This window comes from Caloenas nicobarica, chromosome 1, assembly GCF_036013445.1.
Source record: "Caloenas nicobarica isolate bCalNic1 chromosome 1, bCalNic1.hap1, whole genome shotgun sequence".
NCBI lineage: Eukaryota > Metazoa > Chordata > Aves > Columbiformes > Columbidae > Caloenas > Caloenas nicobarica.
The window spans coordinates 69268765-69494265 of NC_088245.1; the positions used below are offsets into that span (position 1 = coordinate 69268765).

General features: G+C 40.7%; 1 protein-coding gene and 1 non-coding gene across 5 annotated transcripts; one reads left to right on the forward strand and one right to left on the reverse strand.

Annotated features, from left to right (window-relative positions):
• Window positions 1-29939: 29939 nt before the first annotated feature.
• Window positions 29940-30011, reverse strand: TRNAH-GUG (transfer RNA histidin (anticodon GUG)). Its single transcript has one exon. It is a non-coding gene; the product is annotated as a tRNA-His (tRNA).
• A 5783-nt stretch (window positions 30012-35794) lies between these two features.
• On the forward strand, window positions 35795-215436 carry BICD1 (BICD cargo adaptor 1). 4 transcript variants are annotated; one of them, XM_065642369.1, is made up of 11 exons: window positions 35795-36007; window positions 130916-131128; window positions 164755-164907; window positions 168287-168724; window positions 174662-175756; window positions 183527-183678; window positions 190363-190680; window positions 191650-191840; window positions 199332-199340; window positions 204532-204607; window positions 209985-210148. In XM_065642369.1, the coding sequence occupies exons 1-11, from the start codon at window positions 35795-35797 to the stop codon at window positions 210070-210072; spliced, it is 2946 nt and encodes a 981-aa protein (XP_065498441.1). In that variant the 3' UTR covers window positions 210073-210148. The 4 variants fall into 4 exon arrangements, with proteins under 4 accessions (XP_065498441.1, XP_065498431.1, XP_065498410.1 ...); XM_065642359.1 differs by lacking the exons at window positions 199332-199340; window positions 204532-204607 and having other exon boundaries at window positions 209985-215436; XM_065642338.1 differs by lacking the exons at window positions 191650-191840; window positions 199332-199340 and having other exon boundaries at window positions 190363-190570; window positions 209985-210069.
• The last annotated feature ends 10065 nt before the right edge of the window (window positions 215437-225501 follow it).

A 225501-nucleotide genomic window follows, 5' to 3' on the forward strand; every position in this document is an offset into this window, starting at 1 on the left:
AAAGAATGAATCTTGGCTCTGTGACCATGGTTACACAGTGAGTTGTGCCTACACCACTTTGGTATGGCTAGGATCTCTAGGATAGACTGGTCACATCCTTTCTGCTTGGGTCATGTGTTGGCTCAGTAGCTATCCCATAAACCTTTGCACTTGAAGTACTCTGCACTTATGGCTGGCCTCCTACTTGTGCTACACTTACTGCATAATTGCTGTATGCACCTGCGTACTAAGAGGACTGTGCCAGATGCTCTTAGTTATCATTTCTCCTGCTCCTTATGCTGCTTACTGAAGCCACAATACTACAGCAAGCCCTTGGCCTTGGACTGGCAGGATGCTGTCTGCCTAAATGTGGCCATTGTGAGGATAACTAGTGCTATGTTGCTTTAAGTGAACTGACAAACGTGAGCTTGAAGACATTCACTAGCACTGAAGATACCCATCATGGATGTGATATGTGCCCATTGTCTCGTGTGTTGCCTGTACTTGAAAGGACTTGTGATATGAATGTCACCAGTGGGGTTAGTTTGTGCAAACCATGGATCCTGTCGGCTCTGAGAGCACTAATGGGTCTTAATGGTCCTGGTCATCTATATGTGGGACCTCCACGCGCACTCCCTGCTCATGGGCCCCGGAACTCCATTTAAGATCAAACCAGGGCTTCAGTCCCTGCCTGAGCAATGTTCATGGTTTAACTGTCTCTAGCTCTGTTACAGTCACGCCTGCGTGTGGGCATGGAAATTGCCCATTGATCCAGATCCTGACTGATGGATGGTCTTCCTGCCTGGACTCAGATGTATTTTATTATTAAGAAGCTGCCGGATTTCACATTGTCCCTCCTTCATCACTACAACCTTGTCTGGTGATCTGGACCCTGGTTTGTCCCTGGTTACCATCCCTGTCCTGCTTTCCTTGCTTGGGTGCTGTGGGGATGGGGCCTTGGCTGGTGAGGCTCCTGCCTTACCAGTTGTGGTATCTCCCTTGGCTTCTGGCCCCTGGCCCTTAGGGAGCCATTGGTCCTTACTGAGCCCTGACATGCAGAACTGTAGGATGTGGGTGTCCAACACCCCATCCTGTTGGTGTTTGTCTTCTCCTTCCCATTGCCTTCTAGGAAACTTTCAGTGTCAGTATGAAGAACTACCACTTCTATCATTCTTGTCTTTGTGCCCCAAGAGAGTCATGGATGATGTTCCTTATAAATGTAAAAAGGTAAACGTCATTTGCCACCCATTTTCAAAGACAAGAAGATGACCCATGAAACTACAGGAGACTGGTGAGCCAGCCTGTCCCCTTTCTTTGGGAAGATTATAGAACAATCCTTGAAGCCATGACCTCCCAAGTACAGTAAGGATAAGGTGATTTGGAACAGTTAGTGTGGATTTATGAAGAGTAAATCACACTTGACCAATCCGATGGCCTTTCATGATGAGATGACAGGTTCTGTGGACAAGGGGACTGTGGGAAGTGTTATTTACTTTTAACAAGGCTCTTGATGTGGTTTCTCACAGTATTCTTGTAGCCAAATTGGAGAGAAATGATTTGGATAAGTGATCTACACAGTGGGTGGAGAATTAGCTGACCAGCTGGGCTCAGAGGGATACAGTCTGTGATCAGTGGTACGAAGCCCAGGTGGCATCTGATTACTACCGCATTCTTCAGCAATTGATACTGGGGCTGTCATTGTTTGCCGTCTTCATTAATGAGTTGGAGAATGGGTTGTAATGAACCTTTGCAGGTTTGCGTGGAGAAATGGGGTCCTCAAGAAAGTCAGGAGTAACTTTCTGTGGAAGTTTGAGAAATGCACACAGACTGCCTCCCAAAAACACTCGCTTCTCCTCGCTCACTTCTCACAGGTGCAACTAGAGATACTCACAAGAGCTGGTTTCTAATGGTGTGATGAGGCCACTGCCCCAAAGGATGGTCTGTCCAGCAGGTGCCTATCTTTGGCTTCAGGCAGCAATGCCTGTGTAGAAACTGGGTTCATGTCTGCTCCAGGACCTGATACAGAGCCCCTGCCCAAACCATCTAGTGAAGTGATGTTCAATAAGGGCAATAGGCTGGAAGTCTGTGTAACAGCAAGATAACAAATTTAACATGGTTAACCACAACATTGTTACTTCCTTTGACCAGATACGAACACAGATGCCATAAATTAAGTGGCCATAACATAATTGTCATGACGTTGTAAATCACACCCACTGTTTTGCCATGTATCCAATTATACGGTGACCTGGTCCTTCTAAATCAAGAAGAAAGCCAGTCATCAAGAAAAACTAAACATGCAGGAAAACATGCATTACAAAGCGCTGGACTTGGGAACTTGGAAAAATGTTACCACTACCTCTGATGTTGACCATACTTTCCTTCCCAGGCATTGGAAGTAAATAGTTTTTCCTACTAGTGTGCCTCATTAGCTGGGTGCTAGCCAGGTGTGTGCTCTGCTTTCCAATAAAGAGGGATTTTCTTGGTGGCAGACAGGTAGGTTGTAATCTAGAATACAGCCTTTATTCTAGAAAGCTTGTCCTTAAAACTCTGCTGTCGCAGCCATACTTACTACATCCCTGTCTTAGTCCTTGTCTTTCTGCCTTCCTAGACCTAAATAATTCATCCTTACTTTTGGAAACCTTGCCTCCATCTTCACCTTTTTTCCTGCCTGGGACTTGTTGAATTTGCAAGGCTGCCACTGCAACCTTGGTTTTTTAAATATTTTTCCTCTTCTTCCTGGGCATCAACTTTTCTTCCTGTGGTCTGTTAGCAATGCTATTTTAGTCACAAATCTAAAACCTGGCACCATATGAAGGAAATTCACTCTGTCCCAACCAGGCATAGTACGTAGTCAAAGACGGGCTGAAGTTTTCAGTCCAATGCTATGACACTTGTCATGGGAAAATGAAGATCCATGTGTCTGTCTGCAAGCACCTCAGTCCCTGTGCTGAGACTCTGAGGAGGACACCTCCATAGCGTTAAAGGCTGTGATGATGGAAAATGGTGTCTGCTGAAGTTCAAATGAAGGCAGGCCTTGCGGTCTTCGATGTCAAAGGTAAAATTCACCTCAGTGTTTGCATTTAATGAACAGTAGGAAGATAAAGATTTCTACGTTTATGGTTATATCGTGGCATAAAGGGAAAGGCATTCATACAGCGCAATGGTGGGCTTTGCCAAGGTATCTGTTTTCTGTAATGTTGCTTTCTATGGCTACACACAAGCATTTTGCAGTTCATATCATTCCTTGCGTTTCTCTGTGCAGTGCTAACTGATGAGTATCACTGGTTTGAGCCTATAAAGCTGGCTTAGATGAATCATAAAATTATTTTGGTTTGAAAATGACTAAGGTGCCTCAGTGTAAAATGACAGAGGTTTCCTGCTTCTCTTTCAGTTCTGCGTTGCTATGGCACTAATAATTTAAGTGCATAGGAAACAAACCTGTGTTCTGAAAGGGCGTCAGGACTGTGAAACTGAGCCTACACTGTTGTGTGTCTCAAGCCCTCCCATATCCCCCGGGGGACTATCCTCTTTCCTCCAATCATCAGCACTATCAAAAAAGTCATAAACAGCATTCTCCTTAAAAATAAAATGAAAAAATGAAGTTCCTCTGCTATAGCAACCTGTGTTCAATAGACGACAGACTGGAAACCAGAAAATAGATTCTTTGCAACTAAGTAATTCTACAGTAAATCACCACAAAAGATGGTTTTCAGACCAAAATGTGGAAATACAGCTAATAAGGAGTAAAAAAAGAAAAAGCTCTGTATGTTAATTTGCTCATAGTGCCTTTCCTTTATACCCCTATTAGATACTTTCAGAAAGAAATTACCCTGCCGGTATGCTCTTATCCAGTAACTTTGGACTCTGTCGGCCAACATCAAGCGAAAAACAGAGAAGATAATGCTGGTGGCTGGTTTGAGATGAGAAAAATGCTGAGTCCTTCCTTCCTCCAACACTGCAGTAAAGACAAGGAGGGCTCAGCCTTCAGGTTTGCCCACAAACTAGCATATGTGTGGTTCCCAGCCAGCCCCAAGAGATGCTGATTGTACCCTACTGGGAAAGGATGTGGGATGAAGTCAGGGGGCTCTATTTGCACCAGGGGAAATACAGGTCTGAACAGGGGACACTGTAGAGAGGTTGCTGATGGCAGTGGTGGGGGAGCATCTCTTTGGAGATGTTCAATGCACTTTGTTAATCTCACTGCTTACGGTAATTCTCTGCCTATTTGCTTCTGTAACAATTTAACTACATCGATTAAAAAATATACGTCTCTTATGCTTTAGAGGTACAGAGACTGTCCTGAGTCTCAGGCACTGCAGAAGCAAGATGCAGCGTTCCCTGAAGCACTAGAAGAGGCTTAGGCAAGGAGAATTTATTGCAGGATTCACCTTTAAACTCAACCAAAATTAAGTTTGGCATAGAGACCTGCTTGTTCATGCTCAAAGACATAAGGAACTAGAAAGGGCAGCACCAACATAAACCTGAAAGACATCATTTAGTTCATAGTATTCTCAGGAGGACTTTGAAGAGTCAAGACAATACAGATTGGAAATAACAGGCTATAAATACAATGGCTATGAATGAAGACTAAGATAAATGCTCTACCTGTGCATGCAGTCATTCTGCAAGTAACGAGAAAAAAGAATGCTCTTCTTAGAGCCCAGCGGGAGATAGACTGCGGCCCACCATGCAAATGCCTCCTCTAAGGCATTTAGTCAGAACCAAAGAAAGGTCAAAAATATTTGGTAGGCATAGCAGACATAGTCTGTAGGTGGGTGGAAGTTTTCTTAATACGAGCCATCAGGACCGTGACAACAGCTTGTGAGCTGGTGGAACAGGTGTTTTTCTTTAAAGTGTGATCTGCAGAATCCTAACTGGATCTGGCAGCATGCTTTACAGGAAACTTCTGCAAAACTGCCTATAAAGATATGTATATAGATATATATATAAAATACTCTCAGCGCAGGAGGAAAAGACAAATGGAGTCATCATACCAATATTAGGAATACCCATGTCAGTAAAACAGCAAAGATCATCTATTTCCAAATATGAACACTAAGAAAAAGACAACAGCAAGACAAAATCATATAGGTGAAAAAAAGTGCAGGTTTTTTCTGTTCATTATCACAACTGGCTTGCCAAGGTATATTGACAAAGGGAAAATTGCCTGATCCTATGGATAATCAGTTTAGTGGCAGTTAATCTCGAGATATATCAGAGGTTATTATACATTTGTTATTTGTCAAGCTCTGTAAGCAAATGTCCTTCAACGTAGTTTGCAGTTTGGGTTCAACGATGCCATATTCACCAGGTTACTATTATTTTAAACCACTCTATGCCGTTCCAGTCTCTGATGTATTAACTTCACAGTGATTTTGCTGATGTTGGAATCTCTTTGATAAATTGCCACGACTGATAAATTGGCCACTGTCCATTCAGACAGCTGCTTGGATGAAAATACCTGCAAGGAGCAGCATTATGGCTACAAGGAGTATCTACAGGGAGCGCCATAAAAGGCCTGAAGACCATCTGCTCCACAGAAGAAGCGGTCTGGATATGTGCATAAATGTCACATGTTAACATCAAACCTCTCATTGTGGTGGTGCCAGCTTGGCACAGACCTGTGGAGCAGAGGACCAAACACGATTGTTTTTGGTACCATCTGCTGCACCTGTGGGTATCTCTGGCAACTACAGTATAAATGGGCAGCTGGGCAGAAGAGCCAACAGGAAATGCTTTCTATACGGGAACCTGATTTTGCTTCTCAACATTTCTGCTCCGCATCTCATGCAGCTATGGTTTAACCTGTTTTGAGGTACAAGTACATCCAAAGCAAAGTTGCTCTCTGATAGGACCTTAAACAGCTACAGACAAGACTTAAATGTGCATGAGTCCCTAAACCTTAAATTTTAAAATGTTCTTGTGACAAAAATATACTCTTTGTAGGAATAATATGGGACAGAGAGCACAAGTAAAATGCAAAACCATGGTGTGTTTTAATATTTGGAGGTAACTATGAATGTAAATAAGGTTAATTCTGAGGATTTAATGGCTCTGTAAACTTCGTTGATTTTGTGGTATTAATGTTGAAAGACATCTTCATACTCTGCTATGACAATATATATTCTGGGTAAGTCACTGCTGCCCCTCACATAGACCTATTCTGAAAAAGCTTCACCCTGATATAATGAGCAAGATGAAAGAGATATTTAGTAATGACTGTATCCCGAGGATACTCGTACTAGATTTCTTTGTGAACACTAGTCCCAGAATGCTTTTGCCTTGTTTTTAATTTGGCACTGGGATGATAGGTTTCCATACATGGTGTAAAGAAAAGCTCTTAGGGAAAAAAATGGAGTAAGATGAGAAGTCCCACTGCTGTCTGGTGGGGATGCTCTGTGTGCTGGGTTAGTGCGAGTGGCTTTCAACTTTTCTGTACTCCTGGGATGTTTTGTTGCAAGGGAGATAAGAAACTGCATGGAGTTGTTTTGTTATGTTTTGCTCAGACCCTCACTTTCTCCATTGGTCTGTGTGTTGGGACCAAGAGAAGGGTAAAATGCATAGTCAGTGATGACTAGATGCTATAGCTGCAAGTGCTGTTTCCTGTACAGAGCTGGTCAGAGGTTTTCCTGGGATTTCAGCAGAAGAAATCCCTGCTGTCTTTCTGTAGTCATGTCTGATTTGTAACTATTTCTTGGTTATGATGCACGTTCATGATTAATTCTGATGTGGATATGTTTTGCCAGTGGACAGTGTCAGCACAAAGGACACAGACAACAAGTCCAAAAGATAAGCTTACTTTTACTTTGTCTTAAAGCAGCAAAAGATGAAGCAAGGCAATGCACCTAGTTGTTACTACACAGAACTAACTATAGTGATTAAGAAAGATGCATCACTAATTCCCCTAATACTTTACCATCATCCAGATCTGTACCTCAGCTGGGGAGCCCCTGTCACAGCGAAGGATCGGAGAACCTTTCCCGGCAATTGGGAAATCCTGTGAAGTGTGTCCACTCGTAGGTGATGTCTCCATCGTCGCTGTGAGGGGGTCCTGCTTATGCACAGCCTAACAAACAAATACATATTTCAAAATGCATGGAAACATCTGGTGGATTGGTTTCCTCACTTGGGCATGCCCCGGCTCTGGCCAGGAGCCTGGCCTCATTCAAGGAGTTTCTGTTCTGCTAATTTATCTCTATTTTTGCACATTTTATACTGACATGAGTCTCGTAGAGCAGTTTGCCTAGAGGTCAACGTTGTGCATGCTAAAATAATGCTGATTGGATTATGCTGCTTAGAAATCAACTTTGGTTTGCTAATATTATGCTGGTTGGGAGGTTCACTCAGAAGTCAACTTTGGTTCGAGGCCTATAGTTCAGGCCTTTTCATATCAGGATACAAATTGCAGAAAGCACAAAGTGGATTGAAAAAGTGCCATTTTACTTCTTGAAGCTTCTCTTTTGAAAGATCAGTGGTGGCTGAGAGGTCAGCTAGTTGATGAAAAAACTTGGAATTAGTAAATAGGTATGTTTTGGGAGGGCTCCCTGGCTTAGTCAGGCTGAGATATCCCTTTTGGTTCTGACTCTAGGCAATGTCTTAATGGGAGAGAGTCTGGGAAGAAATCTGGAGGGTAAAACATCATAACGGCAAGCTAGTGGGTTTTTTAATTCAATTAATAAGATGCACATGTGATTTTTTTTTTTCTGATAATAGGTATATAATTTTGTATTGGGTGTCAACGTCAAGGTTTTGGGAGTGGGGAGGCTGCAGGGGTTCTCTGTGGGAGGAGGCCAGGGGATTCCCTGGCTCCAGCCGGGTCCACAATTAACCCACTGCCAGACACAGCTGAGCCTGCCATCCACACCAGGAAAACGTATTTAAGAAAGGGTAGAAAGCACCAAGGAGAGAGAAGGAGGAAACAAAAAAGTGAGAAACAGCAGAGGGAACACCATAGTTGGAGGAGGAGGTGCTCTGTGGTGAAGCAGATATTCCCAAAGTAACTGCTGCCTGTGGAGGACCCACACTGGAGCAGATACTTCCTCAGAGGACATGCAGTTGATGAATGAGCCAAAACTGAAGGAGGTACACCCACAAAGAGACTGCAGTCCACAGAGGACTGGAGTTTAGGAAAGAGCAGCAGAGAGAAGCTGCTGTGCCCTGACCCCAAGCCCTGCACTGCCTGTTGTCTCCGTGAAGGGCCCGAGTGTGCCCTGCAGTGGTAACAAGGGGGGAGGAGAGGTGCTTGGAGTGATGAAGTGAAGCTGAGCCTGGGAATGGGAGAGGAAAAGTGTTTTCCCTGTATATAAATGCTTGATTATTTTTTTTGAAAGAAGAATCCAAATCACTACTCAAATATTTGTATTAATTGATAATGAATTAAATTAAATTCCCTGAGGCAAGTCTGTTTTGCTCAGGACAGTAATTGGTAAGTGATCTCACTGTTTTTATTTCAGCTCAAGTTTTCCCTTCCTTTTTTTTGCTAGTTCCTCCCCCATCCCACTGGGAGATGAATGAGGGATGAACAAGCAGGTCGTGGCCCATCACAGGTTTTAAGGAGAAAATCACTATACCTTGAAGGACCAGTTAATTTTTCCATGAGAGCAGTGCACAAAGAGGTGAAGAACATAAAATCCACCACTTGCCTATGGCCAGGATGGGCTACGTTACTATTTAGCTCAAGTCCTCCAATCCTAGGCATGCATTAGCTCTATAGATACCCAGAAGCTGTGACACCAGTGCTCCGTGTGTAACGTTACCTATAACCATAGAAAAGGGGCTGCTTATTCCCCAAATGGAAACAACAGCAGAAGCACAGCGTGAAAAATCACTGTGTGGTTGTATCTCTTCAAGGGTTGTTGAACTTTTTTCACAAGCAGAGCTCAGAAAGCCTCCAGTAACGCCTACAGTAGTTCCCACATCATAAGCTTGTGTTTTTACACCCTCAAGGGTTTCTTTGTCATGTAGCAGTAGGGAAACCTCTATCAGTGGGAGGAGATGGCAGCTTCTCTCCCCGCATTTGACTGTCCATTTTTCCAGCAAGCAAAGAGCCCAAAAGAAATATCAGGTCTTAGTTTCCACTCAAGGCTGTGTTCACCACTTCTTACCTTTCTCAGTGATTTCATTCTCCTATCCTTGTGTGAAAAGCATTTTAAATTTCTAGGTTTTTTTGTTAGCATGCCTAAAATAGAGAAGTTACACAACAGCTGTGAAACTTAATGTTTCTACAATAGAGTGAATTGGACACTTAGAACTCTACTATTAGGATTTTTATTAATGATAATTTATAGAGGTGACACTTTTACTAAATCAGACCAAATCATGGCAGTTCGAAATAGCACAGTGGGACAGAGCTCAGAAATGAGACACATCAGAAGTGAGAAATGGACTAAGACTTCCCTCCTACAAATGAGCTTAGCTGCAAGTAACTACTAAGTATATCCACTCGCCTTACTTGGGAGACTTGGTCTATGTGTTCATGATAGAAGGATAATTCTGCTCTGAAATAATTTTTCTCCTGGACTGAATTCTGTCACTCCAGTGGTCCTTTCACCAGGGACAGGTTTCTATTAAGAGCTGGCGGCTGGGGCAGGTTAGTCATCATTTCCAGGAGACTGGCCAGCAAGATCTAACACAGACTTAAGTCCAGCTTAAGTCCTATGTAGTGCACACACCAATTTCTGAACTATTTATGTCCTTTGTGCATCATATCTTGCTTAATTTACTTATTATCATTGAAGTCAATCTAAATTCTTGAAAAGAAGTTGCTGAAGAAGCCAGGTTTCTCTAGAGCAGGTGGCCTGAATTCTACACTCCCAGCTCTTGTGCAGGAGTCAGCTATGAGTGAGGCAATGGGCTTTTTTTCCCAGCTAGATCAATACCGTAGCCTATGGAACAGACTGTTTCTCAGAGTTTTTGGCAGAGGGTCATTAAATTTGTTATTACACTAGAGATTTCTTTTAAAAATAACCTCAGAATGCAATCATGCTAAAGGTTTTTGATAGAGTCTCTGATGTGAATGCAGAAGCACAATTTTAGAGAAGAAAAGCTGGTCTGGACTGTTAGCTTGTGGTTTGTAAACTGTTAAGACTAAACAATGTTTAAAGTTTCACCCCCCCCTTTCTGTTGCATGTTAATGGCCTCATATTCCTCTTTCGTGACTTCTGACAAGTCCCTGACTCTCCCTGTTTTTGTAAAAGAAAAACTGGAGGCAGTGGGGGATCACAGGCCCTTGGTACAGAGAGAGGATCGCAGAGCTGAGATGGGCCAGTGACTAAATTGCTAAACCAGCACCAACATATTTAGCATGTCTTCTGCTGGGACAGAGACTGGCCAAATCGCTGACTTAGTATAACTGTAAAACACTAATAGAATTGCTGACCTGGAATTAATAAATTTAGCTAATTGCAGATTTAACATCTGGTAGACCACAGGGTAGATGTTGTAAAATCACTGTGGTTAAAACAGCTGCAGAGTGAGAGCTAAGTGATGGGTTGTCTCTGGGTCAGCCTGGGGAGCTGATTCCTCAGGAAGGCAGCTGTGGGATGCGGATGGAGTGATGGGTTGCCTTTGGGATGGATTCCGAGCTGACTCCTCAGGGATGACAAGCCATCTGGATGCATAAATGAGCAAGTACAGAAGGTCACAGGTCACTGAAACGGAGAGGATAAAAAGGAAAATCAAAGACCAGAAGGTAGGTTCAGCAGAATAGAATCAGCACTGAAGATCCCACTGTCTGGGAATCCACAGCTACGAAGGCGAACGTCTTCTCCTGGCCGCCTTGATGCATGAGGTGGGACACTGTTAGAGCCACTATGTCATGAGCACGGACCTTAAGGCCAACCGCTGCATCTTGCAGATCTTCTTGAACTGGGAGAACTCAGGATTTTGGGAATGCTTATCATGCTAATAACACCACTTTGCTAATATTTATCATATCTTATCTGCTAAGTTTATCGTAGTTACATACTTGTTAGGTTTAGGCAAACACAACTGCCATAATTGTATGCCATAGTTTCCATACCCCTGCAGTACTTGAGTTTATTGGGCAATTTCACAGAGTAGGAGACTGCAAACAGAGTGGGGCTGGAGCATGGAGAGGAGAGACACAATGTGAAGAGACAGACAGAGACTCAGGGTGTTCAGCGTGTGTAGAGCTGTCTTTGAAAACCGGAGAGGCGTCAAAGGGCAATGTGTGAGCTGACACATGCGGGACGCAGGAACAACCGCAAAACCACAGATTAAATGCAAGGAGTAAATTTATTTCTGTTACCTCGCAAAGTGGGAGATCTCCAAAGCAGCCCCCAGGCAGAGGCACACAAGCAGGAATGCAGGTGCTGCGGAGCTCTGTCCTAGCTAGAGTTCTTCAAACCTGCTGGTTTTGCCAGTTTATCAGGGATTCACACAAGCCTAGTTTACCACTGTGCTTTGATCTTTCCCACAGCAGAGCAGGAATCTCAAGAATGTTTGATAAGGTGCCTCTAAGTCTATCATGGGCCTATGTTATCGACACACAGAGGTTCTATTTGTCAAGCACACAAGAGTAAACAACAATTAGTATGATATATGTGCTTTTCTGCACCCCAGCTACAAGACACTTGAGCTTTTCTACAAACCTTGTCAGTCTTCTATTATATTCTCACAGGCACGTACACCACTTATAGTAAATCCGTAAGGGCAGTTATTCTGTCTTTCACAGACAATAACTTATTTCTACCTTACTGTAAGGAAAAGATAGTTTCCTGAAGGAAAGACGACATTCTGCGGTCACTAGTTGGCAGCGGAGAACTAGCCTGCCTGGGAATTACAGTAACCTAAAGCAAAAGGGATCGTTGTGTAAAGGGGTTAAAATGGATATAATAAAATTATTGTAAAAAGGGGATTAATAAAGGAGCAATCCAAAGAGAACTGGGTGAGAAAAGGCAGAAACTGCACAGAAAAAAAAAAACCTGCACAGTTTTAGCTGCAGTGTGTCCAGTGAAATTAGTAACTGAGCTCTGTGTGTCACCACTAAATCCACTAGATGACAGTATGGGGACTGCATTCAGCCCGACAGCAACATCTGGCCTTTATAGGCCTCTTAGCATTGTCTCACTGCTTTGCTGGAAAATGAAAGTTTGCCATGTGCCTCTGCTCGTACCCAGGGCCTTCACATGCATCCATGGAGAAAAGGGGGTCTTGGTTGGTACTAACAATAAAGGTAACACTGGCATGAAAGAAGTGACCGTCACTTCTCCAGCACTGGCTGTCTTTTCCTAAGCCTAGAGGTCTGGGGGCTTGGATTAAATTGGGGCAGGGCGGGGGGGCGGGGGTGGATGATGGAAAGTGAGCTAAAGGATGAAGGGGCAGCCACAATCTCTCTGCTGTACCTTGCAAATAATCATGCAGGCATGATTTAGCAGGGCCAGTTGCGATAGGACAAGGGGTAATGGTTTTAAACTAAAAGAGAGGAGATTTGGGCTAGACATGAGGAAGAACTTTTTTACAATGAGAGTGGTGAAACACTGGCTCAGGTTGCCCAGAGAGGTGGTAGATGCCCCATCCCTGGAGACATTCAAGGCCGGGCTGGACGGGGCTCTGAGCAACCTGATCTAGTTGAAGATGTCCCTGCTCATGGCAGGGAGTTGGACTAGATGGCCTTGGAAGGTCCCTTCCAACTCAAGCTATTCTATGATTCTCTGCTTCTGTTTGCACACTGTGAACTCTTCCCATTGATACCTCAGTGCATTCCCACAGCGTGTGGTGCCTGGCCCAGCCGTCCACCAGGGACCACTGGCTGATACAGCAAAGAAAAAGCTGAAAGAAAGAGACTAGAAGAAAGCAAATTGACAAGGACTAGATACACAGTACAGTTTTAGCTTCTGTGGCTTTTCCAGTTTTGTATAATGTAATGGGTAAAGCAAGGTAAGAACACCCGGGGAACAACAGATTTCCTTTCATAGCACTAATTTTTCCACGCAGCCTCTTTTCAGCTCCATCCAGGATGTGGCGTGACCCAGTGTACAGATATTATCACTGTAGCTGCAGTGTGAAGGACCACTAAAAGTGATGACTGAATATTTAATATTCAGCTTGGATTCATGCTACAAGAGAGAAAATTGAAGCAAAGAATCAAAATCAGTGCAAACTAGGTTAATGTAAATAAAGCTATATCTATATGTAACATGCTTTTTATGATAACACTGTGTTTTGAAAATGTGCTGTCAGTATACAGGCACAATATGAGTTAATGAGTCTGCAAACCTTGGTTGCTGTGATTAGCCTTGTTTTAAATTGATTCATGTGGTCTTTATTGCTTAGTCCCCTCAAATATCCTTCATTTTGTCAGGCACTACACATTTTCAATAGTCTGCATTTCACACCAGTTCTGTGGGTTGCTCTTCCCCCCATTTCTTGCAATGTTAAAGGTTTTTAGTGATGCTCTTGCCGCCCAGCCCAGAGAGGTTACAGTGGTGTCTTCTCATGGTGGCTTCCCTGGGGCAGGAGCGCTGTGGGGGGTACGAACCATCCCATTGCTGGCTGTGGGGCTCCATTGCTCCCTTCTGCTCCATCTCTCCCTTGTTAAAAAATGCCCTATTTTGAGAGACATGAAATATTAGTATGTTGTGTCACTTATTGTAGCACGGCTTACCATGCACTGGAATCCCAAAGTGCCCTGAATTTTGCCTTATCTTAATACAAATGCCTTGAAGCTGGCACTTGGCCGTTGTCCTGGTGATTTTATAACAGCCAGGGTTGCAGGATTTTTGATTCATGTGCTGTAGAAACTTGTCCTTATATGGGATAACATGAAATTCCATGAGTGAGAACGGATGGATTTTCTTTTGACCTGCTTTTTCTTTCCATCTAGAGGAAGATTTCTCAGTCTAATTTTCCTTACCACCATTTCTGTAACTAGAAAGAGGGAAAGAAATACCATGAGTAATCTCACTTAATAACCCCTGATCCATGAGTCTTTCGTGGCTTTTGGATCAGGCGGCTGTGCAGAGGAGAATTTAAAATCAGGATGTCTGTGAATCTTCCTTTTCTTCTAAATTAACTGTATATTGCAATTTCATAAACAATTATTTCAATCATTTTACTTCTCAAATACAGTATTATTTATTGTTAAAGGACGCTTTGAACATAAAACCATTAGAATGGCCTTTATTAGAGTGGCTTACTGCAGCTCTCTTTCTAATGAATTTTTTGCTTTATGACTCGCTGGCTGGGTTTCGGCTCTTACTTTAAATCACACAATTGATTCAGTGTTCAAAGTCAGTTTATCAGACCGTATCTTCGTGAAATTGCCTGCCAGCAGAGCAGGCTAGGCAATGAAAAATTAGGATGGAAAACTAAGTAATCTTGTTATTTTTCTAGATTGCCAAACATTTGAGGTCTGCTTCTGCAACCCTTAAACTGCGGAAGGGAGAGGAGTTTCTGATGCCGGCTCAACAAAGCCAAAAAGCAAGCATCCTCTGGAGCAGGGGTGTCGAACTCATTTTCACCAGGGGCCACATCAGCCTCGCAGTTGCTTTCAAAGGGCCGAATGTAATTTTAGGACTGTACAAATGTAAATACTCCTACAGTTATACAGTCCTAAAATTACATTTGGCCCTTCAAAGGCAACCGTGAGGCTGATGTGGCCCCCGGTGAAAATGAGTTTGGCGCCCCTGCTCTGAAGTGACACTGCTTCCCTTGGGAAGGGGCAATAAACAGCCTGGGACTGTGGCAGCTTTCCTCATGGGTTTGTCACATGGCAGGCTCCTTCTTATTATTTTTTCAGTAAGATGTCCACAAACGCCTACACTGTAAATTCATTTGGTCAGTGGAGTGTACAGGGAGCGTGCTAGGCCCCAGGAAAGCCATCATTTGTGCTATGAACGATGCGTGGTGAGCTGCCAGGCCTGTCTTATAAAACCATATAGCAGTGAAAGACGTTTTACAAGATACTGTAGTTGAAAGGACGATGAGAGACGTCATCTGAGAGGATGACGTTGTGGTAGGCTCTTAAGGAAAAATGTTTGGATTCCCTTAGCTAGCCTGGTCAGACCCATGGTGTAGCAGACATCAAGAGGTGCTGGGAAGGGGACAGAGCTGGGGGTGGTGTGTATGTGGGATATCTGCAGTCCTGCTGCCAAGGGTAGAAGCTCTCTTGACTCTGGATTAGGCAATCTAGGATCTCATCACCTGGATAATCAAGTTTATTTTTCCATGCGCCAGTCACAGTAGGTCAGCTGGGCCAAGGCCCGGTTTCCTGTATGCTTCAGTGGTTTGTAGGCAGGGACAGAATTTGACCCTTTGACGAAAGAAAATGCTGCATTGTAAAGCCTCTTGATACTTCTGCATTAAGAATTATCATGGTAAGTACTTCCTGAATGTGATCATGCTTAATTTTGGGTACTTGGACGTTGCAAGGAAAACCTTATTGTACTGCGATGCAGTATAAACTCATAAATCCTTCTTGACCACACGATGCTGCCAAGGGAATTTTTAATTTGCAAGCAGAGCAAAGAATTAAGTAAGTATCCAGGAAATCCTGGTTTTTTTAATAGATATCTCATTTTACATCATCTTCTCAGATAAAAATTATGTTAAATATGCGTCTGATCTTTGTATGATTTTTAGTCACTTTTTATTGATTTTCTTTTCATTCTTTTAGAAATATATTGAGGTTTGTTTAATAAAACAGCATGTACTTCAGTGCCTTGGTGCTGAAATAAAAACCACGGGATTGCTTTTTATGAAAATAACTGTATTTGTAAGCCTCAGTAGAAAGAATAATGATGCAAACTGCACTAAGAAAAGCAGCGCTGTAACACAGAGGTGGAGTCTCATAAAAATAAATTGCTCTAGCAAAGAGGAGACCGATAGCTACCCAGGATCTCAGGAAAAGTATTTTACTCGTTAGTGGAGGCTCCAAGGCAGATATGAAGGCAGAAATGTTTGCAGTCATCTAGTTAAACTCACATGGCAGCTTTCGGGACTATAAGAGTTAATTTCCAAAGCTGGGTGAAAAAGAGATCAAGAAAACCAAGTAGTGCAGCATTAGTTTTGAACTAAATTGGAATGCAAATATGAAATGTTTTCCCCTCAATATTTTGTTCTAGAAATGTTATTAATAAAAATCTGCATCAAAAACAAAGCAGCTCGACATTCCTGAAAGGGAAACATATTTTGCTGTAACTTCTTATGAAATTGCAGTAACACAGATGAAATTCTGGTTTTAGATAAGCTAGTGCAATTCCACCTCAAGTCAATTTGTTGTAACTGATAACGGAACGCGGCTCTACAACAAATGAACATAGCTGCACTGTATAATAACCATGTGAATAACTTCAGGACCAAGTCCTATTACCTGAAAAATAGTTCTTCATTTTAAAAATGCTTTGCTTAGGGTAATTTGTCACATACAGCTTTTCCAGTTTTCTGCATTGCATCTTGAATGTTGCTTCTGAGCAACCTGATGTTCGCTACAAAGCAGAATTTCATAGTCAAGACACATTTTTCGTAGCACTATGAGAATCTTGTGGCTCCCACGATGCACCATCCGTGTTGTTTAAATAAAGAACACACTGAATTATGACAGGGAAAACAGGACATTAAGAAAGAGCAGAGATTGGCGCTCTAATTTGTATCATGACAAACACTGCGATGAACAGTTGCGGTTTATTGTAGAAGTGCTTCAGAATGAAACATTTCAGGTCACTTGGGAGAATATCAAACTTCAACTGAAGTACATTCTGCACTGAGTTCAATGAAGACAATATTTGATTTCAATGATTCCAATTGTAAACTGAAATTTTTCCTCGTGGAAAACTTTAATTCTGCAAAAGTTGCTTTTATATCAGTAAATGAGCTAACTGTTCAATGCCCGAAAGACTTCACAATTTACTGTTTCTGGTAGCAGTACAGGGCCCATACTGCAGAAAATACAACCTGTAGTCTTTGATCTTATTTGGGTTTCATCAGAAGGAAGGAAACACATGATCAAGACTACTCAGAACTGTAATTAAACTTTGTCTTACTGTTGACCCAGTTATCAAAAGCTACTTCCTCAAGTGAACTGGAAAAAACAAAGTAAGGTTGATATGATACAAGTTATGCATCTGGGTTCAGAAACTAGCATGTAGTAACTACACCGTTCTAATGGGGAAAAAAAAATCAGAAACACATTACGTGCCAGTTTGATGGTGCTTGACGGAAAATGTATACAAGGAAAACCAGAGTCATAATGAACTACTTTTAACTAGAACCTTAGATCTTTGTGTGTTGCTTTAGTATTTTCTGAAGAGTAAGTAAACAAAGATCTAGTTAAAGTAATCAGAATAATTTTGGCTCCTATCTGAGGAACCTATCCAATTATCTGAGTTTGTAACAAGCCTTGCATTACCTGGCAAGGCATGGAAGTCCTTGAGGAAAACCATCTGGTAGCAGAAGATAGGGAATTTTTAAAAAGGAATTCTTTGCTGATCTATTCTGGAGAGAGTAAGAAGGCAAAGACCTGGCGTGGAATCAGGTAGAGCAAAGCAGAAAGTGGCTGCCTGGAAGGGTGACTACCAGAGGGGTGGAACATTAAAAAAAGCTGAGTAAAGTAATTGTATGCAGGTCTTGCTGTTTTTCTTTAGCTTTGTGTAATTTCTTCAATGATCTTTAGAGTAAAGCTTGTGTTTAGATACTCGTCTGAAGGCTCTGTGAGTAACTTGCTCTATCACATCACCCACGAACAGGGAAACCCAACACAGCCTGGCGTACCCTTGGGCTGCGCAGAAGCTGCAGGTGAGATGTGGATGAGCCGTACTTGTTTTCTAGGCTATATAGCTGAATTACATCGAATTGTTGGCTACACAGCATTTATTTGGCATAGGAACTAAGAGCCCTGGACGTGAAGGATACAACTCTAAGGAACAGCCAGCCCCATTTGCACAAGATACTGCAAAATCAAAGTTTGGGATCAGCATTGTAGCTTCTGCAGATGAAGCTTATCCAGGGCTCTACCAGTTGGATTAAAGTTTATTCATTCTGGTTAGAAACTGTGGGAGACAATGATAAATGGAAGAAGAGACAGGAGATGCCAAAGAACTATTAAAATCTGCAAATCATTATAAAGTTGCCTGTTCTGGGTTTAAATGTGTTAATCTAAATTAATTATGAACTCGCAATCAAAGTGAAAAGATAGAGTATTTATGGAAGGGGTGCAAAGTGCTATAATCTAAAAATAAAGTAGTTTGGGCTGAATAAGAGGAAAAATGGGGCCAGCTTCCATGTTTGGATTATCATTTGATTGAGTTTGTTCTCCAGTACTGCAGAATATTATGAGATCAAAAAGGCTGACCCACATGGAAATTTCTGTTGGAAGATAAAACAGGATCCTGCTGCTTTTCTGGCACCAGTGAGGTTTGATAACAATGCAAATCACCAAAGCATAGAAGAATGCAGCTGAAGAAAACTATTTGAGGAGAACTTCCTTTTCCAACATATCTTTCAAATATACATACACTCCTTCTGTCTGGGTACTGACACCAGGGATACAGGTCTATGGGGGCAGGAAAATCCCATGAAAAGAGGTAAGTGGAATCTATTAGGATTCCCTCTAAAAATGTATAAATCACCCCCCTCCCAAGGAAATATGCTGAAACATTTCAGTTGAAATATGCTGAAAGAAACCCAAATAAAATATCTACAACCTACTCCTAAGTTTTAGACTCTGAAAGGATTCGAAGAAATACAGACATTAAAGGGAAGCAAAACTTTCCTCTGTATCTAGGCCAATTAAGTGGCTATTGCATTGTATCAAGATACTATTTAGATCTTCATACATGGTAATGTGATTTAACTTTCAGTAATATACCTAATAACAAAAACGATAAATAATCACCCTCTTTAAAAAACAACTTTCTATAATAAAGTTGCAAGGCTCACTGGGGATACAAAGAATCTCTAGGATGTACCTGAATAGCAGGAAATAATTTTTAGACTGAAATAATAGATGCTAGGTGTCCTGTGAATGGAGATGAATATTAAAATCTTTTCTGGGCATGTATTATTTGAAGAATATTTTATCTAAATCTGTTACAGAGACACTGAGGTAAAACAGTTTATTATTTTAGCTAAGGAAATAGATTTCTCTTCTAGTAATATTTATTTTTTACAGTACTTATCTGTCAAGATGGTCCTAGCAATTCCTTATCATAATGGAAACCAGATTTCTCGTTGATCAGTTTCCTAATACATCTCTGGCATTGGCTGGGATATGAGCTGGAAGGTAAGTTAAATACTGATGCATAAGGTTTTGGTTTAAGTCTGTTTTCAATTCCTTGGCATCACCTTTACAAACAATGTGAAAAAATATACTAGATTTGACATGAAAGCTCCAGTTTTTAATTCATAGTATTATTTCTGTGCATTTCCTCAGTTCCTATGATTTATCTATTAAATTCTGGGTTCAGTCAGTTTTGAAAAAAAAAAAACCTAAAACCCAAAAAACTGTTTTTTCCTCATACCCCTGGTTAGGGAGAGAAACAACATATCTGATATTGTTATTATCTTGCCATATTGACTCCTCAAAAAATGTAATCCTCCACATGAAATCCTAGTCTCTCTGCAAACAATGGAAAAACTTATGATGTCATTGAAGTGATGATTTCAACCTCACAGAGGAGATCTACTTTCTTGTGTTCTCTTCCCCCCCCCGATTTGTACAACTTTCTATTGTTGTCTTGTCTCCACTCCTCCAGCTTTAGGATTTTGAAGTTTTTTTATTATTTGCGATATGTAGATTTTCTTTAAAGGAAAAGTACTGTTGCTTCTGCATGTTTGATTGTCTCATTGAAACAATCAACATAAATTACTCTAATATGATTTCCCATTACTGACTACACAGCATTTGTAAATAGTCATTCTGACCAAATAGCAAACAAACAACTGTAGTATATCAGAACAAATATACCCTATCTGATATATCTTTGCTATCACCAGTGAGAGGTAGTAAAGAAAAAGCCATAAAACCAGGGCAATCTTGGATTTGTAATTTTTCCAAGTTACTCTCTCAGTTTCCAGCAGTTTCTGATTCTGAGACTTTCTGATCTACAGATTGTATCTACATATCTCGTCCGGCTGCCCTTGACAGACCTTTTTTCTCTGAACCCATCTAGTAGCTTTTGGAATGTGTTTGTTCTTTGGGCATCCAAACAAAACAGGATATTATGCCTTGCAATGCAATTAAGCACTGCATGTGGAAGTGTTTACTCTCATTTGTCTTTGACCTGCTGCCTGATGATTTCATTTGGTGCCCCATAGTTCTTGTCTCATGAAAAATAATGACTAATCATTCCCTCGCCACCTGCTCCACATGATTTATGTTACTCTAGACCTCTATCATGTCCTCAGTCATCAGTTTTCCAAGCTGAGGAAAACAAAACTTTTAACTTTCTTCCGCAGCAGAAATTATTTCCTATTTCTGACCAATCTGACCTTTCTTTTCCATATACTTTCTAGTTACAAAATCTCATTTTTGAAGTGACCAGACCTTCACCCAAGACTGGGTACACCATGGCTTTATGGAGTACCAGCTGATAGTTTCTATTCCCTTCCTGGTCTTTTTGATGGTCGGGGAGTAGGAAGCTTTGTCTTCCAAAGAACTGTCTGTAATGACGCAGTAGATTACTTTACTTGGTGATAAAAGCTGACATGAGAACTCGCTATTGGGGACACAGAAATAGGGTCACTCCTCACCGCGTGCACTGCTTTGCATTCCTCAGTGCTGTGTTTCTTTTGCCACTCTGTTACTCGGGCAGTACTGGGAGACGTTTCTGGAACTCCTGGCCGGCAAGTTCAGTTCTGCCACTCTGAAGCACTAGCCCTGCTGGAAAAAAACAAACAAGCAAGCAGACAAACAAATAAGCCCCAAATGATAGAGGTTTTTATGCTGCATCTCACAGAAAAAAAAAAAAAATCTTGTGTTTGCTTCCAGTTGTTAAGCAGCCTAGAGTAAAAGAAACAAAAAGAAATACAATAGTTCTTTTTTCTCAACTTACTTTGCCTCCCAAATTATCAGGCAAACCATTTCCTTCACTCATAAACCGAAGGCAGAGGCTACATATAGGTTCCCCAACTGTAGAGTCTCCATGAGTAAAATTTTCAAGAACAGGCTGGACAGACAGCTGGAAGGAATGACAGATCAACTGCTGTCACGGGGAGCAGATGTGCAAGAGGTCTGTCTGAGATCTCTGATGCTGCGACTAAAACAGACTTAGACATGGGATCGATACATTCACAATGAGTCCTTGCTGGCTGTGGCACATTTCATTATACTGAGTGAAAAATAATTGGTCTCATTGGTATATAGTTCTTTTCTATGTATTTTTAAGGATGGGGATGCATCACATGTATATTTTATCACTGTCCTGTCAGTACCTAGCAGCTGAACCCAGCAGTGATGACAGTATTATTTAGATTAGAGTTATATATAGAAATGCTGTGAATTTTCACTTTATTAACAGCTTTGCAGGAAACAGGCTTCTTCTCTTTTATTTTATGCAGTATAAATATGAAACTAAATTATCTGAAGAAATGTAGCTTTTGTAGGACAACTTAGTATTGTCAATGCTATGGCAGTAGAAGCCTGAGGAAAGCAGGGAGTATAATAAGGAACGGAGAGGGGACAAAAAAGAAGAAGAACATGCAGAACAGAGTGCTGTGTATTGTCAAAGGGGAATTTAAGAAAATCAATGCTGCTCAAAGACCAAACAAGCAGATTTCTTTGTCTCCCAGGGAACCAAACAAAATTGCTTGAAAACTATTGACATACAAACCCACAAGCAAGAACAGAGAACAGAAATGTAAAGCACTGATGCCTATGGCAAATAATTCTTGCAGTGGGCATGAGCTACCCTGTTTCCCTGAAAATAAGACCTAACCTGAAAATAAAACCTAGCCCAAATAAAAGCCCTACTGTGATTTTTCAGGATTTTTGAGGATGCTTGAAATATAAGCCCTACTCCAAAAATAAGGCCTAGTTATAGTTCACAAAAAATGTCAATTTAAATAGTGTCCAGGCAGCTATACATGTAGAAAAGTAATAGGTTTTGGAGCAAAAATTAATATAAAACTCTGTCTTCATTTCAGGGAAACAGGGTATCCCTGCCCACTGCCACCTGTTGTTCAGGAACATCTGCAGATGAAGTGGGAAGTGCAGAAACACATCTGGAATTTTCACAGAAACTTACCTTCGACATTTGAAAGACCAAACGCTCACCCTTGGCATCCTACAGTTCTGCTGTCCCTGTGTCAGTCTGGAGCTGCTTTAGTGATTAAGATGACAAGATGTCCTGTGGTCTGTGGAACAGGTAACTGGGATCTGTCATGTGTATTGCCAGGTCTGCACCATTCAGCGTGAAGTATTGTTTAGAGAAGTACTGATTTATTTCAGACATCATTCCTAACTCAAGGAATAGACACCATTAATACAGAGCCATCCAGTGAAAACATCCGATCTGTGTGATGTGGAGAAAATGAAACAAAAGGTAGTGGAGACGTTTATGTTTAAAGGCTTTTTAAAAATTCACACTGCCAGTCAGTACCTCATGCTCCAAAAGTTTAAGTGTTTAGTTGCGTAGAGGTTAACTGCAGTCAAAGGAAGCAATTTAGCCGTGCTCAACTAATCCTGAATTGCGACAGTCTGTCAAGTTTAGGTGGGAGGGTGTTCGGGGAGCGATGCCTCGGGCAGTGCCTGTTCCCAGAGTCCTAGCATCCCCATCCTCCTCCCCGAGCCAGCCTGGCAGCCTGTGGTGCTTTGCATGCTAAGGGAAGTGAACCACCAGGAAATTTTGGTCACCTCTAATATTTTTTGCTTTTCTCCTTAAGCAGATCACTGGTTAAAAAGAAAATCAGAAGTCTTTGAGCAGCTAATGTAACATCTACGTACATTTATTACATCAAATCATTTCAACCACAGCTGATTAATAGCAATAGCTGAAAAGAAACTTTGCGTAATAGTGAGGTTTCTTTTCCCCTTAGGCTGCCAACAGCTTTCCTGTATATAATGTCATTTTTCAACATCGAGTTTTGTCTACCAGGCTGCCTATAATGGGCCTCTCACTTCATTTTTTTTAGTGCTTAGTCACCTAAGTAAGTTTTCTCTTGATATTTTTATTCGAGCCTCTCCATCGAGACATTAGAGTCTGGAGCTCCTGAAGCCCCAGACTGAAGAGAAAGCCGTGCATGGGGGCAGGCGGCTGGCTTGTCATCTCAAGCAGCTCGTTTCCTGACATCTATTTCCCACGAGCATGGGAGCAACAATGTGCTTTTGGCTGCGTTTCCTGAAGGGCCAGGAAGGGAGGACCCATTTCACTCTCTGATCACATCCCCAGACATTGCTGACAAGGATCAGATGGCAGGTTGCCACCCCTGAGAGTTGCGCTGGGTAGACAAATCCTTACCCTTGGTTCTGTCTCTGATCCACTGACAATTCCCTTCTCAGCCAGTCACTGAAGTCTCACACATTCCCATACTTTTCATGATTTTTCTCCCCTTCCCCTTCCCCTCCCCCTTCCCCTTCCCCTCCCCTCCCCTCTCATCTCCCTTCTTATTATCTGTTGCTGAAATCATCCTTCCATCCCTTTCTCTTTTTGTCCATTTTTCTAGTTCCATTGGCCACAGGTGGAAAAGAAACACCAGACAATGTGATTCTGCCAAGCTCGACTTAGTTCACCAAGCGAGGGACAGGCTGCATCAGGGAAAGCTGATACATACACAGACAGAATTAACCGAGACCTTCACTGTATACAGTGAGCTGGCACAGTCAAGCCCATGGTAACGTGACACTCTGTCCAACCTGTCCATGTGTTGGGTTCTGGGAAGCAGCTCAGGGCCAACATGTGGTGGTCCCACCTGAAACAACCCAAGGCTCTGTTACTCTCTAGTGCTGGGGAACTTAGAGCCAAGTGTTGATACAGGCCACCAGCCAAATCTGTCTACAATGATACCACTTTCCCAGCAGTTTCAGATATTGTTCTTCAGTTGCTTGTTGGTCCATGGCCTGTCCCAAGGCTCATCACACTCAGCCATTTGCATTATCCTATCAACCATAGCTCATGCTCAGTAACTCAACCCTTGACCAAGGCAAAGTCATGATGCTCCTGTAATATCATTATTTATAAACAAGTATGTAAATAAATATGTCCGTGCATGTTTAAATCTTGTTTTGTATTTACTTAACAGCAAATCTCAACTGCTTGTTGTAAAAGACAATGAAAATACTTGCTTGCCTTTTTCTTCAGATAACCTTGAAACATGTGTAGGTATGTGTCTTTTCCAGCTTTCCATGGATTGGAGTCAAGGGCCTACTAATGGCCATAGAGGTCAGCCAAGAGACATCTCCCCTGACTGTTCCTATGAGGAAGCCCTTGTTCAAAACAAGTCCCTCATCCTGCTAATTCACTTTCAAAACATGTTTCTACTCTGACAGATCCCTTGGAGAGAGAATCTGTGACAAGTTTGCAAATCAGCCTTCCTTTCTGCATCTAAAATCAGTAAATTGCCAAATCTCTTAAAATGTAGCAGTTGCCGTTTTCTCACAATATTGAGGAGTAGGAATGCTCTTAAAGAAAAGTAGGGAAGAGAGGAGGGTTAGTATTTGGTTTTCTCCTTTTAGCTGGGCACTTGTATTGTCTTCTCTGTGGTGGTGAATTTTCTTCTTGAAAGATGTTTCCTGTTTATTCAGTTGCTTGTCATCAACAGCTTTGAGCGATCAGCAGCAGACATCAGAGCAGCTGGAAGTCAGGCAGAGGTAGGAGGACAATCAGGTGCCCACATTTGTTTTGCCATGGTTGTACTGAATGCTCCAAAGTACCATCTTTTTTTTTCGGATAAGCTTATGTCTCTGTCTGTTTTTGCAGAGATTGTTCCGTTCATAAGACATGGATAAATGTGACTATAATAGCTGCCTGAGTTTTCAGACAGCCTGAAAAATAGACGATTCATTAACTTATTCATCTTAAAAAAAATAAAAAATGGTAATCACGAGGCATCAATCTTAAATAGTATCTAGACATATTACCTCTTTACTCATCAAAGCAGGCAAGAATGAGAGGTGTGGTCAGAGCAATAGCAGAACTGAGATGTTCCGCAGGACTGCACAGTCTGGTTCCACCGCTACAGTACGATCTTTGCGTGGACTTTGCTTGTAAGTAGGTTTTCAGAAGACATTGTCACTCACGTGTATTCAATGTGGGACATCAGGGATCAGCTACTTTGCATGTTGTCCTATATAGCTGAGCTGTTTTGGCTTTCACAAGTCTATTTTGGGACTTACCAAGAGCTGAGCAGAAGTACAACTCCCCTTCTTGTCATGTCCCCTTCCACAAGCAGAATTACTCTTCCATCTTCTATACAACCCACATGCACATTTTCCATTCACAGGCTGTCTCTGAAGCTTTTCCACATAGTATCTCCAGGAGCTCATGGGGGAAGCAGTAGCAGATGGGTTCCTTGCATCAAAGAAATTGCCATCTGTTATTTCTCTTCCCAATTTTGTGCAATGCTAGCAAGAATTTGATTGTTTCTTCTATTCTCCCTTGATCCTTTGCTGCCCAGCTGGGCAAACAAAAGTAGGCAAACAGCAGCATCCCTCTTGCCTTTTCCCCTGGTTATACCAGGAACTCCTGTAAGCAACCGTAACACTCAGCACCCAAAGGTGGTTATGCCCCACTTCACAGACTCCCTATGCCAAGCTACATCTGCTGCACTTTGAGAAACTCCTAATCGTCCAAGAAGAAATTTTAAAAAGCCTCAGGAGACAACTTCACAGAAACTCCCCATTAACTTTATCCCCCTCCCAAATGGTACCACATATCAGGAAAGGCTCTGGCACTGTGGAATTGGTTTACTCTACTCTTATACCATATTATTGTTTCCCAGCCAGATACACGCAGATAGCTATTGTTAAAATACAACATGATATCTTTCTACTTGTCCTTGTTGACAGGACTTTCTTTTGAAAGAAAAATGCTTCATCCAAAATCCTTACCATGTTTCCTACCAGGAGAGCTCTAGGGATTCAGTCATGCTTTCTGGTCTGTGAGGTCAGGGTCAGCAACTATCGCATTCTCATGGTGTATTGCTAATTCACAGGTTTAGTTACAGTCCATCTCTCCCAGACCTCGAAAGTTCATTCAATAATCTGTTAAGGTCTTGGTTGTGAAGAAAAGCTGGAGTCAGATACCAGCCAGTTTTGACTTGGCTCAGAAAGCATAAGGCAAATGAAAATAGCCCAAAATATTATGGTGAAACAAACCACAAAGAAACTACTCTTTGTTTTTTTAATGGGTTTCAATTTATTTTTAAGGGTCAGATTTGACAGTGCAGAATTCAAATGAAATAATTTTATGCAATACGTGTTTCAGCTGTTCCAATCCTTGTCTGTATCTTGAATAATCTGATTATTAAAAGAAGAAGCATTTGTAGTATAAATGCAATTATTGAAAAAAATTATAGAGAGGTTTTTAAGTAGTTAAGATTGCAATACCCCAGTTTATGATAGACGAATCATTTCATCCAAGTCGTACAAAGTGTAAGTGGGAAAATTCACACTGAAGTCAATCTCTAGTTCAAGATTTTAATCCCGTAATTGTGCTTTGACTCCTCTTTCACTTGGGGAAAATAATTATAGCTTTGATCCAGATGCCTTCTTTGTAAGCCTTTATTTTAGCATTATGAATACATACCACCTGTTCTGTATTAAGTATTTTGACAAAAATCTAATACACCGCAAGTTTATAGGATAGTGTCATGAATCTGGCACTTTTCCCAAATGCCACACTCACTGAATAGAAACATAATGTAATTTTCTTTGTGTTGTGTGTTCTGCATTCATTGTAATGTGTGTTTAGCAGCTGCATTTGAGAGAAGGCCACAACCAACCTATTCCTGAGTGCTGAGCTTATAGCTTATAGCTCTTTTTAAAAAAAAGCTAAATTGTATGCCTTTTTTAGTATCTGAATCAAATTTTCCTAATATTATCAACACAGCATTATAATTAGATTCCACATAAAAATTTCAGTTTCTCTCTCAGCCGTCGTTGTCTGTAAATGTTTTTAGCCATTGATGCATGATAATGAATGTAAGGCAAATTCTAACTTTAGCAGAAATGAGTGCTTTTTAAAGCTGTATTTAATAGATGCACTGCAGATCCTGGGCTTTCAGTTTCAAGACAAGGCACATTATTAAATACAAATTAATTCCTCTCCCACAGTAATAACTTCTGAGGAGAAAAAAACAGTTAAAATAGGACCATAAGCTGCAGTTTGGTTCTTATTTCATAATCAGCACCCATTTCAAACAGGGGATGTACCCGTTAGTTTGATTTTGCCCATGCTGCAATGGTAGGAGGAAGCCTGGGAACTGGGCAGCTCTGCACATCCACTCTCTCCAAGATATTGGCGGGGACTTGACATAATAAAAGGAAGAAGGAGACCAGAGGAATAACATATAGCCTCATTTCACTTCCCAGAAAGACACTAAAGATGATAGAGAAATTGATTTCAGACAGTCTGAAAAAGGAATAAATCAGGTTTAGAAAGTGCCAGGGTAGAATTGCCAAGAAAAGAGGGCATCAGACCTGCCCCTTTCTGCTTTGAGGAGAGCTGTTGTGCGGAGGGACCGGCTGCTCCGGCTGGCAAAGCCTCTCGTTAGTCTCCACGGGTACTTACCCATCACGGGGAGGTTGTTACTGATGGCTTGACGACAGTGTGACAGCTTTACCTGGGGGTGCTGGGGAGCCATGGGTGGGCTGTCTGGCAGCCATGGGGAGGAGCCCCATGTGCCCAGGGCACGGAGGGGTCCCAGTGGGGCAGAGCCCCCAGCCTGGGGCTGGGCTGCAGCTGTGGTGGGAGCGAGGTGGCCATTTCTAGACAGAGGCTGTAGCCAGCGGGCAGACCCCAAGGAATTTGAATTACATGCAGGTTTTGAAACATTTCTGCTTAAAAACCCCTCAGCTGTTGTGATGGCAAAAAATTAACATGCTGTTATCATGCTGGATTTGAGTTAAATGTGGCAAACTCAGCTGTGCATAGTGATGAAACTCCATGATCTGATCTAGCTCTCAGGGAATGAGAATTTTTAAGACCAAGAACAGTTGAACACACATTTGTGTGACTTTGTTGATGCTTCTGTACAAGAAACAACTGCGGGTCTTTTAGAGGAAGATATTCAAAATTACCTTGATGTACTGAATAAGTGATCCAAAATCAACAAGATGAGCCTCAGCAGAGATAAATGCAAAGATGTAGGTGACTGGAAAAGCAGCAGGGCAAAAAAAGGTCCTGAAGCTATGGTAGACCACAAAGTACATGCTAATTAACAATGTGTTGTTGTTTCTTAAAACATAGGATGGAGTACTAGAAGTCGTACACTACCAATGTGGGAGATATTTGACTCATGCTATTCAGGAGCGGGGAAGCCTTCACCTGGTGGAACTATGGTCAGCCTAGAAGAGCAAGCAATAAGACAGTTCAGAAAATGCAGTTCAGTGCTCTGGACAGGATTAGAGGGGATGATTTACAAGGGCAGACTGAAGGGTCTGAGGAAACACGGGAAATTTGCCTTCAAACATTGAAGAAAACAAAGTAGAGGGCACGGTGTTTACTGAAGGATAGGAATAGATCGTCTTGATCTGTAGTGAAAAATGTTTAAACTCTACATTAGAAAAGTTTCCATTTGTGATGGTGGTGCAATATTGGAAAAGGCTTTGTGGGCATGTTGTGTATCTGTCACTGAGGCTTCTAAGAAAATACCAGATAACCCTAACCATGAATGGTCTGGAGGCATTTCATCCCAACCTCCCTGTGGGATTGGACTCAATGACCCTCTAAGTGCCTCCTAGCCCTCCATGTCTGTGATTTAGAGGCTGGAACACCTCAGAAGTGAGTGACAGGCCAGGATAGAAGGGGGTATCATATGAGGGAGGGGAAAGGTGCAAAGTGCAGCTGGCGAGCAGTGGAGACACTGTCCTGCTGCTCTGCTGAAGCTCAGAGGGAGGAAGCGGAGCTGAACTGCTGGAAGGACCCAGTCTCCCAAATACCAGCTGCCTTGCCTCTCCACATCACCTGGCTCTCAGTAGGCACAGCATTGGATGCCTGGATTTCTGAGGCTCTGGCAGAAGTAAAAAAGCATTTTGGGAAATAGTTATTTTGCCCTCATTTCTCATAATAATCTGCTGCCCTAGATGGCTGGCTGCTTTGCAGTTTGCCTGAGCCCTGTTTGTAGTGGTTCTCTGGGCAATGGATGCTTCTGCTTCTGAGAGAAACTGTGTTCTCCCTTCTTGTCCTGGTTTTAAATTTGTCTGGTAAGGAACAGTTTGCACTCTGACACTGAGTTATCCAGACTTAATTGCTGAGAAGCTATTAAGACGAAGTATTCATAGAATCATTGAATGTCCTGAGTTGGAAGGGACCCACAAGGATCATCGAGTCCAACTCCTGTCCCTGCACAGGACAACCCCAAAATTCACACCGTGTGTCTGAGGGCTTGTCCAGGCTCTTCTTGAACACTGTCAGGCTTGGGGCTGTGACACCTCCCTGGGGAGCCTGTTCCAGTGTCCACCACTCTCTGGGGGAAGAACCTTTTCCTCATGACCAGCCTAAACCTCCCCTGGCACATCTTCCTGCCATTCCCTTGGGTTCTGTCATTGGCGATCAGAGACAAGAGCTCAGCGCCTGCCCCTCCTCCTCCCCTTGTGAGGAAGCTGGAGCCCCATGAGGTCTCCCCTCAGTCTCCTCTTCTCCAGGCTGAACAAACCCAGTGACTTTAGCCGCTCCTCATACGGCTTCCCCTCTAAACCCTTCACCAACTTTGTGGCCCTCCTCTGGACACTCTCTAGTAGCTTTGTGTCCTTTTTTTTGCTGTGGTGCCCACCCAGAACTGCAGACAGTGCTCCAGGTGCAGAGCAGAGCGGCACAACCACCTCCCTCAACAAAAATCGCTCTTGCCGTGACTCGGATTCGAACCGAGGTTGCTGCGGCCACAACGCAGAGTACTGACCACTGTACGATCACAGCCACTCAGCTTCTGGTGGGCAGGCCTTCCCCGTGTCACAGGAAAGTGCCTGGTAGTTTAAACTGGCGCTTTCAACCATTTTTTTTGTACTGTAAATCTATGCATAGAGTGGAAGAGCTGCGTCCTGGGTCCTGAGCCCAGGAGCAATGCTGTCAATTGAAAGACTCAGCTGATGGCTGTGGAGCTGAATCAAGTCCCATGTGCAATACTTGCTGAAAGCAACATCATTTCAGGCTGAGGTGGTATTATTCAATCTAATAGAATAATATTTCACATTCTTTGCTATAGTCTGTAGCTTTTCTATACAGCAGGTATCAGTGTGCTGCTTAGTTCTTGCTGACTGTTTTCTAAATGTCCTTACACTTTATTTTTGGTAGTTTTCTTGTAAAACTCATTTTTTGTTCTCTAATCCCTGCTCATTAGACACAAGACATACTGCCAACCATTTATGTAAAGTCCTTTTTTGTGATTTCCTTGTTGGAGTGTTCTCGTTTATCCTGTATTCCTTTGGATTCCATATGTTCTACAATAGTGATTTTCAACCTTTTCAGGTTTTTGGGGCCCAGAATTATTCTGATGGGAATATAGGATCCTGTAGACAAAATTTAAGCACACATGACCACAGGTTTTATTTTTATTTATTTATTTATTTACCTTTGCAGATCCTTTGAAGGTATTTCACAGAGGATTCGCATAAGGACGCCACTGTTTGAAAGCCTTTCTTCTGAACACTGACACTCATGTTAATCAGCATAATATCATTACTTTTCATTACATGCATTATTGTTTATTAGCTCCCCTGTTTAGTTTCTCTTAACATTGCCTATAAACTAATTTTCTTCAAACCTATTACCATTTGTATTGCACTATGATCTTGAAATATTTTTTTAAATTGCATTTTCCTCTCAGTGCCTTCCTTTTCTCTTTAGGCTGGTCATTCATTACGAATGTGTGGTGCATATTCAGCACTCGTGAAAGACGAAGCTTTGGTGGTATAGCAGCCACTTGTTTATTTCCAAACCAGACCCAGCACAGTTACCCTGCTGCTTTCCCTCAGTGCTTTTTCTCTATTCTCACTTCAAGGAAATCAAACCCATTCCTACCGGCAACGACAGATTGGTTCTTATACCTTTTTTTTTTTTTTTCCATTGGCAAGCCTGCCAAACACTACTAATGAGCACTTGTTAGATTTGTGTTATGGTCCTCTGAGATGCACCATACAAATGGACTCAAAATTATTTCTGTGTATGCTGTAGGTGGAGGGGTTCAGCCATCTGCAATATATAGTACAGGGTGGCTTTTATAACTGCATTTCCAATAAGATGTAGAAACAGTAGTTCATATAGATCATTAAATGCTTCTTAAATGGTTTGAAATTTGGATAATATTTTCTGGAGCAAGATTTAAACTCTATCATTTTGCCTGTCCTTGAATGTCAAGGCTGTCTCAAAAACTGTGCAATCAGAACTGAATTTTTTGGTAGTGGAACCTGCTATCTTTAGTTTAGGAGTCCACCAGTATGACATGCCAGGAATTCAAAGGGCAATTTCTGCCCAGGATATGGATGCAATCAGAAGGAGGCTCATTTTATGATGATATGTCGAATGTCAGTAAATGACTAAAGACTGGTCTGAAATATTCACGTGAAAGGGGTGCAGCAGGGCAAATTGAAGGAGAAATAATAACGTAGGGTGGGTGATATGCCAGCCTTTAATAAGATTGGGGCATGTTCTTTGAGCTAGGGGAGCCAGAAAATGTAAGAGCATTGTAGCAGGGCTTAAACCAAAGTGAGCTGATGTATATCTGGGCATATCAAATACCCACATAGCTGTACTGATTAGTATGCTCCTAAAGGTACCAGATCTGTGACTGAAACCAGCACTTTGCTGGCACCACTGTACAGTCACTTGAATCTGTACATTATTATCAGCACTTCAGAAAGCAAGAAATCTCTATCAAAGGAGGTTGTGTTGCTTCATTTATGAGCTCTTCACTAGGGAATGACCACCTTTGGGTCATGCTGCAACACGTCCTTCTTTAATTATGTCTTTTCCCTGTAACTGAAATGCTATTTATATGACTGTCCATCTTTTCTCATCTCTACAGAGTCAGGAATGAGGTGAACCAGAGCTCCTTATATTGGGGAAAGGAGCTTGAATATTTTTCAGATCCGTCAGTGGCCTTAATGGTCCATTATAAATATAGATGGAGGACTCTGGACAGTAGAGTGTAGGTGCCAGTTTTAAGCCCTAAGAAAAGACAGAGATGCAAAATGCAGGATTCATTTAATTAAATGTATATGTCTGAGTTTACACATCTGTGTCAGGTCCTCTGTAGGCACTGGAGAGAAACTGACAACTCCGGGGCACGACTCATTTCCTCCTGAAGAAGACTTCTAAAGCAATAATCTTCTAAAACAAAGACAAATATTATCAAATGAGCCAGATTTGATGTTGCATATGTTTAGGAGGCAAGATGCAGAATAAAGGGGTACGAATGATAGCAGATCGTGGACATGCTGGGTGTTTTCCATCTAGAGTAGCTACAGGACCTCTGGTTTATGGAAACTCTTCCACAGCCACTGTGAACTTCTGCACAGTGCACAATATCTGGACTTCACTCCCCCTTCCAATTTTAAAGGGAAAGATTCTACCTAACTTTCTTTTGAGGTACTGCAGAAAAATGACACATTTTAACAAGCCAGATTTCCCCTCTGGGGTACAGATGTTCAGACAAGTGGTGAGGCTGCCCTTGGGTTGTGAGTGTCATTGTCGGCTAAATGATGTTAAATGGAGTTACACAAGGCTAGATTAGCTGTAGGCATCTGTTTGCTTCAGCCAGTTTCCACACTGTCCTTGACCCAACCATTCATTTTCAGCTCTAGTCTTAAGCTATTTGTTTTCCAATCCATTCCTGAATGAGTACTCGTGAAAGGCTTGCTTGCACAATCGCCTAGGTCAAAAGCTGAGGAAGGCAGCTAGACTAGAACTTGTAAAAATTCTTGAGATGACATTTTGCTTCTGCCTTTTTTTTTTTTTACTTTTGTTTGTTTGTTTGCTTTCCTTCTGATTTGTAGAATCTTTTCTCCTCTTTTAAGAAAATGGTGTTGAGGTTAGGTGTATAGTTGGAATGATGGTTGGAGTGCTGGTGCTTTCCCCTCTGTTTTGACATTCAGTCATCCATGAGAGCCACTCACTCTCCTTGCCTATTCATATTCACATCTGTTTCTTTCCTATTAATATTCACCCTTGCTTCTACACTAGAACTGATTTAATATGTGCATTTTTGGAAGCTGTTTTCAAAATATAAAATTGACAGAACATCTATTACTTTGCTAGCTTCTTCCATTTATGTTCTCTAGGCAATGAGAAGTGTTTATTCAGGCTAGATTACAATGTGTTAGTTATGTATGCATGCACATATATTTATAAAATAGGTAGATATTATTTACTGTATGCATACATTGTATAACTAGTGTTAGTGCTTCAGTTTGCAGATTTCAAAGCTCTTTGCTGAAGAGTCTAAACATTTTTACCTCTTTCTTAGACATGGGGAATCTGAGGCAGAAAGGGGTTGTGGCTCATTTAAAACCGCATTAACAGGTCAACAAGAAAGTGGATCTATGTCTTTGATTTCCAATACAGTGCTCCATTGGTGGGCAGTGATATCCATCATCTATATGTAACATCTTTTTTTAAAAAAACAAACAAACAAACAAAAAACAACAACCAAAACCGCCACCTTTCTTTTCCTGGAAATTACAACTCAATCTCAATTGTTAAACTTAAAAAATGTAGTATTGCTAGTATTTTAGAAAGAAAAAAAAGATGTTTGTAAAGCACGAAAACCCAGTCCTGCTAGTACCTAGAGTGAAACGTGATCGATATCAATAGGATCAGGTCTCTGTTTGCAGGCCATAGTTTGAAGAAACAGTACATTTGAGTTTAAGACTTGTAGTACCAAACAAAAAGGCTGTTACATGGGACATTATGACATCGATCCAGGATGAACTCGCTCTTCCAGTTCAAATACGTAAAATGCCCCTAATCCAGTGTGTTAACTTTTTACTGGCAGGCTTTGTACGAGATCAGTTACTGTCTGTCTGCACCACTCTAATTTTATGCTGGACAAGTAGCATCTGTCTTTCTGCAGCCAGCATAAAACTGACATAATCTATGCATCAGGTCCTCCGGTTAATTTGACAGAGAAACAATGGTGTGACTGCATCTGATCTGAATCACTTTTGTCCTGCTGTCTAACCAGTAGTGTAGAGATCTTGCACTAACAGTCATGGAAGCATGGCCTCCGCTCAGTGCCCTGATCCTGTTGCTGTTTCACGTCCAGGCTTCCTTGCCCATTCTCATGGGGAAGGGAGCGGGAGGCTCTTCCTTCCCAGTTTCCTGAAATACCAGGGGAATAATCGATGCTGTCCTCCTGCTCCCACAGTTTACTGCGCTGCATCACAGAATCACAGAATGTTAGGGATTGGAAGGGACCTCGAAAGATCATCTAGTCCAATCTCTCCACCGGAGCAGGAACACCCAGATGAGGTTACACAGGAAGGTGTCCAGGCAGGTTTTGAATGTCTCCAGAGAAGGAGACTCCACAACCCCCTGGGCAGCCTGTTCCAGTGTTCCGTCACCCTCACCGTGAAGAAGTTTCTTCTTGAATTTAAATGGAACTTCCTGTGTTCCAGTTTATACCCATTGCCCCTTGTCCTACCATTGGTTGTCACCGAGAAGAGCCTGGCTCCATCCTTGTGACACTCATCCCTTATATATTTATAAACATTAATGAGGTCACCCCTCAGTCTCCTCTTCTCCAAGCTAAAGAGCCCCAGCTCCCTCAGCCTCTCCTCATAAGGGAGATGCTCCACTCCCTTAATCATCTTTGTTGCCCTGCGCTGGACTCTCTCCAGCAGTTCCCTGTCCTTCTGGAACTGAGGGGCCCAGAACTGGACACAATATTCCAGATGTGGTCTCATCCCCCTTTCTGTTTTACCAGCCCCGCCGCTGATGTGCCCATCGCTGCAACATGCTGAGAAAAACCGAGAGGCCCTAAAATTGCACCACGGCTGGCTGGCCAGCCCCCGCTCCGCTGCCAGGAGCACAGGGGAGGGGGCCGGGGGATGTTTCAGGAGCAGCCCCGCACAGGCAGCACGGAGCACACGATGACACCCCGGCGTGAGGTGCGCCGGGCTCCGGCTGGATCCACCGCTCCGGGTGCCCCCGCGCTTTGATGCTGCTTCTCCTCTTCCCCGGCGGCGAATGCCAAAACCTGAGGACGCTGCTGTCATCTTAAAGAGCGCAGGGGAGGGACGGTGTGGAAGGGAGGCGGAGGTGCCGGCTCCCCGGGAAGAGGCGGGCGCCAGCAGCAGCATCTCCCTGGGAGCCGCCGCACCAAGGCGCGCTCCCGGCCGCCCCACTCGCCGCCGCGGCCTCCAGCGCGCCGCCGCTACCTCCCCGGGCAGCGGGGCTCGCCCGCCCGGCCCAGGCGCCCCCGCCGCCGGCAGCCGGGGCCGCCGCAGGGCCGGGGGAGGCGAGCAGGGCCTCGCCGTCTCCCGGGCGTCCGGGGAGGGAGGGGTGGGTGCCGCGGCTGCGCCGGGGCGGCCCGCCTCCGCGCTCGGTGGTGGCTGCCGCAGGCGGCTCCGGCCCCCATCCCCATCCCCGTCCCCGTCCCCGTCCCTATCCCCAGGCCGGCGGTACCGGTGCCGGTGCCGCCCCTCGGCCGCGCCCGCCCCCTGGCTGCCTCGGCGGCGCGGCGGCGCGGCAGTGCCGGCGGGGCTATGGCTGCGGAGGAGGTGCTGCAGGGTGCGGACCATTACAAGAGCGAAATCGAGCGGCTGACCCGGGAGCTTTCCGAGACGACCCACGAGAAGATCCAGGCGGCGGAGTATGGGCTGGTGGTGCTGGAGGAGAAGCTCACCCTCAAGCAGCAGTACGACGAGCTGGAGGCGGAGTATGACGGCCTCAAGCAGGAGCTGGAGCAGCTGAAGGAGGTGAGCGAGCCCAGGCTTTTGTCTCTCCCCGCCGCCCCGCTCCGCGCAGGGGTGCGCAGCCCCGCCGGCTGCGGGAAGGTGCGGGGCCGCCCCACTCGTGTCGCTCCCCGGAGCCCCGGACCGGCCCCCTGCAGGTGGGCGAGCAAAGATGCCCGGGCCCTGGAGTGGCTGCGGGGGTTCGTGGGGTGGGGAGGAGGGATTTCCCGGGAGCGAAGGATCGGCCGCGACCGTGGAGCTTAAGGACGCATTTCACAAGATTGCGACCCCTCTGCCCTGGGAAATTTCCCCGGAACAGGGGCCGCGCTCCTGCCCCGGCTGCCGGGACCCACAACTTCTGGTAACAGGGATTTGCAGCACTGGAGGTGCGTCCTGTCACACCTGCATCGTCCCGGGCTTTTTTTAGAAAGAGGATATTAAACAGCCCGTAGGGTGAGAACTGAGTAAACCTAGTGTGAAAGGACCCGGGATCTATGTAAACAGTTGTCTGCAGTGCGTGAGGAGAGGGACAATTCCTTTGGAAGTTATTTATAGACCTGCTCTATTCTGCCAGTCAGGGGAACTGCTGCCATTAAGGGGGGTGAAGTAGCCATACAAGAGTCTTGAGGTCACCCCCCGATCAGTGGAAATTAAACTTCTGCGTCATGCTGAAAGGATAAAATATTTGCTCAGAGGGGTGGTCTTTGTTTATGTTTCAAATGTGTTTTTGTAACGTTCGAAGTATAAAGTAGGGGGATGCTGCACCTTATCTTTCAGCTTTGCTAAACAGGACTCTGAAACATCATCACTCTTCCCATGTTCATCATTAAGGGAAGTAACTTGAGACTGATACAGTGCACATAACATGGGAGCTACAGAAGGGGTGTGTGTACACACATATGCAGCACTTGTGTCTCTACATTTTATGGTATTTTTATGTTGTCTTAGATTATAACTGATTACATATTTTGAAAAGAGAAGATAAAGCATAAAACAGATATTCTCCCAAATTTAAAATGTATCTTTTTGTTCCACAAAAATATATTGCTATATATAATGTGCAGAAATTCTATTCAGTTAGAAATCATGAACATATTCCATATCAAGGGAAGCCACTTAATAAACTTAGATTATGTATGAATTTATTCTTTAGAATGCTGAATTATGCACTATTAGAAGTGTTTTCAATAAAATAAAGGTTTAATTTTACTTGCAGGTGAATGAGTTATGCTACAGACTTGGTTAAGTGTCCAGGGGAGTTGAAAAAATTATATTTTCAATAAGAAGAATACAGCTGTTTTGTTCAGAAAAACCTATTGATCTCCTTAAACTTGATCTCTTGCCTCCCCACCCCTGCTGAGCCTATGCAGTAGGCTCAGGACTTTGAAACCAGTAATCACAGGTTGGGGGATAGAGATACAGAATTTGCACTGGCCCGAAGGCAGCACTCTTTGAAATGACCCAGCAGTAACAGAGGAACAGAATTATGGGGGAAAAGTGCAATGCAATTTCTGGGGGCTGGCGGGGGCGGGGGGAAGAAAGTGATAAGCAGAGCTGTAGCTAGCTGTGATCCCATCACAATAATGTACCAAAGACTGATCAGAAACCAGGATGACACATGGGTGCACATGGCCTCAGATAGAAGGGATAGCGCAAGGAACTGAGTTGAAATTATTAAACTAGAAGGTTAACATGATTAACTGAGATCAAAGATGAGCGCAAGTTCCGTTCCTGTTTACCTCCCTTTGAAGTCAGTGGGATTGCGTGCTCTGCAGCCCAGAATGTCTCGCGTGGGGCCATGCCTTCATGCTGTGCCAATCACAGCATGGACACTGAGGCCATCCACGAAGAGGATAAATCCTGTAGCTTGCCTGATGACAAGCAAGACTGGAGCCTCTCCAGTTTCCAGTTCAGATTTTTTTTCTTGCTTCTAACCATTGTAGGAGAAAACACACTGATTCTTACTGCATATGAAGCCCTGCAAAGGAGAATTTGCTCATATTCCTTCTGTCACTGTTATCTATTTTCTAAGCTTCTCTGTTATCACCTCCATTATGACTGTTCCCTGAATGCTGATCAGACTCGTAACTGTGAGACATAAGCAAGTGGCACCTCTGACAACACTGGCAAGGGAGAATTCAGGTAGTTCGAGCAAAGTGTCTTGTGGAGACTTGGGGACATAGATTTTGGGGCCGTAGGGTTCTGCCTGGAAGCTCTGAAAGTGGCAGAAGTCCAAAGACAGCTTTTTTATTAAGACTCCCTCCAAAATGTGTGGAGGAGAGTCCTTGTGTGTCATGTCCAGCAGGCCCTGCAGAGGATGTCCTGGACGATGGCCTGGATGTGGTCTGCATGGCGGGACATCAAAACGCCATGACTGACTAATGGGAGCTTGGAAGACTCCCAGTGTGTCAGTGAGGATCTGTGCTTCTGCTCTTCCCTCGCTACATCTGCAGCCTCTCCCAGGTCATACTGGGGTATAGAAATTAGGCCTCAGGTTTGCGCCAAAACAAATAGTTTATCCATTCATGAGGAATCATAGGTGCAAGAGTGTGGGCAAGATTATGCTTAGGACTATTACCTCTCCTTCCGCAGACCTTCACTGAATGGAATTAATTACGGGGGTTGAATTTTATTAAGGCAAGTCTTCTTTTTTTTAACTGTTTCATTATTAAATTCATGTGTTCTGTTGTTAGGAGCTCTTTGTATTTTATTGCTCTGCAAACAGAGCTGTCCGTCTTTACTCAGTCATGGCTTAGCAGTCAAGGATCTGAAGTCTTCTCCCATGCTCCTTAGCAATTCAAAACTCCACTGAACTTCAGCAGGACCTTTTCTATATAGATTGCAATACAGAGCTTCAGCTATATGATAATTTCCATTGTTGGAGAGTGAGGTGGGAAAGTAAAGCCATTATAGGATGTTGAAGTAAAAGCAAATTGCAATACGTTACATTAAATATTAATATTTATATACAGGATATATGCTATCCACCATGCAATATGAATTATTTTGGTAAGGTCTGATGTTTCTCGTCCTGTATTCAGAGGTCTCTGCTTTAGCCTAAGATTTAGATGTTTTTGGCCATGAGATTGATTTACATTACAAAAACTTTGAAGTTTTAATCAGTGTCCTAATAAGAATGATTTCTTCCAAATTAGAGCAGTTATTACACATGTAAGCTGTCCAGGAAACACTCAAGACATCTATCAGCTACCAACTTTATGTTTTCAGAAATGAACTGAATGTCAGGAATGTGCAAAGGTATACTCTGTTGTGTTGACTTTAACAGCTTTCAGTGGTATGAGATGGAGTACTTGTGGTCCTGATGCTAGACAAGATTATAATGTTAAACAAAACATTAATATTTTAAAATCTTTATTCCCCCTCCCCCCCCAGTCTGTAAAGGATGTTTCTGTGCCTCAGTTACGTCTCAAACTTATTGGAATTTTGGCCCTGTGGTAGAAACTCTACAGTTTTAAATCCCCTATTCACGAAGTTACTTTAGATGTGCCTTTTAACCTGCAGTCCATGAGAATGCAGAGAATAAGACTCATTGCTATTAGTTGTGAGATTGAAGGGAGCCTGTTTGCATTGTCTTGCTGATGTGGAAGTTTAGTGACCAGCATATATTATGGAAGCCTTTTCCAGTGGTTTTAGTATTTGTGGTCTTACATGTTGACATTGCATTTCCTATAAGGATAATGCTTGTTGTTAGTTTTCGTTCTTTTTATGAAGTGTAAAATGGCTTCATATTGATCTTCTTGCTTGAGCTACCTGCTGTAGCTGTCCCTGCTTGAGCAGGGGCGGCTGGATGAGGCAGTCCCAAGAGGTCCCTTCCAACCTCAACCCTTCAGTGATCTGTGATTAGCTGTTGTGCACTCGTGGCCTGTAATGTTTTTAAAGGGGAGAACTATCAGTCATCCCGAGTCATGATAAAATGGGGATGGAAAGCAGCCTTGATACCCAACTCTGCAAGACATTTAGGCCTGGGAAGTCCCAAGTGGCGATTTCTCTTTGGGAATCAAATCATGAACGTAGCAGCTGAGTAGATCCTCAAGTCTCTCTCTTCTACTCCCTCTCTGAGTGACTAACTTAGGCAACGTCTTACTTGGCTTCTTGGCTTTTATGTATTTCATTCTGTTGAGACAAACTCCTCCCCTGGGCTAGAGCTGGCTATTTGATTTCCAGCTTGAAGATGCAGTTTGGTGTTTGTGTTACTTTGAACCCAATTATCCTTGGTAAATTATTGAAACCAGGCTATTGGTGACCAGGCCCATCCTTGGCAGGTTGAAAATTCCTGTTTACCTCATGGAGATGTTGTATCAATGATTATGAAGTGCTTAGTCAGTTTAGTAATAAGGCTTCCACAAATAGTTGTTGGTCCGTGACTGAAAAGGGTTTTTGGGGAATAGATCTGAAGCTCTCTCTGGCAGCTTCTTTTCTGTTCTGTTCTCCCCTGCACTACTTTAGCGCAGGGGACTTGAGTTCCATCTCCCCTCTCTTCTGGCATGGTGCTACCCCTCCAGCTCCTCCACTGTTCTCCAAAGCCTCCTGCACGCCTGCTGCTGGTGTCACCTCTTCCATTTTGAAGTGTACAGTTTCTGCGACTTCTCTGGATCCAAAAAAGGCAGAAGAGAGGGAGACTGCCCATCCCAAATGCAGCCCTGTTAAATGTGGGTTACTCTACACAGCTGCCTGTATCACAGGATGCTTAGAAAAGTGTGAAGCTGATCATAAATCCCAATGAAATGTTCTGAATTTTTCCCAAAGATGAATGTGTCCCAAATACATAACTAGAAAGCTGTGAACTGATGCCATCTCAGTGTATCTCTACACCTCCTTCCAGTGACAGCATCTGTGGGCCTGTGCTGGTCGAGGCTGAACATTTTCACCATCTCATCCTGCTCTCAACACTTTGTCCTTGGCGTCTGTTCATGTGTCACTCAGAAAGGCTGCAGTGCCCAGCACCCAGCTCAAAGATGGGGACAGGGCAAGGGTGGGTGAGCTGGAGGGACAGTACTCAGATGCTTTCTGCAGGGTTGTCTCCTCCAGAGCCCAGCCAACACAACCTCTGTCTCTAAGGCATATGCTGCTAACAGAAGAGTTTTTACCTAGTTCCCTTTCACAGCTGGCTTGGTTAGGAGAAGAGAGCAGAGCAGTATGTGGAGCCGTTACACGCAGAAAAGAGCATGTGGAAAGCAATATAAGAACTTCAGTGATCAAGCTATTACGCAGGGGCTTGCACAGCAGTGGGATCCAGAACAGCCCTAAGTGGCATTCATCACTCATAAGCATAGGTCTGCAGCAAAAGGAGTCTGAAGATGCTCTAAGCAGTACATTTTTGGAGGTATGCTTACAAGGAACGGCTATTGCAGTCTGGGGACTGACTGGCTGAGGAGCGGGTCTGTGGAAGAAGATGTGGGTATCCTAGAGCAGGGGTAGCAAAATCATGTTCACCAGGCGCCACATCAGCCTCGCGGTTGCCTTCAAAGGGCCGAATGTAATTTTAGGACCGTAGAAATGTAGGAGTAGTTACATTTCTACGGTCCTAAAATTACATTCGGCCCTTTGAAGGCAAACGCGAGGCTGATGTGGCCCCAGCGAAAATGCGTCTGACACCCCTGTCCTAGAGGACAGTGAGCTGAATGTGGGCCAGCAGTGTGCCCTGACGTTGAAAAGGATAACAGCATCCCGGACTGTTATTAGCAGAAGCATAGCTGGTAGGTTGAGAGAAGTGATTGTCTCTTTCAAATTGGCACTTGTTGGACTCCATCTAGAAAAGGACATCCAGTTCTGGGCTCACCCAGTACAAGAAAGACATGGATAAACCGTACCGAGCTCAGCAGAGGACCGCTGAGATGGTCAAGAGCTGAAGCACTTGCCTTGTGAAGAGCAAGGGCTGTGGGAGCTGGGCTCACTGAGCCTGGAAAAGAGGTGGCTGTGGGGTCCCAGCAGCAGCCTGCCCACATCTACAAGGGGGTTATTGAGATGACAGAGCCAGGCTCTTCACAGCGGTGCGTGGTGGGAGGACATGAGACAACTGGCATAAACTGAAACTAGAGGGGTTCAGACTAGATTTAAGAACTGCTTCCCTGTGAGGACAGGCAATGCCACAGGCTGTCCAGAGAGGTTCTGCCATGTCCTTCCATGCTGGTTTTCAAGCCCACACTGGGTACAACCCTAAGGAACCCGCTCTGAGCTCAGAGCTGACCCTGCTGCGAGCAGGAGGTTGTTCTGCAGAAGAAAGGAGAGAGGCAGCAGGGGACCTTGAACAATGCAAGGTCTCTGAGGGTGCCCACTCTGCCCAGTTAAATTCCAGTAGCAGCTTGCTGTGAGTTACCCAATACATAACAGCATGCTGCCTGGAAACACTGACTATTAGCAGAGCCATAGTCTCACTTCTTGCTTGAATTTAATTTCCTCTTGCTTGTCCTTAAGCCTGCCCTGACCTGAGGTTACTACAGGTGTAGTCTGATGTGCTCTTCTCTCAGCAGGACAAGCCCTCATCTCCCTTTGTCATTCCTGCCCCTGTTCTGGCTCTCGGTTTTGCAACTCCTTATATATACTGTCACACCAGGGTAGAATAACTGACCTCAGTTAAAAATAAACAAAGAGGGTGTGGATGCGATCTGTAACCCAGATTGGTTACATGATTTGGTTCACAATACATTCCCCTAAACTGTTTTACCTGTATTGCCAAAATTCAGCGCAAGGATATATGTGGAGGAAAGAGGAGGATGGGATGAATTGCTTAACCAGGTACTGATGGTAAGAGATGCTCATCAAATTACGGTGGGATTGCTTCCTCTAAGAGGAAATGAATCCTGTGCATTAGCCTACAGAAAACATAAGCAGCTGAAATCATCTTAGGGGAAGCTAGGGCTATTGTTGGAGCTTTGGCAGCATACAAAGAAAAATGTAGATGAACCTTTTTTTTTTTCTCCCCAGGGACCTGTATTGCCAGTTGCTCTCAGTAATTGTGTTGCATCCTTATAAGTCAGTACAGATAAACACAGGATTTTAGACTTCCTACAATAAACAACCCTTTAACAATGATAGTCAGCTTTAGATACTTTGGGTTCACACACTCCTAAAATAAATCTGAATAGTATTCAATTCATTTTCTCCCCACAGTTAAATTATTTTACTTTCACTCTTTCATCTAAGAAATCTGAGAAATCCCTCTCTAATCTGAGGGATTCTGATTGAATCAGTCATCTGGCTTGAACTGCTCTGAGATAACTGGAAGTTGCAACTGGTTTTTATGTCATGGAGAAGTTAATTTTTGTAGCTTTTCTAGAAAATATTGGGTTATTACCCAATTTCAAATGACTGATTGAAGTTTTAATGGGTAAATCAGGCATTATTATTGTGAAGTACTTCCTGTCTAATATAAAATTAGGTCTCACTGAAGAGATTTTCATCTAGAAGTCCACATCTGTTTGGAATTAGGCCTTTTGTAATGGATTAAAAAAAAAAATTAGCTACCATCTTTTCACCTTCCTTTAGGTGAAATATTTTTCCTGCCCTTCTGTACTGCACTGGGGATTTTCTTCCTAAGGGGTGTGCATGGAGTCTATATGCACAACAGCAGGCAGATTGAACACCTGGCTTTAATGAAACTGCAACTAGGGGCAAAACAATGGTGGAGAAAAAAAGATTTGGCATAAACCAGTGATTTGTGAACATTCATCATGGTAAAATGAGGAGCATTCTCAAAGTCAGATGTATAGACTAAATTTGCACCTGGGCAACTTTTATATACCTTATGCAGTTGGCAGTTGGAGGAAAATACATGCAAGGACATATATTTTTCTGGCTGTTTTGAGAGATTCTAGGAAAAGAGCTTTCTTCTTGAACAACCTCTCATTTTTTTTTTTCAGATGAGCTTGGTTATGTTTATTCTTCAGCACCTCATTTTCTCTTATGTTTTTGCATATGGACAATTGGAATAAAATCAGATTCACAGCTTGTTTCTGCATCCCTCATGGCTCTGCTACATTGTAGGGCTTTGCTGCAGTTGCCTTTGCTATAGATTTCCCTTCTGTATTTGTTTGATACCTGGGCGGGGGGCGGTAGTGTTTAATTCAATACGATTCTGTACCATACATTTTTTCTTTGGGATTATTTTGATTTATAATGGCAGAGACTGAAAAGCATGCATTCATTTCTGCTGAAATGTCATAGATTTGTGGCATGACTTCTATAGTCTTCTTTCCTCATTTCCTTGTGAACTCAACAACACTCTCTTTTACAGGGAAGGAGAAGAGGGTATTTTCCTAATTTAGAGGAATTAATATGGCATGTAGAGACATGAATGTGCCCTTTGTCCCTTTACCCATTGCATCACTAGCAGCAGATGATTATGAGGAGAAAACAGCAATTTTTCATACTGTGCTGTGAAAGCAGCCCACGAGTACAGACCAGCTACAGATGGATGTAGTTAGTACTAGTCAGAGGGTGAAAAATGCATCTCAGCAAGGGCAGGTGCTCGAAGCTGAAGTAAGCAGGAAGAAATTAAGCTAGATTGCAGATTAGTGTTTTAATGGGAACTCTGTGGTGGGTAGTATTAAAAATAATTTTGGGACTATCATATTTATGTTTCTGAATATCCTTCACTATCAAAGTTTAATTAACTTAATAGTTAAAAGGAGCAGGCCACTGGCCTAAATCTATGGTTTTGGGATAGACCTATGAAAACTATTAACACCACAAGGCTTTCAGTAAGACTGAAATTGGTCTACTCTCATTTTCTGCATATCTCTTGTGGTTCTTTCCTCTCTGTTTGCAGCCCATCATTTTCTGCCCCTCATTCTTGTACAGCATTCGTCTCCTGTCCATGATGGTTTATGTACTTTTTAATCTTTTTTTTTCAGTCTTAATTAGTGTTGATTTGCTGCTCCATAAAGATATGAGCTGAATTTTTTATATTAAAGACCCTTTTTGTCATTGCGTGAATGTAAGAAATCTGGCCATTCGTGGCAGACTAGACCTTCCGTGCTCTGCTCAGATACTACAATGACATGAGGGAACCCCAGAAACACTTAGAAATGTTGTTTTAACACAGGCTGAAAATGAAACAGCAGAGGATTTGTCAGCTCTGCTTTGTAGCATCCTCACCATTAAAATTACCCTTGGAAAAACAACATTTAAGGCAGCTTTAAAATCAGGTTGGCTGAGCGTATGCACAGGAAGAAGATACTTTTCCATAAGGTTTTGCAAAAATCAAAACTTTTTTTGAAAAAAATATTGTTTGGTTTCTGAACTTGTTTATTCATTTAACCTCAGACAGGAAAACTCGTGCCCAGTGAGGTTAGATAATGTTCTCAGTCCTTGCGGTCAGCGCTGGGAGTGGGGCCCATCACCCACACGGCCGTGCTGTGTCCTCTCCATCACCCTCGCTCCTCACACCTCATTTGCCTCTGTGCTGCACAGCTGTGTTAAACCCATCTACACAGCAAGTAGTTTCCCAGTGCTAGCAGTAATATTTACAACACCGTGCTTAACCAAGAAGCATAAAAGAAGTCGACGGTTACCAGAGTTAGTCACTTTCACTTCGCTCAATCAGCTTCCAGAGAGATTTAAACTGAATTATATAAACTTCCTCTTTCCTTCCTGTTCGTTTTTGTCTGTGTGTGTTTGTTTTTAATATTGTGACCTCTTGGAGCCCGCAGATGACACGCGGTTAGCAGAAGCAATGCCGTGCATTCAGTACGCGCTCTGGGAGGTTTGTCTGCAACCAACAGCTTTTCCTTGGCTCCTCCAGTCATTCCGGATGGATTTAAATGTCAGGGTACTGAGAATGAACCATGGAGTGCTGATTGTCCTCACTGGCTACACGCACGGAGGGAAGCTGCAAATTGCTAACAGTAGCAGTTTTAACTTCTGGTTTGGATACTTAGAGGAGGAAAACCACCTCCTAGTAGCTGTAAGGCTGAGATAGGAAGATGGAAAAGGGTCAGCAAGCCTCTATGAGCAAAGATAGGAATTTAGGTCAGGCAAAGGGAACAGGTAGCTTGGTGAAATAACTCATTTATAAAAGCTTGGCTGTTGGCCAAACGTGAACACAGCGTGATTTGGATGTAGTCTTGCTCAGGACTGGAGTCTCTTGTCTACTCACACCCAAAAGGCAAGATGCAGGAGGCCAAATTGCACTGAATCCTGGTGCCATATTTCCATCAAGGCAGAACTCTCAGCCTTTTGGCATTTGAGTTTTAAGAGAACTAGGACATTTGGTATGGGGGTACATGGGGAGTTCACAGTTGGGTAAAACTGTCTGTGTAGCCATAGCCTCTGGTTCTCAATTTGATGGCTAACCCAAGATACTTAACAACTATTGTTCAACTTGAATCTCCGATTTCTCTTATTAGAAGTGTGCTCTCAATATCTTGTAGTTTGTATAATTCATAGATTTAATAAACACACGTTGGGATCTTTTTAGGTGGGTAGGAAAAGTTTTTCTTATACCCTGAATACCTCACAGGGTTTTTACAGAGCATGAAAAGGTTATGCTGTTCTGGACAATTCCAGGTGTCTGCACAGCAATGGCAAACATGCAGAGCTTGGCCGAGTTTAGTTGAGGGGAACATTTGCATCCATTCCTTGCTTTCTTTGATAACTGTGTGTGATTTCCACCTACAAACAGTTAGGAAAGGTTTTTCTTAAGCATCTCCTTGAAGAATGCTATCTGTAACAATGTATGTAGGATTGTGCCTCAGGGTCATTTATAGCAGGTATGATTGAAGACCAATGTCGAAGCCCTGGCTACATGGGTAAGTCAAAGGTAAAACAGGACAATGATTTAATTTTTGAGTCCGTGCCCACCACCTTCTGGCAAACAGCACTGTCATCACGATGTAAATGATAAAATGCATTATAAACTGAGAATTCAAATTTCTTCCCACCAAAGAAGGGAAAACTGGCATAGCTATAATTACTGGGTCGTAGATATGTGATCTTATTCTTGCAGCTTAATGAATTGTCATAACTCAGCTGTGCTCCAGTAGCTGATCATGTGCATGCGCTTGGCTGGCTCCAAATGTGTAAGGGCAAGGAAAAGAAAAACAAAACCAAACATAAAACCCAGCAGAAACCTGATGAAAGAGTTTTCAGCTGACATGTATCTCCCATCTGCAGTAAGCTAAAAATGTGCACTACATCAACTACTAATCCATAAAATCTCAGTCATAAATCTGGCTCCTTGGTGACAAATTTTGAAATAAAATGTAAGGATATGGTAACAAGGATTCCTCTGTGAAATGAAGTATATGATATATAACTACATAAAGAGAAACAGTAGTTAGATGGCATATAATTATGTATACAAATATGGGAGATAGAGGTACATGATGTATGTTAGGAGTGCAGTACTTTGGGCGTTAGGTAAGTTTTTATTTTTTCTGCCAGTTAAGGGGTGATGGTTGCCATCTGATAATAACAGAACTTTCCCTTAGCATGCTGTAAGCTCAGCTGTGTAAAAATAGGAGCAAATCTGGAACAACGCAGTTGAGTGATAACATTTTTTCCAAATGTGCTGAATTTGAAGTTACGATGGTGCTATATATTCTTAGATGCTTACTATTCCTAAAATAAAATCCATATTAAAGTGGACTATCAAATTTAGATATCTGGAAATCTGGACCCTAAAGTTTGTATTTTAGTTATAATGGAAAACACTGGATTTGCTTTATTAAGCAGGCCAAGCAACCTTGTATTGATGCACAAGTCTGATGAGGAGCGGCTGAGGGAACTGAGGCTGTTTAGCCTGGAGAAAAGGAGGCTGAGGGGAGACTTTATCACTCTTTACAACTACCTGAAAAAGGAGGTTGCAGCATGGAGGGCGTTGGTCTCTTCTCCCAAGTAACAAGTGATAGGACAAGAGGTAAGTTGTGCTAGGGGAGGTTTAGATTGGATATTAGGAAAAAATTCTTCACAGAAAGGGTTACAGGCATTGGAACAGGCTGCCCAGGGAAGTGGTGGAGTCACCATCCCTGGAGGTGTTTAAAAGGTGTTTAGATGAGGTTCTTAGGGACATTGTTTACTGCCAGAGTTAGGTTATGGTTGGACTCGCCAATCCTGAGGGTCTCTTCCAGCTGAAATGATTCTATGATTCTATGAAATCTATATGACTTATTTTTGCCCACACACTTTGAAATTACAGATCACACTGGTCTGAGTGACTATATGTAGATTTTGGGATACACATTTAGGCTCCAGGCTTTAAACATTTTTGCTGTAATCTACTTAATACTGTTTCATGATTTGTGATTTCAAGTATTTTCTGTCTTCTTGCTTGTGGAGAGATTCAAGAACAGAAAATGCAGTGATGCCTTGAGTATAGCTTTGGCACTTGGTGTTTTTAAAGTACTTTACTCACTGTTCTTTGGGCTTAGAGACATTCAGAGTCAACGCCTATGTTTTATGGCTGTTGAATTTGTTTTCATAGCAGATTAGGGTAAAAGTAACATTTTTCCCTGTGTGTAACAGGAAGACTTGCAATTAAAGACCATGCTGTGTACACTTTTTTTTTTTTTTCCCTGCGGAGATCCCTTGTTTGCAAGATTCTTCTTGAAATGGGGGCCCTGGTTTCTTTACTGGTGAGAACTGGAGTTAGGCACCCACAGCTGAAGCTGGGCTGTGTACCGACAGACTCTCTTGCTGTTACCCAAGGATCCTGCTGTTGATTATTCCACTCCGAAGGAGTGAGTATGGAAAAGGGGAACCTGAATTCTGCCCCCAAGCCCTACGGGAGAGACCCTTCTCCTGCCAGGTTCCTCAGCTCAGCTGTTCCCTAAGGAAAACTCTCTGATTAAGAGAGGCCTCTATTTCAAGTATTTTATCACCTTTTTTTTTTTTTTAGCAGAAAGTAATCTACTGCTTGAAAAGGAGTCCAAAAATCTGATAAGCAACATTTTTAGGAGCTTGCAGTCCAATGCTTTGCGCTGCTTGTGGACAAAGGGATTACAGCTTTGCAAGTGAGAGCATTATGAATAGCCAAGCACCTACCAGAGCACTGGATGGATGTAGGGGAAAAGCTGGAGGGAGTGAGACAGCATGACCTTGGCTGCTGCCAGAGGGATGGGTAACGCATCCAGCCTCGATGGTCATTGACATTGGTTGGGATCTTTAGTGGGAAGAGCCTACAGTGAAATAAAATTCACTGGAGTGACCACTGATTTTGTGTGTCTGACGTGTCACATGAATATAGTAGTAATGAAAACACGCATCAGCATAAACTGGTTTGCAGTTACTAAAAAGTAATTTTGTTAGCAAACAGGTCTAGTTCTTTGTTACCCTGTGAAAGAACAGACTGCTAAAGTGGACACATTCTGAAAAAATCAAATATTGCTTTTTTTCATGAGCTGCTGTTTTGCCCACTAAGTCTCAGCAGGGTGGGATAGATTGTTATTTATTGCATGACAGTAGTACTTGGGGATTCTGTGATGCCTGGCACAATGAGTTTTAGGCATATAAATAAAAACTTAGATATTTTCAAGTGGAAATAGACAACCTTGCCAGGGATTTGCTATTAAGGAATAATAAGAGGAGTTTACAGATGAGTAATGGAGGTTTAGGAGCTGTGGAGGGATGGGTTGTTCAACCATAATTTCCTGGGAACTCTGTGGCTAAATGACAAAGGAAAATCACATTTTTCCTCTAGTTGAATCATTTATCTTCCAAAAATCCTTACATTTTAAAAAGCTGGTCAACCAGAAAGCCAAAGCAATCAACTGCCCTGTACTCACTGACCAGTGTGTGCACTGGTATTAGCTCCCACTGGTGCCAGTGTGACCAGTAAGGCCATATAGGAATGGTTTTGCTGGTTGTTTTGCTACTGTAACACAATCAAAACTGAAAGAAAAATGAGGGCGAAAATCTTATGGATGTCTCTTCAGTTTCTTAATTCATTAGTTGGCAGTGTTTCAGAGGCGAAGCCTTTGTCATTAGAGACCATCAGTAGCTCTCCACCTGCATCTGTCCCCTTCGCCTTGCCATCCTTTTGTGATCCCTCTCCCACGTACTTTGGTGATCCATGAGCACATGGCAAGTACCTGCGATCCCAGAGCACATTTCTCACCCCTGGCTGCCCTTTCTGCTCTGCCCTCTGCCCCTCTGGAAGCTGACTGTTCCTGGCTGCCATCCCAGTATTTAGAATCATAGAATGATTTCGTTTGGAAGAGACCCTCAGGATCATCAAGTCCAACCATTAACCTAACTCTAGCACTAAACCATGTCCCTAAGAACCTTCCTACTCCTTCCCACTTAGCCCTTTCTGAATCATGACTCTGTTGTGACTGAGATTTTCACATCAGCATTTACTAATCCCCACCGCTGGTTGAAATGCTTCGTTTTTCTTTGCTCTTTCCCTACATCTAGTTGTTCCATGCGGGGGAAAACGAAATTCCAGCCGCCTCTCCCTGTGAAGAATGCATCTCGCCTCTCCTCACCCGCCACCTCTGGGTCGCCTCACCCCACAAAGCACCCCTTGTTCCTCTTGCTGCATGGGAAAAAGTTAAATGACACACTTTACTGTATTGAGCTCCAGCATATGGGATGCCCTTTATAATGAGAGTACGCGGGAAATATTAATTTAATTCTGCAAAGCATGACTTTTGCAGTTCTCCAGGAGCTCAGGCCAGCTAAAATCTCACAGGGTATGTTGAGCACTAAATCAGGCTTCTTGCAGAGCTGGCAATGGTTAATGTGGAGCTTGTAGAGAGCAAGCTCTGTAGGGCAAGGCCTGCCCTTACTCGCCAGTTTGTATTGAATGTAACACAGTGAGCCTCTATTCTTGGCTGGGACAATTAGGTTCTATGGCAATATGAGTAATTAATAATAATAATGGGGCCTCTTCTGTGGATGGGCTGTTAGGAGTAATTTCCTTCTGCCAGTTGCTTCTCTAGAATGTGGTTTTGAACTTCTGAGATCCCGAAAGAGATAATCGAAATACAAGCAGATGTCACAAACCTTTAGCTTTGTTTGTGCAGGGAGTGGTGGAAATTCCCAAAACTAAATTGTCGCACGGCTCACTGGTTTCTGCATCTTTTCTTGCAGCATTGAGCTCTGATGCAGTGGACCCTTGTTTGACTGAAGACCCTCTTACTTAAGAGTGTGTTTCAACTGTCTCTGGTTTTAATAAGGGTAAAAGAAGCAAAACCCTGCAAAGCAAGCTACTGACCCCCCGTTGCTCTGCCCCCGATTCACTTAGAGAGCGCACAGAATTAGCTGTGCTGTGCACTGCCAATGCCCTGCCCTCAGGGTGATCCAGCTGCTGCAGCTGCCAGAGGTAGGCTCTTGCTTCCAGATGTGGTTTATGAGATGGTGGTGACCCTGAATCCTGCCTTCAACCACGCAGCCAGCTTGGACCTAAAGGCAGGATAAAGCATTTGGTGGCTTTGGGGCATCACAGTCCTTCACAGCTGTTCCTCATCTTCTTCGCAGGAGGGGTGGCATCTGGCCCACAGATTGCCATTTAGAGGAGCCTAGGGAGTGGTGGTAGTACAATGTAAGGAACAAAGTAACGTGGGTCCTCCTGTCCACGGGGTTTATCGAGGTCTGAAGGCTCCTTCTGTCCATCTTCTTCCCTGTATGTAAGGGAACTGTAGGGGACTTCAGAGACCCCTTCCACAACCTTCTTTGTAGCCTTTGTCAGAACTCCGCCAAAAAGGTATTAATGACTTTGAAATTTAAAGTTAGGTATTCAAAAGATACTTTATTCCCTTAATTTTTTGCTGATAATGAAAACGTTATTCCTTCAATGAGCACAAACATGACTTTTCCAGGAATCTGACAGCTGGTGACATGGTGGTGAACATGAGGGTGACTGGGAATGTCACATCATAATTCAGGGTTTTAGAGTACTGGGCTCCCAGTAAGCAATGCAAGTGTCTTCAGTATATTGTTGCTGATGAGAAGGATAGTAATTTCTGGCTTTTTTTTTGCCTTTTTTTCTTTTTTTTTTTCCAGTCCCTGCTCTATTTCTACTCTGGTAACCATGGTAATTACACTACAGTTTTGTGGTTTTAACCTGTCCATGACCAAAACCTTTTCTGGTAACCAGTTTGTTGTTATAAAAATCATGCTGTGGCCTGGAGCCAAAGGCACTCATACTAATAGAGAATGTGATTTTTATCTGTTCTCATAAGGTATGCAGAGCCAGGTACAGCAAGTATTTTTTCAATTTTTTTTTTTTAATAAAAATATTTGGTTTCATGACAACACTTCAAAGTATGATCTGAATTCACTGCTGCCTCACCTCTCCTGAAATCCATAGAAATATATGCTAGCAAAGTATTTGGTCCTTCTTAGTGTTAAGTTACACAACTGTAATAGTGACTGTCATGATGATGTTCCCAGAACTATAAGTTGTTTTCATGGGAGGACTTGGCAGCAAACTGGAAGCACTGGTGACTTGGTGGGCATTGCTCTGCCTTCTGAGCCAGAAATGAACTGGTGCCCCGGTGGTGCAGTTTGTAGTTTGGGTTTTGTGTTGTTCTTACGAGATGTAAACCCACCTGTTGTCATAAAATTATCGCATATTACTTTTTCTAAAGGAAAATTAGTATTCTTGCTGCTTTTGTTTTGTAAATTTAATATCAAGCCAGCTAACCATGGATGTCTGTTCACAGAGCTGGTAGGAGAGATTAATCATCTTTGCAGTCGTTACTCTTCAGTCAAATTTGGTCATAATTAGCCAGCAGATCCCAAGTTATTAGAAAAAGTGAGACTTTAAGAGCCATAGGAAACAGGCTAAGACTTGGTGGTTGTTGTTTGCCCTGGATCATTACATCTAAATCTGCATTGCTGAACTTGGGTCACCTTCCGTGCTGAAATTCATCCTAATGAGGTTTAAAGCCAAATTCCTTTCTCATTTTCAGGTTTGGGATCTGTTTGCAGAAAGGAGATTTTCTTCTATGATAGTTGTGAGAAGGCTTTTGACTCAGTGCAGCGTGGCATGAAAAGGGCATCAGTGCAAGTGTCACTTCTACAAACCAGGCAGCTTCTTACACTGGAACAGATAAGAGCAGAATCTGGTCCTCATGGCTAATCTAGAAGTTGTGCCTTTTTGCAAATGTTAGCTGAAATATTTAGCTAATATGCTTTAAAACTCCCTCAAAGTGAACAAATGGTCTGACAGCCAAATTCCTAACCCTGACAGGAGAAGAAAACACGGGCACATCAGTCCCCAAGTTAATCACCTGTTAGTATGTCACAATACATCTTTCAGAATCTGTTCAACATATATTGAACTAAGGGATGACCAGAAACATCATATAGCTAGTCTTTTTCTGTAATACCTATACTGGGTTGTTATGAAAATACTAAAAAAGTCTAATTTTAAGTTGTGCAAGTTGGGGGAGGGGAGCTAAGGAACTTCTGTGTTATGTAGCTGATGAAAGATTTTTTTTACAGGTGATGTCTGAAACCCACTGACTGTAGAAGCAAACAGGGAAAAAATGTGCACTTCAGAGACCCACTTTACTCCGAAAGGTCTCGAATAGATGACGCTCCTTTAGGAGTCTTACATACAGAAGCGAGGCCTTTTAAAGCAACATATTAAGTTAGCAAAGAAGGATATGGTCCTGGGCAGCCAGCTCTAGGTGGCCCTGCTTGAGCAGGGGCTTGGACCATCTGACCTCCAGAGGTGCCTTCCAGCCTCAACCATGCTGAGTCTGAGTCAAGGAGTTCTTAAAACTGGCTTTAAAACTCCAGGGGTACATGTGAAATCCATGGAGGATCTTTGCTTTTCCATTCACATTCCTTCACTGTGTTCATAAAGATAAAACAGAAAAGCAAAGCAACGATCAGCTTTATAGAAGAAGTGTCTCAGCAGGGAAGGCTGTACACTGGATTGTCCCCGCAGAATTAACTTTAAAAACCTGTGGAGACTTCCTGAACTAGCTGGAACTGGAAGGTAGGTGTTAGATGAGCACAGTACATTCAGTTGGTTTTGTTTGTATGATCTCATTGCTAAAGATTTGTTTAACCACATCTTTGGTGAAGTGTGCTGCGGTTGTTATTTTTCCTCTGAACTTTATCCAGTAGTAAGTGTAATATAAATATAATATTTCTCTGTATGCAGGCCTCTCATCTCACAGGAACAGACAACATTAAGAGGGTAGATAGATACCTATAGAACAGCAGGATGTGTACGTAACATGCGCATCCCGTCCACTGAGCTGCACAGGGTTGTATTGGCCACTTCTGTGAACAGAGACCTGCAGGGTCTGTGAACTACGACCTGCTGGGAGCAAAGGGAGGGAAAACAGAGAATGTTGGTTCTCCTTCCCTCAAAAGCAAGCAAAGACCAATTAACAGCAACTCCCCTGCCCTCTCTGTCTCTATGTATAGCGGTTTATATAGGTATATAAATGTCAGCAAGAACTGGGATGAGATGGCATCTCAAATGTATAAATCTTACTATTTGCAGCAAGCTCTGCCATATTTGTGATCACAATAATTTTTGCTGTGATGTAGAAATTAAACTTGCATCTTTAACTGGCTGAAATGAAACAGTTTCTAAATTATGCTTAAACCAATTTAAAATAAATTACCGTATTTCCCTTCAGTTCCAGGGGAAGCTTTTACTTCCCAGACATTGTCTCAATTTTGTCTACATATCTATGTCATTCAGAGTGGGCAGGTTTTTACCTTCTTTGTAACAGAGGTACAAAGTCGTTCGAGAAAGCATGGGGGGAGAAAGTTTGCAGTAGTGGTTCATTTCAAATTAAAAGATGATTACCGTCTTCTGCAACAGATTTTTTTTGTTGTTCTTTTGGCCATAATTTCCTGATTTTGGCCATAATCACATAAAATATTTCTAAAACATTTCTCCTGTCTGTAATTATTTTTAGTGACTTGTGAATGAAAGAGAACTGCATTGCAAATTTTTTTTTTTTTTGTGATAGTCTTCATAAGATGTGCAGGCAATCGTGCTATGTAATGTATGCAACAGAGGACTAGAAAGCTTCCAAAAAATTGTTGTAGTTTACAGCTGGTAAATTGGATTGCCTCTGTCACCATCAAAAAAGCTGCATTGTTTCATATCTGCTGAAGTTCTTGTCCAAAATAATCTAATCAGTTATTATAGGCTTTATAATATTGACATTTTAGTAAGGCATTTCTATGTAAATATTACATTTCAGCATAGTGCTGGATACCTGTAGTAATCACTCTGGCTTACAGTAGTCTTGTTCATAATTTATGAATTAGACAAACATTCCCACGAGTTCTGAATGTTGAAGTCATCTGTTATAGGTATACACAGACAGTCATGAAGAAGCTAATTTTTAATTCATATGGTTTCAGTATTGCATGAAGTGACAGTTTTATTGCCAAACATACGAGACAATCTGGGGAATATGCCTACATATAAACATGAAATCTGCTGGTGGCTGCTGCTGCATTGCTGGATGTGTTACTGGAGGTCAAGTCATTCATGCTCTTAGGTCTGGGTCCCCCATCTTTTGGATGAAGCAGCGTCTAAAGAGCTGTTGAATTTTGATGGCATTTTTTCTAGAAAGAGCACCTCAGGATGAGAGGCTGTTTCGGTGCATTTGAAGAAAACCAGGCTGACCCAGTTTCTCTGCACAATTGGGGTTTACAGGAACAAATTTACGCCAGTCCAAAGAGACCAGGTATTTTCACTGTCCCTGAAATCCCACTATGAGAGCACAGGGGTAATTAAGCCTGCAATCATACACATTATTCCTGCTGTTGTTATACCAGAATAACAGATTACTGCTTTCACCTATCGATTTTCCCATCCCCATTCATCACTGCCCGCTACTGGTTGCCTGATTACTCCTTAATACAGTTCTGGAAAAAGCATGTGAAACAGGAAGTCTACAATCCTTAATCATGGAGTTTTAGTAACATTGTGTGGAAAAGAGAAATGTAGGGGATTCCTTTTTTATGGGTTTGGCATAGCAACAGGACCAGGTGAGAAATAAAAGAAATAATCTGTAAAGGACAAGGGAAAGAAGGTAGGTCTCGTGGGGTGAGGATGTCCTGTGATTACAACAGTGGAGCGATGTGGATCCTGATGAGGAAGTTACAGGTTCTACTATAGGTGGATCCTAAGCAATATTCCAGGAGCTATTTCCCTGCCCTAGTTTTCACACCAGAGCTGGTAAATACTGCTTTGATGTGTATGTTTCCAGCACTATGCAAAGTGAAAAGCAGCTGCTTTTGAAGGCTTTAGGCAGTCTATCTGGTTCAGCTGTGTGTCCCTGAAGGCTGGGACAGCTCGATATAGGCCAGCTGACAGCACAGGAGCTGTGATTAAGGGTGTGCTTTGGCTCGGGGTCTGTTATGTTTATTCTGGAGGGTTTTGATGTTCTTGGGAGGTTAAAACAAATAAATAAACAATCCTGCCATGTTTGCAGTGAAGAAATGTGACAAACTAACTCCCAGCTGCTTCTCTGCTGGACTTCAACCTCCTGATACCGAAGTGATGCTGCAATGGCAGGGAGCTGCACTCCAGGGTATTGGCTTCTGTTGCAGGTGAAAATGGGTTTACAGTAACGCAGTAGGTTGTAGATTCTTGCTGTCCCTTGCAGGGAAGGTTGTTTGGGCTGCCTGTGTTATAGTGCTGGGCTCCTGGAGCTTTTAAGGAGGTTGTGCTTCTTTATTAGTACTGGAGCTGTAAAGACCCATTTCCCTGTAAGACAGGAAGCAGGGGTACCCAAGGAGAGTAGAGGGTCTGGATTTTGCTTGCAGCTGGTAAGTACCAGAGTAGTAGGGGTTAGGAGGGTGGCATGTGTGTGGAACAGCTTGGGGAGACTTTTTAGAGCTGTGGCTTGTACTATACTTACCTTGAGAGAAAATTTTGCAGTTTTATCATGTGTGTTTATCTGGTTTTGTATTGGTTCCAGTGTGGTCAGAAATACTCCATGTACAGGCTGCAGGTCTGTGGGAGCTACCTAGCCATGGACGGTGGTTGTCTTTGCTACGTGTCTTTGTCTTGGCTGTATAAAATGTGCTGATCTGTCCTGAAAGACATCAGAATCTTCTCGGCCTTGTTTAGGTACATAAGGTCTTAAATAATGCTCTTTCTTCAGTTCTACAATTTTAGAAGCTCAGCTGTGGGAATATAACTGAGGTGGTAATTGAGCTTCTGGAATCCTTTTTTTCTGAGGGTGTGTGGGAAGTGGTGAACTCAGTGTGACTTTCATATCTATTGGCAAGTATTGGGAGTGACATTTAGAGAAGTTTTTTTTTTTTTTTTTTTTTCTGTCAAATAAGGAGCTCTACCATAAAATTCTAAGCACGGAATCCTAAAAATACTGCTTTTTCTATCCTCTTTTCTGAGAGTAGGAGAGGCAGCAGTGGGAGAGAAGGAGACTTGGTAATTCAGCACAAAACTGCACCTTTATTTTGGCTGCAGTCTTGGCTGATCCCACGGGTTAACCAAATGTCACACACGGTACAGCTGAGAGACGGATGGCCTTCCCTCCTTGTTAGCTAATGATTTAGTGACATTTCTGTGTCAGACAGTACAGCAATTTCAACATGCATAGCCTATTCCACAAGACTGTATGAAACTAAGTGCTGCTTTGGATCAATGTTTCACGTTCCCTTTCCCTTCTGTATGGCTTTTTTTTTTTTTCTCCTGTCTTAATCCAATAGATGGGGCTTCTGTATTCCATCAGGTGTTGGATGAGTTGGTCAAAGGACCTTGAGTTTAATGTGTAGCATTTTGGGTTTAGGGTTATGTACCCCTCCTAGGCTGAATGAGGATCTGGATGCAGCTTTAGCAGTTCATCGGGGTGAACTTCAAAGAGATTTCAACTGATACTTCAGGATGAAGAGTCTGTTACAGCCACAAAATAGTCTTGTTTCTAGGCTTCAACTTTTTTTGTATTATGTGTGGCATGATGACATGTGTTTCTGCCTACCTGTATATATTAAATATGTAAGGCTTGCTTTAAGGACAGTATGGACTGTTAGGTTCATGATGGTTTCTATGAAAGAAAACAGGGGTGAGTGCTTACAAATATTTAGAGCTTTTGCCCAGCTGCAAATGTCTGTACTAGTGGCTCTGATTAAATGGAAAATATGCTGAGAAAAACTGTCTTGCAGTCATATCAACACCTATTTTTACTAAAAAAATTAGTTCTTGATAAGACATGGTTTTCTTCATAGAAATGATACTACCATGTTATGGCTTTGTCTCATTTTCCATTAATTAAACCTGTATTTTAGACTAGTCTGTAGCAAAGCTCAAAACTTTACTCCTGTCCTTACTACTTGCCTTCATGCATCAAACTGCTAATGAAAACCTAAAGTGCAATTGTTCTTCCAAGTTATTGTTTAGATTAAAATGTCAGTAGGCACTAGGAAGACCACTAATACTGGAGGTGTGAATTAAATGCAAATTCGTCCTGGGTTTTTTTCAGTTATAGCGGGTTTTGCTAAGTATCATTTAGAAGGGAATTCTTCTAATCTCAGATTTGTTTGTATTTCAACATTGTTTACTGCATTGTCTGAGGGTTTTTTGTGCCTCTCAAAAGGTGAGAGATCACCTGCTCAATGCCAACTTTGTCATTCTTTGAAAATATAAAATACATTTGTAGCTTGAAAGGACTCAACAGAATGTAGATTTATTTTCTTGTGTGTATGTGTTATTGTGAGATTTTTTTTTTTTTTCCATTGTAGCTACATCCCAAAGCTCAGGGGCTAGAATTAAAGGAGCCCTCCCTGCATGAGTGCAGAAATGTACCCTCAAAATCAGCCATGCTGTGACTGTTAACAGAACTGGGTTTAACAGAAAACAATGACTTTCAGGTTTTAGACCTTGTTTCACTTGTCTCTCTTTGGTCTGAGGAAGTTATCTAGTATGTCCTTTTTCAAATATGTAATGCCCTGTATCTGTCTTTAAAATGATCTGTCATCTTCATATAAGACAAGCTTATTATGGAGTTTTAAATCACAAGTAATTGCTGATGCATGTGCATAATCTGTCCGTTTTTCCTGCTGTGTCATTTTAGTCTCTTAATTTCTTGGGTTTTAGTGACTCTGTCCCTTTTCCCAATTACTAGACTTTTATCTCTCAAGCATTTGGACTAAATTTCTGGAAAACTGCATCATGCACAGCTGTCTAGACTTTCCAAAATATTTCTTTGGCTTGTATTCAGAGACTACTTTAGTAGCAAATAAATTTATGGGATTATTTTAAAATATAAAACATTTATTCACTAGCTATTTTTACATATGTAAAGGCATGTTTAAAATTTTGCATTTAGCTTCATGAATTCTTATAGAAGTTAGTTCTTTAAGGTAAGAAACGCTAAGTGGGAGGGGAATTGCATAGTGTCTCTTGTTTAATTTTTTTTTTTTTTTAAATGAGAGGGGATCATTAAAAAAAAGTCTTATCTAGCTGTTAAGCTGGAAATCTGTGCTGTGGTGATAGCCCATCAGAAAATGAGCTGTCATCTTGCAACATTACCATAGGTTACTGATATGAATTTCCTTAGTAAGGAAGCACTTCTGTTCAACTGTGCTCTGCTACACATGTTAAATATTTAAATCTGTCATTGAAAAAGCAATTCAAATTGCATGATGGTGGTGAAATATTATTTTTGCTTTAGTGAGTAAATGCTTTAATGCCTTGTAAGGTGAATTCACTGCACACGTTTTGGGGAGACGTTCTGTACACCTCTATGAGGAATCTCATTGTCTTCCCCTCAGTTCTTTCCACAGCGTGTTTCTTTGGAGCGGCTCTGGTGCTGTTTGAACACTGTGTCTAACACATCAGCAAGCAGCTCTGGCAGATACTTTCTGGTCATTTCCCTTTGCTCCCCGACGTCCCCAGGTATCTCTCTGCTCGTTCTTGTTTTGGACCCTGAACCCCCTGGAGCACGGGTCTGACTTCCCACTCTGAGGAACACCCAGCTCTGTTGGATCCCGGGCATTGACTCGAAGACTAGTAGGTGTGACTGCCATGGAAGTAACTCATAACCGGGACAAAAGTCCTAGAGTCACTGAAGCCAAAGGCAAGTCTCCTCCTGACTTAAGCCAGGCCGAGATTTCATTCCCAGCATTTGAGTAACCAATTTGTGCTTTTGTCTTTACATTAGTGTTACATACCGTCATGAAAGTTTGGATTCATCTTGCTGACCTTCTGCCACCCAGTTGTTAAGCACCGTAGCCTTTGGGGCTCCCTTATCTTATAGAGGGAGAGGGACGGACAGACTGCAAGAGGTTACTTCTGGAAGCGCCTTCACTGAGAGGAGCTACTGGAGTGCTTAGGTTGGACAACAAACTTTCGGAGGACTCGATGTTAGGGAAGGCAAATCCCATCTGAAGTGCTTACAGATACACTATTCAGATTTGCTCTTGGCTGGATGAACAAATTCATAGATCTGCAGGGTAAAAAGCGCTTATGGTTTGCATAGTGTGATCTCTGGAATAAGCGCTGGAGTGTAACACTCCTATTAGCTCTGTGCTGAACCCTATGTTTTGCATTTGTCTTGTGGGCATCTTCTGAAAAGGCATCCAGTCTGGATGTGAAGACATTAAAAGGCAGATTCTACCATTTCCTTGGCAATTAATTTTACTAGCAAACTCCCTCTATGATTAAAAAAATCTGTACCTAATCTTAGATTGCAATGTGTTTGGTTTTAAATTCTAGCTGGAAATTCCTTTTTATGCTTTTCTCTCCTTGAATAAAAAGCCCCAAGGACATAACAGTTTTCTGCCTGAGGTGATTTTTTTTTTTTTTTAAATGTCATAGTCAAGTCACCTGTCCATTGCCTTTCATCTGCTAAAAAGAGTGAGCCTGTTACCCTCACTACTGAGTTTTCATATAACCTTGAGACAGTATTGTAATTCTCAGCATCATCTCTAAATTTTTGATGTCCTTTAAAATAAATGAGTTATTGGAACTCTCAGTTCATCCAGCATCAATGTAGCTAATACCTCACTTGAGGAGAAAAATTGTATTCTTGCTTCTTAATTCCATTCTATACACCTGAGGATTGCATTTGCTCTTCTCTGACATGGAATCATATTGAGATTTGTGCTGAATTGCTCATCCTCTACCACGTCTCATTTCTCTTCAGAGCTTTTGTAGCTGCCAACATTATTCATAAAAATACTGAATAGTGCCAGACCTGGACTTCGTTAATTAGAAACAGACTCTGCAGTATCTGCTCTTCAGCATAAAATGGTGGTGGAAGTTTAATGAAAAGGCATATTTGACTCGTTCTTTTATCTCTTGTATATCATCTCTGCCTGCAGTTAGGCAATTTTATCTGGATAATACTATGAAATTAAGGAAATATGAAGATTTTGACAGCCAATTTCTAGGATTTTAAATTGCTCTCCAAAATAATGAATTAGGAAAAGATTAACTCTTTCGTGTCTTTGAGATATAATGGGATGAGTCTGATAGTAAAACCTTTCAAATGGCAGTGTGAAAAATACTGATTCATATCTCCATTCTTATTGCATAGCTGCAGATAATCATTTTTGTGGTTTGTTTTTTGCTTGCTCGCTTGTTTGTTTTTTCCTGCTCTTCCCCAGAGTTTTTAAAAAATGCTGCATGTTGTAGAGAATTCCAAGGTTTCAGAGTTTATTTTATAAAGGAATGCAATGAATTTAAAAAAATAAATACCTGCAAAAACCCCAACAATAGTATATTTATCTTCACAATCATATCACTGAAAGTACAGTATTCTAAGTTGCTTAACCTAAGCTAAGGAGAGGAAACAGCTTTTTGGGTACTAATGTACTACTTAACCAAATCTGCTTTAAGATGGGCGTGGTGGTATGTGTCTGTGCATTTATATAATGAATTTGGATGTTAATCCAAAACATTGAGCAAGAGTTAAATAGGGCTATTTGGGTAGAGGAATTCTATTTTGTGAGCGTGGTATCTTAAATCAGGGCAAATCCGAGTATTCTGAGCAATTAAGTTCATTTAAAAAAAAAAAAAAAAAAGGGTCAAACAAGCTAATACCATAATGGGTACATCCCTCGCAGGTGATCTGAAAGGTCTGGAGTTAAGTATTTCAAAATTAAGCAAAGTACCAGCCTGGTGGTACAGGAGAGTGGCCTGACCAGGTAACTACTTCAGAATGGGCTCTCTGCTATCCTCTTTTTTTTGAGAATCATTGTTTTCTGAGAAGGAGAGGAGATTGAGTAAAGGTTTAGAATAGTTCTTTCAGCTCTTTAATGAGCAAGTCTGTTCACAACAGAAGTCTACTGGTGCTCATAAGATGAAAAATTATTTTGAATTGGAATCTTATTTGTTTCAGATCAAGTCTGCCAAAGGTGAAAACTATGGTAACTGAATGTGCAATTCCTTAAGTAGCCATTTGCTGTTGTTCTGAGAAGAAATGAATAGGGGCAAGACTTGCATTATATTTGCATTAAACTCCTTCAGCCTAAAGCCTCAGCACTTGGCTGCTAATGTCTTAGTGAGGTGCAGTGCAACATTTGCCTTTGCTTAAGGACCTCAATCTGACCAACCTGGGGAACTGTAAATAAAAATTAACAGGGTAACTAAAGAGATCAGCTGGATGCTACCAGATTCTGAGTGAGGGGCACCTGTGAATGTTATTCCTGGGTAATAACCTGCCATTATACCTTTACTGAGTCTGTCCTGGAGTAAAAACTCAGGGCCTTTTCTGCCATTAGGTATCTCGTGATGAAAACAAAAATGTGGCAGTTAACAGGTGGTGGAAAATAGACCCTTCTGCTAGTGAAAATTATGGCCTGGGTGGTGGCACCTCACATGGCAGCAGATGATGGTGGTGCAACTTTGCATTGGCTGCCAGTGGCATAATGTCATTTGAATGGTACAGGTTGGCTGCCGAGTGACGTGATCAAAGTTATTAGCTGATGCTTGTGAGCTTGGTATGGCCAGTCGCGCCACCTTTCTGAGGCTAAACATGTTACTGCTCTAATGCTGGATCATCACCTCATGAAGGAGATCTCATTGCTGTTCTGTGTTTTGCTTGAGTTGTATGGACAGGCTGTCAGCACCATGATGGGGCTATTTTGCCGTGCTCTGTGTAGAGATTAGCTAAGGGAGTTATGGGTCGTGTGAGTGGGAGGTCACCCACCTCCACTGTAGGCTAGTACATCTCCTTATTGCATACCTACTGTCTTCTGCTTGAGAAGGTATGTGTTATCATCACTCTGTGTTACTATGGCCCATATGAGTCTTGGCAGTGGAGTAGGATCTAACTGATCTGATTGACAAGAGGTTGATCATGAGTCAACAATGTGCCCTTGTGGCCAAGGAGGCCAATGGTATCCTGGGGTGCATGGAGAAGACTGTGACCAGCAGGGCAAGGGAGGTTGTCCTCCCCCTCTACTCTGCCCTGGTGAGGCTGCATCTGGAGTACCAGATGGTATCCAGTTCTGGGCTCCCCAGTTTAAGAAGGACAAGCAATTCCTGGAGAGAGTCCAGCGACAGGCTATGAAGATGATTAGGGGTCTCGAGCATCTTTCTTATGAGGAGAGACTGAGAGAGCTGGGTCTGTTCAGCCTGGAGAAGAGAAGGCTGAGAGGGGATCTTATAAATGCTTATAAATATCTCAAGGGTGTGTGTCAAGAGGACGGGACCAGACTATTTCCAGTGGTGCCCAATGACAGGATAAAGGGCAGTGGGCACAGACTGAATCACAGGAGCTTCCATCTGATTATGAGGAGAAACTTCTTTACTTTGAGGGTGCCAGAGCCCTGGAACTGGCTGCCCAGAGAGGTTGTGGAGTCTCCTTTTCTCTGAAGACATTCAAGACCCGCCTGGACACATTCCTGTGCCATCTGCTCTGGGTGAACCTGCTTTAGCAGGTGGGTTGGACTAGATGATCTCCAGAGGTCCCTTCCAACCCCAACCATTCTGTGATCTAAACATTGTGCAGGTACAGAAACAGGAGACAACTTTTGTTCCTGAAATTTTACAGCTCTTCAGGGTATGACCTAATGGTGAAAACTGTTGATCTAACAGACTGTGTTGGGGTTTTTTTGGAAAAAAGAAAATTAATTTTTGCTGAAATACTTTTTCCAATATCAAGAAACTGCAGGTTGAGAAATCTCTAATTTAAAAGATAAAAATGCTATCTATTTGGAAACAAATTCAAATATGTGTTTAACTTTAGGAACAGAATAAATATTCTTGTCTAGGCAAGCACACAAATGTTAAGTTTGGGATTTTCTTGAAAAAACTCTTTCATTTATTCAAAACAATGTTTTACTTTAAACTTGACTACTCACACCTCACTGCCATCACTTAGTTCTAGTCATACCATTTGCTCCCAAAAAGTGAATGACTCTAGGAGAATAGCGTTTCCCAACAAGGAAAAACTTTCTGACTTGTAATCACAGGAACTCCATCACAACGTCTGTCCTGTTTGAAGAAAGTTTGTATGGAGAGGGGTGTGGTGCATTTGTGGTATCTTCTTTGATATATAGAGAGGAGGAGAAAACTTTAAAACAAAGACTGCTGTGTAATCTCATGTAGGACGAAGATAAATGGGGAAAATGGCCTGTAAGTTAAGAAGACAGTCATCCAAGGGTAAAAGGCTTGTGGCCATCACCAGCCAAAGCATAAGTGTACTTACGTAAGTGGACAATAAACTCACTCAGGCTTTAGGAAATTCCCATTTGGATATACTGAAGGCCTAACAACTCTGTTGTGCTGTCTGTCAAGAGACTGCACAGGAGGAAAGAAATAATAGTCCAGCTGAGGTCTACTGTTCGGCTCAAGGGGAATTTGCCTGTAAGGGGCTTGGGATGGAACAATTAATTGGAAAGTGCCACGAGTCCTTTGGGAAGATTTTTTGTAAGTGACTGTTTGCATGGGAGAAATTGCTTCCCTACCTGAACTGAAGAATGATGCGAAAGCAGAAATAAAATAACCACAGGTTCATAAAGTATACATACTATCACTTGGAATACTAGTAGTTATATATTGAGATGGCTCAGGGAAGGAATCTGGCTGGCAGCTGGGTAAGTGTTGCCACATTAAATATTTTATTTGCAAGGGAATGTACCTAGATGTAATGGTCTGTGTTGTCCTACCAATCCCATGGGAATGACCATCCACTAAATGCAAGTGTTTTGGGTGTGTGCGGGTTTGGCTACCGCTGTGCATCGCTCGGTGAATGGCAATATGTGCAGTTGTTCTCCCTGAAACTCAGCCTGCCTTTATTGAGCACTTCTGACTAGGCTCTGGAGTGGCCAATCTTCATGTTGTAACAGCATATTCAATTCAACTATCACCTCTTTTGATTTTATTTCATTTTTTTTTTTTTAAATCAAACATCATTGCAGATGTTACCAACTGGGTCTGGGTGCAGTTTAGCCCAGAGGCTAAAAAGCTAACTGCCTAATTTGTTAACAAGCAGTGTGAAAACCCTAGTATGTTTTGACGTCTGTAGCTAATGGGCTTTGCAATTAGACCGTAGCAGTTTAAATCACGTATGCCTTGTGGGTATTTTGTTTGTTGGGGGGGGTTGTTTGTTTGTTTTAAAATCTGGTTTTCAAATCTGTCATTGAATTAAACATGCAATGTTAACTAAGATGCCTCTTAGTATATCCTTTTAGTGGCTATTTCTGCTAAAACAAGATAGAATATTGCAGTTGTTTTGCTTCGGAAAGGATGTAAACAGTTTAATTGGAAACAAATTAGTTATTAGCTTCTGGTGTCATGCACTGTTGATCAGTTAGAAGTCAAAGTGCTGCTGTCTCTCTATGTTTCAGACCCCTATGGAAGTCCTGGAGGTTAAAGGTACGTGACCCGGGGTACACCTTTTCGCACTAGTAATTTTGTGTCCGTCCAGCAAATATCATTAGTATTAAAAATATAATTAAATGTATGCAGTGGTCATGTGTGAATACTGAATGGAAAAATACTCTTTTTGTCTTTCTGCATCTTTTGGAAGCAGTTTGGTGTACAATAAAGCTTCAAAGGGTTTCAATAGCAACACAAACAGAAGACATTGATATGTGTGTAACTTTTGTTGCAACAAACAGGAGGTGCATTAATTTCATAAACTGATATTATCTCAAGTGGAAGTAGCACACTTCCTCTTCCAGTTCGGTTCAGCTGCAGCAAAAGGGGTTTTCACATTGTCTGGTTCAAAACTTCAGAATATTCTGATTTGATTTTGATTTTGGGAGATGTAATGGTTCCCCAATACTAACAAGATGCTTTCTGTAGTGCTCCTAAAATAACATGGTTATTTGAATAATTAATAGCATTGCACAGTATGTAAGAGTAATATGTGGGTGTTTTTCTTTCCATTCTGCAGTTCTGAGGTTTCTGTTTGGAATTCCTTTTTTACTGAAGTGATACTTTTGTTACTAGCAATTTTGCTGAATATAGAATTCTTTCCTTCCAAAAATACTTAATAAAAATCACTGAGTAGTAATCTGTGTCTGTTCTGCATAAATACTATGTTTCACCTATATCATGAAGTGATTGACTGCATAGGTGAGATGCACATGATCCCAAACTCCTCCAGAACAACTGATCTTTTTTTTTTTTTAAGAGAAGAAAAAAATCCACCAAACAGTAACAACAAAATGACAAGCAAAACTCCTACCAAAACAACCCAACCAAACAAACCAACCCCTCAAACCCACAAAAAACCTCACCACAAAACCCAAACAAACAAAACAGCCACCAACAAAAAAACTAAACACAAAACCACACGCGCGCGCACACACAAAACCAACCAAACCAACCCACAAACAAACTTAAAGCAACAGTTTTTAGTAGTTGAGTAAACCCAGGACATCCCGTCTCCATAGTCCAGAAGACCAGCAGAGAGCAGGGAACAAAGGCTACCCAGAAAAAAAACCAAATCCTTTCAGAAGACCTGTTTAGAGATGCCAAGGAAGAGGGAGCTTGTATGAGCTATTTGTAAAGGTTTTCCTTTCACGGGCACAAATGTTTTTTCCCGTGACCAGGAGCAAGTCACAGGTTGGTACCTTAAAGACATAATAATGCTGCTGAATGCCATGGCTTCTACTGAGAGACCCAGCTGGGCAAGGTGCAATTGCCCTTCTGAATTTGGCTTGTTTTGACTATAATGATGTTGTAGGAAACTATCATCTTGCCAATATAATAGGCTCAGGCAGGATCTCTCAGCAAAGCATGTTTTATTAAGGATTTTGCAAGACCAGGTGTTCTACCTAAAGGCAGGCATATAGAATAGGGCAAAAAGCCCCTGCTTATGTCTCCCCTGAATCCTGGACAAAAATTCCCTCCCCCGTTCCCCACTGGTTGGGTACTGACGGGTTTACAGACTATCTGATGCCTGCCTCAGTTTACCTGTCGCATTCATCTCATTCTAACAACCCCCTTCACCTTATCAATTTATTTAAAATATGAATTCCTGGCTCTTTGGCTACCCTTTCCCCTAGATTAATTTTTTAAAATATAGGAATCAGTAGGCATTCTGGGATTAGTTTGGAGAGACTTTAAGGATTCATAGTTTGATGTCTCTCAGTCCTTCCCCCCCACGCTGGGGTCAGGTGCCAGATCAGTTGTAAAAACAACATTCTTCCTTCAGTGGGTCCTTACAACATCTCACGTGTGGTATGGTCCCTCTGATGCTCCTGGAAAGTGTCATTATCAATTGCGTGGCCCACATTTTTCCTCCTTTAAAGTGTTATCTGTAAAGGCATGTTCTTATGTTCAGTGGTATTGGCACCCTCCTCTCTGGTGCAGGTTAAGCTCCCTATTTGGTAGGGGGAAAAAAAAAAAAAGTCAGAAAACTTGCATTCTGAAAAGGCTGGAGATGTGGTGAGTGAGATCATGGCTGACAGTTCATCCCCTTTACTTTGCTCTGATTGCTGCCTCTCAGAAATGTCAGTCCTGCAGCCAGGATTGTAAATAGGTTGTTTATGATTTGGGAAGACTGATTGACTGAACCTTTATACATTAATTTCTAAATCATTAGTGCAGCTCAAGACAAAGGATATCCAAAGCATACTGCTTCCACAAGCAGTAATTAATTCCTTTCCAGCAGTTCTTGGATATTTATTTATTCCTCATGATGCACACTCATTGATTTTTCTGTGTTTACTGTCCCATCAGTTTAAAGATTAAAGTCAGGCAGAGACAGTTGACAATTAAAAGTATTTTATTATTACTTCATAAAACCAGTCTTTTTTTTCTTTTTTTGGAAATGTATTTTGCTTATCAAACAGTCTAATAAGATCTTAAGTACAGAACTTGATTATTTTCCAAGTTTTCGTCGGTGTGGTTGATGCTACCACTACTTGCTGAGCAAAACTACCATGAGCTTATTGTTGCTACCCTGCTGTGACAAAATGCAACCAGTAGGATTGCCAAAATGTCCACATAAAACTGCAAGATGTTGTGGGAAATTCTGTTGGGACTATTTATCTGTTTAAAGTTGGCTTTTATTTACATCAGTGATGAATATACTTGAGGCAGAATAAAAACAGTTATGGAAATAAAGTATTGAAGCAACTGCATGCAAAAGCGTATGCTATAAATTATTTAAAAGAGATTGCAGAACAAATAGAGGATTTCCCACTGTGTGATGATGAATCACAAAAGGGCTCAAGCATAGGTGTGGTGGTGGCAGGATCTATATTAGCAGGTTTGTTATTATCTCCAGACCTTCTTCACGCTTCAGTCAAGTCCAGTCTTTTTAGCCATGAGGACTGTGTGCTGTTGTCATCTGCATTTGGGTGGGAGTGATTTTTTAATTTTTTTTTTTTTTTTAATTTTTATTTTTCTTTTGGTATTAGAGAAGGTCAGTCTGCTCTTTTAACAAAGAGTGATTTGGAGAACTCCTTATCAGGAGCTCCTGTCCTTGCAGCTTAGACATCCTGGAGCCTGCGCAATTAGTTGAGTCTTGTTTAACATCTATTTCGAGACTGTCATATAAAGTGTCCTTTAGATTAATTTTGGTCATTATAATACTAAAATCACACCCACAGGGGTGAAGACCTAGGCCCAGCCTAAGACCCCTCCTCAGGGAACATGCACAGTAGTAAAATGATTGTGTAACTAGTATGCAAATGTGTAACCAATATGCAAATGTTTAACCGGTTGGCCCTTTAGGACTGCCCAGAGGTATGACTGCAGTGATAATATTTTTTTCTATAATAACTGTAACTTTGCGTGCTGGCTTTGTTCTAGCATCCAGCCCTGTAATACAGCAATATCTTGCCTCTGTGTGTAAGACTGGCTCATTGCACACCGGGAATGGACTCACACTTTAGCAACAACACCCTCAGTGCTCCTGGTCCTGGCTGATGGCAGAGAGATTTGATCTCCCTTTCAGATGAATGGTTTGCTGTGCTTCTAGCACAGAACCAGAGATGGTTCTGCTCAGCTTCATGTTTCCCTGGGGAGACCCTAATAGCTCTGCTGGTTATGCTTGTGTGTTGGGAAGGCGATAGTTCCTCTCCCTAGAAGTGATGGCACACACTTCATGGTACCCTAAATCCACAGCTGGGTATGGTATGATATTTGCCAGGCGGATGTTCTGTGTTGCTCTTCTGCTGGTGATACCTCTCAGTTCAGAGGTCCCGCTTCTCCCACGTTCCCCTAAAAAGCTGCTGCTTCCACCAGCGGGTTGATTAAACTGTTTATGTGGCTGTGCTTTCAGGGAGGCTCTGCACAAAGGTCTGTTTTCACTGATGCTTCTCAGGAAGGTATTTTCTCTGAGCTGGGTTAAGATGCACCTCTCTGAACAGCTGAAGCAATGGGCAGGAGGGGCGCAGCTGCAGGCTCTTCTCCGCTTGCTTCTCCAGACTGCTCAATCCCTACTCAGCAGGAGGACGGCTGCCCGCCTGCGTGAACTCCACACTTGCTCCACTCCTCAGTGGAAGAGTACCCATTTCTGTCGGTGGCTAGGCAAATGATACTGGAGGGATAAATCGGAAGGAGAGCCTGAATTCGTGAGAGACGGGAACGAATCTGCTTAACAGCTTTCTTCATGAAGCTGCAGATGGTTGTGCCGATGCCTGAGCTAGTGGTTTTGTGTATCCACAAGGGGCTACAGAGATGGGGGAAGGTAACGCACTCATGGCAGCCTACCCTGTCTGTAGGTTTTCTATTTCTGTATTTCCTGGATCATTACCTAACCCTGCCTGGATCTCTGCTCATCATCCAAACAGCTCATTTCCTGAAAACAGTTCCTGTTTGATTCCAGCCACCCCCAGCTCTCTTGCTTGGACATTTCTGGAGAGGAGCCCCACCCTCAGCAAGCACCTAAGGATTAACCAAAGTGGTGGTGGCTCCGTGTGAGTGCTGGGGCCCCAAGTGGTGACTCCTGGCTTCCCACACCTTCAGCAAGGTTTTGCTTATTTCTGCCGGAGGAAGGGCCAGCTCCGTAACAGCGCAAACCAGGTCCAAGTCTTCAGTGTGGGACAGCACAGTTGCTCTCACCCGGTTCTGCCAGTTGAGAGTGGTTGTGGGATTATGTGCAGAAATAAGGCAGCTTCTGTTTCGTAGCAACAGCTTGTTTCATGAAGCGTGTGCGCCTCCCATTTCTTTTACAGACTGGCTTAATGAAGAGGAGGATAATTCAATGTTAACCTCCTTGTTTCTAGCATTAACAAAAAGTATTTGTGTATCCAGTTATTTAAGCTATGTAGGAACAATCTGGTGAGTGAATTGTTTAAAGGAGGATGATTAATATACGCTAACTACATTGTCCAGCTGAAATTTACCACACAAAAAGGTCAATATTATTATCTGCTATTATCTTGAAGTGGTAGTATTTTCGTCTTCAGACAATGCAGCATTTCTCAAATACCAACAAGGCAGATGCAGTGAGGAGGCAGAGGACTTCTGAAGCTCGTAACAACTCCATATGTAAATCTTCACTTCATACCTGCTACTTGAGGAAATAACAAATGAGGTTTTGGTTCATATTTCTTAAAGTACAGGCATTTTCTTTTCACTATTTCAAGTGCCTTTATCTACACAAGCAGGAATAAAAACCCCAATGGAACTTCAAAATAGTTATTATATAGTAGGTATGGTGATGTGATTCGTGATTTCCAGGTGGTAAAATAATCTGTTTGTTTAAAATTATCGATAGTATTTAAAGTCTTTAGTGTCTAAAGTTGTGTGTGTGTGTTTTGTATTTATTATTTTGAAATTCAGTCTTTACCCTGGTTTTAGTGACAAAATGCTGCTCTGCTTCTTAAGCCTAAGCCATGAAGATACAATCAGGAAAACAGTTGCTCGAATACTTGTTTGCAGCAGCAGAGTGGGTACTTCTAGATATCTTAAGGGCTGGGTTGTTTAAAGGTCAGACCCTGTACGACCTGTTAATGCTCTAAAAATCTGGCCAGAAAGAGTTAAACTATGGAATGCTTGGTCACAAAGGATGATGGTAAAATCCAAGTAAGCAGCAAAGCAGTTGCTGCAGTTGTGACAAGCCCGTCTGGCTTTGCAGAGGCAGGAGGAGGCAGGACGTAGCCCTGTGCTTGTCATCAGGATGGTCTGACGGATCCTGGGAGGAGAGATGAGGGCTGGGACAGAGCCCCCACAAACCTGAAAGAGGGTGGCTGTGAGCAAAGGCTGCGTGTTGCTTTGTAGCTTGGGTCTTTGCACTAATACATTTGTCAAGAAATTAATCTGAAGAGGCAGTGTTGTTTGGTTCGTGTGTGCTGTGGTTTTTTGTTAAATTTTGTTTTTTGCATTCCAGTGTTTACCTTGGCATAAAAACCATGAAGGTCTGTTCGTGCAGGGTGGGTGGTGAGTACTTGCCGCTCACTATCTAATGATAGAGCCCAAGAGACAAACATGCTAAAGCCTAATGAGACTGATCCTTTTGTTTCCCTGTGTGTCTGAGTACTGATTTGAAAAAGTATTTCTGAAAGTCAGTGAGTTTGGGGGGCATTGAATGGGACAAGAAGGGTATAGAGGAAGCACCTGAATTAGATGGGGTGTTTCATTGCTTTCTGTTCAGTAGCTTTGTCTGTTTTACAGTGCTTGATAATTTTCCAGGACTATCCATTAAAATAAGGTATTCTTTACTGTGTATTATTTTAGACAACAGTGGAAATTAGTTGGAGATATTAATGGCTCACCATCATTGCTAACTTATATTTTCTACAAAAGCCTCTCATACTAGATATTTGGAATGCTAGTCACACACTATAACATGTTTCATTGCATATCTGGTCTGGAGGATAGATACCAATTATTTGTGCCCACGGTTATTACATGCATATCTCCCAGCCCGATCTGGAGGTGAGAATCAAAGTTGTTTGCAAGTAACACCTGGTGCTATGGTAACTTTTGATAATGAATTTTGCAAAAGAAAACTGTATCTTAATATCTGAAGGCTGAGCTGAAAATTTGAGTTCAGTCTTATCTACTAGTGTCATTTTAAATCTTCTCAGACTTGTTTACCAGAATCGCTAGCTCTGGTGCAAAAGGCTGTGCAAGGCCTTTAAGTGCTTGGTCCTCTGCCTCCAAGTCCTGTACTTGGGCTGTGAGCATGAACCCTCTGCCAGCTGGTGACAGCAAACACCTGCAAGTCACAGAATCACAGAATGTCAGGGATTGGAAGGGACCTCAAAAGATGATCCAGTCCAATCCCCCTGCCAGAGCAGGAACACCCAGGTGAGGTTACACAGGAAGGCGTCCAGGCGGGTTTTGAATGTCTCCAGAGAAGGAGAATCCACAGCCTCCCTGGGCAGCCTGTTCCAGTGCTCTGGCACCCTCACTGTGAAGAAGTTTCTTCTCATATTTAAGTGGAACTTCCTGTGTTCCAGTTTGCACCCCTTACCCCTTGTCTTACTGTTGGTTGTCACCGAGAAGAGCCTGGCTCCATCCTGGTGACACCCACCCTTTATATATTTATAAACATTAATGAGGTCACCCCTCAGTCTCCTTTTCTCCAAGCTCAAGAGACCCAGCTCCCTCAGCCTTTCCTCATAAGGGAGATGCTCCACTCCCTTCATCATCTTTGTTGCCCTGCGCTGGACTCTCTCCAGCAGTTCCCTGTCCTTCCTGAACTGAGGGGCCCAGAACTGGACACAATATTCCAGACGTGGTCTCACCAGGGCAGAGCAACCCTCAAATGCCCACAGACAGTGAGGCTACTGAATTGTGTGGAATCTTCTAGATATTTCTATTGTATGATCTCATCCTGAGCTGGAGTTTCTTTGTGTGCATGGTATGTGAGCCTGGTGCTGGGTAGAAGATGCTGGAGTACCGACTGAGATGCTGAAATGTGGTTTGAATGGCACTGCTGCTCTGACAGCCCTCTTCAGTTCAATCTGCTCCTTAGCAATCGCCCTCAGGTGCCAAAATGGGCTCTGCAGCTGTGGCTGAGCCACCCTCCAGACAAACTCAGCAGTTCTAGAGCCTCCCAGAGTCCCTGATAATGCTTGCTAGCTCTAGAGAGGGGGTTGCTTACTGCTTTAGTGCCTTTGTGCTCTTAGCCCACAAACCTGGCTGGCAGGGCAGAGAGAAGGGATGATATAACTCAGTCCGTGAATTAATTTTAGAAAACACGTCTTTCAGAATGCTACCTGTGAGTGAAACCTTTGCCTTTCAGAAATATTTCTCAGCAGCCTTCCTGAATTGCCACTTCAAAGTATTTCCAAGGCTTCCATTCTATTCTTTTTTTTCCTATCCATAGCTAAATGTCAGCTCCCGCAAGACAGCAGTGTGCTCTTAGGTGCGTCTGTAGTTCTTTTAAAGAAGATCAGTTTGTATAAAATCAGGTGTTAATATATGTGGTAAGGAGAATTATAAGCATAAGTGGTAAGAAAACAACAGCTAAATATGAATACTTAAAAATCCTTTTTGACAACCCTTCTTGGATGAAGCATAATTTTGTTGTTGCTTTATTCTTCCTGTCTGCCTACATCTATTTGATAACCTGCAATCTTGAGCTTCCCTCCCTGCTCCCCATTCCAAATGCCCTGAGATACTGAGCCTTGTAAAAAGTAGCATTTATGTCTCCTGCTTCCATTATTTTTTTATATAATATGCCTTTCCAACTCATGACTTATTTTTTTGTTGTTGTTCTTAGAGCTATAAAATAAACTGAACTTTTTTATATAAGCTGTTCTGTATGATCTGCATTTGGCTCTTCTTGGTAAGAGGTTGCTTTGCTGAACTGAAACGTAATAACTGGCCATCAATGAGGCAAAAGCTTTAGGGATGTTGGCACATTGGGATTTAGTCTGCTGTCTAAATCTGAATATCTATAACACCTGGGAATATTTGGATTTTACAATCTGATATACAGTGGTATTTTAAGTTAAAAAACAGAAAATGTTATAGGGAACTAAGAAGAGAGAATCTAATTATGTGTTGAATCTGAAGCACACCAGCGTAACTAGTACATCCAAGATGTGCATGTTTGGTTCATTGCAGAATGACCTTTAGGGCATTCTGAGGGCACTGAATATTTGAAAACCCTTCCCTTGTAAAATTTTCTCTATTTCATCTTCGCTGTTGTTGCACAGACACTTTTTGAGTTAGGCTAGTACCAGGTAATTTTGTGTCAATGTGAAAGGCTTTCCAAACTACTTAAGGTCTGATTTTCATTCAACACAACTCTGTGTGGCAAACTCAAATGCTTGTTTGGTGGGCATATGTTAATTTGCAGCAGCTGGTGATGTGTTCCATTTGTACATGCATTCAGTTATTACAGTATCGTAATAAGCTGGATGAAGCTTTGTAAAATTCTTCTAATTTTTGGGAAGCGTTGCGAAGAAATTGCTACTATGAAACTAAAATTCATAAGCAGTCTTTAAAAATCTCACAAAAAGTGATGCTTAATGCTTCTGGCATCAGCTAGGTATGCGCTCTTTATATCCCAACCATAACAGCATTACTGGATTGGGAAATGGCAGAAAAGAGCTTATAACTTTCCGTAAGGTTTCAAAGAAGGCCATCACAGTTACAGTAACATTAATAAGACTATAATAAGTGAGGCTAGGGAAGAAATGTGATCTCTCTTATTAGAGCAAATGAAAAAGTGTTGAAAAGCAAGGAAGCTTTCCAAGACCCAAGCCTTTACTAAAGTCTGAAACCAAGCGTTAACTTCAAGCAAGCTATTGACTGGGAACAGTTGCCGTGTAAAATGTAAGTATCAACTCTTAGCATCCAGTTGTGCTGCAGTAGGAGCACTGAGGGTTGTGCTACCCGAAAACAAGAGAGATTTTTATAGCATCTGGCAATAGTTCTTAGTGGTCTGACAAAACAAGCTCTGTATTGTAGGGTGCCTCCATGTGGTATTGAATTTGTTGATAATATTAGCTGAACACTCACATAACTTTTTAAAAAAGAATATGTAAATTTATTAAAGTGCATTTATTTAATAATAAAAATGTGACAATATACCTAGGAAGCTTTCAGAAGAGTTTATTTTGACTTCTTTTACACTTTTTATGATGTCTGTTCATGAAGTGGATAATCTACATTATGCTTAGATATGTAGTTAAGTGGGAAACCCCATGATTGGTCTGAATAAAGACTTTTTAAAATGAAATTTTGGGATCCAGCAGAAAACATTCTTGCTTACAAGTATCTGATAAATCAGGGGCAGAGAACAAGTGGTAGTCCACCTTCTGATTTTTTTTGTAGAGATGACAAGAAGAGAGATTTTTAGATTCTAGTGGTTTACATGTCTGGCACAAATAAACGTAACTTATGGACAATTTTTCAACTTTCAATCATTCCTAGGTTTTTCAAACTGTAACACAGCAATCTGGAAAAGGAAAAAAAAAAAAAAAGAAGACTTTAGAAAAAGTGGGCTTAGGTCAACATCGAACCATTTGATTAAAAGAAAAAAAGTGTCCGGTGCTGTGCCTGCAACTTTTTTATGTGTGGAAAGATGTAGGTGCAATTGTAGTATGGTTGTTTCACAGGTATAGACTGTGCTGTCATATTTTAGCAGGTTGAGCAGAAGTGGTTCAATCCTTTTATAGTCTTTGTGTTTAACACATTACGTTAAGTGTATTTGTGACCATCTGTATGGCAGTGGTAAATGGCTTATTGGATTAGAGGCCTGGGATAAATCAGTAAGGAAACTTCTCCTTCGGTATGTGCGTACCTGCTGATACCTGGAGGGATATTACTGAATATCAGAGATGAAGGAAAAACTCTTTAACAACTGGCAAACCGCGGTTTTTATCAGATGGGCAGACAAGAGTCTTGGAGGAAATAAAAAAAGAAATAAAAAAAAAAAAGAGAAATTTATATGTAAAGTAGGTCAGTAATCACTTCATATAACATCTTCATATAACATCTCTCAAAGAGTAAGACCTCTTGCACATTTATAAAAGCAGAAGTTTGGTGTAGCTATCAGGGACTGGGAAAGCTTGTCCAAGCAATTACCTGTGTCGGGACCTTTTTCTGCACTTGGTAATATGAATAATTTAGTTCTTTGTAACGTCAGTAAAAACTGTCTTCAAAGCTTCCTTTACATTACTTTCTAGTATTTATAGATGGGCTTCCCCCCTGCACCCCAAAATTACATCTATAAAGCTGAAATCCTTCCTTAGTGACAGCACCATTGCAGTGCAGGGGTTGCAGAGAAAGAACTGCTGTGGTGGTGAAGTCCAGCCCCCCTGTGTATTCCCTGAAGTGCTGATGGTAGTGGTGGGGCTGTGACTTCTCTCCTTGCAGCTCAGCTTTTTCTGTACATTGCTACTCTAAATCACTTGTGGAAGATGTGTTGCTCTATATTTTGAGGGTGGTTTTATGTTGTTCACAGTGATGGAATGCCGCTATAATTTTTGTGAAAGCTTCAGCGTCAGATGCCTTGAGGGATTTAAGAGTATCAGCTTCCAGGCAAAAAGTAGGGATATTTAATCTCTTTCATGTTTGTGCTTTCCAGCTTCTCTGAAATGGTGAGAAATCTTCCCTAAGTATACTCATCTGGGTAAAACACTGTCACCAAAGTCCCATGTCTTGGTGCAGGAAAGAGGGAGGAGGGAAAGGAACTTTGTATTAAGGGATGAGAATCTTGTTCAAATTTGAGTCGGTGAATATTGCTCAAGGGAGCAAAGATGATGGCAATGAATATTTTTCCATGGTTCCAAGCCAGACAAACTACGTATCTATGCTGTGATCATCTAGCTGCAGGTTGCGTGATGTCTGCCTCTAGCAGAGTTGTTCTGTTAAGCAAATCCAGGTAAATTGTGGAGGTGATGTCAGTTCAGCTGTCTTTGGTATTCTCCTGCCCAGCATATGAGGTTCAGGTAATTCTGCATCTTGGAGACATAACCCCACTAGAAAACCAGCTGAATCCAAATATGTTGCACAGTCAGAGGCCAGTAAGTTTTCATTCCCCAGCGTTGTCAATAAAACATGAAAAATGTAGTTAAAAGGATCATGTAGATGTAGACTAAACTAGCAATGGTCCTCTCTAAATAAAATGCAAGCAGAAAGCCACTAAGGGAGAAATAGGTTCCAAATTTCTTGCTCCCGGTTTCCAAAACATGGTTTATCTTCACCTCTAAGAACAGCACAGGGCTCTCGGAGTCAAAGCTCTTTTTAGTCAATGGTGGCTGAAGTGAAGTGAAGGGAAGCAGGGGGATGGAGGGGTTCACTGACACTGCTGTTAAATGCAGGTTCACTTTTAGCTGAGCGATGCTGGTGTTGCTGAGGGAAGGGGAAATTAGGCTGACGATCTTCTCAGGGCCTAAGGATGGCAGTTCCATCTCTAAAGTAGCAGCCACAGCCTAATAGCACCAGGGTAATGACATGGTGGTGAGCAAATTGAGTTTAATAATGAGCCCTTCTCCTTGTAACGTGTCCCATTGCACTGAAAATATCTTCCCAGGCCTATTGAAATAGGAGGAAATATTAAATTACGAGGAACATATTGAAAAACAGATTCTGTTATTCAAGGAAGGACTACCCAGTGACTTGCTTGTTGGGTGTCGGGGTGACAGTGGGCATCACAAGGTGTTCAGACAGGTTCCTAGGGAGGGAAGGAGAGGACCCAGTGGTCAAAGTGTCTTGCCTGTGTCCTTGGCACAGTGAATCCAGAGGTTCTGGAAAAAGAACTTAGGCAGTAACTCCTCTGTCTTGCTCTCTGTAAGTCCTCATTTGTCCCTTAGAAGTAATTAGACAGGAAATAGAAGGGAAGAGTGGAACCAAGCGGAGTGCTACTTAAACATGCACAGGGGAAAAGAAAGCCAAAACATGGTATATGTATTTCTGCGCTAATAACAGAAATCTAAGTAGTAAAATGTGGAACTAAATGCTTGTCTTTAAAAGTGGATACTGACATAACATACATCTTAAGCATGGTAGGAGGATGACAAATGCTGGGATAATGCAGTATCAAAGAACAGAGAAAGACAGACCAGGCTGAGTTGATAGAGAAACTCTGCTGTATGACAAAGCTTAAAGTCAAGTCAAATCGGCAGCCCGCCATAAATAACATAAAATCCCAGTGAGTTTAGGCATAGAGAAGAAAAACACGTCAGTAGGACTGCATTATTGCCATCAGTGTGGTTACACCAACAGTGCTACAGAGGAAGATGGGAGAGACTGTAGAGGGGTGACATACAACAGCCATGTCGTACCCCATCCCATGTACCTTTAGCGTTTGTCTGGGTTGGATACCTGTCATGTTGGGTTGAGATACTGAAAGGAAGCTTTAGACACTGCCAGTGAGGGGATTCATAGGGAGACAGGCTGCATCTGGTCCCTGAGCGCACACTCAGTTTCAAAATATCACAGTAGAAAAGCTGCCCTGCCCTGTGATAGTAACTACATTGTGTGTATATTCAGCACCTCTGCCTTGGCAACAAAAGCCAGAAGACTCCCTCCTACGAGCTAAGGACAACACTACTGAGAGCAGGAAAGGAGGATCTTTGTTTGCTGTGCTGTTTGTTTGTTTGTTTTTAAACCAAACACTTAAAGGTGCAGTTAAGGGTGAAACCTTTGTGGTGGTTTAAAAACATTGTATTGGAGACTCCAACAGAAACAGTATTGCTGTCAGGAAATAAAATAAAGGAGAAGTGAAAACACCGTGGTTATATAGAGGGTATTGTAACAAAAAAGAAGGTATTGTAGCAAAGAAAAACCCCAAACAAAACTCCCAAAACAAAACCAAAAACCACCCACAGCAAAACTGAAAAAATCCAACAGAACAAAACTGACCCCAAAGACTCCTTTGAAAAATGAAAGCTGCATCCACCCGAGGAATGTAAAAAGTAACAGAAACTTGGCAGGCCATTGTAAACCTGTAAAAAGTGTAAATGAATAAATATTTTCTTTGCAAATAGATTGGGAGTAGGAATACTGTCACCAATTTCCCTGCCTTTCCCCCCAGGGCCAACAGACCACTGTAGTGGATGGGAGTTTTTTGCTCTTCTTTAAAAGAATATTCAGAGAAGATGGTTATATTAGTAAAATCAAAGTATTTTTTACTTCCCCCCGCCCCCGAAGAAGGTGTTGGCGATTTACATGGCACAATTCTCCTTTATAAGGGAGGAGGGTATCAAAGGATTTGTCTTGGTGTCTGTAGAAGTGACTGGAAGAACAAACAAGTAAAATAGATAATAACAAACCATCATGAAGATATGGTATTCATCACAATTAGCTTTTCAGTTCTTCGATAAGTAGTCACTCACTTTAGTATGATTCTGCACCAGAAGATTGAAAGGATGGCAAAGGGCAGGGAGGAGGTGAGAGTTTCCAGGGAATATGAAAAAGCCCATTGTCTGTATCTGGGAGATTAATTGAGGTTACTTTCAAGGATAGAATTAACTTTTGGATAAGCCTGATGAATAGCAGAATTATCAGCATGGCTTTTGCAACAAGTTTTGTCTCACTAATTTTTTGGAGTTTTTTGTTCACATGTTCATCATGTGTTTCAAAGATGACTCCGAGATGATGTGATATACATGGACTTTCCACCGGTATTTGACAAAATCCCATACTACTCTTCATTAAAAAACCCAAAAAAAAGAGCACTGCAGTGGACCACAAAGGTAAGTCTTCATGTGAATTAATAATAGATTAAAAAGTGTGGGTTTCAGTAAAGTGGACAAATATCATGGTGAAGATAAAGCACCAATAAACTATTCCAGAGATCTCTGTTGGAGCCGGTGCTGCTCGATATATTGACGAAAAACTTGGAAAAGACAGTGAACAGTGAAGTGATCAAGTTGCTGATGATACTTAGGTATTCAGGGTAGTCAAACAGATGTAACTGAAAAATTGCAGACAGGCTTTATAAGTTTGAGCAACTGGGCAATAGAAGGGCAAATGAAAATCAATGTATTGATTTGAGCTGCCGGTTTCCCTTCAAAAATGATCTTTTAAGGTTAGAAAAGACATTCTTATGAAAACAGCCTCTTGGTAGCGGTCAAAAAAACCCCTACATCCCCCTCTTCCCCCAAATCAGATGGTAAGATTTATTGGGGAAGGAATGGAGAACCAGCAAAAATTTTTTGCGGTGGTGCACCCATGTCATGAATACTGCGTGCAGTTCTGGTGCCACTTTCCTACGCTCTGCCACTTCTAGAGTGATACAGCCTAACTGAAGTAGATGTGGACAAGAGCAACAAGGGTAATTAAAGGGACAGGATTATTTCTGAAAGCGGATTGATGAACTACGATATGGTTATTCAGGCTGGAAAAGAGCTACAGTGGCAGGGGAATGATGGAGGTCTCTGTGACTGTCAGGGGGAGACACCTGAGGAATGACTGTTCCCCGTGTCCTCCAGCAGAAGAGCTTGCAGCATCCAGCAGAACAGGCTCGCAGCACGTGAAGGAAATCCTTTTCTGCACAACGTAGTTAAGCTGTGGAGCTTGTCACGTGGCACTTGGCTGCATTGTTTCAGAAAATGACAGAACAGGTTTCAGAAATATCTGTTGAAGGATGTTAAATGGGAAGGGAGCACTTCTGGCTCACGAAGTCCCAGATGTGCAAGCTAGCGCGTATTTGGAGAGATGTCTTGGTGCATGCTTTGTCTCCTTACGAGCAGCTTCCCTAGCACTCTGCTATTGCTGGCTGCTGGAGAGCAGAGCCGGGCTTTTGTCTGGCTTGTACAGCCCTTCATACCTCACTGAAAATGGAAAACAAGTGTATGGATGGACAAATACCTGCAAATTGCACTAATATTCTATAGACTGTTGTGGGTTTTTTCTTTTTTTTTTTTAATAGCATTTGCAAATTACTCTCTTCATCCCTTATGTTTCTAAGACTGTTTTTAGAGCTGCTACCTTGCAAGCAGCAGGTGAGAGCTGCTTTTTTATGGGGAAGGCAGGTAGGACTCTAGATCACACCTGTTGACCTAGAGCGAGCTCACCAAAGGTAGCCAGGATCGTTAGTGAGTGAAAAGTGAATTAAATGCTGTTTTGGGGGGGGTTTGTTTGGAGTTGTGTAATGGGTTGGCTTTTTTGGATCCCTGATCTGGCAGTCAGCACAGCTGTGCGCATCCTAGTGCTGATGGGAGTACGAAAGATGGGAATGGGTGGCGAGAAGGAGGAGGAGCAGGGAAGGCTGTTCATGGAAGCAGCCTGTGCTTGGCTCAAACTGCTAAGCTGTGTGCACCTTGGCGTGCTCATGGAAGGCATGCATACCTAATTTTTGCAAAAAAAGTTCCATTTGCTCAATCGAAATTACTTTGCTCCTTGGAAACTCGTCTAAAATTGCAGGTAGTTTCATAAATCTATGTGATCCTTTTAGTTAATAGATTAACTTGTATTAGCAAATATTATATTTAAGTTAGAGTATTGCTAACCAAATTAGAATTAATGAGAAGAGGTTTTGTAGAAGTTTTACAATAGGAATTTAAAAAAAAAATCACTTGTGGGTTAGGCTGCAGATACTTGATTGTGTCAGTGTTGCCAGAGGGCTCAGAAACCTCAGGAAAACTTCTTTAGAAATCTTTCATGTTCTTCCATTGAGAATGTGACACAGCAACCACTTTAAGAGCTGGGTTCTTTAAATGATTTCTATTTTGGATGTTTTCAGGGCAGAACAGAAGAATAAAGCTGGCACCAGGAAATATAGGAAGAGACAGGCAGTTCACTTTGGTTTTGGTTGTGTGGTTGGGTGTTTTTGTTTTTTTTTTTTTTTTTAAAAATCACGATTCCCCACCACCTGGGGTGAGCTCTCAGCTCCCCAGCACTTGAATCGACTGCAGAGGGGATGGGGAGCGTAACCTGTCCATCGCCCTCTTGGCTGGAGGAGTGAAGTGACAGAAACAGAGAGGCTCCTCTGGGCATGAGTGGTGGATGATGATGATGGAATTCACTGGTTGGCTGAAAGAGAAGTTGCATGATTTGCCAAACCTTATAGTGGTTAAAGAAAGTCCATGCTTGGTTAGCACACGCTTAGCAGTATTAGAAGCAGTTTTAAATAATGCAAATATTGCCAGCAGCTAATTAGGAATGGTGATCTGTGAAGTCACGCTTTTTTTATAGCAAAGTGTTTTCCAGTACAGCCTTGAAAACCATATTGTCTTCCCTCAAATGTGTGATAAAAGTCTGTTCCTGTTGGTGGATCTTCCTCTTTCTTTTCTGACGTGCATTAATTGCGTTGATTTCTCCATCTCTCTTCCTATGGCACATGAGAGTTGATGTTTGTGGTCTCTAATGATTTAGGGTACTTGAAACTGGCCTGTACAGGGTATGTAGGTGCAAAATGGATAACTTAAAATCCTATTTTTGATCATACCTAATCACTATAACATCTTTTTAAAAGGAAAAAGAATTCCAAATAGTATGTATTTCTTCAAAAAGCTCCACTCTTTATTTTAAAGAACTGTAAAAAAGGCTGACAATTTTTATTTAAAGGTTATATCTAATAATGAAGATCTACAGAACAAAAAATTAATTGTCCAGGTTTAAAAGTCATTGCAGTAATTCATAACATTAGTATTCTTAGTAGTTAATGCTTAACATATAATCAGCTTTGTAGTGGTTTTTCACTAATTTTCCTGGTCTAATTTTGTGTGTCTTTAATTGAGCTAGCATGGCTAATTCGATTTCTTTTATCAACTCTACCCCTGGCAAAGGTCTGTGAAGCTATTTATGTTGTTGAGCTGGAATGTGAGGGAGTCCCTTCCCTCTCCATAAATTGATCCGTTCCTTTGCTGCAAGGTGCCCTGAAATCCATCATGTGTGCCGCAAAGTACATCTTGATCGAATTGCGCTGCTTACATTTCTGCCCATGAAAGCTCTTTTGTTCCTTTTCAGCTGCCCTGCAAAACTACTGGAAATTTTTTCAGGTTTCGCTTTTTCTGTTTCAGCTTCTGTAGCATCATCACTGTTCATGGAGAGGATGGAAGGGACTTGTTTTTTTTTCTATGTGATGTTAACCTGAAAGGTGCCAGGAAGGTTGGAAACAGTGAAAGCTCTGAGGAATTAAAGAGCAAGCGTGAAGACTGATACTGCACTAGATGGATTTTCTTTTAAAATTACATTTAAACCTCGTTTTCCATGAAGCACAGTGACTCAGCTTCATAAATCATGGGGGACAGAAACTGTTTAGAGAATCTTGTTGAATAAAGCTTCTTGTTTTATGACCGAACTCATTTCCCTGTAGGTGTTTGGGCTCCGTGATGACCCAGACAAACTTTTGTGCAAAAGATTTCATTTCTTCTTTTACTATGCTTGCTTCACTGAAAAAAGGAACAGAGTCTTTGAAACACTTGAGTTGTGAAACAAAGCAGGAATGAATCTCACTGACCTAACTAAATGAAGAGGTAGAGTGCATCTGAGGATTCTCTGGTACTGTCTCCTATACAGGCATGACAAAAAACAACCCAAACCAAAGCACTAAACCATTTTAAGGTCACCCCAGATTTTAAGTACTTTGCAGATTTTGGTGTGTGCTTTAAATGTGGGGGTTTTGTTGTTGTTTAGAAAAATAATTGCACATAAAGTAATGAGTAAAATGGTACAATAGAAGAAGTTGGTTTTGGTTTGTTTTTCTTAAACATAACAAAATCTGTGGTTTTCCTACATAGGATTGCAGGTCTTATGCTTCGAGCATAGACTGTTTTATATGAATCTTTTCTATAGCATCTTCAGTGATAATATAGCTATTCAGATAGCAGTTAAGCAGCAAAGTAGATTTTTTTTTTTCTTTTAAAATCTGTTTCCTAGAGTGGAGAGTATCAGTATTATTACTTTTATAGCAGAATTTTCTGGAATCAGTCAAAATCTGATGTCCACAATACTTTCTTTGCTTGAGAGCATTTGCTGCCTTTAACAAAAAAAATCCAACAACCAACCCCCCCTTCCCAAAAGCTTCCCTGTGATAGCACAAAATCCATGTCCTGTACATGAATACATGTAAATGCTTGACTGCACTTGACAATTAATCTTAAAAATTATTAGCATTTCTCAAGAAAAAAGGACAGCTTATGAATGGCATAGTTTTTAATGTATGTATAATTTCTAGTAGAACTACATTTGCACAGTTAACTTCCCTCAGAGGTGAAATGTATTTAACCCACTGCATCCTTCATTTTGGCCATCTGGCAGAGGTCACTTTACTGACAAATAATTTTGTCGTTGTTTTCACCTGGCTTCTACCTGTTTGCAGCTGCATAGAGTGCAAACAAAATGAATTCATCCTTATTGTAGTGAGATGTCATCCAAAAATAACATGTTCTGAGCCAGACAGCAAGGCGGGTTACTATTTTAGAAATGACGCAGATTTGGCAGGAGGGTTTTATCTGAAGGAAAGTTGTATGGTTTCTATATAAAGTTCCTGACTTTGAATCTGACAGATGGGGGTGTCATTTTTCAGGATTATGACACATCTCATATATTCTAACTGTAGTTATAACATTTTTTGAGAGGCATTTCGTAATTTATTCACTGATATGAGTTTTCGCAGCTGTCTGCAGGTTGAAGGTTTTCTCAGCACTTCAGAAGTGGGGCAACTAGTTCTTTAAGTGGGATTCTGCTTGGGGGTCGGCTCTGGATTTGGAAAAAAGAGGTAGATGGACCAAAGGTGCATTGCTATAGCTTTTCTCATTGTGTTAGTTAATAAGAGGGGCAGCAGGTATCAAACATAGGGGAGGAAAAAGTGAATAGCCTCAAACACATCATACCAAGGTGTATGAGATTATTCACCATGGTTTTGGCTTAATGAGCTGGTCTGCCTGCAGTTATGGTATAAAAAGGAAAAATTATGAATAACCACGAATGTTGCTGTTTTCAAAACCTGGACAAAACACAGTTCTTCAGATACCTGGTAGGATTGCACCCTGAAAAAATGAAGATACTTCTTACTTTTCTCTTACTTATCACAAACAGGATTCTATTAGTCATGATAATACAGGAAGGTGAGATGGCAGATGAGAGCTGGCTGCGCTCCACGGGAGGGAGGAAAGGAATGGGGATCATAGTTTGTCACTGGCTTATGTGGGATGAGGGAGGAAAAAAGAGCAAAATGATGTTTGCGGTTTGCTGAAGGAATCTAGTAGCAAAACCTTTTGCCACCAGAATTTCCCTGATCACTCCCAGTCGGTTCTGAGTTTCCAGTGTCTGCAGCTTGGTAAGAAAAATAATACAGCTCTCCTGAAATCAGTAGGAACTGGTGAATGTTTAGCGTTTGATTTAAAGTGGTCAACCATGGTACTTATATACAGTGGACATACTGCTAACCTTTTTTTGGGGGCGGGGGGGGAAGAATTAAGACTCACATAGTGAGAAGAGGTGGAAAAAAGAACAAACCCTCTGACTGCAAGAGCCTTTGAAATGAGCACTGATTAATGAAATACTGATTTAGTTCTGCAGCACCTTGTTCTGTAAGTCTTCAGCTCTGCCAGCCTTGCCTGCTTGCTTAGGACATGCCTACTATTACGAGGTGTATTTTCTTATTAGAAGATGAAATGCAAAATGGCTGGAATTTAAGTATGGCCTGCTTTCTTCTTAGTGCTGATAATGTTAATGACTGCCTTTGAATGCATAATTTTAAACACCTTTTGGTGCTTGGAAAAAACCAACCAAACAAACAACCCCCCTTCCTAATGCTATTGGCTGTTGTACTGCATGACCCTGAGTGTAGTTTACTGTATAACAAAGAGGTATTTTTGTTTCCAGATGACAGCATGCAGGAACATTAGCAGAATCAATATCACATTAAAGATTCATGCTCCATTAGGTTGATATGACGGATTATTTTCTCTGAGTGCTGACACAATGCTTGGTTACGTCCGTTCCTGGATCTTCATGAGGTAGCAATGGAGCTGAGTCAGCCCTACTGAGAACTTTAGTCTCTTAGGAGATCCTCTCTTGTGCCTCCTCCAGCAGTGCTGTCCCTGCTGGTGCGGTCGCCCAGTTGCCTTCATGGAGGCTGCAGCCGTAGGGATGTCCTAGCACGGCTGTCTGTCCTGGGCTTGGTGCTGGCCGGGATGCTCAAGGCAGTCATTGCAGGCCTCGCCAGGTGGCTGAGTTATCCAAAAGTGGAAGGTAGGTTGGAAGTGGTCTGTAGAAAGCCACCAAAGGAAGGGTGATGTTGGGGAGGCCGACAGGAGAGTGGATATCTTCTCTGTCGTTTCTGTAATGATTCGCATGAGGATGTGTTGTGCAATAGCAGGGAAGTGGAATGGGACTAAAGAGCCTCAGCTTTGCTCCTTCATTGTGTCTCTGGCTCACTCTTTGGCCTGGAACAATTCGCTTTCAACTTTCCCCATAGGTAAATAAAGAGAAAATAATGCCTATTTATCTCTTTATAGTGCTTTCAGATGTGTAACAGAAAGGTGGTATTATTATTCATAGACTTGCTTCTTTTTCCCACTTGTCTTATTAATTTTTGTACATTAAATATTTACATCTCTTACTCTGGGAAGATTAATTTTTCACTTAAAGATGATATGTTTCATGCTTGCCAAATTATTGCTTTAATGACAATTATGCCAGCATGCTGCTGGAGGGGCTACATCAAAGCAAAATGACAAAATGGTTTGAATTTCAAAGGCACGATGTTTACTGCATTGTGTGCAGTGGCTGGTAGGAAGGGACTTCCCTGATTGAGTATTCAGCTGTGTTTCTAGGAAAGTGTTGGTCTCCATTAACGAGCATCTTCAAAGTCTAGGAGTAAAAATTTTCCAGGGTTGTTTATGCAGTTAAAGAGGTTCTCATAATTACGTAAGCAGGTCTTACAAAGTTTTATCAAGTAGGGGAGGTAAGGCGACAGTTTGTAAAAGCAGCTGCATAACTTGTCCATCTACAGATAAGAATGGTGATTTTGAGTTTCTAACTATAGATTTAGATTAACTCTGTACTCTTGGCATTTAATTTTGAGTATGTCATTAGAAAACTTCACTTTAAAATGGGGTTTTAAAATGTCTCATCAGCTATTCCTTCTTCAGTTCCATTCTCCATCAATGCGGAATTACATCTTCCCCTAGCTAATGAAGTAAATAAATCAATACAAATGACTTGCAGTCATAAAGTCTACTGAGTTATAAGCTTATGCAGCACCGTGGAATCCACAAATGCATCATTTTAGTGCCTCAGCTCTGGTTTATGAAGCAGCAAGTTGGTAGGGGAGGTAATAAGGGTGGTGGGAAAGTTAAGAAGGCCAAATTTCCCTTCTGGAATGGTGCATTTTGGACTCGTTCCTGCTGTTCTGTTTGGAACATGCTCCGTGGGCTTCTCAACCTCTCCCATCCTCCTCCATCGGGAAGCACATGAGCTGGAGCTCCCGGGTCCGGTGGTGGTACCATGAGGAGCTCCCAGCACTTGGGGCCTCTGCCCATGTCCTGAGGCACTGGTGCTATTGGGAAGTGGGATCAGACTCGTCGTTTCTTTCCTCTTCTTTTGGACTTTTCCATTGCTTTCTACTTCCGGTACCCTCCGTGTTTTTCCTTTTGAAAAAGGATTGCCTTTTGACAGAGAAATGGATTTAATAGTCGAGAGAAAGCAGGTGACCAGTCACCATTATATACTATAAAATATATATGAAGTATCTGCATATATGTAAATTTTATAAGTTATAATATAGCATATTTATAAAATTGTAGATTATATGTGTGTAAAACGTGAATATGGGCTGTACATATACATGTATGTATATACATCTATATACACCCATACATACATGCATCATTATTTAGGTGTATATACGTAAATCAAAGGTTTAAATCCTGTATATAAGAGGTTTAAAAACTGCTCAGATGAAGACATGCTCTGAATCTGATATAACTTGTCATCTTATTATTACTGATGTGTTTATTTTCTTGTTGGAGCCTGGAGGCTCTGTGCAAGATTATGGTACTGTATAAAATACGTATTAATCTCTTCAAGACAGGAACTGAATAAACAAGGTGAACTGAAGGTAAGGGACAGGCAGACATGGAAAAGATACCTGGACTCTGCTGGATTTTGCTTTTACCTACATAAGTGTAGGATTAGGTTCCCAAAATCAGAATATAAAATAACCGTTTGTTATATTAGCTAACAGGTGATGTTATGAAATAATTTTTGATGATCTTTAGTTCTTTAGTTAATTTTTTTTGAGGTTTATTAATATTGCTAAAAATTTTCTGTTGTAGTGAAAATACTTTTTTTTTTTTAAAATTCAAGTTGCCTGTCAGTAAGGAAAAACTAATGTGGTTTTGGAGACCAATATGTTGCTTTATTAATACTTCTAGCTTTAAAGATTAGATCAATGTGAATTATACAGTGCTTTGGGAAACTTGCAGCTAGTGGTAACCAAACAGAGGCTGAAAACCTCTCCAGGCAGTTGCACACCTGCTGACTGAACTCAGATGGATTTCAACTTATGTCTGGATCAGATCAGCTGCAGAGCTGGGAAGAAATCTGAATTTTCAGTCTCATTCACTTAGTAAGCTTCAGCTTGATCCATCCTAGAAATAGATGGGAGCTCAGTTTGTCTCAAGGTGGTGTGCTTCCAAAAATTACTTGATAGACTTGTCTGAAGGCAATTTTTCATTGCGTTTAGAATGATGTGTGCCTAGCAGAGCTTGTGCTGTGACTGCTGAACTGCAGCAGCCCTACTCGGTCTGTCTGCTGATGAGCTGTTGCCTCCTCTAATTTAAATTACGGATTTTATTTCCTAAAATGGATGTTCCCTGCCTTGCTATGGAATGGCTCTGTTTTTGTGGGAGTTGGTAAGAGATGCTTGTGTTTGGATGTTTTTCAAGTTTCTTACACAGTGCAAGCCAGTTTGCAATATAACCGCTCATTTTCATGGCCTTTTGTACCCTACCACAAAAAAAAACCAAACAAAAACCAAAGTGGAAATGCTGATTTACCAAACCTTAATCAGGAGGAGGAAAACAAACAGGTGATGCGAAGGCAATCACCACCAGCAGACCCACGATGAGGAGTGGCTACCACGGGCAGACTATCCTCTAGTTTTATCCCAGAGCCTGATATTATGTGGTCCAGCTGTCCCTGCTGTGTCCCTCCTGCCCACCCTGCTCACTGTGGAGGGGCAGAGTGGCAAATGGAGGAGACCTTGGGGCTCAGCAATCACCAAAACACCGCTATATTATCAGCACTGGTTTAGCCATAGATCCTAACCCCAGCACCATATGGGCTGCTATGAAGAAAATTAACTCTATCCCAGCTGCACCCAGTACAATACGACATGATTAATTTGAAGATACAAATTGCATCAGCATCTGTAAGCTAGAATTAAATTCTGGGCAATGTTTAACATTATCAAACTTTCATTTAACTTATTGTAACTGTGGGTCATAGGCAGAAAATAGAGACTTGGTTTATTTTCTATTGCTCCCTGAAATAGAGAATTGAGGCAGATGAAGTGGAAGGAATAGAAAGAAGAAAGGCTTTCTTTTAGTAAAGGCGAGCTTTATACTTTTCTTTTACCAAGCATGCAACGTAAATAGCTGGAATATTTTTCCATCCGTGCTATCTTGGGTAGAGAAAAACTGTTCATTGCCACAACTGAAATGTCCATATGCAGCATTTCTAACAGACAAATTTGGTTCAGATGGCTTTATAAATAAATTTTATTTGGAAAGGTTCCAATGAAAGAGCCCTGTAATGCCTTCCTTCACACCATATTAATTCACCAGGATGTGAGTTTGCCAAGTGTACGCACATATAAAATGAAGCTCTCTTTCTTGAGGTACAATGATGATAACAACTAATTGTTGCGTTTCAGTGACAGCTTTAGTGAGGCTCTGTTTCCACTCTTCATTTCTCTGATGACTGTGGATGTTACAGCTCTCTGCATGCTTTAACCAAGAAGTTACACTGCTGTGGTCTTGGGTCTGCATTGGTTAGATGTTGAATAAGGATTAAACTGGAGTGTATTGCTGCAGATACAGTGCTGTGTTCAGCAGCTGGATAAACATCCATTTGGAGAACTGAAGATAATGTTTTGTGGAAGATGCCAGTATTTTTTCCGCCCCCCTTTTCTTGTCCTTTCTTCTACTGCAATGGCAAAGGGAATTCGCATAACACTTCAAAAACATAATGACAGTTCTGGATTTAATGAATTGAGATTGGAGGGTAGAGTTACTGACTTTTGCAGACTTAACCTCGCTTTCAATCTGCCTTTCTATGGGTGGTCTTAAATGCAGCAAGCGCCGTGTCAAAAGAAACATACCATGTTATCTGCTCCTTCTGTTACTTAGGCACTCTTGTTTCTGTTTAGCCATGCCTTTTCAGGCCACGCTAAGGTGAATGGATTATTTTATTTGAGAGAGGAACAAAAAAAGTTTGTATTTTATTTAAGCTCTTTAAAAGAAGGCTGTTACCTGAGGAAGCAAGAAGAGATAGTTGAAAGGAAGGAGAAGGTGTATTTAACCCCTCTCTTAGGGCTTTGCCTTGTCTAATCAGGGGTGCAGGGCAGGTTGATGCTCTGTGGACGTGAAAATCCGTTTTCCACGTGTTCCTGCCTTGTCCTTCCCTGTGTTATTCCCCTGAAATGGATTCTGATACAGGCAGTGGAGAGGGCTTCACGGGACTCCATCTCTTCTTGGCAAGTCCAGAGGAGGTTATAATGTGTGTCATGGGCACTGCAGGGTCCTCAAGAACAGTACAGGGTTGGGCGAGGGGGAGGTCTTCAATATAAATCTGGGGAGAACTGTACTTTAGTGGCTGACCCTATATGTTAACTGAGGCAGAGAATCTATAGTTGAGTAGTCTGCCATTTAGCAGACTTTCTACCACTTCCTCTGCTGAAATAGTACAGAACAGAAATTAGGCAGGAAATATAACGTTGATCTAATAATTCCATTTATGATTTTATTTTATCAGCAAAAAATAACATGCTGCAAGATGAGGAGAAACAGATGCAGGGTTGCTGGAGATCTGGGCTTATGATTCTAATATATCTTAGATACAGGCACTATGAATGTTTTCTTTCTTCTAGAAAGAAGAAAAATTAGTCAACTTTTTTTTTTACTGCTATGTATGTAACTGGTTCACCATAACAATGCAAGAGATCCCTTGAAATAGGGGCTAGTCCTGCAACTAATAAATCAATTGGAGAATGAATCTCATAAGCAAAATCTTCCCTTATTTGCATCTTCTTGACTTTTTTCATCTTCTTGACTTTTACTGTTAATTGATTTTCACAAGCATATGCAAGAAGCAGATCATGATGAAATCAATGCCTTGACAGATTGTCAGAAACTGTTTATGATACATCCAGGCTTCTTAAACTAGTATTTGAGTCCTGTGGAAAGATGGGAAGGTACAGTCACACAATTCATGGGTGAGGAAGTATGAGAAATTTAACCAGTTTATCTGTGTAAGTCTCACTGGTGAGCTGCAATTTCTTGTTTCTCTGTCATCTGTTATAATTACTGAGCTTTACCATGTGGTTGGAGGAGGTCTATTTTTATTTAAATTTCGTGAAGAGATTCCATTTCTTCTTCAAATCTAGCATCTCTGAAGAGCTGTCCTTCCTGCAATTACAGGCTTGTAAAATGTTAATCTTTCATGTTTTCCTTTTCTTTCCCCTGTGGTCAAGTTCACTGCCATCATTCTTGGCCATTAATTATTTTATTAGCAAGCCTAATGCATGTACTTAATTCCTTTATAAGTAGAAGCAGTCCTTGATTTTAAAGCTGCAACAGCAAATAATAAAATCAATGGGAAGTCATTCCTTCTAAATGAAGATGTATGGTAGAACTTGTTTGAGTTTACATCAAGAGTGGAATGATTTATCTCTTAGGACAGCCAATAACAATGCTATCCTATGCTCTGCCTTCAAGTAAGTTTGAGATGGTCAAGTAAAGAAACAAAAAAACATTCTGCCTGCCTTCCTCTCTCTCTCCTCAAAAGTTACGAGAATAAAAGGCTGGACTTGAGTTATCCACCACTCTCCCAGCCTCTCATTTGCTGTACCTCCGAGGGCAGCCTTAGATAACATGGTTGAGGTAAAGCCTGCCTTGCTGTCTCTAGTGGTTTGGCAGTTATTTTAGGCTAAAAATGCAAATTTGACTTTTCGCCTTTTTTTTTTTTTTCCTTATGTGTATGACAATGTTCTCATGCTGAAAAGACAAAATCAAGCCAGTCTTTGATCTTAGACACTGTTAGAGCAGATGGAAAGTATTCTTTCAGGGTAAGCTGGAAATTACAGGAGACTGTAACTGTAGGTGAATATACGTTTTGCAGGTGGTTATTCTTTAAACATAATAAATTCCACTAAAGAGATTAATTTTTCGTGTATATAGATTTTATTTTTTTAAATCTGTTGTCTAATATCCTGAACTCTTTATTTCATGCTCACCTGCTGGCTGGGACCAGCAAACAAGGATATTTGCAAGCAAGGACAACACTGAGGCTTCAGTCAAGATCCTCTGAAGTCAATCAAGAGGCTCCTGCTGGCATCTACAGTCTCTTAAACAGGGTTTATGCAAGTGGTGGTTATATATGATGTGCTCCATATTTAGGTGAAATCAGTGTTTTCAGTGACTTAGTGACATATATATGGGTATTGCTGCATGTACCATACCATCTAAACTGAATGATCTGTGACTGGTTAAAAATGTTTTAAAGTTGAACAGGCAAGTTCTATAGCTCAGCTTCTATTTCAAATTTTAGAAGACTTTTCCAGATGGTGAAAAGAAAGGGGAAACAATTCCATTCCCATGGTCTTGAAGGGAAAAAGTGAATCTTTTAATCTGAAGAGAAGCAAAAATGTTTTCATCAAAATCCCAGTATAAGGCTGAAGGGGGCTTGAGTGAGCACAAAGAGCTGATTTTCATCTTTCCTGACTTTTAAAATCAAAATTATTTTTGCTGAAGTTCTGCCACAGATGCTTCTACAAAGAGATGGACGGAGTGTTGGGACTGAGACTACTGTGGGGAGCAACAGCTGGACAAGCAGAAGCACATGTCACATTGTGACATGAGAGAATCCTTAGCGCTGCTAAGCTTGCAGGGCAGGGTTCAAATACAGGCACAAGCTAAATACAGATTTGCAAATGGCACAAACAAGAAATATTGGCCGCTCTGGGAAGAGTAAAGGTGAGGAAAGCCCTGAGTAGTGTATGACTAGCAGGGCCCAGGGGATGCTTGTGTCCTCCTATTCAGAGATGTTTGGAGCAGCAGAGCCAGCATTACCCAGGGCTGCCAGCTCAGATCTCGTGTCTTGAAAACACCATGCCTGGTTTACCTTGTCAGAAGCCATCACTGCAGAGCCTCAGGAATGAAAATTGGATTGGCATTTTGTCTTTAGAGATATTGCAGGGTTGCATTCGTTATGAACGTGAGGATGTCTGGTATTTTGAGTATAGAGAATGGTGCAGAGGACTGTTGCTCAAGAAATAAAAATAATCCACTCCCTAAATAATGAAATGGCTGAATTTTAGGCTGGGCTTCAAGACGGTTTTCCGTGATAGTGTTAGTATCTAACTAACCTTGTTAGCTAAGGGATCAGCGAAGAGCCAGGTGGAAGCCTGCCCATGTCATTGAACAGCCCTTGGCACGGCATTTTGACTGTCCTTAGTCTGTTTTTTATATGCTGCTGAGGGAAGGATTGCCAGTACATTAAGAATTTGGGAGAAGGAACAAGTGACCTAAAAACAAAAAAAATGCGGTCCTCAGTGTGCCAAGTCTATCATCTGCTTTATTAGTATGTCATTTGCTGTGTTTACTGAAAACTCCAGTCATGCTGGGAATCATCCATCCGATATGATGCATCTGCTGTGACCGTTTCTTACAACACATCTGATCTTATCAGCTCTGTTTACACTATGCAAAACCATGCAACTTATGCTAAAGACTTTATTTACAAAGAATGATACAGTTCAGGTATACACTGGAAATATCAGTTCTGAAAATACCTTAAGGATGAGAAAGAAACTTAAATTTTGCTTTGTGAGTGAGAGGAAGACCAAGTCATCAGAGCTGCAGCTAGGACAAGTTCATACATTTCTGTTGGATAAATTAACTGAGAGAGATAAAACATAAGAGGACAACGCGAAGAGAAAGGGCTCCATCTTCAACCGACAGGCTGGACTCACATGAACAGTGCAGTGGAAAAGGTCACTCTAACAAGGGAACAGGCAAGGAGTGACTTCAGGTGTGCTCCATTGCCATGAGCCCTGAAGCATGCATCAGAAGAGGGGAGAATGAAATATCCAGCTCCTCAGCTCTAAAGTAACTGAAATGGAAGAGCAATTTGGGAATTATTTTTGTGCAAGAAGGTCCTAGCATTGTGTTTATTTTCTCATCTACACTACTCCAAGCTTGAGTATTCAGGTACAATCTTTCAACTTCAAGACAGATTGGGCTGCAACCTACTTAAGGCAGAAGTTTATTCAAGACAGTATATATGAGATTAGCCCATCAGTGCTGTAATTATAGAAGTGAAATCTCCTATTGATTGGCTGTTCCATTAGCCACTGCAGATCTGTCACCTGGACAGACAGGGCTTCTTCCTTGCGTGCTCATTTTGTGTTAGTTTGGGCTAACCCAAAGATCTTCACGTGTGCCATATAACCCTTGCTGCACTACTTCCCTCTTATTTGGTATCTGTGGGTTTGTTGGACGTGTTCAAGTTTATTAAATACATGATGGGGCAATAACCACAGCAATTTAACCATCAAAACCTATATAATGGAAAAGCTCATTATTCAATGTCTACCTCCTCTTCTTCCAGACAGAGGCACTGCCAGTGAGTTCTGCATTTCACATCTGTGTGCTTTTCTTGATGGCCTCTTAAATCTTCCACTTACACCAGTTAAATCAAGGTTCGTGCCTATGTCTGGTAACAAGGCTTTGGATTTTGTAATCAAAACTCTTTTCTTTGTGAGCATGAATTGTGTTTTCATCCTTATTTTTGTCTAGTGCTCAGACTCATCACAGATAAAACCTTACAGGTAAAGGACATCTGTAGTGTGTGTTTGTTTTTGTTTTGTTTCAGGGAAGCAGCAAGGCTGACTAAAGAAAGATGCTGCTAACCTCTGTATGGCCACCATGCATCTCAGGTTTTTTTGCTCATAGGATTTACAGCACATTTCCATGCCATGCTTGTTTCCACAAGCTTTAAGGACCAGTTTAGATATTAGTATTGGGTCAGTAGCAAGAAATCTCCCTTGAGAGCTGTAAATAAGTCTCCGATTAGAGTCTGGTAATGGGGACATTTAATCCCATAGGTGCACTCATGAGTTCTGTAATAAAGCTAGTGCTGTGGGCTGTGTCAGGGGTGCAGTTGTTTTAGCCACTGACATCAATAATTTTGACTACTCAAAACACTTTATTTTTGTTTGTTTGTTTGTTTCTTCAGTTATACTGGATCATCATAAAACCATTTAGGTCAGAAAAAATGCTTAAGATCACCGAGTCTAACTGTAAACCTAACACTGTCAAGTCTACCACTAAACTGTGTTCCTAAGTACCACATCTACACATCTTTTAAACACCTCCAGAGATGGTGGCTCAACCACTTCCCCGGACAACCTCTTCCAATGCCTGACAGCCCTTTCCATGAGTAACTTTTTCCTAATATCCAATCTAAACCTCTCATGGTGCAATTGGTGGGATTGCTTGGCAAAATAGTCTTTAATATGTGTTCAGTCAGGTTAGCTGGGGCTTCCCATACCTGAAGAAATTCTCATGTGATGGCAGCCACTATTCTTGACTTTGTTGGCTGAAGCACCTTGTGGAAAGGACCATCACCTGTACAGCACTGCACCTGGACAGCCAGATGCTGGTCATGAAGCCACTTGAAGTTACACTGAGTCTCTGCAGTTCTTAGAATTAAACGAGTAAAATGGACTTCAGACTGAATTTTCTCAGTTTTGGCAACCTGAGCGACAGCACAAGTGGAAGGTCTGGTATTTGTGCTGCTAGCATGTGGGCTGGGACCAAGGCAGCCTCGGAGCATCCTGAGCGTGTTCCTGTTTCTTTGCGAGGTAAGAAGCCTTCATGGCTTTGTACAGCCACAAAATATTGTGTGGTTCAAGAGCCACAGCAGGTCTGTTAAGTGTGTCCTGTCAGGAACTTGTGCCTCTTCAAGTGGCTCAGTGTTAACTTTATCATGTCTCTCAACCCAAAACCAATGAGACTTAAGTATGTTATGAATACTTAGCCAATGTTAGAAATACCTTTTCAGGCGTTAAGTTAGCAGGATAGCAGGATGATTATATGCTCAACTGAAAGATGTGGAAATTCCCTAGTCTGCTCAGTTTAGCTGGATGTTTTGCTTTGGGCAGGACTCTGAAGATTACTTCTTTTTCCCCCTTCCTTCTGGTGTATGTTATTGCTTTGTAACTGTAGAAATAAAAGATTCTAACAGGACAGTATGCATGAAGAGCATGAATATTGGGTGCTAACGTTCTTGGTACTTTGTTCCATTTTCCGCAATTACAGGATCAATAGGTTAGATGTTGTTCTGAAAGCTTGTGTCTAGGGAAACTGATGAAATGCAGTAGGAGTTTGTGCTAACATACAGCTACTATGTTTCTGATTGTATTTTGTATTGTTTTTTCCTACTCCAGTAAATTCTAGTTCTGTCTTCCAAAGTGATTGCTGCTGTTGCTTATGGCTGTAGTTGAATTCTGTCAGCCTGAAGTAATGGTGATGGAAAGGAATCTCAGTTCCTTGTGATCAACAGGGACTATACTGAGTATATCTCATACATGGTATTTCCACAAACAAAATGTAGTCACTTGTTTTTTTTATAATCTCATGTTGCTAGCATCTTACTTGAAAGACTAACTTTTGACAAATTTCTTTTGCTTCTTAAACTGACTGTTAATAAAAGTGTACAGAAGATTTGTAGTTCCATAAAAACGCGTAACACATTTGAGTTAATAAAAGATTAGCCTTTCTCACTTTAAAATTTTGTGGGTTTTGTTGTTGTTGGTTTTTTTCTTCAAAAAACCCCCTTCAATTCTGTTTACTAGCAAAAAAGTAACATCTCCATTGCTCATGTCATCTCAAGGATGTCATCCCACAGTTTGTAGTTGTGGTCAGTGTTGGGGCAAACTCAATGCCTTTGCAGGAGCTGGCTGACTACATGTAACCGTAGGTCAGAATTTTAAAAAATGGGCTAAAAGTAATCTTTGTATTGGTTTTGATTCCTCTCCACAAGCCATAGAAGCAATACTACATGAATATTAGTCGAGTTAATAATAACTGAATAAAACATTTGAAACAGATTAATCTGATTTCTGTGAATTGGAATGGTGAAGTATACAGGAATACTTGAAATATAATAATAGGTTGCTCTTGGAGAGCACATTACCTATAAATGGGTGAAATACATGCATAGGCAGCAACTACTTCTCTCCTGTTACTTGCTCTAGACTCTGGAATTCAAGATGTGAAGTAATCTGCACTTGACTCCTTGGAAATATTAAGGGACTGTGATTTATTAAGTGGTTTCTGAAGATAAAGCATTAATTCTCTCCTGAAGGAATTTGCAAGAATTTGCTTTCACTTATATATTGTGTTGCGTTTTGAATAAAGGAAGGAGAAGGGTAAACGTAGACATGTGCTAGAAGTGTGCACGTAACTTGGGTGAGAGATCCTGCCAACTGAGCAAGGGCTTTCTCTGGTCCTGCTGAATGTGTATTGGTAAAATCAATGCAAGTATTTCTCATACAATTTCGATCTCTTAGCCTCAAGTTCTGTAATTGAGCTGGCTCCAAGAGCAGTGAAACTGCAGTGGAATAAACCAACTTGGAAAAAGGCTCTCATCACAGCTAGGTATTGGATAGTTGAGTGGTGCAGTAGAGACAATCCTGGGACACTGCTCTCCAGGCAGTGGCTGCCCTTTATCCTCTTCTCTGCACTTTTAATACCCTTCTTGATTCATAGAGCTATTACATTTTCCACATTGCTCTCTTTGAATCTGTTGCAGTTCGGTCTTTATGAGAGCTAAATGGATGATTGTACCAAAACCAGGAGCCTGATAATATTCTGTATTTTATTACAGGAGAAGTTAAATTGCCATTTCAGGATACATACAGAAAACAACAGGAAGTTTCACTAAGATAAACAAGCTTGAATTACACGAGAAATATAAAATACTTACCAGGCATATTGGTATGGCATTTATTCTAGGGATTTATTCTGGATCTGCTCAGTAAAGACACAATACACATGTTAAATGCTTTTCTTTTTAAAAATAGTATGTTTAGAATTGTTTCTGTCAAATCCAGTGCTTCAAAATATTTTTTTGCTTTATTAATCTACTTTATTAAAATATTTTTATTTGGTTTGTTGTCTTCACTGGAAGAAGCCACAGAGGAACCATTAAGCTGCTCCTGCAACTGCTGAGAACAAAGTACAGAGGTTAAAGTAACCTTTTGTGCATTTGAAGAGGTAGGATGTTCTAGTCTTTGGTTAAAGACCAGCTCTCTTAGAGAAAAAGATGCTCTACAAGTGTATTTTCCTGGATCAACACTTAAAGATGGAAGGATGCTGACAGCCTGGAATCATGCATCTTGGCCCCAAGCAGTGCAGAGCTATGAGTTATGCTGTGGAGGAAGGTGTGGGGACCCACATTGTTCTGCCAGCCCCATTTTTTGGGGTCTGTTTTTGCTGCCTGGGCTGTAACCAGCCTGCCCTAATGCATCCGAATGTGACGTTTCTGACAAAAGGACACTGCAGATGGCAAATAAAACTCAGCCGAAAAAAGGTACTGTAATCTTATGAGATCATCTAGCATTTTAGTGGTGTTATTAAACTGGATTCTAACAAGCAGTGCAGTAGCAGGACCACAAAAAACAGCTGAGGTTATCTGGCAAGTGTATGCTTCTGAATAGGCTGCTGTGTGATGCCAAAGATTCAGTGCATCTTTAAATAGGGGTGTGTTGCTGGTCGAAAAGTGTGTATGTGTGGGGAAAATCATCCTTGGAAGTGGATACATGGTTGGCTGGAATAGATTCCAGTGTCCGAGAAATAAATCTGTGCAACGGGGATAGTGCTGTGATTCAGATTCCCATCTCAACAGGCAGGACTGCCTGCTCAGAGGGGTTATTTACTTTCCCTGCTTTACTGGCAGCATGGGGTTTTGTTAAAATGCAGGTGTGTGTTAATCTTGCCATTATTAAACTTGATCAGCAAGCACCACTGGGGGAAACAGACCAAGAACCCATTTCATTTGTGAAATATTCATTATGGTGTGTTACTCTCTGTAAAAGATAGTTGAAAGATTGACTGGTTTGAAGTAAGTTAAACAATTATCTGCTCCTTCAAAAATACCATCAATGTAAGACTAAATTTATTGAAAGTGTTACACCATATCTTATTTAATGACTTTCAAAAAGGTCATTTATAGATGATACTTTATTACTTATAATGCATATTTAGAGTTTATGAAATTTTTCCTGAAAACTGAATAACTGAGAAATTTTCAGTTTCAGGATTGTGAAAAACACCCAGGATAATATTTTGGTCAGTATATCTGACTGGTGCTTTTTTCAGTTAATAGTCCATCTGTCTGTGGATATGCTAAACCTTATTCAGCCTGAAATAATTACCTGAGTAGCTGCAAGGAGAAAATAAGGAGTTCTGTCCTAATCCAATGAAACATCATCTCTGTTATTAGTGCCATGGAAACCTGGAGGCCTGTTTACATGCTAAGGTTATCATGTGCTTAAGTGCTTTCCTGGATTGAGACCTCTTTTGCATCTTGATTGAAAATCCACTTAAAAAAAAAAAAACAATCTTGTTGCCATTTTGGCTCTTAAAAAAGAGGGTTTGCAGTGCTGCCATGTTTCCTCTACTAATGCTGGATCTCTTTTACAATGCTTTTATTCTTCTTCATGACTTGAAGTGAACCCACTTCCCTTTTTTCACCCTTTTTAGGGTGAAATGTCCTCCCTTATATTTAAAGGGCAATGATATTGACAACAATGTCAGTGCAGCGAGCTTGGTAACTGTTTTTTTGGATGTTTACATTAATCGTGCATTCTGAATAAAGAGTGAATCACTAGCATTTCATATGATCGTTATGTCTGTAAATTTTACAAGTTAGGAGAGCAAATCTGCATCTTAAAACATCTGCTGAGATGTCTTAAGCTTCCATTTGAGTTTGGTAGGGCTGAAACTTCTAAAATTCTGTTTAGTCCCACATGAGAGATTCTTCAGTATAGCTGACATTCTCCAGGTCCATATCAAGATAAAGATCTTGTTTGACAGAAACATCAGCTATTTAGGGGAAAAAAAGGGCAGGGGGGAAGATGAAAAGGAAGAATGATTAAGTTTTCTAGCATGCAAAACAGTGTACTGAAGAAGCAATATTAATGTGTACATACTTATTCTTACATCTTGAGCCACTAGGTACTTGAGCAGCTGTTTCACTATGGAAAATTCAAAGCTTAAGTAGAGTTACTAGTCAAGATTTCTGAAAATGTGTCTGACCTTGCCTCTGATTAATGCTAGGCCTAAGCCAGTGGGATGAATCCAGCTCCCCCTAAAGACTTCGATCAATGTGTTTATTTAACTGAGTATAGTAATTACTACATCTGACTTGTTTTTGAAATGAGATTTTTGTATCCACTAAAAATTTTCTCTGTGTATTATGTCAATACAGTGGGGTGGAAATATCTGTTTCTGTAGTAGAAAGGAACATCTTTAATGGAAAGTTATCTGATGGGAGGGTTTTCTTTGTGGTTGGGAGGTGGTTTGTTTTGGTTTTTTTTTGGAGGGAGATGTGTTCCCCCCCACTGGTAGACTATGCCTCTGGAAAATAATTAATCAGACCTTAAATTGTGTCCTCTGATCTTGGTCTTTATTCATAGTCAAACCTTATTTCATGACTTAAAAGAAAACATAGCAAGATAAAATCTGTGGAGCCCATGAACTTTTAAAAAAATTGCGTAATATTTCATGTAATCTATCTGCCTAAATGAGAGCTTGTGAGTGGTGTCCAATGCATGATCGAGTGACGCCTAGCAGCTCTGAAGTGACTTCTCTTTAGGGGTGAATGAGTAACTAACCTAAATGTAGACTTAATGTCAGTAGACTCAAATTCATGTTACAGCAAAGTTCTTATAGGAATCTGGAAGAAGATAAAGGCAGGAAATCACTTACCTAGATTGATTCTCAGGAATCTCTAAACCCTATGGGTGAATCTCCTATTCCAAGACAGCAATAGGGGATAATGAAAATAGTTTTGAATAAGCACTGAAGATATTTAAAACATAGCAGGTCTTCTATTTTCTTGCGTTATATCAAGTTCATATGACTATGAAATCCATTTTATGGCAGGGATATTTTCTCATGTAGGAACAACAATTGCCTGGCTTCTTGTCTTCTGTCTTGCCTTTCTGTTACTGGTTGGAAGAGATTTGTTTGAAACAGCATTAGAAGTTATATTTTCTTTCCTTACCACTACATTAAGCTGCTCTGTAGCACGAATTATTTCAGATGGGTGGGTGCATTTCCTTTTCTAAGCTTAGTCATCTCACAGTCCATGAGCCCTGTAAGAATGTGGGTTGTAGGTAGCAAAAACCATACCATTTATCATTCACTTGAAAACTACCCAAGAACCTGGAAATATCTGTGATTATGAAGGGGAATGATACACCAAGCAAAGCTGAAAGTAGATTATATCTCTGTTTTCTTTAGCAGGATAAATGAAGAAGACTTCAGGTATACATATCTTCAGTGACTGATTGTTGTACCTTGCCAGAACTGGCTTTTCCAGGGCAACCTGCTTTGCTTAGTAAGGTCCAAGTGACTGGAGCAAAAGCTTTTATGAGATCCCTCGAGAGCAAGCAAAGGCCTGGGTTTTGTTCTCATTGTTTTCCTTGAGGTTGTCCACTGGTAAAAACTGAATAATTTCTACATCACTGTTTCTAAATCCACATCTCTTCTCTGGGAGACTTCTCAGTGATACGTGCTCACGCACTGATTTAAGATAGTGACTTTAAGATATTCCCCACTATTTAAGATAGTGGGGAAAATGGCTGTCTTCATAAGCAGCCTCTGTTTATGGCATGTGTTATGTGCACTCACCTTTTAAGTACATGGATAATGGACATGCTTTTGAAAATTCTTGGAAGTGACTTCCTTGCCCACATCAGTTGGAAGAGGTTGCCCATGGGAAACTGTAGGTACATGTGCACGATGAAGTGGGACACAGAGATCCACGTTGTCTGAAAGATTGTCCTGGAAGCAGCGTAGTACACGGATGCGGCACTCTACCAGGCAGCTAATCCATAGTGAGCTGTGAGTTGTGAGTGGCCCAGGCTGTGCACCCTGGCAGCACGCTCACACTCGTTGTAATGCCTGCGCCAGGTCAGTCAGGGATAACTGGGTGCAGCTGTGTTGCACTGGACAGTGTTTTATTTCTCACTTCATTGTGTGTTATCAGAGGTTCCCATGGACCCCAACCTGCTGGTGGAGGTTGACACAGGTACGTTCTGTCCCTTTGAGCTATAAGAAAGCCTTTTGTGCCAGTCACAACGTATCTTCTGAGCATCTGCCTTATCTAAAAAATAAAACCTCAAAATAGAAAACCCACAAATCAAACAAGAAAAAAACAAGCCTTCTTTGCCCAGACTTCGTAGTAGAGAACAACACTTTGAGAATATTGATGTCATGTGCCAGATTTTTATCTGTGGGTGGCACTTCATGCTTGTTCTTTCCTTGGAGCCTGATGGATGTTCTTGGTGGCTGTAGCTTTTCCCAGGGCAATAGTTCAATCAGTTCCTTGGACCATGGGTCTCCTGTAGTCACCTGAGGATGTAGCTTACTGACCTGCTTTTGGTTCAGTGACTTGTTCCTCCTATAAACATTTCTTTTCTTGCTTGAGACCTGAACAGCCAAGCTAGTGCCCTCTTACCTATCTACCTATCTGCTCCTTATTTATCCATAGTCACGGCACAAGCTGGAGGCTGGCAGATAGCACAGGCTGGCCTTCCTCTCCTGGTGGGGCTAGAGCTGTGCCCTATCTTCCTTTAACAAGGCTAACCAAAAAAAGACATATAAAGTAGTTACTTGTAGCCAGTTCAATTCAGAACAATTGGTTTGATTTCTTAAGGCATGCAGAGCTGCTTTTTGTTGAACTACCTCTTTCACTGCAGTATCAGGTTGTCTTTGCCATCTTATTTCTGCAGCACTTACCAGTAAATAAAATAATTTTCTCTCTGTCTTCTCTCCTGCAATTTAGTAGGAAGGGCATTCAGTCTGATTTGGTGTTGATTGGCAGCCACAATTCACAGTTTCAATTTTTTTTCTTGTTTCCTTGGAGCTGGTCTGTGTTACTGAACAGAAGGCTGATAATTCCCTGCTGAATTGCCAGGACTGCTGAATGAATAAATTGTGTTGGGGAGTGAGTGGGAGGGGAAACACTTATCCTATATGGTGTGTGTGGATTTTTTTTCTTCAATGAAAAATCTATTTTCTAAAATAGTGAAGCAAACCAACTATAAAAGTGAACCGCACCAGCTATAAAATTAGCCTGGAATGTGCAGGGTATCACTTCTGGGTATGGTTCTGTAGATAAGCCGTATGATTTTGTTTTCCAAAAGAAGTTGAAACCTATCTATCTTCAACATATGCATAGAAAATAATTTTTAGTACTTACTTAGACTACTTTGTATCACAGGCTGTTAACCTGGACAAAATCCAAGTGGGGAGGGGAGTTCTTATAAGCGTGCCTTCCCCTGTGTCTTTCCCCCAGCCCAACAGAATACGAGATCTAACTACCTAAATGCATTTGCATGCTCTCATTACAGTAAATATTCCCGTTCTTTATAATTACTACCTATACATGCATATCCACATATATCAGTATTTAGAAATATATATATTGCCTTAACGTTGTCATAAGGCAACTATTTATGCTGTTACAGCTCGTTTTTCCTAGAATGATGCTGATGTGTATGAAGGAAAAAAAATAATCCCCAAACTCTGCAGAATTTGCTGCTGTCAATTTGATGCTATGAAACTACAGGCTGTGCAGGCGTGAAGCCTCCATGGAATAATAGGACAGACCTTCTGAAGTAATACATTGAAAAGGACAGGTGATGGAAAATAGCTTGCGTAGTCAGGAAAGATGAATTCAGTCCCAGACCTTTATAGAAAATATTGTGAATAAAACTAGAGGGCACCTGCAAAAGCAAATGAGATGTTTTCTGGCTGATAGAGTAAGTGGAATAATTAGGTGTGAAAGTACACTTTTCACAAAGCAGCTTGAAAATATAACTGATGAGTCTCTAATTGGCTCCTAGAAAGGAAAGAAAAAAGGGCAGTAAATAGAAAGAAAACAGAAAGACTTTTTGGAGTTTTTTGTTTTGTTTTGGGGTTTTTTTTGGTGGGTTTTTTTGTTTGTTTGGTTGGTTTTTTTAGTGTTAAAAAGACAGATTGCAACCTTACTTGCCTACCATGCTGACACTGTAGACATATGTTCTATGTGATGATTTTTTCAGCTGACCCAGATATCAGATGAAGTTTTAGTGTAGGGGAATTATCATCTTTATAGGAGTTTTTCATTTTGCATAGTGTGCTGGGAGATTCCAGATAATAGGTTTCAGCTACATCTAAAGTCCATGACATGAAGGAGTCAGCAGCATTTCACAACCAAAAGCAGAAAATTAGTCTGCAATTGTTAGAAATGCACTTAGAATTACTGAGTATTTTTCTGTTTGTTTGTTTTCCTCTCATGTTTTCAGAAATGTGGTTCTTCAGTTCCTTTCAATAGGCTAAAACTAAAGTCAAAACCTAATGAGCCTTGAGACTGAATTTCCTTTTAGCTGACTGTGTCAGCATCTCGGGTGCTTATAAGAAGCTGCTGAGCTCCCCATCTTTCTGAAGAGGTGAGGGTGCTTTTGTGGATGAAGAAACGTGACTTTAAATGTTTGAGCTTCACTCCTTATTCCACTTCAAAAATGATGAGAAATCTCTGCTAAAGAGAGTTCTGGCATACTCAGCACTGGTTGAACTCTTTAAAAGAAGCACTTCGGGATGTTTCTTGCATATACAGCTTTGGAATGGACAGCAGCCTTGTTCAATAAAATCGATCAAGGCATCAAGATGCACAAATACACTGCTGTCTCTGTCATGTCAATAGATGAATTGCTATTGCAGCGTAACAGTCTGTGGAGTCTGGGTAAGCAGTTCTCCTCAGAAAAATACATGTTAGATATGCTATTAGTGAGAAAATGGGGAATGCAGATATATGGCCTTTGTAAATTCAATGAATCCTTTCTTCTGAAGTCAACACTTATTTGCAATTCTTACAGCAACATGTATCTTGTGTACTCCAAAATTACGACTGGTCTTGCTCAGCGCACCCGTCATGGCAGTGGGAAGGTTAAGGATCTGGAAGGATCTTTGTCTTACCATACTGAAGTCCTTAATTTCTTCTCTTCCCTCCCATCTCCCATAGCATTTCCTACTTGTTTGTCTGTTGTCCTTCCTGCTGCTTTACACTACAACAGATACAGCCAGATCATTTCTGTGGGACCAGGAGATCTGGGTTCTCTTGCCATGGACACACAAACTGTGAAGAAATTTGCGCCCGTGTTATCCATCTTGGCTTTGAAGAGGGAGAAACCAACAGTCAACATGTATATACTTAGACAAGTAGCCTATTTTTAAAAGAAATAGTTTATCTACAATCCTAGTGAAGAAAGTGAGGGAAGTCTATAGCTGGCACATCTGGAACTCTGTCCTGTTAATGGGTTCGGGCTTTTGGCATTAACTTCCTTTTTGCCTGAGTTTCTATTTCTATAAATGTACTTTCGTATGTATATATACATGTTGTAGTAGAACTACCTAGTTTTTAAACTAGTGAGATTTGATTTTTTTTTTTTGCTCTAATTTTGCGACTAATGAAAATAGGGTAAGGGCTTCTGATATAATATTCAAGTATAAAATATAATTTGTTTTCTTCATTCTGCTTTCCTCATGGATGCTATCTATTTCCTGCTGAGTGAACAGCTTGAAATGAAAATAAGAGAGCTTATTCTAAAGAAACTCCATGGAAAAATGTCTTTACATAATAATGCCCAAAGGCCAGTGATGGAAGCTTCATCTACCAATAAACAGAGAATGGACATGAACAAATATATAGCAAAAAACCCCCTACGTGGAGCTTGTAGCTCCTTGTACATGTGTTAAACTCTATTTTAGGGAAAAAGGCTGGGTCTTCATTGTATGATTTCTGTGTTAAATACCTGCTTGTGAATAATACTTGTGTAAACACAGGTAGGACCACACTGAAAAAGCAGAAACAGCATGATTTTTTTCTGACCTGCTCCAAGCACATGTTTATTTAAAATTTCTATTGTTGCACCAATTATTGATTGTGCCGGAACATATTTTTATACAAGTTATATAAGAGTTTTTGGGAAGCCTTGTAATTTCAACACTGTCCTTTGCAATAAACCCCAGCTTGAATGTCACCAGTACTGGCTTTTTGCGCACCATCGTCTGCTGATCTTTCAGTGGCCACTGTAAAGTACTTTCGGGTTGCACTGATGCGTGATCCTTATTACAGGTAGTGTCGTCTTTTCAAATGCTTTTAGTAATGTACTGTTATTAACATCAGAGTTTCTTCCTGGTTCAGCAGAAATAATAGGGCAAGCGGCCAGGCCGTCACTCACTGTCAGTGTTTTAACAGCTCAAAATCTAATTAGTTTATCTCAAAACTGCTCTCTATAATAGAGATTTGCCAGTTTAAATTCTGTGTACACAAATGCACTAACCCTTATGGTCTGAGTAACAGTCACAGTTGACATCCGTGACACTCGTAGTGAAAACCGTGCATATTTTCTGTAAATTGGGAGGTTATTTCAGCAGTATTAGTAAAATTATACAGCCAGCTTTATGATTTTTGCCTACTTGGACCACAATTGATTCAACAGAGAATTGTGATAGCACTTCTGTCCTTCCTGTTATGTGATTTACCCTACAATTTTTATGTGGATTTTCCAAAGCATTTCAACAAGTCAGTAAAAACACACAATTACAGCACCAACTGATGATTTATATATACTCAAACTATGAAATAAAAATCTTTTTGTAATCAAAGAGCAAGTGGGAATGTAAAGTTTCTGGCTTTTTTAAGCCAAATGTTTTCTGTCATCTTACTTAGAAAGAGCACATAACCGTTCTTTTAAAGGGCAAACATTTGTCATTTCATGCTATTTCCATTAATAATGCTTATAGCATGTGTCTACTGAAAAACAGAATAAAACCTTTTGTTTTGGGACTACCCTTAACAGAAGTTCAACTAAAATTCAAGCAACTGTGTTGAAGACTATAACATTGTCAAATCCAATTTTATAATGTAAACAAAGTCGAAGTAGGATAAATAGTATCCCCTATTTTGAGAAATAAGAAAATGTTTATGCAATCCTGGATTGTCAAGATGAGTGTAGGGAAGGGATTTTGATTCTTTCCCTTTGTCAGATGTTTTTCACATTCAAAAATATGAAGTGTCCTAGATGAAGAGAAGGCTTTCTGCTCGATTTTTTTCAGGGGAAATACTAACTAGAATTAGTATTTCCAGTAAGCTTCCAAAATAACAACAGTAATAAATTACTTATGAGCGCCCAGTTGGAAACTAGATTACGAGGGACTTGATCTTTAGAAAGCACTGACCTCCTGCCTTTTAAGATGCAAAGGCCTTTGAGGTATATAATTATAGATACTCAATACACCTTGAAAAATGTTGGCTAGTGTCTTCACTTTATTTTTATAGTGTTTTTCAATATCAATGTGGTGATGTTTAAAGCCATGATCATTATGATATCTGCTTAATGAATAAAACGAACACGGATCTATCTCCACTATCCTCCTGACCAAATGAATACCATATTCCTGTTGGTATGCTATTATTTATTCATATTGAAGTGGTATCTATAAGTTCCAGCTATTTAGGAGGAAAAAATAATCTTTATTAGTTAATGAATAATTAACTTAGTCAAGTAGTGGAGAGGTGGACTAATGCACGCAGAGAGGTAATGTGAAATGAGTGTGGCTACAAAGGAAGTTTTCCTGAGTTGGTGGTGGGTGGTGGTGGTGGGTTTTTTTGTTGTGGGTGGGTTTTTTTTTTTTTTTTTCCCTGAACTCACAACTCCTGTCTTTTAACTCTCTTCTGTAAAACCCATTGATATCTGATTTCTATTAAGGAATTGTTCTTTATGAGTTATGTTAGTATGCAAGCTAAGGCAGGCTTTTAAGGACAGTGACATGTCAGTATAATCATGATCTTAAACCTCTGCTTTCAGTTAACTGGGGTCAACTCAGTAGTTGCCACTGCAGGGTTTTCAGTGTTAAATTTCTGAATAGAGAAAGAATAATGAGCTTCTTTCAGATTTTAAAAAAAGGCCAAGACTATTAAGAATAAATCTGAAGGCCAGAAAAGACCGTTATATTAAGTATCTTAATTTGCTATTAAGTACAGGCTATAGAATTTCATAGACATTTTTATGTTGAGCCCAAGAGCTTATGTTAGACAAATGCAGTTATTGCATCCAAACTTTACCACCAGCCTTCAAAGGCCAGGTGAACAGACTGACCAGGCAAATATAGCCCCAATACTAAAAATACATATCCCTTTTGATGGTAATAGAACAATACATACATACATTGCAATGCACACCAGGATATCAGAGTACTGACCACGTATCCAGTTCTGATGAAAAGGGGAGACCAAAGGGTCTCGTTTAGACAGTCTAGAGGCAACTCTGCTTCTTCTGTCAGAGTGGTCAAGATGCGGTGTCTTATTTTTCTGGATTTTCAGCCACCTCTGAATACTACTAACTGGGTGGGTATTAGTTATCTGGATGAGTATAATTGTAGCATGGTGCGTGGTCAAAGAGTAGGTATATTTAGGAAAGTCCGTGGCATGTTAAGACAGTACTGCTTCCCTTGGAACCTCAAGCTAAATTTATAGTGGTATTATTCTGCTAAATTTGCTAAATGTACTGCTGAACGCCGTTTTGCCCCTCCAAGACTCATAGTGTTTTAGCTGGAACTGGAGCTGTTTGTGGAGTTAAAAGGTTTAGGGCTCATTCTGTTGGATTTGGGACTATTCAGTGTATTTAGGATTCACACTGGAGAGCTGGGCATAGCATGGGCTGCTGTACAGTGACACACTCCCCTTGCTGATCTGAACTGTCGCTGACGACCTGCAGTCCGTCTTCAGCCTGGTACCTGTTTGATATCTGTACTGGCACTGTGGGACTGGGGCTGGACTGGCAATAAGTACTTTCACTTGACTATACCCACATCTGTTTTTCTTCTGGGCTTGATGCTCTTATTGCCCGATACGGGTGAACTGTGGAAATTCAGCTCTCACTAACCTCATTCATAGACATCTATTAACTAAATCAGCACCAAATTGTTTTCCCTTAACAACAAGCTGCCTTGTATGGCTCGTTGTGCTCTTTTGTGTCTGTCTTCAGTTGGACACACAATGGTCCTTTCCCATGCTAATTACCTGTATTTTTTTGCCTTTAGCAACTGTAACACCAGGCCTTTTACATGTGCTCACGGTCTGGTTGTGAACTACATCTCCTGTCATATAGTCCTTGTGATTCCCTTTGGTACTCAAGCCTGTTAAATACTATTTATTCTGACTGTGGAATCAGTTAACATAAAGGGGTCGTTCTGGCTAGGTTTTATTTATAGTTTTTCTACCCTCCCAGAAGAACAGTTACTGCTATCCTAATCTGATCATAAAGGGGTTTTGTTTTGTTTTGGTTTTGTTTTCTGTAACTGTGGGCTTGGGTAATTCATTTCCCTCATATTTTTTAACTGCGCCTCTTTGCTAAAGCACTGGTTTTATATCTCAGCTGTATGTTCTCCCCATCCAAACTCCATTCCTGGTTTTTGTGCCACCCACTCTTTCTGGTATCCTTTAAAGATATGGTTAGTCTTTTAATGCAGGTTACAAGATACCCACTTCTTTTTATTTTGGTTTCTTCCTCATCCGTGAATTTTGCTTGATTCTCTAGGCCTTCGTTGTAATAGATTACGACTTAAATAGGTTCTTCTTCGTCCTTATTAAAAAAAGCACACCAAAGTTCATCTGTCAGTCTTCCTGTAAAATGTTTTAATCCTTCAGAAATTATCTACAAGCTCACCCAAGCTAGCTGCTGCTACCTGGTGGAGCAATAATCACCTTTAAGAGGTGACTTTGTCCCTCATATACTGTTAGTTTGAAGCTATCTTCGTCATAATTATATTCCCTCTTGTTCTTAAGCAGTAACACAGCTGCAGCTACTAGTAGTTGCTTTGTTGTGAAGAGCAATCAGGAAATGAGAGATGTGAGGGATGTATAACATTAAAGCAATCTCGATAACATAGCAAAGCCTTTAAAGCACTGCAAGACCCATCAAGTCCATCTTATTAGCTCATTTTTAGTTATTGGATTAGCTTGCCTTTTTGAATTGAGCACAACCCTGTCATCTACTATTCTGGTTGCTTGAGCAATTTGATTTTGATCTAAATTTTGCCTTCCATTGCGAATCACTCATGTCTCCCTGTTTAAATGCCTAATATAATTTGATACGGTTCTAACTTGACTGGCATCTAATTTCATTTCAGTAATAATTTACTCATTTCTGCTTTGCTCATGATCCTTGGCTTTCTGTGTTGAATAATATGCTCTGTCATAAAGTTTTTGCATTTGGTTTATTTCTTCTTTAATGGTGTGTAGGGAGAGCATGTGCTGTATTCTCCAGGACATTCATAGGGTCCTGCAAAATGTGAGTCATGCTACATGTTTCTGTTCCAGTTGTTTGAATTTTCCCCAGCTTTTCTGGCTGTTACTGTCCCTGTTTCCCCTGCTGACTTTCTGAAGCTGTTTGCTCAGTACTTAGTATGTGATCGCAGTCTCCTTCTGATTCTTGCAGGTTGTTTATTCATTTATTGATGATGCGATATTCCTTTGTTCTTTGGGGTTCTTGGATTTCTCAGGTTCCTTTAGTAATAATGCATGCTACACAGTAACGTTTAAAGAATGTGTATGTACATATAGGTATACATAGACAGATTCTTGCTAATAACTTCTTATTAACTTCTATCTAAATACTGCTATGATACTGGTATTTTTGTCATTTTCAAGTTATAATACAGTGACTCTACAGTTTTAACATTGAAGCTGCTGCTGTTCTTGCTAGTGATTTTTTCCATTGCTGTCACCCTTTAAAGTATTCATGCTATTTCTCATTTAGACTTGTCTCACTTTAATATCTTTCCCTTTTGATGAAATAGTTCTTGTTTCATGGTACTTTCTACCCTTCAAATAGGTTTTCTTCTTTCGTTAAATGGCATCTTTTTGATAGACAAGTCCCTTCGTAATTGAAATTAATTGAGAGTAGTTTAGAAGTCACCTCTATCAAAGTTCCCCTTTGTTTGGTTCTTTTTTTTTTTTTTTTTTTTTACTTGTTCTCGTTGTTGTTTTGGGTGGGTGGGTGGGTGTTAGTTTGGTTTTAATTTTTTTTTTTTTTTTTTTTTTTAACTTTCCTCCCCACTTTAACATAGTGGTAGTCACAATGCAGCTGAAAAGTAGGTTTGAGTTTCTTCCAGAGGTGTGATGGACAAAGAAGGTGGCGAGTCACAGGACATGAGTGACCTCCTCAGTCCGCGGGAGGAGGCTTGGCCAGGTCTCTGCTGAAACAGGCTGGTAGCTGACGTGCAGCGCTGCTTCTGCTTAGACAGATCAAGTGGGTAACCTGTTTCCAGGTACTTAACTTACCATTTTCCACAGCAAGACATCAGTGTTCCTAAGATCAGGATGTCTGTCATAGGTGATCTCTCTGCAAAGTAGCTAATATATGATGTTTTCATTAGAAGTTTTTCATGAGAGACGCACTTCTCCATGTCACCATTTAAAATGTTTTATGTAGGAAATGTTTCCAGCTACTCAAGTAATACGTAAGAATAATTGTTTTTAATAATTGTCACAACAGTTTGATCTAATCTCCTGGATAGTGCAGGACGTATAAAACCTTGCTCTATGTTGACTACATAATGTTAGTCTGAATAGTAGCAAATGCTATGATGTTATCTCAAGATGAAATCTAGTCACTTTCTCTGTGCTTATTTTCAGTGCTTTTTGTCCTGAGAAGCCTGGCTCATCAGTGCTTTCAACAAATGGCATTATTCTTTTTCTACACAAAATATGTTGCCTTCTTACTCGAACCTTGCCAAAATCCCACACCTTCCTCTGTAATATTTCACTGGAGTGAAAAGCCTAAGCTCCTGTTTTTATTTCCAAATGTACTATTCTTTGTCACTCAGGGTTGCTGTGTACTGTCATTCTAATATTAGTTGTATTCTGTGCTGTATTGCCAGGGTCAGCAATGAAACACGATTGTCTTGGGACCTAATGAAGTAGTTTCCTTCCACCTATAATTCTCGCAGTGGATCAGACATTTAGCCTTTTGACCCATTGGGAATAGCTTCCCAATGAATATACTGATATGACAGCCGGGCTGTCTTGATTGTTTGCTGCATTTCCAAGAAGTCAAATATTTATTTTCAACATTCAACATTTTGCACTTTTACTTCTCCTATGTGATTTTTAGTTTTTTTATTTTTATACACAGCTCAATAAACCTAGTCTGTGTTGAATTTTTGAGTCTTGCATAGTATCTACCTGAATTTTATAGTAATGAATTACAGTGTGCTAGGTAATATCTGGAAGAACTTTTAACGGCAATAATTCAAATCTTTTCTGTTATACTACATCATTATTTCTTCCTCCCCCCCCCCCCCCCCATTTCTATTCTACCTTTATAATCTCTCTGTCATTGGCACATGTATTTAATCAGGATAATGTAAGTGATGGGCTTTACCTTAGATGTCATGACAAGTTGATCTTTTTATCTTTGAACTCTCTCCTAATAAATTTCTCTTAAGAGATATAGCATTATAATCTCTGGATTCTGTGTATTGCCAGCCTTTTCTGGTTTGCATTGGGCAGAGATGTATGGTAGCATAATACTAGGAGTTTACTAAAAATATTTAATTCTGTTCTTTTTTCCCCTGATTTTTCCCTTCCAAGCCATGCTTTATGAATTCTCATCACAGCTCCCAGTGATGTGTTAGCAGTTTCTGGAGATTTGCAATTCATCCTGTAAAGGAAAACCCAACACTTGAGAAACTCTTGGAGGTGGCTTGGATTCCCTGACTCAGATTTTTGTGCAAAAGGGGCAACTCCTGCCAGGCAGGGCTGGCTCCAAAACCAGTATAGTGGGGCAACATGGTACAGAGACAGCTGATTAGCTTTCTGCAGAGGTAGCCTGGGTTGGCTGGTGTTGGACTGGTGTGAAGGAAATTCTGATGGCTCTTGCGGAGCATTTTGTCTGCACTCTGCCACCTGAGGGCATTCATGAGCTTGAGGCCAACATCATGGCTCAAGGACCTTTGAAGTCCAGCCCTTTTGTTTCACTAGCAAGCCTATGGAAACCCTGAAGTGCTGAGAAATGTGGTGCAAAACAGGCTGGCTGGAGCTGCAGGGGCCAGGTCGGGGCTGGTTCGTTCTTTATTGCTGCCCACATCCCATCCTGGCTGGTGGTGCTGAGCCCCTTGAGAGTCTCTGCCTGACCAGGGATCCTGGTTAACAGGGCACTGCACAGCTGCGTAGAATGTGTCAGTGTTTATGTCCACACAGCTGTATTTGCACACACAATTGTACTTACAGGATTTTCAAAACCATGTTGAGATGCACACATCCTTCTAGTTTCCTAGGGTCATTTTGGTGGGGTGGCCTTAGTTTGTTCTGTGATGTCCCCCTTTGGGTACACAGAGACTTGACAGTGGTGAAGTTTGACTTAAACAACTTCTGCGTAGGTTTTATGTGGAGTCACCACTGTCTTTAAAAGGCTGGCTTACAGACTCCTAAGAGTAAAGGTAGTTATAACTGTATTTTAACTGTGAATCCATTGCAAAAGAAATGTGTTGTTTGATGACACAATATCTTTTTCACTTTGTGTATCTTTTTCTATTGATGTATGCTTCTAACAAATGCACTTGTAGAGTGCTGCAGTTCAGAGGTTCAAGGTCAAGGTGTTCTGTGGATATGTAGGCTTAAAAAAAAAAATAGAAGAAACCATCGAACCTCTCAGGTGTTGCCTCAAAGTGGGAGTCAATAGGGAGCTCTGTCCCCTTCTGATGTTAAAATACTTCAATTAACTGACATACCTTCCCAAAGTGAATTTGTCTGGCACTCTCGAAATGTTCTTCATCTGTAAAGCAATGAATGGAAAACAAGCATCCCTATAGGCAGCTTCATCATCTCTGTCAGATGCCATGTTGTTATAGTATTTTTTTCATCTTATGAATCATCAAATATAATTCAGTGTAAATTGCAAATGTAGATAAGAAATGCTCTTCAAGTAATGGAAGTGTTTCATAACACAGAGTACGAAAGGCTAACAATTAATGGAAACTACTTATGATAATCTGTTTTGCATTGAGGAGGTCCTGATTTGGTTTGAGATCTCAGTAAGAAAGGCACCCAATGTGTAAAGCTGGTTGGAAAAGGATGGAAATTATAGCGAGAGTGATAGCAATGTTGCATCCTTCCTGATGCTGGGACCTTGCCTGCTGTGGCATTGGGCAAGTCTCTGGTGGCTCATGGCACGCTGTGTCATTCTCATCCATGGTGAGTGTCGCCAGCCTTTCTGTTCACCTGCTACTCTTATAGCGTCTTGATCATAATACACATTCATCAATGAAAAAGCACCTTAGATAATACGCTTTGCTACCTTATGTCATAAACATTACAGTTCTTGTACAGGTGCACATAATATTTCAAGGACAAGACAATGTTCTATACATATACTTACAATTGAGTATACACTGTATATATACACATTGATTGTCTATGCATTGATTATGTGTACACAGATGAATTATTCTGTTGTGTAGAGCAGTGATACAGAGGCACACACTGGAGAAGCAGTCGTGGCTACTCTGCCAGGGCTGGGTGGTATCACTGGCTACCCAGAGCACACCTGCACAGTTGAGAAGGAAGCAAGGGTGTGGGTCGCTAACTCCTTGTACCACACTCTTCCAGCTACACCGCTACAAAATTGAAGGATGGAGAGGAATTTTTTTATTGTGATGGACAACTTTTGGCAAAATACCTGCTGTGTTAGACTTGTTTGCCCAGTGAAGCCAGTGTAGTTCAGGTAATAGGAAGAGGTCTTGTAATGAGTTGTAAATGTTGGAGAGGTATACTTTTTTTTTTGTTAAAAAAAGTCATCTCCGAAGTGAGGCAAACCGTTAGTGCTTCTGGAGACCTTATGGGAGAGGGTAGGTGATACTCATTTTACAGAATCTCTAAGATGCCTGACTTCTACCTACCTGCACTCATTCTGTTATAGATTTCATTCACTCACACTCTCATACACAGATACTTTCAAGAACCAAGACATGTATGTGTGCACAAGTAGTCACATTGGGATCATTTATGTGACACAGGGGACTTCAAGTACTCATCATGTGTCTTGAGTTCTTCTTGACTGGTAATGACAAATTTTGACTGTATTTGTTAGAAGTCAATGGTGGTTTTGATATTGTGCCTTATATTTTGTTTCATTTTTCCACAAAAATCCTGAATTTCATTGTTCTCTTTTTCCTTATCTGGATATTTTATGGATCCAGTCCTGTTCTTTATTATTTTGACACCTTATCTTTAGGTCAGCTTGTTATTCCTTTTCTTTTTCATGAAATCACATATACGGCACTCTAGCAAATAACTGCTAGTCTTCCTTTTAACCCTTATTCTGCTGTTTCTTACGGTGTGTGTGTGAGCACATGTTCACACATAGGCAAATATTTCCTTTTGTACGTCATTCACACTGATCTTAACACTTCTGTTTTAAATCTCTTCAGAAGAGTAGGAAATCATTCACCTTAAGCATTTGTGGAAGGCACTGATATTCGCATTCTGATGTTACAACTGTGTAAATGGCCATCTGACTCGTGCTGGAACACATTCCGTTGCGGTTTGCTAAAGTATCAAGTTCAGAGATGTGTGAAAGCTTCCTTTCTGGAAAAGAAAAGGAAAGCTCTGGCATCCGGTGCCGCGACAGATTTAGCTTGCTAGCTAAGCACTCCCTCGCTGGCTGCTGACTGGGGTGTTCTGCCGTCTGTGCTGATGATCTTCTGCTCTGTGGGAGCATGGGCATCATCGCTCCCATGAACAGGCGTCGAGGGAGGAAAGAAGATTTCCCATTCCACGAAAACTGCTGTTGTGAGAAGAAAGAATCTAATGGGAAAAATCTGATGATGCTGGTGAAGTAGTTTGAAAGCCTCTGTCAAAATAGGACTGCCTCTGAAAGAGCTGAGATTTTCAAAAGCTAGTTGCTTCAGCTGTTTGCAATTTGCTTGAAATTTCCACATGAGCAAATATAAGTGAGTCAGGAACCAGAAGACAGTATATCATCCAGAAATAAATACCCAGGGGTAAAATCTGTGCTCCCGTGAAGCCAATGAAAGCTCTGGTTACTTTCTTAGTAGAACTGGATAAGGCATGGATGCTTGATTTGCATATGCTTATGCAATTATTTTACAGTCTGGAAGACAGGTCACCCTGAGACAAAGCTGCTGACAAAGCAAAATCATATTATCCTCTTAAACTTGTTATCCTTTGCAAATTGCTTTCTGGGACACAACTTATTTCATGAAGGGGAGTTTTCATCATCAGGCAGTATTATGTGTTTAACACTATGTCAGAGAACGAGGCTGAGAACTACTTATGATTTTGGCTGAGCAAAGACGGGCCCATTCTATAAACATACCTGCAACCCTTCATGTTCCCTGCTGATTCTTGATCTCACTGCTTTGTGTGTAGTTTTCAAATCCCATCCTTGCTGCAGTCACCTTCCTCTATGTTCATGCAGTAAAAGGAAAGTAGTGCTAGGGACAGCTGAGTCCTTAGGCAAAAGCACTGGAGAGCTGTGCCTGGACAAATGGCTTAGACTGTAGATTTCTTGCTTATAAAGCTCAATCTTGGTTGAGTTATTGCCTTTTGCTTATGTTGGGGTGGCGCATGGAGCCCTGATCAGTTCTGGAGCCCTGCTGCACTAAAACAAGCAGGTATACAAATGCAGAGGTTGCGACATGGCCTGACTTCTTCAATTTGTTGTCACGTCGGCTTTAGACAGGCACATTTGGTGTGAATGCAGTAGTACTTGGAGGGGTGCCAGGTCATCTGCCTTCTCATGTGTCAGACAAGTCCCCCTCCTCATTAGCAGATGTGCTGATCAGTGGTGTAAAACAAACTCCTTCCCTCGTTACCTTTGGTTAAATAAAGGAACATGGGTTTTTGTTGTTGGTTTTTTTTTTTTTTGAGGTTGAGTTTGTGCCGTGGTGTTTTATTTATTTATTTATTTACTCTATACAAAATGTATTGAAAGTCCCTATGGATTACATTGGGGACAATTTATAGAAATCCCAGTCTTTGATTCTCTTTTTTTTTTTTTTGGATTAAGTGAGCAAGCTGCTGTTGCTGTAACATGATTATCGGTACCACCATATGCCTTAAAATCTCACTTGATCTGAAGGCGTGAGATTATCCAGCACTTCCAGTAAGCACCCAGCTGCAATAGCATTATGTGAAACAGGTGTGTGCGCTGCATCCATCAATGCTAATAGAAGCATAAAGTTCCCCATGGTAAATCTGTGGCTGGCAGCACTCTAATTAAAGCTTCATTTGAAAATAAATGAGAGGCCTGTAATTTTGACCGCTTGTTCTGAAGGGCATGCTTTTATTTAGAGATTTTTCCAACTTAAATTTGTAGGAGGTTTTATAAATCCCTGAAGCAGCACAAATGTCTGAGTTGTCTTTCTTTCTCCCTCTAAGCCCTTGGTTTAGAAGTTATTTTTCTAAAAGCACCCTCCCCTGGAACTCAAATACTCCAGCTCTAGGAACTGGAACATGGAGTGCCTCATTGCCAAAGCTCAACTCTGATTGCCACCTGCTGACATTAAGTGTGTCATGTGCGGTCACAAGAAAAGAGTCTATTTTTGTTAATCAACTATAGAGTAGTCAGAACTTCTGTGCTGGACTATAAGTGATGAAAGACAAATTAAGACTTTAAATTTAATAAGCACAAGTACTTTAGTGAGGTATACAAGAAACGAGTATTGTGTAAGTATGTTCATGAGATTTTTAGCAGTTTAGAAGATCATCTTTTACTGCCTTGACTGCTACAGACCTGAGCTAAGTCTTGCCTGGTTACTAGGACTTTGGCTTAGACTCAGGGTCTGGCTTTGCTCAGGGTCTTGTCCCAAACACGTTTTAAAAATCTCTGAGGATGGAGGTTGCCCCACCACTCTGGGCACTTATTTTGGTGCAGGACCACTTTCAGGGTGATTTTTTTTTTTAATTTTTTTTTTGTCTTGTGAGAATTTCCTCAGTTTCAGGTTGTGACCATTGCCTCCTGTCCTTTCCCTGTACATTTCTGAGAAGGGTCTGACTCTGCCTTCTCTATCTCCTTTCAGGCAACAGAAGAATACAAGTATGTCTCCCTTAACCTTTTCTACTCATGCTGAACAAACCCAGTTCCCTCAGCTTCTCCTTGTATGCCATGTGTTCCAGATCCCCAAGGATTTTAGCTTTTGACCTACCTTAATCCAGGCAGTAAAGCACTTTGGCATGAAAAGTCTCAGACTCCAAGCATCAGGGAATGTTGGGATGAATCCAAAAGTCAGGTCTCTCTCAGAGGTCCATTTTAGACATATAGGGGTTTCCTCTCTAGGAAACCTTTCAGGCATTCCCAGCAATGAAAATCACTTTGCTTTCCTGACTGCTGCTCTTCCCGAGCTGCTCATTTCATGGAGCTGTTGAAAATGAACCTGAAATAAGGCTCATTGCTGTGCCTATAGAATTTGGTCTGCTTCTTCTACTCCCATGTGTTGCTTTGCATTGAACAACATGTTTTTAATTTACTATTGTGTCTCTCAGGGGTCTAAGAGCCTTCTGCAACTCTTCTCGCAGCTTTGACTCTTACTTCTGTGAATAACATGCTACTGGATGGCTTCACATTGTGAACCATCATGCATGCTGGGAGTGGGTCTCCTGAGAAGCCCACCTGAGTGCACTTAGCTCCGTAGGTCTGTGCTTGCATCATATTCTAAGCAGGGTAACGAAGATCTACTCACAGCCAGGTTGGTGTTTTCGGTCGCAGAGATGGAGCTGTTATGCTCAGCCTGTTGGGGAGAGGGGAAAGGCATCAAAAGACCTGCTTCTTTTTGAGTGATGGGTAACCCCCCTCTTTTCACACATTTTGCTTACAAAAACTGTAGAAACCAATCCCCCGAGAAGCTCATGAAAAGAGGATTGCAACTTGTTGGACAAAGTAGTATTTATGAGGCTGGGGATGTTAGTGTTTACCTCTGCATGTGCTGTATGTAGTCAGTTCTCTTCTTCCACTGCATTTGGGGACCCCACCTAGGTGATAACTCACAGAGACAGATAAGCCACAAGGACATATTTTGAAAAAGTTTGAGAAACATGAAGAAAGGTAGAGCAAGTCTTTATGCTTTTCTCTAAATGTCAGTTCAAGGATAAGATACTGCTACTTGGATTATCTGAGACTTCACAGTGGGTTCAAAGAATACCTTAAAGGAGACAGGTTTTTTCTTTTTCTATGATTATGTGGAGAGAGGAAATTCCCATTTTGGCTTCTAACTTCTTTTGTTTGTATGACAAAGAGGAGTGTTCTAAGCATAATGACTTCTGCCAGAGGGTGACATTTTACAGTGCTTTGAAGATGAGGTTCTACCTGTGTAATTTGTATTCTTATTCAAGAGAAGTTTCCTGTTCTTAGAGAAGAAAATCGTTCATATTGCTGCTTGGCAAAAATACTATCACTTGCTACATACTCAGGATATGTAGCTTTAGATCTCCGATTTTTGTTTTTTAAATTTTTTTTAAAAATGAAATAAAATAGTGCAAGACATTAAAAGAAGAGGATGTAAATAAAATCGATGTTTTATTGCTTCCAGGATGTATGTAAACACAGCTGAGTGTTTTGAAGCACAGGAATACTATTTACTTCTAAATTTGAGACCAAATCTCAGAATCCCTCCTAAAGTGAGGCCCAGCTAGTTTAAAACTTCCAGGTGATTCAGTGAACGGGTAACATACAGGTGTGTAAGTAGTTCTGAAAGTTAGTACAAACCTAGCATTATGCCAATAAAATTACCGTTTTCTACTCAAAACTTATTGTGTATTTTGAGGCATACTCCTTATATCTGCAGCAGACGCAGATACAGGATTTCTCCGTTGCTTTTTTTACTCTGGTCTGCAAAGAGCGTTATCTTCTAAGAAGCAACTTTGTCTTTCCTTACTTCATTCAGCTTTACTGGTTGGTGTGCATCTGCATCTAGGGCACAGGTGCGAAACACACAGCCCGCGGGCCGGATCCGGCCCCCATCCTTGTTTTACCCGGCTCGGCACTTACACACCAGCAGTGCCGAGCTCCTTGTCCCCAGGCTCCTGCCAGCGCGGGTCACACGTGCAGCGTGTGTGACACGTGTTGTGCTGCGGGAGCAGGAAATGGTGGGAGCTGTGGCCGTAGCTACAGGAGAGCGGTGAGCCTGTGTGAGAAGAGTAATAGGTGACACTGATGGGGACACTAGTAACTGCCTTGGGCATTGAAAGACAAGGCAGACAAGAATTACCCAGGCCAGGGGGTGGTGGAATAAGGAGAATGCTCCTCATGGTGGCTGATAAAAGGAGAATTATCAGCAGGCATGTCCACCCCTGAAGAAAGAGTCTCCTTATTCCACCATGGAAGAATGAGGAGAATGTTCATGCTGGGGAACGGCATTAAGGATAACATTGCTGTACAAGGAACTGGCGATGGGGAACAAGGAGAATGTTACTGGGATAGATGGAGGGGGAGAATTGATGGAGAAAGAGTGACTGCGGTTTATGGGGAAGGGAGTTTGAAGGAAAGGTGAGCCTGCGTGAGAGGGCCTGACTATTATTTAACCTGGCCCCAAAGGACATCTTGGTCTTTTACTTAGGTGGCGCACCATACCATCTTTGGTGGAACAATCTGAATCCCAAAATGTCCAGTAAGAGAAAGACTGATGCAGAAGGAAGGCAATTTAATGATAGATGGGAAAGTGAATACATGTTTGTGTTTCAAGGAGAAAAACCAGTATGTCCTTTGTGTTATGAGACAGTGTCGGTGATAAACAAGTACAATGCATATAACTACGTGGCAAACACAAGGCACACAGGCCGAATCCTAAAATTACATTCAGCCCTTTGAAGGCAACCGTGAGGCTGATGTGACCCTTAGTGAAAATGAGTTTGACACCCCTGTTACAGGGAACTAACAATTAAAGGGTTAACCACCTAGCAAGGGCCTAGAGTTTTGTGTATTATGTTAAGAAACAGAGCCTCGTTGAATGCAAAGATAAGAAGTTTTACAGAACCCAGATGTAACCTGGAGGAGACGAGACAACAAAGATTTACAGCAGAAAGGACGGCACCAGGAGACGAGACAACAAAGATTTACAGCAGAAAGGAGGGCATCAATCCGGTTTCAACTGACTTGGCAGTTTAGGTTCAAGCCAATTCAGCATACCAAACCAAAGGTTAAAATTCACAGTGACGAAGCTGAAGGAGCTTTCATCCAAAGACCCCTCCTCAAGACCACCAGGTGGCACTGCGCAGGCATAACAGGGAGGGGTCAAGGAGGGGACTATGGAAATTATTTCCTGGGACTCATTTTAATAAGAACCGCCTTCTTGGGGAAAGGTTATGAATATGTATAGGCGTACCTGGGTTTACTATGAATATGTAACACCTTGCTCTATATAAGCACACCTTTTATTGTTTGAAGGCACGCGCAAGATTAAAGGAATTATCCTTCATGCGCCTGACATCGAATAAAACATACCTGCTTTATAACCTTGCGAGTTGTAAAGTTTTATGACTTTATAGGTTGTAAAGTTGTTTCCACAGGTCACCCCTGGTCTAGGGCATGGTTGCGTCCCTACTCCTCCTTTCTTCCCTCCTTTCTAGAAGAGGCATTCTGGCCATGCAGCCACTCCTTCCTTGTATGCTGCTCTGGGGAGTCCTAATTTGTTGTGTTGAGAGTCCTTCCTTCTTCCTCCTTGTTGTGCCTTTGCAGCTGGAAATAATCTTTGCCTACACAATACTAACATTGACATTTCTCTCTGACAGAAAACTATGGCAAAAATAGTAGCAGCAATGTAGAATGCAGTTGGTATACTTCATGGGTTGTTTTTATTACTCACTAGCAACATGGTTTTGCTTAGACCGCTCCTAAAATGTGCTATAATTCACTCTCAGGATGGAAAGTGAATTTACATATGGGGAGCTAATGTGAAATAACTAGAATGTCCCAGCAGGCTGATAACTCTTCAATAATTGGATTTTGGCATGCATTCTTTGCAGCTTTATTCAAGCAAGAGCAGGAGAAGGGATTGCAATTATCTCAGCCATTTCATAGCTAGAAAAACAGAAAAAAGAAAAGCAGTCAGAAATGCAAAAAAAGATCAAGTTTTAGTGAAACATGGGATTTTGCTGTTTAGTGTAAAGGTAATAGAGCCTCCAGGGAATGCATGTTCGATCTCAGACTTCAGACACATTTTGTTAAAAATAATATCTTTGACAGTCTTCCATGTTTGTTCTGGTATTGCTTCTATTGGTTTTAATTGGAATTTTGTAATAGCTGGATGTTGACCTGACAATAGTGGGAACTCATAAAAGCACCAATATAGGCATTGGTGCAACTTTTTAAGTCACTTTATGTTTCATTAATAATGTGTGAATTATCTTGTTTATAGAAATAATTTAATTATTGGCCATATTCAGCTGCTTTAAAATTACCAGCATGAAGCTAATTAGTTGTGTTGTAGATAAGTGGTGCTCTTTGTTATAAGCTTCCCTCTTCTTGTGTTTTCTGTGCCTGGAGGGAATGCTCAGGACAGGGGAATTGAAATCCTTATCTAGAGTGCTGTTAAAGGCAATTAAATGGAAATTCTTATTCACTCCCCCTTTTACTGGATTGCTGTTGAACAATGGAGGTTAGAAGTGAATGTTCATTTTCATGGTAGTGCTTTCTTCTTCGTGTCTCTAAATATTTCTTAACCGTCACATTTAGGAGTATTTTTGTTCCTTCTTTATAAAAAAGCAGCACGGTTGCCGAAGTCCTCACAATGTGGCATATTGATTGAAACCAGCACAATATGTACTGGGACTGCAGAAGCACGGCTGCCGCTGTAGCTGAGTTGAATGTAAACGCTCATTTCCCCCAGTACTTTATGAAGGCTTTGTTGATTAGCATCTGATATATGAATTTCAACAGGCCTGGAGACAGCGTAGGAATCTATTGAGAACAAACAGAAGACGTCCACATTGTGCTTGCTTTTATCCAAAGCTTCCTTGGGGAAAAGACTATGAATTGTTGACATTTGTCCTACTGCTCTGCATCTGTAAACAGTCTCAGTATTACTCATGTTTTTCATGTATCTGATCTCCTCAGGATTTCTGGCATGGATAAAATCTCCAGTACCTTGGTTTGCAAGTCTTTTTTTGCAACTTAAATCTCATGCAGACATTAACTTACATGACTTTACCATTGCACCAGCATTTGCATAATTATTGAATTTAGTTGATTAATTAAGCTGGTATTTGGAAATAAAGTTAAGTGCTTTTTGCCCTTAGGAGGTGATAAAATAGCTGCTTCAAGTCACATTTACGGATTTATCGTAGTTAACTATACTGTGCTCATAACTATAGTATATTGTGTCTCAGATCATGAATGGGTATATCATAACAGTCCTTTTCACTGCATAGCTGTTACTGTTCTCTATGTTTTTCAAATGGGAAGTTGAGGAACAATTTCCTTAAGGCTCTATCAAGTGTCTGTAGCAAAGCATGAATTGAAAATAACTGTCCTTTAAAGTTTAAGTTAACAGATTAAGTTAACAGATTTCATGAGGACAAATAAGGAAACCCCATTTCGTTGGCTTGCTTCAAACGCAGTATAACACATTTAGCATTTTTTCTCCAAGCTGGAGCATATGAAGTAAAAGGCATCTTGTTACATTAAAAAAAAAAAAGAAAGAAAAACCCAAATACACATACAATACCCTATTCATGTTGTCTGGCATGGAGTATAAAGCTGATCAGCTTGAGTCTGGAAATTATGAAATGACCAATGCTTAGACAGTTGCTGCGGTACAACTGAATTGTGATAAATTATTTCATATTCCTTTTGACCGGGGGACTAGTTAAATCTAGGAACTTTGTTTGCTGTTCTGAGCTGAAAGAGGAATTAGTGATGGGATCGAGCATCTTTCTGTCTTTTGCCTCTCTGTAGGAGAGTTTAGCGTCGTGCTTTCTTGAACACAAGAGGAATCAGACAAATGGGACACTTCTGTAGCTGTAAAACAACAAGCTGTTTTCAGCTAGCCTGTCAACCCAAAAGCTCATGGTCTAGTTTTCTTGCCTATAATGCCCATGGTGATTCAGGCTGTGTTCTCAATCTGGTTTTGAGTTTTCAATCTGCCGGCCTGCATGGGCTGTGCTTCTCACATGCACTATTCACACAATACCTATTACTTGTTTTTTCTTCTGTCATCATTAAGCATACATCTGTCTGTGTTTTGATTGCAATGTTCCTGTTATTTGCATTTGAAGACTTTAATCATTGCAGTTTTGGATTCCAAAAGGAAACTTACTGACCTCTCTCAGCCGTCTTAAATGAATATCAGGAGGTGATGTCAACTACATAAAGATCTAGTCTAAATTATGAATAAATTTTAGAGGCATAAAATTTTCCCACTTTTTAAGAAAACAGATATGACTGGAGCTCATCAGTCACTTCTGCAATGGGCTTGTCGTTTGCAGTTGCATTGCAACGTTGCCAAGAAACACAAGTCGGATTTAGACTCGGTGCTACCTCCTGTGTTCTTCACAGGAAGACACAGTCCGTGTCCAAGACCCTGGATGATCTGTGTACCCAAAGTGTGAGGGACCAGGGAATGACAAACAGCCAAATGATCAGAACCGAGCACTGAGCGTACGCCTGCAAGAAAGCCCATGGAAAGATTCCCAGTTGGGCTGAACGTTGGCTTGGATTTACTAGCAAAGAAACTGCTATGAGCAGGTTGATTTTAGCAGTGTTCAGGTGAGCAGGGTGCAAAATAGTGGAGGTAAGTTAAAAAAAAATAATGTGTCTTAATGGAGACCTTACAGGGGGTGGTGGTTTGTACAAGCTGGTTTTGAGGCCTAGAGCCTGCTCATCCCTCACCTCCCTGCTCAGCCTTGCCTAGAGGGGATTTCCTCACAGACCTGTGGCTGCCACTGATTGATCTTTAGCAGAAAAATGGCAGAGAACCCTGAGCTTCGGTTGTGAAGAAAGGAAAAAAAATATGTAGTAAGCTACAAACAAAAGCCACCAACACAAACAGAAAACCAACCACCAGAAAACCAACAACCAAAACAAACAGAAACCCCCACGTATCTGAAAGAGACACATAGAATTGCAAGTGACTGAGGGAATGTAATTGATAAGTTGTGCCACAATAAGCCCTGTCCCTGACATTAACTTCAGTTAGGCATCTAGCAAAGATTTCCCTATGTGGTGCCATACTGACATTTGCCTAGGAAATATACTACCCTCCTGGATAATCTCAAACTATTTTTTCCCTGCTTTTGTGTTAGGAATGTGGAGGTAACTAATACATAATACATTCCACTTTACAGCAAGTTAGCAGCTGAAATAGGCAATCATTTGAACAAGTTCAATGCTGTTCCATTATGCATCAGAAAAACCACAGCAAGTGTCAAAGCCTTAAAGGTAGGCTGCCTGCTCATCCTGATAGCACTGAGGTCATGTTTTATTGCTTGTTAATCATCACAGACTAGAAGAGTGAATTTCTATACAAACACTTAAGAATTCCTGCCCCAGGAGGCGGCTAGTAAAAACAAAATTGAAAGTCAGAAATAGCATCCTTCATTACCTACTTAAGTTTTCAGCTGATCTTTTGTACATGTGCTGCTATCTACACCTAAATTATACACCTAGCTTCTCTCTTTTGCTTTTTTTTTTTCAAAGTGCTAAATATAATTTTCATTTTACAAACACCATTTCCTGTCACTCACCACACATTAGCTTTCTATTGCTGTTTATATATGTCATGTAAATATTCTTACATATGTTATTCTATTGCTCTTTTACAAATCTGTGCCCACTTCATTCACTGCATTATTTCTTTCATGCTAGTTTGCTTCTGACATGGGAATTTCTGTCTAGGGTTATTTAGAGTTCAATGGCAAATGGCCTTTTCCTCAAAGGTTGCACTTTTTTCAATGATCAGACTGACCTCTTAACCTGTGCATGCCCACTGTTGCCATCCTTTATCATGCACTCAAACAAATATTGATCGTTATTTTATCATTCTCAAAGTTCACATTCTGAGATGCCCTTAAAAAGTCATGATACTATTATACAGTTTTCAGGTCTCAGAATATATATACAATATTTAATCGCATCTTTTTACTCAGTGTTTATGACCAGCTTACAAAACCTGTATCTCCGAGCTCGGTTAAGGGCATCCTTTCAAGCAAAGTCTTGAGTAAACTGATGTAGTATAAGGTGAAATTCAGACTAGTATCTATCAGGACAGTTTTTGTCAAAACAGTAAATGTACTTCAGTCTTTGTAGCTGACTTGAGCTATTGTGCCTACATTGGGAGGGTGTTTCTCAAGGGAAGAGAAGCCATAAAGGGCTATACAGCCCCCTGCGAGTCCTGATTTGAATTTGGAAGATGATGTGCTTTGTCAGAAAAGCCCTGCAATGTGATTGCTGAAACTAAGAGCCACCAAGGTACCAGAGGTGATTTTTAAGGGGTTTTAATGAGTAGTCATACCAAGCAAGGCAGCACCATGCTGAAAAGAACCACAGTAATTAACACGTCTGCAAGATATAGTACAGCGCCAATCCAAAATACCATCATAGAAACAACGCGAGTGAGTTGGGTGTCATTCCCACAGTTACAGTCACAGTTCTTTGCTTCTGCAGTTACTTCTTCATGGACAGGTCAGAGAACTCCATAGTCTCTGTTGATGTACTCGTCCCAATCCAGTTTGAAAGATGGAAAAGGATGGAAGAGGCCGGCCCTGCTTTTGCCATCATGGCATCACCTGAAATTTGGTTTAAACAGAAGTTGGTGTGGTATTAATATAGGTGACAAAGTACTTCTAGGCAGGAACAGGAGCTCTCAAGGAGCCAAACTATATATCTTCACTATAAATATCTGACCAATAGAATAGAAAATAATAGAATGTTTCAGTTGGAAGTGACCTACAGTAATCATAGAATTATAGGATAGTTTGAGTTGGAAGAGAACTTCAAAGGTCATCTAGTCCAACCCCTGCCATGAGCAGGGACATCTTCAACTAGATCAGGTTGCCCAGAGCCCCGTCCAGCCCGGCCTCGAATGTTTCCAGGGATGGGGCATCTACCACCTCTCTGGGCAACCTGTGCCAATGTTGTACCACCCTCATTGTAAAAAATTTCTTCCTCATGTCTAGCCAGAATCTACCCCTCTTTTAGTATAAAACCATTACCCCTTGTCCTGTCACAACAGACCCTGCTAAAAAGTCTGTCCCCATCTTTCTTATAGGCCCCTTTTAAGTATGGAAAGGCCGCAATAAGGTCTCCCCGGAGCCTTCTCTTCTCCAGGCTGAACAACCCCAACTCTCTCAGCCTGTCCTCACAGCAGAGGTGTTTCAGTCTTCTGATGGTCTTGGTCCCCTCCTCTGGCCTCTCTCGACCAGGCCCATGTCTTTCCTGTACTGAGGGCTCCAGAGCTGGATGCAGAACTCCAGGTGGGGTCTCACCAGAGCAGAGGGGCAGGATCACCATCTAGTCCAACTGCCTGACCAATTCAGGGCTGACCGAAAGTTAAAGCATGTTATTTAGGGCATTGTCTAAATGTCTTTTAAACACTGACAGGCTTGGGGCATCGACTGCCTCTCTAGGAAGCCTTTTCCAGTGTTTGACCACCCCCTCGGTAAAGAAATGTTTCCTAATGTCCAGTCTGAACCTCCCCTGGTGCAGCTTTAAGATGATTATCACACATGCTAAAACGCACTTTCACACTACATTTGAGGAAAATATAGCATGAACCTGGAAGGCCATCGTCACAGTGTACTAGTATTTATCCATAGTGCTTTAACTATAGTGCTCTGATAGGGTTCCAGCTCCCATTTCATCATGAGCTTCTCCAGCCCTGTCGGTCCTACCTGCTGTTCTGCTGTGTTTTGATTTTTCCTCTGGACATGTGGCCTTTACATTTTTCTTGTAGGGTCTTAATTAGACTGATGCTTTTTGCTCAGTCTCAAGTTAGGAACAGTGGGCCATCAAACATAAGTATGTAGAGTGAGATATTGGCAGTGTTGCTGAAACAGTCTTCTTAGATTCATAGATACAGTGACCGATTCAGTGCTGAACAGTTTCATTAAATTGAATTTCTTGTTATTTGGAAAACCCTATTTGGCAAGTTGCTGATGCTTGCTATTTCAGTAACTTGCAGTCTTTTGAGAAGACAGCTGGGTTAATACATTATTGAATATTTTTAGAATCCTTTAATGCTGAGTTCACAGGATTCTCTAAGTGAAGTAGACTTAAAAGATAAAAAGTTTTTGAACAGGGTTTTGCTTTGAAGTTTCTAGGGGGCTGCTTCAGTCCTAGTGCCAGTAAAACTTAGAATGTGTTCTGAAAGGCTATAAATAGCGGCAATAAAACAATGGATTTAATTTGGCAAGTAGTTCTTATTAATGGGAAGGCAGAGGAGGCCACTGGTTACAGTGGTTGTGAATGTATACTCTGCTTTGTGGTTTCATAGGAATAGGTAGATATTAGGCTTTTGGGGGTAATTTCCCACCGAAAGAATATATATGACCATGACTTATATCTCTCTCATATTGGGAGAAAAAATCATGCTATTTCAAACACATTCTCTTTGAATTAAGTTATATGAGAGAGCTCTTACCTATGTTAGACTAAATATTCTTAACATTAGATGCCTTCTTTTGGCTTTTGCCAGAATTAGGCCATTTCATTTTCAACCATATGTCTCTTTTTAAAGGTAATACAAACAAAACAGATTTTGCCTTTCTTTTATTATTTAATTACTATTTTAATTTTAGTTTTATTTATATATTCTTTTGTGCTGTTACATTTTTTATGTCATTATATTATTGCAGGTTTTTTCTCGTCTGTCTTTGATAGCTAAATGGTATCTCCATCACCTCTACTATCATGGCTTGTACTTTGCTTTCTTCCAGGTTGCTTCAGAGTTCAAAATAACATAAGAAGCTGTCACTGAGAAATATTGCTTTATGAAAATGATACCTCTAAGCCAGTAACAAGAAAAGAGGAGGAGAATCACTGAAAATTACCTATATATTTAGAAACTTCTTTAATACTTAAATATTGCTGCTTTACAGCAGAAACAGAAAACACTGAGTACAAATGAAATGAAGGGGCTGTCAAACTCTGTGTTTTGTTTACCAGTGGCCAGAGCTTGCTACTCAGACCATTTATTTTTTCTTTCAAGTTATAGTAAGCTTTTTTTCCATACCATGGAGTCAGCTCCTATAATAAGACAATGTTGAAACCAGAAAGGAATTTAGAAGGATGTGTCAGCTATTTATGCTCTTTAGAACAAAACAAACCACACATTGGTTTTGCAGAACTAAAGAAGAAAGGAATTGGCAGATTATCAGCTGACCCTCATGCAGTAGAGTTAAACACTGGTGCTAATTAGTGGCTAGTTAGCAGAGCACCATCTTGATCTCAGTGGAGGTCACAGAATCACAGAATCACAGAATGTTAGGGATTGGAAGGGACCTCAAAAGATCATCTAGTCCAATCCCCCTGCCAGAGCAGGAAAACTTAGGTGAGGTTACACAGGAAGGCGTCCAGGCGGGTTTTGAATGTCTCCAGAGAAGGAGAATCCACAACCTCCCTGGGCAGCCTGTTCCAGTGCTCTGTCACCCTCACTGAGAAGAAGTTTCTTCTCACATTTAAGTGGAACCTCTTGTGTTCCAGCTTGAACCCATTACCCCTTGTCTTACTGTTGGTTGTCACTGAGAAGAGCCTAGCTCCATCCTCGTGACACCCGCCCTTCATATATTTATAAACATTAATGAGGTCACCCCTCAGTCTCCTCTTCTGCAAGCTAAAGAGACCCAGCTCCCTCAGCCTTTCCTCATAAGGGAGATGCTCCACTCCCTTAATCATCTTTGTGGCCCTGCGCTGGACTCTCTCCAGCAGTTCCCTGTCCTTCTTGAACTGAGGGGCCCAGAACTGGACACAATATTCCAGATGAGGTCTCACCAGGGTCGCCTGGATAGGGGCCATAAATCCATACTGCAAATAAGAACAGCTTCAAGATGTTTCATTTCAGCTAAATGGTGGCCCTCAGCTGCTGGGAAGCTGCTAGGGCAGTATTTATTAGGTCAGAGTTTGGGACTCACAGATCTATTTCATTCCTGCTGGCTATGCAGCTGCTCATTATTGTTGATAATTTTTCTAGGGCTTCATTAGTTTTATTCTGTGTGCTGTTTTCCTCTTGCAGGCATTTGGGCAGTCCTTCTCGATTCACCGCAAAGTGGCTGAAGATGGGGAAACACGTGAAGAGACTCTCCTGCAGGAGTCTGCATCAAAAGAAGCTTATTACCTCGGGAAGATTTTGGAGATGCAGAACGAGCTGAAGCAGAGCAGGGCGGTGGTTACCAATGTCCAGGCAGAGAACGAGAGGCTCAGTGCTATTGTCCAAGACTTGAAAGAGGTAAATGAGGGTTTGCAGGGAACATGAGGCTGAATTTTCTTGTAGAATCATGGATGGCATGGCTCTGAGTCATGAAAATACCACAAGAAGTAAAAATGCTCGCCTACCAGTCTGTCATCCCAGAAACCACCTGGCCTGAGAGACTTATAATTTTGAAAGGAAAAAATGCAGCTTTAAAATTACTTTTAAACATCAAGAAAAAAAACCCTACAAATACAATAAAACCCAATTCAGGAAGCTATAAATTCCCAAGTACTCTTAGCATTTTGCATTGCATTTTGTAGCCCATACATATAAGCAAATTTTACATAAACACATTTCCTGCATACTTATGATATTCATGCAACTCCTCTCTTTCTCAACATTCACATAATTTCTCAGGTATTCTGAGTGTTTAAAAGGTGTGTAGACGAGGTTCTTAGGGACATGGTTTAGTGCTAGAGTTAGGTTATGGTTGGACTTGATGATCCTGAGGGTCTCTTCCAACTGAAATGATTCTATGATTGGCTAGAATTAAAGCATTCACCAGTTTTCTTCTACTGTAGAGCAAAATTAAAATGCATGCTCATGTTTAGAAGATGGGTAATAGTAAGGAAGCCAAATGTAGTTACTGGCTATATGGGACACAGTGGTTATTGATTAATTTCAGTGGATAATTTAGTAATATTTAATAAGTTGTCTTTTTTTTTTTTTTCCATAGAAATCTGGAACTTAAAACAGAAGGGTTTTTTTTTTTTTACTTACTATTGTTTCTATATCCCAATTACTGGAGGACTGATATAATTTTACTTGTTTATTCTTTCTGTGTTGATAGTTAGTTTGTACAAATTACGTAGCAAAGCTTGACACAAGACTATACACAGGAGGAAGGTGACTGTTTCCTTCAGCTTTGCTAGCAAATTGGCTCTTGCTCACTTTCTTCGACTCTGGCCAGCATTAATTATGGTGAAATGGAGGATAAGGAATACTGACTATCAAATCCTCATCACCTGTCGTGGGTTCCCTATAGGTTTATGGCCATGTACTCATTTTGTATGTGCCTTTTGTGCCCCTACGGAGTTGACATTTGTCAAAATATTTTGTCTCTTTGGCCTGTCTCACTGCTGTGGGTCCCTGTCCATCACTACTGATCTATTTGTTGCGCTATAGTCTCCTTCCCTGGATGAAGGCTGCTTTTGCAATCTGGGTGTCTGAGAAGTTGCACATGAGTTTGCTATGATCTTGATGGCCTGTTCATCAAGGTGCCTTCAATGCACTCTTTTCTTTTATCTTTCTGCCATTTCTTCTACTGCTGTATAAATGTAACTACTCCTACATTTATACAGTCCTAAAATTACATTCGGCCCTTTGAAGGCAACCGCAAGACTGATGTGGCCCCCAGTGAAAATGAGTTTGACAACTCTGTTCTAGTGGTTTCACACACACATTCACACGTCATTCATACTGATCTTACTGTTTCTCTTACAAACTTCTATAAATACAGTTTTCTAAGCAGGGCAAGTACATGCAGGGGAATGCAGCACTTGACAGGAGCTCCACATCTTCCTGCTTTCCCCAGGAATGGTTGGACCTAGGGGCTCTCCCCAGTGTCCAGCTGCTAGAAGAGATATTTCCTAAGTGATAATAGAAAGTGATTCTTTCATGTGAATTTAGCAAATTAACCAAGATTATAATGTTTTCTGTAGCTGAGTGGAATGGCATCCTTTTAAGCTACAGAAACTCCTGGGACAAGTGTCTCCCTGAGAGTAGGTCCTTTACTCCCATTGAATGTTCTTATTTAATGGTTGCACTGGACTTGCCCATGATATAATACAAATCAGGTTTCAGTAAGAAGTAAATATATGCTGTTTATTCACAAGTTCCAATTAAAATATGTGATTGTAATTTCTGTTGCAGCGGTTAAAAAAACCAATCAAGTTTATATCTACTCATCCTAAAATCGTACCCTACAATCTTCTTGGTAGCAGGCAATCAGCTGCAGACACCTAACCATTAGGTTAAAACTCACAGGTCCTGATGACCTGGGGTTCGGTCACAAATGAATAACTGAGTTAGAAAAAATACACCTTTGTCTTTGTACTCGATTCCTTCCTCTGGGGTGTCCTTGGGATTCCTTCAAATACAAATCTCTCTTCCATTTTCTGTCATGATTATTGATCTGTAAGTTATTCAAGAGGCAGTTTCAATACCTGTCCTCCCTAGAATATTGATTGTCCTCATTTCTTCGGAGATAATAGTAACCCCTACTGTGAGACCAGCTGCAATTATTTTCTGTTCTAATGCTAAAAAGAAACAAGCCCTAGTAGTTAAAATGCAAGAAAATAATTTACTTGAATAAAAATAAGGCTGATAAACTGATTGTTGTTATTAAGATGAAGTTGGACCCTAAGTATAAAGTCCGTGACTATGTTGAACTTTTTGTGGAATTTCAATCCATGTATAAATGGAATTAGTGCAGTCAGTTCGTTACCAAGCTTACACTACACACTATTATGATTAATTACTTGAATATAATAAGAGATAGGGGTGATTGACACCTACCTTGGGGTCTTAGGAATCTTGTCACACTGAATTACACCCGTCTTTCATCTTGTACTCAAAGGAGTCTCACTCTTGTACAGCTCAGTAAACCTTGGTCCAAACACATAAATCGTAAGGCTGCAATATCCAAGTGCCTGCAGAAATGACATGTCGTTCTACTGTGTTTATGAACTTTGTCTGCTGGTCTTGGTTTGGGTACTGCCAATGGGAAAAGGCAGGCTTAACTTACTCCAAATCTTGACAACGGCTAAAGTGGGGGAAAAAAAAATGAAATGTCTGGTACATTTTGAGGTGAAGACAGTCATTAGAAGCTGCCACAGGTAGATTGTTACAGTGAGAAAGTAATTTGTCTCTTTAGCCAGTATATACAGCAATCTAATTAGAGGAAAAAAAATGGAAGAAAAAAGGATGGTCTTTATGTAAGCAACTGTACTGAGTGATGTAAAGATAGATTATGGATGTAAGTCACCTGGCTGTATCCTGCCTCTTCCCCTCCCTGCCCGCCCCCTATTACCCTCAAGAGAATATGCTTTATAGTTGTTTTTTAAACCTTACTGAGACATCTCATAACCTAAACCAAAAAATAATCACTTCTTTCACCTTCAGACATAACATAAAAGGTTTGAAAAACTGCTGTGTGGTTCTGGAAATTGCATTTTTGCATATATGACAGAAATTTATGGTACTTTACCCATGTGCTTGGTCTCTTGTGATACTGAAGACTGATAGCTAGATTTTCAAAAAGTGACCCATGTTATTGGTACTATATCCCTAAATAACACAGTTGGTGCTTCTTTGGTCTCTAGTCTGTCATGGGAATTCTCTTCTGAATATGTTCTGCTTTCTGAATTTGCACAGAAATCCATAGTCATATAAATGTGTATGAGCATTTAGTGAACCATCAAAATACACTCACATGAATGCTGATGGCTTCTAGGAATCTTAGGAATTCCATAGCACCAGAGTTTAAAAATTCATGTCTTTTTGCAAGTATCTGCCATACAGCCACAGCCGATGTCTTCAGGGCAGCTTGACCTGGATCCCTCTTGTTATAAAAGGGAATATATCAGGCTTTGGTCTCTGGAGATTATGCATCTCAGTCTGGGAAAGCAAAAAACACCTGATTTCAATGCTCATCACTAGAAAAAGATGTATTTTTTGAGAAACTTGAGCATTTGTTTCACCCTGATGGTGAATGATAAACCTAGAATCTCTGTAGACAGGTTTCTTTCTAGATTCATGTTAAAATGATCAAAAGAGAAAAACACCAGCAGCATTATTTTTTGATGTAATAAAATCCCTAGAGTTTTGGATAGGAATAGTATTAACTATCACCTAACTAAATAAAAGATACATTTTGAAAAGGAGGCAGCACTTTTCATTCTTTTCTCCCACCAAGACCTCAGAAAGGGCATGTAGAAGGTTATTTGGAGAGTCTTAAAACTGCTGGAATCTGAACAAAAAATACACTGATTTTAAAACTGAGGCCAGGGAGATCATTTTTAGCAGTCAAACACCAGATTTACAAAGTCTGTATGTTATGCATTACACAGTTTATGGTAGATGACCTCTGTGTGTGGAGAGATCAGTATGCTTATTAGCTTATTAAAGCTTTTTCTGGCCATGTATGAATTGCCTGCCTTTATTACAAATGTTAAAGAAATATTCTTTTAAAAAGATTTTTTTAAAATTTTTTTTTAAATAATTTTAAAATTCTCTGGTGTTTGTTTTTTCCTATTTAAAAACACTGTGTTTTCTTGCAGTCAGGAGATGAGTGACTTTTTTTCCATTTGTGCTACTGAAAAATCTTTCCTTATGGTAACCATAAGAACTTTGGATAAAGAAGATTAAATCACTACCTTGAGAAGTTGATAACTGACAGAGGTGATTATGCAAGCACAAGTGACCCAGCTCAGAAGTTGGAGCAAAAGGTTCTTGTGATGAGATCATACTCCTTCATGAGGAGGCTGAGTGCCTTGGAGCTGGGCATCTGACTTCAAGCAGGAGGCAACTGGAGGGGAAAGAGCATGAAGTAAAGAGGAAACGCAGGTGAAACTGTAGAAAATGGAGATGAAAGACGATGGTACAGTTTGAGTTGTGTAGGTGTTATGAGACTAGGAGTAGGATTTGTGTGAGGTGGGTAGATGGATGCTTCTGTGTCTGAAGAGGCTGGCAGGTATGGGTAAGTTCTTTTTTTTTCCAAGAAGACTAGTAAAAAAGAAGAGGAATAACATTAAGAACATCAGGAAGCAAAGGGTTAAAACTTATAGTCTGTGCTATTAAGTATCACTGCAGCAGCCACAGGGATTGCAGAAAGAAATCAACACCTGGGTACCTGCAGTCCAGGAGATAACAGATGAACATGAGGGTTTATGTGATGGCAATGTTAATGGGCCCTGGCAACAGCACACACCTGGGCTTCCAGAAGCCAAAAGCAGGGATGAGGGCAGTAGAAAAGTGGGTGGGGAGAAAAATACGAATTGGAAGATGTAGTTAGGTCCAAAACTGAGATCCTTAATATATTCTATTGTCACCTACTGCTGGAGGATCCTACCATCATTAGGTGCCGAAGTTTCCACCTGTAACGTTTTCTGCCCACGTAAAGGTCTGTATCCTGATGCATTCAGGAATGCCTCTGGCTTGGACTGAAGTCTATTACTACACTGTTGCTGGATATCAAGCCCTGTTGTAGGAGCTATGGGGATCTTCCAAGGAAATGTTTCCCTAGCTGACCTCCTCACCTACTGATGTCCTTCCACTCTCTAGTTCTGTGATTGTGGCAATGTTTGGGTCTCCAATTTCTTCTCTGCCTGAGGGATTATGAATGCACTTCTCCCTCTGAAGAAAGTGCCCTAGCAGCCAGTTGCCAGGCTCCTCGTTACTTTGGATGAAGCTGTTCCACTTTGTTGGAGGATAGTTTGTACTTTGTGGGTCAGGGAGAGCGAGGGTGAGCAAGCTCATAAGAATGACTGTAGCCTAAAGGCTAAACCGCTCAGCTGGGAATAGGCAACTAGTTCTAGTCCCTGTTTCAATTAATATTTAATAAGTACTTAAATATTAATTGGGGCAGAGACCAGAACCCCAGTCTCTCGTCTGTGAGGTGACAGCCCTCAGCAAAGGCTGTCTCCATCCCTCAGAGAGAGAGTGGTCTTCGGCCTGGATCTCCTGTGGCCAGTGGTTTGACTACTGAGCTCTTGGAGGGAGGTAGCTCCAGGTTACCAAGTGAAGTAACTTCCTCTGACTCCATGTTGAAGAAAGATGGAAAAAATAAGTCTGTGAGAGGAATCACTGCTATGAACCGTGTACTGCAGGAAGCACCTTTTAGCAGCCTGGCCACAGCGACGAAGCTCTTTCGGAGAGTAGTGAACTCTCTTCGATATTAGCTTGCTTTCCATCATAGTTGTCTAATTTTCTTCATGCATAGAATAAGGAACCTGTGGTTGTGCTTTGACATTTATCCTAGACAGTGAAGTGATTTAAGTGACTGCAGTGTTGAGTGTGACGATGCATGCAGCATCCTTCCGTGATCTCGCCTGCTCCATTGTGGTGTTGTCCTGTGCTTCCCAGTGGCCGCATCAACAGACTTATCCCACTCAATCTACTGAAGAATGGAAGTTTCTTTTGGCATTTACACTGATTAAGTAAAGCCTACAGTTTAAATTTCTTTATCTTCTTACTAGTATTATGCTGGTACTTGCAGCAATGGCTTCATCTCTAGAGGGAGAATAAGTAAGGAAATTTGGTGAAGTATTCTGTGTGGCCATTGGTAATGGTGTCTTTGTCTTCATGTACCTTCGTGCAAGCACTGCTTCTTGAAAGGAAGCTGTAGGAATGTGATGCCAGAGCAGGCCATGGAGATGACTGAGGGGGTCAGAGCTGCCTGAGAAACAAAGTGCAGCCGAGGCATGATAGAGAGATGGCAGAACTGGTCCTCTTGTCAGGAGAGCACTCCCATTAAATTAAGGGTAGTATTATCTTAGTCTAATTGACTATATTTACACTCCTTTGTTTTGAAAGTTTTCTTCAACTGGCTGGAACTGGCTCTGAATTAGGCTTAGAATATAAATTTGTTACTTTGCCCACTGGAAGGTGTTTTTCTTTTCTCTCTCCTGTTTTCGAAGAGCCTGCTGAAGGGAGATTTTCCAGCTTGCTGGTGCCTAGCTGCCTCATAAATTTTTCTCCCTACTTTGCTGACAGTGCTAATGGTTGGGATTTTTTTTTTCTTGAGAGGCTGAAAAGTTTGCTAAAAATGTATTGTTTCCTTCTACTTTCAGGAAAAGTTTTCAGATTGACCTTAATCCTAATTATCATATAATAGCATAATGTTCTGTAACATGGGAAATTTCCTTAGGTGTTGCTGACCTGTTTCTAATCAAACTCCATTGTATACTTGTGTCTTATCTGAACCTCTTTAAAAACATGTTAACAGTTTCTGTGAGCAGTCAGATATTAATGCTTTTCCTGTGAAGACACCTACTTGTCTGTGCTGTTATCTAAGCTGGAGAGAGCTGCAGGATCTCCTGGGGCTTTAAGCTGAGCAGAGTGGAGAGTGACCCTGTCCTTCCTCCAAGCTCCTGTCCACTTGACACAGTCTCTGGAAAATCAGCAGTGCATGTTTGTAAGTGAAGGCCACTGGTGGGTCTTCAATTGATTGACAGCAAGTAATGCTGTTCACTGTCACAGTAGGCCATGCCTTTAACTCTTATTGTGTTTTTTTCTTTCTGACACTTACATGCATATTTCTATTCATATTGGGTTCATATCTGTCACACTATTTCTTGTACAAGTGCCTATATCTGCTTACTTCACACTGATTTGGACCAAGGTGTAACCCCTGTAAAACAGGGCCACTGCAGAGTTTCACTTAACAGGCAATGAAGGTGGTACGCAGATGGGTTTGGTGACTGTTGTCACCAGAGGCTGCGATGGGAAATCACAGCCACAGACCACACTCATGTGTAAAGCCTGGCTTTGCAGCATGAGGCAGTCTGGAAGGTACAAAACTGTGGAGGTTGTTATCAATGGGTGTTCGCCAAAAAAAATTTATTACTAATATTTGAGCAATTTTTACAGTGGTTTTGTGAGGGTGTTATTTTGTAGACTTAGATGCTAATGCTTGTTAAAAGGTTTTCTCTGCCCTGTGCATTTACTTTCCCTGCTCACAGAACTTTACTTCCGAAAAGAAACAAAATGGCTTTCTTTATGTCTCGGAGACAGAAAAATAAAGCAAGCTATGACTTGTAATCCTACCAAATCTCTCCTCATGCTGTGAAAGGGATAGATTTACTAGTAGACTGATACTGTCTGTCTGTCAAAGAGCGAGCTTTGAGTATAGGCAGCAAGACCTGTCCTGTTAGACTGCTTCTGAGTGCCCTTATTAACAGATAAGGGTTTAATTATAAATCTGCCGTCCAACTTCATCTACTACTTGGTTACCACCAAATACTTTCTTGTAGTTCTTGTTTCATGCATTGGCCAACAAACCACTTGCTCTTGCAGGTGAAACCAAAGGTACCCATGGTAAGAGTCACCCTTTTATTTCCTGAAATATGGTTTATAATCCTAAATTGCTCAAAACCTATTATTGCTCATAAAATGATTGTTTCCAAGCTCATACTCATCATAAACACCAACTGTAGTAGAATAGGAAGGTTAACAGTGCAGGATAAATACATTTTGTTGTGATATTGTTTTTTCAGGGTTATTGTCAGCTGCTTCTTCTGCTGTTCTCGCCCTTGAATAATACCTGCAAGCTACCAAAAGCAGATCTGGTTGGTTGGTTGGTTGTGTTTCCTGTTAATGAGCCTGGAACAATGACTTAGGATGCAAACTTGTGATCTGACACATGCATGACACTGTTTTATTTGGCAAGGTTCAGGCGTTTAGCTCTGCTGTGAATACAGAGTCAAACAATGGACAGTAGGGAGGTCAAAAAAAGGCCAGGCAGGATAATGGAGCATAACCAAAGGACTGTTGCATAAATACAAAATGCCGCCTTATAAACACTCAATTTCCCAGCTCTTTCTTTCAGAAAGGGTCCTTTGCATGGCCTCAAATAGAAAATGAAAGAGGGTGTACTTTGAGCTGTGCTTCGTAATCTCTGGGCAGTAATTAATCAAATCAGGATCTGGCAGTGCTCGTTCTTACGTAAGATCTGTGAAATAATGACCCCTTATTTGTGCCGAGGCAGTGTTTCAAAGCCCTTTATGTACCCCCCTGTATGAGGCGTTCTGTGAGAACGTTCTGAGAGGACAGCTTGTGGAAGCCAGAGGTATACCTGGGTTTAAAGAAGAGCCAGGCAAATTTCATGGAGGATGGGGCCACCAGTGCTGCTGCTTATATCTGGAGAACCAGACCCAGCACCAGCTCAGAAAGTTCCTCAGCCCCTTGATTCAGGGGGCTGGGAGGGGCTGCCAGGGACAGCTTCATCATATAACATCTCTGTTCCTCAGGTAGCACGCAGCTGTGTGCGGACACTTGGATGCTGGACCAACAGCCCTCTGAACTTGAGAAAATGTTCATTTTGTGCGGTCTTAACTTTTTACAAAATGCATAACTTTGCCAATTTGTTTTTGTTTCTGAATGAGGAAGCCTTCATAAGAAATGCGTGTGCTGACTCAGTCTTCTCAGTATTAATTTGCTGGTTAAGAATAACTTGGGCTTTTGTCTATTCAAGTGGTGTGGAGTAAGACGGGTTTTGGCAGTGCTGGAATTAGCTTCATTGCCAATTTTTAGAGAATCCTTGCAATGTGATTGGGACTCTCAGGAACAAGAGCCCAGGAGCTGTACTGACTTGTACCTTGTGACTTCATTCATTTGCCTGGGATTAAGCAGGAGGGGAAGAATACCCTGAGTGCCAGACTTTCTGAAGTTCAAGTCCAAAAGCTTAAGCGCTCTTCCAGATAAAGTAAAGACATAACAAGGAGAAGGAGCCATTTTTGCTGAAAGTCCTCACTGCCTGAGTGCATAAGCAAATAGAGCATAAGTTTTAGTGACATGCCACTGATAGAGAATATAAAACAAAGAATGAAACTTTGTTGTCCCTGTTCCAATTAATTCCCTTTGATTTTTTTTTTTTTTCTTTAATATCCCGAGCAGTTCCCTACTTAAAAAAGAGCCGGGGCGGGGGGAGGAAGTTAAAGCCTCTCTGAGAGACTGATGCAGTTCTTCTCAGTCATTCAGTATTAGAATGTGCCTGACAATGGTTGAATGTTTTATGCCTTCAGGACTTGTTGGGGTTACAGCGTAGCAATTTGATTTACTCCCAGTTGTCAGTACACAAGCACTTCAGTCTTATTTCTCTCCTCCTGGGAGTCCCTGCATGCATTGTTGCTTTGCCTGACTTTCTGTTGTTGACTTTCTCCCGTTCTCTGCGTACAGATGCATCACTGCCAGTTTTCCTAACCTGCTTCCTCCTGAACTTTTGATATTGCTCATGACTAAGCAGTGCAGAACTGATGGCACTGAAAAGTCATTGATTCAGAGATGAGACCCACCAACCAAAACTGAAAAACCTAACTGCCTCTTCTGGTGCTGTGATTAGTACTTGGATCTTGAGAGAAACTCATGCATGCTGATCACACGTGGACAATAATTACCAGCCAAGGTAGCTGAGCTTCCAGATCTGCTCTTATTTGTTGAAAAAACACATTTATTTTCAGTATCTTTTTTTCTTGTCCTTTAATCAATACTGATTTATTTGTAAGGGTTTCTCCTGGGATCTACTAGGTGATTTAGGGAAATGGGTTTTACCTTTTCCTGGGGAAACGTCTTAGATACCAGCTCTTAGATACAGAGCATTGTTGGTGACCTGACCCCAGAAGCGGGTGATTTGTTAGGTACAGAGTAAGACTGAGCATGACACATCTAATACGTATCTTTGAATATATGTATATTTGGTAACTTAGGAAAAAAGTGTCTTTGGGGTTTATATTTTGTGCTCTATGTGATGGCATCCTCTCATTGGGCTCCATTCAGCCTACACCTTACAAACTGAATTCTGCTCTTTGTAGCAATGTGATGCCATCTTTAAGTATGCCATTCTCTGTGGAGTAGGCTCTCTTGTTCAATTCCCTTTTCTGCCTCAAAACCCCAGACTCATTACCAGTTTGGCACTGGTCTGAAATCATTAATAAGTTCTTGGCTCCCATCATCTGTGCTAATTGTGCTGTCTGCAACAAACTCTGTTCTCAAGGGGGAAAATATAAGAGGAAGATGACAAGAGGGTGAAGAGCAGTAAGGAACTCAAATATGCCACCTCTTTTTCTCCCTTTGACCTTATTACAATACATAAGACAAGCTGGTTATTTTTAGTTTTTCTCAACAGTCAGTGCCAGTCAGCATCCAGGAGGAGGGCAGCGAGTCAGGCAGAGGTCAGACAGTGTTATCACCCTTTCATTGTGATGGTCAAATCCACTTTTAAGCTTCAGGATTGAGAGAAATGCACTTTTGCTGGCAAATGTTTTAGACGTGTACGTGCAGATGCTCATACGTAATCAGAGCCTGTCTGCTTCTGTGGTGTTATTGTTCCAAAAAACCTGTCAAATAGGTAGGACTAGATACGAATGCAATTTTTGTCTTCACTGCTCATTCGTTCTGCCTGTGTAGCCTTGTCTCTCCTTCTGAAGCACAGTCCATTGGCTCTTTCAGCCAAATGTGCCTTGAAGGCATCGTCATAGATATGTGCTTTTCACTTCAGCGAAACGGTCAGGATGTCTGTTCTGATACTGGCTGTGAACTCTATGTGAAGAATGGCTGTGGCATTACAGTGTCAGCTTCAGACTGAGGTGGGTTAAAAATGGGCCATTTCCCATCAGTCCTGCATACCTAGTCACAAAAAGTGGGATGCAAAGGCAATACTGTTAGCAAATGCAATGCTGTGAGTTTTGGCTAATGAAACAGGGTAGTTTCGATTTGTTGCTCATATTCCCATTTCTCATTTGCCCAAGGGAAGTGGCAATGCAACAGCAGTGAGAAGATACCAGGTTCTGGTTCCGCGCTTAGTAGCTGTATATGATTAAAATGGCAAGGGCAAAATTCTGGTCAATGTGGAGAAGAGAAAGTGATTCTTTCCCAAACAGCTTCTCAGAAAGTTATGTTTCATGTACAGTCACTATCTGCCCCTCTCAAATGAGTTGTGCAGAGACCTCAAGACAGAAAAGAAAAACAGGGAAGAAAAAAGTAAAATGTTTAACCAATAGGTGTAGTCCAGTGTTGGTTGTCAAGTAACTAAGAATATATTAGTTAGAGAAATCGAATATACTGGTCTATGCAAGTCAGCAGCAAGGTTCTGTAAACTGGTTCTGCTTTGGTTTGCTCCAGAAATCTGAGAGCAAAAGGATGGCCTTGGTTTGTTGTCCAAGTCTTCAAAATCAATCTAGGAGAAGAGTTGAATCTTCAGACCCATTTGTAAGATGTCAGAAAAGAGGTTCCAATTCACAAAGACATCCAAGCAAGTTTTGAAGCAGAAGCATAAAAGGTTTTTAAGAAAGCCTATGGATGGGCTTATTCACGATACTTTCAGACATGTTCATAGGCACTTCATAGAATTGATGGTCACCTTGTTTTGGCAGCAATTCTGATAAGCATTTTACTGTGCATTAAGTAGTTAAGCAGGTAAGAAATAGCTGTAGATGTAGATTTATGTGATTAGTGTGGTTTTGACATTGATTTTATTGCAGATCTTTAAACATCATCAGAATATTTTTGTTTTGGAGGCTGACAGGTACAGCTGGTTTTCGTACAGCTTGGTTTGCCTGTGCTCTGTAAATGTCGATCATGATTAGAAGCCAGTCCCTTAATAGCTTTAATGTATTAGATTTTTACATTGTTTTATGTTTTTATTCTTTGCAAATGCTTCTAAAAAGCCAGTTATGAATTTTCCATTACCACTTTTCTTGCCCTCTAAAAATTATTAATGTCTTTCTCCTAATCTCACTACATAATTTCTTCTCACCAAATTTGTTATGAGACGGAGTTACACACCAGAGTCATAACTGTTTTAAAATAAATCACTGTATAGGTGATAAATTAAATGGAACCCTAAATTGCTAATAGAGTGTAAAAATACTATCATATTGTTAGTCCACTTGAAATTCTATTAACATCTTCAAGGTAAAGAAATAATGGCAGTGCATGTTCTGAAGTTTAAAAAGTGAAAAAGTTTTAGAGCCTGGGGAAGGAAAAAAGCCCTATGTGGATCTGGAAACTTGAAGTAAGAAATGACCCTGCTAGTGTCTTTGTTTAGAAAAACCTCCTCCTTTTAACATGTTATCAATAGTAATAAACTCTTCTTGTACGATCAGCTCTAACACAGGGCAGCTACACCACCTACCTCCTGCTGAATTCAGGCTGTAATTGCTTGGGTGAGCTGGGGACTACTCTTCAGGAATTCAATGAATACTATTACCCTGCTTCACGCTGCAGCAATCTGAAAGGCAAGGTGAAGCAACTACCAGCGCAGCTTCAGCAACATTTATGTGGATTAATCATTGTTTTATACCCATTTACTTTGGGGACCTGTATTTCCTTTTCAGACCAAATAAATACATGCTACAAACTGAAACTCTGAAGTTCCCCTGACAGAGTTTATATTTTTGTTCTTAGCTGAACTTGGAAATATCAGAGATATGGACTCTTTGCACAGTCGTAATAACCAGTGCTGCAGCTTCTGTAACTTTGTACCTTGAGGCACCACGAAGAGCCATGATAATCTATTTAAAAGCAGGATAGTTAGGAAAAATTTTGTTCGTTGACTAGAACTGGAAAGCTTCTTGCTTCCAAAGTTAGCAAATTTACCAGAGATTTTCAGCCCTGCTATAATTTCATTAAAGATCATGGCAATCTTTCTTTCCGTCAAGAACCAAATGCAAAGACTGGATTATCATTGTGTTTTTCATATCACGTTGCACTGACCTTTTCCCTAGGGGGTTTGTAAGCAAGCCCAGGACAATAAAACCAAATTAGGCTCATTTCTTCTTTATTACATGCTGTAACTTAAGGAAATTTAGCCTTGACTATTTCTTTCCTGTCTACCACTGCAGCAAAATTCTGTTATCAAAATCGTGCATCTTACAATGTTTGAAATATCAAAATTTGTCTTATTACTGAAACTTAAAAAACCAGTCAGTTTTTGTTACACGTATTTAAGCATTTTTGTTTAATAGTTTTTTATGCTGGACTTTATAAGAAAACTCTCCTCTTGTTTGTGCCTTGAAGTAGTGGAGGCTGCCCTAAGCATCATTCCCATTCGAGGTCTGGAAAGTCAAGTTATTTTTAAAGTTCGTGCTGCGGCTGAAAACCAGTTCAGGCCCTATAATGGTGTCATTCAATGGTGTGGTAAAAGGGGTTGTGAAAACAACAGCAAAGTAAAATAAACACATGTCACTCCCTCCACTGAAGCACATAACTCAGGGGCTTTTGGGGTGCAGAGCCATATGCCTTTTCCTCCTCTGGCTTTCTGCCTTCCATCTCCCATCTGTAATGCATGAGTAACTTTCATTATTTCAGCATGATCGGGGTTAACTTTATTTGATTTATTGCTGCCTCCTCTGTGAATACATAGCCTGTGTTTTCAGCGACGCTGTTTTCCAGTTAGGTTCAGATTTTTTTTCTTGCTCTAGTTTTCACTACGTAGTGTGGGGTTTTATTGCACAACCTTGATAGCCTATTATTGTTCAGCCAAGGGTGAGGAAAAATAATTTGGTCTGAGAAAGGTTGTATATGCAACAGGGGTATTGCTTTCAGTTGCTTTGGTAATGATCTTCATGTTCTTCAGAACACTATTTATTTTTATTATTATTTAGTATTTTCCTAGAGTTTTCACTACTTTTCTTTTAGAAAAGAACAAGCAGCACTGAAGTGCTAATTTGGCCCTTCAGCAAATTGCATCTGTAGTATGAAGTGTCTGTCTCCCATCTTTCCCGTGATGCTGCAACTTCTGCTGGTGTGTGTGGTGGAGTCTTCTCCTCACAGCCAGCAGGTCCATGCAGTACCAGAACCTTGCATTTTCACATACCTTGGAGTGAGAAGCTCCACTGAAAAGTAAAAATGTCATTTATTTAAAGATCTTCCATTATGCAGAATAGACAAATTAGTTTACCGAAGGTGAACATTTTTCTGCATTTATGTACTTCATTTTTTTTTTCAAAAGAGGCCTCAGGCTTCCTTTAAAACAAATTATTTATCCCATACTATTGTCACACAGTCCAAGCCACATCCTATCTCTCCAGTTAAATCCAGCCAGATCTAAGATGTAGTTGTACTGGGAGGTTTAAAAGTGATGATGGAGATGCGTCTGGGTGTGTGCTGAGCACTTGTGCGTGGCTGGGCTTTCTGAAGGCAAAGACCTCAATAAATGTGGTCCTAGTGGAGGCTTCGCATGGTTCCAGGTCGCAGGCTGGCACCTAGCGATAGCACCTGGGGCTAATTCAAAGAGGATTTTTCTCCCAGAGGAGACGGATGGATTTCCTGTGGCTCCACCGTGGCTTTTCTGGGGGTGGATAAGCAGGACAGCAGACGAGTTATGGGGGGATGTGGACATGAAAGAACAACCAAAGCACTAATAGAGCATTTTCTCTGATTAAGATATCAAACATTCAGGACTTGTATCTGGGCCTTGCACAAGCGCGCTTGTCTCTGGGTTGATTTGTTGGTAGGCTTTGGTTTTTTTGCCAAGGTCACTGCTGTATAAGGTAAGTAGGATTTGTGGTTTTGTTTTAAGAAGAGCTAATAAGGAAAAACACATTCAGAGCTGATACCGCCAGGTTTTTTTGTTAGCCAGGAAATGGCTCTTGCACATCTCACTCGCTGTCCTTTCTGAGTAAAGGGAGAACTACAGATACGTCTTCTTTTCCATGCATCACCTCCCAGGAGGGCTGTATTCCTTTGTTACTTGTGCATTATCGACATTCAGTATATTTCGTAGCTTTATACTTTTAATAATTCTATGCTTTACTCAGGCCAGACACACATATTTCGACTATCCTCAGTGTAAAAAGAGCCTGAAGGCAAACTCAGGCATGTATTGCATCTTCCACTGAGTTAAGAAATCCCTTATAAGATTCAGGGAATGCACTGATTATACCCTCCAGCATTGTGCCATCATAGAAGAGTCACCATTCCTCCGCTTTGTGCACTTGCCCTTTTCAAGGACATTAAACTTCATAGTTACTGTGAAAAAATGAACGCAAGATTTGCACTGGAATAAAGTTCTGAAACAGGGAGAACACTTCCAGCCTTACACTGCAAGAGTTACCCTGTGAGGCTTTTTTTTTCTGTAAGGTACAGACAGTTGGCTACAAGAAGCATCTTACTTGGTGCCAGATCAGACTTTAGAAGCTCTATTCCAGTCTGTGGCCTAATTCGACCTGCTCTTTTCAATTGCTTATGTGTAGGACAAGTTTCTGAGACCTTAAGTGCTGTGATTTTTTTTTTTCTTTCTTTTTTTGTCTGGAACTGGTCTCATCTAGATATCAAGAGGCATCAAAGACCTGTTTGTCTGCATAGTATGTTTGTAGACCTTGGCCAAAGTTAATCCCTAATGCATCACTGCTGACATCAGCTGAACTATATCTAGTATATATTTGTCTTGTTGTTCATAAATTGCTACTAAAAATGCTAAATGTTGCTGTTAAACCATTTGCACACTGGCATGCTAAGTCAGAGAAAAAAACAACCCAGACAAACCCTACACAGAGACTCCACACTGCTCTCTTCCATTCAGTACAAATGAGTTAATTTTCTTGTGCAACACAGCACTTAAAAACTCATTTGTGAGCTCAGCTGTTAATGACAATAATGATAAAAAGTTCTTTTTCTGAAAAGGCTCCGCTGTGCTCTGTAGGCAGGGAAGTGCTCCAGTAAATCCTGTGTTTAAGACCTTTCTCCTTTGCTATGAAACATATGGCACAATGGGATAAATAAGCAGGGAGAAGGAAGCTTTGTTTCTTGCGATGACCAAGGTATTTCCCCTCCTCTGCCCCCGTCCGTGTGTTTCATATGACTGTATAAATTTGAAAGTGCTCAAAACCAGCCATGGTTTGCCTTCTGTGTGTAAGAGATTGACTCCCTATAAATGCTGTCATGTATGTTTTTTCTGGGAACACTAATCATGCTCTAAACTAGTCTTCTTTATAGGCAAGATAAAGGTGTATGTACAGTTCAAGATAATCTTATCCAAAAGAACCCTGCCTACAAAGACACAAATTAACTTGAGGCGGCTATTGGCAGACTGCATGTAGTTCACATGCATTCTGAATAAATGTTCTCTATCAAATAAGTGGTCTTTAAAAAAGAAAACCCACAAATTAGCGGAAATGGGGTATCTCTGTATGTGATTTCCTTTTAGAACAACTGACAGTGTAATGCTGATGTCTAGACACTCCATAATCTTCCATTCCAGGGGGGAAAAAAAAAAAAGAATTTTTTAGCTCATCCTCAGGACATTGTATTTTGTAGGTGAGTCATTTTCTAATGTTATGGAAATGATAAAGATCATCTGGATAAGCGAGGACTAGTGATTCCTGTTGCTACCTCAGTGGTGTTGCCATCTGTTCAGCTCCCTGCATACTTGGTGAGATAATTTAACCAGTGTGTTCTTATAGCTCACATTAATCATATTCATATGAGAGATAAAATACTATGGAAATAAATTCTGCCTACAAGAAGACTTTTTTTTTTTTTAAGCCAAGACATGTTTTACAAATTTCCTACTTCTTCATATAAATGCCTGTATTGTTTTACCTGGTAATCAAATTTTTGCACTGTGTTTTAACTGTGCTCTAAATTCTTAGGGTGCATAATTTGTACAAAATTCCTACAATTAGATTTTTCCCCTGATGGGGAAGTTTAGGCAGAGAGGCTGAGATCCAAGTTTTTGATAACTGGCTGCCCTCTTGCATTTATTGGTTCCTCTGACACTTGGTGATCTATGTGAGATGATGGAGGAAGTTTGTGTTGCATCCTAAAGCTCAGAAATTCCTGGGATTCTTGTTTCCACAAAGCTAACTGAAATGTACTGCTTTCCCTACCTGAGGTTCAAATATTGTAATATTTTTTCCTATGTTCTTGATATTCAAGAGCTTTTAACAGTGCTAGTATTAATCTATTGCATTCTTATTTATATCCTGCAAAAGAAGACCCAGACTCTGTCATGTAGCAGCTTTCATTCACATCTATTTTGCATGCTTAGACACAGAAAATAGTAGCAACATTCTGCATTTTCCCTGATGGAGTATTTAAAGATCCTACCATGCTTTTCAATTTGCTATTAGATTATAGGGTATTACAACTGGCTTTCTCTTTAAAGAAAGGTTTTTTTGTTTTCAGAAATCCCTCCTTCTACATCAACTCTTCTTTCCCATTTCCCAGTTACTCTCAAAGCTGTGTACTGGTGCTAAATCCAAGTTTCTAATTGAAATTCTAAGCAGGAAAAATGGCATCATTGGCTTTTGTTCTCTCGTGAAAGCCGATATTAATGGAGACTGCCTTATATAAAGCGGTCCCCTTTCACCTTTGAAAACAAAGAAGAGTTCCTGTCAGAAACAAGTACTGTGGCATTTCAGTGTTTTCAAAGAGTTGTGCCATGCCAAGAGATGCTTTATCCAGAGCCTTGACTGTCCTTCTTATCAGCGCAATGTTCAATCAGCACCAGTAAGAGTGTGATGAAATACAGGATACAGTCAGAAGGAGCCCAGTCTCTGAGCCATTTCCCAGGGCTGAGAGAAGGGGAAGCCTTTGGTTTTTGCTCAGAACCTGGCAGAAAGATGGTGCTTGACCTCAGCGCCGCTGCAAGAAAATAGTTGTGCCACAGGCTGGTGTAGGCTTTGCAATCGGCTGCTGTCTTACCCTACCCCTTCCAGTCCCACGCTGGCCAGAAACATGGGATCCTATTCAAAGCTCATCAAATTGACAGTGTTCTGAAGTTTCCCATCCAGATTCTTCCCCCGACTACTCTGGATTTGGGTAAGGCTTAGGATTTCTGTAGAAGAGAAAGCGGCTAATGCTAGAGATTGTGGCACGGGGCATCTCTTAACGCAGTCTATTAGACCTGTGAAATGTGTGAAGGTAGTTCTCCAGTGGGAGAAAAATGAGGTTCAGGTGTGATTATTCAAGCTCTGCCTAACCTTAACTTAATACCCTTCATTTCAAGCAAACATCAGGTCCTTGTCTAACATAAAGAAAGAAAAAAAAGACACTTTTTTTTCCCTGGGTATTAGCTGATAACTATCGAAATCCTTGGGCTAACAGGTTACATTGGTAACACCTGATGAGGCTGAACTCAGCCATGTAACATGCAAGAATATTATGACTGACTTTCTGCATTGTATGCTTTTAATATGGGCTAATTAACACATGTTAGCTAATATATGTTAAAATATGTATTTTCACCTAGCGGGGGGTCTGTGCTGTGAAGAAAAAAATTTATATCCACTATGGTTCCCCAGACTCTCCTTCTGCCAAGCTGAGAGCCAAGAATATCACAACTATTTTACCAACATTTAGGTTTTCGTTTTCAAAATGATGATTTGGTTTGGTTTTGTTGGTTTGGTTTTGGTTTTCCTTAATTAGGTTTTTCTCATGAATATGAGAATATGGTCTTAAAAAGAAGAGGGAAATTGAAAGTTTTGATTAAAAAAAACCAACCCAAACCTGCAACAAAACCCCAACATCCCCCCGCTTCCCTCTCCCATCCTCCCCCAGCCCTTAATCACCAGAAAGTATCCTCAGGTTCATAAAGCTCCAGGGGACAACAATATTAGAGGCCAGTCTGTCCCTCTGTCCACAAGACAGATAGCACGGTGGCATAGACTGCTGGTGTTGGTTTCTGAGTTTTATCACTGAGGTATGATACTTTCTTCTTTTTTAGCAAATAAATAAACAGCTTAAAACAGAGTACTAATGCACTTTGTTGATGAAGTTTGGTAAATGAGCAGCCTACAAGATTAACAATCTTTATTTTCTTGCCACTTGGAATTTAGCTATTGTATGTCACATTTGTGTGTATTTCACTAACCCCTGTTTAACCCAAATGAGAGATATTTGAGGGAAATTAGTATTTGTTGCACATTCAGCATGCTCATGCCTCTTGTTGAAGAAAAGGGGAGTGAGAAGTAAGGACTGGAGAGGCAGAAGACAGAAGTGTTTTGGCAGTCTTCAATGGAGAGGAAAAGGACCACAAATGGTAGAGGAGAGAAAAAATTGAGCTGTTGGTGGTGTTAGGCAGGGTGGGATGTTTTTATTGCTGTGTATAGAACAAGTCTGGGCAGGAGAAGCTTTCAGTACAATGTTTACGTTTGAGAAAAATAGTTCAAAAAGATTCACTGGGCTTTCTCTGGGTCACCCAAACACTCCTCCAAGGGAATGAGAAGAAAGAAAATGAACATTCCTGTTCCAAACAGGCTTTCATTTTTGTTTGAAATCTGTCTCCTCTCTGAGGAAACTAGTATGCCTGTTCTTAAGTATGTATTTTGCCGAGTAAAGCAGCTTCTGAATAAAACACTAGCTCTGTCAGGGTCAAACAGCAGCCTGTAAGAACAGTGCTAAAGCAGCTCCAGTCCTGTAATGAGACTGACTGAGGAAAATGTACAGGCTTTCCACTGCATTGATTTATAAGAGTAACCAAAAAAAAGGCCCTATTAGAAGATGCAGTTGTGATACCATAGTGTGTTAGGCTAAAACCAAAGAGTAGGTATGAATTTTGTCCAGATGCTCCTGAAACTCAACTAACGTGACCTCTGAGGGGCTCAGGAGAGTTGAGGAAAAACCTTTAGGATTCAGAGGCTGGTGTCTTATTAATTCTTTTGTTGCTAAGTGAGAGCTGTCTCCAAAAGCATTTAGTGATGCTAGCTGGTAGGGTCCACAGGGAAAGCGGTTGTTCCTACTTTCTCTGGACCAAGGCCAGAAATAGATTTTTAGCTTCAACTTGAGGCTTTGGATTGCACATAGAAAGAAATCCATGCTTTACGGAAACCCAGGGATTTTGACTCAGTACTTCTCACACAATTAACATCTCTGATTTGTAACAGGGATGTTCTTTTCCTAAAGCAGCTCAGCAACCTGCCCTGTGCTCGCTGTAGCTATGCTGTTCCTGCAATGGACACCAAACTGCTGCAAAACAATACTCTGGAACACCAAAATGGGCAGCACTTTAATTTCATATACTGGGCTCACATACTGGGACAGTTTGTCCACTCAATCATAAGGAGGCTCCATCGATCAAGGGAGGACGAGAGCGAAGTACAGACAGATGCAGCTGCAGGGTTAATTTTTTTCTGCGCATGGTTTCAATATTTCGCAAGAGGTAGCTGCACTCTGTACAAGCTGAAGAAAAATTACCTGTGCCATAGAGACTTCTATGTGATCAAAGTCAGAGGCTATTAAACAAGTGTGCAGGCTCAGACAGGGGTAATGCACTGCCAAAAGTTGTGAGTACACCAGCGGTTCTGTTTGGGGGATTTTTCCAGTTCTGCCCTTGTATTTGACAATGTCCTACGTTACACTGCCAAAAGACCGTGGTGCAAGTGTGTAGGCATGATGCATGTTCCATATATATATATATATATATATATTTGTATGTAGGCACACAAGATCAGAAAGATGCAGAGTCGATTCTCTAGCTGAGATACTGGGTAAACTCAACCTCATTATAATTAAGAGCCCAAGGAATTGTTAGCAGCCTGGGTCAGCTTCCCTGTAGACATTGGTAGCAATATTTAATATTTAAATGACGAAAAACCTGAGAATGGGCCCCAACTGTGTAGGTATGCTGTGGAATATGTTGATCAAATAACGAAGGTGAGTTCATAAATCTCATCTTATTCCTGTTGCTTGTCTGAATTCTGACCTAGTTCAAGTGTGATGTTTTTCCTCCCTGAGTATAGATGCCATTTTACTAGATTGATTATTCTGCTGCGCTTTTTTTTTTTTTCAGTGTATAACTGAATTCACTTGTGCTGTATCAAGCCACAGGGCATACAACAGAATAAGAACTGAAAAACTTGCATTTAAGTAGTAATTTGCTGAAACTGATATTGGATGTCATCAGTAGTGATGTGATATCAGGGTCTTGGTTGAGTACTTTAAAAACTCAGGGGAAATTCAAGAACGCTGTAATGGCCTTGGAGCCATCGTGTGGTTTTTTGTTATATTTTATATTAAAAATCAGTTAGAAACAAACAAAAAAAACAAAGGGAGCACGAGCTATCAGTCAGCAGTGGCCTGAAGAAGGCAGAGGGAGCAATTAAGGCCTTGGACTGCAATCCTTCACTGTCACAAAATTTTCTTATCAGTGACTGGAGATTTACAGTCCAGTGCTCCATCGTTGCACATGAGTGCCCTTGTGCCTCGGGGGACATTGCTGCCCAGGGCCTGGCACCCGCTTTTCACCCAGCTGTCACCAGCAGCCTCCACGGCTTGAGCGAAGGCCGAGTTCAGAATTTGGAAATGCTGATACCAAGATACATAAGGCTTAGGTGAACGTGTCTTTGAAATAAAATGTTTTCCCATCTGCTTCTCACATGGGCCTGTTTTCCTAGATTTCTAGAAATCTGGAAAAAAGAGCAGTTCTTTGTCTGTCAAGGTCCTTGAGCACAACTTGCGCAAGGATGAGGAAACTGCTTCTCTCTTGTGCTGCACTTGGGACTTTGCAGCCCAGCTCCAAGAGCTGCCGAGTCCCTTTGCTTTAAGGATTACCCAGATCACTTGGTATTTGCCATGAGACACCATGTTCCTCCTGCCACAAGGTGTTTATAGAAAACTATCAGTCCTTTAATGAATATTATCTTTAGGTAACTAAAGGGCTGTTTTGAAGTTTTTTGTGGTTCTGAATTCAGTTCTTCTAACTGTATCTTATTAATGATTCAATAATCCGTTTTAGCAGCAGGTTCCTGTTATCAGGTCAACACCCATCATGAGCGGGATGGAAGTCCAGTGGAAACAAATGGTGAAAGGAAAAGAGCAGTGGGTTTAAAGTGCAATACAGGAGAACAGGAAAAAATAGATTTAAGCATAATTTCAATATCCGAAGTTGAATAATCCCATAGTTTGACTGATATTTAACTCTCTGAGTAATTATGGCATTATTTCTGTTTTGATGCATTGCAGGCAGTGAATAATATTCAGTGTTTATTCCATTTCCAAAAGAATAATTTAATTCTAAGGCTGTGCTGCCATGAGCAACATGCTTGAGTAACTCTCACAGAGATTATGGCATTAATAGTCAGCCCTTGCACTGTGTTCTTATGGCATATATTACATTTGTATTTACAGCAGCAAGAATTGTGTTTGCTCAGCTTTTTAAGGACAAGATAGAAAACCGTCAATGTAAAAATCACTACCGTTGTCTGTAATATATATATGTGTGTATATATATATATATATAAAAAGTATATATGTATATATAAAGTAAATCTGTGAAGTTTGCAGACTGTATTAAAATAAGCAAAGGTAGATTATAAAAGCCAAGATCAGGTTGCAAACTAATTTATATTGAACAGTCAAGATTACTACAGTGTTACAGATACACTTTATGAGTACAGGTATTTTCACTGTCCATATCAATAAATTCACGTAACCTGTAGCGCAGTTTACTTTATCAAATCTTCTATGCAGGCATTTGTATTCATGAATTACCATGTGCATTACAATGAATAAAAATTATGTGTGAATTTCAGTCCTAAAGGATGTCGTTTACAGACAGACGAGGTACTTATCTTCATCTATATTTGCCACCTAAGTCCTTCAAATATGTTACCTAAAATAAAAATGCTAAGTTTTCAGGAAAAAAAGGCATTAGACATCAAGCCATTTTAATCTTTTTAATATTAATCAACTCCTGTTTCTGAATTGATGTTTCTGCTCATGCCACAGAAGAATAAGCGGGAGTGGGTGGGTGTTCTGCACACAAGGTCAAATAAACTGCAGAATGCTGTGCTTCTTTTTGCAGCAGATGGGTAATGTTACATGGATTTTAATTACTGAAATTGCTCCTGACTTTGAGGAAATACTCTCGCTTAATAACGACAGAATTGACCACGTGATAACATTGGAATTTTGTGGCACAGACGTGTTTATTTAAAGATGCCATGTCTCTGTTCTTCTTCTGAAGAAGGAGAATTACTAAAGTTTAACTTTCTTGTTGCTTCTTCTTTTGTAGCAACCTTTTATGATGTATTGATATTTTTCAAGGGGAACTTGAAATAGTCTGTTGGCATTGGGAGGGTGGTGGGTGCGAATTCACAAAGAGCTTTTAAAACACCTCTGCAGCTGGCAATCTGCACAAATAATTGTGACAAGAGAAGCTCCGTCGTGATCATGGGCTTACAGAGCTCCTTTGATGCTGAGCTCTCGCAGCTCTTCTGCAGCACAATAGAGAATGTCCCAGCAGACGACTGGTTGAAATAGATTTGTACCTGTGAATAGTTTCTTTGTATCCATTAGCTATTTAGTTCAATCTATTTTCTAAAACGTATTAAACGTGTTTTGCTTTTGTTTTTAATATATTTCCTCTTTCACAATCCACTGTGAGGAACCGATACAAGAAGGAATACAAAATGTCAACTAGGATCTCCTTTTTCCTCCAACATCTAGTTACCATTGTCATCACCACCCATCTCCCTACATTTCTGCTGTATGCCATGCAAAGACATCTAACGAGTTTGCTCGGTGACAGGAGCTATCTGGAATCCTCACTTCTCAAGTGCTCTTCTGTTTGTAAAGGAGAGAGAGGGTAGTTGAAAATGGGTATAGTGGGTAAATCGAAGACTCCTGCAGGGAGAAACAGAGGCATTTGTTTTCCTGCCTTTGTGTGTAGGAGAAGAAACACAGTTTTCCTCTTGCAGTGTGACTCAGGTTCAGATTACACATTTCAAAATAGGTTTCTGACAAAGGCAAAAGTGAAGTCAGGAATCAAGTTTCTGGGAAAAGTGATGGGATCTGTCATTGGAAGTGTTTAAGAAGAGATTAGACAGACACCAGGTATGACAAAGATGTAGTTGCTCCTACGCTGGGAAAGATGAATGGGTTAGAGGCCTTTGAGATCTGTTTTTCTATTATTTTTGTGATCTTTTGGGAGCTGAGGATCAGAATTAATTGCACGTCTGATTAATTTGAACTCAGCCCCCTACTAATTTAGTGGCACTGTCCCAGGGACCAGATTTATTAGCGCTGCTGCCCAGCCCTGGGTCTCTGCGTCAACACGTTCTCAGCTTCCCGAGCTCTGACACAGCGCTGCAGCACAGGCCTCCTGCAGCAGAAGGCAGAAGCAAGTGTTCACAGATATTGATATCGCAACATCTAACTGGTATTTACAAGACCAAAGATTGTCTCGGCGTGCAAACTGATGAAAGCAAAGCTTGGATATTGCTCTAACGCTGCACAGGGTGGGGAGGCTGAGCCAAGAGCCCTGGCCTGACATGTGCGTCCCTTGACAGCGCGGCTTGATTACTGCTATGAGGAATACAAGGAAGGATTGAGCTATCAGCGAGCTGTAATTAAAATAGCTCTGAGTCCTAAGGAGGGGGAGGCAGTTGTCACAGGGAATGGAAAGCTTACAAGGAGCATAGCTCCATGCCTGGAACATGGGAGAATGGAGTTGTTACCACAGGGAGCTGTGAAACCATCCTGACCTCAAAAGTTAGACAGCAGAAAGCAATGCAAAAGCAAGCAGTCAATAAACAGGGTCATATTTTCTCCATACCAACCAAGTACAATGGGTGCTAAAATACTCAAGCTCACCCCTCTTATTTAGTTGCTTTGGTGTCTTTTCTCTTTCCTCCTTTCCATCCTTGGGAATTCACTTTATTGCTCCCTGCTCCTCAACATTTCAGTGCATACAGTCAGATCTTAGTTGTACTGGAGGCTATATAAATTTTACAATTTATATTAATGGACCCAAGTTTCTGCCTCTGGTACTTGGAGTAGATCACATAGATGATGCTGTGCAGCAAGCATATCCAAAATAGAGATGGTATGTATACATACTCCATACCTCCTGCTACCACCAGTGTGTCCACCCTGTCAGCAGTGTCAGGGAATATAAATACCATTAAAACTAACTTTTCGTTCATGTGTTTTCTGGGGTGGTTTGCTGCCCCTGATCTGGCAGATGATCCAGGTGAAGATGTCCCTGCTCTTTGCAGGGGATTGGACTAGACGAGCTTTGAAGGTCCCTTCCAACCCAAACGATTGTATGATTCTATGATGTGAAAGTTAATGCTGGCCCAAGGGAGGGTCAGGACCTGGAGGCAGCAGCTGTGGTTCTGCTGAGCTTAAACTGATCACAGACCCACACCCTTTTAGCACAACTTCTCTTGTGTTGGTTGGCTGGTGCCTCTTTGGGTCTAGAAGGAAATTTGGCACTTTGCACCTGACAGATGGCCTCTCAAAGAGATATGTATAACTTGGCAGATGCCTCTCCCAAGCGATCAGTTAGGCTTTAAAACCAGCACTTGGTTTCCTGATGAGCTTGAAAGGGCCTGTGTGGATCTTCCATCAAACAGCCTGCCTTCAGGCATTGTCATGTAGAATCACTGCTGTTGGCTTCTTAAATTGTGGATATTTCATATAAAAGGTTGTAACTGGTAAAAAAAACCCCAAACAAACAAACCAACAACAAAAAAAAAACCAAACCAGAACAGTTCAGTTCAAAATGCCCCAGGCCCATCCCACCCCCGCCCTCTCTTTTTTTTTATTCCTGAGCTAATTTGGCAAGAGCAATTTGGGGTTGAGTTTGGTATCTTTGTAACAGTACCCAGTCAGCCATGGGATAACTGGTGATGTAGAGTGGGTAACAGCCCCACTTCAGATAGTGCAGTCTCAAGTATTTGTTGCTCAAGCACTATTCAGTGCACTGGGAATAATGAAGATGTGGCAAAATCATTCAGCTAAAGTGTTAAGAGGTGTTAAGAGATGTTAAGAGAGAGTGTGCTGTCCACCCCTGGTGGCACGCTCCTGCTCCGTGCTCTTCATGCTGACCAGAGCATGGAGGTCCCAAGGGAGCCCCTCTTGCTCCTGCAGCGATGAGATTGGGCAGCTGGCAGCAACAACATGGCCTGGAGGGAGCTGGTGAGGGGCCCGGAGCACAAGTCCTGTGAGGAACAGCTGAGGGAACTGGGGCTGTTCAGCCTGGAGAAAAGGAGGCTGAGGGGAGACCTTATCGCTGTCTGCAACTACCTGAAAGGAGGTTGTAGCATGGAGGGTGTTGGTCTCTTCTCCCAAGAAACAAGTGATAGGACAAGAGGAAATGGCCTCAATTTGTGTCAGGGGAGGTTTAGATTGTATATTAGGAGAAGATTCTTCACAGAAAGGGTTGACAGGCTTTGGAACACGATGCCCAGGGAAGTAGTTGAGTTGCCATTCCTGGAGGTGTTTAAAAGACGTGTAGATGTGGTGCTTAGGGACATGGTTTAGTGGTGGACTTGGCAGTATTAGATTTATGGTTGGACTCAGTGGTCTTGGGGGTCTTTTCCAACCTAAATGATTCTGTGATTCTATAAATGGGAGTGGGACTGGCCTTTGGGCTGTGGCTGGCCCCTGGGTGGATGTGGTTTTGTCCATCAGTACCTGGAGAAATGTAAAGGCCAGCACAGGCCTGAATGGACTGTGGGAAGACTCTTTGTGGAGAGCGCTGCATTTGCAAGATGTTGCTATCAGTCTGCTCCAAGGCATGGATGTGTCATCAACTTTCTTTTACCCAGTCAGTGTGGTATTTAGAAATAAGTCATCCCCCTTCTTAGAAATGTTTAATGCCGGTAGAGCTGCAGGGGACAGATGAGTAGCAGAGTTTTAAGTTTAAACAAAATGACCTCCACAATGTCCTTCTCATGGCAAAACTTTTTCCAGTCAATTGATATTTTGTTATTTGTAATGATCATATGTTAATGTATTACATCATTCTGCAGATATGCAGAAGGATCATATTAACTGAACTGTGCTATAACCCTGGAGTCTGAATTTCCTCACATGCTGTTTTAATACAGCTTAGTTGGGTAAAGTTTATCTTTCTTTAAACGAATTAGTTAGTAATACTACAGCAATGTTTGTGACAGGGTGTTAATATTAATTATAATTAATATATGATTGACATAAAATTAATGCATTAATACTAATGCATTAATTGCTATAAATGCAGTCAAATCAAACCATTACTTTTCAGATAAATATGTATGATTAGAGATTTATAGTTTATATCAGTTTATGAAAAAGTCGTTATAATGTTATGTGACCGTGATACTCAGCAAGAAAATTGAATACCTAAACAACCAGAACATTCCTTAGTTTTGTCTTTTTATATGTACTTATCTGTGAAAGTCAATAAAATAGATATTTTATAGGGATTTATATGTAGCAAGATTTACAATGTTAAATATTATAGGTTTCATCCTCTGTGATAACTGCATAAATGGGCCGTTTAATTGCCCTTGATAGAAATTCACCTTACCTCTTTAGGTTTAGTGATTGCTATTAAATGCATTGAACATTTCACATTATTAAATTATTAGATATATTGTAAATGCTTTATTTAAGAGCCATTGCTGGTGAAGGAACTTGAAACATAATTTATCTTGATCTGGCTTCTATTCAATATGCTATAGCTAATGAATACATGGCTTTTTTTCATTTTTTCGATAGTGCTGTCGTTCTGTAAGTAAATCCATGGAAGGGAAAGATTGTAGGTACTTATGTTATTCTGCAGATGTATTTTCAAATATCTTGTGCACAACAGCACAATAGCTTTTATTCTGGTTTTGAGACAATTAATGATATATCAAAAGCTAAGGAATGTCAGAATCACACATAATTTCAAAAGTTAGTGGGTTTTGGTATTGGACAATAGAAGCTGTATTCATGCTCTTTAAGTAGTATGCCAATACAGCTGGTTAGATCAGATACAATGTCATGAGCTCTAATAATAACACCTGACTGATACTATTTGAAGGATGAAATCAGATAAATTCAGATCAAAAAAGGAGCGTGCAGACTTTTAACAATGAGGAAAAAGAATCTTTGAAATAATTTATTTTGGGATATAGAGAGATCCGTGTATTGCAAGAGAAGCAAAAATGGTTCTGTAAGAGATGCTCTGTCCCTGCTTAGCTAGGTGTCTACATCTATGAATCAGAGGAATTGGGCTGCAAATTCTGCAAAAGGGTCAGACCAGGTCACACTGGGTCATCCACGAAATCCCATTATCGTTTTAAATATCTCTGGAAAAATGGAAAATGTCATTCTTTCAGTTTAAGGTGAGTATTCCTGTATATGAGAGGGGGAAACTTTAAGGCTAGTCTAGAGGACCTTTTGGACTTAAAACAGTTGATGGTAATTAAAATAAAATGTTCCTCGCTCTTCTATTCCCTCCTTCATCTTCTCTTCTCTCAAATTCCCTTTATTCCTTCAGAATGAAAAATCAGGACCAGTCGGGGCAAGCTGGGTGTCCCTACAGACCAGCCAGCTGCCTCCTGCCCGGCTGTCTCCTCCCTGGCATGGCAAATCTCTTGCTGGGTCTTTACCTTGTATTATTTTGCTCTCTGGATTCTCTGATCAGTAGAAAGGAGGAGGGGTGGCTTTCCAATACTGTCCTGCTGTGTCATCCTGGTGAGAAGAATTCTCTGTATGATGCAGAATTAGATTTTTCATTGTTTATGGAAAACAAAAAATGTACCCATAATTCACATTAGAGGCTTCTGAAGAGGAGATATAATTGGGCTTTGAAGTTTCTAAGGGCACCTCTGTGTATTCTAAAAGTAATGAATCAAAGATACTTCAGGTTTTGGTTATTTTTTCCCTCATTAATTTCTCATGAATTTATTTCTACTTGCACGTTGCCAAGTAGATATAAACAATATATTTAAAAAGAAGCCAAAATAATTTATAAGTGGGGCTAATTTTATGATGAAATGATCCTGAAGGAAGCCCCAAACCTGGTTTTGGCCAAAGTCGTGCTGGTAGCGCTTCCCCATGCAAAGTTAGTGTGTTTGTGGTTAAATTCGAAGCCCAGTTGAATTGTATTGTCTAGGATATACCTATTATTTTTATTATAAAAATATACCTTTTATTTTCCTCTGCAGAGTAAAGTAAACACGGCATAAAAATTAACAGTGAGACTTGTCAATAAACACATGAGATTATGGATATTAGTCTCAGCATAAACTTTCTATTACATTCAGTTTACTGCTACTACAATAAAACTGTCATCAGATCAAATGGGATTTTATACTGCATCAGCTATAATACAATGCTATTAAATTGGAAGTATATAAATTTTCCATTGTTCTCTTACTCATAAGCTATGAAAATTAGAAAGTTATGCACAAGATCATGCTATGGCTTACATTTTCCAACAGATAAGTAGTGACTGAGTCAGGGTAGTTTGGGGCATATCATTAATTTCTGATCATGAAGCTGGTTTGCAGTGTGAAAAATAGTATGTTTTACTGCAGTAAGGATCTAGAATCTTTCTGTGAAAATGTGTATGAAAAAAATGTAGGAAAAAAGCTAAAACACTAGTTCCTCAATTTCATTTGGGACAAAAAACAGTAGACAAAAACCAGAAATAAAGTAAGTCCTTTATATACACCAAGATGGGGGTGAACAAAAAATAGTTAACGGAACTACATTCGCTGTAAAAAGAAGGCTTAAAAAAAAATCCAGTCCTTTCTTATCGTTTTCAAAATTGGCCATTTCCATTCTTTCATTTTAAAGTACCTTCTTACTTGCAGTTTTTTGATATTACACAATGTATTACAATGTGTCTACACACAAAATTGATATAACATGCTCTGTATGTAGCATATGGAATACAGCATTTTAAAAGTCTACGCTGGATCAAAAATGAATAATATATTCATATATATTGCATTTAATTTTGGTAAGAAGTAGAGAAGTTTATTATTTAATATTTATATTCCACTGATGCTCAGAGACCTGTCAGGATTGAAGCGATGATTGTACTGTATAGATATGCTCCTTGGCCCTGTAAAACCTACAGCAAAAGCAAAAATCCTTTTGCTTTTCATATTTGGCAAGTCTGAAAATATGTCTAAGTACTAGTGCACAGGTGACCTGAACAGACTTTATCTCAACTGAACCTTCTGTTTTCATTTCTTATGGTCTGTTCTGTTATGTGTAGGTTTGTTAGACATGCATTGAGCTATGTGACTGACTTTTTCCACAATTAGTGCTCACGTATAATTAGATGCAACGCTGACAAGAACTCCGTTGTTTTCTACAGTTTCACAGAAAGGTCTTTTCCTTCTTTGGCACCGATCCATTAAAACTGTTGCACAACGTTCAGCTGGTGACTGGGACTGAAAATAATTTACAGCCATTAAAACATTGTTCATCTATCATTAGCTCCACTACTTGGATTAATTTGGTTTTTACAGATACAGTAGTTCATAGGGGAATCCTCTCTGGAAATGTAAAAGTCCTGAGGCAGTGCCCTAGTAAAAGCATCTGGCTCAGTTGCTCTATCCTGCAAGTTTAATGTTCGGTGCTTGATTACCAATAAAGTTTAATTACTAATTATTTTCCTAATAATTTAGGTTACATTGTCCTCTAGTGGCTCATACAGATAACTGCCCTGCTGACAGACTCCTTTTGCCTTGTGTTTTTCAATCCTCTCATACTGTTTTCATAGAAGTCCAAGTCACATCGGAAGAGGACTGATGCGATGGCCAAATAAAAATAATTTCATTTTACTGCCGCTGTATCAGTACAGTGAGATCTGTCCTCTATAACTGTGTATTGTCTGCTTAAGGGAGAGATTTAAAATAGTTCAAAATAACAACAGAGAGTTGTGAGAAGATACTGTGTTTAATCAGAGCATTTGATGGAAATGAATATACCCTGCTTACTGGCAGTTTCTTCCTTAACCAAATGTCACGAGCAATGATGAAGAGAGGTTGCTCTGCAGAGATCATTTCTCTTTGTGTAAAAAGAGGAGGAGCGCTATAAGTGGTTCTGTTTATACCTTCAAGATTATGTAGGAGAAGCAGCAGTTACAAGTGGTGAAGAAATGCGGTTTCTCTCTTCTGAAAGAAATGGTGGTGCCGTCCAGCCAGATGATAGCTCATGTTTTATTTCTTTTTGCAATAATAGGAAAGAAAAAGGAGTACTCTGACCTTACGGAATTAATTTTCAAGGCTTTTTCAAAGGAGCATGCCTTGTACTCTGTCAAGGAAATGGTACGTCAGGATTCAGTAAAAATTCTTTGCTCAGGTCCTCCATTTCTGGCCACCTTTTTTAATTCCTCCCTTTTTGGAGAGGTCTTCCGTTCAACCAGCAGTGTGACTGTGTGGATTGGATGGATGTCAACCGGTTGCTATTCATTCCATGGGCCAATCACCCTCCAAACACCAGGAGATTTGCAGAGCAGCTTAATTACACTTGGTGCAGCCGAGTTCTGCATTTGGTGTTGCCCACATACTGCCTCAGACCCACACATATACCCACACCTAGCAGGCGTCAACAGCAGCCACAGCTGGGAATGTGCTGACAGAAACAAAATGTTTATAGGCAGCTCTGAGGTATAAGGTGCCTTTACCTCTTGGAATCATCTGCAGTGCCATTCTTGCAGTTCACTCAGAGGTTCATTAGGCAGTGATGGATGCAGGAATATTTGCAGAAGGTTACTTTTATCTAGTGCTCTGTGACACTTCTGCCACCAGGCATCTTTTTGGTTGTCTTAAGTTAAGGAATTAGGTAGTTCCTTTATTTCTTCTTAATTAGCTGCCAGGAGGAGGGTGATGGTTTTTAATTTTTTGTAACAAAAAGACTTCATTTTAAAATGTGCTTTTGTAACTCCTGCATTAACTTTTTTTTTCCCCCATGCTTTGCAATGTTGTTTTCCGGGGGTTTATAATTGTTTATTTAGCCTAGGCGCTAAGCAAAGTTCTGTTTATCCTCAATTCAGAACATGGATTTTTAGCCTTTCTGTACCAAAGAGTGAGTTGTACATGTCAATCTATTCAGAGCTCGCTGACTACAATGTCTATTGTAATGATTTCTTAAACATTTGACTTTTTTCAGGTAGCTGTCAGGCCAGTGGTTGCTCTCGCTCCACACTGACATCTTTTACAGAAACCCTCACTGCTTCCGAGGTGTGCTCTTTCTGACACCCCAGCATTGGTGTCGCAGTCCTGCTTCCCTCCACCAGCTGCTGCGGCAATGCTCAGGTTCCTCCTGCAGGCAAAGAGAAGATATGACCAATTATGCCTGTTCCTATTTATCAGGAAAATGCAGGCTTCTCTTCAAAGTAGAGGGGGAAGTCGCTCCTACCGACCGTGTCGGTCACTGTTCTCTTCCAGCTGTGTGTTAACTCCATCTTCCCGTAGTGCATTTTACACCAGGGTTAGGTCGGCAGAGTCTTTCCAGAATAACCTGACCTTTTATGTCAAACTCAGTCAGAACTGGAATCCAATGGAAGCAATTTTTTGGTAAGACTGATCCCTTGTGACCTCTCTCATAAGGCTGCCTGGGGAACTGTATATGCTAATGGCAAAAATAAAGTGATGACCTTGTGTGTTCTCAGACTCGCAGGGTGTAATCCTGCTCAGCACAGCAAAGCATTTGTCAGGTTTTTGATGAGCACTTGACAGCCGCCTGCCTGGCAGGTCCCCCCGCCTGTCTGTGTGCCGTTCTGATGCCTCCAGACACAAACATGTGAGTGCACCTTGCCCAGGAACAGATGTCTTTACAGAACAGATGCCGTCACTCATTGCTTTTCTGTATGAATGTAGAAAGCATCCTTCAGTGGAAAACAGGTGGCAGTTTTATTTAAATCCAACTGTATTGCAGAGCAATAAAACTAATGAGATGATAAAGCCTTGCCAGGTTTTCCATTTCAATAAACATCTCATCTTGAAGCTGTTTTAACTCAAGCTTCCTTATTGGATGTTCTCATTGCTGCATTGCCAGCACACACCTGGAATTACTGCTTGGCCTCAGATTAAAAGGTGACGCAGTTTTGGTTTGCACTGTTAATTCAATTTGAGGATAAATTTTTTGTTTTACCTTCCCCAAAGACAGCATTCATAATTAAAGTGGCCGTGCATGAATGGTAACATACTTGCATTTTCTCTCATCAGAATAACGAAATGGTAGAACTACAGAGGATACGAATGAAAGATGAAATTCGAGAGTACAAGTTTCGAGAGGCGAGACTCCTGCAGGACTACACTGAGCTTGAAGAAGAAAACATCACTTTACAGAAGCTGGTGTCCACACTGAAACAGAATCAAGTAAGCATTGAAAGATTCCAGGCACTATGCTGAAAAATGACACAATTTTCTCCAATTTCCATAATGTGATCCCACAGTGCACTCTGATAGAAGTTTCTTTGTATGTTTGTTTTTCTGGGTTTTTTTTTTTGTGTGTGTTTGTTTGTTTTTTTCAGCTGGGTTTTCACTAAACTCTTATTCTGAAACAGTGTTATTGGTCATTTTTGACGTATGGGGAAGCCCTTACCTTAGTTTTAGGAAAATCCTGGGGAATATTTTGTTACAGAACTTTGTAATAGCAGAGGAATTATTAAAATAGAATTGCACCTTTTCACTTCCTGCTTTTTCCCCCCTCCCTCCCTGCATGCTGAACTCAAGTGCTCAGTGGCAGAGTTCAACCCTCTGTTTCCTCTCAGTTGGTTTCCTGCACATCCTTTCCTTTTCTGAAGTGGAGAAAAGAGGAAATAATCATCCCCTCATTCTCCTTTTTTTTTTTTTTTTCTCTGCTGCTTAGGTTTTCCAGCACTGGTGTTGCCCTCTTCTCAGCCACGCTAACCCACAAGTTTAACAAGCTTTAAAAATAGGCAAAGGACTGTGAGGTGTTCCTAGTTATGTGCCTTGTTTTCCTCACCACCACAAACAACAGCCTCACTGCATCCAGACATAAGCAGTCCTGGGGTCTATTCTCCCCCCCTTGCAAGAGCACAGCTCCCTTCGCTGCTGGGTGTGTATACCACTGAGGACATAAACAGGAACACAGCCGTCCTTTAGGTTGAACAGAAGAGATTCGTTCTCACGTCAGAAGAGTTAACTTGCGGTGATCAATACTTAAATATCCAAGTTGGATGATGTAAAACTTTCTGCCTTTTAGGCACAGCATAACATGGCACTCGGTGACACCGGTTAGTGTTGCAGCCCCTGGTTTATATCCCAACCTACTGCCTGGTTCAGTTTGGGCTTTTATCAAATAGCCAAGACTGTCACAGTCTTTAATGGCAGCCTGGTAACACAGCTGCCTTATTTCTGCAGAAATATGTGGTATGATTTCAGCTTTTACTGCTATTTTACTGCTCCAGCACAAATGCAACTGAAACATTTAAAACAACACAGCTGTGCCACAGGTAATATGCAGATAATAGAAACAGGTACATCGTTTCCTTATTTACGAAGATATCCAGACTTTCACACTCCTGAAACTGAATTTATAGCAGATCATGTTTGTGTCAGAGTTATTTACTAAGCCAGCAAATTGCCCTTTGAGGCATGGAATTTTCCCTCGCACACCTCATAGGAGGCATTTTCACACTATCAGGAAATTGAAGACTCCTTTATGGACTGTCCTAGTTTCCCTCAGAAGAAAATCTGTTTGCAAGTGTTATTATTTGTCATAATATTTCATCTTAATGAAACCAAATGCCAGCAGTCTGCGGAGAGAAAAAGCATCACCACATTTTGAATGGCTTTAAGAATCAGTAATTTTGCATCACATATCCATGCACTTATGATTCCTAAAATAGTTTGCTGTACAGGATAAAATTTCAAGAGCATTTTGTATTTAATAGTTTAATTTATAAAACCATATTTTACAAGTCTTAGAGCTGAACTGTTGTTATCTGAGTTGGGTATTTTGTAGCTTGGTAAACAAGAATTCATGAGATGGTAACCATAAAGATAATACAGATGTCTGGTTTTTATATGCATTTAAAATTTGAAAAGGTTTCTTTTTCCATGTCCTTAAGATATAAACATAGCTACTTGATGGGATTTAATAGTTTTTCACATGGACCTTTTTTTTTTTCCAGTCAGAGAAGATATCAAGTTGCCAAATGTTGATTTCAAAATGTCAGGGATTTTCCTTTTCTATTTAACATTTTCCAATAGGACTTTGGAACTTTCTTTGTTGTTTGCAATGTTTTCATTCTCCAGGTTTGAAAATTAGTGCTTTGGCTTTTAAGTTTGCCCTTCCAAAGGCTTATGAGTACAAGACTTTTGACAGGTTAATAAATATTCTACTCCAATAGGAAGGGTTGATATTTCTGTTTTCACCAGAACCTTATTATAGTTTGTTTAAATATATATATATATGTTAAATAAAATATATTCAAGACAATGCCTTAAAATTGCAGATAATAATGCATATTAATGCATTTCAATGAGAAATACCTCAAATGAAAAATCTTTCTTATGGAAGCATGAAAAGTCAGTATTTCTTTTCTGTTTCACCAAACTACTGAATTATTTCACCCAAAACTGGGAATTTTTCATATTTAGAAATGAAAAGGTGGATGAGTAACATGATTAGAATTAAATTAAAAATCAAAGCATGATCATTTTTACCAGAAGAGTTGGTCAAGCATGGACAAGGACCTTTACAAAGCTCTTCCTTTTCATTGCTGTGGGATTTTCCAGGAAGATGAGGAGACCCAGCAAGGGAAGGTGTTCTGCAGTGAGGATCAGCTGTGCCATCTAGATATTGCTGAACAACTGGTTTTGATTGGGTGTACTTACCCAGGCTTTGCTTCTTGTTGGGTGTGATAGAAAGGACTGAATAAATGGGGGAGCTGCCTTTTAAAGAAGAAAGAAACACCTATTTTTTTCCTCAGCCCACACTGCTGATAAATACCTTGATAAAATACTGCAGATTAGGTATGGGGCAGGGGGCCTGCCCTCTGGGAAAGGAGAAAGACCAGTGGGGGAAGCTGGTCTGGGAAGCACTTTGGCAGCGCTGTCAGAGCAAACAGGTTGCCAGGTGCTCCAGAATGGTATTCCCAACACACAGCGCAAGGATTGTGTGGCTGGATGTTTGATACATAGGCCTGGTAGTTTAAAAATCTGGGGCATTTTTTTGGGGGGGCATTTTAGAGATTAAACTGATTGTATGAATAATAGGCTCTTTTACGGTTTTTGTACTTGGACACTACTAAGATACCAGATACTTGAGAGTATCCATGCCTGAGTGACTTTGCATCCAGTAAGAATTTAGATAAGACATCTTCAGAATACTTGCAATTAATAAATCAGACTAAGTTAACCTGAGATCTATACATACCATGATATACCAGCATTGCTTATGGCAATTCATAATCAATCGATGGTAACCAGGATATCTGCTACTAAACATCCTTCTTTCCATGAAATACGTTGTTTATTGTCATGAGGTGCTCAGAAAAAAGGCGTTATCTTTCTTGATTTTTCCATGCTGAAAAAGCGAGCAATGGAGTATTTAACAGAGCAAGCTTCACTTGCTTTTTCTATGCAGCCATTTCTTTGCAGCTACAGGCAATGTCTGGTATTTCAGACTGTATTTTCTGTAACACCTATTTCAATAAGGCTGAGAAACGGCAGGTTTTCATGACTCAAGTTTTAGTATTATGAATGTTCTTTGTCTTATCTAATTCAGGTTGAATATGAAGGCTTAAAGCATGAGATTAAACGATTTGAGGAGGAGACAGTGTTGCTTAATAGTCAGCTAGAAGATGCCATCCGGCTGAAGGAGATTGCTGAGCACCAGCTGGAGGAAGCCCTGGAAACTTTAAAAAATGAAAGAGAGCAAAAGAACAATCTGAGGAAGGAACTCTCCCAGTATATCAACCTCAATGATAGTGTGTATAATAACCATATTAATATATCAGTAGATGGATTGAAATTTGCAGAAGACGGGGGTGAGCCGAACAACGACGACAAAATGAATGGACACATCCATGGGCCTCTTGTGAAACTCAACGGTGACTACCGAACTCCCACGGGTAGGAAAGGAGAATCTCTGCACCCCGTCTCTGACCTCTTCAGTGAGCTCAACATATCAGAAATACAGAAACTGAAGCAGCAGCTCATGCAGGTAAGAGCTGAATTTAATGTCCTGGAGTGCTTAGACACACATCCTATGGAACCTTGTGCCAGCTTTTGCAATTATTTCCCTCAGTGATATTCTTGACCCCATATGTCCTATTCTTGGCCTTCTGCTTTGGTGTTTCTTCATATCCAGATTTTGCTAGAAATATCCCTAGTAAACAGATTATCTGTCTGGAAAAAAAGTCACTGTGGCCCAAGCAGATGTTTAGTGCAAAGAGGAGAAAGGGACCTGGTTGCCGTGATTGCCGGTGGTTAGGTTCTTTTTTTCCCGCTTTGATACAGCAGGAAATGTCCCCGAAATTTCAAGTGGAACAAAGTACTCTTCAGTATGACCAAAAGTATCTGGAAAAAAAATCCACTAAAATACAGACAGACTTGATTATGCTCCCTTGCAAGTCAGAGGGGGTTCTTGACATCAAATTCAGTTTGAACAAGATTTGGCTTACTGTCAAGAGAGAATAAAGGGAGAGGAGCGCTCCTCTTAATAACCGTGCACTCGGAGAGCATGTGGCGTGTGAGATGTCACAGAGCGCCCTTGTCCACCCTGGCAGTCTTGGCGGATGCGCAGGCTGCAGAGGGTGCCTTGGGGACCCTACAGACAGCATTTGTTCTCTATTCATCCAAGCCCAGCCCAGGCATAACCGGAATAGGAGCCTGGGACGCAAGCCAGGTAAAAACTCAAGCTGCAGCCCCCATGCCGACATCATCTTGGAAGGGGGACCGTGCCACACAGAGCGGGAGTCTCACCGCCCAGGCTGTTGAGCATCTTCTCTGCCACTAGAGCTTGAAAGGGTTTGGCAGCATCAAGGAAACATCCAGCATTTTCTAGCTGTAGGCTTCCCAAAAGTGCCTCTTCTAAAGACAGTAAATGTAAATCCTTTACTGCTTACAATGTAAAAGGTGATTTGGAAGTAAAATAGACCAAACCAATTTTCAGTGCTTGCTAGAGAACAATAAATCCCTACGTGGTGTGTCCTATATTTGCTGAAGCGTTAATTATTCTCTTTACTTCATTGTCAAATGCACCATGGAAAGTTTTGATCTGAGATGTGACATGGCAAACATTGATGACATCTGGTGCTTTGCACAAATAACTTTGATGCAAAACATACATAATTTAAGTGGGAAAGCTTGAAATTTGGAACTTTATTCCTGTGAACAGTTATGTCAGAAACTTTTCCAGTATTAAAATATAAAGTGTGTGTTTTGCATATATATACATGTATAAATCTGAATGTGTATATATATGTACATTTATGTGTATAATATATGCACATATAAGATATATGCAGCTTTCAATTTAAATCAGAAATACAATGTTAAAAGTTAAAAAACACAGCTTCAGCAGAAATGCTTTGAAATGTTCACATCTTAGAATATAGTGTAAGCGTTTCCAACCGAAGTTTTCATTGAAGTTTATGCAATATAAATTTGGAGTGAAAGCTGTTTGGAAATGAAAAAAACAAGATTGTTTGGGTGTGTTTGTTTTCATTTTATTAAATTAAATATTGAGCTTGCTGAATCAAGAAAAGACACTGCAAATGTTTTGATTGTCTCTGACTTAAACATTACTTATTTATTATACACTTCTTAAACAAAGAGTTGGCCTTCTGACAGTCACAGCCACAATCTCGCACCCCGCCATAGGATCCTAGAAGGACCCTAGATAATAAAAGTAAGCATTTTCAGTCACAAGGGTTTTGCTGGGCCCCAGCGCCCTCGCACAAATAGCCACAATCATTGCTCAGCATTCTGATCTTATCAGAAGGTTTGGAAAGAAAGACTACACCCAGCTGGTAACCTGGTTTCTTTGGATACTGAAAAGGCTTACTGCAAAATGCTGATGTGTACTATTTTTTAAGTGGTCATCTTCCTGTTGAGTTGCATCAGCTCACCTTGGGTCACACGAATTAAATGTGAAAAATTCCTCCAAAAATTCTCCTCATAGTAGGTGGAGATATAATCGAGTTCAAGCTGACAATAGGTGATTCTTCAGCAAAATTGGATTTTTTCTCTTCCACAGCGTCTTTGCCATGTGCTATCCATTCAGCCATGTCTTGTTCCTTTTGTTTCCTCAGAAAAGGCTGTACCCTGACAGATTGCTAAAAAAATTGACCCTCTCTTGGAAAGTATTTTTATGTCTATAGAACAGCAGACTCCTTTTTTGAGAGAAGCAAAATTTAGATTTGCCATTTTGTACATGTGTGGCAAACTTTTTTACTCCTCAATCTCAGACACCTTCACAAAAAAAAAATTAGTATGACAGACGTAATTCCTTCTGCAGCTTTAGAGTGCTGCTGCTCCATGATTTCTGCTGATCCCTAGAAAAGATTTAATTGCACATATCCCCTTTCCATCTTTTAAATCCACTAAGTAACAAATGTCTTGCTGAAAATTCTAGTATGCTGAGATTTTCTCGGAAAAGCTCAAAGCTTTCTGCTCTGCTGTCATGTTTGTTGCCCACTGGGAAGAATTCTTTATCTCATCTTCAAAGCCTTAGGACTCCTCTCTTCCTTCCATGGTGATGCTTTCCCTATTCCTGAGGCCAATGTCATATTTGGAAAACTTGGATTAAGTTCTCTTAAAAAAAAAAAAAGAAAAAAAGTCAAGTGGCCCAGATTCTGACACTCTTCTCCAGCTATCTGGTACTCTCTGACAAATATGACACAGCTGAGATGCAGAGTTCTAGAACTGAGTTTTTCTGTTGATTTCTTGTTCCAGTCTCCACTAGGAATCATTCACTGATATTCTGATATTATTAAAAAAGGAAAAAGGGATAAATAGCAATGGTAAAATTGGTTTCCATAATTGCAAACTATAGACCAAATTGGGTAGGAAATCTTCTCAAACTGAAATCTTTGAAGGGAAGGATGCATCGCAAAATAGGTATAGCTACTATTGAGTTGTTTTTATTTTCATTTTAAGATGATATGGACATTTACTGCAGCTACTAATTTAAATGTCAAAAAGCCCCGACCAACTGGACTGAAAAATAACTCCAATTCCCAAAAGTTTTCTGTGGGTAGAAGTAAGAGTGTAATATTGTCTAGAACAAGAAATATAATTACCATACTTGGAAACAGCAAAGTCATTAATATGCAGGAAGTGTACTCATGGCTGAGCTGGAGCTTTGGGTTTGGTTTTTTTTTTTACCCTTGAAAGTAGGAGCAAGTATTCATAACTTCAAACAGAAGTGGATTAGCTTAAGCCATAAGTACTGGACCATCAGGAGCAAAATTTAGTAGATCTATGTATTTCATTTTACCTGCTGTCCAAGTTGGTGTATGGGTTTTAAAAGTTGCATGTTTTCTCTGGAAACAATCCCTTCTATTTATAAGAAGTATTGGTTCCAGAACTTAGTTATGTTCAGCAGAGAGATGATCATAAAGATCCCAGTTAGCTCCGTTATAATTTTCCTTCATGACAGAGTATGACCACTGAGATTGATAATCTGGCAGGGTCAGTTCTGTATGATTAATTTAAGCAGACACTGAAACACCTTATTTCTGTTTACAGTAATGTAGTCTACAGTTAATTGCCTGCTTCCATGTGAATATAGCCACAGTGAATCTATACACCTTAAAAAGCCAACTGCCTTTGGTGTACAATGTATGCATCTGTATTGTCCATGCAACTTCTCACCATAAGGTGAGATGGTCCTTTAAGTTAAGCAAAACTCAGATTTTCATGCAGGTATGTAACACCTCTTACCAGGTTAAAGGAATAAATATGTTCATTATCTGATGAGAGTCATGCAATTAACACCTGAAGTCTGTTATATCAGGTGGTAACAACTAGAGTTGAGCTGAAAGTTTCTGGGGGAGCAGACTTGTGGCTTGAGGGAAAAAACCAGAAAAGCTGGTGAAGAGGCTTCTGCTGGGTTGCTCCCTGAGGCTCCCCAGGACAGGTCTGACTGAGAAGTCTGTGGAGAGCAGTCACCTTTTAAGAAGATGCCCTTGGCAGAGAGGAAGGTTGCCCTATTCTGGATTTTTTCTGCAAGGATGGACTAATGCAGGAGTGGAGTGGGAGGAGTGGCTGGCAGACTGAGACAGCAATGGGGGAATAGCGTCAAATGGAGAAAGGTACCAATGTACTCACGGTATTTGATTGTCCTCTTCTGCACAGACTATAGAGTGCCCTGTATCTAAGGAAACAGACTCCTCCTGGACCATAAAATAATGATGAAGTTTGGCCCTGTTTTTTTAAATCTTAAGCTATCAGTCACTGAGAAAACTAGGGTGCTTATTTAGTTAGTTAGTTTTTAACATGGCTTCTATTTTTGTCCTTACAGTTTTTCCCTGCAGTTGGTTGCAGGTTCTAATAGAGGCTGTGTTTTGAAAGCCTGTCTGTAAAACCAGGGGATGAACATATGCTTTAGTGCCTTAATACTTGTGAGTAGCAGCCACTGCTCAAAAGCCTCATTACGAGAAAATATGAATCTGAACCACTGCTTGGAACATTTTTGTGAGATGGTGTTAATACCCTCTTGGTATCTAAAAGGCTTTTCTTTTTCTTCAGTAAGATTCATGGTGCCTGATTTTACTCTCTTCCAAATACTACCTAGGAGGATGCTGATAGGGAAGGAGAGGCTTTTTAAAGCATTTTTCAGAACTGACAGCTTTGAATTAGTAATTCAGCCACTCATAAAGGGAATGTGGAGCATGCTGTTTTCACTGCGTGTGTAAACACAGGGCTGAGATACTGCAACAACTGCAGAGAAAGAGCAGAAAACCTGATAGGCTCAGGGTCCTGTTTGAAAAGCCATGAAAGCAAGAAGGATCCCACCTCCTTGTGCCATCCTCTGCTTTCCAATTCACAACTCAGAACCGGGACAAAGGCACAGAAAAAAAAAGTTGGAGCATTACACTTAAAACCTGAAATGGAAGACTTCCAAGGGTGTTAGCATGAGTAGCAAATACTGGAGCAGATCAAACTTTTTTGTTCACTTGCTTTTCTTGTTTACTTCATAGAAGCATAAAATGTCCTGAGTTGGAAGGGACCCGCAAGGCTCATTGAGTCCAACTCCTGTCCCTGCATAGGACAACCCCAAAATTCACACCATTCACACACACTTACTTTAAGATGCTGTGTATTAAAACTCATAGGGGAGTTCTCCATGACCTCTTCTACTGTTCAATACCCACATATCTCTGTGGGTATTCAGAAAGGAGCTTAATAGGTCAGAACCAGCAGTTTGTTATACCACAAATCCCGCTTTTTCTGCCTTATCCTAAAAAGGATGGATTTTGCTCACAGTTAAGTGCTGGGGATGGGGAATTCTGGGAATTGCATGTACTCAGTTTCCTGATCTCTTTTGCATTCACACACAGCAGGGTATTTAATCTAATCTGTGGAAATGTACACAGCCATTTGTTTACTGTATTTGCATTCAGTAATCAAGCCTTAATGACAGTTTGCAACAGTTCAAAGTTATAAATAAATATTGTGAAGGACTGCTAGAGCTATTCATGGGAAATGAATAAATTCAGCCTCCATTGAGAAATGTGTATGTACCAGTGGAAAGGCTTATAGTTGACTGATACTTGACAGTGAATGCAGTTCATGCCTATTAAAATTTAGGGAACATAAGTTGTAATAAATCCTGTATCATCACTCTAGGTGACTAGGCACTTAGTACTTGGGCACTAAGTAATTCTGCAGTGAGCAACGTGTAAAATCACAACCTAGTGATATTGTAAATTGTAACTGAGGCTGGGACTTCATAACCCTGTACGAGTTGTACATGCCTTTTTGACTTAACTTTACAGTTCAGGGATGTATGGTTGAAATATTTTTGAAGCCCCCAAGTTGTGTACGCAGAGTGGGGGAGTGGAAGAGATGAGTATGATTGCAGGGTTTGATGTCCAGCAGAAAAGCCCAGGTAGGAGGAGGTCCTGGATTTCTTACTTTGACTCTGTTGCAGGTGGAGAGAGAGAAAGCCATTCTCCTGGCCAACCTGCAGGAGTCTCAGACGCAGCTGGAGCACACCAAGGGAGCCCTGACCGAGCAACATGAGCGAGTCCACAGGCTCACGGAGCATGTCAATGCCATGAGGGGTCTGCAGAGCAACAAGGAGCTGAAAGCAGAGCTTGACTGTGAGAAGGGCCGAGACCCCGGTGAGGAAGCACATGATTATGAAGTGGACATCAATGGCTTGGAGATCCTGGAATGTAAATACAAAGTAGCTGTTACGGAGGTGATAGACCTTAAAGCAGAAATCAAAGCCTTAAAGGAGAAATATAATAAATACGTGGAAAACTACACTGAAGAGAAGGCCAAGTATGAGAGCAGAATCCAGACATATGATGAACAGGTGACAAACCTGGAGAAGTCAACCAAGGAAAGCCAGGAAAAAATGGTCCACATGGAAAAGGAACTTCAAAGGATGACAAGCATAGCAAGTGAAAACCATAATACCCTCAACACCGCCCAGGATGAGCTGGTGACATTCAGTGAGGAGCTGGCTCAGCTCTACCATCATGTCTGCCTGTGCAACAACGAGACACCAAACAGGGTCATGTTGGACTATTACAGGCAAAGCAGAGTCACCCGCAGCGGGAGCCTGAAAGGACCGGACGACCCTCGTGGTCTCCTTTCCCCACGGCTCGCCAGAAGGGGGGTGGCATCACCTGTAGAAGCCAGGACCCCAACTGAGCAGGTGACGAAAGAGGCCGCGGAGCCTGCCAAGGAGCAGAGCCCAACAAAAACACCTACCATTTCTCCTGTCATCACAGCCCCTCCTTCCTCCCCCGTCTCCGACACCAGTGACATCCGCAAAGAGCCGATGAACATCTACAACCTCAATGCCATCATAAGGGACCAAATCAAGCACTTGCAGAAGGCTGTCGATCGGTCGCTGCAGCTGTCGCGCCAGCGTGCTGCAGCTCGGGAGCTGGCGCCCATGATCGATAAAGACAAGGAGGCCTTAATGGAAGAAATACTGAAACTGAAATCACTCCTGAGTACAAAGCGGGAGCAGATCGCAACCCTGCGAGCAGTGCTGAAAGCCAACAAGCAGGTAAGATGCTAATAAAGCAGTCAGTCGGGAATGTATGTTATTTATACAGGTCACTTAGAAGCTTTCCCAGGAGTATTTCAGAGGAGAGATTTTGCTCACAGGTTATTTAGCCTCTCACTCAATCATGGCGAGGGCAGACCTTTCTTCCCTCCCTCCCCACCACCTTTTTCGTCTTTCATCTCTTAGCTCTGCTTTTCTCAGCATCCACCATTCACTGAGGGCACAGGCAGAAAAGTCTTTCCTGTGGAGCAAGAGAAAAGCAGAAGGGCAGGGAGGGACCAGCTACCAGCCAGCCTGATGCACAGGCATAGTGCTAGTGTTATTGCAAAACTAAAATGTAAAAATTAAATGGAATGTGCATGGTGAGGCTCTCAGGGGTGTGCTGACCCCTTTGCCAGGGTACGTACCGCTAGAGCAATGGGGAAGGCAAGCATAGGGGTGACCACCTGGGCCAGCACTTCAGCAGCTGCAGGTGGCCCTGCTGGTGGAGTTTGATGGTGTAGATGGTCCAAGCAAAGTGTTCCATTCTTCTTGGCTCTTGGTAACGGTCCACAGGCTGCAAAACTTGAATGCTCCTCAGCAATTTTAAGGGTATTAAAAATAAATGCAATAAAAGCTAAAGCGTGGCTGAGGAAGAGAATTTCAGGCATAAGAGTGTGACCAGTGGTTTTGAACTACACAGAAGATGGACATTTCTTTGATAAAACAGTAGGTGAAATACTAGGATATTTTCATTACAAGAGGTTGGATTTTTTTTAAAAATTATTTTTCTCTTTAGTCAGAAATAATTTCTCCTGCCATTGTAACATTTTCAGTCCTTTAAGAAATAAAATCAGTGGCTTGGTTATTTTAAGGGTCAACATCATTACATGATAAAGCTGACTGAAACAGTAGCTGCAATTTTTTGTTTTGAGAAAGATTCATTATAAAGGTATTTTAAGAGAACAAAAAATTTCAAATCATTACTTTGAAAATTTTCACAGCTTAAAAAAAAAAAAATCACCAAACCACTTTATTTTTGATATTGCACCAATTCAAATAAGCTGAGAATTACTGGATTTTATATGAAATGTTAAAAGAGGACCACATAATGGTCTGTTTTTAAAGAGGACTGTCACTTTTTTGCACAAGATGTCCTCCTAAGCCCTTTGTATCCATTAGACTCCAAGTCTGCAGGCATTTTAGAAGGTCCAATTTAAGCAAGCAAATAGTTTTATTTACTTCAATGCATCTCCTTATGCCCAGAATTAAGTCTGAATGCAAGAAGCTGCAGCAGCAGAGTCATCATTCCAGATTGCCTTGGATATTTCTTATCTAAAACCAGTGCAGCAATCACCACATGGGGACATGAATCCTGGCTAACATCTTAGGATACTATTATTTGATGACAGTGTTGGGATTTCAGTGTTAAAATTCCCAATAGTCAAGTAGCCTGAAGTTACAGTTTCAAGTTTAATTGACTGTTGTATCTGTAACTGCATTTGTAGAGTACTGGCGATTTTTAAATTGAGCAATATTTCAATATACATTGAGTCTTTTATAGCATTTCCCACCTCCAATACAACACGTGTTAAATATTAATTCAAGTAATTAAATACCATCTTTAGCTAAGCAATAATAGCTCTGAGCAATTATTTGTGGATTTTCCATGTAATTAAAATGTAATCGAGAGATTGAAAGATTTTTTTCATTAGCACAGAGCTATCATTTATTTTTTGATACTACCAGAAAATTGAGCTCAGTTTTGCTCTTTTTTTGCTGTCGGAAATAAAGCATCAACTCAAAGTGTGCTCACTGAAATGGGAAAGATAGATTTGCTGAGTAAGGCAGTGCTAGTAATTAAACTTTTATTTCTTGGATAGCAGCGTAGCTATGGGTAATTGTACAACTAGGTATAGAATCTTGCAATACTGTTCATGCAAACCTAATATCAACGTCGTCAAACTTTCAAGTTAAAAGACATAATAATATAAAAGGATGAGAGATTTAAAGTTGCAGAGAGGGAGGGAGTTTTACTATGTGCTAGCAGTACTGCCAGCCTCAAGTGACGGGTGTATCCCAGCACCCAAAGCACATCTCATATTCAAAAAACAGGAGTCAAGATTCACCCTCTTGAGTTCTTCCCCTCTGAAATAATAAGGTTTTAAGCAGCAATAGGCTGGGGATATTTTTTCCTTTGTGTGTTTCAGTTTAGATAAGCCTACGAAGGACAAAGGTTCACATTTGCTCTAGAACCACAAGAGCTAGAATCTTGATTTTTTTTTTTTTTAAATCTTCCTCAAGCCCTAATGAAGCCGATATTAATATAAGATTATATATTTTCATCCTTTATGTTGTATGGTAAAACACTGCTGATGCCTGAGGTAGCAGGGGAGAGCTGCAGCAGGCCCCTGCAAGAGGGAAGCCTGCAGCCCTGGCCTGTCCTTGGCCTACAGTGGGCCTATATCATGGCTCATCGTGCTTTGTAGAAATACTATCACAAAAAAAACCCCTGTATTGTAGGCAATTTAATCAGAGATGCTTTAGGTTAAGCTTTTTTGATTGAAATTATATTGGAAAGCAAGATGAGCACAATCAAATGCACTGTAGGTATGGCAAGACCGGGCCTTCCTAAAGCATCTCACGGTTCAGATCCAAGGGAAAAGGCCAGCAGCAGGCTCCTGGATCTGGTGTTTTGGGCTGTACTTAAGTGAAATCACATCCTTAACCAGGGAAGCACTGCTGCTATCTAGTGACCACCAGAAGCATTGCAACATCATATTATTAAAATGAGCATTGTACAGTTTTCCTGGTGTTAACACTTGGTTGCAGTGCTTTGACATACTCTTAGGTAGACAGGGGCAAATGGTTCATCAGAAGAGAAAGAGAGCAAACGGAGTTTCTGCCTCATAACCCGAGTCGTTTCTAATTCTTTTCATAGGGATGTACCTGGCTGCAGAACAGTCGCTGTTTCTGCCTCCTCCTGCTGCACTGAGCCTGGCACTCCAGCAGTGCAGCTACATCTTTTAAATCTTTAATGGCATACAATAAGTTTCTGTTTGAACCTGACAAGCTGTTTGTTAATTTAAAGCATTTGGCAATATCTGATAATATTTCTTTTTATTCTAGCTGCATTTTCTTTATTAATATTTTCAAATAAGCCTTTCAGTGTTAGGCTGGGCTGCAAATAAAATACACAAAGCTCTAACACAAAAAAAAGAGTAAGATTTGCTCTAAGCTGCAAACTTAAGCCCAGGAAAATGGAATATTAAATCAATTGCTCAAGATAGCAAGGCACATATATCTTGCTGGCTTGCTTGCTTACCTCGTCTTGATTTATGTGTCCATTTATTCATACCCATAATTACTGTGTCAGCACCAGTTTTGCGGAGCAAACCCAAGTAGCATTAGCATTAACAGGCAGCATAAATTGTAAAGTAATACCAATTTAATGATATAATTACTTTTAGGACCAGTTCGATAATGGTTTTTATTTTGATTTCTAATAACATTCAGAAAGCAAAGCTGCCTATGAGGGGAATTTAATATCCTGAAGTTCTGATTGAAAACCAATTGGTTGTTCTCATAGGTTAATGGTTGGATGGAAAGGAGCTGAGTCAGCAAGACCTTCACATCTGCATTGGCAGTAACTGTGTTGTCTCCCGCTCCCATAACTGAGATATCCATAAAAGTCCTTCAGAAAAAATAACTTGATAACCCCAGACATATAGTACTTTATCTATAAACAAATGCCCTGATGTTATATAGACAGAATACAGTAGAATTTCTGCTGGAAAAGTGAGGCTGGGTAGAAAGAGCCAGTACTATGTTCAATTTCTGCACTAAAACACCAAGCTACTGTTCTGCTTCCCTGTGTGAAAAAATAAAGTGCTTACCACTGTAGGCCTTAATATTCTTTCAGCAACATTTTTTTTTTACTTGGTTTGCTTCCTCACACTGCTAATGTAAAGTAAATGGGATACAAAGTCATCTTAGAATGTGATTATATAGAGAAAATGAGATTTGTGCACTTATTTCAGGATTAAGGTGGCAGCCTTTGGGCAGCTGGATTTAGGCATCTCTTCTGTAAGGATAAGGAGGGGGATTAAAGGGGTGCCCTTAGTTCTGGCAGTGCCTGGGGTCCTGGGGCTTGGATGTTCTCCCACCTCAGCCTATGTGGCTCCATGTCTGGGTTTTAGGGACAGGGTGCTGAGCTCTGTGTGCCCCAGCTCTCTTTGCCATGCTAGCATTTCACACCCTGCAGGAATCCAGGCGTTGGAGTCCTCTGCTCCCTCCCAGCCTTTCTGTCAGCACCAGGTGACATCCCCTGCACAGCAAATGCTACGTGCTCTGTGAGCCATTAATCCTGTGTCCCCAGGCGGCTCATTGAGTGGCTGGGTAGTTTCACATTTTTCTGCATTTTCTTTTTTTTCCTCTCAATTTTCCACTTGTGTTGCTCAGAGGTTGTATTTTTATGTGGAGCAAAGTTTCTCTGGTATAGTTTTGTAGTTAACCACAGCTTACAACTACATGCTTCAGAAAGAGCTGTTAAAAACAAAGCCAGATCCTGGGCATCTGCTTCCTTCTGGCACTCACTACTTGGAGATGCAGACTTCTATTCACCACATCCTTCCTTTCAGAGCACTCTCTGAACACACTGTTCACTCCAGGTTTTTAAAATCCAGATTAATCTGCAGAACTGGTTTGAGGTGCAACCACACATATATGGCTCAATGGGGACAAATTTGGAGGCTGGCTAAGAGGGGGAACAAACATAATTTAGGCTAGATCTGGGGCTGGAGGAAGAGTAACATGAAGCTATGGCTTCTGTTCATTTTGTCCCTGTTACTCTTGGCACAGTCTAGCAGCACAGCTGAGGTGACCAGACACATAGGTACCTCTGAAAGAGTCCAAGTTCCCCTTCTCTCCTCAGCCCCACTCCCCATCACACATCCTGGCTTCAGGGTGCTTCAGGTGAGTTTTCTGCCTCTTCAGGCTTGCCAAACTGGCTCACAGTAAGCAAAGAAGAAAACCACCAGGTGTGCAAAGGGTAGGGTTGGGGAAAGGCTGGGTAGTTATTCTTTTGGTGGCAGCTAGACAATACAGATTGACTTACCTGCATTGTAAAATGGCATCCTCTGAGCCAAGGAGTCTGACAGCAATCAGCTTCAGTCAGCATCTGGGTCCCAAACCGATGAGCTGTCGGTAACCTGAGCATCTGCACCATCAGGTGCTCACCAGCTCTTACAAGGACCTCCTGAGTGTGCTGTGCCTCACGCTATAGGGATGCGCCTCTGGCCCTGGCTGCCTCTTTGCAGGTTTCCGACAAAAGCTACCCTTGCTTGTTTCTCCCTTCTTTCTCTTGCATATTAAAAACTTATTTTTGTTAGTTTTATTTGCTTCTCTAGCAGAGAGAGCACTTGTGCCCATTCGTTCTTCACTTAGGAGACTTTCAGAAGGGAGACCCGTGACAGCCTGCAAAGGAGCATGTTCAAAAGCTTGTCTGGTGTGTAGAGAGCCACAAGGCACTTCTAATAGGTTTTGCACTTTATGCTCTGTTTTCCATATGTTGTTTTACGGAAAACTCTAATAAGAAGAAAAAAAAGGTTGGAAGATTTCACACCATCCTTCCTCTGTTACTTTTATTCACCAAGTAAATTATATTTCTAAGTTATCTTTCATCCTGTGGTGTTATGTGTCCATTTAAGTTACCCTGACTTCCAGACTAAAATGTAGGGATCACGATGATCTGTCTTACAATTGGGCACAGTTTCAGAGATGTGTAAACTATTTGGTTTACATAGAATATATAATCCCACTGCTGAAACAATGTAACAATTTTTTTTTAAAGTCTAGCATTAGATGGCACATATCTTTAACTCATTTTCATTACTAAACAAAGGAAAATCATTACATGAATTATGTATCTGAAGAGGAGGTATGGTAGGTTAAGGCACATGGGGCTTTATTTCTCTTACAAAGCAAAGGCATCTGAATTCCTGCTGCAGGGGCAAAGCAGAACTCAGTTTGCACTATAGAGTCTACCTGTGCTCTTATAAATCCCTTCTGCCTCATTAGTGATCTGAAAATTCCTAAATAAATCTGATTTAATCATATCTGTTAAATGGGAATTTGTCCTCTGATGCACTATTTCATAGATTTCCCTTAAAAAAAGTTGTTTTATTAAACATAGTTAATCCTTCTTCTCCATGTTAATTTATAAGTTTACATTTTTTGCTCATAGCTGAAATCAGACAGGAAGCTGACAACTTCTGCTTGATCCTGCCAAGGCGTAGGATGATGTCTACCATCCTACATCATAACAAAGCATATGTCAGCAAGGTTGAGAAAAGCTGCATTTATTTGAATATATCCCTAAGTGGCTGATTTTTTTTTAACATATATTGCTGATGATTTCAAATTTGGCATGGAAAAACCCATCTATTTAAAAAGACAGATAGTTACTAGTGATATTTTACAATCTATTCTCTCAGCGTAAACTAGTGTGAAAGTAGAGATAACAGTATTGGTGAGTGTACAATTGGAAAAATGATTGAATTATTTTAACGCTGCCATTTCTAACTGTGCTATTTCCCTAGGCGCAAATGAACAGAGTTGTAATTTCGTAGGAGATGCTAACATGTCCTTTTGTTAAAAGACATTGTTAGTGGGAAATGTATTGAGTTTCAGAAAACTGAGTTTAAAAGAGGTTTCCAACTGTTTGGCCATTACCATCTTTTGTCATGTCTCCTTGCTGGTTGCTTTAAATTGATGTTCTTCTACACTTCTCTCTCTTGGTGATGGCTCAAAAACACACAAGATCAACAGGGGAAATTGATTGCCTATATGAAATGCTGCAACTTATTATGCTCTAAATGAAGTGAAAAAACAACCATAACCCCCTCTGAGTAAATGTAAAAGGAAACATTTTTTTCTTCATCTCATTCAATGGCAATAGTTTTAAATATCTCATAGCAGCAGTAGGTATAAAGCCTCTTTCTTCAAAGTGATTCTAAACTTAATAGGTAAAACAGAAGGTTCAACTGCAAAAATAAAACAAATGTAACCATTAAAAGCAGTAGGGCAGTAAATGAAAGACATTTAATGGATGAAATTGAAAAAAGAAAGGAGGGAGCAGAAAAAAAAAAGAAGGAATAGGATGACTACAAAGCCTTGCTTTCCTGTTTAGTGAAAATTTTAATTTGCACTTTTTTTGTTCCTTTTTCAGTAGTGGCTAAAGCTGCCAAAATAATGCTGGTTTGCACAACCCTTGGCATTGCCAGTGCTCAGGCATAAAGCGGGCGGTCAGGTCCCGGCAGTCACCTTGCCCAAGGAAAGCCACAGCTGGCAGGACGCGTGAGGCAAAACACGGTAGTTCCCACCTTGGCTACAGAGGCCCAGTCTCACATACCATGTGCCCTGTTTGCAGTCTGGTTGGTGGACACAATTGGTTTTTTATTGCAGCTCATACAACATGGTAGCAGCTCCTTGAGCTGTAGTAGCTTACTCAGTTGCCTGGGTCCTCTGCACAATTTTGCAGAGACATTGAAAGTGTCGAGTTATTGTCAGTGCATTGAAAATGGCTTTGTCCTTTCAACTGCTTTCTCCCTTTCCTGGTTTCATGGAGTACACCTTAAAAGAAGACATTAAAGGGTGCAGTACAACGAAGCTCAAGTTGCACTTCTTTTATTGTGTGAATGAAGAAGGAAATCAAAAGTAAAATCAAGCATGGCATCTTAGCCATTATCAAATATCTGTCCCATAAGCATATACCCTTGTTTGTATTTTCAGACAGCTGAAGTGGCACTAGCCAATTTGAAGAATAAATACGAAAATGAAAAAACAATGGTGACTGAAACTATGACCAAACTACGTAATGAATTAAAGGCTTTGAAGGAGGATGCAGCAACCTTCTCATCCTTGAGAGCAATGTTTGCAACCAGGTAAGGGAAACAGTTTCACTCTCTGGCCCAGCACTGTAAAAGCAGATGTGTGTATGCTGAGAACAGACTTAGCTGTGTACGTTGGGTGCTTAGGTGAAGAGACAGAGATTATTTTCTGCAAGGTCAGGGATTTGCTGGATGAAGGTGAGTGAGTCTTAGCATGCACACTGTGCAAAACCAGCAAGCTTTCAAGTGCTACTGAGATGCATGTCTTGGAAAATAAAGCTGGAGAATAGCAATGTCCATACAACCTTGAGTAAAGTTTTGTAAAAGCCAATATCAACCTCCAGTATATTTGCATTTATAGGGCTTTTTAAAGTGGAAATCAAATAGTAGATTTATGTGGCTAATTTTCACATTCAGAAATACGTAGTGATTCTGTCATGTAAAGCTATCGTATGGTTAATGATGATCTTCAGAATCCCATGTTTTCATTATCGTAAGATTTATTACTTACCACTAGTAAAATCTATTTCATCAACCAGCCTACACTATAATCCAGCACTAATAATTGTGAGGCCACTGCAATTTCCTACTCCAGCAGGAATTCTTATTTTATCCTGCTGTGATATTCAATTTGTTATCTTCTCCTTCACAGGATAAAAGTTTCACTTACCTTCTGTAACATGGTTCCTCCTGGCAGAACAGTAATTAATCATCTCTCATATTTCCTTCTCCCGCACCTTCAGAAGAGCTTTTGGTTTTAGCTCCTTTTTTAAAGGTTATGAAAAAAAAAATATTTTTTTTTTAAAGATACGATGCTTTCATCAATACATTCTTAACTCCCAAATAAGCAAGGAAATTAGTACCCTCAGGAAATTATTATGTTGTATCAAGGCTTTTTTTCCCCCTTATGGTCAAACATAATGCAGATTTCTTGCTTATGCTTTAGTCCATAAATTATAAGGCTTCTTCATGCCTCATATCAGCATCTCTCCAGTGCTCCTGGCGGTATATAGGTGCCATCTCACCTCTTCCAGCCTTCTAAGGTCCTTTGTCGCTCCATGACAGTGGCAGCAGCAGCTGGGAAAGGTGTCAAGGAAGGAGAAGGGATATTCACATGTCGTGACATTAGTGCTGTGTACAAATTCATCATATGTTCATCATCAGAAGTGTACACGTAGGGCCATAATGGAAATGAAGAACCAACTCAGCAGGTGGTGTGAACCAAGGTAGCTCCATTGATTTCATTGGCATCGAAAGATTTTCTTCAAGAAAGCAGTATGTTGTGTGTGTATTATTATATAAATGCACACGTCGATCTTTATTTGCAAGCTCATTAATCTAGGAGATATGTGAACATACTAACTCTGTAAGACTACCTGGAAAGCTACTAACTCCAGAGTAGAGGAGTGGCATTATGAGCATAAAGCAAACAAGGGTCTTGCATGGAGCATAAATCGTCAACCTATGAGGTAAAACAAGTTTGCAAAGATTTAGAAGTTGTTACTTGAAGGGAGTGTGAGGTTGTTGGTGTACTGAATGCTCTTTATCCTATTTGGGCATCCTGAGTGCACGCTTCTTTTGGGTTCAAGGCATATCCTAAAGCTGGTGGGAGACAGCAGCATTTCTTCTGTGCGAATTAGACTTAAAAGGTACCATTCATGTAGATGCCTTTTCTAGAGGTCTTGTGAGTAGAATGCAATGAAGGTTCTGTTTCTCTTCTGTGAACTATAAAGAAAATCTGTGTGACTGGCTGAGTTATAGATTCCCATTTTGTAAATATGTAATGTTGGTAGAGAGAAACCCCACCCAAAGTGTCTATTGCTGCTGGTAAACTCCATACAGTACTGATTAAACACTCACTGCATGGCTTGTGGAACATATCCCTGCCCTTGAGGATGTAAGTTTTGCCCAGTATTTTCTGAGCACAGTTATAAAAAAATCATTAACTGCAAGGTCTTGAATGTCAGTGTGCTGCTACAGATTTTTCTGTTGTAAAATATTCCTTTTCCTTCCTTACCCTGGAATCTAATGGCCTTTATAATTAAATCAATCTTCCTAAATGTACAAATCATTGACTCATTCTGAATACTCCATTTGGAATAGCATTTGTTTAAATGACAGAGAGCTGATATACTATAGATGGTCTGTTCAATAACAGAAATCTATTTGAAAATACAAGACTGTAAGATTCTTTATGCAGTAACAATTGATGCAATAGTAACCTTCGGCATAAAACCCCAATTGTTTAGTCTTCTGTTGAATAAAATGGTGGTTTCCATGGTTATCCTGCATCACATGGTACTTACTCCTGAATTTTTACTGTAGGTAGAGCATCCCTCTGAGAGTAGAGTTATGTTATAGATCTGAAAATTATTTCATATGCTGTTTGATAGAGCATTATCCTTTCTCTTTCATAAACCATCCTTTTCTATTCCTTTGGTCCCCAAATGGATGTTCGTTCTGGTGCTGAACTGTATGTTTTTTTCCTCAAATACACTGGGCAAAGGTCATGCCACGTTTTAAGGAGAGCATAAGCACACCTGTTTCTGGTCTGAACAGCAAACACGACACTTTTTGCCAAACCTCTCCTATGCAGAAAGCAGGACCCATCCTTTTTCTATGTTTTTCCCTGACACTTGTGCATCCTTCCATTCCTTAAGTTCTTTCTTCAGTTCTTCTCTCCCTCAGAAGTCCTGCCTGTACCTCTACTTCTGCAGTTTTTCCCTCTGGGACTGGCTTTTTTCCAATCCAAAATCTCTGTGGTTCTGATCACTACAGCGTCCTCCTTCCCTCTTCTTTAGCCTTGTGATGCCTTTCCGAATTTACTTCAGACCTCTCAACAACATGTCCTCGATACAGTTCAAACTCCTTTTTCCCCAAACACCTCTTTTCAAAAAGCGAAAGCAAGCAACAACGTATAAAACCTTCTTTCTCTGTGGGACGCATGGGGTTGGCAGAGCAGAGCTGAAGTCCCTGTTGGATGCCAGGGCCATGTGCTGCCCATCAGTTTTGCAGCCTCTGCCTTCAGCCTGCTACTTTTGTCCTGGGCTGCTTCTGGTAGTGCCAGACCAGAAAAAAAAAAAAAAAGGTGAGAGCCTTTCCTGCCCCTCCTGTTGTTTCCCTTCACTCCAACCCCAAGTCACTGACCCAGGGTGGGAGCTGTGGGAATGGGAAGCAGTGAGGTGGGTGGCCAGCACTGATCCAGAGGGCAAATGAAAAATAAATTCTTTAAAATGTCATTTTTCACATCAGGAGTAGGGGTTGCCCTGGGAGATGTCTAGTGCTGAAGGAGAGAAGAAACTTTTTTAAAACTTTTTTGATTCCTAAAGGGATTCAGGAAGCTAATTTTACTGACTCCCTACACATGCTTGCTTTCCCAGCCTAAATAGAGATATTCAAAAGGAGAGAGCAAGAAATATTATTCATGATATCGCCACAGTCTTGACACTGCATGCACTGATTTTATTCTCCATCCATCAAGACATTTTCTTATTATTAAAATTTAAAGAAAAAAGTGTGCTGAGGAGATGGACTAGGAAGTTCAGACAGGTCTTGGGAGTGATCCTAGATGAGAAAACGTTTATGAGCAGAAGTGAATTATGCTTATATGGCTAGAGCAGGGATCTATCACTGTCAGTGTCACTGGGTTTTAGCTCAAGCTCTGCTATGATTCATGTTACCTAAATTAGACATAAGCCTGTCTTAGTATTTGGTTTGCATTCCTAGAAGAGAGAGAGATGGAACTAGAAATCCCTTAAACTCCTATATAAGCTTCTTGGATCAGTTCATACAAAATAAGTGGGCTTATATATCTGCCTGCTTCCTTTCTGAGACAAGAGAAATGAGAAATAGGTGAAATCTTGATTCTGCTTTGTCAGTAAGTAGATAAGCAGACAGCAAGACAACAGTGCTGTTTATTTAATAGTCACTTGCAGCTTACACACCCATCCTGGGGCAAGAGCTCTGAGAAAGAGCTCTGACTCTGGAGGGTATAACCCAACTTTTGTTATTTACTACTATTTGAGTACTTCTGAAAGACCCGTTCAGAGCCCTGGTGCATCCTGGAGCCCTGCTCGGTCTGCAGTGGTCTGTGCCAGGCCAGAAGTCGTCTCTCCTAGGAGCTCTTAACCTTTTTCTTCCACAGTATACTCTGCGATTTCACAAATGTTTATAAAGTGTGTGAGCTAAAGGCAATCTGGATGTGTGTAGTGCTTTTTTTCTTTTTTAATTGGAAACACTTCTCTTTTTATCCCACACTTGCACGTAGCAGGGAATGTTTCAGTGAAGGGAAATGCTGTGGCTGCAGGCAGTAGCTGCCTCCCACTACATGGAATAACCTTCACTGCTGCAGACTTCAAGGAGATCTGAGGCTGTTAATTCAGCAATTTCTAAAGTTAATTATGGCCTTTACTTAACTGATTTAGGTTTAACCTTTCTGAACAGTTTTTCTCAAAAAAAAAAAAAAAAAGCTTGAGCAACACAACACAGACAATGGACCATGTGTTTCTGAAAAATAATAGGAAACTTCAAGTCGTGGTGGAGGTCAGATGGCTGGAACCACCCAAACACTGCAGTGAACTGCCAAGAATGTGGGGTTGCTATTATGGGGAGACTTCTAGGAAGGGCACATAATTAGAACACTTGAAAAATGTTCTATTAACGAGATTGGTTTTGTCTTGAGTATCAGGCCATCTAACAGCATCAAGTTTATCCAGATTTCTAGGGCCAGCTAGTTACAGTTCATAGTAGGTTACAAGAAGCAGGTTTGTCTAAATCTGCTTCAGTAATATCCATCTTCATGGAGATTATGTTTCTTAACTGCTGTTAGCTGCTTTTACAATGCAGGTGTCTAGATACCAAGACCTAAGACCTGAAGAAAACCCATCTTTTTCCGAAAAGAAAAATGGCTTATTTGCATACTAAAACAAGGCAGTTTGTTCCTCTAGTGGCACTGTGCTGCAGGTGTGGCTGCAGATGTTACTTTTAAAAAAAATTCAAAAGAAAGAATGTTTGGGGAAAAAAGGCATCTTCTAGACAAAGAGGAAAGCAGGAGAGAATGAGAGGGATGGATACAGGATCTAGCTGGTTATAAGAATGAGCCTTCAAAACTCTGATAACACAGGTATTATAGTAATTCCTAGTTCAACTTAATTTAACTTAATCTCCAGAATGGTGATTGCATTCTAATGTTTCTGTCAACGAAACTGCTTAAAGTATCAATAGACATTTCATGGCTTAGAGCAGAGATAGGTGTGCAAGTTGGCTTTAAGCCAACTGATGTTTCAGAAATATCTCTCTTCCTCAAGGCTTCAATAAAGACAGTCATGCTTATTAAGGTCCTGTAGAAGAAAGATAATACTGAAACTGTAGATGAAACAATGGCTGACTTAGTCATTTTGCTTCCAGTGCCTGAATTATTCAAAAGGAGACTGCAATACATATATATGAGTATTTCTGTATGAAGATTAACTATGAATTTTCAAGTACACTTCATTTCTCTTTCCCAATGAAAAGATTAAAGTTACGGAGAAATTAGTTTCATGTCCCGGTTTCCAATAGTTCAGAAGTTTAGTGTCACGCATTTTAAGAAGGAAAACTGAAATTATTTTCTATGTGTGTTTTCTGTGAGTGATACAGATAAAGTTAAATTCTCATCCATTACACTATTGTAATTACACAACAAATCTGTTTAGATTTATAGAGATCATGTGGGGAGGAGATGTAAGGAAAGCTGCATCATTTAATGTGAAAAGTTCTTGGATGTTGCCACAAATGTCCAATGGTCACACAGTCCTGCTACCTGTGAATCATTTCACTACTGATATACATTTTTCACTCGTGGTTCTTACTGATTAGATGGTCTATTTTTAACAAACTGAAGCTATTTCGCTTCAAAAAGTGACCAAGACCATTCTGAAATGTCTTGCTCTTGCTGTTAACTTTAGGAATCATATTTTAAAATGGGACTAAACTGAATTCAGTCTTAAATGCTAACAAAATCATGAGAAAGGTGGGTTTATTTCAAAGTCTGTCTCAGAGATTTAAAGCAAATGAAAAAGATACAGCTTTTCATGCAGATAAAAGAGTCTGAGGGTTAAACAGGAGTAGGTGACCATAGTAATGGATATCTGAGCACACCTCCAAGAGATTCAACAGTAAATGTGAAATAACTTCAAGGTGTGGGGTTTCCTGAATAGTACCTCTTTAATCAGTTAAACATGGCAAACAACTGGGGACTTCTCATTTCACAAAATCTGATGTGTCAAATGTTCAAAGTACTTTTTTCCATCTTTTTTTTTGGTAATATTTTGCTGAAGTGGATATTTCTGTCTATGGAAAATAGAAAAATATGAACAATCTAATTAGTAGACATTCTTATGCATGGTGAGTTACTAGCAGAACCAGGACTCAAAATTGTTATTTGTGGTGTAACCTGGAGATAATCCCAAACCTTCTCTCCAATTGCTCATTGCATTAGAAACATATTATGTTATCATAGACTGCTCCAGTATTCTAGATACAGGTTGTCCTGCCAAACGGGAAGTGTTGGCATTCAGATCCAAGTCCAGATTTCTTCAAAGTGGGAACAGAAGAATTCAGGTTGTCTGCTTCCAGGATTAGGTTTGGCAAAAGCTTGGATGGGAGTCTGTCCCTCCAACTGCAGCCCAGGAATGCAGTCACTGGTAGAGTTGTTTCTTGGAGCAGTTCCCCAGATTTCTGCCTTCTTTGTTTTCCCAGGTGTGATGAGTATGTCACGCAGCTGGATGAGATGCAGAGGCAGCTAGCAGCTGCAGAGGATGAGAAGAAGACCCTAAACTCTCTGTTGCGCATGGCTATCCAGCAAAAACTTGCCCTTACCCAGCGACTGGAGGATTTAGAGTTCGACCATGAGCAGTCCCGACGCAGCAAAGGCAAGCTGGGAAAGAGCAAGATCGGCAGCCCTAAAGTAAGTGAGGAGGCATCAGCCACCGTGCCAAGCATAGACACTTTCCTCCTGCATAGTCAGGGCCCACAGCAACCAAACTTTCTGGTCAGCAGTGGCACTCAGAGGAAAAGGTATGCATGCAGCAATCTTTACAGTACAGTGCAGTGGCCAGACTTTCCTTAAAGTCTTTCACTGAATTGTAAACATTATAATTATTTCTTTCTTTTTTTTTTTTTTTTTTAATTTCCTTCGTACTTTGACTGGGGAGAAGGAGGTGGGGAGGATATGAAGATGAAATTCAAAGCCTGGCAATATGTGGTTCTGGTCCACCTACTCACTATGTTATTTCCTCCTCCTTCATGCAGTGTTTTGAACTATATTCTGTCAGTGTCTCACTGCTCTTGTATGTCTTTAATGTTAGTGTGAATGTGTTTTCTTTAACAAGTTTTCCTTAAGGTTTTCCATAACGAGCATCTGAAATTAAAAAAGGGTTGTGCTCTTTGAGCATTTCAGCGCTTAACACAAAAGAAAGTGCATCTCTTTGTTAAGCTCCGGTGCTCATTTGTTGTTCATCAATGCAAAAAGAATATGGGTGTGTTCACTCAGATCAATTTTTCTACATGGGAACAAGCAACCTTTTGAAGGAGGATGGCTGCCATTCACAACCTAATGCAAATATTTTGCTGCTTAGGCAGTGAGTTCTCATTTGTGACTGCCCTGCTGAAGCTCTGTAGGTGTGGGGATCTCCATGGTTCCGAAGATGAGAAGGACTCTCTTTTAGAGAAGTCGTAGACAATCATTCCCTTTTCTTGTATGCTGTAGTCACAATGCAAAACCAAGAGGACAGTCAGGGAGCCTTGTACATGTCGACTCCAGGATGCTCAGATACAACTCAACCTCCTCTCCTCCTCCTCTAACAGGAACCAGGATTTCCAATGCAGGCAAGGTGCCCTGCTCTGGAAATGACATGGGGTAGCAACACTAGCTGGTTTTTACCTGTTAAGCACATTAACATGATGTTGTCATTCATGAGGCTTTGAAAGGTAATTAAAGTAAAACTCTTTTGTTTCCATATGTATTTTTCTTGGATCTTCTGCAAGACTATTCTCACCTTCCCTTTGTGATCAGAGCCATCCCAGGACTTCAGGGACCTACCTCCAGAAATTATTAAGAGCCCCCCCTCATCCTGCCTCCACAGAATCATATCTTCTGAGGGGCCCCCCTTCCATGAGTGAATTCATCCATGGGCACCGTCTCAGCAAGGAAAAAAGGTTAACCATGGCCATACCAGGTAAACATTTTTTCCTTGGGTGCATGTGGTGCTGAGTGGTTAGCAGAGCAGGGGACCCTCCCAGCACTGCAGATGCAATCTAATTTGGGCACCTTCTTGAGACCCGAAAAGCAAAATGTCTCCTCCTGTGTCACCCGTGGCAGGAGCCGACATTCTGCTGACAGCAGCCCAAACTGGTTCCAGATGCAGTGGGGAAAGTCCTGCAGTGGTATAGGTGGGTGCAGTCCCGCTGGCATCCACAGAGGCTGCACCCCCGTGCCTGGGTGGTGCTTAGTCTGGTGGTGGTGTTGGTAGTCCCTGTGGAAGACACAAAGCCAACGGGATGGAGGAGTTAGATGCGTGAGGACCAGCGAGGGAGTGACTGGCAGTGTGCAGGAGCCCACGCAGCATCCGTCTTCTGCTCACCCTGGAGTATTCAGTGATTTTTTTCTAAAGGGTAATGTTAAACTCACAGAAGGTTTCATTTATATAGATTGAGTCATGAAGTTTATCTTTGCAGGAAGCTTTTGCTCTTCATTTCCTGCCAAAATGTAGGATCTGCTTCAAAAAAGGCGTAGAAAGGAAATGTAAACTGAAATGCCATTTCAGAGGTTGTGACATCTCTCTTCTCCTGACAGACAAGCTAATAATTACTTTTGTCTGTGCCTGAGCAGAACCTTTAGCCTTTAAATGTGCACACTCTTGTCTGGTGGTAAATTTTTTCATTCTTTGTTTTGAAATTTGTTATACATAAAAAGCGTGAGTAGAAAATATAAAAAGCTAAAACCCATAAAGTGGTTTCTACTCAAGTAAATGTTTATTCTGCAAAGCTGAGCAATACCCTATAGTACGTTACAGCTCTCTCAGAGTGCCAGTGATATCACACTTGCCTTGAGTAGTGCCGTGCAAGTAACACCCACTCAGAAGACAAGTGTAAAACTGCAGAGAGTCTAAACAAGACATTTTCCTAGGGAGCGCTGCAGTAAATAAATAAAAGACCTGGCTTCTGGGGAGAAAAAGATGGGGAGAGGGCAAGAAACAAAGACTTTAAAATGTATGAAATAAATGGTACTGATCTTTCAGAAATTCTTTTTTATTCTATTGGCGATGGAATATCATGTGCTCATTTTCTACCCCATAGACAGAAATCTGTTTCCTAAACTGTCAGTGTCTCTATTCTTTCCTCTTCATCCTACAACAGAATAAGGATTATTTTCTTCCCGATGGACACTTGCATCTCTTTAAAGAACTGGATTTTGCATTTTCTGTATAGCCAAATTCTCCTCAGTTTGGAAGTGCAAGGTTCCAGGCCCAAAAATAGCAATCTTCTAACATTCAACTTAAAAGACTCTTCAAACTGTAATTGCACTTCCAATGTACAATTTACAAGATTGCCAGGCCAAGGAGAAACAGATTTTAATCCAAGGACTGGATGATCTTTGTGTCAAGAAGCCTGACTGTATGTTGTAAATGCCATTTAGTGGTTGGAAGAAGTAATGATTTAAAAAAGAACTGTGCTTAACAGATAGGTAAACAGAATTTACTGTATTGCAAAATTGTTAGTAAAAAGGTAAAATATGTGATCTTTGAATTTGAGACTCTGGATCCTGACTGGACTGGTATCTGATACATCATGGAGCATGATAGATGTATGGACCACAGACTGAGAAATACTGACATGGTCTCTAAAGTTTTCCAGTAACAGAGGCCAAAGGATGATGCAGCCTGAAAAGCAGAATTGTCCAGAAAATAATGATTGTCTGGAGTGTTACCTGGCACTTTAGGTACATCTCTACATATTCAGAGTATAAGGGTCTTGAGACAGTACTACTGATTTATTTTATAATTTTCCCTATGAATCTACAACAGTCCCAGCTTTCTGAATGCATTTGTCAAAATTTTATGCCATCACATGACCTTAATCTCAACCTGTGACAATGACAATTTCAAAACAGAGGTATTTCTGAGCACTCAGATTACAGTATTAGCAGGGCCCATGTTAGAATCAGGTTGAGGATTAGGTAGGGAATTCTTCAGCATTGTTCTTACCAGTTTCTAGGAGACTTCTTATTGTTGTTAACAGATCAAAGGAATGATACACCAAGTAGGTTTGGGTTTTTTTTACCATCTGTCTACTTAGCTGTTTCCTGAAAGTAAGAAACAGTGAAGGATAGAATCATAGAATCGTATTAGTTGTAAGAAACACTTAAGATCATCGACTCCAACCATTAACCTAACACTGTCAAGTTCACCACTAAACTGTGTCCCTAAGAAGCTTATGTATGCATCTTTTAAACATCTCCACCACTTCCCAGGGGCAACCCGTTCCAATGCCTGACAACTCTTTTGGTGAGGAAGTTTTTCCTAATATCCAATCTAAACCTCTTCTGGCAAAACTTGAGGCTGTTTCCTCTCGTCCTATGGCTTACTGCTTGGGAGAAGAGACCAACACCTTCCATTCTACAACCTCCTTTCAGGTAGTTGTAGAAAGCGACAAGGTCTCCCCTCAGCCTCCTTTTCTCCAGGCTGAACAGCCCCAGTTCCCTCAGCTGCTCCTCATCAGACTTGTGCTCCAGGCCCCTCACCAGCTTCATTGCCCTTCTCTGAACTCCCTCCAGCACCTCAATGTCTTTCTTGTAGTGAGGGGCCCAAAACCGAACACAGGATTCAAGGTGGGGCCTCACCAGCCCCGAGTACAGGGGGACAATCACTTCCCTAGTCCTGCTGGCCACACTGTTCTTGATGCATGCCAGGATGCGTTGGCCGTTTTGGCCACCTGGGCACACTGCTGGCTCATATCCAGCCAGCTGTTGACCAACAGCCCCAGGTCCTTTTCTGACAGGTAGCTTTCTAGCCACTCTTCCCTGAGCCTGTAGCATTGCGTGGGGTTCTTGTGACCCAAGTGCAGGAGCCGGCACTTGGCCTTGTTGAACCTCATACATTGGCCTCAGCCCAATGATCCAGCTGGTTCAGATCCCTCTGTAGAGCCTAGGGTGTTATCCTGCTGCTTTCATAGGGAATGTTTAAAAGCCTTGTATCAGAAAGAATTTCCTTTCTCAGATGACTTGTGCAGTCAAGAAAGCCAGCAAGAAATGTAGTAACTCACACCTGCTTCTTCATCAGAGAGGATGCAAAAGAGCAGCATCCAAACTCAAACACTATGGAGCAGAGTATAGCTTGGCTTGAGGTTGTGGCCTCAGGAGTGGAGGAACAATGAAGCCTAAATGAAATGCGATCAGTTTTGTTTTGTTTTGTTTGTTTTTCTTTTAAATTGTGAACTATTTCCTTCTTACACATTTTTCTTAAATCATGTTCAAGTGGAATTTATCACATGAGGTAAGATTCTTGGCTTCGGCTCCTGCTTCTTGCTTCTTCTTGTTGTTTTGGCAGTGTGAAGTTATGGAAAGCATCTTCAAAAGGAATGTTATGGGTAGAAGCCCTTGGTAGGAAATGAAGCTGTCTTTATCCTCCCCTTTTTATTGAAGAGGTTGGGAAAATGACCAAGGGAGGCTCAGGCTGACACTAGTCTCCACAGCAGAGGTTTTCTGCAGAGGTGAGCCTGTGCACCTTACAGCATTGGAAAGGTAGGGGGAAAAAATTTTGATAGCAGGTTTGGGTCTTCTTTAACTGTGTGGTGAAACGAGTTTAAGTTCAAGGTCTTTAGCTATGCACATTTTTGTTTATTTAGGAATACTTTGTAAAAAATAGTTCCAGCTTGCTTTTGAGCTTAAATACCAGTGTCAGAGAGCTCCTCGTGGATTTCTAAACCTTGCTGCTATAGAAATTACTTCAGTAACTCAAACTTGCTTTTTTATGCACTTCTCCATTTTGAAACAGCAGGACCGTTAGAAGCCTGAACATAGAGGAAAGCACAGCTGCTTTTAAAAATTATTGTGAAAGAAGTCCTTTGAGGAACACTATTAGCTCAGACCTGAATTTTGCTAGAAGAGTGATCTGTAGATCTTCATGATTGCTCAGGTCATCCAGTGAACAGTTTTCCTTTGTGAAGGAATTTTATAGATTAATTAAAAGGAAAATCAGCTTGACTAGGATCTAGATATCTCTTTCTGCACCGAATTTGCATTAAAGAATTTTATTCTGAATTCTAGTTCATGACCAGTATGGATTCATCTGTACATTAAGTGAGAGTTTATTCTTGAAAATCAGGGTAGGCAGTTAACTGAGCCACCACTACTAAATAAGATATACAGCCATATAATATTTAACTCGTCAGGCTAGTCTGCTCTGATTGTTCAGTCAGGTAAGTTTGATTTGATTCATCCAAGCAATGCAAAGCAACTGGAGCATGAAAGTTCTTCAGAACAATTATTTTCCAAAAAAAAGCCCACGATTTTATTCTGACAACTCAAATTTACAGTCTGACTGGAAATTGCCATTTGCCAAATTAGAGATCTGTGGATGATTCTTCTGAGTCCTCGGCAATGAATATATTGTATTTTTATCCACCAAGAATGTACTTGTGTTGATGGAGATCCTGCACCTGTAAGATGTCTCTGAACTTGTGGAATCAGGCACACTACTGGCTATTGCAAGACTCGTGCAGTATCGGTCTAATCTATCTCTGCTCTCCATGAAAAATGGATTTTGTGTGGTTTTTAGCAGGATTTTTAAAAAAAATAATTGTAGGGTTATTTTACCTGAACATGATGCTCTTCACAAAAAAGATAATTCAGTCATCATTGACTTATTATCTGTGTTCACTTTTTGTTCTGCATTGTTCTTTTTTTCTGTGGGTTTCAGAAACATGCCATATTTGTGTATATATATGATCATCATTTAATGAGCGGTATTAGTGCATATATACAGGTACATGTATATATCTTCCTGCTCTTGGGGCTGTGTCCTGCATCTGATATGCTCATTTAATTAAGTTTAATGAGCATCACATATTTATGCCATTTCAAGCGTCGTACATTGTCCTCATGGAGGCCGTTTTGAATTTGAAGAACAATATCCTTGCCAAGGACATTAGTTGGCTGTAACTGATGAAGAAGTCAGCTGGCTAAATGTACTTTTACCTCTTGGTGCCACTGTGAATAGGACCTTTTTGCTCTATGCTTTTCCTCTCTTGCATTTAGCTTTCCAGTTGTCACTGATGAGACCAACACCATACATTTCATGCTGATCAATATAATTTAGCTACTTCAATATAATTCAGCTATTATGGCATGAATTCACTGCAGTTTTACAAGTTTCATTTAATTTCTGTTTGTATTTTTTACTGTGTAAAGAATGCGATTCTGAAGTACAACCTATTTTTAATAGAAGCCCAAGTCTGTTTGTTAAAACATTAAAAAAATGCAGTGAAATCCATGCCTTACTACTGTATATTTTCATTAAAAGGTTATTGACATTTTTCACTCTGTATCTAAGTTATGATGTCATTGCTGGTTTATATTAGCATCATTTGTTGAAGTTTTCCAGTAAAATCCTAGACTTCTGGTTGTTTCTAACTAAATAACTATGTAGTTGACACATTGTATGTTTAAGACATGTGACCAGATATTTGTTGCTTTCTAAGAAAATTTTGGGCTTTGGAATCCAGTCTTGTCAATTAACTAAAACAGCTATTGAAACATCTTGACAATGTTGGTAACAAGAAACATCTGTCCTTATCTTCTTTTATGACAAGGTTTAATGTGGTTTCATGATTTACTAATTTTTACCATAAAATATACAGAAATACTCAATATTGCGCCTCTGATAAAACAGACAAAGCTGAAGAGAGTTTCTGTTTAGATTAGACACACTGATATTTTAGCTCTCTAAGTGAGCAGATCCTTGGGATGTTGTGATGTATGGAGTAAGCTCACCAGCAATTCTTTAATCAAGACTAGTAGACCTAATTGTAAGTATCTTCCTGCCTGAATCTTTTAGGGCTATGAAAGCTTATAGTTTTGCCTTATGTTGTTTCTTCCAAAGCCTACTAAAGTTACCATTCCCACTGACTTCAAGTTTTGGATCAGGCCCTTCTTTACCCATGGAATAGTGCAAATATTTTTGGTTTAGACATATTTGTGGCCGTCTGAAAAATATCCTAGACATGTTTCCATGAAAGAGGGGTAACCAACAAGACAGAAGTGTGATGATTTCTGTATTTTTAAGACCTTTCTTTTCTCCTTTTGAAATGTTTAAAATGTGTATATCTTTTAGTGGTTATTTCATGAATCATCAGACCTTTCTAAATGTGATTTTTATGAAATGTATATAAAAGAAAGGAACTGAATATATATTTTCAGCTTCTACCATTTCCATTTCTGCTATTTTACTAACCCATTATTTAGCTTCTCAGTAGATTTAATGAGGAATTATTTAAAGCATTCACAGAAACCATTTGAGAAATAACAAACACATTATGATATGGAAAGTGCGAAAAAGCCTACAGAGCTGACAAGAAACCTCTTAATGTTCTTAGTCTGCAATTGGGAAGAAATGCATTTCACTAATTTTGTGAAGGTACCTTGCCTAGGTATTATTTATTTTTTAAAAATTGTTCTTAGTATGAGCTACAGCGAAGGGTAAGGCTGGGATATAGCTTTATCACAATACTTGGAGCTTCCAGTACCACTGAAGCACATGGTCTGATGAGGGAACAGCTCTTTAGGTTGGGGGTAATTCAAGTGTAAAAAGAAAGTAGAAATCAAATCATGCAAAATAAGGGGAAAACCCACTCCATATAGTGTAGCTGTTGTATAGATGAAAGACCTCACTAGAACACAGCCAAGAAACGTGACATGTTGTCAAAAATCACTGAATCGGTGACCTACTAAACCATGTCTGTCCATGTTATGTGTCAGGTAGTGCATGAAGTTGTTAGGGATGCTCCATGAGTCGGTCTGTGGGAATTGCCAGAACAAATAGCATTTCGCTAAATGCTATGAGAAAATAGTGATTAAATTCCCTACCTGTTCTAATAACCTCAGTCTCCTGCTCTTACTCCTGAGAAGCATTTTGCAGAAGTCTCTCTGTTATGTTTACTCTGTCTGACCTTGTCCTGAAGGTAAAGATCTGAGAGGATGAGGAGCAGAAGGAGGCCTGTGTCAGAAGCTTGGGAGTGTAGAAATAGTGGGACATTCCCAGGCCACCTTTGCAAGAAAGAGTGGACACGTGGAGATGACTGGAGATGAAGATTTTAGATGCATCCTACTGCTGTCTTATTGCATGTTTTTGCAATACGTAGATATTGCTGATGCCTTCAGCTCTGTGTATGAATGGGAGTTCTGCAGCATGCTCAAGTCTCTTAACCTTTGTTCTTCAAATAATTTTTGAGAAGGCTAAGAAATAAGTAGCAGAATAATTCATTGTTGTTGAAACATCTCCAACAATAATCTAAGGTTTCTCTGAATAGCAAGCTTAAGACATGAGTTACCTGGGTATTTGCATGACTTGACACAAAAATTTCATAGTAAATCAAATTTCTGTGAAGCCAAAACTGATACTTGGTTGATAAATGTGTTGATCTCAAATCAGTCATTCGTTATTCAGTTTAAGGGGAACGGGGTAAAACTTAGAGAGTCTAGGTACTGGAAAATGTCTGTGCAGGAGCTAACTTGCACCTAGTGGAGTTTATTCAGCTGCCTGTGTGCCAGCTGTGCCAGAATGAGGCTGGCTGCCCCTAAGCTGCACAGTGGCCCTGTACTGTGGCTCAGTCCCCCTGCACTGCTTGTTTGTCTCCCAGGCCAGGACAAACCCAAGTTAATCTCACTCTGAGAGAGCTGAGGTTAATAAGGCCAACCAAGCTCCCTGTTGAAGCCATGTGGTTGTTCTGCCATAGTCCTCTCCTTCCAGGGCTGGCCTGCAGAAACACAGAGCTGCACCCAGTTTGCGGCTGGCAGGCTGACCAGCTGGGGCTGTGCATAGGGTAGAGGTAACGGTGTTATTTCCAGACCCAAACCAACCCTGGAAGCAGGAGAAGGGAGAGACTCTTCTAATCTTTGACCTGTACTATTGTTTGTGCACTTTTTCTAAGGTAAGCCACAGCTGTTCTCTCACCAGCTGCTCTTTGCGATAACCATTACCACTTAAGGAAGGTCAAAGTTTTCTTGGCATCCATTAGAAAAACAGAGATAAATTATAAGTGAAACCAGCTAGTCAAATAATGGTACAAACTCATGTTCTCATCAGCCCTGCACATAAACAGTTCTGGGACTTTTGTCATCCTGCCAGATTACAGTTTGAAAGCATCTCTACAAATCTCAACTCAGCAATGTGGGTGAATGTTTTAGTGCCCTCTGCCTGGTTCTTCTTGACATCTCACATTGGTCTTTTGGGTTTGGAAATATTTCTTGGTCCCCACCTTTGAGTAGAGAGGATTGATTTATTGTCTTTGTAGGACTTGCTGTGTGATGCAATGTGTTTCTGCCTCTGCACAACCAGAAGACTACTGATTTGTTCTTTGCCCAATACTTTTGACTCATGCTATTAACCATTCATTCCTTCCCATTAAATTGAGAGCTCGGGGAAGAAAACAATTCATTACCATACAAATGGAGACAGCTTCTCTTTTCAAATAAATTGTCAATAACACCTTCATAGACATGTTATCAAATTCCTCAAACTTTATGGAGCAAGTTCAATTGACATTGGGTAGCATGACACAAAGTGAGATAGCTCAAAAACTTTTAGCTAGGAAAGAAGGGCTTTCTTTTGGCTTGGAGTGGTCAACGGGATGCTAAGGAGAGATTGTTTTAAAAGAATGGAAAAGCATCAATCTCATGTTTTGTCATAAGCACTTCTTGAGAGCTCTTCATTTACCAAGAACAGCTTTCCCCCCATGTTTTTCATATCAGAAATACCAAATGTGCAAGAGTACCTGTAAAAAAGTTTGATTGGTTTGTTGTTTGACCCTCAATTTCGCCCTTTCAGATAAAAGAGAAAAAAAACCTCTTCAGTGATTAACTGAACTAGACGTAGTTAACAGTATGTTATATATCAGTTACTTATTCACAGCATCCCTAGTGCTTATCTTGGGATTCTGGGTGCGGTCCCTGACAGCACTGTCTAGTGATTAGTAACATACTGAGTGTCAAAATGTGCTGAAATGTTCCATTGCAGTGTGCTGGGTCCTGTGCAGGTGGGACTGAAAATGCTTGCATGTAGGATTTTCACTGGGGACATTGCTGATGTCAACAGAAGGCGATGCCCATCTCTTGGACACTAATAGCCTAGTTAAGCAGGCCTGTGTTGATTGGAGTCACCCAGTTCGCAGACTGGAGGGCAGAGCACACCTTGTGACATGAGGGAAATGCGTCGTTTTTGTGACCGAGCTGAGGGGAAGTATAGGAAAAACTTTTCTTGTTTGTGAGATTTGCTCTTGGCAGACAACTTATAGCAGCACAGTCAGTCCTCATATGAGCAGATGTAGCTTCTCCAAGCTTGGTATTTTTAATACTCTTACAACAGGAGCTTATTAGCCCCATTAGGACTAGGTATTGGATTCCAAAGGAAAATCAGCACTGGCTAATCTGTAAGAGAGGAAATCTCTGAGCCCTTAACACCACCCTTGCCAGCAAATAGCTAAAATGTTAAGAACTGGAGAACCAGAACAGGCCTAATGTGCAGCCTGAGTCAAGCCTCAAAGCTCCAACGGATACAGTGGTGTTCGTTGCCTGTTCCTGCCACAGGACTCTGTACAGACTCAAGTCCTGCTGAATTCAGTGAAAACCAATGTGTCAATTTTTCTGTACAATAGCTCCTCTTTGCCTTTTGTGGTTGAAATGGTCACCAAACTTAATTTGTTAGTTATAGGTTCATAGCATTTTAAAAGGGCTCTTAAGAGATCAACCAGCCCATCCCATGCCTCACGGCAACTGGAGGTGATGGACAGATAAGATAGTCTGTATTTAATAACTTCGTTAAAAATTTTGTTGGTAGAGTTCTCTGAAGACGCACCAGAAAGTATTATCTGTGTCTGTTTCTTAAGTGTCTTCTATACAAATAGCAAAGCTTCATTCAGTAGCTCGACTGACACTCCCTGAGATTTGAAAAATACTGGGAACAGGCCTGTTCCAATGTAATTTTTAAATTTTTTTGTATTTGTTTTTATTTTTTAGTAAAAGAGAGCACATCTGTCTTTCCTTGTCTTTAAGATATGTGGCATTGACCACAGAATCAGTAAAGGTATTTTTGAAACTTGTAACCTTCAGCAGAATATTTCAAAAAGAAACATTTATTTGATACAGACAGGAGTTCTTTAGAACGGAAGGACTGAATGCTGGCTTCTAATTTTCACCTCTAAAATGACTTCTTGTTACATTGTGTTTATGACTGTTATGGCATTAAAGAATAGGGTTATAAATACTCCAAAATACTTAAAAGGACTGAATATATAAGGAATAAAGTTAGCTCTGGCACAGCTACTTGGACATATGTAGATGAGGTCCTTTGAATTTGGAATGTGTATATGTAAGCCATATGCATTCTGCTTAGCTCTTTCCTAGCATAATCCTCAAAAACTTCACTCCTGGAGGATGTAGGAGGAGGATTCAGCCATTTAAGGTTGTGTGGATCACCAGGTGTCGAATTGATGTGAGTGTAAGCCAGATTGTGTAAGCATTGCTGATGCTAGGTAAAACTGTTGTTTTATGTGAAGTTGAGGGAGTTTGGTCACATAGAAGAGTTATTTTCCAGGTTGCATAATGCTTGCAGAATCTGGCTCTCTATTAATGCATTCTGCCAAATCTAGCAAATGAAGAGGCATCATAAAATATTTGCAGGATGTTCGAGATATTAGAATAGGATCATAAATCAGGGATTTGCGTTGTTCTGGAAAAGACAGTCAGAGCAATTTCTTCTGTATTTATGTAATCTTCCACACTTTTTCATCACACAGCATTCTGTACCGTATTTCATTTCCCACTGACTACCTTCTATAAGCTGTTGTCATGGATGACTTTGCTTTGGACTCCTGCAAACTAGTTTGTTTAGAGTAAGACTTTTTTTTTTTTTTTTCAATAACCATTTCCCATCTACAGTTAGCCTGATCTGACTGTCCCCCAAGGGCCCTTTCCTTTTAACAGCTTTGTAGTGAAATGACAGACTCTTCCATTCATGATTCAAACACACTACAAACTCTTGCACTCCTCTGCTAAAAGACATACTGGGGACTATAGTGACGGTCCTGGCTAATGAGAGAATGACACAGGATCTTTCATATTCAATTTCTGCTTCCTGACACCATGGTGTCAGCACTAACTGTGCATCTATTTTTTCTGATATAAACACCTGTGCATTTGAAAACAGCTCCAAAACCCTTTCCTTGTGGCTGAAGCAGCAAGAAACTAGTGTTTTGGGTACACTTGCTTTCACCCACTGGAGGTCAGCACAGATCTTCATAGGAAGTAGAGAGAAGCACTTTGGACTTGTATGAAATGGAAATGTTATGATACTGGATATGATGCTCAGTGTTGCTAGGAAGGCGTGTTGCTCTGCATTGTACTTGATGTCATCTCAGGACCCTTGACAGCAAATTACTTACACATTCCTCCACTTGACTGAGACAAAGAATAGAAGTGGGCTTTGGAAAACATCCACGTTGTAAAGAGAAATGATTACTGGTGTTGAGTTTAAGTCGCAACCAATTAAAAACCAAAGCAACAAAATCAAATTCTTTCCAGGTACACAAAGTCTAGTTGTCTCGTTTTGAAGGTTCAAGGGAAAGTAACTCCTTTCCACTGAAGAGTCAGGTTGAGAATCAGGTTAAGCAGTCAGAGAGGAGGATAGATCTGCAAATTCTGCTGGAGATAGTTATCTCCATTAGTTTTCTGGATGGTCACAATTCCGCCCATAGATTTTCATGTTTGAAAGGACCCTGATGACTCTTGTGTCTGACAATCTGAATCACATAGGCTGTGGAATGAAAGGCCAGACCGCTGCAGAGACAATTAGCAATTCTTGAGATCTGGAAATCCTGGTAAAAACTAGTGAGCTAGAAAGCAGGGTTGTCTTGTTAAACTACTTTTCTTAAGTCCCACAAGCATGACTGAGTTTGAAGCTGTTTTCGTATTCCAAATGTCACAGTAAAAATGTAGCAATAAAGGATTATTTGGCTTTTCTGTTATTTAATAAATTGAGAACTAGAATGCAGCTTTGCAGGTGATTAATGTGGAAACTGCTTTGGCAGAGAATCGATAAAATTATCTAGGCAAAACAGCAAAAACCAACCTTATCAATTTCTCTCTTTTTCCTACAAAAAATAATCTCACAGGCACTATTTACAAGTTGTGCAGACTTTCTTGCAAGCTTTTTCTCAAAAACTGTAATGAAATGCCATCTATAAGTGGTGTTATCTGGATATAAGTTCTCTGGAGAAATTTTGAGTAGCTTTATTGACACTTTTTTTATATTAGATGTAAGCAAAACAACCTCATCACCAGCAGAAGAATGATGAGTGCAAGGTTTAAACCCAGACCCTGAATACAGCCCATTATTGTTGCCTGTTTAAACAAAATTTTGCCAATGCCAAGGAAAGACAAACAGAACTGTCTTGACTGTTTCTTATGAAAATAAAAAAGGCAGCAACTAACATTATTACTGTCAGGAAAAAAAAAAAAGGTGTTTCGGTTGGATAAGGAACCAAGGACACATTCCTCACTAAATCTCTCCATTAGATGCATAGCCTGTGTAGTACTGTTACTAACCCCTTGCTCTGTAATCTCTCTGTATATATGTCTAATTTATCAGTTTCTTGTAGATTGTCAGCAGCCTGCTGCCTCCGTACCGCCACACGGCTCACAACTAGCCAGGGGGCCAGATTGCCAGACTGTCAGGTAAACTTCACTAACTCTTTTCTTTTTGTACACAGCTGCATGTGTCTCTGCAATTCCTCTCCTCTTCCTTATGCAAAAGCTCTTCACTACCCTTCTTCACTAACAGCAAACTTATAACAACTTGAGGAACAGCGATAATTTCTGCAGTGACAGTACAAGCATGAATCACAGCATTCATGCACTTGTATCTACAAAAAACTATGGAAAAGAATGCGAAGTTGGATCCTGCAGTCCTCATTTGGACAGTTTCTCATTTATGCGAAAATAGTAATAATTTTATTTTGTTGCTAGATAAATTTACGTAAATGGGAGACTTTCAATTTTAGGGATAGGTATAGGCTCCTCTTTTAGTGAGGTGGTATTTTAAAGGCATTTGTGAGATTTTTAGCAGACACTTTTCAGAAAGCTCTCCCTGACCTGGAAACTTGGACCCACCGCAGTCAATTCTTAATCTTTTTGTTAAAAGTGAACTCCCGGTGTCCTTGCTTGTAGGTGGTGCTACATTTCTGTGAGCCACACAGGAGGTGTCTGTCTCAGTGGCCTTGGAGCAACCACTTCATTTGTGCCTGTTTTATTGCCTACAAAGTGGAAGTATTACTAACTTCTTACTATATACGGGTATTATGAAAATTTTACTGAGAAGTTCATGAAAGCTCATTATAACTGATAAGTACCATTTACTGGTTTGCAGTTTGGAGTTTTACAGCACACTGAAAAGAGGTACTAGTTCCATTTAAAATCCTTGAAGTCCTTGTCGAGTGGTTTCTGCTGTATTTTAGATGTTACAGGAGTTTGAGACTATTATAAGGTGCTTTGGTTACATGGAAGTTTAATGCCAACAAGTCTTACTTTAACCATATGTAATTTTCCATCACAAAACCAAAGCCTTGGTTTTTTCCCCTCATCCATTAGCTATACTGAATTTTAAGTAGGACTTGTGTCACTCTGGATTTTCTAGTAATTGTGATTCCAGTGCATAGATTTTAGTGAACATCACTGGATAAGCAATGAAGAGATTCAAGCCAAATGAAACTCCAGGACACGTCTAATCAATTTATTTAGCTATACATTTGTCTGTCTTTTTGCCTAAGTCTGTATCTTAAAAAGAGTGTGTCTGGTTTTGGATCATATTCAGGTTTCTGTTGAATGCAGTGAAAACCTCATTTTCATCATCAGAGGCCAAACTCTAGACACAAATTATTTATTAACAAAAAAACCCAAAACCAACCAAACCACAAAACCCCCGCAAACAAACAAACCCCTCCAATACTTCAAATGAAATTAATTTTAATAAGAAATAATGCTTTTGTCTTCTGTAAACTAGGAAATAAATTTAAAATAAGGTAAAATTTTACTAAATGCAAAATGGTTGCATTCTGAAAACATCAATGTTCTGTTTGTATTTTCTGTTGCTGATTTGTTACAGTTACAATCAATGCCAGACAATATTGCATGAGAATGGCATCTTTAAGACAGAGAACAGAGTACTTAATAACACCAAAGGGCTTTGCATGCTATTTTCTAATTGATTTTAGAAATACATGATTAGCATTTTGAGTGCTGCAGGAAAAAAATAGAGCTGCTTAAAACCAGACAATAATACTAACACAAAAAATGACACAGGCTTCATTCATCAACTGAATGAATAGATCCTCAGATGATACCAGCCTTTAACGAGAATTTACAAAAATGTCTACTAAACCCAAATGTTTTCAAAGCTGCACATATCCTGTGGGGGGAACGTAACAATGTTCTTCTTTATTCTCAATTAATAGTCAACAGCTTTAGGTGCTTCCATGTCTCTTTATTGCTTTATGTTATTAATCTCACCTGCCATCCTCTATTGCTCGCGACTGTCAGTGCGCCCAATAGCTCAGCCCCAGGACCTGCTGCCATGATCACCTAAACTGGCGCGCAAGGTGCACCGTCTGCTATGTGTCACTTGGTGATTCTCATGTAATTTTTGTTTACATACTGCTACAGTAATGTGCATTAATGGACTGGATGTATTGTGTTTCTGAAGAGAGGATGGTATAGCAGTAGAGTTTTAGGATAAGCTCCAAATCTACTGGAACTGCAAGTGATGGGTATATATATGTTGCCACAAAGGTGTCTGATAACCTTGTAATTTTTTTCTCTTCCTAATACTTATTATTGGTCAAAAGGGGAATGGTGAGACAAAGTTTTATATTTCTTCTGTGCATAGAAAAGTGCTTATATTTCAAAGTGAAAAGCAATGCAGAATTACCCTGAAGAGAAGACGAATGTAATTCTAAGCACAGTGCTTCCTAATCTGAGCATAGTCTGGGATAGTTTGTGTTACAGTATTTGCAGTCAGGGCTGACTTTGTACTGAAGGTCATGCCAAAGCATTATTATGGTTTTGCATATTTGTGTAGAGGAGAATATTCTGTGTCTCAAAGAGGTCCTCTTTCAGGCTATTGCTGTATATAACTAGTCTTCACTGTGGCCATTTCCTCACCAGTCCTCTCCCTCGGAGCACAAACATCTTGCGTTGCTTATTTTTAAAGCTGGGAAGGAAGCCCCAAAAGACAAACATATCTCTGCTAATGAACAAGGAAAATGTCTGTTGAGTTTCTGTTCCTTTCTGGCAATTGCAGAAGTTCTTTGAAAAAAGAAATGGGGCAGCAAGGGAGGAGAGTAAGGCAGCCTTCATAGGGTAACATGAACACCTCTTTGTTTGTCTTACCCAAGTGTGATGTTAAAGTTCTAATTCACTTTTATTTCTCTGAAGGACTTAAGACTAGTGCTTCTCCTAAGCCTATCTTGAAAACTTAGGAGGTGCCGAAGCCAGGAGCTGACTCTTTATGAGTGGATAAGTTTGAGAGTAAATGCAGACCATTTGGGTCCATATGCAGTCACTCATGACACAGACTCTTTTGAGTGGAGCAGGCAAAGAACTCACTCAGATCCCTCTTTAGATGCTGTATCTGCATGTGGCAGAATATGGCAGAAGAAAAAGATAGTTACAGCCATGGAAAGAATTACTTAGAGAAGACAGTTTTGGTGTCTTCTCAGAGTGCTTGATTGAACAAGTCCAGCTACTAAGCTTCAATAAAATATTTTAGATTTGATATTTATGCCTAGATGCTTAGAGGTGGACTATATGTAAGTAGAGTAGTCATAGTCCATAACAGTAAACACTCTGGGACTGACCTACTCGGACAGCTGAGCACAAGACAAAGCTTGTGAGGTCCTGAGCTTCTGTAACCCACTCTCACCAGCCATTTTGCAATCAGGAGACTCATCTTCAGGAGCATTAATGTGAAATAGAATCTAACTTAAGACATGCAAGTCTATGATCTTCCAATAAGCCCAGAGGTGCAAGGACTGTAGCTCCTGCTGAACTGTAATACCTGTGGGTTTATGGTCATAGTCTCCTAGGCGTCTCTGATTGGAAAATGTGGACATTGCCATCTACGTTCTTAATGGTGGTGGTACACACTTGTTTCTGTCTTCAAGCAAACACAATGTCATTTATTTGTTTCCCTAAGTAAATGCTATATGTGGAACTACAGACATTTTCAGTACTGCTGGCATTTCCAGTGACAGATATTCAAATACCTCTGGCATTTCAAATTGATTCATTTCCAGCAATAGACTAATTGCATTCCTTCAGCCAACACTCCAATAGTCTGTGCTGCAGAGATAATATATAACAACACATTTTCTAAAGAAGGAAAATGCAAAAGGCAAATTTTCTTGAAGACAGGCACATAAATGATTGTGCTTCATCATAAATCATACTGATGAGCTTGGAAAAACTTCAAGACTGCAGGACATTTGAAGGATTAGGAAAAAAAACTCTTTAGAGACACATTAAAGAACTGTTTTGGTGGTGGTATTTTTGGTTTGGTGGTGGGTTTTTTTGTTTGTGGGTTTTTGGTTTTTTGGGGGGGGGTTGGTTCTTGTTTGTTTGTGGTTCTTTTTGGTTTGGGGTTTTTTTTGGTGGGTTTTTTCGTTTGGTTGTTTTTTTTGTTTTGTTTTGGTTTTTTTTTATAAATTGCATTTACTTGCATTATATTTTGGTGTCTTGTTTTGCCACCTGCTTTCCTTGACAGTTTAATCGCTGTCACTTAGCTTGACATTGGCAAGATGAGCTGAAGTTCACCTTTTTAAAACAGGACAAGCCAAGGCTCAAGAATCATATGGGAGTCACTAAACCTGTGCCTGCATTGCCTGCTGCAGTGTAGTGTATGTCAGGGTGTCAAACTCATTTTCACCGGGGGCCACATCAGCCTCGCGGTTGCCTCTCAAAGGGCCGAATGTAATTTTAGGACTGTATACATATATTCGGCCCTCTGAAGGCAACCGCGAGGCTGATGTGGCCCCCGATGAAAATGAGTTTGACACCCCTGGTGTAGGGTGCTGAGCTGCCTTTAAATGAGCAAACCTGAGCATCTGAAGCTTTTCGGCAGGAGCATCTTGGAACTCTGCACCAAGAAGTGGGGTGTGTTTGTATCAGCTGCCCCTTCTCTTTCTGCTGCCACTGCTAGGCTGCTACTCCAGCCCCACCTGGTTTGCTGAAAGGTAGTTCAGACCTCTCTGCATTATATGACAGTGTACACTATAAATGCACATTTACAGGCTTAAGGGGTGAATGTATTACCACACATAGTGTACACTATAAATGCACATTTACAGGCTTAAGGGGTGAATGTATTACCACACATAGTGTACAAGAAAAAGAGTCAAATGACAAAAGTATATGACAGAAATGAAAAGGACTCAAAGAGCACATTAAAAACAAACAAACAAAAACCACAACAAACAACAACCCACAAATACCTCCCACCCTTTGGAAGTGTTGATTACAGAAAACGTAATGCTTATGTTGCCTGATGAGGAAGGTTACACTGTATTTGTATGGATGTCTTAGTAAATAGGTCCTGTTCAGTAAGAGATCATGTTTTCATGAAGTGATGAAACCTGATTTCCAGATTGGCACTGTCCTTCATTTCAAACAATCAGTTGCAAATAGAAAAATTTTTATGCTCACAGATTGGCACCTGTAAAAATGGCAAAGTTGGCACCTGTATTTTGTCCTTGAAGTTTGCTCCCACGTTTGGCACAAGCATTCACTTCTCCATGCAGCATTTTTCATCAGAGCATGCAAACATCAATCATGTGCGTGAACGGGCAAACAGAATATCTGTGGCACTTAATGTATGCATCCAGGTGTCACTGAATGCTTGCATACTGAGGATTTTCTTTATGTATATTATCTGAAGATACAGATTTAGAGATGAGGTTTCATCCCCTTTTAAACCTTGTTTCCAGCCCTGTACTCTTTACATGCATCTAAATAGCTTGCCATGTATTTTAAGTGCTTTCTCTCTTGTCTCTTTAATTTTCAGTCCTAATGCTCTTCCAGAAGAGCAGCCACATTCCAGCTCTCAGTGTGCCCCTCTCAACTGTCTCTCTAAGCCTCCTCCTTACCCCTAATCTTCACATGCAACGTAAGAGAAAATGCAAACAGAGTGGAGTTCACGCAACAAAGGTTGGGGTTGTTCCCAGCAAGCAGGTGGACAATCCTGCCTTGTTGCTGCATCGACAAGTCTGGATTCATATCCCCTGCTCTGGCGACTGAGGGAAGGCTGAGAAGAAGAATACAAAGCACAGAGCCCAACCTATCAAGAAGACTTTTTATGATTCCTCTGATTGTATTCAAACTTTGCTATCACAACTAAAGTGTAATGAAATTTAACATCTTGACAAAAATGCTCCTTCCAGCTGCTTGGCTTTACCTCTGAAATAATGAGAGACTTAAGCCAATATTAGAAAAAAAAAATGTTACAAAAATCCTACCCTCACAAACCTCTAAGTTCAGCCATAGGAGCCAGTTCAAATTTCCTTCTGTCATTAAGGGTGTGATATTTATTACTTACTTTATTTGCACCAGAATTTTGTGTTTATGAAATAGTCTCTCTTTTTTTTTGTGGGAGTTGTATTTAATTGATTTTATTTAAAAAATTTAAAAAAGCAGAAATAGCTTAAGTGAAGAATCACTGTGTTAATATTAAAAGAGGCTTGTTGCATTGGCCAGCATATGGCCAATTTTTATTGCACAAAAATGTTGGAAATGGGTTGAATTGGAATGTTAACAATGACTGTATATTTTGCTGCTGCACTGATATTGTTTATGCACTTATTTTTTTTTTAATTCCTATTACACTAGCTTCTGGTTTTGTTCTAGCTCTTCACTGAAAGATAATTATTAAGCCTAAGAAGGAGATGAAAGGATGATGTATTGATTTGTTTTCATTTGTTTGCTTGCATCATAATTACATTTTTGCATTTCAGACAAGTAGATGAATTGGTGCTGTTTTTTGGGGTTACTTTCTATTTAGTATCTGAGAAAGAAAAATCTAAAACAAGTAAAATGTTGTGTGCTAATTAAAAACATTCTTTCCTCCCACTCCCATATTCAGGATACTGGTTCGCGGCCTTACCATGAAAGGCTAGTACGAATGAAGTTGTAAGCATTTTGTATGAAGTATTCTGTGGTGACAGAACTCATGCAGGTAGGGTTAATGGTGTGGATCAAATCTAGCAGGACTTTACTGTAGTGCATTTTTTTCCTTGCCAAATATCAACAGACACAGAACCTTAGCTCATGTCAGTTTATGACAAATACTCAGGTGATCTATGCTACGCAGACTCTATCGCAACAGTGCACAGTGTTCCTAGTTAAAGATTCTTTCCTGTAAAAGCTGAGTAGGTCTGGGGTTTTTTTTTTTCTTAAGGTAGAGGATTTCAGAACAAAATCAAGGATAGCAGAATTTACTTTGCACAGTACCTGACAGCAAGGCAAGTGGCTAAGTAGGGGGTCACGGCTCAGCATCTCTGGGCTTCCCATCTGGTCACCAGCTAGAAAACAAGGCTGCAGTACTGCCTGCCTACTTGTTGGTAATTAGCAGACTCCTTGCTTTGTCAGGTGGCCTTAATTTAGTTACAGAAGAAAGGCTTAGATATTTCCATGCCTTTATTCCTTCTCTGCAGCATACGTGTGACCTACAACTGGGAAACACAGTACAGCCTAAGGTACAGAGCAGCCAGGGGAAAAAATTTGCTGCTGAAGGTGTGGTTGGAATAATTCTTTCATATTCTGCCTGAATCTGAGAAAACGAAGTCAGTCTGCTGTTAGTAACAGTGCTTACCAAATATTAGGATACACAAAACATCAGCAGAGGAAAGAATCGGTGACCACTCAGTGTGCCTAACAAATCATTCTTACCGTAGTACCAGTAACGAAGGTGCTGTAAATAGAAATACTCTATGTCATCAACCGTGTATGTCGTGTAGCCTTGGCAAAGCAGCTGAGCTATTGTAACAAAATATTCAGAGTCAGAGGTGGAAAAAAATAGGAACAAACTGACATCTAATTCTGATCAGATCAAACAGACAACACTCAGCAGTGTTTCGAGTTTGGTTTTCATGCAGTTTGCATGCTTCTTGTAAACATTTACATTACTATTCAGTATCATACTTAACCTATGTGTTGTCTTCTCATAGAAAAGCCAAGTAAAAACTTGCTCAGCTCTATCATACTATCTGACACCAAGATTAGCTGCTATTTTGACTTTTTTATTTGAAAAACAAACAAACAAACCAAACCAAAACATTTTGTCTGAGGCAAATGCTGCCTTCAAAAAGCATCTCAGAATTCCTGACTTTGTCAAACTGGTGTATGAATATTGCACAGTGGCCACGTCTGTGTCCAACAAAGACAGCTACTGTATATTGTTAAAAAGAAAAAGAATTTTCATTGCACTTTGAATACAATTACTGCAAGCTACACTTGGAATAGTTTTTCCTATTTTCATATCCAAATCAAACAGATTTTCCCTGAATTTAAGTTAAAAAACAAAAAAATCAGTGAAATACATTTCCTTTCTATATAGATACGAATTTATTGGAAAAAATGCTATATCAGAACAGTTGTTTAGAAACATATTTGTTTCCAGTTGTGATTTGCAGAGCAACTGTGGGAAATTGAAACATTGTACTGGTGTGTCCATGTGGATCCACAGTTACGGAACAGCATCCAATGGTATGGAAATTGTGAACCTGTTTTATAGAAATAAGTGGGTTTATTAAATTTTTTTATTCTCTTAAGCTTTAAATTCTTCATTTCTAAGTTTTTAATTTACATTTTTTATATGTAATAAAACTTGAGTGGTGGAAATATAAGAGAACTAGAAAAAAAACAACTTAGATGTACAAATGGCTGTAGTTATCGCATTGTAAGTTATAAAACTGTGTAGGTCCCTGGGGCAACTTTTGTCAGTTAACCAGTACAAAATAAAATATGTATCTTGAACTCGAGATGATAAACTCTTCTTTGTTATATTGTGATCGATAACATATAACTGCGTGAGAGTTTTTGTAGGAAATGTTTAAATGCAGACCGGAAAAAAAAGCTTGTTTTCTAAGGGTTGCAAAATATTATATTTTGCCCATTTATAATTAATTTATGATGTGTTGATATCTATTCTGATTTTTAAAGATTAAGAAAAAATGATACATGTGTTTGTAATGGTTGAGTATACTCAGAAATGCTGAAATGTGTCCTGCCCACTAAAGCAGCAATTCAAATCCTGCTTTGACTTTTGTATCTGAAATGTGGCTTTTTTTTCTCTATGATGGCCTTGACATTTCTTTGGATTTAGAATAGCCTATTCAGTCCTGGGGCATTTTGGTTTGGGTTTTATTTTCTGATGTATTGAAAAAATATTCCTTGTTCAGTGAAAATGATCCACTTCTGGAAATTCAGTTTATTGGAAATGCATGGGAAAAAAAAAAAAAAAGAAAAGCAAACATAAAAATGAAATATAAGGAGAGAAAAAGAAGAAGAAATTGTAAAATGTAATAGTATCGAAAATATATTTTCTATCAGTCAGAAGACAAATTGAGGTTTTACAGAAAGAGGAAATATTACCATTTTTCATGCTAATCGTATAGAAGTTTTCACCTCTTAGATGGAGGCAATATTGATATTCTTTCTATTGATCTGATTGACAGGTTGGCATCTCTGTGCTTTCTCCATCCACATTTTTCACTAAGTTAATGTAACCATGGCTATACAGTAGGGTTCATAGAAGGAAACTGTAATTAAGGTAATGCTGCAATTTTTAATGCCAAGATGACTTTCAGTTTATTTTTATTTTAAAATATTGTGAACTTGTTTAAGCCATTTGCCATATTAAGTGTGAATAGAAAGGAGATTCTGTTATGAAATATAACCTCACTTATGAAATATGACCTCACCTATGAAGGCTGCTCATTATAATTATGTTGCAAATATTTAAGTAAACCGTTAGCAAAATATGACCCAGTCCTCATCACACTGGGAGCAACACCTGTGAGTCCAGGCCCTTGTTTTGATACCAACCTTATCATTCAGTGTGCAATGCCCAAGTCTGTAGTTGTGCTACCAATTCCACTATACCTCGATTGATCATCATCATCATAAGGTATAGATTTTATCAGCCCTTTTGAAGTCTGTTCCTTTCTTTGGCAGAAGATGCATATCCGCTGAGGTTACAATAAATTTTTTTCTTTTGTACTTCAGAAATCTTTGTTTGAGAATGACAGGCACGGAAGTTTTACCTTTGAAATACGATAATTGCTACAGTTACCTCTTCAAAAATTCCAGTCATCACTTTTCTTCAGTTTTCCTTTGCTGTGTGTGTAGTGAGTCTGAAAAGGATATACAATATTCAGACTTTTTTAGCTACTAGGGGTTTTATTTCAGTACAATTAAGCATCCTGTGCAAAAGAAACAAAAAAGTAATTGTCTTCCACCTTCAGGCACAAATGCATCTAAATATGCAATTTAAAATGAGTGCATGAGATTCTTAACATCAAGTAGCTTTTCCATATCCATAATTAAGCTAGAAAATTCTTATTTCTTGTGCAATCTGCATATTCCTCTTGCTAAAAAGGCAAGAGGACTATCACAGAGAGTCTATCTCTTTCATTCTGAGGTGCACAGCTTAAATCCTTATTGCATTTTAATGTTTCCTGTGGAGCTCTTGAAAATCCCCTTCATGAAATCTGATCGCAACCAAGTGACAAACTGGAAAAGGTAAAGGAAAAATCTTATATTCCATGACTGGAGCTAATGTGCGGGCAGACTCTGGGCAATAGGGCCTTGTATTTCAAAAATGTCTTTCTACAAAGCTCTCTATTTGTTTTGATTATCATGATTTGCCATAAAAGAAAGAGCGGAGAAGAGTGTATGTTTTTTTCTCAGCATTAGTAAACTGAGCTTAAAAGTTTTTATTGATTATATGGTTATTGGATTTCAATAACATTTTGGAAATCAGTAAATGCAAGCAATTGATAAAAGTCTCAAGTAGTCTGGCTTGCTAGCTGAGTTGTTATCAGCTACGAAGAAGAAATAACAGTAATCTAGTTTTTCTTTTTCCATTCACAGATATGGCTATGTGTGCTATGCCAGTGGATAACTTAAGTCCATTTTATTACTTATTGCCCTATTGATTTTCAGCCCTGCGGTTTGACTGTTAAAGGGTTAATTAACTCAATCCTTTGTAAACAATTAAAAAAAAAAAAGAAAACTGATGTTTTGTGACTTTTGTAATCTATTGAATGTTTCCATTTGCATGATGTTCTGTATCTGACGAACCATACAGATTGCTGTGTTCCTTTCAAAAGAGTTTTAACATTGGTGGAGTTTGTGACAAACACAAATTTGTATACTGTATGTGTACTGCTGTAATAACTCAGCTACTCCTATGTTGAATTGACATTATGTTGTCCTGCCTTCTTGGGGTTAAATGACGGAGTGTTTCTAGATGGTGAAGAATATAAAAGTATATATGTTCATTTGCTAAAGACTGAATATTGGAAACTCTTCTTGTTGCTACTTTATGCTAAAAGCAAAGAAGTTAAATAATTCTTGTTTCCAAAAATGCATCATTTGTTTTTAAAATTGAAGTAATTCCCATGTTAACTCTTCCTTGTCCTTGTAGACAATCCTAGATTAATGCCTCGTGAGGGATTCATAAAGTCTGTGCTTGTACATGTCTAATATGATCATGCAGTCAAATGGTTGGGAAAAACACTCTAGTGCTGAAGAAAATAATTAAAAGAAGCCAATATACTGATTCTTACATCTTTATGTTCCAATTAAAATTACAGTGTAATACATAACTGTTCCAGTGAATAAACTGGCCATTTTTGTTCATTTAATTCAATGCGGTCTTGTCTACTTCTATTTATGTCAGTTTGCAGTGCGTTGGCTTGGCTTATACTTTCGCCTTTATTTAGTTCTTAAAAATCCGTAACTGGAAGTTGAAAAGTTATCAGAATTAAAGGACAGGAAATTGAGAAGAGAAATAAATCAACATTAAAGGAAAAGGGAATCAGAATTAAAGCAAAGATGCTTCCTCTGTTTTCTGAGATTGAGGCAGGCACTAAAATAGACTGATTCCCCATATACTGTTCCCAACAGATTTGAGTAATCTCTGAAATGCTGCAACATCTGCACAAAGTCTCAGTACAATAATGCTTTGTGAGATGCGAATCTCCACCCTCAGGGGATGTGGAAGCAAAGGAAGAGCTGAAGTTGGCATAAGATTGGCTTGGGAGTGCCGTGCACAGTACAGCGCACCGTACCGGCTTTTTAAAGTAAGAAACATCTTTCATCCCTTGTGCAAGAGCCTTGCTCTGACAGCGAGGGGGTCAAAATCCTCCCTCGGCAGCCAGTCCCGCGGTGGTCCGGGAACGTGGCCCCTCACGGCTGGCAGGATCCCTGGGGGATAGCAAATGTCCAGCTTTTAGAAATGGGCCAGGAAAAGGGAAGAGCCTGGAGGAAGGACTGTGCCTCCACACCTGCTGTCGTGTTTGACTCAGTGGGAACTATTGGAGGGCTGGTTTTGTTCTTGGCTGGCTGGTGAGGTGCTTTGGCTTGTAACAGGATTCGTGCATGGTGACAGAAATGCAGATCGAGAACTGTCACTTATCTAAGTTCTTGCCTCTTCTCTCTTTTCGTCCTTTGTCCACCTAGCAGGGGAAGCTCTCCCACCTTATCGGTGTTCATTGCAGAAGTGCCTTTGGCAGTGGCGTTGCAGGATCATTTTTGCAGAAGTGTGACTGCTCAAGATATTTTTTTTTTACCCTGGGTGTTCCTCCCCTTCAATTTTAAACTAAAATAATTTTTGAGAATTAAAAAAAAAAGGGGCGGAAGCAGACTTTTCTTCCTCAGAGTATTTGCTTTGAAAGCAGCTGCACAGAGAGTTGCCCCTTACATGAACGTTCTCATGGCAAAGTTGGTTAGAGAAACTTCTAAACCATATTGCTCCTTCCCCTTCCCCTTCCTATGTATCATCCCTTCAGCAGGTCCTGTGCAGCTCCCTGAGAGGCAATGATATGAGTAAGATCCCTGAAATAGTCGGGGTTAAAAAAATAATAATAATAAAAAGATATTTTTTGTTTCCAAAGAAAATGTCTGCCTAGTATCTGCTTTGAGAAGCACCATTACCCCTTGTTCTGGAGCAGGAGAGCAGGAGGTAATTTCTGACAAATGAACTATTGGTTTGCCTATAAAGGTATACCAGATGATAATGGAAAAGATCCCCAACTAAAGTTTACAGTGACTGCCACTGCAAGTCTTTGTTTCTGGATACCTCCCTTGATAAATCCTGTAGTTACACTTAGAGAAACACCAAATGCTCCCAGCTATACTTAAAGGCAGCAGGAGCCATAGTTTGACTCTCTTAACACCATAAAGCACTGACAGGCCACTGGCAACTCAGGTTGAGCACAAAAAATTACTAAATAAATTTGAACAATGTTGAAACAGAGAGAATAGAGGTACTAATTACGAAGAGAGCCGTATCACAGGGCCTGACATCCACATCTACTAGCAGCCTGTGAATGACAAACATAGAAGATTTTATATAGAGAACAAAATACGGGGAGAAAATGGAGCTAAAATAGATAATAATAATAATGTGAACCCTCGTAAAAACATTTGGAATAAAGCCAGCTCTCATCTATTCGTGTATGCTAAAGGCACAGGCACAACTACTTTCCTCTCAGTGGAAAGTTTGAGTGATTGCCTGAATGAAAGAAAAAAGTCCTAACTTTGCACAAAAATGAGGCTTATACTATAGTTGACAACTCAGCAGAAGCTTAATAACCCAGTAAAAAATATTGACCTTTGCAAGAATGATTCCTTCTTGACTAGAGCAGTATATTAGAAAACACACATTTCACTCATTATTATTTATAAATTCTCTTATATCATATTGGAGGTATCTAACTTCAGGAATAAGGTTTGGTGGCTGGTTTTACAGAAAAAAAAAATAAATTATTTTTATAATACACGACTGAGAAAATGTTATTTGTGGGAAAGCTCCATATGAGGGGAAAGATGCCCTTTCATCTCCTTGAACGGAGTCATCAGGAAACTTTAGAAATAAATAATGAGACAGTTATGTCCATTGAAATTAGTTCATAGGATGCCCTACGTGGAGAGAGCTGTCATCTTTTTAAGTGTTTATGACCTCTCTCAAGGAAATCGATGTTTGCTATTCAATGCTGTCATATTGGTTAAGGTGTTAAAACTGAGGCTATTTACACAGATTAGGAATATAATATGGAAAGCTACATGAGTACAGAGCTCCCTTGAAGATCAAATTCTGAATGCAGAAGATGTAGGCCCAATATTTTGTTCCTCCTCACAGAGATGGGAAATGCCTGTGACCACAGGAGAAAAACAGTTGGGAAACTTGCTTTGACCTGAATGAATGGACCTGCCATTCAATTTGTTGCTTTGAAATTTGATTTTAAGAGATCCCCGGGTTGCAGCAAAACTCCACTGACTTTAGTGGGCTCCATCTGGACTGGACATTCACCTGTGTGGAGCAGATGACAGGACTGTGGGCATAACATGGAATATCTCATGCAATTTGAAGATGTGACTGGTGAGTGATTTCATGACCAGCTTCTGACTCAGCTTCAGCCATGCAAAATGTAAAATTAGAACTTACATAAATGCACTGCATTCAAATGCCAGCAATCTCAAAGTCCTACATTACTTAAAATGCCTCTGTGAAGCCACTACTGCTTTCAAAGGTTTTTGTTATCTAAGCCAAATGCAAAGTAGCTCTTTTTATCTTCAGAGCACACTATGCATATTAATTCGTTCCCAAAACATCTTTGCAAAATGGGTACTGTTATCTCTCTACCTACAGACAGACAAATTGAGACTGTGTGATGGGAAAACATCAACACTCAACAAAGTGAGCCAAGTTTCTTTACAGGTAACCCTTTACATCTCCACGTACCTCCACTCTGCACACACTGGAATACCCAAGTGGTTTCAGCTGCAGTAGCCAGGTGCTCTCAGGAGGGTGAGTTGTTTAGTCCATGTGGTACACACTCCACCCCAGAACCTGCACTGCTCAAGTGCCTGAGTTGGTTCACAGCTTGTTCCCTTTTTCTGCAGCGCTTGATATTAATAGATCCTCACTATAAATAGCTGAGGTTTAACATACACGTTCTGCTTTTAATTTTCTTAGCCCTATGCCCTCCTTCTGACTGTCCGCCAGGCCTGTAAACCAAAAAGGCTATTTGATTCACTAGGCCCAAGAAGAAAACATTGCCTAAACATGGGAAAACTCTTCTTCCTCCAACAATGTTAGCTCAGTAAAATATAGATGTTCTTTTTCTGGTGGAGAACATGGATTTCTTTTAAAGTGGCTGCATGTCATTAAAGACTGTGTTCAAAATCATGAATATAAAACCATGACAGAGCTCCAATTAAGATTCTGGAGTTTCAGGCCCTCATCTATGCAGTTACACTTAGTGCTATTTATGCTTGAATATAAAAGCATGGCACATTTCAGCATGGTAAAGTTACAGCCATTTGCAGTGCGTAAAGCCTCGGATGCACACTGTAAGGCTCACTTGAAGTACTGAGTTCCAAAATTAGACAATGCGAGAACTCTGGAGGTAAAAATACATTTAAAAAATTATAAATATGAATGGAATGCTATTTTTGAGATTTGGGATACAAGAGCAAGTTTAAGTGGAACAGGAGCCGCATTTATATCCTGTTCACAGCCTTTGTTCCAAATAATCCCATTTCAGCCCCAAAAGATCCAAGGGAGTCTGTGGCATGTGGAACAGAATGAAGGAAAACAAGGGTGGCTGAAGCTAACTTAGAGGAGTCTGCAAATGCAGCAACAGCTTTGAAGTCTCTCTGGTTTAAGTCACTATAAATTATTGAGAAGCATGCTGGAACTGCTGTGCATGTACCATATGCCCCACTAGAAGCAATCTTACGCACCTGACAGCTTGGTTTTTACAATAAGGAAAAGAAACATAGTTAAGGGAGTATTGCAATATACCAGTATATTCTCTTCCAGATCTGGAAGTAATAATTACGCCTTTCTTTCCACAATGTGTTTTATCAGCCAATTGCTCTCTCGGTGTTGATTTGTTAAGGAGAGAACCAAAACATTTTGCTTTACTGTTTAGGTTAGCATTCATAGACAGACAGTGGTTAATATTTAATGTATACAGCACCTTAGCAGTACACAGCTCTTCAAACAAAGTCCGATCCCGTATGTCATAGCACCGACGAAAGAGAGCAGAGCTGAGCCTTGGCATTGGGAATAAATGCAAAGCCATAGCAAAGAGCACCTTGTTTCATGGGCGCACATTTCCATGTGGACAGAGCCCCTGGTCCCACCCACAGCCCTTCCCAGAGCTTGTGTGTAGGGAGCACTCCAGAGGATCAGCTCACAGCAGCACCAGCTCCTTCCACACGAGCTGTCGTCTTTTCCCCAGGAGTCACTACCAACTTTCCCATCACCCCACCAGGCACAGGACCCTCAGAAAAAGGAGAAACTGCAGGACCCAGGAGAGATGGTGGCTCAGAGCTGGCTGCTGCCACCACCAGCGGATTAGCACAAGCCACTGCCGGCTCCCCAGCGGCCCCTGGGAAAAGCACTCGCAGGATCTTGCGGGCACGTATTTTCCTGTCAGACCACAAGGAACTTGTGGGCCTTGCCGGGAGCAGCTTTGCCTGATTTAGGTGATTTTTCAACAGTGAATTTAATTTGATCTGGCAAAAAAGCTGGAGAGGCTATTGATTTTGGATGTGGGGTACATCTAAAAGAGCTGTCACTCCTGCCCGGGAAATGTCACTCCTGCCTCACTAAAATATCTCAACTGGGGAGCTTAGACCATGGTTTTAAACTTTTTTTTTTCATAGTGGCTGTTGGCTTTCACTGCAAAAGGAAAAAAGAAACAGAAGAATAGAACGTTTTCTCAAGCATAGCTTGCTTTCTCCTTTTTACTAACATGACCGTTTGCTTTCACCTGTAGTTAAACCAAATCAAAGCTAAAGCACTGTTGCTAATGGTATCTGAATGTTTGACATTAATTGGATAGTGGGAAATGTATTTCATTAACTCGTGGTGGTGATAGTGAAGAATATTCTGACTTGTAAAAGCAATCAGTCTTTTTTAAATTATGCCATTCTGCAAGAATTATCTAACAAAACTTATTAAATAGCCATTACTCCCTCTAAGTGGCAATCCTTCAGTAAAACTAAGGGACATGTGTGATAGCTTTATCTCAATATGATTTCAATAAATTCCAAGAATTAGCTTGCAATAGACAAAATGCTTCTATACAGGCAAAAAAAAGGGTTAAGACAAAATTAACATCGAGGCAGTACTAGCAGGAATGTTTCTTGCTTTGATTATCATAGTGCGGTTCTTGCAGAGCTACATGTTAGTGTTCATCTGATGGACTTCTGTGTGGCAGAGAAAGAAATCCTGGCGGTGTGGGGTACAAACAGGATTCTTTATTACAGAGGCTGGCAGTGGACAAAACCTGCTGCTGGGTAGTCCTCATAACTATCTTTGATAGGGCCCAAAATGACAACACGAGGAAACAAAACACAGCAGTGTTCCCTCTTACACAGTCAAGCAAGAGAGAACAGAAATCTGTATTAGAAACATTACTGTTCGGGTGAAAAGAAACTGCCCTGGATTTTCTGCTGAGGGCTACCTGCCCATCCTTTTTTTGTTCCAGCAGTTAATACCTAGGATTTGTCTAACCCCCCTGGAGTGCTCATCATGGGTTACTTCTGATGTTTGACCCATAATTCTTCCTGTTGACCCCACAGCTCCTTCTCAAGGGGAAGTAAAGCTATTCCTAAGATGCTGTGTGTTCTAGACTTCTCCATGGGGAGTAAGTAACAAAAAAGCTGGGTGCATTTTTTGGTGTAAGCCAGTGCAATGCTATAAATTCAGGGTCCCTACCCTGTGCTGACACACACACTGGGTGCTGCACAGGAACAAGCATCAGGCTTGAGTCCCTCTCATCTTTGTAAGCCACTCCCCAGGCTAAGAAGCCAGAGTCTGCAGCCTCAGGCTGAAAGTAACATTTTGTTTTTGAATGCTGGATTCTGTGTTTGCTTGCTGATTTAACCAAGGTTAAGTATCTGCCTGGAATTTACTTGCTTGGTCTGTGTATCTCTGTTGCACACACTGCAGTTGCTTTGTGTATTTTAACTGCTGCTGCCATCAGAGGAGACTTTTCATCTGGAATCTGCACGAGGGCCTGAGATGAGTGAGATTCTTCCCTAATTAGTATCCTACTCTGTCTTTTGCTGTATCAGTTCTTGTTCTTCATTATACCTCCCTGCTGGCAGAGCTGGTTTGCGGGTTATACAATATGCAGTTCACAGGAGATTCAAAATGTATGATGAGCTGTACCCTAATTTAGGCAGGACTTGGCTTGGTTAGCTATGTATTTAAGTATGGATTTTCTATATTACAAGCTGCATTTTAATTTTAGTTTTTATTTGGAGGTTCATATCTAAACGAGAATGGCATTTTTCTGTCATACCTCAAAGAAGGTACTGTCCAAAGTAGCTCTAAATAAGCTAATATTTGTAATATTTAGAAATATTATACATGTATTTTTGTTAGGTGCTGAGTTCATGCATCTTCTTTCTCAGCATCCTGTACATTAATGCTCTAAAAATATGTCACTACACAGATTTACTCTGGGGTACAGCACAAGGTAGTACTCAGAGTAACCAAAGCTAGAGGCCATAAACTGAATCCAGAAACAGATTTATTGTGTAACTGAGAAGCAAATAAATTTAAACTCCAGCAGAAATAAAAACACTTGACCAGAGGCAACAATAGAAACCATGTCACCCAAGGAGTTAGTCAAAATGAAGTTTTCTGAAGGCTGTTTCCATTTGGAAAAGAAAAGGTTAAGACAAAGAGGTTTACTGGAGAAACAATGGTTTACATACAAAGTGAACCATTTGTTTTCTCACAAGCTCAACAAAGATTCCCTATAAAGTCCCGTTTCCCCGAATGCTTCAGGGCTCCAGCAGCATGAGTGCTCGCAAGTCTTTCACGTGCCAGAAGTGGTCTTTCCACTTTTTCTTGAGGCCAAACCTCACCAGCTGTCCTTGCCTTCCTTCTACACCTCTGTGTGCTTCCATAGTGCTCCTGTTGTTCCTCCCACATGCAAACAGGAATAATTAAACCAAGTCTCCACCACTGCGTTTCTCACCATCCCCACAGAAAGCTTTGGAGCCAGATGGCCCAGCTTGTGCCCACACTTGAACGGGTGAGCTATGGCTTACTGGTTACCTCTGTTACCACACCACACAGGGGTAGGTCACTCTTCCCACACCTTGCCTAGGGTGGGAGGTACGCTGCAAGGCTTTTATTTAAGCAGTGTCATTTTCTGACCTTTATATATTTTAAGCAGAATTGGCAGCACTGCCTATGTTTAAGCTTATTCAGTATTTTCTGTTCTCAGATCCTGTCTCCAGTTATTACATTACATTTTTAATCATTTAGCGTGATGTTGTCTGAGACAATACCTATCTCAGATTAAATTTTACACTTAAAGAAATGTTTTTCCCCTTGCTGACATTGCCAAAAGACTCTCTGTCTCTCCCTGGAGATGGAGAACAAGAGAGATTGAGAGCAGTGGATAAAAAAGGAGGAAGGGCACACCAGAAGGGGCGGCCAGTTGTTACCCTGTTATACCAGGCAGAACGGACCCATTGCTGGTGTACAGCAGTTCAGAGCCAGCTTGAACCAGCTGCTCCGGGTCTGTGCCGTAACTAACTGAAAAGAAAAGAGACAATCAGCTGCTCTGAGAAGCCCGTACTGCACTGCAGTGTACGAATGCTCTACAATTACCATGAATTCACTGACTGTGTGAATTTCTTCTGTCACAGGCTGTCACCTCACGGTTTTAAATACATCAGTGTGCTGCAGGAGGATTTTCTCAAGAAAGTGAGCTTTTGTGACTGCTCTCCTGATGTCAGAGTTGCCACGGTTCTCTTTTCTGAGGTGACCTTTCCTTTCCAGAGTGACATTGTAGTAAGTTACCTCTCACTGATAACATCGCAGAAAACAAAATTGACATAGTTCCTACCATTTGGTTAGTATTCATGCATGAGTGTGTTTGCCCTTGCTTCCTTAGCTATTTTCCTTCCAGGAGCAGAGCTCTGTGTTTAAAGAAGCAAGTACAAAGTTCAATAGTAAGTGATAATCATGCTTGGCTAAAGATTGGCAGTTGAGCAATTGGCTAATATTTGGGTTAATCTCAGTTAAGGTATCACCTATAAGAGAAACAGAGAAAGGTCTTCTATTTTGAATCTTACTTTCATTCCCATAAGCCAACATTTTGTATTTTACTACTATATTCACACCTTGGACAACTTTGAACAAATCCCTTCTTCCTGTAATAACTCATTTTCCTGCTCTGTCAAGAGAGGTGGATACTCCCTCGTTGGTGAAATGCTTTGAGAATTATTAATATGAGGTTCTCTGTCTCTCTTGCTCTCTCCTTGTTTAAATTGGTAATACTAAAGATTACTCAGTGCTAGACTTGGTCTGAGTCCAGAGGCAGATTTAAATGTGCACCAGTGTTCTGGAAGAAGATTTTTATCTGAGTTAATGATTGATCCTTGCTACACATCTATGAACTGTACGTAGCTAAAGTTTACAAGAATCTCTAGCTCCTTGCAATAAAGTCAGCAGGTACTGGTGCTCTTCATAATGTAAATATATTCATCTCATATTCCCAGCCCAGGTTGAGTGACTGAAGTCAGGAAATAAATCAGGCTTTTACCTCTGAGTCACTGCCTTTTTTTGTATGTTTGCAAAAGTAAAACCTAATGTTTGCAATTGCAAGCACATGAATAAAATCCAGGAGGTATTCTGACTGTCTCATTTTTAGTGGGAAATGAAAGGGGGTGGTGGGGTGGGGCTGTGAGAGATCAACCCTTTTCTGGAAGAGAACGATTTCACAAAGAGACCAAAAGAATGAGATCCTTAGCATGTGGTGGCAGATGTCCCAGCTGCACCAGTTCCCCCCCAGCTCACTGCTGACCTGCTCTCTAATGTTAAAAGCAGAAGACCCACTCACTTGACTTCTGCCTCATGGTCCTTTGCTGCTGCACGTGGTACGGGTAGCACCACCATGGCCTCTCTCTGCTGCTGCACGTCCCGTGTGTCAGACACGGCTGGTGCTTCACAAAGATGGCACCTTGACATCAGGAGAAGGTGTGTTATCATCGGGTCCTGTGCACCAAGGAAGCCCACAGGAAAGGGCTCAGCAGGAGCCTCACACCGTAGCACAAGACTCCGGAGGAAGGTGAAGCCCCATCGCATGGTCCCCCCGCACAGATGTGGCCATGTTGCATGCATGACTCTGAGTGTTGACAGAAGGTACCCTCAGCCCTCAGGAAACAAGGAAATTGCAAAGTCAGCAGCTTGCCTGAGCAGTCCATAAAATCTTATTACTGAAGACATAAGAGCATAAGAGTGGCTGTATAGGTCAAAT

Bases quoted from the DNA above. Each gene is read 5' to 3' on its own strand.
- BICD1 (XM_065642359.1), top strand. From the start codon at position 35,795: ATGGCTGCGGAGGAGGTGCTGCAGGGTGCGGACCATTACAAGAGCGAA. The intron at 168,725-174,661 runs GTAAGAGCTGAA...ACTCTGTTGCAG, and splicing joins TGAAGCAGCAGCTCATGCAG to GTGGAGAGAGAGAAAGCCAT. The intron at 191,841-209,984 runs GTAAACATTTTT...TTTAATTTTCAG, and splicing joins GTTAACCATGGCCATACCAG to TCCTAATGCTCTTCCAGAAG.